The sequence below is a fragment of the Bufo bufo genome, chromosome 6 (genome assembly GCF_905171765.1).
Source record: "Bufo bufo chromosome 6, aBufBuf1.1, whole genome shotgun sequence".
Classification (NCBI taxonomy): Eukaryota; Metazoa; Chordata; class Amphibia; order Anura; family Bufonidae; genus Bufo; species Bufo bufo.
The window spans coordinates 162,048,827-162,337,184 of NC_053394.1; the positions used below are offsets into that span (position 1 = coordinate 162,048,827).

Genomic DNA, 288,358 nt, shown 5'->3' on the forward strand with positions numbered 1-288,358 from the left:
ATGAAGCTAATCTCTGACCTCTCTCCTCTGTCTGGGTCCAAAGGCCTAAATCACTGAAAGAGGCCTTCTCCTGTGGTGTGTGATATGATGCCAGAATATGTGCTGTGGGGCCTCTCTCCTCTTCCTGGGTGCAGGGGTCAAATAAACTAAATTGTGGCCTACTCCTGTGGTGGTTGATATGATGCCTGATTCTCTGATGTGGAACCTCTCTCCTCTGTTTGGGTGAAGGGGTCAAAGTAACTAAATGGTGGCTTCTCCTGTGGTGGCTGATATGATGCCAGAATATGTGCTGTGGTGCCTCTCTCCTCTTCCTGGGTGCAGGGGTCAAAGTAACTAAATGGTGGCTTCTCCTGTGGTGGCTGATATGATGCCAGAATATGTGCTGTGGGGCCTCTCTCCTCTTCCTGGGTGCAGGGGTCAAAGTAACTCAATGGTGGCTTCTCCTGTGGTGGCTGATATGATGCCAGAATATGTGCTGTGGTGCCTCTCTCCTCTGTCTGGGTCCAAAGGCCTAAATCACTGAAAGAGGCCTTCTCCTGTGGTGTGTGATATGATGCCTGAATATGTGCTGTGGTGCCTCTCTCCTCTTCCTGGGTGCGGGGGTCAAAGTAACTCAATGGTGGCTTCTCCTGTGGTGGCTGATATGATGCCAGAATATGTGCTGTGGTGCCTCTCTCCTCTTCCTGGGTGCGGGGGTCAAAGTAACTCAATGGTGGCTTCTCCTGTGGTGGCTGATATGATGCCAGAATATGTGCTGTGGGGCCTCTCTCCTCTTCCTGGGTGCAGGGGTCAAAGTAACTCAATGGTGGCTTCTCCTGTGGTGGTTAGTATGATGCCAGAATATGTGCTGTGGGGCCTCTCTCCTCTTCCTGGGTGCAGGGGTCAAAGTAACTCAATGGTGGCTTCTCCTGTGGTGGCTGATATGATGCCAGAATATGTGCTGTGGTGCCTCTCTCCTCTTCCTGGGTGCGGGGGTCAAAGTAACTCAATGGTGGCTTCTCCTGTGGTGGCTGATATGATGCCAGAATATGTGCTGTGGGGCCTCTCTCCTCTTCCTGGGTGCAGGGGTCAAAGTAACTCAATGGTGGCTTCTCCTGTGGTGGTTAGTATGATGCCAGAATATGTGCTGTGGGGCCTCTCTCCTCTTCCTGGGTGCAGGGGTCAAAGTAACTCAATGGTGGCTTCTCCTGTGGTGGCTGATATGATGCCAGAATATGTGCTGTGGTGCCTCTCTCCTCTTCCTGGGTGCGGGGGTCAAAGTAACTCAATGGTGGCTTCTCCTGTGGTGGCTGATATGATGCCAGAATATGTGCTGTGGGGCCTCTCTCCTCTTCCTGGGTGCAGGGGTCAAAGTAACTCAATGGTGGCTTCTCCTGTGGTGGTTAGTATGATGCCAGAATATGTGCTGTGGGGCCTCTCTCCTCTTCCTGGGTGCAGGGGTCAAAGTAACTCAATGGTGGCTTCTCCTGTGGTGGCTGATATGATGCCAGAATATGTGCTGTGGTGCCTCTCTCCTCTTCCTGGGTGCGGGGGTCAAAGTAACTCAATGGTGGCTTCTCCTGTGGTGGCTGATATGATGCCAGAATATGTGCTGTGGGGCCTCTCTCCTCTTCCTGGGTGCAGGGGTCAAAGTAACTCAATGGTGGCTTCTCCTGTGCTGATTGATATAAAGCTGATGGTTGTGCCATCTGACATGGTTGCCAGGGTCTGATTCAATGGGGGCCTACTCCTGTGGTGGGTGATCTAAATGCCTGATTCTCTGCTGTAAAACCTCTCTCCTCCGTCTGGGTGTAGGGGTCAAAGTCTTTCAAAGTCGCCTTCTCCTGTGCTGATTGATATGAAGCTGATGGTTGTGCCATCTGACATGGTTGCCGGGGTCCCATTAAATTGGGGCCTACTCCTGTGGTGGGTGATCTAAATGCCTGATTCTCTGCTTTGAAACCTCTCTCCTCCGTCCGGGTGTAGGGGTCAAAGTCGCCTTCTCCTGTGCTGATTGATATAAAGCTTATGCTTGTGCCATCTGACATGGTTGCCGGGGTCTGATTCAATGGTGGCCTACTCCTGTGGTGGGTGATCTAAATGCCTGATTCTCTGCTGTGTAACCTCTCTCCTCCGTCTGGGTGTAGGGGTCAAAGTAACTAAATGGTGGCCTACTCCTGTGGTGGGTGATATGATGCCTGGTTCTCTGCTGTGGGACCTCTCTCCTTTGTCTGGGTGCTGTGGTCAAAATAATAGTAAGTGACCTTCTCCATTGGTGGGTGACTTGAAGCCTGATTCTGTGCTATGGGACCTCACTCCAATTAATATTGTTTAATTTTTATTTATTTTATGTTAACTCATCATTTCCCTATCTACATTTGTTTGCAGGGGATTTAACTACATTTTGCTGCCTTTTGCAGCCCTCTAGCCCTTTCCGGGTGTGTTTTACAGCCTTTTTAGTGCCCAAAAGTTCGGGTCCCCATTGACTTCTATGGGGTTCGGGTTCGGGATGAAGTTCGGGTCGAGTTCGGATCCCGAACCCGAACATTTTTCGAAAGTTCGGCCGAACTCGTCGAACCCGAACATCCAGGTGTTCGCTCAACTCTATTCGTTTAGTCTAGGGAACAATCAGTGAAGGAGCTAAAATGGCGGCACTTGGATTTATGTTCATAAAATCCGACCTTCTGGTGACACTGCAGGACGGCTGTGTGAGAAAGCAGAGCACAGAGCCCTATGTAAAGTCTGCCGGTCTCAGCACTGTGAAGCTGTATATTACAGCTGAGAACTGCTCCGCTGTGTCCCTGTGCTTCAGAAAGGAGTTTACCTTATCATGTACTCGGAGGCTGAAGGGTAGGAGTAAGGGGCAGATGCACTGCTGTGGGGGAGAAGCGTCATTAGAAAACACTTCAGCCTCTGCGTACGGGATGAGGAAACTCCTTTCTGAAGCACCGGGACACAGCGGAGAAGTTAGGCCCCTTTCACACGAGCGAGTTTTCCGCGCGGGTGCAATGCGTGAGGTGAATGCATTGCACCTGCACTGAATCCGGACCCATTCATTTCTATGGGGCTGTTCACATGAGCGGTGATTTTCACGCATCACTTGTGCGTTGTGTGAAAATCGCAGCATGCTCTATATTGTGCGTTTTTCACGCAAAGCAGGCCCCATAGAAATGAATGGGGGTGCGTGAAAATCGCAAGCATCCGCAAGCAAGTGCGGATGCGGTGCGATTTTCACGCATGGTTGCTAGGAGACGATCGGATGGGGACCCGATCTTTATTATTTTCCCTTATAACATGGTTATAAGGGAAAATAATAGCATTCTGAATTCAGAATGCTAAGTAAATTAGGGATGAGTATAAAATTGGGCTGGGTATAAAATTTTCAATAGATAGTTCAGCAAAAATGGAACGGATACGGAAGATATGTGTTCTGTTTTTTTTTGCGGACCCATTGACTTTATTGGAGCCACGGAACGTGATTTGCGGACAATAATAGGACAAGACTCAAAATGTAGCGGAACGGAAATGCGGACATACGGAAACGGAATGCTCACAGTACATTCCGTTTTTTTTGCGGACCCATTGAAATGAATGGTTCCGTATACGGACCGTATACGGAACGCAATAAACGGCCCGTATACGGAACGCAAAAAACGTTTGTGTGAACGAGACCTTAAAACGCAAGAAAAACTATACAAGTATGGCATCGATGTAATCGTACTGACCTGGTGAAAGTAACAGGTCAGTTTTACAAAAAAAAGAACGCTGTGAAACAAAACCCATAAAACTGTCAGCGTTTATTTTCCAGTTCCACCCCATTTGGAATTTTTTTCCAATTCCCCCACTACATCATATGCAATATTAAATAGTGCCATTAGAGAGTATAACTTGTCCCGCAAAAAGTAAGCCCTCATAAGGTTTTGTGAACAGAAAAATAAAAAGGTTATGGCTCTGGGAAGGTGGGGAGTGAAGAAATAAATCAGGTTTACCTGGAGGTTTACCTGGAGAATGGAGAAAAGGACCAGACCAACTTTCTTTTATAAGTTTTCGTATTTCCTCTCCACCTTCCAAGAGCCATAACTTTTAAATTTTTCTTTCACATAGCTATATTATTTTTTGCAGGACAAGTTAAACTTGATGGACTTATGTCTTTTTTCGACCGTATTAACTATGTAACTATGTAAGATGTATTTTTTAATTTATTTTTCCATATCTTTTATTGGAAAATGGGAAAAAAATGTTTGTGGGGTGAAATTGAAATAAAATACAATTCTGCCTTGGTTTTTGGGGGGTTTTGTTTACACGGTTCACTGCTCTAAAAATTATAGCGATACCAAATGTATAGTTTCTATTATATTTTACTACTTTTAAAAAATAACATTTTTATTTTTCTCATGTACATAGCTGTGTGAGAGGTCATTTTTTGCGAGGTGAGCTGTAGTTTTTATTGGTACCATTTTGGAGTACATATAATTTTTCAATAACTATTCAATTTTTTTTTTGGTGGTGGCAACATTACCAAAAACAGCAAATCAGCTATATTTATGTTTTTTCCATTACTCCGCTTACCACACAATAAATATTGTTACATTTTAATTGTTCAGGATACTTGTTTATGTTTATTATTTTTACAGTTTATTCATTTTTATATGTAAAATTTAGAAAGGTGGCAATTTTTTATATTTTTTAACTTTTTTTTATGTCCTTTTTAGTCCCGTTAAACGGATTGTACATGCAGTCTATGGGATTTTCACTGGTTTCCTGTTAAACTGTGCCTCAGACACGGCTTTGCTGACAGCTTGCTATGACAGGCCCGACTCCGAGAGCCTTCACTAGACCCCAGGCTGTTATAGCAACCGTTATAGCCCCTCCCTCTGTGTAACCCCATAGATGCAATGGTCACTATGGACAGTGGCATCTGAGGGGATCAGAGTCATATCCATTTCTGGCCACTGCCTGTGGGCGTCAGTTGTTTTATATAGCCAGCACCTACTGTGTATGGTGCAAGCTCAGTGTGTGAGCCCGCTCCATACAAAACCTTAAAGCTCATGACTTACGAGTACGTCATGGTGGGGTAAAAGAAATTAAAAACTAAAAAAATTCTTTGCCTTGCCATATTCTGACACCATAAATTATTATAACTTTTTTTATAAGGGCTCATTCAGAAGGATCCATTTATTTCTATCAGGGCCACAAAGATGCGTAGAGCAGTGGCGACTCTAGGAACAATATATAGGGGGGGGGGGCACATAAGACACCACAGTCTAAAATAGGGGGGGGGGGCACTAATAACCGTATGCTGCTCACAGAGGCCTGGGGTCCACATTATAGCACCACTACATTTACATTTATTTATTATCAGAAAGCATCATACATAACTAAAAAAAAAATAATAATCATTTTTACTGTCCCTTTAAGCAAAAGGGGATCTGTGGATAACACACTGTTATGGGGGATCTGTGGATGATAGTTATGGGCACCGTGGATGACACTGTTATGGGGTATCTGTGGATGACACACTGTTATGGGGGACCTGTGGATGACACTGTTATGGGCTTGTGTGGATGACACTTTTATGGGGGATTTGTGGATAAGACTGTTATGGGGGATCCGTGGATGACACTGTTATGGGGTATCTATGGATGACACTGTTATGGGGTATCTGTGGATGACACACTGTTATGGGGGACCTGTGGATGACACTGTTATGGGCTTGTGTGGATGACACTTTTATGGGGGATTTGTGGATAAGACTGTTATGGGGGATCCGTGGATGACACTGTTATGGGGTATCTGTGGATGACACTGTTATGGTGAATCTGTGGATGACACTGTTATGGTGAATCTGTGGATGATACACTTTTATGGGGGATTTGTGGATGACACACTGTTTTTTTTTAAACTCGTTTTATTGAACGAATCATTAGAAAAGTACAGACCACGGTATACATGAAGGTCAATGAGACATTCAAATGCAAAATAAAACAAGAACAGTACTATATTCATACTGACATCAGTTGCAATAAGTTACACTTCACAGTTGTAATGAATGTACAGAGCAATCGTGACGGGCAGGACACATGTTTACAGTGTGTACACAAGCATTTTACCCTGCACTTTACCCATTTTACACTGCATTAAGATTATCTGAAAATCTGGGAGCTGAATACATCGTATGTATGGATGAACACCAAGATCCCCACACTTTATTGAACTTCTGGGGACAACCTCGGTTCTTAAATACAATATTCTCATAGGACACCACATTGTTCACAAGTACTTTCCATTGGTTAATAGAAGGTCGTCTATCACCCATCCAGCGAATCGCAATAGCCTTTCGTGCGAGAAATAATGTTTCTCTTAAGAATATTCTACAATGGTGGGGATATACTTCCTCATCCAGAATACCAAACAAACATACCTGTGGAGTCAATGCCACAGAAGGATGCGTGAGTGTATTAAGGAAACTTATAATGTCAGACCAGAAGTTTTGTATATATGGACATTCCCATATAAGGTGCCAGAAATTTGCCCCTTCCGCGTCACATCTGTGACATCTAGAGTGTGTCAATTTGCCTATCCTTTGTAGCCGCACGGGTGATAGATAACTTTGGTGAACAATACATAACTGTATAAATTTATTATTAATAGATGGGGAAACCAATACAGAGGATTCTAATATATCATTGATTTCCTCATTAGTAATACCTGGCATTAGTGTTTCCCATTTAGATAATACCAAGAGGGGGGTTCCATGCATTTTAGTATTCAGCAGGTGGGTATAGAGAGCAGAGATGAATCCCTTGGGACCTTGGGAGCGTATGACACCAATCAGTGGGTAATCAGAAATAGATATTATAGTATTTCCAAAGTGAGTGCTCATTGCATGTCGTACCTGAAGATATTTAAAAAAGGATGTTCTAGGGAGATCATGGCGTTCCTTCAGTTGCTCAAAGGAATTAAATACATTGCTGGTATATAAATCTCCCAGAACACCAATCCCATGATCCCTCCAGAACCATCCATCTATTCCTGTCCGAAGGGAAGGAAACATAGGGTTATCCCATAAAGGTACCTCAGGTGTCAGTCCTGTGTGAGAATGCAGTTTCTTGCCAGCTTCCCAGACTTGGGCGGCTAGCTTGTGTACAGGTAGGAGCAGTCGACCAAACAGTTTTGGTTGTTCCAGCACTGGCCATAATGATGGAATATCTAAGAACACCGCTAACTGCTCTTCCGCTCTGGTCAGAGCACCTTCCGAGGAAATCCATGACTTTAACTGCCTCAGCTGCCCCGCCAGATAATACAGATATAGATCAGGCAAGGACATACCTCCTTCACCTCTAGGTCTGCACAGCACATCAATGGACAGTTTATGTCTATTATTACCCCATATGAATGGAGATAGAAGAGACTTGAAGCGTTAAAATATTTTTTTAGGCACTATGCAGGGAGCATGCTCCAAAACATATAACCACTTAGGCAAAATAATCAGTTTAATCAGGTTAATTCGCCCCGGGACAGACAGGGGGAGCCCACTCCAAATCCTGAATTTGTCTGCACTGTGATTCAAGAGAGGCTGTATGTTGAGGGTGTGGAAAGATGTTACGTCTTTGGTAAAATGAATTCCCAAATATTTAAACTCAGATACTATAGGTAACTCTGTATTCAGAGAGGATGAGGATAAGGAATATAGTGGAAACAGAACAGATTTAGTCCAATTAATCTTGAGACCAGAAAACGGACTAAATGTTTCAATGAGATGAGTGGCTCGAGGTAGTGTGGATTCCACATCTGACATGAACAGTATCATGTCGTCCGCGTATAGACCCACTCTGTCCTCTTGATCCCCTATATATATCCCCTGGAATAGGGCATCAGATCTGATTCGAATAGCTAAAGGCTCAATCGCCAAGGAGAATAATAATGGTGACAGCGGGCATCCCTGTCTGGTCCCACGGCCCAGGTCAAAGTTCGCGGAGCACATACCGTTCACCAGAATACCAGCCGAGGGATGCTTATATAGCACTGAAATCCATTTAATAAATGCTGGACCTATTCCAAAACATTCTAAAGTCGCCAATAAGTAGGGCCATTCCACTGAATCAAATGCCTTAGCTGTGTCTAAAGAAGCAAGGGCCCAATGCTTCCTCCATTGAAGGCCAATCTGGGTGACAACCTGTACTCTGCGTATATTATCTGACGTAGATCTACCGGGCAAGAATCCAGACTGATCGGGATGAATAAGATTTACTATCTTATTTTTGTGCTAAAATCTTAGCCAAAATCTTATAGTCTAAATTCAATAGTGATATGGGTCTATATGATCCACACTCAGTCGGATCCTTGCCCGGTTTGAGCAGTATTACAATAGTAGCCTCATACAGTGAAGGTGGTAGGACACCCTTTGAGAAGGAGTCATGGTACATTTGCAATAAGGGACTTACTAACTGATCAGCATATCTTGAGTATATTTCTAATGGTAGCCCATCCGGACCAGGGGATTTTCCATTCGCTAAAGATTTGATGGCATCCACTATTTCCCTTTCCATTATTGGACCTTCCAAAGATTGAGCTAGGTCCTGTGAAAGCTTGGGGTAATCTAACTCCTGCAGGTAAGTATTAACTGTCTCTGTAGTATAATCAACACGAGCCTCATACAGATCTTGATAGAATTCCCGGAAGCGCTGAGCTATAGCCTCTGGCTCCACTACTATAGTACCCCCCCATCTCTAATACGCAGGATAGCAGGAGACGCTTGGTTCTGGTGAACGATATGCGCCAGCAACTTACTAGACTGATTGCCCAGTTCAAAAAAAGATTGTTTAGTGAAAAACATTTTGCGCTGAGCCTTTTCCTGTAACCATGTAAGATAATGCCTCCCAACTTGTAGCCACTCCTCCCTATTCTGAGATGTTGGATCCGCAACATACAGCCTCTCCCTCCCAGCACATTCCTCAGCCAGGTTTTTTTCTTGTTTAGCAGAATTCCGTTTAATAAACGAAATAGACGATCTCAGGCACCCCCTCAAATAGGCCTTCAACTTCTCCCGTACTATCGACCTATCTGTATAAGCGGCATGTTCAGACAGGAACATAGATAATTGGTCTGGGATACGATCTGAGGGCGGGAACAATGTTAGCCAGAAGGGGTGCACCCTCATGGAACGACCCACCCCCCTAGCAGACATTAGCAAGGACAACAGGATAGGGTTATGGTCTGATACCCCTCTGGCACCATACTCCACCTGATAGGAGAGTGAACTCACTGTGGAGCTACCAAAGGCATAGTCAATGCAGGACAGGGAATGGTGACTTGCTGACTGGCACGAGTAGACCCTATCATCTGGGTGCTTAAGGCGCCACAGGTCCTCCCACCCCACTTCCGTCATCAATTTGGACAGCGGTGATTCTGTCTGAGATACCCCGTGGGATTGTCCCTGCCCTTGAAATTGATCCAGCAGGGGATGTAGGGTCATGTTAAGGTCCCCCATACATATGACTCGTGCTGTGGGGAATGAGGCTGCGAAACATATCACCTGGTGTATCACTTGGAGGGAAGAGGGGGGAGGGATATAAATTCCCAGTATAACATATAATATGCAGTTAATGTATGCTGCCACAAAAATGAACCTTCCCGCATTGTCCACCTGTAGCCTCTCCACCTCCCATCTCAGAGATTTATGAACCATGAGAGAAACTCCCCTTGCCAAGTTGGAATAGCATGAATGGCTAGACCATTGGACCCATGGCCTACATAATCTTCTAGTCTTATCATGGAGTAGATGGGTCTCTTCTAAACACAGGATATGAGGATTAAACCTCCCGATCGCTGAAAACACCATCATGCGTTTCCTAACACTCCCAAGGCCCCTGACATTCCAAGACATCAACCGTATTTCTGCCATTGTGACATAGTGAAATATACATTTCTCCCCCCACCCTCTATCATACACATCCGTCTCCCGCCATATCTCTGCAGATAATTCACATAATGTGATGGTACGTAGATAAGCATGAAATGGTAGCTATGAACTAGTAAAGACTAAACAATTAACATTGGTTTCAAAAAGAACATCATAAAAATGGATCCAGCGCCAAGCATCCAGGGCATTGTAAGTATGCATCGAGATGCCCGGCGGTAAATCCTGTGTGGCACACAAGTACACGGGGTGTGCTACTGGTTAGCTTAACCTTTCGCACTGTAAATAGGTAAAGAAGGATAGGAGCTTATGCCCCAACTTTGTATTATATAGGCACAACTATCTGAGAGGAAGGCCCCTCAATCTTGTACCAACAATCACACCACCTTTCTTCCATAGTCAAGGGATTATAGGATACTGCATATCACCACTAAGATAAACGCTGCGTACAGCCACTAGAAGACAACAGTATTACACAGCAGTGTCATGCTGTGAGCACATGTGACGCAGAGGGTAATAAATAACAAGTGATGAAAAAAAAAAAACTAACATGAATAGCATTATACTATAAAATGAGTAAGGCACATAAGCGATGCATAAGAAAAACCTGGATAAGTAATAGCATCGAAAAGGAGCAGAGAGTGTTCATCTCTGATGTCTTGCTGGGCGCGGTTGTCCGTCCAACCAGGCCGCGGCTTCAGCAGGATTGTTAAAGAACTTAATGGAGTCCCCATCCACTACCCGTAGCCTGGCTGGGTAGGCCATAGAATATTGAACGTTGCTCTGCGCTTCTGGAGTTCTGCAGAGAAGTCCGGAAAGAGCATGACCATTACATTCTCAAAGCGGAGCTCCTGCTTGCGTCGGGCCAACTGCAGAATGTGGTCACGATCCGCCGATGTCAGGAGGCGCGCCAACAATGGCCGCGGCGGTGCTCCAGGCGGCAGAGGTTTGGCAGGTACCCTGTGCGCTCTCTCTACAATAAAGGCAGTGGAGAAGACGGCATCCGGGAAAGTGGCTCGCAGCCATGTTGCCACAAAATCGCATGGGTTATTACCCTCCGCACGTTCAGGGAGCCCCACTATGCGCAGATTGATTTTCGTAGTCGTCACACTTTTGCTGCCAATAATCCACCTTCTTTTCCAATTCGGTTAAACGAGCTGGTAGTGGGTTCAGCTGATCTTCTGCCGTGGATACACGGTTCTCCACCTCCGCAATACGATCTCGCATGTTCTGCATGTCATGTCTCAGGAGGCCGATATCTATCTTCACCTCCTCCATCTTCCCAGACAGAGAAGAGCGGCAAGTAGCTATCGCCTGAAGTAACTGATCGGTCACTTGCTTGAGTGAGGGTTCAGCGTCCGGTGAATCGTCCTCACTAGGAGCAGGGGAAGCACTCCGGGAAATAACCGCTTGTGCACGCGGTTCAGAGCCGGCGCCATCTTGGGAATCGGCCCTGGCAAATTCTCTGAGCCTTTCAGTCGCCGACTGCGCCTTATTGCGTGCCATCCCTGTTTTACGGGGACGTCCCGATCTCCTCTCCTCCGTGGGTGATATGATTGCGGTCGGTAAGTTCAGGATAATGACAAAGTCAGGGCTTCAGAGACGGAGCTCAGTTACACACGTCTGTCCATGTTGCGCTCAGGCCACGCCCCCCCGGATGACACACTGTTATGGGAGACCTGTGGATGACACTGTTATGGGCATCTGTGGATGACACTGTTATGGGGATCTGTGGATGACACTGTTATGGGGGACCTGTGGATGACACACTGTTATAGGGGATCTGTGGATTACACTGTTATGGGCATCTGTGGATGACACACTATTATGGGGGATCTTTGGATGACACTGTTATGGTGGACCTGTGGATGACACACTGTTATAGGGGATCTGTGGATTACACTGTTATGGTGGGGTAGCAGGGGGAGGAAAGAGAAGAACTTGTGGAGGGGCCAGGGGGTGTACTGAAGCCAGCCAGGCCCCCTTCACAGTATTTATTATTTTATTAACCCCTTTCAGCAGTCCCCTGATGACACTGTTATGGGCATCTGTGGATGACAGTTATGGGCATCTGTGGATGACACTGTTATGGGGTATCTGTGGATGACACACTGTTATGGGGGACCTGTGGATGACACTGTTATGGGCATCTGTGAATTACACTTTTATGGGGGATCTGTAGATAACACTGTTATGGGGGATCTGGGGATGACACTGTTATGGGGTATCTGTGGATGACACTGTTATGGGGAATCTGTGGATGATACACTTTTATGGGGGATTTGTGGATGACACACTGTTATGGGAAACCTGTGGATGACACTGTTATGGGGGATCTGTGGATGACACTGTTATGGAGGACCTGTGGATGACACACTGTTATAGGGGATCTGTGGATTACACTTTTATGGGCATGTGTGGATGACACACTGTTATGGGGGATCTGTGGATGACACTGTTAGGCCTCTTTCACACGGGCGTGTCCGGATTAAGGTCCGGATGCGTCCCGGTGCATTGCGGCAAACCCGCGCGAGTAGGAACGCAATTGCAGTCAGTTTTTTTTATATAATTTTTTATTTTCTCCCAATCCAAAGAGTAACAATTTGACATTATCATACCATTACAGACAGGGGAATGACTTTGACATATAAAATATGAGAATACATGTTCAGCATGTTACATCATAAGGAGTATTAAAATAAATTAACATAACATAACAGTTCCCCCCTTCCCCCCTCCCTTCCCAGCATCAGCTTAAGCACCACATCTGGCATCACTCGGCTATATATGTTCTTGGTAACACCTATGTCACTTTCAGAATCCCCAGTCTATCCTTTAGGTCCTCTAACAGATACCACTCCGTCAGTTTAAAAGGAGACATAATCCGAATATATTCACATGGATCAATATGACCCAGAATAAATTTGCGCCATGTTAGATATAGTTTCTTCCCTCTAGCCTCTTTTTGTTGTGTCGCCTCCAGCCACTCTAGATGAAACATACGTCTGAGACGCGTGATGACCATAGAGACAGAGGGAGTCTGAGATTGAAGCCATAAGCTTAACAAGCATTTTTTTGCCCCTAGTACAATCTTATGTTCCAGTGGCAAAAGAGAGGTCATTGTGTAGCTATCAGATTGGTCATCCTTATTATATTGGACGTGCAGGATCACCACTGCAGGAGTGATTTCCGTCTCGTTCCTACTACATTTTTTCAGTAGATCCGAGACTTCGTCCCAATATGATCTCAATCTCGGACAGCTCCATAATCCATGGTATAGATCTGATCTAGAAAGATCACACTTTGGACATGCTATCAACCTGTGTTGTTTTGAGCCTGCATTTGGAACATCAAACCCATATATTGCGTGATGCAAAATTTTGAAGTGGGTCTCACGCCAATTTTCATCTGGAACAGCCTGATGTAACGCCCCTATGCCTGCCCAAACCAGCTGGTGTACGTCCTTAACCTCCAATAGTGTTTCCCACTTCCGGAACATTTTCTTGGGGTCAACTCTCTCCTATTTGTTTCTCAGAGATTGATAGAGAAGTGAAATTGTCGGTCTAATTTTTAGCCGCAGGAGTCGGTCAAATTCATTTGCCCTCCATTCCTTTGTTAGATCCTTACACAATTCCTTGCCATATGACATAAGTTGCATGTACGGTAGGAATGTTAGACCCTGCAATCCCCACTTCTCTTTCAACTCCTCCTGCGTTTTCCATCTAGATTCTGTCTCGTGGAATAAATCACTCATCTTCCTTATCCCTTTACTTAACCACATTGCTATATCTTTGCTGCTCCTTCCTGGCTCAAAACTAGGGTTGGCTGCGATTGGGAGATGCTTAGATATTTGATAAGGCAAACCATACATCTTCCGCAGTATTTTCCATACTACAATGGTATCTTTTAATAGCAATGACTTTTTAATTAATCCTGGTAAGTTAGGTATACTGGTGTGCAATAATGCCATCAGGTCCCAAGGTTTTGCTAACTGTTTCTCCAAACTGAGATTTGTATAGTAAGAAGTCTGATTTGCCCAATCTAATATGTATTTGCTATTACATGCGATATTGTAACCCCTGACGTCCGGGAAGTTGATTCCCCCCACCTCCCTTCTCAGTTTCAGTTTGTCCAGAGCAATTCTCGGTTTCTTGCCCTGCCATATAAACCGCACAAATTTGCTTTCCAGGAGTTTGACATCAGCATGTCGTAGTAATAATGGAATAGTCTGCATTGGATATAGTAATCTAGCGACTCCCATCATCTTCACCAAGCAGCACCTTCCCATCAGGGAGAGGGGTAGGCCTTGCCACCTATCCAGATCAGCTCCTATACGGGACAGTAGTGATATACGGGACAATTTAGTTGATATAAAGAGTGCTGGTCCCTCCCTATTTTCACCCCGAGATAAGTTATGCTAGATTTGGCTATACTAATTCCTTGATCCCTTTTTACCTTATGTAAGGTACTACTCATGGGTACCAAAGGTAGGAGTTCACATTTGGAAATGTTTACCTTGTATCCTGAATAACTTCCAAAAGCCTCTAAAGCCTTAAAAATAACTGGGATTTGTTCCCCCGGTCTAGCCAGAAATAACACCACATCATCGGCAAAGAGCGCCGCCTTCACTTGCTTTACTCCCACCTCAACACCTGTATACAAGTCTGACGAGCAAAGAAGCCGTGATAGGGGTTCAAGCGCCAGGTTGAAGAGCAGAGGAGAAAGCGGGCACCCCTGTCTTGTACCCTTTTACAGTTTAAACGGTTTGGAGAGGTAGCCCTGAGTATACACCCGCGCCTTTGGGTTATTGTACAAATTTGTAATACACGTCCTAAAAGGCCCCTTAAATCCCAATTTGTCCAATACTGCCTACAGCCATGCCCACCTTACATTATCAAAGGCTTTTTCAGCGTCTAAGGTGAGCATGGCTGGATGCTCCCCTGGCTGAGGATCATGTCTAACCCTATCTAGAACTGCTAAAACCGTCCGAATATTTTTGACCGCTGAGCGGCCCTGGACAAACCCCACCTGTTCAGCGCCTATCAAAGACTGTAAAAAGGAGGCTAGCCTGTCAGCAATGATTTTGGATAGGATCTTTGTGTCTACGTTTATTAGGGATATAGGTCTATATGAACTAGGCATAAGGGGGTCTTTCCCTGGTTTAGGCAGGAGCTTAATGTAAGATACATTATCCTTATCTGGATGGAACTTGCCCTTCAATACGTCATTGTAAAGCTGCACCATTATTGGGGAGACCTGCGAGATCAATACCTTATAATATTCTCCTGTGAAGCAATCAGGCCCTGGAGCTTTCGCGTTCTTCAGACCCCTAATGACCAACTGGAGTTCCTCCACGGTCACATCCGCGTTTAATTTCAGGAGCTGTTCAGATGTCAGCGTGGGCAACTCCACCTTGTCCAAGAGGGTATCAACTAGTGATGTTGGAGGGTGGTCCTTGTATAAAGCCTCATAATATTGACCTCTTATCTCACTAATGCCTGCCGGGTCAATGACTATCTTCCCCTCATCATCTTTTAGACAAGATATATACTGAGGCTCTCTCCGGCCTTTTGCTAGATTGGCCAGTAAGCGGCCTGCTTTATTCCCAAAACGGTACAATTTAGCTTCGAAATGGGTTTGTCTGAGAGACTCTCTATGCTTTTCGCTAGTTTCAAAGGCCTGGCGTGCTTCTACCCATTTTACCTTATTATCCGCTGAAGGCATTTCCGTGAATTGCCTGTACATTTGTCTAACTCTGTTGCTTGCTCTTTCTTTTTTTTTCTTTTTTTTTGAAACATATATTTATTCATAATGTATCATCTTACATGGCATTATCCCAGCATGTCATATAAAGGTAAGCATACGATACATCACATTTTTTGTGTTATGAGTACATCCAAATAACAAAATCGGTTCAATGCATAAAATAAAAGCAATAACAAACTCCCCCCTCCCTCCCTAGCCCCCCCGTCCCACTCCCAAGGATGTCTGTTCCTACTACCCTCTCCCATATCGTAACTTCAAGCATGTGTGTTTGACTGTAACCCCTGGCTGTCTACACTCAGAGTCGATATGCTCCCATTTAGTACCGCTTTCGAGTACCATTCTGTATATCTGAAGGATGCCATCAGCTCATTGATATCTCCCCGCGGGATATGTTTTTCAATAAATGTTTGCCATTTGCGGAAAAAACTCTTAGTCTTCTTCTCCTTTTGATGTTCCGTGTCTAGTTTGTCTATGTATATAAATTGAGACATCTGAGAAATTAGATCTCTAATTTGAGGGGTATTGGGCTTCAACCAGTTACTTAGAAGACCACGGAGAGATACCAATAGGACCACATCAATTGTCGATCGAGGCTTGGAGGCATCATCGAAAATATGAAAAAGCAGTGCAGTAGGGCTGTGTACCAGCGATTCCCCCCAAGTATCCCTAACCCAAACAGCTACTGCCTTCCAGAATGTCTGAACGGAACCACACTCCCACACACAATGTAATAGATCTGCTTGTTCAGCCCCACACTTCGGACACGCCGTCAAATAACCAATCCTAAGTGAACACCTTGAAACATTGAATGCATAAATCGCCGAATGTATGAGGCGAAAATGCGACTCCCTCCACTTTTCGCATGGTACCGCTTTACAAACTCTCTCCCACCCCATCAAAACCTCTTCTACTGGCAATGAGACCTGCAATTTCCTTCCCCATTTCTTGAAGAGTCCGGCCTCCACTTTTTTATCAATCGACTCTCTCATGACATGGTATAATTGGGAAATGGAGTATCTCGCTTCCCTGTGTCCTAGTGAAAATGCCAAGTATTGGTTTGTGCACTCACAGGAGACATCTAGTAGCCTCTGTTTACAAAAATGAATAACCTGTTGATAAGCTAGAAACTGGGAGTTGTCTAGGCCGAACTTCTCGCATAGTTCCAGAAATGTCAAGTATCTCTTGGAGCATATCTAGAAATGTATGAATTCCTTTGGCCCTCCAGGCCCCAAACATTTTGTTTTGAGCCCCTAGGGGGAACTCTGGATGCTTCCAAAGTTCCATGTTCCTGGAAGCCAGGAATGGTCTTTTGGCTAATTTGCGCACTTCTTTCCATGCGACAATAGTGTCCCTTAGAATCAGCGAGTGTTTCAGATGAGGTGGGAGTGTCTGCCTCTTGGTATGCAATAAATTCACCAACGGCCATGTAGCAGTGAGTTGTTGCTCCAAAATGGGGTCCGAGCAAAAGTGTGTTTTGTGTGTCCAATCCAGACAATGCCTAAATAGACAAGCTAGATTATAAATCCTCATATTTGGGATATTCAGACCTCCCTGGTGTCTGGGCAGCATTAACTTGGACAAAGACACTCTGGGTTTTTTCCCTGACCACAAAAATGTTGAGAACATGGACTGAATACCCTTAACATCCGAATGCTTTAAGAGCAGCGGCAATGTTTGCATGGGATACAATAGCTTTGGGAAGCAAATCATCTTGATAAGGTTACCTCTGCCCGTTAGAGACAACGGCAGATTTTGTCCATCTCTCCAAGTCATTTCTAATTGCTTTAAACAACGGGATATAGTTCAGGGTGTAGAGAGACTCAGGGGTTCTCCCTATTTTGATACCTAAATATTTGATGTACGTTTCAGCTACTACAATCTGACTACATGACTCTGGCAATTTAAGTTTAGACGCAGGCGTTCGCAATGTGAGTAACATACATTTATCTATGTTTATCTTAAAGCCTGAGACCGGTCCAAATGAGGATAGGAGCTGTAGCACCTTCTCTAAGTCCGCCATCGGATCAGCTAAGAAGATGAGCAGATCATCAGCAAAAAGCGACGTCCGCACCTCCTGATTCCCAACTTTAATACCCTGGAAGATATCCCCCTCCTCTAGCAACCTAACCAAGGGCTCTAAAGTTAAATTAAATAATAGTGGCGATAAGGGGCATCCCTGACGTGTTCCCCTTGCCAGCTGAAAAGGTGTTGACAAGAATCCTGGTAACGAGATTCTGGCCTTGGGGTCTCGATATAGTGTTGAGATGAAAACTCTAAAGGGGCCCAGGATCTGCATCCTATCTAACACCCTATTCAACCATTCCCATCTCACATTATCAAATGCCTTTTCCGCGTCAAATGCCACCAATGAGGGCATAATAGTTCTATCTGATTCCCACCGCACTGCGTCTAATACCGTAAGGACTTTGCGTATATTGGTAACTGCAGCTCCGTTCCTGATGAAACCCGACTGAGATGGGGACACCAATTCTGGCATCATCAGTGACAATCTATCCGACATTATTTTAGCTGCCAATTTCAGATCGACATTGATAAGTGAGATGGGACGGTACGAAGAAGGAAGTATGGCGTCTCTCCCTGGTTTGGGAATTAATTTAACATAAGCTACATTGTCAGAGGGTGATAGGGGAGATCCCGTGAGGACACCATTAAAAACTTTCGTGAGGGGTTCTGCTACCTCCCCACCCAGCAACTTATAGAATTCTGTTGAGTACCCATCCGGACCTGGAGCTTTGTGCAATTTAGATTTTTTTATAGCTCCTAAAACTTCCGATTCAGTGATCGGTGAGTTCAAGGTATCTAGCTGGGCCTATGATGGCGAAGGCAAATTGGTGCATTTCAGAAAGAACTCGGACATGGGGTCGGCCGGACCAGGGTCTTCATATAGCTTTGCATAAAAATCTCGCAAGATAGATACTATTTTCTCAGGGTTCGTATGTACCCCGCCCTTAGAATCAGCAATGGATGTTATGTGATTCTGTTTTCTAGAATTCCTTACTAGTGATGCCAATAGTCTACCTGCCTTATTTCCTTCCCTAAAAAATTTGGCTGTGCTATTTGACATATCCATCTTCGCCTTTCTCTCATACCATAACTCATAGTTAACCCTGGCCTCCCTCCATTTTAGTCTGGATCGTTCTGTTGGCGCAGTCATATACTCGGTATAGGCCGAACGTAGTAGCTCACTATAGTTCCGCAATGCCGATGCTACTTTTTTCTTCAACCCCCATGTGTAGGCCATTATGCGACCTCTCAACACCGCCTTCGCTGCATCCCAGTAGAGAGACGGCAAATCTTGACATGAACTATTGTCACCCTTGTATTCCCAGTACCAACCCCTAAGAAGATCAGAGAAGTTCTCATCCTGATATAGGAATGATGGGAAGCGCCATAAAATGTCGGAGCCTTTAGGCTGCAGCTCTGATATATTTATAGAGATGGGGGTATGATCGGATATAATTAGATCGTGAATTCTGGTGTCTGAGATCCTGTTTGTCAGGTTACCAGAAACCAGAAGATAGTCAATTCTCGACCATGCGTCATGGGGATTTGAATAAAATGTGTATTCCCTACTGTCAGGGTTTAACAGTCGCCAAGAGTCTATCAATGCCGTGTTCTCCATAAAATTCGCCAGGGCCCCTTCAGCAGCAGGAGGTCGTTCACCAGGTTTCCGTATCGGTTTCCTGTCCTCCCTCGATGAGGCCACGGCATTGAGGTCTCCCCCCACCAATTTATTGACTGACGCATCCTTGACAATGAACCCAGCTAAGTCATTAAAAAAAGGTCTACTATCTCCATTAGGGCCATAAACATTATAGATCTGAAGTTCGTCTGTCCCCAGTGAGATCCTCGCTGTACACCATCTCCCCTCGCCATCACTTGACTGATCCAGGATATTACATGACAGATTTTTGTGGAACAAAATCATCACTCCTGCTTTGCGGTTGACCCAACACATTGCCCACCCACCTCTTCCTCATCCTGGCATAGTCCTCCTCAACCAAGTGGGTCTCCTGTAGGAGGGCTATATCAGCACGAAGATTTTTCAGGTGCCGAAGTATCTTGTTGCGCTTCTGAGGTGAGCGCAGTCCTTTAACGTTCCAGGAAACTATTCTCATGGAGGGTTCCACTGGACGTTAGAGCTGAATAGAAAGCGATTGTAGGCAGACATCCCAGCAATAAGTGTGAGCATAAACCTTCCCATAATCCCTCTAAAACAACAATAAGGAGAACAACAATGAGCAAAAAACATTAGGGCGCTATGCCCTGAAGGTGACCTTAAAGGCCACAATTGGTTGCTTAGAACCTTCACTTTTTCCCCATGTGAAAGCGAGCGATAATGATGTTCTGATCGCTCCACTCCCCAACTCCCCTGCCCTTTGGAATATAACCTTAAATGCAACCAAGCAGAGCATGTAAAACTTTGAAAACGTGGCACATCATACCTCACCAATCTGATCCACCCCTCGGGCCCGGGAGACCATGGCCCCAGGGTCAGAGACTATGCTCGGAGACCCTGCAGGAGCAAATCGCCCACAGTCTCCCCCACCCGGGGAGTCGTACCAAGCAATCTCATAAATCGAGCGGACCACAATCAGCGGTGGCATCCCCACTCGTGAAGTTATTAGCAACAAACATATAACACGGCCCCTAGATCTGGAAAACCAGGGCCCCAGGGCCAAACATCCCCAAGGGAGCGAAATCGCCCCCCAGCCTCCCCTATCCAGAAGATTAACCCCGAAACATACCGGCTCCTGCGTCGTAGTCGTCCTGGATTCTCCCAAGTCCACATGATGAGGTAAATTACAAAGTCATAACAAGAGAATCATCTTGCTCCGCGATGCTGGCTTGAACCAATTCGATCCACTAGGGGTCGCTCATGAGTATCCGATCCCGACGGGTCCTCCGCAAAGCCTTGGGATCCCCAGTCGCGATGTCGTGGCGATATCTGTGATTCTCGAATAGTTGGTGAGTGTCCCTCCATGGAGGTAAGCGCTTCACCCGGAGAATGATACAGCGTGGACGAGCCATCCGAGCGATCGATCCGGAGCGAGGCCGGGTAGATCAAGGCAAATCTGACGTTTTTATTGTGCAATTGCGTACAAATCGGAGAGAATGCCTTACGCCTCCTCGCAACCTCAGCAGAGTAGTCTCCGAACAGTAAGACTTTCGCCCCTCTCAGCGTGACAGGGCCTTTGCGCGCTTTAAAAGCTCTGAGAATGCTTGCTCTTTCTAATGACTGCTGACACGCTTTCTTTCTGCCAAATATGTAACTCATGATGCGCCCCCTCAGGACCACCTTGGACGTCTGCCAGAAAAGTTCCGGATTGTCCATGTGAACCTGGTTATTTTCCTTGTACTCTTCCCAGCAGCCTATTAGCTTATTTTGAAAATCCTCATTTCCTAATAGACCTGAGGGGAACCTCCACAGGTAATCTGAGCCCTTTGAGAAGGTGTCCCTCAAGATCAAGGTTACCGGAGCATGATCTGATATATTAATGTCCCCAACATCAGCATGTTCCACCAACCCCGATAGAGAGCCCTGGACAAAAATGTAGTCAATGCGTGACCAGGTATCTTGGGCATGATAGTAGAAGGAGTACTACTATCCATCAGCCCCACTGACTCTATCATCTGCCCCAATACTGCGTCATGGGCCACTGTAATTCTGCCTCCTTTCGACTTGGTCTTTCTGTCCTCCTGCCCCATCATAACTGAATTAAAGTCGCCTCCCACTATTAGGTTTGAAGTCTTGTCTAACAGTAATTCACCTTCTAGCGCCCTGAAAAATTGTGAGTTATTGGCATTCGGGCCATATACATTGAAAATAGTGTACTCCATATTTTGGACCTTTATCGACACCTTGACCCACCTCCCTTTGTCATCAGCTACCGAACACAGCAGGGTGAAATTGAACGCTCTGTTGAACAGTATCAGGACCCCCGCTTTCCGCTCTGAGGAGGACGACCCTATCACCTGACCCACCCATAATTTTTGCATCCTGCTGAAGTCCCCTGCTGATAAGTGAGTTTCCTGAAGCAATGCTATATCAGGTTTTAATTTTTTAAGGTGACAGAGGATCATCCATCTCTTCTGCGGAGAGCGGAGGCCCTTCACATTCCAACTAACTATCTTCATACTTATTACTAACTACAAAGTTTGATCTTCTTATGACTAGGATAATGACTGGATAGACATAACCTATTACCAAGATACTCCAGGGATAAGCGCCAGCTGATGCACAAAAATAAACATGAACAATATCACATACAATATCGTAACCTACCCCCCTCCCACCTCCACCCCAGTTAGGAGAATCTCCTAAAACCAAGCTCTCATTGTTACACATATTACCCACTTCCTTCCTTATTCCCTGACTTCTCTTTTTTCTGGGCTACAGTGCTCATCTACCTGTCCCCCATACTTTATACTATACTGACCGCAGTAATTTTTAAGTCGTATAACCATGTAACCGCACAGGCCAAGTTATAGAGTTCACTTCTGTGCGCAACCCCGCTCCCCCTGTGCGGATTAACCCATGTCCACTTTAAATCGCTGGTAGAAAAAATGGGCTATTAATAACCCGTAACAAAACTCAGCATAGCTACCAATAATGTCCTCTTTATCGTGACCACGATTCCCTTCTTCTTGTAGGACGAGGTCCTCTCTTATCAGCTGGGGCCACCTCCCAATCTCGTCTCTGTCTATCTGTGGGGGGCGAGCGTCTCCACTCCGGGCTCCTCGCCACCTCTCTGCTCCGTTGCTGCTGTCTTGGCGACCTTCCTCTGCGTCGTGGCTCCCCTTCCAAGTTGTTGTCTCGCAGGAACTCCTCTGCAGCCACAGGATCTTGGTACGTTTTAACCTCGCCATCTGCAGTTGAGATTTTCAAAATCGCCGGATACAATAACTGAAATCGTATTTGCTGCCTATATAGCTCCGAGCAGACAGCGCTGAATTCGCGCCTCTTTTTTGCCACCATTGCAGAATAGTCAGCGAACATTAGTAAGGTATGTCCTCTGACTTTCAGTGGACCTTTGCGGGCCTTGTCATTATAGTCTAGGAACCGCATAATGACTTGCCGCGGTCTAGACTGAAGGTTTTGCGAAACATTGCGGTTTTGTGTCTGAGAATCCATGGCAGGGCCTACTCTGTGGACCCTCTCCACTGTGTGTCTACCATTCAGGTTCAAGGCTTGAGGTATCTCTACCTCGCAGATCTCTTTCAAGGCAGGCTGTTTAATGCTTTCTGGTAGGCCCACTATTCTTAAATTATTCCGCCTAGACCTATTCTCCAGGTCCTCTAGGCGGTCTTTCAGTACGATGTTCTGCTTAAAAAGATCCTGAGCATCATGGGTATATCTGGTCACATCATCCTCCATCGCTGAAACCCTTTGCTCCAGCTCCTCTATCCTTGCCTCATGCCTTGCCACCGTGTTATGCAGCTCATGCAGGGACTGTGTGAGGGTCTTAGCAAGAGTCTCTTTGATGTCTGGGGCCAGGTACTTGGCTACTTCAATAGCTAGTGTTTTGTAGTCTATGCTACTTAGGTCTCCAGCCAGCTTGCTGCCGTTATCCACCACCTCTGCAACCCCTTGATTATCAATCGGGGAGTGGGAGCGGGAATCCGCCATCTTGCCCTGCACAGCACTGGCGGTCTGTTTCGTCCCGCTCACCACTTGTCGTCTGCCACTCCTCAGCAAATATCGGTCCATGGACCGTCGGCCGTCGCTCAGTGGGATCCCCAGGTGACTTTCGGGCCCCCTTATTGTCCACAAGATCGGAGCGCAGGTGAAAATATAGGGACAGGCGCCAGAGCTCACTCACTCCGCGTCCTGCATCCCAGCGCCGGAACCGGAAGTCTGCAGTCAGTTTTGACTGCGATTGCGTTCCGATGTTCAGTTTTTATCGCGCGGGTGCAATGTGTTTTGCACGCGCGTGATAAAAAACCGACTGTGGTACCCAGACGCAAACTTCTTTACAGAAGTTCAGGTTTGGGTTAGTTGTAGTGTAGATTGTATTATTTCCCCTTATAACATGGTTATAAGGGAAAATAATAGCATTCTGAATACAGAATGCATAGTACAATAGGGCTGGAGGGGTTAAAAAAAAATAACAAAATGATTTAACTCACCTTAATCCACTTGTTCGCGCAGCCCGCATCTCTTCTGTCTTCATCTGTGAGCAATAGGACCTTTGATGACGTCACTGCGTTCATCACATGGTCCATCACATGATCCATCACCATGGTGATGGTTTATGTGATGAGCGTAGTGACGTTATCAAAGGTCCTATTGCTCACAGATAAAGACAGAAGAGAAGCCGGGCTGCGCGAACAAGTGGATTAAGGTAAGTTAAATTAATATATATTTTTTTTTTAACCCCTCCAGCCCTATTTTACTATGCATTCTGTATTCAGAATGCTATTATTTTCCCTTATAACCATGTTATAAGGGGAAATAATAATTATCGTGTCCCCATCCCGGTCGTCACCTAGCAACCGTGCGTGAAAATCGCACCGCATCCGCACTTGCTTGCGGATGCTTGCGATTTTCACACAACCCCATTCATTTCTATGGGGCCTGCGTTACGTGAAAAACGCACAAAGAGGAGCATGCTGCGATTTTCACACAACGCACAAGTGATGCGTGAAAATCACTGCTCGTGTGCACAGCCCCATAGAAATGAATGGGTCCGGATTCAGTGTGGGTGCAATGCGTTCAACTCACGCATCGCATTCGTGCGGAATACTCACCCGTGTGAAAGGGGCCTTATGGTGGACCTGTGGATGACACACTGTTATAGGGGATCTGTGGATTACACTGTTATGGTGGGGTAGCGGGGGGAGGAAAGAGAAGAACTTGTGGAGGGGCCAGGGGGTGTACTAAAGCCAGCCAGTCCCCTTTCAAAGTATTTATTAACCCCTTTCAGCAGTCCCCCAAGGGGTTAATAAATACTGTAAAAGGGGGAATGCTGAAAGGGGTTAATAACTTTTGTGAAGAGCCTTTCACAATAGTTATTAACCCCTCAGCAGTCCCCTATAATTTATTAACCCCTTTTAGCAATCCCCGGCGGCCCACAGCACAGACCGGTTAGTGCCTAATTTCCCCCCTAGTTATTACAGTGACAGTCCCCCCATTAACAAACTTCCCCCCTTTCAGTTTCAGCATACCCCTTGGCAATTTCCCACCAGCACACCATTATCGTCTTTACTGTTGATCTGGTAGGATAGAACATGGGATTAATCCAGGCCAGATGGAAACCAAAGTTACCCTCCAGGTGGAACAATACTGCAACATGATGACATTCAGATAAGGTGGCCACAGCAAAGTTTTTCAGTCTCAGAGACTCAGACCAGTAGGAGCACTGGAGCAGCAGCCTAGACTACCTCAGCGCAGCTGCTCTCCTGAGAGTCTGTTGTTTGTTCCTCCTTCCACTTCCCGCCGGTCCAGCACGCCTGCAAACAAGAATTGACTGGCTCGAATCTGCAGGCAGCGTGTGATGTCAGTGCGCTCTGCGCAGTGACATCGGATCATGTGAGTACTGTATACTTACAGTGCCCTTTACCTTACAGTAGTCTTGCCGTCGCCGTGGCCACCCTAACTACTGTTACTAGTACAGACCGTCACCCAGGCGTCAGCCAGCATCAGTGGGGGGGCACGCAGGGGGGCAAGGAATAACCTAGGGGGGCAATTGCCCCCCCCCCGTGCCCCCCTGTAGAGACGCCTATAGCGGACAGCACACCTGTTCCGTGGCTCCCGAAAAGATAGAACACGTCCTATTCTTGTCTGCAAATGTGGACAAGAATAGGCATTTCTATCATGGCGCTGGCCATTCTGTCCTGCAAAATGTGGAACGCACATGGCCGGTATACGTGTTTTGCGGATCCACAATTTGTGGACCGCAAAAATTTATATGAGCCCTTATACTGACAAAGAAGTTGTATATAGTTATTTGATTTGAGTATTTTACCGTCTTATCTCGCCCTACTTGTTTGCTCTATTGTGGAGTTTGTTTCAAAAGATAAAGATATTTCCTCTGATACTGCCCAGATTGTGAGATCATTTTGAGTGACATTCCCTTTCCAGGTGCTTATGTATTATAGTCTATATGTATACTTTTGATCTTATTCCACAATATACATACTATACGTTAAGAGGATCATTTATCAACATCTTTTTGGTCTATTAAGTGATATTTTGTATCTTTATATCAAATGTGCCAATTATGGGTAGGATGATGTGATATACAGATTTATATATTACTTCCCATATGTACTGTGTCCTGGTGGCATATGTGTGCAGTCTCTTTTCTGAAGGGGTACAGTGTTTTGTTTTGTTTTTACATCTGGTCCCCTTCTGGTTTTCACCTACATGTATTTTGTATAATTATGTTTCAATAAAACCTTTCGATATATTTCATATAGTATTTTTAGTTTACTTATTTTGGGATTTTAGTTTGATCTATTGTAGGAGTGTTCTAGCTTTTCTACTAGGTGCCTTAAGGCCTCTTTCACACGACGTGTCCGGATAAGGTCCGGACACCCGCGCGAGTAGGTACGCAATTGCAGTCAGTTTTGACTGCGATTGCGTTCCGTTGTTCAGTTTTTATCGCGTGGGTGCAATGCGTTTTGCAAGCGCGTGATAAAAAACTGAATGTGGTACCCAGACCCGAACTTCTTCACAGAAGTTCAGGTTTGGGTTCAAGGTTGTGTAGATTGTATTATTTTCCCTTATAACATGGTTATAAGGCAGGGGTGGGCAATTATTTTTTCGATGGGGCCACATGAGAAACTGAAAATATTTTGGAGGGCCGGGCCAAAAGGCTAAACTCAATACTGCATAAAATCAATTGTATTTCTTTATAAAAAGCAGTAAATATCATTGTTGGACAACTGGTACGAGTACTTGTTATAGTTAAACAATGAAAAAGTGAGGTTGCCTTACAAGAAAAAAATTTTAATTTATTAAACAAAATTTCCCAAAACAATGAACATTTTTCACTATTTGTGACTCATATTAGTGAAAGCCATTGTCCCCCTGTGAATCCAGCCATTGTCCCCTGTGAATCCAGCCATTGTCCCCCTGTGAATCCAGCCATTGTCCCCCTGTGAATCCAGCCATTGTCCCCCTGTGAATCCAGCCATTGTCCCCCTGTGAATCCAGCCATTGTCCCCCTGTGAATCCAGCCATTGTCCCCCTGTGAATCCAGCCATTGTCCCCCTGTGAATCCAGCAATTGTCCCACTGTGAATCCAGCCATTGTCCCCATGTGAATCCAGCCATTGTCCCCTGTGAATCCAGCCATTGTCCCCCTGTGAATCCAGCCATTGTCCCCCTGTGAATCCAGCCATTGTCCCCCTGTGAATCCAGCCATTGTCCCCCTGTGAATCTAGCAATTGTCCCACTGTGAATCCAGCCATTGTCCCCATGTGAATCCAGCCATTGTCCCCTGTGAATCCAGCCATTGTCCCCCTGTGAATCCAGCCATTGTCCCCCTGTGAATCCAGCCATTGTCCCCCTGTGAATCCAGCCATTGTCCCCCTGTGAATCCAGCCATTGTCCCCCTGTGAATCCAGCCATTGTCCCCCTGTGAATCCAGCCATTCTCCCCCTGTGAATCCAGCCATTGTCCCCCTGTGAATCCAGCCATTGTCCCCCTGTGAATCCAGCCATTGTCCCCCTGTGAATCCAGCCATTGTCCCCCTGTGAATCCAGCCATTGTCCCCCTGTGAATCCAGCCATTGTCCCACTGTGAATCCAGCCATTGTCCCCATGTGAATCCAGCCATTGTCCCCTGTGAATCCAGCCATTGTCCCCCTGTGAATCCAGCCATTGTCCCCCTGTGAATCCAGCCATTGTCCCCCTGTGAATCCAGCCATTGTCCCCCTGTGAATCCAGCAATTGTCCCACTGTGAATCCAGCCATTGTCCCCATGTGAATCCAGCCATTGTCCCCTGTGAATCCAGCCATTGTCCCCCTGTGAATCCAGCCATTGTCCAATGTGAATCCAGCCATTGTCCCCTGTGAATCCAGCCATTGTCCCCTGTGAATCCAGCCATTGTCCCCTTGTGTACAGAACACCCCCCCCCCTTACAATAGTACACACCCCTCCCCCCCCCCCTTGCCTTTAGAAACGTAATGCTCAGAGATGATCAGCCATGTGTTAGTCACACTGACTACACACAGCACAGGGGGAGGCGGCCGCAGCTTCATGCTTGTCGACTCTGTGACTGTCAGTGTCAGACAGTCACAGCCGATACTATGAGAGCCGCGGGCGCTGCGCTGTTACAGAGAAGGGAATAATTGCGGCCGGCCGGGTCCCGGGTACGGCTCGCACGAGGCACCCCCCCCCCTGCTGTGTCTTACCTAGACAGTACTGCCGCTGACGCTGCCTCCCTGCCACCGCGCCATGCCACACGCAGCACGCCGAGTCGGAAGTCCTCTTCATTCGCGGAGGAGGGGTATCGTTGCTTGGCACGCCTCTGGCTCCGCCCGGGGGCCGGATTAAAAGGTCCGCCGGGCCGTATACGGCCCGCGGGCCGTAGTTTGCCCAGGTCTGTTATAAGGGAAAATAATAGCATTCTGAATACAGAATGCATAGTACAATAGGGCGGGAGGGGTTAAAAAAATAAATAAATAAATTTAACTCACCTTAATCCACTTGTTCGCGCAGCTGGCATCTCTTCTGTCTTGTTCTGTGAGAAATAGGACCTTTGATGACATCACTACGCTCATCACATGGTCCGTCACATGATCCATCACCATGCTATACATGCATGCTTTTTGCACCTGCTGAGCACTGATCAGTAACGTCCATTATACTGATCAGTCCGTTTACTGTGCATTTTTTTTTTTTGGTGTACAAAAAATAAATCAGCGCTAGATAGTTAGATATATCTATATATATCTGAATTTTAGGTAGTTTTAGTGTAGATTTTTGCGCACATTCGTGTGCGCGTTTACTGCGCCTGCTGAGTGCCGATCAGTAACGTCATTTTTACTGATCACACCTCTGCTCATTTAAAAAAATAAATTTCCAGTAGGCGGCTTTTTTTCCCTAAATTTTCATATTAATGTTAACTTTATCTTTTTCATTTTTTAATTCTTTTTTTTTTCCTTACCCTAAATCTTATTCGAAATTCATTACAAGCCCCCTCACGTGTGAAATCATTACATACACCTCCCTGACACTTTACACACACACAAAAATAAAAATGTCCCAGACAATGTACTCGGCTGAAGAGGCATACGCCATGCTTGCCTCCGATACTGAGACTGCCAGCGAGAGAGAAGAGGACGCCACTTTCCTCTACTCCTCTACCCCTTCATCATCATCATCCGCTGATGAGGGACCCTCTAGGCTAGGAGATGCCCCAGAACAACAGCTGGGGGCAGCCCCTCAGAGTGACCCCGTATGGACCCCAACCTCGGATGATTATCAGCCCCAAATTCCAGAGTTTGTGGGAAACTCTGGAATCCAAATTGACTGCATGGGCTTCACAGAAATTGATTTTTTCAAAATCTTTTTCAGTTAAGATTTAGTAAATTTTATTGTGGCCCAAGCAAATTTATATGCCTAGCAGTTTATTACCCAGAACCTCACATCGCCATACGCAAGACCCCTTGGTTGGACCGCAGTTACAGCAGCAGAAATGAAAATCTTTTGGGAGCTTCTGCTGCATATGGTGCTTGTTAAAAAGCAGAAATTAGACAGTATTGGAGTGTGGATGTCTTGTAGCCGGAATAGATTCGAGTCGATTCTGAAATGTTTGCATTATAATGCCCCAAAATGACCCAACATTTGATCGGCTTTTTAAAATTAGGCCCATCCTTGATCACTTCAGCACCAAGTTTGCTGAAGTGTACGCCCCAGAACAAAATATCTGTATAGATGAGTCCCTAGTACATTTCAAGGGGAGGGTAAGATTCCTCCAGTACCTACTCAGCAAGCCAGCAATGTATGGCATAAAAATGTATAAACTCTGTGAAAGTAGCTCTGGGTACACCTATAGGTTCCGGGTTTATGAAGGGAAAGACTCCCGGATTGAACCCCCAGAATGCCCCCCCTCGTCCTAGGAGTTAGTGGGAAACTAGTGTGGGACATACTGCACCCACTGATGGATAAGGGTTACCACCTCTATGTGGATAACTATTACACCAGCATACCCCTATTCAAGTCCCTAATTGCCAGAGGTATTGTGGCTTGGGGCACAGTATGCAAAGTTCAGAGAGGCCTCTCTAGATCCCTGATAGGACAACCACTGAGAAAGGGTGAAAGCAGGGCTCTCCTCCATGAGAACATGCTGGCGGTTAAGTACAAGGACAAGAGGGATGTACCTTTGCTGACCACCATTCACAGTAACACCAGCTCCCCTGCCCCTGTATGTGGTACCACGACCACTGTCCCCAAACTAGACTGCATTCTGGACTACAACAGGCACATGGGCGGGTTGATCTTTCAGATCAAATTCTGAAGCCCTACAGTGCCACACGAAAAACAAAAGTGTGGTACAAAAAGCTGGCCGTACACATTGTACAGATGGCACTGTACAATACGTACATGCTATTTCAGTCTAGAGGACACTGGCCTTGATCACTTGCAAGAAGTAGTAATCAAGGCCCTAATTCTTCCAAACCAAGCAGAACACGGTCCAAGTACTCTTGTAAGTTACAGTACAGTGGCCGTGTTGTACCAGCACAACATTTCCCAGGTGAAGTCCCCCAGACAGCAAGAAAGGGAAGGACCCAAAAAAGATGCAGAGTGTGTTCAAAAGGGGGATTAGGAAGGACACCATTTACCACTGCAAAACCTGCCCTGTGCATGAAGGAGTGTTTTAAAATCTACCACTCATTCATGGAATAATTTCATCCTTGATGCTTCCTGCAGTTTTACCACCTTATATCTTTAATTTTGTTTGCATTGCTTACTAGTAATAAGCGGCATAGGCAATATTCGAATTCGCGATATTTTGCGAATTTTTGGCTGAATATTCGCCATAAATTAGCAAATTCGAGAATTCGTGATCTCCAGTCATTATTTTCTTGATTGCAAAAAATCGGCTATTTAATATATTCACGATAAAAATTCACGCTTAGAATATTCGTGATCAACACTAAGGGGTAGGCAACTTTCCTATTGGTTGCTAAGCATGTTGCTAAGTGCTGATATTCCCGATAAATTCACGATTATAATATATGCGCAATTAACACTATTCTCGAATACGAATATATAGCACTATATTCAAAATATTCGAATATTCGCGCTCAACACTATTGCTTACATATCCACTTTTCACCAACCAATACATATTTATTTCTGTAAGACACCTGTTTGCTCAAAAGTACCCTTTCCACCACTTAAAATGTTCATACAAGGGTGCTCTTTCGAAAATGGGGTCACTTCTTGGGGTTTTCAATTTCTGGGGACCTCAGGAATTTTTTAAATGCGACATGTCACCTAAAATCCATGTCTGCCAATTGAGGCCTGCCAAATTCACATTTATCTGTTTGCCTGCTGTGCGTCCATACAGCAGGCTACAAGCACATATGGGGTGTTTCCTGAATGGGGAGAAAAGTGGGAACACATACTGGGGTGCATTTCTCCTTTAACCCCTTGTGAAAGTAACAAAAATGTGGGCGTAAAGTCATTTAAAAAAAAAATATATATATTTTTCATTTTCACAGTCATGTGTTTCCTAATTCTATGAACCACCTTTAGGGCCAAAGGGCTCACTACATTCCTTGAAAGATTCCTTGAGGGGTGTAGTTTTCAAAATGGGGTCGCTTTATGGGATTTTTTACTGTAGTGGTGCATCAGATGGTCTTCAATTGCAACATGGTGCGTGAAAATTATTCCTGTGAAAACTGCCCTCCAAAATCCATATGTTGCTGATTGCCCTCTGCGCCCTGCTGTGTGTCCATATAGCAGTTCACTACCACAAATGAGATGTTTCTATAAATTGCAGAATCAGGGTAATAAATATAGACTTTTGTTTAGCTGTTAACTCTTGCTGTGTTGCAGGAAAATATGGAAAAAATGAAAAATCTGGCAAAAAAGCAAAAATTTTGATTTTCCATTTTCATTTAATTCTTGTGGAACACCCAAAGGGTTAACAAAGTTAGCAAAATCAGTTTTGAATAACTTGAGTGGTGTAGTTTCTTAAATGGGATCATTTATTGGCAATTTCTATGATGTAAACCCGTAAAAGTGACTTAATAACTGAATTAGTCCTTTAAAGAAATGGGTTTTTAAAAAGTTTCAGGAAAATAAAAAAAATTGCATCTAAATTTCAAAGCCCTGCTGAGATCATTTCAGTAATCGTCTTGTTAACTCAGGTGAGAATGTTGACAAGCACAAGGCTGGAGATCATTATGTCAGGCTGATTAGGTTAAAATGGCAGACTTGACATGTTAAAAGGAGAGTGATGCTTGAAATCATTGTTCTTCCATTGTTAACCATGGTGACCTGCAAAGAAACGCGTGCATCCATCATTGCGTTGCATAAAAATGGCTTCACAGGCAAGGATATTGTAGCTACTAAGATTGCACCTCAATCAACAATTTATAGGATCATCAAGAACTTCAAGGAAAGAGGTTCAATTCTTGTTAAGAAGGCTTCAGGGCGTCCAAGAAAGTCCAGCATGCGCCAGGATCGTCTCCTAAAGAGGATTCAGCTGCGGGATCGGAGTGCCATCAGTGCAGAGCTTGCTCAGGAATGGCAGCAGGCAGGGGTGAGCGCATCTGCACGCACAGTGAGGCGAAAACTTTTGGAAGATGGCCTGGTGTCAAGAAGGGCAGCAAAAAAGCCACTTCTCTCCAAAAAAAAACATCAGGGACAGATTGATCTTCTGCAGAAAGTATGGTGAATGGACTGCTGAGGACTGGGGCAAAGTCATATTCTCCGATGAAGCCTCTTTCCGATTGTTTGGGGCATCTGGAAAAAGGCTTGTCCGGAGAAGAAAAGGTGAGCGCTACCATCAGTCCTGTGTCATGCCAAAAGTAAAGCATCCTGAGACCATTCATGTGTGGGGTTGCTTCTTATCCAAGGGAGTGGGCTCACTCACAATTTTGCCCAAAAACACAGCCATGAATAAAGAATGGTACCAAAACAGCCTCCAACAGCAACCTCTTCCAACAATCCAACAACAGTTTGGTGAAGAACAATGCATTTTCCAGCACGATGGAGCACCATGCCATAAGGCAAAAGTGATAACTAAGTGGCTCGGGGACCAAAACGTTGACATTTTGGGTCCATGGCCTGGAAAGTCCCCAGATCTTAATCCCATTGAGAACTTGTGGTCAATCCTCAAGAGGCGGGTGGACGAAAAAAACCCACTAATTCTGACAAACTCCAAGAAGTGATTATGAAAGAATGGGTTGCTATCAGTCAGGAATTGGCCCAGAAGTTGATTGAGAGCCTGCCCAGTCGAATTGCAGAGGTCCTGAAAAAGAAGGGCCAACACTACAAACACTGACTCTTTGCATAAATGTCATGTAATTGTCGATAAAAGCCTTTGAAACGTATGAAGTGCGTGTAATTATATTTCACTACATCACAGAAACAACTAAAACAAAGATCTAAAAGCAGTTTAGCAGCAAACTTTGTGAAAACTAATATTTTTGTCATTCTCAAAACTTTTGGTCACGACTGTAGACAACCACACCAGATCACCCACATTCAGGTCCGGACCAGGGACACGTCTCTTATCCGCCACACGCTTATATCTCTCACTCATCCTCTTCAGATTACCCTGAATCTTTTGCCAAATAAATGACAAAGACGAGGAAAATCTCTCCTCATCAGGTAAACCAGAAGACCCCTCTCCAGAGAATGTCCCAAACTGCGGATGAAACCCATAAGCACCAAAAAATGGTGACTTATCAGAGGACTCCTGGCGACGGTTTTTAAAGCAAACTCAGCAAGGGACAAAAAAGAATACCAATCCTCCTGATTCTCCGCCACAAAACAGTGCAGATATGTCTCCAGATTCTGATTGACGCGTTCGGTCTGACCATTCGACTGCGAGTGAAAAGCAGAAGAGAACGACAACCGAATCCCCAAGCGAGAACAGAAGGCCTTCCAGAATCTGGAAACAAATTGTGTGCCCCTATCAGAAACGATGTCTGAAGGAATGCCATGCAATTTAACAATGTGATCAACAAATGCTTGCGCCAACGTCCACTATCACCAGAATCACAGTCTTCCCCGAGGAACGAGGCAGGTCCGTAATGAAGTCCATGGACAGATGCGTCCAAGGACGGGAAGGAATGGGTAACGGGAGGAGAGAACCCGATGGCCGTGAATGAGGGACCTTGGCACGAGCGCAGGTCTCACAGGCTGCCACAAAACCCTCAACTGTCTTACAAAGAGCCGGCCACCAGAATCTCTGAGCAATGAGATCCACTGTGGCTCTACTACCCGGGTGCCCAGCAAGGACAGTATCGTGGTGCTCCTTAAAAACCTTGTGTCGTAAAGCGAGAGGCACAAACAACCTCCCAGGCGGACAAAGATCAGGAGCCTCTGCCTGGGCTGCCTGAACCTCTGCCTCCAAATCAGGATAAAGAGCAGAGACAACCACCCCTTCAGCCAAAATGGGACCCGGGTCTTCAAAGTTCCCCCCTCCCGGAAAACAACGTGACAGGGCATCCACCTTCACATTTTTAACCCCAGGGCGGAACGTGACAACAAAATTAAACCTAGAAAAGAACAAAGACCATCTGGCCTGTCTCGGGTTCAGACGCTTGGCTGATTCCAAGTAGGCCAGATTCTTATGGTCGGTAAACGCGGTAATAGGGTGTCTGGCTCCCTCTAACCAATGGCGCCATTCCTCAAAAGCTAATTTGATGGCCAACAACTCCCTATCTCCCACATCGCAATTTCTCTCTGCAGAGGTGAGTTTCCTTGAGAAAAAGGCACACGGTCGCCATTTGGCAGGAGAGGGACCCTGAGATAAGACCGCACCCACACCCACCTCAGAAGCGTCCACCTCAACAATAAAAGGTAGAGAGACATCAGGTTGTACCAAAATTGGAGCGGAAGCAAAACTCTCTTTGATACTAGAAAAGGCTTTAAGCGCATCTACCGACCACGAGGAAAAATCTACCCCCTTTTTAGTCCAATCAGTGAGTGGCTTAACAACAGAGGAATAATTCAAAATAAACTTTCTGTAATAATTGGCAAAACCCAAAAACTGCATCAGCGCCTTCTGATTCTCAGGAAGCTCCCAATCAAGCACAACGCGGACCTTCTCAGGGTCCATGCGAAAACCAGAAGCGGAGAGAAGAAAACCAAGAAATTGAATCTCCGGAACCGCAAACACACATTTTTCCAGTTTAGCGTACAATTTATTCTCCCGCAGAATCAGCAAGACCTGACGTAGGTGGTCCCGATGAGTCTTGAAATCAGGAGAAAAAAATCTAAATGTCATCTAGATACACCAGAACAAATTTCCCCATTACATGATAAAAAATGCTGTTCACAAAATGTTGGAAGACGGCCGGAGCATTCATCAAACCAAAGGGCATAACCAAATTCTCGAAATGACCCTCAGGGGTATTTAAGGCTGTCTTCCATTCGTCCCCTTCCCTGACCCTGACTAGGTTGTATGTCCCTCTTAAATCCAACTTAGAAAAAACTTTAGCCCCAACAATCTGGTTAAACAGGTCCGGGATCAGAGGAAGCGGATATGGGTCACGAATTGTAATACAGTTCAGCTCCCTGAAATCCAGACAAGGTCTTAAAGAACCATCTTTTTTCTTAACAAAAAAAACAAAACAGCGGCAACAGGTGACTTCGAGGGTCGGATGTGTCCCTTTCTCAGGCTCTCAGAGATATAAGTACGCATAGCGACTCTTTCAGGTTGGGAGAGATTGTATAAACTTGATTTTGGCAGCTTGGCGCCTGGGATGAGATAAATAGTGCAGTCGTACTCCCGGTGAGGGGGCAACTCCTGGAAACCACTCGGAAAACACATCCGAAAATTCAGAGAGAAAAGATGGTGCAGTCTTGTTAGAAACCTCTGAAAGAGACACTCTGAGGCAATTCTCTCTGCAAAACTCACTCCAACCATTTATTTGCCTTGCTTGCCAATCAATGGTGGGGTAATGTTTAGTGAGCCAGGGTAGCCCCAACACTAGAGGAGTAGGTAATCCGCTTAGGACGAAACATGACATATCCTCAACATGAGCGTCACCCACAGTCAAACTGATATTGTGAACTATGCCCTTTAACGATCTTTGAGAAAGTGAAGCGGAATCGATAGCAAAAACAGGTATATCCTTTTCCAAAGTGCATACCTGGAAACCATGCGTTATTGCAAATTGATTATCAATGAGATTGACAGCTGCTCCACTATCTACAAAAATCTCACAAACAATGTTCTTGCTGTCTAGCGCCACCCTGGCAGGTAGGAGAAAACGGGAACTACAAGCAGACGGCAAACCTTCAATTTCCGCATCAACCTTGCCAATAGTAGCAAATGGAAAGTTTTTAGAGGTTTTTTTTTTTTTTATTACCCTCAGAAAACTCCATGAATCTCCTAGAGGGGCAAACATTAGCCAAATGATTTATACCCCCACAACAGAAACAAACCCTCCTCTGAGAGCTGAATCCTCTACTATCAGAGGCAAGCAAACCCAGCTGCATGGCCTCCTCCTCAGAGGGGATTGAGAGAGACTGAGACCCCTGCGCACTGAATGAGACAGCCCCACTGTCCTTGGGCTGAATATGACAGGAAGGAGTAGTCTCCTCTCTCTCTCTCTCTCTCTAAGACGCCTATCAATACGAACAGCTAGAGACATGGCAGATTCTAACGAGGCTGGTCTCTCATGAAAAGCAAATGCATCTTTCAATCTTTCCGAAAGACCATGGCAAAATTTACTTCGGAGTGCAGCATCATTCCAACCAGTATCAGCTGCCCATCTCCGAAATTCAGAACAATATATCTCTGCGGACTGTTTACCCTGGCATAAAAGACGCAGTTTATATTCAGCCAGAGCAATACGATCCGGGTCATCATATATCTGCCCCAGGGCTACAAAAAATTCATCCACCAATTGGAGGGCCATGCCCCCACCGGCAGTGAAAAGGCCCAAGACTAAGCGTTATCTCTGAGCAGTGAGATGATGATCCCCACCCTCTGCTCCTCATCACCAGAGGAATGGGGAAGTAGGCGAAAATGGAGTTTGCAAGCCTCTCTAAAGCTAACAAAATTCTCACTACCCCCGGAGAATGTATCCGGAAGCGAGATCTTAGGCTCGGAACAAACTCCATGAATGCCAGCAGAGCCGGTCACTTGAAACTGAGACACAGTTTTACGGAGATCTGCTACCTCCAGCGAAAGACCTTGCATGCGGTCAATCAAGGCTGAAACCGGATCCATGCTTAAGACGATTACGGCGGTTTATAATGTCACGGATGATGTTGCAGATAGCTGGAACTTATGAATAAACGTCCGACTGGCTTGATCCCAAACTAAGGAGCATATAGGTGAGCCCTATAAAACCCTAAGAGCTCTCCCTGACTGCTATGCCCATGCAAGGGTCTCAATGGTAGACGATTGCATGCCCACGTAACTAAGACTGTGTGACACCTGAAAACCCTATAATAGTGAGGGGACATGACCACTGGCTCCCTGCACTTAATACGGACGGAGTCAGGGTCACCTAGATGCAAGCCAGAAAGGAAACACAATACATGAAAAGACAGCAGGGGTCGCTATCCCTAGGTGAGGGAGGAGAGGGAAAGGCACAGAGCAACCCTACTAGGCTCGGCAGCAAGTAGTGATAACCTTAAAATAATAGGACAGGACATGTAGAACATTATAATGAAAGAGCACAGTATAAAATAGGGCCCATAAAGGGACCCCAATAAGGTGCGAACAGCACAAATAGAGAATAGGCAGAAGGCCTATCATAAACAAAGACTAAACAAGGCATTAATCAGTGGCTTGGGACCTCCGGGGGGGCCTCTGTTGCTTAGGTGAAGATTTCTGCCATCGTTCCCTATGCGGGAGGGCAATGAAGTCCCTTGGACACGGCCAATCTGGAAGCTCCACTCGAGGCAGGTCAAAGGTTGACACACAGGAGCGCGCGTTCACAGGATCGGGAGGTGAATGAGTACATCTACAGCCTGCCTGCGGCGATCATTCGCTGGCAGGCTGTAGATGGGATTTTTTTAACCCCAAAAAGGTATATTAGACGCTGTTTTGTTAAAAGCGTCTAATATACCTGCTACCTGGTCCTCTAGTGGTCTCTTTTGCTTGGATCGACCACCAGAGGACACAGGCAGCTCTGTAAGTAGCACCAAACACCACTACACTACACCCCCCTGTCACTTATTAACCCCTTATTAAGCCCTGATCACCCTATATTAGACTCCCTGATCACCCCCCTGTCATTGATCACCCCCCTGTAAGGCTCCATTCAGACATCCGTATGTGTTTTGCAGATCCGCGGATCCGCAAAACACATACGGACGTCTGAATGGAGCCTTACAGGGGGGTGATCACCCCATATAGACTCCCTGATCACCCCCCTGTCATTGATCACCCTCCTGTAAGGCTCCATTCAAACATCTGTATGTGTTTTGTGGATCCGCGGATCCACAAAACACATACAGACGTCTGAATGGAGCCTTACAGGGGGGTGATCAATGACAGAGGGGTGATCAGGGAGTCTATATGGGGTGATCACCCCCCTGTAAGGCTCCATTCAGATGTCCGTATGTGTTTTGCGGATCCGCGGATCTGTGGATCCACAAAACACATACGGATGTCTGAAAGGATCCTTACAGGGGGGTGATCACCCCATATAGACTCCCTGATCACCCCTCTGTCATTGATCACCCCCCTGTAAGGCTCCATTCAGACGTCCGTATGTGTTTTGCGGATCCGCGGATCCACAAAACACGGACACCGCGGATCCGCAAAACACGAACACCGGCAATGTGCTTTCCACATTTTGCGGATCCGCACATTGCCAGAACTATATAGAAAATGCCTTTTCTTGTCCGCAATTGCGGACAAGAATAGGACATGTTCTAAAATCTATAGGCTCTACAAAAAACACAGTGTTCGCCCGATCAGGCCTTTTTAGACATTTATATTCCAGACTTCTGCTCACGCTTTAGGGCCCCTAAAATGCCAGGGCAGTATAAATACCCCACATGTGACCCCATTTTGGAAAGAAGACACCCCAAGGTATTTTGTGAGGGGCATGGCGAGTTCATGTAAAATTTTATTTTTTGTCACAAGTTAGTGGAATATGAGACTTTGTAAGAGAAAAAAATATATATAAATAATCATTTTCCGCTAACTTGCGGCAAAAGAAAAATATAAATTCTAGGAACTCGCCATGCCCCTCACGGAATACCTTGGGGTGTCTTCTTTCCAAAATGGGGTCACTTGTGGGGTATTTATACTGCCCTGGCATTTTAGGGGCCCTAAAGCGTGAGAAGTAGTTTGTTTTGGGGTGTCTTTTTACATATACCCATGCTGGGTGAGAGAAATATCTCTGTAAAATGACAACTTTGTATAAAAAAAAAGGGAAAAGTTGTCTTTTACCGAGATATTTATCTCACCCAGCATAGGTATATGTAAAAAGACACCCCAAAACACATTGCCCTACTTCTCCTGAGTACGGCGATACCACATGTGTGACACTTTTTTGCAGCCTAGGTGCGCAAAGGGGCCCAAATTCCAAAGAGTATCTTTACGATTTCACAGGGCATTTTTTACGCATTTAGATTCCTAACTACTTCTCACGCTTTAGGGCCCCTAAAATGCCAGGGCAGTATAAATACCCCACAAGTGACCCCATTTTGGAAAGAAGACACCCCAAGGTATTCTGTGAGGGGTATGGTGAGTTCATGTGAAATTTTATTTTTTGTCACAAGTTAGTGGAATATGAGACTTTGTAAGAAAAAAAATATATATATAAAAAAATATATATATAAAAAAATAAAATAATTTTCCGCTAACTTTTGACAAAAAATAAAAACTTCCATGAACTCACTATGCCCATCAGCGAATACCTTAGGGTGTCTACTTTCCGAAATGGGGTCATTTGTGGGGTGTTTCTACTGTCTGGGCATTGTAGAACCTCAGGAAACATGACAGGTGCTCAGAAAGTCAGAGCTGCTTCAAAATGCGGAAATTCACATTTTTGTACCATAGTTTGTAAACGCTATAACTTTTGCGCAAACCAATAAATATACACTTATTGCATGTTTTTTTTATCAAAGACATGTAGAACAATAAATTTAGAGAAAAATTGATATAGAAATGTAGTTTTGTTTGAAAATGTTTACAACAGAAAGTGAAAAATTTCATTTTTTTGCAAAAATTTCGGTCAATTTCGATTAATAACAAAAAAAGTAAAAATGTCAGCAGCAATGAAATACCACCAAATGAAAGCTCTATTAGTGAGAAGAAAAGGAGGTAAAATTCATTTGGGTGGTAAGTTGTATGACCGAGCAATAAACCGTGAAAGTAGTGTAGTGCAGAGTTGTAAAAAGTGGTCTGGTCATTAAGGGGGTATAAGCTAGGGGAGCTGAGGTGGTTAATAAACATATCTATGTCGGAATGGGGTATTATAAAGGTTGCAGGAGTAAGCCGTGTGATTGTACATAAACCAGTGACATTTCTGAGCAACCACTTGTAAGCCTTATGCCCACAGACTAGGAATATATCTTCTGGGACTGCAACCACCATACTATTAAACAACTGAGTTATCAATTTGGCCAGTAGGACACCTTCTGCCAGTTTTGGACCCTTTTCCTGACCCTCTGAGGAGTTAGAGGTTATTCCAGCAATTAAATCAACTAAGGTACGGTTGTTGCAGGCCAGATTCTTACCCTTTACAGGATCTATACCAACACACTGCACCAGGCTGTTTGAATTAGAGTCCTTGCAGCCGAATTTGTCATGAGGACTAAAAAACATACCTTTTGACCGTATTTGCAAACAATAACAGTGTGTCCAACTTGGATAGCATGACACATTGCACCACATGTTCTCGTTCCAGGGGGTAGAGCTATAATCAACTGGTGGCCCTGATCTGTTTACCATGAGCTAGGGGGGCTCAGCCCATCCTGCAACGGGTAAGGGTACCTCCCCGTTTTTAGTTTGGACTTAACGTGCTTCATGCCTGTGAAAAAGATAGTAGAGTTGGCCAGTTCAATCAATTCAGAAAAACTGAGGGGCACGGCTAGGGTTGCCACCCGTCCGGGTTTGTAATCCTGTGCCCGGGTACAAGCTTTTCTTAGACCCGGGTACAGGATTCATTCAAACTGCAGTGTGGACGTCCGACCGAGACTCTGATGATTGGATCGCATAAGCTGTCACTGCGGCGGCCGGGTGATCAGCTGAGCGCTGCGATCAGCTGTCCCTCCCTTCTCTACAGTGATGCCAGGCAGCGCAGCCTGAGTCAGAGGAGAGCGCGGTGTTCACTCACTGTTCAGTCTCCAGTCTCCCTCACTCCTCCTCGCTCCTCCCGAGAGAGAGAGAGAGAGAGAGCTCCGTGGGAGAAATCATTCTTCTTCTCCAGTCCAGCTCCAGCTGCAGCCTGCCCAAGTAGTGCCCAGTCCAGTGCCCACTGTGCCCTGCCTGCAGAGTGGTTTTTCAACCTGTGTGTGACCAAGACAGTCCTGACACCTGTCCTAGATAGACACTTCTAAAAAGGTATATAAAACATTTGAAGTGTGTAAATGTAACAGTGTTTAAAGGGCTTCTACCACCAGAAATACTGTTATGTAACTGACTGACATAGCGATGCTAATGAGCCTCTAGGTGCTATGTGGGCATAAAATCAGCACCTAGAGGCTCCGTCCACTCACCCATTATGCCGCCCAGATCCAGTGTTCTGCCCGCCCAGCTCCTCTTGATTGATGCCACTGTTCCCTGCATCATTTTTATTTATTTTTTTTGATAATATCTTTATTGATTTTCTTGCGACATAACAATATAAAAAGGTATCTGATCACAGAGAATGGACACAACAGGTACATTTGTACAATATTACCCATGATGTCGAGGCACGCATATATAGGCCAACAAATATCAAAACCAAGAGCGCCTCGAAATTATCGCCAACTTTCTGTCACCCATAACAAAACAAAACCATCCCCTTCCAACCGCCCACCCATCCCCCCCGCTGTACCTGGCCTGGTACGACTGCCTCAAGGGGCGGGGGGCGCATCACGCCCTCTTTTTTGTGTGTGTGTGTGTCCCAGATCCTTATATGATAAATTATTTCTAAAGAGATGGTAGATCATCAGTTCCAGCCCGGTGATATCTCTATTTTAGTCATTTCTTCGCGGCCATATCCCTGTTTCCATTATTTATTTCTCGCCACGACGTTTCATACATTCAAAATCTGTTACTCTTATCATTAGCCTTTGCCATTCGTTTATTGTCGGTGGTCTATCCTTCACCCAATGTCTAAGAATTATTACCTTGGCCAATAGGAGTCCCTTCAACCAATGGACCTGCGAACTCTTGGTGGTTTTATTTTTATATTCAGGTGGAAGGAGTCCAAGCACAGCTACTTGAATAGTTAGGGGAGGAGCGTTCCCAATTGATTCCGCTAATTCCCAAAATATAATCTCCCAAAAGGTCTTAATTACTGGGCATCCCCATAGCATGTGCACTTACCCTGCAGCTACAAAAGAGCATTTCAAACAACGGAATTCTTTTCCCTCATTACCATACATTTTAGTTAGAAGACTCGGAGTGACATATAACCGGTGTAATATTTTTAATTGGGTCAAGCGGTGTTGTCTTGAAAGGGAGGCCTTCTTAATATTTTGATATATTTCCTGCCATTGTACAGGGTTGCATTCCCCTATATCCGCCTTCCATTTGTCTACGCTTTTAAATTTAGTGATCGTGCTAAGTTCCTCTATTAATCTCCTATAGATTAGTGCAACCCTAACTTTATTTCCTAATGAACTATAGCAAAATGATAGAAATCGCGAGGTGCCAATTATCAAAGATGCTTTTTTAAACGTGCATGCTAGTGCGTGTTTTAGTTGCAAATATCTATAGTGTTCTAATGCCGTGTTTGGTGTCTGTTGAAACATTTGCCCTATTGGTTTAATTTTCCCTTTTGTGCATATGTGTGAAACTAACGTAATGCCTCTTCGAGTCCAATAATCATTTTCGTTAAGGGCCAAAAATTCCGTTAGCGAGGGATTATCCCATAGCGGGGTGAACTCCAAAACATGGGGGGCCTGGATAAGTTCCTTAATTTTGTTCCAAACCTTCTGTAGCGCTGAGCCAATTGGACAGAAATAGTCCACGCGCTCCAGGAAACCGGATTCCAATAAACTGAATATATTACATGTGGGCTGTGGGTGTTGTCCTAAAATATGGGATATTAGTAGCCCATCCCCCGTGTTGATACACCACTGTAGCTGTGCGCATAGATAATAACTTTGGAAGTGAGGGAGGCCAAGTCCACCGTCACTTCCAGCTAATCGTAAATATTGCAACTTAATGCGGACCCTTTTCCTGCCCCATATCAGATCGTTAATCAATCGATCGATCAAATTAAAGACACTGTCTTCGATCCAGGCAGGGCAAGAACTAACCCTGTACAATATCCAGGGCAACAGAATCATTTTGATCAATGCGATTCTATTAACCTGAGAGAGCGGAAGCTTCTGCCAAACCCTAATCTTCTCCCTTATTTTATCAACTAGGGGGATGATATTTAGTGTTTTATAATCCCCGATGGTGCTGCTAATTTTTATTCCTAGGTATTCGAAGTGGCCCATTGGAGCAATAATTCTGACCTTTAGATCATTTTGGGGTGGTGCCCGATTGAGGGGGAAAAGGACAGACTTTGTCCAATTTATCTCATATCCGGCGACACTGCCAAACTCCTCTATTATTTGCATAACACGTGGAACAATTCTCCACCCATCATTTAGGTAGAGCAACACATCATCTGCGTATAGACAGATCTTGTCGTCCTTTCCCCTCCCGCCAAATCCCACAATGCTAGGCTCCGCCCGTATCCGACAAGCGAGAGGTTCCATAAAGACCGCAAAGAGGAGTGGAGAAAGTGGGCATCCCTGTCGTGTCCCCCGCTGTAGGGAAGTAGCCGGGGTAATCCCCCCGTTAATATTAATTCTGGCTGTTGGACCATTGTACAATAATTTAACCCAGCCGACAAATTTTTGGCCAAGGTTCATCTTGTGCATCACCCGCCAGAGGAAGGACCACTCCACCCGATCGAACGCCTTAGCGGCGTCTAAAGATAGAATGGAGCGGTCCCCCCCCCCCCCCAATCTGAATATTAAGGATGGTCCTACGTATATTGGTCTGGATCTGTCGCCCGGGAATAAACCCTGTCTGATCTACATGGACTAGGGCAGTTATTACTTTTTTTAGCCTATTAGCGAGGACTTTTGCGATTATTTTATAATCTGCGTTGAGCAAGGATATAGGGCGATAAGCCTCAACTTTATTTCCGTTTTTCCCCTTCTTCAGAATCAGGGTGATGGTTGCCTCCGTCAAAGATAGGGGCAGCTTTCCACAATTACAAGATTCGTTCAGGACCTGCAGTAGCCCGGGCAGTAGGACCCCCGCATGGCTCTTGTAAATGCCATACGGAAGGCCATCCGACCCGGGCACTGAAGAGCCCCGAACCTCCTGCATGACCGCCTGTAGCTCCTCCAGAGAGATGGGGGCACATAGGAGGGCCGATTCCGAATCCGACAGCACCGGGACCTTGACCCTTTCTAGGAAATCGTCTATATTTGTCCCTGTATCGTCCAATCCGGAACGATAGAGACTGTTGAAGTACTTTAGGAATTCTCCCTCAATCTCCACTCCTCTTTCCAATGTTCGACCATCACCTGCCAGAATTTGTCTGATCTTTTGGGGGGCCCTCTGGTTGGCTATTATGGAAATCAATAATTTGCCCGGGGTACCTCCCTCACAGAAGTGTTTATAACCCATGAAGAATAGTTGATTCTGAGCTTTTTTCCTCATAAAATTTATATAATGGTCCTTCGCAATTTTTAAATTAGCTCGCATATTCACGTCGTTGTTTATTCGAATCCTACCCTCCAGGTATGCAATATTTACTTCCAAGTTTTTTTGCTCTTTAAGGAACTCTTTTTTTTTTTCCTTTTAATTCTGCTGTATTATAATCCACGAATAAAAGCCTTCATGGCATCCCACACGAAGTGGATATGCGTTGTACCAATATTCTCTTGCCAAAATTGTGTGAGTTCCTTATCAATCCCTTCAGAATCATTTAATATGGTCAACCAATGCTCATTCAGTCTAAAAGGTCTAGTAATAACCGATTGTTGCCCAATCTTCATGACCAGTAGGATCGGTGAGTGATCGGAGATTCCATGTATCTCATATTTCATTTTTAAAATGTAGTCAAGCATCTCACCATTGGCCAAGGCAATATCAATTTACTAAACCAAGAGAACACCTGTTTATTGCCGTAAAGCCATCGCCAGACATCTTTTAGTCCTATCTCCTCACAAAATCCTAGAAGTAGGGAGTGTTTTCCCTGCCCACTTTTCCCAACCGTTGAAATTCTATCCAACACGGGGTCCAGTATGCAGTTAAAGTCACCACATATTAGTACCGGGCACCGCTCCCTATTGTACATAAAAGTTGTCAACTGGTTCAGGACAGTCATTGCAAATGGTGGAGGAATATACAGGAAAGCCAAAACACACTTTCTACCATTCCATCGAGCATAAAGAAAGATATATCTCCCGTCTTTATCAATCAACTGATCCAGGGGGATAAAGTCAATGCTCTGGTGTACATATACACTAATCCCTCGGGAGTATGTCGAGAATCCGGAGTGGAACTGATGTCCCGCCCATCTCTTGGTTAAATATTCTGGGATCTCTGGTGAAGCGTGTGTTTCCAATAATGCAACTATTGCTGGAAGATGTCGAATAATCAGATCAAAGACCATAACCCGTTTGGTTCTATCTCCCAGTCCACGAACATTCCATGTTATTACTTTATCGTTCATCATGTTATGGGGCTATATAGAAGTCGTCTATCGCCCCCCAGAGGCAGCCGCACCCAGGCCAGATCCAGATCCCCCTCCCTCCAAACACCCCCTCCCCAACCCTCCCCCCCACCCCAACCCTCCACCCCACTCCTCCACCCCACTACCCCCTACCCACCCCCCCCAGGAGCCACCTCTCCACCCCCCACCCCCTATCCCCCAAACTGGTTCACTGATGCGGAGCATCCTGTCAACCTCTTACAATTCGCCCATCCGTCCATGGGCCGCCCCCACCTTCCCACCATCCCCGGTAACCCAGCCTCTCCCCACTCCATCTACCTGCGTCATGTTGTCTGTTCTCCAACGGTATCCAGCCATTCTAGGGCTTCACTAGGTGACTGGAAGAACAGTACATTATCCCTGTAGACTACCCTAAGTTTAGCGGGGTATAACATGGAATATTTGATATTGGCATCTCGTAGTCTTTTCTTTATGTCAAAATATTGCCTGCGCTTATTTTGGGTATCTCTAGAAAAGTCAGGATATATTTGTATTGGATGCCCATTAAGACTAATCTCCTTCAGTTCCCTCTTACATCGGAGCACCCAGTCTCTATCACATGAGGATAGTATTCTAATCAGGAGGGATCGAGGAGGGCCGCCCGGCGGAGGCTTTTTAAAAGGAATTCTATGTGCTCTCTCGACAAAGAGCGTGGGGGCAACCCCACGAACTCCCAACGTATCAATCAACCACCTTTGTATAAACTCCACTGGGTTTTCCCCCTCTACACCCTCAGGGAAACCCACCAACCCACCAATCTCAAGTTGTTTCGACGTGCTCTATCCTCCATATCTGTCAATCTCGCGTTACTCCGTTTGTTTTCCCTATCCAAATCGTCTATTTTTATGGTCATCTGTCTCTGGACTGTTTGAACCTCCAATAGACCCGTTTCAACATACTTAATACTGGCCCTGCATCATTGACGAAATCCCGCGCCTGCGCCGTTCACTTCTGTCTTCGGTGCAGGCGCAGTGAATGAAGGCCACTCTCTTGATGCCGGATTCCTCACTGTGACGCGAGGAATCCGGCACCAGGAGCGCATCATTCACTCACTGCGCCTGCGGCAAAGACAGAAGTGAACGGCGCAGGCGCGGGATTTCGTCAATGATGCGGTGGACCGTGGCATCAATCAAGAGAGCGGGGCGGGCAGAACAGGGGACCTGGGCGGGATAATGGGTGAGTGGACGGAGCCTCTAGGTGCTGATTTTACGCCCACATAGCACCTAGAGGCTCATTAGCATATTATAAAAGTGCATTTTTTACAAAAACGGCTGCAGGGACTAATGTTAGAAACATACTGTTATGTAGTGCTGACTGCGCATCGCTATGTCAGTCAGTTACATAACAATATTTCTGGTGGTAGAAGCCCTTTAAACAGGTTTCTGAATCTGTCAATCATCAGAAAAAACGTTATGTTATGTAGCTGACTGACATGAGCGATGGGCTAATGTCAGCAGTACATAACAGTGTGTTTTATAACTCCCTGCCTGCTGCTGCCGCCGTTCTCTTAAAATAAAGACTTAGAATATGCTAATGAGCCTCTTCAGGGGCGTAACGATCGCGGTGTGACAGCGACCAGGGGTGGAGGCGGGACATAGGCGTGGCTGGAGGCAGGACATGGGTGTGGCTGGAGGTGGGACATGGGTGGGGCCTGGAAGGGGGCCCTCCCTCCCTTCTGTTCGGGTTTGGCTTGAAGAAAAGGTGGCAGCCCTAGGCACGGCGAAATAGGGCATACTGACTGAACTCACCTGACTGTGAGTACAGATCCAACAGTCTATCACTTTTCATTCATTCCTTCAAACAGCACCTGATGGTGCCGTATCAAAGCATTGTCCCATTCATCATTTAGTGGACGAAACACTGCTGACACGCTCAGGGTCAGAGCCACTGTAAGCAGGAGGATCTTCATCCTGTGATTCCAAGATTTTCTTGCAGTGAGAAGCGTGTATCCGGTTGGGTTTTCCTTCAACCTTTACAGCGGTGTGGGTGGTCAACAGTACTTGAAAAGGACCATCGAATCTTGGAACTAGTCCTTTTCTCACATGCACTTTTATCACCACCCAGTCTCCGGGCTGCAAGTTGTGAGTTCCTTCTACTGAGCCAGGATCTGCAAGTGAAGCATAAATAGTTATGCGTGTATTCTAGCCTTTTTGTGAGGGCCCGTATGTAACTGGTCAGACTGTCATTATTCATCTGCAGCTGCTGTGGAAAGTACAACCCTAACCTGGGGGCACTTCCAAACAGGATCCCAAATGGGGACAACCCTGTCCTCTTGTTTGGGGTAGTCCTTACTGAATATAGAGCCAGAGGCAAGCACTCTGTCCAGGGCCTCTGGATCTCCCGCATGGCCTTTTATCCATTCAAACGCTCAACTCGGAAAGCTTGGATCACCCCTAATGCTTGCATAACTTCCCTCATCACTTCAACTGTGAAATGAGAACCTCTATCTGACTCAATAACTTCAGGAACACCATACCTGCATATCAGTTCACTGACCAGTTTCTTTGCCATATTCTTGGCATTTGCTTTGGCTATTGGGAAGGCTTCCGGCCAACCTGAAAAGAGATCAACACACACGAGAACGAATTCATACACTCCTACCTTTGGTAGTTGTATATAATCTATCTGCAGTCTCTGAAACGGGTAAAGTGGCCTGGGGGTGTGCTTGCTTGGAGTCTTCACCACTTGACTGGGGTTATTCAGTGCACAGAGAAAACCCTGGAGCAATCCACTCTGTATTAACCAGACTTACCATGACACCTTTCGATAGGTGTGTGGGCCTGTGGGCCTCCTGTGCCATCATAGGATAGAGGGCTCTGGGTAGGCATATTTTTCCTGACACTTCCCAGAGTCCCTGCCCATTCGGCACTGCTCCTCTCTGAGTCCAGGAACTCTTTTCTCCTTCATCTGCCTATGCAGACAGTTTAATCAATACGTCTTCAGACATGTGGTGAGGCTCCAGGACGCCGACAGGGATTACCTCAGGTTTCCAAGGCTTCACTGCTGCCTCTTTTGCAGCCCCATCTGCCCTGTTGTTGCCCCTAGCCTCACGGGTTTGTTGTCTGGTATGTGCCTTAACCTTGACAGTGGTTACTTCCTCTGGAAGCAGTAGTGAGTTCATTAGTTCAAACACTGAGTCTTTGTTTTTAATGGGCTGACCTGCAGAGGTTAGAAAGTCTCTAGCCCGCCATATGGGTCCATAGTCATGTGCAGTACCAAAACCATACCTTGAATCTGTATAGATGTTCACCTTCTTCCCCTCAGCCAGTTTACACGCCTCAGTGAGTGCCTTCAGCTCTGCCTCCTGCGCAGACATGTGCGGAGGGAGTGGTTCAGCAATGGCTACCTCATGCTGTGTGACCATATCCAGTGTGGAACCGGCCATCCTCTCCCATATTCCTGCTTTCATCTACAAAACACTCAAAATCAGGGTTATCAAGAGGTAGAGGTTTTTCATGAGAAAATCCAGAAGTTTCTTGTTGCATCAACTGTATACAATCATGAGAAGCATTTTCAGCGAAATCAGACAAAAGGCTACCTGTGCTACCCTCCCCCATTTCTGAATCTGTAATTGGTAACAAAGTAGCAGAATTCAGAGTAGTACATCTTTTGAAAGAAATGAGGAGTGCACATTGGAGTCTGAGTTGTCTAACCATAGAAATAGGTTTTGGTTGCACTTGTGTGAGTATGTCCTGTGTGTTTGCACAATTGTATGTTTCCATCCCTCCCCCTGCACTTCCTGAAACTCAAACTGATTGCTAAAGAGGAAATTGTAGGGAAGGGGGTGTGTGTGGGTGCTATCTATACACAGAAACTGCCATGTCTTCACAGCTGCTCATTAATTTCATTGCCTGCACTGCCGAAACTGCCCTGACAAGGAGGGGGCGCCGCGGGCAACAGGGTCTAACCTGGCCGACTGTGACCCTGAATTTTAGAACAGAACAAGTAAAATTCCTCATCATATTTTGGAATACTCAGGGCTGGGGCTGAGGTTATGCACAGCTTCATTGTATGAAAATTATTCACTGCCTCTTCTGTCAGGTGAAATGGGTCAGATAACAGACAATCACACAGAGGCTGCATTAACATGGAGGCATGTCTAATCCAGGGGCGACAGTATGACACCAGCCCCAAAAATACCCTTAGGCTTTGTGCTCCTTTGGGCACTTGAATCCTTTCAACAGCCTCCCTTCTGTCTGGGGTTTTCAAAATTGTCACCTTGTTAACTTCTCTAGGAACATGAACCATCCTGTAACCGACAGGCTGCCCCTTAACTGGGTTTCTTCTTTAGTAACAATTGGGTAACAACCGTACTGTCTTATCTTTAGTTTAACTGACTCAGATTCACAGACAAAAATTGTTTCTCCCATAAATCCCACAGCCAGTACATAACAAGGGGTTAACTGATAAGGCTGCAACACTTTTTCCTACTCTCTCTCTCACTATTTGTCTGGAAGTTTTCCTCTTCTGCTCCCTGGACTTGTTTGGTATGGTCCCCATGGTTTGTCTCAGTCCAATCCCAGGATTTGGGTCTGGCTCACAAGGCACTTTAACGCCTCAAATCCTGAATTACATAATTTGCCACCTGGGCTTCCCCTAGGTCCTCCTGCCTCAGACAGTCCTTCTGGTTCACCTACTCTAGGTCATCCTGCCTCGGACAGTCCTTCTGGTTCACCTAGTGAGGACGTACGCACAGACCACCTTGGGGACCCACCAGGTCTATAAGAAGCTCAACACGGGGTATCCCTTACAAGTACCCAGCTCTCCATCTCCATATGTTCTCTATCTCAGCAAAACAGAGTTCCTACGGGTTCTGCAGCAGTAATTCTTGCATGTACATTTAACCCAAACACCCCTCACTCCCTGAGAGGGATGGCAGTAACAACCGGACTTGATGAGTCGCAACTTCAAAGAATCAGTACGGGAATTTCCTCTGCTACATTGCACTGTTATTTGTTTTGTTTTTTCTCTTCTGAGGGGAGACACAATCAACAAGTATACACAATAAAGATAAACTTTCAACTTCTTGTTTACCGACTTGAACATTAACAAGACTAAAACAAGTGGCATCTCCTCTTTAACAACAAGCAGGGGTCACCTCACTGGCAGACAGGATTTTTCCCCGACATCCACTGTTGGCCTGCCGGTCGGACCACCCCCTCTGCCCCCTTGTCTGGCAATTCCTCCAGACTCTCACAGGCAGAAATCTCTTGTAGTCTCCATCAGTCCCGTCCCTGCGCTCAAAGAGCAACCTCCTGCCAGGGGAATTCTCTTGCCTTGGTTAATTGCTACCTGGGAGGTGCCTAACACACAACACAAATCACAGAAAACACAGAGAAGAATATCCACAATTAAGTAAAATTTTCCTTCTCAGCCTGAAGTTCTAAAGACCCAAAATGTCAACACCAGTTACTACTCACAGTATGATCATTGTCCAGCAGACAGACAGCCGTGATGCAACGAAACAAAGCAACTAGAGGCAGGCAAGATTGCTTACCTTCTCATGGGACCGCGGTCCTCTCGTCAAGTGCCTTTCGTAACGCCCCAGAGGTCATTTATGTCGGCTATCGATGCTTCATTCTCTCTCAAACACCCAGTTTCAACCTCACAAACTACTTTTATACATATGTCAACAACTCCTTTGCATCCATGATCCCTAATCCAACCACCATAAGTTTGTCTGAAGTTGAACTTTTCCCACACTTCCACTAGAGTCTTTGCGGTCTTGTAACCCTCTGGGACACTAAGATTATTAGCCATATCTGTCAGTTGTCCACAAGTTTTGTCATTCAACACCAAATAATACAATTTCCTGACGTCAGTCTCTCCTAGTCCTTACCTAGAGCTTCCTCACTTGTACCAGTGTACTCTAGAAAACTAAAATGATTTTTCCAGGGAACCCAACTTTCCACAGAACTTCCCCACTATATACCTAGTGTATTCTGCACTGAGCATCAGCTTATTCAACCCCTCAGGGGGTTCCAAGGCTCCTGATTTCCCTTTTTGATGTTCTTAGTTATTTTCCACAAAACACACCGGACAACAGATATCTATGTCAGCAATCCCAGTTTACTGTCTCAAACGTCATAGTCAAAAGTCTTAACCAATAATCATAGGAATATCATCTCTTTAGGGTTCTTTACCAAAAACAGGCTAGACTGTAAATCAGCTTTTTAGACAGGAGATGAGGCACAGATTTTAGCAAGATAAAGTATCTTATCTTGCAGCGCTGCTTTAAGTGGATCTGTACGTCCTCTGACCGTGGTTATCGGGGTGTCGAAGGAGAGCCGATTAGTCCAGCCCCACATTGGGGCCAAGTTTTGTGAGGGCAATTACCCCTGCGTTTATGATTATGGGTTCCGAATTCAAATAGCGTAATGTGCACAGAGAAGGCTGATACACACAATGGTTATAATCAGTAATCTACTTTATTGAATTTTTAGCAGACAATCTTATACCATGATTATTGATAGACGCCCAACAGCCGTGCGTCACATAAAACCACAGACAGAAGAAATGAAACCTCTTTATCAGAAAAAGGATCTTAAACTTAGAACAGCAGAAACTAGCATTTATAAAAATGGAACAGGAAGGGGGGAGGGTTGTCTGCTGAATCACCCCCCCCCCCCCCCCCAGCGTGCCTGCAAAGAGATGACACTTGTCTAAAATTTTAATAACCTCTAATTGAACTCTGGTTCAGATAGATATATGATACACAAGATGGAGTTTTATCTCTCACACAGACACAGGGACAGACACACATACACACACACAGGGACAGACACACACATACACACAGGGACAGACACACAGCTAGGCCTCACCACAATCCAGCCAGGCTCCTCTCCGTACAGGAACACACAGGGTCACTAGTGGGGGGGGGAGCAGGGTCACTAGTGGGGTGACAGGAGGAGGGGGGAGCAGGTTCACTAGTAGGGTGGCAGAAGGCGGGAGGAGCAGAGTCACCAGTGGGGTGACAGGAGGAATGGGAAGCAGGGTCACTAGTGGGGTGACAGGAGGGGTGGGGGGCCAGGAGTGGGGAGCAGGGTCACTAGTATGGTGACAGAAGGAGGGGGAGCAGGGTCACTAGTGGGGTGACAGAAGGAGGGGGAGCAGGGTCACTAGTGGGGTGAAAGGAGGAGGGGAAGCAGGGTCACTAGTGGGGAAATGGACTGCAGCTGCAGCCCTATTTCAAAGATGTAAAGCTGGCGCTGCTCTGCAAAATGTCTAAGTGTAGCGGCAGCCCCAGCCATTAACTATAGAACATGTCACTCTATATGAGGCTTGTGATTTCATAATCTGTGCATTGAAGAAGCAGTTATGTAATGTTAATACTAGGGTTAATAGTCATTGAAGCAGTTATGTTAATACTAACTAACATATCCACCTGTGCCATCTCCTGTCCGGGGGCATGGTCAGCGCTCATGTATTGTCACACCTTCACCAGGGTGTGAGTGTGACAATACATGAGCGCTGACCATGCCCCTGGACATGAGATGGCACAGGTGGATATGTATTACCCTAGTTAGTATTAACATAACTGCTTCAATGCACAGCACAGATTATGAAATCACAAGGACACAAGCCTCATGACTAGCCATTTTGATTTTGAATGAATGATTAAATTATTTTCATTTTAACATACTCTCTAACTCTACTTACTCTCATCTCACAGACTACTAGCGTTGGCGCCTTGGCAGGCGTTGCAAACTTGCATAGCAGCAGGCCGGCAGGGAAGCAGCGTAAGTTCGTCACTCACTGCGTCACGCTCCTGCTCCTCCCACTTATGAAGCAGGCGCGTGACGAAGTGAATGACGTTACACTTACACTGCCGTCCGGCCAGGCCTGCCTGCTGCGCGCTACTTTGATAGTGAGACTCACCACTCGTCGTGAGTGAGTAGTAGTACAGTACATAGTAAACCCTGCAGGAGCCTCTCATGGGGGCGGGCCCTCGGCCCATGCCCGAGTGCCCGAATGTTCAGTCCGCCCATGAGTCAGAGCCCCTAGTGTGCTGCAGTTAGGGAACAGTGCTTGAAAGAGGAGACTCTGCCAGACTACTGAGTGACCAGAAGAAGACGCTAAGACAGGGATACGTTGCCACAGCTAGCTCAGGCCTTCCCTCAGCATCAAACCCTTCTTCTGCCAGGGAGGAGAGTGGAGAAGCCAGCCCAATGCCTCGACTGTATTGTTTTGTAACTGAATTCCTCCAGTAAAATAGCACACTGGTTGACTGCAGACCCTGACTCTCTGGACTTATTTCCCATTGGGGTGCACCACGCCTTACCATCCCCTCTGGAGAGCAGCAACACGTAGTGATGCCTCAACGGTGTCCGGGGGACCCAGCGTAGCATTGGGGCCACCCCAAACCCGGCCACTGCATTGGTTCGGCAGGTTTCAATCAGTTGGATAGTAATGAAGGGTGACCTTTGAGCTTCATCAACTGCCATAGTGTCTAGATAGCTGCAGGAAGTGGCAGTCATAGCAGATAGTGCCGACTGCAGATGGTGGCAGGCAGGTGGGTATGGTACAAGGCACATAACTGAAAGGAAAACAAAAGCAAAGCACCGAAGAGTTATGAAAACAGGTACCCAGGTGTGCCAAGGCCTACAACGCAGTGTTTAATTAAGCCACAGGAGGGTTTATAAGTGAGCTTGTGAGGAGCAGGTTAGTTACTGATCTACTAAAGTATTCAGGGAATCAAGCATGAAAAACAATGAGTCTAAGGCTACTTTCACACTCGCGTTTTGGCTTTCTGTTTGTGAGATCCGTCTTGGGCTCTCACAAACGGTCCAAAATGGATCAGTTTTGCCCTACGTTTTTCTGTCTGCCTGATGAAGCGGAGCCAAACGAATCTGTCCTGACACACAATGTAAGTCAATGGGGACGGATCCGTTTCTTAATGGCTCTGTTTGAGGCGGATTCATTTGAAAGCATTTTGATCACTGAGCATACTCAATAATTGTCCCCTCCACCAGCAGCCATATCGGCCATCTTGGATCGAGTTGCCAAACAAACTGGTAAGTATAGAAAGTTCTATCTATCTACACTGCTCAAAAAAATAAAGGGAACACTTAAACAACACAATGTAACTCCAAGTCAATCACACTTCTGTGAAATCAAACTGTCCACTTTGGAAGCAACACTGAGTGACAATCAATTTCACATGCTGTTGTGCAAATGGGATAGACAACAGGTGGAAATTATAGGCAATTAGCAAGACACCCCCAATAAAGGAGTGGTTCTGCAGGTGGTGATCACAGACCACTTCTCAGTTCCTATGCTTCCTGGCTGATGTTTTGGTCACTTTTGAATGCTGGCGGTGCTTTCACTCTAGTGGTAGCATGAGACGGAGTCTACAACCCACACAAGTGGCTCAGGTAGTGCAGCTTATCCAGGATGGCACCTCAATGCGAGCTGTGGCAAGAAGGTTTGCTGTGTCTGTCAGCGTAGTGTCCAGAGCATGGAGGCGCTACCAGGAGACAGGCCAGTACATCGGGAGACGTGGAGGAGGCCGTAGGAGGGAAACAACCCAGCAGCAGGACCGCTACCTCCGCCTTTGTGCAAGGAGGAACAGGAGGAGCACTGCCAGAGCCCTGCAAAATGACCTCCAGCAGGCCACAAATGTGCATGTGTCTGCTCAAACGGTCAGAAACAGACTCCATGAGGGTGATATGAGGGCCCGACGTCCACAGGTGGGGGTTGTGCTTATAGCCCAACACCGTGCAGGACGTTTGGCATTTGCCAGAGAACACCAAGATTGGCAAATTTGCCACTGGCGCCCTGTGCTCTTCACAGATGAAAGCAGGTTCACACTGAGCACATGTGACAGACGTGACAGAGTCTTGAGACGCCGTGGAGAACGTTCTGCTGCCTGCAACATGCTCCAGCATGACCGGTTTGGCATTGGGTCAGTAATGGTGTGGGGTGGCATTTCTTTGGAGGGCCGCACAGCCCTCCATGTGCTCGCCAGAGGTAGCCTGACTGCCATTAGGTACCGAGATGAGATCCTCAGACCCCTTGTGAGACCATATGCTGGTGCTGTTGGCCCTGGGTTCCTCCTAATGCAAGACAATGCTAGACCTCATGTGGCTGGAGTTTGTCAGCAGTTCCTGCAAGACGAAGGCATTGATGCTATGTACTGGCCCGCCCGTTCCCCAGACCTGAATCCATACATCTGGGACATCATGTCTCGCTCTATCCACCAACGTCACGTTGCACCACAGACTGTCCAGGAGTTGGCAGATGCTTTAGTCCAGGTCTGGGAGGAGACCCCTCAGGAGACCGTCCGCCACCTCATCAGGAGCATGCACAGGCGTTGTAGGGAGGTCATACAGGCACGTGGAGGCCACACACACTACTGAGCCTCATTTTGACTTGTTTTAAGGACATTACATCAAAGTTGGATCAGCCTGTAGTGTGTTTTTCCACTTTAATTTTGAGGGTGACTCCAAATCCAGACCTCTATGGGTTGAAAATTTGATTTCCATTTTTTTTTTTTTGTGTGATTTTGTTGTCAGCACATTCAACTATGTAAAGAACAAAGTATTTCAGAAGAATATTTAATTAATTCAGATCTAGGATGTGTTATTTTTGTGTTCCCTTTATTTTTTGGAGCAGTGTATACAGGGAGTGCAGAATTATTAGGCAAGTTGTATTTTTGAGGATTAATTTTATTATTGAACAACAACCATGTTCTCAATGAACCCAAAAAACTCATTAATATCAAAGCTGAATATTTTTGGAAGTAGTTTATAGTTTGTTTTTAGTTTAAGCTATTTTAGGGGGATATCTGTGTGTGCAGGTGACTATTACTGTGCATAATTATTAGGCAACTTAACAAAAAACAAATATATACCCATTTCAATTATTTATTTTTACCAGTGAAACCAATATAACATCTCAACATTCACAAATATACATTTCTGACATTCAAAAACAAAACAAAAACAAATCAGTGACCAATATAGCCACCTTTCTTTGCAAGGACACTCAAAAGCCTGCCATCCATGGATTCTGTCAGTGTTTTGATCTGTTCACCATCAACATTGCGTGCAGCAGCATATTCCCATATTTTTTACACATTTTTTTACATGTTTTTATATTCATTTATTTTAACATATTTTGTGGTTATTTATATACAAAGACCGCAGTATTACTGTTTCTATAAAGAATAGAAGACGGCAATATACACATTAGTGTATTTATATATGTTTTATATGTTTTTTATGTTTTTATGTCATTTGCTGTTGATAGCATTGCTGTGGAATTATCTCCTTTATTACATGATATTATTATAACATAAAGGAGAGAATATAAGTAAAAACGCATATGCTGTAGAAATACCGCACGAAAACCGCACTGATGCCGCAAGTAGTCAAAACCGGACTTTGGACCCGGATTTTTGATGGTACTGAGTGGACTATAAAAGGAAGTGACACTACAATAGGGGTAGAGCCACTGAGGAAGGGGAGAGACGTCCCCGAAACTCGTCTGGCGAGTTCACCCCCACAAAGAATGACCTGGAGTTACTAAGCAAGTTTTCAAGCCTTTCGGATGTTGGAGCGCTCCATAGAAATTCGATTCGAAAGTACCCGGAGGAGAAAACAGACTGAACTTCCTGACAGGCAAATCCCGCGAGACAAGAATTACGTGACACGATAGTCTCGAGCGAGGACGCCGAACAGCGTGAGCAGAAGCCGGCGCACCGTGGTGAGTAGCGGTAAGAGGAAGAGACCTCCCAGTCACCGGACCCGAATCAGAAGGGTAAGATAAACCGGTCCCGCTTTACTCCCCACCTGCAGCCTCACATGCACTTTGTGGTGTACTCACACCAGTTGGAACTTTACATTTTCTCCCTGAATTGCCATCACCATCTGGCCACAGTGCCGTTCCTGGAACAGTCTGTATCCTAATTAGAGGATTATTTCAAGGAGGATATTACCTTACATCATAGAGGAACTGTTTTCATTAGTTTCCCTACAGATCCAACTAAGAGACACATCTTGAGCCTTTTAAGGGATATCTGAGAATATCCCTAGATTGCAGTGCACAGTGCATATTTATTCTGCGGTCTTTTTACATTTTATATTTTGTGTATTTCTCCACATATTTTAACTATTGATTGTGCATTGTATTGGTTTTTATGTAATAAATTGTCACTTCTATTGATTTCACATATTTGAGTGCCAGCCTTACATTTCCTCTATTACATTACCCTTTGACTGATTGGGTGATCAGTCTTTAGGCTAGAGCACCAGTTCCGCTTGGGAGAGGTGGTGAGCTATCCACTATCGTGTTACTTAACTTTTCTACTCTTGTTCACACTTCTACTGCTACACCAGGTCGTATACCCCACTCACCAAAGCCGCTTTCCATGTCTGCTGTCGCATCAAGTTAATATTCTGTTCACATCCAAAGCTGTGTCCGCATGTCTGCTTTCACATCTTGTCCTATAATCCTTTCACTACTAGAGCTGCGTCCACGTGTCTGCTTTCGCATCACGTCAATACTCTGCTCACTTTCAGGTTGCATTTATATGTCTGCTTTATACCATGCTTTTCATGCGCTACCCATACTCAGAGTTGCGCCCATACCATGTTTTTTTTAGGTACCACTCACATCCAAAGCTGTATTTTACCAATTTGTTGTTATATCATGTGTTGTACTCTGCTCCCACTCAAAGCTGCATTCTCCTGTTCATTGCTACGTCATGGTTTTGCTCAATCTCACCGGGGCAGTCTGCACCCACCGCTCTGGTACCTCTCTCCCGACAAACATAAATGCGTTCTTTTCAGGCTTGCGTTCCCTTCCTCGGTGGTCTGTTACATTCCATAGGCCTACTTTCTGTTTTAATCCTGGTTCATATTCACTCAGACTGGTCTCCTTTTACTTCTGGTTCGTATTCACTCAGATTGGTCTCCTGCCCCAGTTCACCAAACAGCTCCTCAGCTGGGCCAGTAAGTTTCCTGCTATGTTTTCACAAGCTGTCTATTTGTTTGTCACGATAAGAGACTTCTCTTAGCGAACTTGCAATGCCTCAGGCTCTTGTTTTTTCTCCCATCTCTGTTTCAATTTCATGTTTACGTTTATGGTTCGCGGTGGTTAGTGTTTTATGTATGCACGTGCTTCGGATTACTAATGTCTATATTTTTAACGCCTGTTGGCAGTCATCTTCCTTAGGCCACCTTCTAGCCAATCCAATCATTCAAGTCGCTTCATGTGCCATCAGGTCCAGCTTACGTTTTAATTACTTATCGTCACCGCAACGTCATCCCTCTGTCTTTGGGGTCCCTGTGACTGATCCGGCCTCATGGCTCCGGGGGCCCCATGACCGTTTTTTTATGTTTTGTATGTTAGGGGCACGACATGGTTGTAGGCTGGTCAGTGTTCCAGGTTTGTTGTTGGAGGGGGTCATGGTTATGCGAGTCCCCAAGGCATTCTGGTGCTGCATAAGTGGTTTATTAAAAAAAAAAAACGACTGGTATCGTCATTCGTAGTTCGCACGATCATCTGATACTTGTTCCGCCATAAGAGGCTCTCGCGCATGGCTCCCGCCATAAGGGACCCTCGCGCATGGCTCCCGCCATAAGGGACTCTCGCGCATGGCTCCCGCCATATGGGACTCTCGCGCATGGTTCCCGCCATATGGGACTCTCGCGCATGGCTCCCGCCATAAGGGACTCTCGCGCATGGCTCCCGCCATAAGGGACTCTCGCGCATGGCTCCCGCCATAAGGGACTCTCGCGCATGGCTCTTGGCTTAGAGGATTTCACAATTGTCATCGACATTGGTAGGTCATACGGCCATCTGATACTATTTTCCATGGCACACCTTTCAGAAGTTTTCTTTTGTTCATTTATATTTTACAGATTAGTACTTGCGGTTCATTTCAGCCTCATTTCATTAAGAAGCTTTACCCCATGTCTTTGTCTTTCTAGGTTATCGAGTCCCGGTTGATTACTAAACCCGTTGGGTTAAGCCCCAATCTTTTCCCCAGCCGTCCTTAATTCTATGGTTTGCATCCCGGCGGCTGCCCGGCCCCATGGGCCCCCGGTGGTTGCTTCAGCCCCATGGCTTCAGGGGTCCGACCAATGGTTGTCTGTCCACCTGTGCAGCTATGCTTTTGAATGACTCATATCTTTACCTGCTTGCCAGCTTATGTTATTCAGGTTTAATTTTAGTTAATGTCCGTTATTATCTCCATTTTCTGTCACGTTTCCCTTCGTCTTTTCAGGTCATGCAGTTGAACTCCTATTGGGGTCACCTTCCACGTCGTTCAGGTCTCGTTCCTAACGATATTTTGCCTTGCATGTTATTCAGGCCACGTAGTTTATCTTAGGTATCGCCTGCCACATCGGTCAGGCTCATGGTTTAATTTCACCTGCACCTTATTCAGGTCACATTTTATAGTTATAATTATTTTTAAAAAAACTCGGCCCCATGGCTTCGGGGGCCCGATGACAGCTTCGGCCCCATGGCTTCGGGGGCCCGATGACTGTTTTCAGTCCTGCTGGGCTGATTGCCTGGTTGGTTGTCCATCTGTGCATCTGGGCTGATTTGGCCCCTATATATCGCATAAATACCTGCTTCCCTAATTTCCTAATAATCCATGTTGATTGCTCACTTTATGTTTTGACCGCAAACTGGTCCGGTTCGCCCTACAGCATCATTGTCATGTCTTACGCAGATATTTCATCTTTCTTTTAATTGTTCATGCTTTTGTTCAGGTCCTGCCAGAGGAAGAACAAGTAGGGCAATTCCCTCTAACATTTCAGTCTCTGATCGTAGTCGATCATATCTTGTCAACCAGGTCCCCGCACAAAGTCTTTGCCTTTTTACCCCGACCAGGAATAAATTTTTCGCCGGTAGCTTCATTGCATTGCATTGCCTCACTCATGGGAGGGCATAGACAGAATCTTGTATATTATGGCTTCGTAGCTTCTTGCCGCACTAACCTCAGACTCCCTACAACCACGTTGAATCGGATTTTGGATAAGGTCCAGCATTTCCTCACGGTAGAAGATTCAGATAGTAGGTCGGTCTTCACGTCTCAAGTGTAAAAATAATTCTCAGGGGCACACAGTAGAACAACGCGCGGACCACGGCTAGCAGATAGCTGTTGTCTGGGGAACTATTCAAGGATTCTCTTCCTATCTACATGGTTCTTTTTGGCCCTCATTCCTGCATAGTCTAGGCAGTTAGGTTGCGGTCCCACGATCTCCTGAGGCTAGTGCATTGCCAGTGCTCGCACTAGAACCAAACTTTACAAGTTTCAGTTGGTTTTTATGATCCATTTCACAACGTATTCCTGGTCCTCCATTCCACTTTGGGGCAGTATCTGCAATATTGAGCATCATGTCTCTGGCCTTGTCATCCACAAGATGGGTTGTAGGTCTCCTACTAGTCTTGCCTCATATACCCAGAATTTTCGCTCTAGATCCCTGACGCCTTGCAGTTGGCTTGGGGATTAGTTTGCACATGCCATTCGAATTCCTTTTCTACCCTACTTGGCTTGGTTTTTCCCCACTTATAGGCCTACCCACGATCATGGCTTAGGGCACACAACAAGCCATTTAGTCAGGTCAGCTAAGACACGCCTAGCTGGGTTAGGTTGTTCCCGTTGTTTCTCTCCCTAGGGTTCTTCGGATACCTCTTGGCCGTAGCCAAGACCAAAACTATAACTGGTGAAACTTGGAAGGGGAGGTGGACCGACGCGGTGTGGACTGTCTTGGGCTGGCAATGATAGCCCCCCCCCCCTGTGCTCCGTGTAGGCTGAATAAAAATTATGGGCCCCAGGAAAGGATGCAGGGCGAATTTGTGGGGTGTGGAGAGTGGAAGGGTCTGAACTCCAGGGTTCCCAAGCATTTGTGGAGAAGGGAGTTTGGAAAGAAGTGGGAGGAAAATGGTGTGGAGGAGAAGGAGAAGATGAGGCAGAAGGGAACACATGCTCGGGGGTGTGGGAATGGGAACGTTGCCGGAAAGGGGATGGGGCATAGGTGTGGGAAAAGAGGTAGGTGTCGGACGGGGGGCGGTGTAAGATTTCCCACGACCCGTTCTCAACCATGATCTTAAGCTCATGCACCTGCTCGGGCGACATTTGGTCCATCACAGGGACTAAGGTTTGCGCATAAAGGTGGTTAGGGCTGAGTTGACACTCCGACTCCGTTCCCTCCTAGCGGCATATCAAGTCATCCCTCATTATCCTCATTTCTTCCACAAAACCTTCCTGAACGTCAGACACTATCTCTACAAGGCTCACAAAGTCACTGCGACGGCTCCTACCTGATCTCTGGCTGTTCAACAGGGCTCTCAAATTCTGGACTTTTAGGAACCTTTGTTGAACATAGGGAACCGGGATTGTCCTGAGCAGGTGTATGACGGACAGGAGGGCTGGGGGTGGCGGTCGGTTCCATGTCCGCCTCAAGAGGTGGGTCAGGCACTCACGTGCTGCTGGCAGTTCTGTAGGAAAAAAAATATAAATAATAATAATTCAAATACTGCATCCAGGTTCTATGCTATGGCTACCTCCGACCGTAGGGGGCTGCCCGAAAAAGAGGGGCCAGATGCTCCTCTGTCTCAGACAGCCCCTTGCACTCAGAGGGAGAGAACAGTTGTCCCTCCGACCGTAGGGTGCTGCCCGAAACAGAGGGGACAGGCACTCCTCTGTCTCAGACAGGCCCTTGCACTCAGAGGGAGAGAACAATTGTCGCTCCGACTGAGGGGGCTGCCTGAAACAGAGGGGCCAGATGCACCTTGAAACGCTTTTTCCAGTCCTTTAAAAAAAATTGCCTTCTTAGCGCCAGCGTTCTTCTTAGGAAACCCAAGACCGCACTATACATACAGTCAGGTCCATAAATTTTGGGACATCAACACAATTCTAAAATTTTTGGCTCTATACACCACCACAATGGATTCGAAATGAAACAAACAAGATGTGCTTTAACTGTAGACTGTCAGCTTTAATTTGAGGGTATTTACATCCAAATCAGGTGAACGGTGTAGGAATTACAACAGTTTGCATATGTGCCTCCCACTTGTTAAGGGACCAAAAGTAATGGACAATTGGCTTCTCAGCTGTTCCATGGCCAGGTGTGTGTTATTCCCTCATTATCCCAATTTTAATTCAAGACAGGAGACTCCATTATGCTTATATCTTTCTTTTTTACTCCCAGCAGCAAAATAGTTAACAATGTAAACATAGAACATTTTTTATAAAATATGTAAATGAGCCTCTAGGAATATCCAATGAACAGCCAACAAAGGTTATATAAGGTTTAGCCCCACACAAAAACGTCCTTCTTTCTTGCTGCTCCCAGAAAGATATGTATTGAAGTTTCTTTTGTCATATAAATATAATTATATAGATTATTTTATATACTTATTATAAATATTTCTTATATTGATTATTTATTCTTCTATATGGTTGTGGACAACGTATGTTGCCACTTGTTTTGTGGTTTTACCAAAATGCTATGCTGCATGTGATTATTTTTTATAAAAATTCGGGTACACTCACATATTAATGTGTTTTCTCCTGCATTCAGTTCCCCCTGGTTAGAGTTATTGCCTGCTTTGCATTTACACCACTATTTTCCTCTATGCTGACTTACCTGTAGTAGTGCTGTCACTGTTTACTTTCACTTTACCTCAGCACCCGATCCCCAGTGACATGTGCAGCTGGTCATCAGCCTGCCCTCCCTTTTCTCCTCATTCAGAGATATCGTCTGTTGCTGGTTTCGTCTCAGAAGAAAACTGCTAGCTAATTTCATTCCTTATCCTCTGCTGCCACCTAGTGATAGTTTTCATAATATCCTTTACATATACTGTTCTTCATTACAATTTCTTTATATTGGTGTATATGGTGATATTTTACAATCCCTTACAATTTCAGCATTTTTCCTTAATTGATTATATATATATTATCAGTCAACATGTCCGCTGAAAATCATAAAAATATTCCTGGAACCCCAGGTTCACTTATTGTGGAGGAAGACCTCCTCCAATCCATGGTCAATGAAACAGTTTCTAGATCTGTACAATGTGCAGTCGACACAGCCATGTCGTCATAGCAAAGTATCATTACACAATCTGTGACCATGGCTATGACTAATGCGCAGACCTTGCAAAAACCAAATGACCCTGTTACCCCGTCCGACCAATTCTGGTCTACAGAGGAATCCTCTTCCCGCCTTGCGGATGGTTTTAAGAGGGGTAAATCAGCCCGTAAAAGGCGATTTTCTACCGATCCCACTCCTAAAAAGTTACAAAAAACACAGGATAAATGGGATCAGGAAAAATCTAGAGCTTTTTCAAAAAGCACAGTTACCACTGCTAAAGCAGTTAATATTGCACCCTCTGCCCCTGAGGTTGAAGTCACGAAGCGGGCATCTAAGGCTTTAAGAGTTAAGCCGGACTCATTTAACTCTTCCCCTGCTGAATCCTCTAGTGAAGAAGATAATTCTTATAAGAGTGATATAATATCTCTATATGAAGACATTTCTGATGAGGGAGAGACAAACCTGGAAGAAGGAAATCTTTCTTCATCCGTTATTTTGGATGGATCAGGGGTACCTTTCTTTGACCCTGGAATGATTAAGCATCCCAGGTCAGGAGAATGGGTACCATTACCTCAGGTGTCTAAATTTGTGTCTTCTTGGCTCAAAAAGCCACTAGAAAATTCAGCAAGAAACAAACTACGAGCTGAATGCCCTAGACCCACATAAAATTTCAGATACGCCTGAAATTGATCCAGCTTTGGTAAAATATTTGTCAAAATCGGGGAAAAAATCCCCAAAAAGGAGTAGATCGTTCCTTTAGGACGATCCAAGATAGATTACTAGACATAGTTGGTCCTTTGACAAAAATATTAGATTTGACCGAACAGGCTTCCACTTCAGACAAACCTGTGGATTTATCAGTCCTAAAAGGATGGTCACAAAGGGCAATATGTCTATTAGGTAATACAAATGCGACCATATGCACTGAAAGAAAGAGGTCTATTCTTATGAGGTTAGACCCACAATTGACGCACCTTGCCACGGTGCATAATGACCCGGATAATAATCCATCCTCCGATGGGTTACCCTTCGGTGATTATTTTGTTAAAGATATTAACAAGTATGTGGGGCTATTTTCATCACTTGATAAGGCCCAGACTTCTTTAAAAAGAGTCTTCCAAGGGCGTGTTTTTGGAAGGGCTGGGAGACGAAAGGGCCGGTTTCCCAGCCGAGGATCCCACGACAGACAATTCTTTAAAGGCCCCTCCCCACAACAAGAATATACGCATTACCCATCCACCTCCTACAATACCACTCCATTCTTCCCTACAAGAGGAAAACCATGGCGTGCGAGAGGAAATAGAGGATTCCCGAGATCAAGACCCTCTGCAGGTAAGAAATCTCTTTCCATTTTCTTCCCACATTCCCTTAGAAGGTCGGATAAAACATTTTATCCACGTCTGGGCTATGATTTCAACAGACGCATGGATATTAAACACCGTAAGAGGCTACCAAATAGACTTTGGCTACAAACCAATTCAAACTCAGTTACCACATCCGATCATATTTTCCCAGACAGATCAAAATCTGATACATTTAGAAATCAAGGAACTATGTTCCAAAGGCGCTTTAATAGAAATGCCCGTACAATCTCCGGGTTTTTTGAGCAATCTCTTCTTAGTGAAAAAGAGGGATGGAGGTCACAGACCTGTAATCAATCCGAAAACCCTCAACAATTATGTAGTCTACAGACATTTCAAAATGGAGGGTATCCATTTACTAAGAGACCTACTCCTACAAGAAGATTGGCTCACAAAAATTGATCTGAAAGAAGCCTATCTCACGGTGCCTATGCATCCGATGTCTCAACCTTACCTCCAGTTTCTATGGAAGGGTCACAGGTATCAATTCACCAGCCTACCATTCGTATTGTCTTCCGCTCCCTGGTGTTTCACAAAACTATTAAAACCAGTGGTGGCAATCCTTCGGACAAGGGGTGTACGCCTCATCATTTATTTAGACGATATTCTTATCATGGCTCAATCTCTTTCACTAATTCACCTTCATATCCATTGGGCACTAACTCTTTTGACCAATTTGGGATTTCTAGTCAACTACGAAAAATCAAAATTAATTCCATCAAAACAGATGGAATTTTTGGGCTTCCTGGTAGATACTCAATCTGCTACTCTGAGTCTTCCATCCAGGAAATTGAAGACTATCAGTAAAGAAATCCGATCTGTGCTCAACAAGAATTTAGTATCTCTGAGGACAATAGCATGGATTGTAGGCCTACTCTCAGCCTCAATCCAAGCAATTTTTCCTGCTCCCTTACATTACAGGGCTCTCCAACGTTTAACCCCTTAAGGACTCAGCCCTATTTCACCTTAAGGACTTGGCCATTTTTTGCAAATCTGACCAGTGTCACTTTAAGTGCTGATAACTTTAAAACGCTTTGACTTATCCAGGCCGTTCTGAGATTGTTTTTTCGTCACATATTGTACTTCATGACACTGCTAAAATTGGGTCAAAAAAGCATAAAAAAATACCATATTTACCAAAATTTTTTAAAAATTTGCAAATTTCAAAGTTTCTCTACTTCTGTAATACATAGTAATACCCCCAAAAATTTTGATGACTTTACATTCCTCATATGTCTACTTCATGTTTGTAGCATTTTGGGATTGATATTTTATTTTTTGGGGATGTTATAAGGCTTAGAAGTTTAGAAGCAAATCTTGAAATTTTTCAGAAATTTACAAAAACCAAATTTTTAGGGACCACTACAGGTCTGAAGTCACTTTGCGAGGCTTACATAATAGAAACCGCCCAAAAATGACCCCATTCTATAAACTACACTCCTCAAGGTATTCAAAACTGATTTTACAAGCTTCGTTAACCCTTTAGGTATTGCACAAGAGTTATTGGCAAATGGGGATGAAATTTGAGAATTTCATTTTTTTGCCTAATTTTCCATTTTAACCCATTTTTTCCACTAACAAAGCAAGGGTTAACAGCTAAACAAGACTGTATCTTTATTGCCCTGACTCTGCCGTTTACAGAAACGCCCCATATGTGGTCGTAAACTACTGTACGGGCACACAGTAGGGCGTAGAGGGAAAGGTGTGCCGTTTGGTTTCTGGAAGGCTGATTTTGCTGGACTGTTTTTTTGACACCATGTCCCATTTGAAGCCCCTTGATGCACCCCTAGAGTAGAAACTCCATAAAAGTGACCCCATCTAAGAAACTACACCCCTCAAGGTATTCAAAACTGATTTTACAAACTTTGTTAACCCTTTAGGTGTTGCACAAGAGTTATTGGCAAATGGGGATGAAATTTGAGAATTTCATTTTTTTGCCTAATTTTCCATTTTAACCCATTTTTTCCACTAACAAAGCAAGGGTTAACAGCCAAACAAGACTGTATCTTTATTGCCCTGACTCTGCCGTTTACAGAAACACCCCATATGTGGCCGTAAACTACTGTACGGCCACACAGCGGGGCGTAGAGTGAAAGGTGCGCCGTATGGTTTTTGGAAGCCAGATTTTGCTGGACTGTTTTTTTGACACCATGTCCCATTTGAAGCCCCCCTGATGCACCCCTAGAGTAGAAACTCCATAAAAGTGACCCCATCTAAGAAACTACACCCCTCAAGGTATTCAAAACTGATTTTACAAACTTTGTTAACCCTTTAGGTGTTGCACAAGATTTAATGGAAAATAGAGATACAATTTCAAAATTTCACTTTTTTGGCAGATTTTCCATTTTAATATTTTTTTTCCAGTAACAAAGCAAGGGTTACCAGCCAAACAAAACTCATTATTTATGGCCCTGATTCTGTAGTTTACAGAAACACCTAATATGTGTTCGTAAACAGCTGTACGGCCACACAGCAGGGCGCAGAAGGAAAGGAATGCCATACGGTTTTTGGAAGGCAGGTTTTGCTGGACTGGTTTTTTTGACACCATGTCCCATTTGAAGCCCCCCTGATGCACCCCTAGAGTAGAAACTCCAAAAAAGTGACCCCATTTTAGAAAGTACGGAATAAGGTGGCAGCTTTGTTGGTACTAGTTTAGGGTACATATGATTTTTGGTTGCTCTATATTACACTTTTTGTGCGGCAAGGTAACAAGAAATAGCTTTTTTGGCATGTTTTTTTTTGTTATTTACAACATTCATCTGACAGGTTAGATCATGTGGTAATTTTATAGAGCAGGTTGTCACGGACGCGGCGATACCTAATATGTATACCTTTTTTTTATTTATGTAAGTTTTATACAATAACTTCATTTTTAAAACCAAAAAAAGTTTTAGTGTCTCCATAGTCTAAGAGTCATAGTTTTTTCAGTTTTTGGGCGATTATCTTCAGTAGGGTCTCATTTTTTGCGGGATGAGATGACGGTTTAATTGGCACTATTTTGGGGTGCATATGACTTTTTGATCGCTTGTTATTACACTTTTTGTGACGTGAGATGACAAAAAATGGCTTTTTTTACACCGTTTTTATTTTTTATTTTTTACGGTGGTCAACTGAGGGGTTAGATCATGTAATATTCTTATAGAGTCGGTCGATACGGACGTGGCGATACCTAATATGTATACTTTATTTTTATTTATGTAAGTTTTACACAATGATTTAATTTTTGAAACAAAAAAAATCATGTTTTAGTGTTTCCATAGTCTGAGAGCCATAGTTTTTTCAGTTTTTGGGCGATTATCTTGGGTAAGGTATGATTTTTGCGGGATGAGATGACGGTTTTATTGGTACTATTTTGGCGTACATGTGACTTTTTTGATCACTTTTATTACCTTTTTTGGGAAGTAAGGTGGGCAAAATTTCAATTTTCTCATAGTTTTTATTTTTTTATTTTTATGGTGTTCACCGTGCGGGGAAATTAACATGACCGTTTTATAGATCAGGTCGTTACGGACGCGGCGATACCTAATATGTGTAGTGTATTTTATTTTTTTAATTTTTATTCAGTGATGAATGTTTTTTTTTTTATCTTAACTTTTTTCACTTTTTTTTTGACCCAGACCCACTTGGTTCTGGAAGATCCAGTGGGTCTGATGTCTGTATAATACAGTACAGTACAATATATATTGTTCTGTACTGTATTTTACTTACACTGAACAGATCTATGCTTTCAGCATAGATCTGTTCAGCACCATGGACAGCAGGACGCCTGAGCAGGCGTCCTGTTGCCATGGGAACCCTCCCCGTCTGCTCAGAACTTCGCAGACGGGGAAGGGTAAGCACAGGGCTGAGGGGGGCTCTCTGGGGGCTCTCTCCCTCTCCATCGGGGGGCTGCAAAGGCACAGCAGCCCCCCGATGGAGAGGGAGCTCCCTGACCGACGACAGTTAACTTTTTCCATACAGCGGTCCGTACGGACCGCGGTATGGAAAGGGTTAAACGGCTGACATCTGCACAGATGTCAGCCGTTTATACCAGGGTGCCAGCAATGTGCTGGCACCCTGGTAAAACCACTAGAAGCCAACGATCATTCATGGGGAGGCGGGCGGGGGATCGCGATCCCGCCTGCCGCACCGCCCGCCTCCCGCACCGCCCCCACCGCATGCGACACCCCCCCCGCACCACCCGCCGGCATAAAATCGTGCAGGGGTGCAGGGGGGGGGGTGTGAAAAATATTGATTATAGGCACTCAAAAGTTTCTGATCCCCGCGGTCAGGGACCGCGGGCATCAGAAACTGCAAAAAGCGCAGCAAACCGCAGGTCTGAATTGACCTGCGGTTTGCTGCGATCGCCGACACGGGGGGGTCACATGACCCCCCCTGGCGTTGTCACAGGATGCCGGCTGAAGGATTTCAGCCGAAATCCCGTTCCGTTTAACCCCCCGGGCGCCGGAATACTGATTTCAAGTTAGGACGTACCGGTACGCCCTGAGTCCTTAAGGACTCGGGAAATAGGGCGTACCGATACGCCCTGCGTCCTTAAGGGGTTAAAAACACAACATTTAAGGGAAGGATTAGGTTACTCGGACGAAGTAATCTTAACCCCGGACACCAGGGAGGAGTTAATTTGGTGGCTACAACATATCCAAGACTGGAATGGGAAAACTATATTCAATTCTGTCCCAGATATAATTATCGAGTCGGACGCCAGTCTACTGGGTTGGGGTGCTCGGTGTGGCTCCCTTTCCACAGGAGGGAAATGGTCCGAAAAAGAGTCTTCCCTTCATATCAACTGTTTAGAACTTTTGGCAGGCTCTTTTGCCCTCAAGAGTTTTACGAAACAAATATCCCATTGTTGTGTCCTTCTTCGGATGGACAATATAGCGGCGGTACAATACATCAACCGCTTGGGAGGAACCAGATCAGAGACGTTAGCCAACATTGCCAAAAAATGTTGGCATTTCTGCCTAGACAAACATATCACTCTGAAGGCAGAATACCTTCCGGGCTTATCCAACACCATTGCAGATTGGAATTCCCGATTTCTCACAGATTCCAGCGATTGGAGATTAGATCCCAACATCTTTCATCAGATCGATTCACTTTGGGGTCCAATGTACCTGGATCTTTTTGCCTCTCGACTCAATCGTCAACTTCCTCGTTTTTTCAGTTGGCGTCCCGATCCGGAATCGTTAGGAACCGACGCTCTATCTCAGATATGGCCCGAGAAGAGGTTATATGCTTTCCCTCCTTTCAATCTCATCCCGAGGATTCTTCTTCTAACCATGTCTATCACGGTCGGCGTGACTATCACATACGTGACACAGAGGGAGGGAACAAGGAAGGCCCTGCCCAAGTGAGAGGGAAGGTGGTGACCCCTGACTCACCTAGCGGCTGGCACCTGGCTGCCCTGACGTCCCTAAACGGGTTCCTCACCCGTACGCCGATCACGTGCCTAAAGCCCTGGCTTTCCCTAAGCTGAGCCCTAGATAGTGAACAGGGCGGTGGGAACACTAGTCCGCACCACTAGCTCTAAAGGAAAACACCAAGGGTAGGACAGACAATACAAACTCAACATATAATCCCAGGTGGGCGACAACAGGAGACAACAAGAAGCCCAACAGGGATCCGGAGGGTAGCACTCTGGAACGACAACCAGGATTCACAACTCCAGTGGGTCAGTATAGATGTCCAGGCAGGAAGCTCTATAACTGGCAACTAGAGAAGTGTGAGGGGAGAATATAAGGAGGTTGGGAGTGGCAGACAAGAAACAGCTGAGGAGGAGAAGCTACGGATCCCTGATTGAGACAAAAAGGATAGCAAGGCAAACACAGAAAACAATCACTAAGAAACAACGTGATCTTTAGATATAGAGCGCGCAGCCACCCGCTGCGACCTCCTGACCCCGGGTATAACGGAGTCAGACGTGGCTCTTGATACCCTCGTGACAATGTCACAACAATCAACTTTGGTTCTGATAACCCCACTCTGGACAACTCAAACATGGTTTCCCCAGATACTGGCAATGACGATAGATTACCCACGCATCCTTCCCATTCATTCCTCGATCCTTCTAAATCCAGCAGGACAACAACATCCGTTAATTCTATCAAACCATCTATCCCTAGTAGCCTGGTTAATTTCTGGTCGTCAGGAATTGATTTCGAAATTTCACGATCAGCTAACGACATTCTTTCTGACGCCTGGGCTCCAGGCACCCGATCTTCTTACAGATCAGCCTGGAAGATTTGGTCTAATTGGTGCAGTCAACGGTCATTGGATCCCGTATGTGCACCTTTAAATCGGATTATAAATTTCCTGTCTGATTCTTTTGACGCAGGAAAAGCATATAGAACGATTAACGTTTACCGATCGGCCATTTCCTTTTATCATTCCCCTATCCAAACTCTACCAGTAGGCAAACACCCTTTAGTTTGCAAACTCTAGAAGGGTATTAGATTTCGAAGACCTCCTATGCCCAAATATAATTCTACTTGGGACGTAAATTTGGTTTTCAATTTGTTCCTAAATTGGGAGGATAATGATCTTCTTCCGTTGAAATTGTTGTCATTTAAACTAACCATGTTATTATGCCTTATTTCATTTAAACGAGTATCAGATGTAAAATCTTTGGATATATCCCATAGACAGTTTCTACCACAAGGCATCCAATTCTCTATTGTACGTCGTACAAAAACCAATATTTCATCGGTTTTCTACCCTGCGTTCCCTTTACAAGAAAAACTTTGTGTAGTTAGGTATTTACAATCCTATGAACTAAAAACTTTACCATTCAGGAATCCATCGGTATCTCAACTCCTTATTTCTTATTGCAAACCTCACTTACCAGTGTCATCAGCAACCCTGGCTAGATGGGTATCTCAAACTATGTCTTTAGCTGGAGTTGATACCTCACTCTTTGGAGCACACTCCTCTAGAGGAGCTATGTCTACTAAAGTTAGACAAGCTGGAGGATCTCTATCAGACATCTTAAAAGCAGCTAATTGGTCTTCCGAATCAACTTTTAAAAACTTTTATTTCAGACCTGAAGCACATATTTCCATGGTATTATTTAATAACCAGTAACAATGTTGTGATATTATGTTTTACATTCATATCTAAAATTAAGCTTTGAACTTGCATAATGGAGTCTCCTGTCTTGAATTAAAATTGAAGATTTTCCTAGTTTCAACGAAGGAAAATATAGATTTTATGAAAGACAGGAGACGAACATTATACCACCCTATTGACCCAACCCTTATTATCTACATTTCTCTTTCCTTTCAGTTTAATACACCGATTATATTCAAGATGGTGCGATTCTTGGTGGATCATCAAATCCAGATTTAATTTCCAACGACTGTATTTATAATGGATGTTTATCGTACCATGTTCCAGTTATCCTTCATCACATCAAGAAAGAAGGACGTTTTTGTGTGGGGCTAAACCTTATATAACCTTTGTTGGCTGTTCATTGGATATTCCTAGAGGCTCATTTACATATTTTATAAAAAAATTTCTATGTTTACATTGTTAACTATTTTGCTGCTGGGAGTAAAAAAGAAAGATATAAGCATAATGTTTGTCTCCTGTCTTTCATAAAATCTATATTTTCCTTCGTTGAAACTAGGAAAATCTTCAATTACAATGAGCAAATAAAAGGTTCAGAGGTCATTTCAAGTGTGCTATTTGCATTTGGAATCTGTTGCTGTCAACTCTCAAGATGAGATCCAAAGAGCTGTCACTATCAGTGAAGTAAACCATCATTAGGCTGAAAAAACAAAACAAACCCATCAGAGAGATAGCAAAAACATTAGGCGTGGCCAAAACAACTGTTTGGAACATTCTTAAAAAGAAGGAACTCACCAGTGAGCTCAGCAACACCAAAAGACCCGGAAAACCACAAAAAACAACTGTGGTGAATGACCAAAGAATTATTTTCTCTGGTGAAGAAAACACCCTTCACAACAGTTGTCCAGATCAAAAACACTCTCCAGGAGGTAGGTGTATGTGTGTCAAAGTCAACAATCAAGAGAAGACTTCACCAGAGTGAATATAGAGGGTTCACCACAAGATGTAAACCATTGGTGAGTCTCAAAAACAGGAAGGCCAGATTAGAGTTTGCCAAACGACATCTAAAAAAGCTTCACAGTTCTGGAACAACATCCTATGGACAGATGAGACCAAGATCAACTTGTACCAGAGTGATGGGAAGAGAAGAGTATGGAGAAGGAAAGGAACTGCTCATGATCCTAAGCATACCACCTCATCAGTGAAGCATGGTGGTGGTAGTATCATGGCGTGGGCATGTATGGCTGCCAATGGAACTGGTTCTCTTGTATTTATTGATGATGTGACTGCTGACAAAAGCAGCAGGATGAAATCTGAAGTGTTTCGGGCAATATTATCTGCTCATATTCAGCCAAATGCTTCAGAACTCATTGGACGGCGCTTCACAGTGCAGATGGACAATGACCTAAAGCATACTGCAAAAGCAACCAAAGAGTTTTTTTAAGGGAAAGAAGTGGAATGTTATGCAATGGCCAAGTCAATCACCTGACCTGAATCTGATTGAGCATGCATTTCACTTGCTGAAGACAAAACTGAAGGGAAAATGCCCCAATAATAAGCAGGAACTGAAGACAGTTGCAGTAGACGCCTGGCAGAGCATCACCAGGGATGAAACCCAGCGTCTGGTGATGTCTATGTGTTCCAGACTTCAGGCTGTAATTGACTGCAAAGGATTTGCAACCAAGTATTAAAAAGTGAAAGTTTAATTTATGATTATTATGTCCCATTACTTTTGGTCCCTTAACAAGTGGGAGGCACTTATGCAAACTGTTGTAATTCCTACACCGTTCACCTGATTTGGAATTTCAAATTAAAGCTGACAGTCTGCAGTTAAAGCACATCTTGTTTGTTTCATTTCAAATCCATTGTGGTGGTGTATAGAGCCAAAAATTTTAGAATCGTGTCGATGTCCCAATATTTATGGACCTGACTGTATATAGCGGCCTTGAGGTTGCTGCGGATCCACTCAGGGACTGAACCTCCCATTGCAATCCCTCTTGAAGCGGACCCAGATTGACTGCCACCGAATGAGAACCTTTTGAACTGTGAAAAAAATAAAAATAATTAGCATGCTGTTAGGTTAACAATATGAATGTGGTAAAAATACATATTGCTGTACTTACAACATTGCCTCTGAGCCGCTGCGGTGAGATCCCCCCCAGGTGGTGAATAACGCCTCATCGATCTCCCTCCAGAGCCGCTGGGTTAGTTGATGGTTGGCATGGTGGCAGTCGGTGTGGTCCCATAAAGCGGGACTCGCTTCCACTAGTTGGATGAGGAGTTCGTTATGAATGTGAGTGACAACAAACTCCTCCTTCCCTGTAGGGAAGGTATATGAACATGTTTAGAGCACCATTGACACATTTATTAAATATTTATTTCAGGAACTTTCGAGTAGATAAACTTGCACTTGCCCAACACAGAAAATCCTTCAAATAAATTTTTGGGGTTTTTAAAGATGCAAAAAATATATATATGATTCCCAAGATCATGTTTTTGAAGCCCCCCTCAGTGCCATCAACCCCCCTCAATGCCATAATCTCCCCCCCCCCGTGCCATCAGCCCCCATTCAGTGTCATCATCCCCCCTCGGTGCCATAATCCCCCCCCCCCAGTGCCATTAGCCTCCCCAGTGCCATCAGCCCCCCTTCAGTGTCATCAGCTCCCATTTTGTGCCATCATCCCCTCTCAGTGCCATCCGATCCCCCCCAGTGCCATAATCTGCCCCATGCCATTAGCCACCCCTCAGTGCCATCCGATCCCCCCCAGTGCCATAATCTGCTCCTATGCCATCAGCCCCCCCCTCCCCCAGTGCTATCAGCCCCATCAGATCCCCCCTCCATTGCCATAATCTACCCCCATGCCATCATCCCGCCCCCAATGCCATCAGATCCCCCCCGTGCCATAATCTGCCCCATGCCATTAGCCCCCCTCCCCCCAGTGCTATCAGCCCCCCAATGCTATCAGCCCCCCCCAGTGCCATTATCGCCCTTCAGTGCCATCAAATCCCCCCGTGCCATAATCTGCCCCATGCCATCAGCCCCCCTCCCCCCAGTGCTATCAGCCCCCCTCAGTGCCATCTGCTCCCCCCAGTGATAGATCGATAGATAATAGATAGACAGATAGAAGGATAAAAAGAAAGATAGATATACAGGGAGTGCAGAATTATTAGGCAAATTAGTATTTTGACCACATCATCCTCTTTATGCATGTTGTCTTACTCCAAGCTGTATAGGCTCGAAAGCCTACTACCAATTAAGCATATTAGGTGATGTGCATCTCTGTAATGAGAAGGGGTGTGGTCTAATGACATCAACACCCTATATTAGGTGTGCATAATTATTAGGCAACTTCCTTTCCTTTGGCAAAATGGGTCAAAAGAAGGACTTGACAGGCTCAGAAAAGTTAGAAATAGTGAGATATCTTGCAGAGGGATGCAGCACTCTTAAAATTGCAAAGCTTCTGAAGCGTGATCATTGAACAATCAAGCGTTTCATTCAAAATAGTCAACAGGGTCGCAAGAAGCGTGTGGAAAAACCAAGGCGCAAAATAACTGCCCATGAACTGAGAAAAGTCAAGCGTGCAGCTGCCAAGATGCCACTTGCCACCAGTTTGGCCATATTTCAGAGCTGCAACATCACTGGAGTGCCCAAAAGCACAAGGTGTGCAATATTCAGAGACATGGCCAAGGTAAGAAAGGCTGAAAGACGACCACCACTGAACAAGACACACAAGCTGAAACGTCAAGACTGGGCCAAGAAATATCTCAAGACTGATTTTTCTAAGGTTTTATGGACTGATGAAATGAGAGTGAGTCTTGATGGGCCAGATGGATGGGCCCGTGGCTGGATTGGTAAAGGGCAGAGAGCTCCAGTCCGACTCAGACGCCAGCAAGGTGGAGGTGGAGTACTGGTTTGGGCTGGTATCATCAAAGATGTGCTTGTGGGGCCTTTTCGGGTTGAGGATGGAGTCAAGCTCAACTCCCAGTCCTACTGCCAGTTTCTGGAAGACACCTTCTTCAAGCAGTGGTACAGGAAGAAGTCTGCATCCTTCAAGAAAAACATGATTTTCATGCAGGACAATGCTCCATCACACGCGTCCAAGTACTCCACAGCGTGGCTGGCAAGAAAGGGTATAAAAGAAGAAAATCTAATTACATGGCCTCCTTGTTCACCTGATCTGAACCCCATTGAGAACCTGTGGTCCATCATCAAATGTGAGATTTACAAGGAGGGAAAACAGTACACCTCTCTGAACAGTGTCTGGGAGGCTGTGGTTGCTGCTGCACGCAATGTTGATGGTGAACAGATCAAAACACTGACAGAATCCATGGATGGCAGGCTTTTGAGTGTCCTTGCAAAGAAAGGTGGCTATATTGGTCACTGATTTGTTTTTGTTTTGTTTTTGAATGTCAGAAATGTATATTTGTGAATGTTGAGATGTTATATTGGTTTCACTGGTAAAAATAAATAATTGAAATGGGTATATATTTGTTTTTTGTTAAGTTGCCTAATAATTATGCACAGTAATAGTCACCTGCACACACAGATATCCCCCTAAAATAGCTAAAACTAAAAACAAACTAAAAACTACTTCCAAAAATATTCAGCTTTGATATTAATGAGTTTTTTGGGTTCATTGAGAACATGGTTGTTGTTCAATAATAAAATTAATCCTCAAAAATACAACTTGCCTAATAATTCTGCACTCCCTGTACAGAATGCACACGAACGGCATCCGTATTTTTTACGGATCAGTTTTTTGCAGACCGCAAAATACATACTGTCGTGTGCATGAGCCCTTAGGGTTACGATTAATAATTGGGTCAGTATTACAGTTACCGTTATTTTTAGGGTTGGTATTACAGTTAGGAGTCCGGATTAGTAATAAGGTTAGGGTCAGTATTATGGTTAGGCTCTGTATTAGGATTAGGGTTATTATTACAGCTAGGGTCAGTATTAGGGCCAGGGGTCAGTTTTTCGAGCACATGAACAGAAAAGGGAAGGACGGTCTCAACTAACCTGTCCCAGATGATCATGCAGCGATGCAGACAGGCCTCTTCTGGCAGGTCTGCTCTGGTTTAACATTGCAGGCGGTGCAATGACATCATTTACGTCACCGAGAAGCGCCCGGAATGGAGGGACAGGGAACCAATCATTCCCTTCTTCCGCTGGAGCTGCCAGATGCTCAATTGTTTTTGCGTCGAGTGGACGCAGATACAATTAAATACAGGAGCTCCAGAAACCAGGTGAATTCACCTGGTGCCTGGGGTCATTGTTGGACTGGGGTGCCTAGGGCCCACCAGAAGAACTGATTCTGGGGCCCACCCTATAGCTGCATAGAAATATTAGGGTATATCTGGCAAACGCCCGACTGTATAGGGAGGGTGCTTACGGACTGATGGTCCTCCCCCCTTTTCCCCGTAGGGGCGTTTAGGGAGCTGGCCCCGTCTCAGTAATGGTTAAGTAGGTTGCAGATTAGGTTCATTAAGGGTTAATTCACTGAGGATCCTTCTTAGACAGGATGGGGGCGGTGCAGGAAATCCTGAAGGTCACATATACCTCCTCTCTGTGCTGGTCACTTCCTCTTGCAAGTGGAAGCAGATTGTCCCTCCCTCCCTTTGCGGTTATTCTTGGGAGGCGGGTCGAGGTGCACGGTTATGATCAGCTATGGATATTTTGTTATTCTGTTTTGTTTTTTCTATTCTTAAGAGCCCCCGCTGGGAGTCCAGCGGTTTTGGATATTGCTTCGATGATCACGGCTTTTGAGACCTGCGAATTCTGGTCGAGTTTATGAAGTCACAGCTGGTGGCAATTGAGTACACCGGAGATATGGTGGTAGCAGATGGCGTAACTGCCCGCTGGGAGTCCAGCCTTTGGCATACCGCTCCGATATTATGGTTTATTAAGGTTTGCCGCTTTAATAAAGAAGCTGTGGCCGATCACCACCCAGCAATAAAATGATACAGTTGTCTGTGTCTTTTGTTATGAGTCAAGGTTGGGTAAAGGGGCCAAGGGTGAGTTAAAGGTGGTACCCCCTTCCCGTGTTTCCCTGGATACCAGCAGTCATGTCACACTGGACATAAACACTGTAGATTTGCTGCACACAAGTATATGGTGGCAGGTCCACAGCGTTTACATTCCAGCAAAGTGGATATGATTTTAAGGGGTCTCAGCCACATGTTAAAAACAAAATTCACTGCACAGATTGGACTGAGGTGCGGGTTTCAATTCAGTGGCATGATTTGCTGTGGATTTTACTGCTGCAGATTTACAAAATGACGGAGACTCACCTGTTCTTTTGTCAGGACTTCACACACATGAAGATTGCACCACACAGAACAGTACTGTGCTCCGCCATATATCAATAACGTAGGCCTGGGATCAGCAACCTCCGGAGCTCCAACTGTTCTGAAACTACAGCTCCCAGAATCCTCCTTTCACATCTATGGGAGTTACAAGAACAGATGAGTAAATGTGCATGCTGGGAGTTGCAGTTTTACAGCAACTGGAGTGCCAAAGGTAGTGCCGTAGCTAAAGGCTCATGGGCCCCGGTGCAAGAGTTCAGCTTGGGCCCCCTTACCTCAGTGCTTTGTGGTCAGGGGCAGGAAAGCACATAGCCTTTGTGGTGCCTGAGGCAAAAATTGAAACGGCAACACCTACCCTCATGTAAAATTTTTTAGCTAACCCCTTCTTTTCAGCCAGAGCAGTGACTTTGTATAATACCGTACTTTGTATAATACCGGTGTGTTCTGAAGCGGCACAGGGGTCTTTGGGCCCCCTCAGGCTCCTGGGCCCGGTAGCGACTGCTACCTCTGTACCTCCTATACCTGTACTCCTGGCCGAAGGTTGCTGAGCGCTATTGTAGGCCATCAATACTGATCATGGGGGTCTGAACTCTCCTAGCAATCAGAACAGTGATGCCAAGGATGCTCCGCGTTTCTGCAAGTCATGCACCCTGATTTTTGGTCTCACAGACACAATGGAGGACATTTACTAATCGTTTTATTCCACTATACCAGTGCTTCTCAAATAGTGGGGCGCGCCAGGCTCCGTAAAGGGGGGCTCGTTCAGGGCTGGCCTTTGGGGTGTGCGGGCTGTGCGGCCGCACAGGGCGCCATAGCAACAGGGGCGCCGGGCGGCCGACAGCTCGCAGTGTAATATGCGGCAGGGAGATGAGCGCTTCCATTGTGGAAGCACTCATCTCCCGTCTGATCAGAGGCCGGCGCAGGCGCTGGACGCGATGTACGGAGCGGGGGCCGGGGGAGGGACTGGGAGGAGGCAATAGCGGTGGGGCGGTGCGGTCACTGTACTATAGCCCCGCTCCACCGCTCCCTCCGGTATACTAATATAAAATGTATTATTGAATTAAAAGTTATTAAACATGCCCCCCTCACTCCTAATAGTACCGTATATCCGAATTTCTTCTGTATAATGCCGGCAGGCAGGCCGGGCGGCGGCGCGTCCCTCAGTGATGTCACGTGCCTGCACCGCCTGCTTTACGAATGAAGCAGGCGGCGCAGACAAGTGACGTCACTGAGGGATGCGCCGGCTGCCTGGCCCGCCTGCCGGCATTATACAGAAGAAATTCGGATATACAGTACTATTAGGAGTGAGGGGGGCATGTTTAATAACTTTAAACGGCGGCTGGCGGCGGGCACACGGAATCTGTGGATGGCACAGTTAAGGGGTGGGGGTCTGTGGATGGCACTGTTATGGGCTGGGGGGGCACTGTGGATGGCACTGTAATGGGGTGGGGGGTCTGTGGATGGCACATATATAACAGTGCCAGCCACAGATCTCCCTGTAACAGTGCCAGCCACAGATCCCCCCCATAAGTGTCCGTCATCCACAGATCCCACCATAAGTATCCGTCATCCACAGATCCCCCCATAAGTGTCCGTCATCCACAGATCCCCCCATAAGTGTCCGTCATCCAAAGATCCCCCCATAAGTGTGTGTCCGATCCACATTTCTTTCTTTTTTTATTCTCTTATACGTTAATAAGGATACAGTGTTATGCAGAGGTGTACTTATAACAATTTTATAGACAAATGATACTATTTACAGTCGCGCGGGGGGCGCAAAATGTTTTCTTCTTCCTAGGGGGGGCATGACAGAAAATAATTGAGAAGCATTGCACTATGCTGATGTAAAAAAGTCACCGATTATGGCGTATAACATGTGTACCATAATTTGCAACTTTTTAAGATTCTTGGCACTTTTCTGCAGCAACCTCCACCACATACATACTCAGGTATGGCAGAGCGGATTAACTCCATAGATGCTGCGGGTGATTAGGCACCACGGCATCTAGTGGGTTAACAGGGCAGCAAAGTTGATGATATAATCATAATACTTTTATAATTCACTCCTCAAAAATAGGGCACCATCGATTAGACTCATAATCTTAACCTATGCATTCGGCACAGTACTAAGATTTCACTGCGCATTCTATTCGAATGATAAGCTTGATCCTGTGTTAGCTGTTGGAAATGTGGAGAAGCGCAGCGCCCTCTAGTAGACATACAGAGTCACTGTCTGTTCAGTCAGGAATTAAAGGACAACATTTTGCATGCTGCACTACGCCCACTACTGCTCATTTAAATGCATCTGAATGTTAGTACAACATTAAAATCAAAATTCAAATGGGCTTTCTTTTTCATTTGACTTTTGGCAAGGTAAATGCTTTCAAGAGATGAAATTGAAATCTTAATCTTCCGTTTTCAGCTTCTACATGGTGTTTTTATTTCATTTATGATTTCGACATGAAAAACCCACTATAGGAAGAGAAGAATTAATTGACAAAGTGGAAATTTAATATGAAGAAGGCTGTTTATTTTTACATTTATTTTTTACACTTATTAACCACACTGGAGGTGAAAAAAAAAAATTCAAATGGAGAATGTGGCGAAACCAACCACGCCACTGAGTGCTGGAGAAGCCTGGTTGCCAGCCTCTTGCCCCAGGATTATGGGCCCTCTCATCAGCCCATGCTTTAATTATAATTTTCAGTGATAAGTGTAAATGTGGCGCACAGGATCCCACAATGACCAAACAGAGGTGCACTCAGTAAAGTGGATTCACCCTGTCAACTCCAGACAGTAGATATAGTGAAAAAACTGGGCACTCTCAAGATATTAGAACCACACAGAAATTTATTGACCTGTTAAACAACATTAATGGCAACAGTAATAAGAATACAATAAAAAGGATAATACCCTCGTGTTAAAATGACTATAATGCTCGACAAATAATAGCATGTATTGTAATAGCTGAATATATTGGTGGCATATAAGACTTACTGGTCTGGATAGTGCACCAGTATATTAGACCCAAATGGCATAAAAAACAAATAGAGACATAAGATTATGTGAATGCTAGAAATCGATGAATAAATAGAAATATTCGCATAAATAGAAGCAATATTCGTGATATTTTCGAATATACAATATTCACAGGGAATGTGATAGCTATAATAATCGTATAGTTCACTCCCTTCTGACACAGAATAGTTCCAGACTTGAATAATGCCAACAAACTTCATATGTCCCGAAATAAGTCCAGTACAATATGTAGTTGGAGGCAACGTTGATTATTTTGTGTCCCACACTGGAAAGTTGTAAACCAGCAAGATGTAGTGGCGTCCCGCTATATATTCAAACCAGCAGCGTCCCACTGGAATATTTAGGGCCCTTTCACACTTGCGTTCTTTTCTTCCGGCATAGAGTTCCGTCGTCGGGGCTCTATGCCGGAAGAATCCTGATCAGGATTATCCCCATGTATTCTGAATGGAGAGAAATCCGTTCAGGATGCATCAGGATGCCTTCAGTTCCGGAACGGAACGTTTTTTGGCCGGAGAAAATACCGCAGCATGCTGCGCTTTTTGCTCCGGCCAAAAATCCGGAACACTTGCCGCAAGGCCGGATCCGGAATTAATGCCCATTGAAAGGCATTAATCCGGATCCGGCCTTAAGCTAAACGTCGTTTCGGCGCATTGCCGGATCCGACGTTTAGCTTTTTCAGAGTGGTTACCATGGCTGCCGGGACGCTAAAGTCCTGGCAGCCATGGTAAAGTGTAGTGGGGAGCGGGGGAGCAGTATACTTACCGTCCGTGCGGCTCCCCGGGCGCTCCAGAGTGACGTCAGGGCGCCCCACGCTCATGGATGACGTGATCACATGGACACGTCATCCATGGTCATGGGGCGCTCTGACGTCATTCTGGAGCGCCCCGGGAGCCACACGGACTGTAAGTATACTGCTCCTCCGCTCCCCACTACTACTATGGCAACCAGGACTTTAATAGCGTCCTGGGTGCCATAGTAACACTGAACGCATTTTGAAGACGTCTTCAAATGCTTTCAGTTCACTTGCGTTTTTCCGGATCCGGCGTGTAATTCCGGCAAATGGAGTACACGCCGGATCCGGACAACGCAATTGTGAAAGAGCCCTAACACTGTGATTTTAATAAATGTTCTGCCGGAAAAGTTCAAAAAAAGTCTTACCGTATTGCTTTTCTCACCACAAAATCGCTCTACTGAATGATTCTATATGGGTAGAAACCAGTATTGTCCGAGCGGTAGTAGTTTTTTGCTTCCCACGCTGGTAAATGTTTGACACGTGTAGACCGATCCTTGCTGTAAACTATGGTCTTTCGAAATCTCTTTCTCATTTACCCTTTACACGGTCGTGAACAATATTTACTGTGAGAGTCCGGCAATATCTTCCAATTTCCAGTGTTCAAAGATTCGGGGTCCTGTCTTAGCTAGACGCGTTTCGGGGCATTTGATCGCCCCTTCCTCTGTAGCTACCAGTCCCCCATAAACTCCTTCTTTTTATAGTGAGAAGATGTATTCACAAAACCCGACATGGAACTTTTTTTATTTATTTAAAATATAAATTTTTCTGGGATTTGCATTCAATCTTATAATTCATTGTACTTTTTAGTTATAGCCTACATTTCCAATACAATATCTTTATACAAGCCATTATACATTGCCGTTTCAGATGAATAAAGAAAAGAAAATATACCTTTAAAAACATGTAAAACAGTTAAAAACATATAAAGCAATACTATATCTAAAAAAGCTTCCAATACATTTAAGTGTCTTTCTCTGTTGGTTCTTCCACACTAAAAAACGCATCTGAACCCTTGCGGTTTTGAAGCGGTTCCCATGCGTTTTTTCTCAAAATCATCACATATCAATTTTTTTTGCTGCTCTATATCTATTAGGTTGTGGTTAGTCTTTGATTCTATAAAAATGGAGCCATCTGCCACTAATTAAAAATGGAGAAATTCTAATCAATCACAATTTAAATATGGAAAACTTTTTCATATAAAACCTTCGTACAAAAGTACCATACCCTAACTTTCCCATACAGTAAAATCCTTTTCTTCCTGCATAGAGAATCTCTGCACGTGCTCGAAATCCTCACATCGTACACATCTTCGATATTATCTAGAGGTGCAGAGGTAGGGAACGGTGGGAGCCCACTGCCAAGGGCCAACCCACCTGATAGGAATACTAGGTTGGGTTGACCTTCAGCAGGGGGCACCCACCCTTACTTCATAGGAAACCAAACAGCTCAAATTCCGCATTTAATCCTCCTGGGAGTAGAGTGTTCAGTTCAAAAATACGTTGTGTCTCTAACCTTGACATTTTACTGATGTGGTTGCCCCCCCTCCAATCCCTATTAACCTTGTCAATAGCTGCAAATTTAAGGCCTATTGGATTTTTATTATGTGCTATTCTAAAATGATTGGATAAAGAGTGTGCATCCAATCCTTTTCTAATATTGACCATATGCTCCGAAATGCGTTTTTTCAGTGTCCTTTTTGTCCTCCCCACATACTGTTTACCACAAGGACATTCTATGATGTATATTACATCAGTAGAATTGCATGACAGGAACTCTTTGATTGTTTGTTTATTAGTAGTGGAAATGATTTCGTTAGTTCTGGCAAAGATATATCGATGATATATTTTTTTATATGGAAATCTGGAAGGGAGAAGCTGGACAGTTTTTTAGAAGAAATTAATTCTAATGTTTTTAACCTTAAATTTTCGGGAGCCATAAGCACTGAAAAATTAGAGTTTTTGGATTTAAATATTTATGTGGAGGAAAAAAGGCTGAGGTGTTGCACTTATATAAAACCTTCCACTAGAAACAGCTATATTTCATACAGTAGCTGTCACCTCCCAAGTTGGCTCATCAACATACCCCAGGGCCAATTCCGAAGGTTGAAACGCAACTGCACTTTAAATGACCAGTTTGAAATAGAAGCAGAAGGAATGAAAGAGGCGTTTTTAGAGAAAAATTATCCTGTAGGACTTTTGGAAGGAGCCCATAGCAAAGTAAGGGATATGAAGAGGGAAGATTTTTTTAAGGAAAGAGACAAAGAACAGAAGGAAGGAGAAATACGCATTGTTTTACCCTTCAATAGTGATTATAAAAAGGTACAAAAGATAATACGGAAATATTGGTATCTAATCCAAAAAGACAAAACCTTGGGCCCCATTATATCTACAAACCCCTTAATTACATTCACAAAAGCACCTTGTCTAAGTAATAAAGTAGCTCCGACGATCAAGCAAGAAACCAATCAGGGATGTTCAGTAGTGTTGAGCGCGAATATTCTAATATCAATTTTTTTTTCTCGAATATCACAACTTCGAGATTTCGCGAATATTTCGAATATAGTTCTATATATTCGCGAAATCGAAAATTCATTTTTTTTTTTTTTGGGGGGGGTTTTTTTCATCTGAAAATATATGATTCCTCTTTGCTTCTTGCTTGTGGGTCAATGAGTCATTGGCCCACAAGCAACTGAATTGAAGCTGGAAGGAATCACGTTTTCAGATGGATCAAATATGACGAATATTCGAAATAAAGAATATATTGCTGTATATTCGTTTTTAGAATATTCGTCCTTTTCTATTCTAAACCAATAATCTCGGTTATAATCGAGTTCACGAATATTACAACAGAAAAATCGTAATGTTTAATACGTGTGCCCGACCGCATGACTTCACTAGTACGTCACCTGAGGTGACTCACCTTATGTAGATCGCGACTATAAATTGTTTTCACTGGACTCTCCACTCCAGACACTCACAGACACTCAGTACAATGTGCTCCGCAAAGATCCTAAGACATCGCTTTGTAAAAGCCGAGGATGAAATAATCGTAGCTGTAAGTATTATTACAGTACTTACGCATGCATGTCAGAACGATTATTATAAGTTGATCGAGTCTAGCGAAATATTCGTAAATTCGAATATTTTCAATATGAATACGATTTTTTTTTTCTTATGCTTTTTTTTTTTAAGGTAAAAATAGATAATACAGATTTGTGCACTGCTATAAGTATTCTTGTTACTTCACAGCACTATGTTTGTAGCCTGTATGTATGGACAACAGATACATTTATATCACATTCGAAGCACATAGCACGTCCATTTTCCTGTCACTCAATATATACCACACACTATATACGGTACCATACACTATATACCATACACACACACACACTATATACGGTACCATACACTATATACCATACACACACACAATATATATATAGATTATATTTTATGTCCATGAGCTTTCTTTGTCTCACAGTATTTGCTGGTTCATTTAGCATTACCCAGGGTGCACCACGGTGATGCAAATCAGCAGTACACCCAATACCGTACCATCACTTCACTAGACAAGTACATCGCAGCTTAGCCGGCCAATATCCGATTGCTCCCTCAGACCCCACACACATAGAATCGCATTACAATCCGATCTTATAACGTTAACATTCAATCTAATATTTCCCCTTTAAAGACATAACTACTTTTTGCAGGTTTGTTGAGGACATATGTTTTCAAATTTTGAATGTAAAAAATTGGAATTATATGCTTGCATCTTTATATTGCAGCGTTTGTTGGTGAGGGGATACGCCCTAACCAAGAAGAGAGTGGAGAAGCGCGCCATTCTAAGGTCTCTACGTGCGAAGTTATTTATGAAGTTTTCTTTGTGGCACAAATATGTGGAACTGCAAAAGAAGTGGTGCGATATAAAGAGGTTTAGGCCCAAACTTGTAAAGGAGATGAGCGAACGATTATGTCCAGGTACAATATTTACATGACTTTTGTATCTCTTTACAACACTATGTAATGTATATATTCAGTTATGCTGCTAATCTGTACAGATTTAGTTGGGATAACACACAACCTCTTAACTCATTGCGTTATATAGAAACAAAAGCCATTGTTAAAAAATAGTGTAACGCATTTAATTGCATTTTGTTTAAATAACACGTCTCCTAAAGGATCTGTGTTAAATCTATTACATCCGTATTTCATCCCTTTAAAAATGATTACTTAATACCCAGTGTGACACGTACAAAATAATCCGCTTACATCATACATCTCTACCTCGCTGAGATTGTGTGTGTGTATATATATATATATATATATATATATATATATACAAACCGGATTCCAAAAAAGTTGGGACACTATACAAATCGTGAATAAAAACTGAATGCAATGATGTGGAGGTGCCAACTTCTAATATTTTATTCAGAATAGAACATAAATCACAGAACAAAAGTTTAAACTGAGAAAATGTACCATTTTAAGGGAAAAATATGTTGAATCAGAATTTAATGGTGTCAACAAATCCCCAAAAAGTTGGGACAAGGCCATTTTCACCACTGTGTGGCATCTCCCCTTCTTACAACACTCAACAGACGTCTGGGGACCGTGGAGACCAGTTTCTCAAGTTTAGAAATAGGAATGCTCTCCCATTCTTGTCTAATACAGGCCTCTAACTGTTCAATCGTCTTGGGCCTTCTTTGTTGCACCTTCCTCTTTATGATGCGCCAAATGTTCTCTATAGGTAAAAGATCTGGACTGCAGACTGGCCATTTCAGTACCCGGATCCTTCTCCTACGCAGCCATGATGTTGTGATTGATGCAGAATGTGGTCTGGCATTATCTTGTTGAAAAATGCAGGGTCTTCCCTGAAAGAGATGACGTCTGGATGGGAGCATATGTTGTTCTAGAACCTGAATATATTTTTCTGCATTGATGGTGCCTTTCCAGACATGCAAGCTGCCCATGCCACACGCACTCATGCAACCCCATACCATCAGAGATGCAGGCTTCTGAACTGAGCGTTGATAACAACTTGGGTTGTCCTTGTCCTCTTTGGTCCGGATGACATGGCGTCCCAGATTTCCAAAAAGAACTTTGAATAGTGACTCGTCTGACCAAAGAACAGTCTTCCATTTTGCCACACTCCATTTTAAATGATCCCTGGCCCAGTGAAAATGCCTGAGCTTGTGGATCTTGCTTAGAAATGGCTTCTTCTTTGCACTGTAGAGTTTCAGCTGGCAACGGTGGATGGCACGGTGGATTGTGTTCACTGACAATGGTTTCTGGAAGTATTCCTGAGCCCATTCTGTGATTTCCTTTACAGTACCATTCCTGTTTGTGGTGCAGTGTCGTTTAAGGGCCCGGAGATCACGGGCATCCAGTATGGTTTTACGGCCTTGACCCTTACGCACAGAGATTGTTCCAGATTCTCTGAATCTTCGGATGATGTTATGCACAGTTGATGATGATAGATGCAAAGTCTTTGCATTTTTTCGCTGGGTAACACCTTTCTGATATTGCTCCACTATCTTTCTGCGCAACATTGTGGGAATTGGTGATCCTCTACCCATCTTGGCTTCTGAGAGACACTGCCACTCTGAGAAGCTCTTTTTATACCCAATCATGTTGCCAATTGACCTAATTAGTGTTAATTGGTCTTCCAGCTCTTCGTTATGCTCAAATTTACTTTTTCCAGCCTCTTATTGCTACTTGTGCCAACTTTTTGGGGATTTGCTGACACTGTGAAAATTGGAATCAACGTATTTTTCCTTTAAAATGATACATTTACTCGGATTAAACGTTTGATCTGTCATCTACGTTCTATTACAAATAAAATATTGACATTTGCCATCTCCACATCATTGCATTCAGTTTTTATTCACAATTTGTTTAGTGTCCCAACTTTTTTGGAATCCGGTTTGTATATTTATATATATATATAGTTATACAAACAGCGCGGTACAGATGTATGATCTCACCAGATGATTTGATACGTTTCACAGACACACACACACATATATATATGTCTTTATGTTTATATATACATAAAATGCAAGCATCATTCAGTATTTATTTGAAAGGCCCCGTCCATTTCATACATCCCCCACATAATTTGCATGGGATTATAGATTATATATATACAGTCCTGATCAAAAGTTTAAGACCACTTGAAAGCAGGACTATGTTTAATGCCACATCCCCTACTTTTATGCCCCTCTACCATGCAAGGCAAACACATACAGAAAATTATCCATTGTTTAATCACAAACTGGTTACAGGCCACACAAATCCCCTCCCCTCAGTCTGCGAAGTAATTTAATAATTAACAATCCATTTCAGACATCCATCGTAGTCATTGTGTTTCTACAGCACAACCAGACGAATGCTAAGCAGGTTACATACTAATTAGGTAATTAAACCTAACATTGTAAATCCATTCAACAGTACATATGAAAGATCCATTGTAGTTGAAACGCAGTCTGCTACAACCACAAGCTTAAGGTAGATCTTTATCTTTTATTTCTAAAATGATGATTTTAAATGAAAGACTGCTTTTTAACACTGAATATACTAACGATAAATTCTGCTTAAATAGCATATTAAAATTGATTCCTTTCTCCACCTTTTATAACAACATCCAGTAACCTCTTATCTAATTTCCGAACATTTGCATGTTTTGATTAAAAGTCAATAACCCAGCCGCAATACCGTAAAGGACACCTTCCTAATAAATACAGTGTTACCTCATCCTACCTTGTAAATTTGGCTAGTTTAACACATCTGGAACACTGGTTTTAAAATGTTAGATAACGCCAAAAAGAGTCAAATACACTTTGTGGTTTATCATAATCCCATGCAGATCCCTCCATACAGTATATGAATTTCTGGATCTTTAACTTTGTTGTGATTTATGATTTCATTGTCAAAATTCGTAATATTCTGTGATTACAGGTGTTCCTGTTCCTACCATAAAGAGGAGAGGACCGCGAAAACAGAAAAAACATCCGCTGAATGTGGTGGTGATGGAGGTCTCCACCACAGATGAGGAGGATTCCACAGAGCAGACAGGACCCTCAGAGGATGTAGGGCCCCTCCACCACCTGATGGCAATATGATGGCTCCTATGAAAGCTCATGAGCCAGGACCCTCCCATGAGCTTCAGGATGAGGTGACTGACACACCTGATGTGGGAGAAGAGGTGGAAGTGGAAGACGCTGGACCCTCCCAGCCTCCACAAGAACCCCCCACCACTGCAGAGGATGTTGTAACCAACCCCCGCAAAGAGGGTAAATATGTGCACATAGAAATACAATTCTATATCGATACCACGTAATCTGAATTGCAAGTAATATAATTTTATTTTCTAATCCTAACAGTACTGCTGTTTTAAAAAAAAAAAATTTAACATAATCAGAGGGAACAGAATGCTGGCATGCGCCAAATGCAGAGGCTGATGGCCAAGTTTAAGAAACAGCACCTTAAACAAAAGAGGGATATGTTAATGCTTTATAACAAAGTTAAAAAGTTGCCATAGAGGCATGTTTGTTATTTTGTTAATAAATATTTATTTTGTTCTGTTCTAATGTCAGACTGCATTCTTTCATATTGTTCTGTGTTAGCATAATTTCTGTCTGTCTTGATCATTATGAGTTTAGTGTAGACCGTACCCTCCACTGTTACCTTAACCTGCTGCTGCTGTCTGTCCTGATCCGTATGACTTTGCACTAGGACTCAAGGGGCCTTCCTGCAACCTGATAAATTTAAATCTATATATAAAAAAGGATGTATGTGTGTGTGTATGTATGTGTGTATGTTCTGCAAAAACTCAAAAACACAACCATCAAATTCAATGAAATTTGGTATAAACATCCCTTGCTACTTGGAAAGAAATAATGCGGGGGTCTCAGCTCTCCAGGACGTACCGTTCCTGAGATATTCCCAAAATATAACCTGCATTAGCCAATACAAGCCTACCTCCAGCCTTTAACTTGAATAAACGTAATAAAATTATTTTCAAATAGAAAGTATGTAAAATATAAAAAAAAAAAATCTAAGGCAAACTTTGGAGTTCCTTCTGGATCTCCAGGAGCTCTTCATTCTGGATCTTCCTCTGCTCCTCCAGCTTCTTGTATGCATCATCCAGCTGACGCTGATGCCTCTGTAAGCGACCCTGAAGTAGCCCTATATATTTTTTTCTCTGCTTTTATAGCCAGCATTGCCTTGGCTTCCGATTTCCGATGCTCAAGGAGCCTCCTTTTAAGTTTTCTAATAACTGTTAGGATAAAAAAAAAAAAATTACAATGACTTCCAATTATGATGAAGGCAGTTAGTGGTCGAGTTTTTGTTACAGTACTGTCCATTTACAGAACCAAATATTTTTTAATTACAGTTTTGAAAATTATATAGTTGTTTATTTAGTATTTCAATATAGTATAATGTTATTTAGTGGGTTAATTAATGCAAGTTCATTACAGTATAATAGTATTTAGTTGGTTTCTTTGAGATGAAAGAACAATCTACACTTTCGTGTTGCTAAGCATTTCTGTTGGCCATGGTCAATATGAATAACACATTAAAGTTCTCATCTTAAAATATAACTTCTAATACAAAAGAGCTATAAGATTTTTAGAATGCAAATTGAGGACAAAAATTCGTTGAAAGGGATTTTGGACACACTACAAAATCTAAATAGTCTTATATAGACATAGTCGTGGCACCAGGTTTCTGAGATGCCACAAATTTAAAGACAATAATACGTACTCAGCCCCTTATCTGTAAGATAATAACGGACTTATTATGATGGTCTTTGATATGTTTGTATCTTATATTTCAAATGCCCATTCATTCCGCCATGTCTCCCTTTTTATTGTATATACGACAGATGAAGGGACTGGTGAGTTCTTGGAAGCTCGCTATGTGACATATTAATTATTATTTTATGGCCATTAAAATGTATCAAGCCACCACAACTCTTATTTTGTATTTATTAAAGACAGCACAGAATTACTTGGTTATAGTTATGTAATGTTTAATGTGAATTAGTTGGATACTTTATGGTTTTAATGTAGATTACAGATTTATTTTGCTTTAAAAAATATATATATATTTCTCTACTTTTCGTTTTTTTAAATCATTTTAGGCCCTTTTTGTTATAAACATCGTATGGATATTTAATTATATAGCTGTGTGCACATATTTACCCTCCTGATGGGGGGTGTAGACCTCCTTGTCCCCCTCTTCTGGAGGTGGGGGGGAGGAATCCCCTTGTTGTGATGGTCCAGGCTGCTCCTCCTCTGCCTGCTCCGCCGACTCTTCCTCCTCACCCGTTTGTTGTACAGGAGGAACGGGAACACCTGTAATCACAGAATGCTAAGAATTTAGACAATCAACTCATAAATCATAACAAAGGTAAATAAAATAAAAAAATATCCTATATGGAGGGATCTGCATGGGATTTTGATTATCCACACGGTGGATTTGCCTCATTATGGGTTTATATTACATGACAAAACAAGTGTTACAGATGGGTAAAACTGGACTAAGTTAAAAAGTAGCATGATGTAACAGAGGTTATTTGATGGTATTATGTTGGTTATATTATATTTTTGGGCTGTCATCGTTATACTGTCTGCACAGCCGCATTTTAAATATCTGCTGTCCGTCTTCACTCACAGTTAATTTAGTTGTCATGGTCACTTTATTAATAGAAGGAGGGGTAAAGTCGCTTGCAGATAGGTGGCGAGATGACTAGATTTCTATATGCTATTTAGACACTGTTTAGCGCTGTTCTATTCAGCAGTTAAAGGGAGTCTGTCATGTAAAATCCTCATTTTACTCCACTAACATCCTGATCTCCCTTACCTTACCCCTATTACAATATTACCTTTCATATAGCATTTAATTTGTGGCTTATGAGGTTAATTTACTGGGTGGGGTGTGTGTGTGTGTGTATATATATATATGTAGAAAGGCACAAGGGACTATAATAGATGGAAGATATGTGTCACCGCGGACCCTGGCCTGGTTGAAGTAGGAGCCACTAGTGCACGGCCATGGTCAATATGAATAACACATGAAAGTTCTCATATTAAAATATAACTTCTAATACAAAAGAGCTATAAGATTTTTTGCATGCAAATTGAGGACAAAAATTTGTTTAAAAAAAAATTAAATCATTGCCCCAGCAGAGACGCTATATAGCAGAGGCGGCACAGGTGGGAAGCAGTGGGCATTGTTGCCGACGTTACGCCAAGCTGCGGCAGCCCAGCTTCCAGCCTGTGTCAGGGGCAATTTTGGTGTGCGTATTTACATATATTAATCAACAGCACATGGGCCAATAAGCTACTTGGTTCCTGCAGGTCAGAATTGTGTCTCGGCATGGAGGCAGGGATTCACTCTGCCAGCAGGTGCCAGGGGTACAAAATTGCGCGTGGCAGGCTCCCCGTTTTCCAAACGCAGGTTTGGCTGGGAAGATTCGTCAGTGGCGCGCGATCAGTTTAGTTACCACATATACTGCGTACTTAAATTATCTGTCGCCTGGACCACTCAGGCCAAGATCAATGTTGTACGTCACCTGTATCGTCCAGGCCGTGTTTAGAGTTGTATGTCACCTGGATCGTCCAGGCCAACTTTATCGTTGTATGTCACCTGGATCGTCCAGGCCGAGTTTAACGTTGTATGTCACCTGGATCGTCCAGGCCAAGTTTAATGTTGTATGTCACCTGGATCGTCCAGGCCAAGTTCAATGTTGTATGTCACCTGGATCGTCCAGGCCGAGTTCAATGTTGTATGTCACCTGGATCGTCCAGGCCAACTTTAGCGTTGTATGTCATCTGGATCGTCCAGGCCGAGTTTAATGTTGTATGTCACCTGGATCGTCCAGGCCAATTTAACAGTGTATGTCACCTAGATCGTACAGGTTCAGCTACCACTGATACCATGTCACATCATTTATCTTGCCTCTGGGTCCCGCCAGGATGAGCCAAATGCTGGGCGACAACTGGACCTTCAATTTAGCCATTGTTGTTTCCACGCCATATGTCATATTGAGTCCGCCACACCCCACTCCAGGCCACCCGGGCTCGGTTCTTAGTTAGGAGTCTCCCGGATGGTCAAGGGGTCTCACGGTCCTTATCCTATCCCCACGGGTACGTTATTCAGTTTACTTTATGTTTCCCCCAGATTCCTAGAAGTGTCTCCGGCCATTATCATTCTAAAAGCAGGCAAAGTCCCGCAAGGAGATGCCCGACGCGGACCCCACGGGTGCCACAACCCCAGCATACAACACCCCAGTGATGGATTAGAATCTCTGATCTCAACAGCAAAACACCTCATAACACAATCATTAGCCCCAAATATGTCCAGGAATTATAAAGCGGGGTTGAAAGCGTTTGAGAGATTTAGACTTCTCTATCCTCAGGGCGGCCGCGACGAAATATCTTACTTAATGGCGTTCATAGCCTTCTGCCATTCCCAACAAAAGCTCTCATATAATACTATCAAATTATACCTAGCAGGCCTTCAACTCCATTTTATGCTCAGTAATCCTGGTTGTTCTTCTATCTTGTCCAACCAGGTCATCAAGGCGGCCCTCAGGGGAATACAGGAAAATGCAAAACAGGCTGCCACCCGTAGACAGACGGTGTTCGGCAAGCTGTTCAGGGATTTGTCTTCTGCCCTGGACGGCGATCCTTTTTGGCCCTTGACCAGCACGGTCATCCAAGCGGCCATGTTCTAAGTTTTTATGGCTTCCTCCTGCCAGGAGAGTTCACTGGCAGCTCTCCGAGACCCGGTGGTCTTCGCAAAGAACAACTGTCGTGGCACTATAACTATTATGTACTCAGCATTCCGTCAACCAAAACAAACCAGACAGGGCCATCCATGGAAATTAAATATTTCCCTACCCGGAATAATTGGTGTCCAGTCCAGATCCTCAATAAATTATTGTCCCTGTTGCAGACAGCGCCTCCTGACAGTCTGCTCCTGCCCTTCAAGAACAAACCCCTCACTTCAAACCAATTCATGTCCCACATCCGCTCTCTGGCGGCAGGTCTGGGGTACGACCCAGGAGCCATTTCGGGTCACTCGTTCCGTATTGGGGCGGCATCGTCAGCTTCGAAACACCAAGTCCCCGCTCACGTTATTCGATCCATGGGGCGCTGGAGGTCATCTTGCTTCAACAGATACATTCCGAATCCACACCGGGAAATTTCTCAAGCTTTTCAGTCGTTGGCGTTATAGGTCATGCGGGCTGGAAGAATATGAATAAACCAGTGTAGACAACATAGCGTACTTGTCTTTTTGCCCTCTCCAGGCTTACCCACGCCCGTGGCTTCCGGCACAACTCAGCCATAGTTCAGGTTCGGCATGCCTTACCCACGTCCAAGACGCATTTAGCCCTGCCCATAAGTATTAAGGCTGATTTCAGCCTGTATTTGTGGGCAGGGCGTTAGCTCCCTATATATACCTGCCAATTCCTTCCCTCAGGTGGTGTGTCTCACTTGCCCCTCCCTCCCACCCCTTTTTTCACACACTCCAATAGGGTACGCCCTCTCCAGGCTTACCAACGCCCGTGGCTTCCGGCACAACTCAGCCATAGTTCAGGTTCGGCATGCCTTACCCAAGTCCAAGACGCATTTAGCCCTGCCCATAAATATTGTATGGATATTTAATTATATAGCTGTGTGCACATATTTACCTTCCTGGTTGGGGGTGTAGACCTCCTTGTCCCCCTCTTCTGGAGGTGGGGGGGAGCAATCCTCTTGCTGCGATGGTCCAGGCTGCTCCTCCTCTGCCTAGCCGACTCTTCCTCCACACCCGTTGCGACCACCTTCTTTGATTTTCTATGTCTCACAGAAGGAACAGGAACCCCTGTAATCACAGAATGTTAAAAATTTAGACAAACAACTCATAAATCATAACAAAGGCAAATATAAAAAAAAAAAAAAAATCCTATATGGAGAGATCTGCATGGGATTCTGATTATCCACACGGTGGATTTGCCTCATTTTGGTGTTATATAACATGCCAAAACCAGTTTTACAGATGGGTAAAACTGGCCTAACTTAAAAGGTAGGATGACGTAACAGGGGTTATTTCTTTGATGGTATTATGTTGGGTATAATAATTTTTTGGGCTGTCATCATTATACTGTCTGCCCAGCCACATTTTTAATACAATCTTACCTTTCATATAGCATTTAATTTGTGGTTTATGAGGTTAATTTACTGGGTGAGGTGTGTGTGTATATATATGTATCTTTTATATATATATATATATATATATATATAGATATATATATATATATATAGTAGAAAGGCACAAGGGACTATAATAGATGGAAGATATGTGTCACCGAGGATCCTGGCCTCGGTGAAGTAGGAGCCACTAGTGCATATGTCCGCAGCAGTTGCTGACGGACACTTTGGTAGTTAGCATAGCTGTGAAAAGCTAATACGGGATGGCTCTTATTGGGAGTAGTCATAGAGTTGGGCGGGTGACTACTCCACACAATCCAGACCAGGTTTTGAATGGCTTACAAAAGTCAGCAAGAAGGGTCAGGTGGGGATGATTACATGGCTGACGGTGGAGCTCTGGATGGCTGGGTGTTTGTGTTTGGAACTGAGTGAAAGACCAGAGGGTCTCTGCTTGGATACAGAGGACAATGCAAGATACTCTGTGGGATTTACGGTACTGTGCCTTACTTGTGTAATTGTTTTTTCTTTAAGTGTCGGCTGGAGTAAGCTGATTAATGCTGCCTGTTGATTGTTTGTGTGCCAACAATAAAGGACACCTGTTATTTTAAGATTTCCGTGGAAAAATGCTTCTGTGTATTTATCTGAAGGCTACCATTTGTGAATCCTTACAATATATATATACTAGTCAATGACTCGGCGTTGCTCGGGTATTTATTCATAGCAATTTTATATTAAATAACAGTGACTTTCACAGTGACCAGCCCTTTAATGTTGAGTTTCACGGTGACCGCCCCTTTAACAGTGACTGACGGGGACCGGCCCTTTAACAGTGATTTTCACGGTGACCGGCCCTTTAACAGTGATTTTCACGGTGACCGGCCCTTTAAAAGTGAGTTTCACGGTGACCGCTCCTTTAACAGTGACTGACGGTGACCGGCCCTTTAACAGTGATTTTCATGGTGACCGGCCCTTTAAAAGTGAGTTTCACGGTGACCGGCCCTTTAAAAGTGAGTTTCACGGTGACCGGCCCTTTAACTGTGAACTCCACAGCGCCCGTCAGTTTGCAGTTAGGATTTAAGTGAAAGGCTGGGAGGCTTGTATTGGCTAATGCAGTTCATTTTTTTTATATATCTCGTGAACGGTACGTCCTAGAGAGCTGAGACCACCGCAAGATTTCATTCCAGGTAGCAAGGAATGCGTATACCAAGAATCATTGAAATTGATTGTTGCGTTTTTGAGGAACATACATAAATACATACATACATAAGTATATATATATTCTTGAATCCCATGCAAATTGTAGGGGGGGATGTATGTAATGTTCGGGGACTTTGACCTGAATAGTTAATCATGTTTGCAGTTTATGTAGATATAAACAAAAATACCTATATATATTTATGCGTGTGAAACTTTTAAAATCATCCGGTGACATCATACATCAGTACCGCGCAGGTATAACAATAAATATACAATCTCAGCGAGGGAGAGATGTATGATGTCACCGGAAGATTTTGTACATGTCACAACAGGTATTAAGTAATCATTTGAAAAGGGATGAAATACGGATGTAGTAGAGTTAACACACATGCTTTATGAAACCTGTTATGTAAACTTAATGCAATTAAATGTTACGCTATTTTTTAAAATGGCTTTTGTTTCAATATTACGGGATGAATTAATAAATTTGTGAGGTTGTGTGTTAACCATACTACATCTGTACAGATTAGCAGCATTACTGAATATATACATTACTGAGTGTTGTAGAGAGAGATACAAAATTCATGTAAGCATTGTACCTGGGTGTAATCGCTGACTATATTCTTTCACAAGTTCAGGGTGAAGGCGTTTTAGGTTGCAAAATTTCTTTTGGATGGCTTCCTTCTGGTACTTTTTCCCATGTTTGAGATAAAGCTCAGTCCGGACAGATATTATTATCACCTCTTTTTCTTTATGTTTCCGGGTCAGGTGATATCCCCGCTCCAGAAAGCACTGAAGGATAAAGATGAAAGCATATAATACCCATTGTTTTATTATACAAATCAAAAAAAAATATATCCTCAACAAATACGCAAAAATGAAGTTACGCCTTTGAAGGGGAAATATTAGATTTAATGTTACGGTTATAAGATTGGATTGTATTGCGATTGTATGTGTGTGGGGTCTGAGCAATCAGATATTAGCCAGTTAAGCTGCGATGTACTTGTCTAGTAAGTGACGGTACGGTATGGGGTGTAAAGCTGGTTTCCTCGTGGTGCACCCTGGGTAACGCTAAATAAACAAGCAAATACCTTTGGTCCAACAAAATAAGCTCATGGACATAAAATTCAATCTATATACACTACTCAAAAAAATAAAGGGAACACTTAAACAACACAATGTAACTCCAAGTCAATCACACTTCTGTGAAATCAAACTGTCCACTTAGGATACAACACTGAGTGACAATCAATTTCACATGCTGTTGTGCAAATGGGATAGACAACAGGTGGAAATTATAGGCAATTAGCAAGACACCCCCAATAAAGGAGTGGTTCTGCAGGTGGTGACCACAGAACACTTCTCAGTTCCTGTGCTTCCTGGCTGATGTTTTGGTCACTTTTGAATGCTGGCAGTGCTTTCACTCTAGTGGTAGCATGAGACGGAGTCTACAACCCATACAAGTGGCTCAGGTAGTGCAGCTTATCCAGGATAGCACATCAATGCGAGCTGTGGCAAGAAGGTTTGCTGTGTCTGTCAGCGTAGTGTCCAGAGCATGGAGGCGCTACCAGGAGACAGGCCAGTACATCAGGAGACGTGGAGGAGGCCGTAGGAGGGCAACAACCCAGCAGCAGGACCGCTACCTCCGCCTTTGTGCAAGGAGGAACAGGAGGAGCACTGCCAGAGCCCTGCAAAATGACCTCCAGCAGGCCACAAATGTGCATGTGTCTGTTCAAACGGTCAGAAACAGACTCCATGAGGGTGATATGAGGGCCCGACATCCAGAGGTGGGGGTTGTGCTCACAGCCCAACACCGTGCAGGACGTTTGGCATTTGCCAGAGAACACCAAGATTGGCAAATTCGCCACTGGCGCCCTGTGCTCTTCACAGATGAAAGCAGGTTCACACTGAGCACATGTTACAGACGTGACAGAGTCTGGAGACGCCGTGGAGAACGTTCTGCTGCCTGCAACATCCTCCAGCATGACCGGATTGGCATTGGGTCAGTAATGGTGTGGGGTGGCATTTCTTTGGAGGGCCGCACAGCCCTCCATGTGCTCGCCAGAGGTAGCCTGACTGCCATTAGGTACCGAGATGAGATCCTCAGACCCCTTGTGAGACCATATGCTGGTGCGGTTGGCCCTGGGTTCCTCCTAATGCAAGACAATGCTAGACCTCATGTGGCTGGAGTGTGTCAGCAGTTCCTGCAAGACGAAGGCATTGATGCTATGGACTGGCCCGCCCGTTCCCCAGACCTGAATCCAATTGAGCACATCTGGGACATCATGTCTTGCTCTATCCACCAACGTCACGTTGCACCACAGACTGTCCAGGAGTTGGCAGATGCTTTAGTCCAGGTCTGGGTGGAGATCCCTCAGGAGACCGTCCGCCACCTCATCAGGAGCATGCACAGGCGTTGTAGGGAGGTGATACAGGCACGTGGAGGCCACACACACTACTGAGCCTCATTTTGACTTGTTTTAAGAGCTTTACATCAAAGTTGGATCAGCCTGTAGTGTGTTTTTCCACTTTAATTTTGAGTGTGAATCCAAATCCAGACCTCCATGGGTTGAAAAATTTGATTTCCATTTTTTTATTTTTGTGTGATTTTGTTGTCAGCACATTCAACTATGTAAAGAACAAAGTATTTCAGAAGAATATTTAATTAATTCAGATCTAGGATGTGTTATTTTTGTGTTCCCTTTATTTTTTTGAGTAGTGTATATATATTGTGTGTATGGTATATAGTGTGTGGTATATATTGTATGGCAGGAAAACGGACGTGCTATGTGCATGTGATAGATATTTATCTGTTGTCCATGCATACATGCTACTGACATGGTGCTGCGAAGTAACAAGAATACTTAGTCTACTTTCACACTTGCGTTTTTCTTTTCCGGCATAGAGTTCAGTCACAGGGGCTCTATATCGGAAAAGAACTGATCAGTTTTATCCCCATGCATTATGAATGGAGAGTAATCCGTTCAGTTTGCATCAGGATGTCTTCAGTTCAGTCGTTTTGACTGATCAGGCAAAAGAGAAAACCGCAGCATGCTACGGTTTTCTCTCCGGCGAAAAAAACTGAAGACTTGCCTGAACGCCGTAGGAATGAATTACCATTCAGAATACCGGAATGCCGGATCCGTCGTTCCGGCATGCGCATGCGCAGATCGGTAAAAATGTACAAGACGGATCCGTCGGTCCGCATGACAAGCAGAGAGACGGATCCGTCCTTGCAATGCATTTGTGAGACGGATCCGCATCCGGATCCGTCTCACAAATGCTTTCAGTCAGCGGCAGATCGGCGGATCCGGCAGGCAGTTCCGACGACGGAACTGCCTGCCGGATCACACTGCCGCAAGTGTGAAAGTACCCTTAGTGCATCAATCTGTAATATCTACTAGGGTCAATTCACACGTCAGCAAAATTTTGCGGAACGGGTGCGGATCCATTCATTCTCTATGGGCCCGGACGTGAAACGGAGAGCACACTATGTGCTCTCCGCTTCCACATTTGCGGAGCGCGGCCCCGAACTTCCGGGTTTCGGCCCCGAACTTCCGGTCCGCAGCTCCGCAAAAGATAGAACATGTCCAGAATAGGCAATTCTATAGCGGGTGCTGGCCGGGTGTGTTACGGATCAGCAATTTGCGGGTACGCAACACACCACGGACGTGTGAATGGACCCTTATTGGGGGGGGAGAAAAAAATAAATAAAAAATAATCAATGTAGTTCTTATTGGCATAAACAAATATTTTGCAACAAACGATCCACAAAAGAATAATTTATACATTGTTCTAGTGTTGCAAAATATTGTTCTGGCATGCATGCAATATATAATAAAATACAGTACTGTAATACAATATTACTTACAGTTAGAATAATTTTTTTTTCATCCTCATTAAAGGTTTTTCGAACCATATTTTCGATAAGAATTTATTTTCGGAAGACAAATTCCAATCCACTCTAGTATGAACCAAAGTGAAACCGAAACCAGGTCCTGTGACGCGATTACGTCATACTATCGCGTTGTTTCAGATTTTCGGGTACAAATCGGGAATTCGAATATACCGTATTTTTCGCTTTATAAGACGCACTTTTTCCCCCCCAAAAGTGGGGAGAAAATGGCAGTGCGTCTTATAAAGCAAACACTGCCATGTTTACTTTGGTCACGCTGATACATCGCAAGCCGCGATGTATCAGAGAGGTGGGAGGAGGGGACGGAGGCTGGCAACACTCGCGGCGGGGCCCGGTGCAGTAACTGTACTGTAATACATCGGGCCCCGCTCACGGCAATTATCACATGTACAGTCTATAATCTTCAAGCAGTATCTCTGCTTTAAACTAGGGCAATCCTCTGTAGCAGTACAACTCACTATGAAAGCGGCAGGCAGAGCGGCAGCGTAACCTCGCGATTCTCACTCATTCACGCTCCTCCCACTTCATTCATGGGAAGGAAGTGGGAGGAGCGTGAATGAGTGAGAATCGCGAGGTTACGCTGCCGCTCTGCCTGCCGCTTTCATAGTGAGTTGTACTGCTACAGAGGATTGCCTTAGTTTAAAGCAGAGATACTGCTTGAAGATTATAGACTTTACATATAGAAGTACTCACTATGAAAGCAGCGGTCCAGCCGGCGCGTGACGTCACTCACTCGGTCATGCTCCCTCCGCCATTAAAAGATTTTACATATAAAATCTACTGTGTGCCCTGTGGTGTAATGGGGGTCACTATTCGCACAGGGACAATATACTGTGACACATATGATACTGTGACCAGCATAAGATGATCTTATGCTGGTCACAGTATCATATGTGTCACAGTATATTGTTACTGTGTGAATAGTGACCCCCATTACATAAGATGCTATATATGATGCTACATCCCCCGTAGTAGTGTATCATCCACACATCCCCCTCATAACAGTGCGTCATCCACAGGTCCCCCCATAACAGTGTCATCCACAGGTCCCCCCATAACAGTGTCATCCACAGGTCCCCCCATAACAGTGCGTCATCCACAGGTCCCCCCATAACAGTGCGTCATCCACAGGTCCCCCCATAACAGTGCGTCATCCACAGGTCCCCCCATAACAGTGCGTCATCCACAGGTCCCCCCATAACAGTGCGTCATCCACAGGTCCCCCGATAACAGTGCGTCATCCACAGGTCCCCCCATAACAGTGCGTCATCCACAGGTCCTGCCATAACAGTGCGTCATCCACAGGTCCCCCCATAACAGTGCGTCATCCACAGACCACCATTAGTTCAAAACCCCTCCAAAAGCACACCTTTTGGTTAAAAAATTTTTTTTCTTATTTTCCTCCTCAAAAATCTAGGTGCGTCTTATCATCAGGTGCGTCTTATAAAGCGAAAAATACGGTAAATCGATTGATTCCACCCATGACCCTACTTCTTTCATTCAATATAGCAAATATTTGAGAGAAAAAAATGACCCCCATTACATAAGATGCTATATATGATGCTACATCCCCCGTAGTAGTGTATCATCCACACATCCCCCTCATAACAGTGCGTCATCCACAGGTCCCCCCATAACAGTGTCATCCACAGGTCCCCCCATAACAGTGTCATCCACAGGTCCCCCCATAACAGTGCGTCATCCACAGGTCCCCCCATAACAGTGCGTCATCCACAGGTCCCCCCATAACAGTGCGTCATCCACAGGTCCCCCCATAACAGTGCGTCATCCACAGGTCCCCCCATAACAGTGCGTCATCCACAGGTCCCCCGATAACAGTGCGTCATCCACAGGTCCCCCGATAACAGTGCGTCATCCACAGGTCCCCCCATAACAGTGCGTCATCCACAGGTCCTGCCATAACAGTGCGTCATCCACAGGTCCCCCCATAACAGTGCGTCATCCACAGACCACCATTAGTTCAAAACCCCTCCAAAAGCACACCTTTTGGTTAAAAAAATTTTTTTCTTATTTTCCTCCTCAAAAATCTAGGTGCGTCTTATCATCAGGTGCGTCTTATAAAGCGAAAAATACGGTAAATCGATTGATTCCACCCGTGACCCTACTTCTTTCATTCAATATAGCAAATATTTGAGAGAAAAAAATCGTAATTTAGAATTTACTTTTTTTTTCAACTAGTACATATGTTCGGCATACTGCTCCCCGACAAGCGTCCTCGTCACCATAGGAACAACTGTGGGTTAGAATATACCATCGGATCTGAGTGCAGATCCGATGGTATATTATATAACCCACAGCCGTTCCCATGGTGACGGGACGCTTGTCGGGGAGCAGTATGCCGATTAAGTGAGATAACAGTACACATCGAAAAAAATTATTCAAAATAACGAATATATTCTTAATATTGCTATAGCTTCTTTTATTAGAATATTACGAATATTCTAAAAGACGAAGTTAGAGCAATATTACGAATATTCGTAAAATACACCAATAGACTGTAATTTAGCTAATATAGTGCTCTAATCTTTTTTTTTTTTGTCTAATTTTTTTTGCCTCTTCTGAAGTTCAGTTTTTGAAAATATGTACACTATTAAAAAAAATACTATAGCACTATATTAGCTAAATTACAGTCTATATGTGTAGTTTACGAATATTCTTAATATTGCTCTAACTTCGTCTTTTAGAATATTCGTAATATTCTAAAAGATGAAGTTAGAGCAATATTAAGAATATTCGTAAAATACACATATAGACTGCAATTGAGCTAATATAGTGCTATATTCTTTTTTTTTAATAGTGTACATATTTTCCAAAACTGAAGTGCAGAAGAGGCAAAAAAAAAAAATTAGACAAAAAAATAAATAATTATAGCACTATATTAGCTAAATTACAATCTATATGTGTATTTTACGAATATTCTTAATATTGCTCTAACTTCGTCTTTTAGAATATTCGTAATATTCTAAAAGACGAAGTTAGAGCAATATTAAGAATATTCGTAAAATACACATATTAGCCTAGCCATAGTCATAGGAACGTTGCCTTATAGAGAAAAATAAATAAAAATAAATCGTACGATTAATTTAATCGTATATTATTCGCGATAAATGAAATAATTATGAATATTCAATTTCGACGAATATAATACGAATATTCAATCGAATATTCGCGAAATATCGCGAAATCGAATATGGCACCTCCCGCTCATCACTAATGTTCAGTCCAAGGGTGGGTGAACAGCAATGGTTTCTTTAAGGCTGCATTCACACGTCCGTGTGTGTGGATCCGCAAAAAACGGACATCGGCGATGTGCATTCCGCATTTTGCGGTCCGCACATCGCCAGCACTTAATAGAAAATGCCTATTCTTGTCCGCAAATGCGGACAAGAATAGGACATGTTCTATATTTTTCGGGAACGGAAATGCGGACCCGGAAGTGCGGATCCGCAATTCCAGGTCCCATAGAAATGAATGGGTCCGCAATTCTTGCGGAACGAAAATGCGGACGTGTGAATGGAGCCTAAATGTGGGCAATGTGGAAACTGTAAAGTTACAGATTTTCCACGTAGAACTAACGAAATCATTTCCACTACTAATAAACATAAACACTCAATCAAAGAGTTTCTGTCATGCAATTCTACTGATGTAATATACATCATAGAATCTCCTTGTGGTAAACAGTATGTGGGGAGGGGAAAAAAGGACACTGAAAAAACGCATTTCGGAGCATATGGCCAATATTAGAAAAGGATTGGATACACACTCTTTATCCAATCATTTTAGAATAGCATATAATAAAAATCCAATAGGCCTTAAATTTGCGGCTATTGACAAGGTGAATAGGGATTGGAGGGGGGACAATCATATCAGTAAAATGTCATGGTTAGAGACACAACGTATTTTTCTACTGAACACTCTACTCCCAGGAGGATTAAATGCGGAATTTGAGCTGTTTGGTTTCCTATGAAGTAAGGGTGGGTGCCCCCTGCTGAAGGTCAACCCAACCTAGTATTCCTATCAGGTGGGTTGGCCCTTGGCAGTGGGCTCCCACCATTCCCTACCTCTGCACCTCTAGATAATATCGAAGATGTGTACGATGTGAGGATTTCGAGCACGTGCAGAGATTCTCTATGCAGGAAGAAAAGGATTTTACTGTATGGGAAAGTTAGGGTATGGTACTTTTGTACGAAGGTTTTATATGAAAAAGTTTTCCATATGCAAACTTCGATTGATTAGAATTTCTCCATTTTTAATTAGTGGCAGATGGCTAAATTTTTATAGAATCAAAGTCTAGTCCACAACCTAATAGATATAGAGCAGCAAAAACAATTGATATGTGATGATTTTGAGAAAAAACGCATGGGAACCGCATCAAAACCGCAAGGGTTCAGATGCGTTTTTTAGTGTGGAAGAACCAACAGAGAAAGACACTTAAATGTATTGGAAGCTTTTTTAGATATAGTATTGCTTTATATGTTTTTAACTGTTTTACATGTTTTTAAAGGTATATTTTATTTTATTTATACATCTGAAACGGCAATGTATAATGGCTTGTATAAAGATATTGTATTGGAAATGTAGGCTATAACTAAAAAGTACAATGAATTATAAGATTGAATGCAAATCCCAGAAAAATGTATATTCTAAATGAATAAAAAAAGATCCATGTCGGGTTTTGTGAATACATCTTCTCACTATAAAAGGAAGGAGTTTATGGGGGACTGGTAGCTACTGAGGAAGGGGCGATTAAAAGCCCCGAAACGCGTCTAGCTAAGACAGGACCCCGAACCTTTGAACACTGGAAATCGGAAGATATTGCCGGACTCTCACAGTAAATATTGTTCACGAACGCGTAAAGGGTAAATGAGAAAGAAATTTCGAAAGACCATAGTTTACAGCAAGGATCGGTCTACACGTGTCAAACATTTACCAGCGTGGGAAGCGAAAAACTACTACCGCTCGGACAATACTGGTTTCTACCCATATAGAATCATTCAGTAGAGTGATTTTGTGGTGAGAAAAGCAATACGGTAAGACTTTTTTCGAACTTTACCGGCAGAACATTTATTAAAATCACAGTGTTAATATTCCAGTGGGACGCCGCTGGTTTGAATATATAGCGGGACGCTGCTACATCTTGCTGGTTTACAACTTTCCAGTGTGGGACACAAAAAAATTAACGTTGCCTCCAACTACATATTGTACTGGACTTATTTCGGGACATACGAAGTTTGTTGGCATTATTCAAGTCTGGAACTATTCTGTGTCAGAAGGGAGTGAGCTATACGATTATTATAGCTATCACGTTCCCTGTGAATATTGTATATTCAAAAATATCACAAATATTGCTGATATTTATGCGAATATTTCTATTTATTTATCGATTTCTAGCATTCACATAGTTTTATGTCTTTATTTGTTTTTTTATGCCATTTGGGTCTAATATACTGGTGCACTATCCAGACCAGTAAGTCTTATATGCCACCAATATATTCAGCGATTACAATACATGCTATTATTTGTCGAGCATTATAGTCATTTTAACACGAGGGTATTATCCTTTTTATTGTATTCTTATTACTGTTGCCATTAATGTTGTTTAACAGGTCAATACATTTCTGTGTGGTTCTAATATCTTGAGAGTGCCCAGTTTTTTCACTATAATTATAATTTTAGTTTTTTCAATTTCATTTTAATTTTGGCAGGTTTTACCTCCCATATGTATGAACCAGATCGCTCATATAATATTGCAATTGCAATGCAATGCCTCTGTATTTCAGTGTACTATACCTGTCAACAAAATGCAAGACCTGATCAGTCTAGTAAGGTGGCAGACATCTTGATAATGTTAGGCCTCCGGGTGAGAGAGGGTTGATGGGGTGACAGAACAAGTGTTATCTCCAATTCTGGCCATATATTATAGCCAGCTCCCACTGCAGATGGTGTGACCACAACTTCAGGGCCTGCACCATAATCTTGACCTTCACCTTGACATACTATTACCCACTTACCATGATGTAATAGCACATCATGTAGTGTTAAGGTGTTAAAAAATGCCTACTGTGTATACCATGGAATATATATCAGCCTTCCGATGGAAGTGTATGTCAAGAAATACTCCCAAAATATACCTCAAAGGCAAAATAGACATGTAGAGGTTAACATACTGTATATACTGTAAATGTGTGTGGTATCAGTTCCACTGTCTTGACATCAACAGTGAATGAGGTAAATTTCGTTTCTTTGTATTTACATGTGAACAGTGCTTGTTTGGCATTACAATAGGTTAATAAATATTTTATTCGACTTTCTGGCTCTTTACTACAGAATGCTGTGACCTCATTGTACAGCAGATTGTGCCTCACAGAAACGCTTGGACGATCCAGTGTCATCTGACTCTTTGATGAAACCTGGGAATGATTTCTCAGCTACAGCTCCCTACCTTGTCAGAGGCTGAGGCTTGTTATCTGTTCATAATTAAAGAGACACATGATCTGCTAACTACCAGGCATATTCTATAATTAAGAAAAACTCATTGTGTGGAATCTTACCCTACATTCTGTGTTTAGGATTAGGATTCTCATTTTCAATAGAGGGCCAGTAGTTGATTTTGGTATGGAGCTGTGTGAGACCAGACTAAAATTTATGTAGTGTCTTACCGTATATTGCGACACTTGGCTGTTGAAACCTATTTGGTAATTACTCTGTGACATACATAATAAATGTGGAGGTTTCATCTTCTGAAATGCAATACTTGAGCAGGCAAAAGAACAGTTGGACAGTATGAAGTCTATTCAGTTCTTCGAGTGGATGTCTAGTGCATGGTTAGAAAGAGAGACAGACACAACTAATACAAGTAGAGAGACAGAAAAGTCATGTTCTTCTTCCTGAGAGAAACCCAACGTTCTTTGAATCAGAGCAATGAGAGCGCGACTGCACGATCAAGCAAGAAGGGTTCTCGAAAGAAGCCCATGAAATCAAGATCCAAAAGCAAATCTGGAGATGCATCAGAAAGTCAGACACAAAGAGAAGAGAAAGTCCCTGCAAGTGAACAGAGGATTCCAATTCCTGAGACCCCTGTGCTACGGTCTCTAAGGGAGCGACTAAAGCGTAGCACATTAAAGGTGAGAGATTCACTATTTACTGTCAGAGTTGAAGTTTCTCATGTACTTTCCTGAAGCCTACAAGAAAGTAGCAAATCACAATGTTCCTTTACTAAAGCTGCCCATACACATCAGATGAACTTTGGCCGAACTCGCCCATTTTCATTAGGACTATCTGACCATTTAAAATGCATTTTAATGTGTTGTCCTGAGTTTACCCTAACTACAGATGTTGGGGTCGAGAATTTTTGATTTCAGCATGGTTAATCCTTTGTCTTCACTGGTGATAAATTACCACCGGAGTTGTCTGGCAGTGGCTTTTTCCCCTCTCCTTATTTTGGACTAGGATAGTTTTTTCAGCGCAACAGGAATGATTTTACACTTTTTAATGTATACTTTCTTAATTGTAATATTACTTATTATATAGTTACCGGTATTTTTTTGCAAATCAAGTATTTTAAATGTATCACCAATCACTCTATTTATTTTAAGTATCACAGAGATGTGAGATGCTTGGAGTTTGGGAGGAGCATGGTGTGGCAATCAAATGTATCTGACACTTTGGATGTATTGTCTCCACTGTCGAGTGCTTGTGTACCCATCATCAATTAGGCTTCTTTTACATGTCAGTGAATGACACGTACCCACACATAAGTGGTTTTCATGGACCGTGTCTGAGATTACGGATCCCTCGTGCACCATATCTCTCGAATCTGAGCATTTCTCAACTAGGAGTCTGCAAAAATGCTTGTACATGCCCTCATCATCTCCCACCTAGACTACTGTAACATTCTTCTCTGTGGCCTTTAATCTAGCACCCTTGCACCCTTCCGATCTATCCTCAACTCTACTGCTCGACTCTGCTTCCCAATTCTGCTCCCCTCCATACATCTCTCAGCAACTTTCCCGATACATTACCACATGTAATCCTCACAAGACATCCTTTTCTACTCTCCTCTTCCCACAATCACCTCCAAGATTTCTCCCATGCATCCCCATATTCTGTAACTTTGTACCCCAACATACCAGACTTTCACCTACAGTGGAAACCTTCAAAAGAGACCTGAAAACCCCCCTCTTCAGACAAGCCTACAACCTACAGTGACCCTGCTGCTGTACCCCTATGACCAGCTTTACCCTCGCCTACTGTGGCCTTCCCCCGTCCCTTGTAGATTGTAAGCACTCATGGGCAGGGTCCTCTCTCCTTCTGTACCAGCCTGTAACTTGTCTTGTTTTGTATTATGTATGTATACCCCTTTTTATATGTACTGCGCCATGGAATGAATGGTGCTTAATAAATAATAATACTAGTCTATGGGTCTATGAAAACCAGGATGCTAATTTTCAACTGTGTGGTGTCCATGGAATAGGGATTACACACGGAGGACAAAAAAAGACCACATAGACCAAACACAGGTCTTAACCACTGACCATCTTGTCACGAATGTCATCATGGACACAGCCATGTGAACGAGGTCTTATGTGTTATTTGGAACCGTCTTTGGTGGATAGGATGTATGCACAACTTGTTGCTATTTCATCATTGAATATCAAGGGTGGAGATTTAATTTATACGTGTATTATACAGTGTTGTGTGGTTTCCACCCTGCACATGTGCAGATATTTCTTGCATTAATTGTGTTGCATAGCAACATAGCTGTATCAGTGAATGCATTCTTCCCACCATCTGCATGATTGTAGGTGACGCTTGCACTATAAAAATTACAGACTGCTGACCTTACATGATATGAGGCAAGACGTGGCTGGAATACATGGGGAAGACACCTAATAGCAGATAAATTCAATCAGTCATCTTGCACAGGTGATATTGTTACACTTTGAAAATCGCTATATGGATGGGTTTACAAATAGCTTTTGTGTTGCTTTTTCAAAATACATAAAACATGCAGTGCAAAAGGCGCAGCAAAAATCCCATGCGTTTTTACTGTGATTGCATTAGTTTTTACAGGTAAAACATGTTAAAGGGGTTATCCTTTAATTAATATTGATGACCTATTCTGAGGATAGGTTATCAGTACCAGATCGTAAGGGTTCAACACCGAGGATCCCCGCCAATCAGCTTTTAGAAGAGGATGCTGCTAATTTTCCATTTGAATCCATTTTTTCCAGTTACAAAGCAAGGGTTAGCAGCCCAAGAAACATCAATATTTATGGCCCTGATTCTGTAGTTTACAGAAACACCCCATATGTGGCCGTAAACTGCTGTACGGGCACACGGCAGGGTGCAGAAGTAAAGGAATGCCATACGGTTTTTGGAAGGCAAGTTTTGCTGGACTGTTTTTTTGACACCATGTCCCATTTGAAGCCCCCTGATGCACCCCATGAGTAGAAACTCCAAAAAAGTGACCCCATTTTGGAAATTACGGAATAGGGTGGCAGTTTTGTTGGTACTATTTTACGGTACATATGATTTTTGGTTGCTTTATATTACACTTTTTGTGAGGCAAGGTAACAAGAAATAGTTGTTTTGGCACCGTTTAAATTTTTTGTTATTTACAACATTCATCTGACAGGTTAGATCATGTGGTATTTTTATAGAGCAGGTTGTCACGGACGCGACAATACCAAATATGACAACTTTTTTTGGTTGTTTGTTTCGGTTTTACATAACAAATCATTAAAAAAAGATTCTTTAGTGTCTCCACATTCTGAAAACCATAGTTTTATAAATTTTTTGGGTGACTGTCTTGTGTAGGGGCTAATATTTTTCAGGATGAGATGACGGTTTGATTGGCACTATTTGGAGGTGCCTATGACTTTTTGATCACTTGCTATTACACTTTTTTGTGATGTAAGCCCTGTTAACCCCTTCCATACAGCGGTCCCTACGGATCGCAGCATGGAAGGGGTTAAACGGGTGACATTTGTGAGCACGGATGTCAGCCGTTTCAAGCAGAGCGCTACGGACCGTGGGGATCAGAAACTTCCGAAAGCGCTGTAAACCGCAGGTCTGAATTATCGGCATTATTACAGAGTGCCTGCTGAATGATTTCAGCAGGCACTCTGTTCCGATCACCGCCCACCGCACGGCGTTGATCGGAAGTACACAGGGCGTACAGGTACGCCCTGTGTCCCTAAGTACCGGGACATCAGGGCATACCTGTACGCCCTGTGTCCCCAAGAGGTTAAATCCAATAATGTATTGTTGGATATTATTACTACAATAAATAAATCAATAATGTGTAGTATAAATAATGATGAAAACCTTACTACAATCAATATATAATGGTCCTACATGAAATTCTTCTATACTAGCTATGTTTGGGTAGAGTACTTATACATATCAATGTGAGGAACTGAGAGGTACAAGAGGAGATTTATATATTCTATTTTATGGGCTGAATACACAATTGATTCAAACAATAGATTAATTTGTTATTATGTAAATTCCATATTCCAAACATAAATTCAGGCAAATTAGCAGGTAGATCAAATGAAGGCAGTGTACGAAAAGCCCTCATTCAGGCTATTTGGACTCGAGGACTGTAACTTATATATCCACTTCACCTCCTCCTGAAGTAATTTCTGGTCTAAATTCCCACTTCTGGGGCCTAGTTTTATCTTAGAAAGACCCCAGAATTTTTTGAACATCCAAATTGTTATTGTGTACATATGAAATATGTCTATATAGGGAGGTGTCTTTTTTTGTATTTATGGCACTGATATGTTCTGAAATCCTTCTCCTCAATTCCTGCACCGTTTTGCCCACATATAGTTTCAGGCAAGTGCAGGATGCGACATAGACTATGCCAGTACTCCGACAATTAAAAAAGTCCCTAATGACATATTCACGTCCATCCACTGGATTTCAAAATTTCTTAATCTTGGGTATTTTCAGAAGGTGCAATTACCACACGGGAAAGAGCCCGTTGCTTTTGGTTTCAGATATAATTCATTATCTATCTGTGTATTAGGGAGGAGACTGTGAACTAATTGGTCCCTGAGGTTTTTTCCCCTTCTATACGTTACACTTGAATAAGGTGGTAGGACTTTATTTAAACCCGAATCACTAATAAGTATTTTCCAGTGTCTTCTGAGAATACTCATTATTTGTTGGTGACAGCCATCATACGTCCCGATACATCTGATTATCTTGGTTTCCTGTGTGGGATTTTCTCTATTTTTCTGTGATAAGATATCCTCTCTTTTTTTACTTTTTGCTCGATTTAATGCCCTTTTCAGAGATTTTCGTGGGTATCCTCTCGCTCTGAAGCGTCTATATAGTTCATCTCCTTCTCTTTTGAAAGCATCCTCTGTGGTACAATTTCTCCTGGCTCTCAGATATTGTCCAACAGGTATTCCTTTCTTTTTTTTTTAAAGAGAATGACACAAGTATGGCATACATATGGCAACATGATAGCCCACGCAGGGGCGTTTTAGAAATACAAAGAAATCAGTGATACATAAGGACATTGATATCTATCAGGAGTCCCACATGGGAGAACACATGATACCGACTCGGCTGACATACATTATACATGAGATAAACATATCGCACACAGAAATGCTCCAACATTATCAGCAGCGACAACAACACTGCAAAGTTCCTGCATATAAGTTTAGGGGATCAGTGTGGACCGTCAGCTGTCGAGTGCAGACGCGAAGTATGCAAGGTGAGTGGAGATGTACACCAATCACCCCAGACTATCAAATTTTTGTGGACACCCCCTATGCTTATAGACAATGTTCTCCATGGAGACTGCGTGATTTACAAGAGTGAGCCATTGTCCCTTCGAGGGGGGGGGAGTCTCCCATCCATCTTATGGCTATTGCCTTTCTGGCGAGAAATAGTGTTTCCGCTAAGAAGATTCTGTGGTAATGTGACCACGACTCTTCATCAATGACTCCCAAGATGCACATCTTGGGGCATAACGGCAGTGTCACAGGGACCATAGTTGCGAGGACTTCCAGCACTGAAACCCAGTACTGACGAATAATCTCACAATCCCATATCATATGCCAACAATTGGCTCCCTCGGCATCACATCTATGGCACCTGGAGTGGTCAATCCTACCCATCTTTTGAAGTCTAGTGGGTGTGAGGTAACTGCAATGAAGGATAAAAAGCTGAATCATCCTATTGTTTATGGAGGGTGATACCTTGGTCGGAGCAATCAATGCCTCCTCCCAGTCCTCAGAAGATAAAGAGGGTATTAGCAATTTCCATCTGCCCTCGACAGCCAACGGGGTCACCAGCATGCGGTAATTTAGCAAGTGTGTATACAGCGCAGAGACTATGCCTCTAGGGCCTTGCGACTTCAAAACCCCTATGATAGGGTACTTAGAAATGCTCCTGTTATCACCTCTGAATTGGGCTTGCAATGCATGTCTCAATTGAAGGTATCTGAAGAAAAGAGTGCGTGGCACCTGGAACTTATCCTGGATCTGAGAAAATGATCTTAGCTTCCCACTCTCATATAGGTCTCCCAACGTCAATATCCCATGCCTCTTCCAGTCAGACACACCCTCTAACTTTGCCAAATGAGGAAACATACAGTTATCCCATACGGGGACTTCATTGGGCAAGTCCTTGTAGGAGTTTAACTTAGATGCCTGCCATATCTGATGGGCTAGTTTATGGATTGGGAGTAGACCCTTTTGGATATGACGAGAGCCTTCCAGAACAGGCCATAGCGTGGGGACCTGCAAATAGTCATGTAGATAGTGTTCTGCGTTTGGCCTAGAAGCATCAGTGACCCAATATCTCAGAAATCTAAATTGGCTTGCTATAAAATAAAGAAAGAAGTCTGGAAGGGAAGAGCCTCCCTGCAGCCTCGATCTTTGCAAAACTGACAGTGAGAGCTTGCTCCTGGATTTACCCCATACAAAGGAGGTTAACATAGCATGGATGCGTTTAAAAAATCCCCTGGGAACTGGCGTACAAGCGTGGGACAACAAATACTGACCTTTGGGCAGCAGTACCATCTTTACCAGATTCAGTCTACCCATAACTCACCTTATCTTGGAATATGGTCTCTAAGGGTTCAATATTCAAGACGTAGGAGAGCTGAGGCTCTTTAGTGATTATTACCCCTAAAAACTTAAACCTATCAACTACTGGCAGGTTATATCGACATTCAGGCCAATCGTGCATCCAGAGAGGCATGATGGCAGACTTGCCCCAGTTTATGTGTAATCCGAAGTATTGCCCAAAGCGTTCTATGATTTCAATTGCTCTTAGTAGAGACACTTCCGGTCCGACATAAAAAGGATCAAATCATCAGCATACAGTCCAATCCTATCCTCTCTATCTCACTCACGGACTCCTGCATAGACCTGGTCCTGTCTAAATATGATAGCCAGATGTTCAATTGCTATCGCAAACAGCAAGGGCGAGAGCGGGCATCCCTGCCTCGTGCCTCTAAGTAAAGGGAGCCTGTCAGAGTGAGAGCCATTCAGTTGAATACTGGCAATGGGTTTTTTATATAAAATTTCTATCCATTTGATGGTTAGGACCGAAACCAAAGCTACCTAGTACGGCTGTCAAAAAGGGCCATTCTAATGAATCAAAAGCTTTGGCCGTGTCTAGTGAAGCCAGGGCCCATCTCTCTTTCTTAGCGGCCCCCAACTGCGCAATCACTTGAGCTCTCCTAATATTGTCCGATGTGGACCTTCCAGGCATAAAGCCTGATTGATCAGGATGAATTATTGATGTGATTACCTTATTCAACCTGTTGGCTAGAATTCTGGTCAGGATTTTATAGTCCAGGTTCAAAAGTGAAATCGGACGATAAGATCCACACTCCAATGGGTCCTTGCCAGGCTTCAAGATCACAACAATAGAAGCGTCATACATGGAATCTGACAAGGAGCCACGAGAGTGCGCCGCCCAGTACAAATTCAACAATTGAGGGTTTAGGTTTTCCCCATATCTGGAATATACTTCTACCGGAATGCCATCTGGGCCAGGAGCTTTTCCTATGGGTAAATCCTAATGGCCCGCTCCACTTCCTCTAGTGTGATATCCTCCTCCATAAGACCCTTATCTAGGTCCCCTAGCCGAGGATGAGACACTTCAGCGAGATAGGAATCTAAATCTCGCCCTGAGTAAGTAACTGCCGATTTATATAGGTCCCTATAGAAGTTATAGAAGCATTTCAATATGTCTTGCACCGATTCCATTATGCGGCCATCATTCTCCTGTATGTACTGGGGGAGACATATTATTGGTGCGTGCTACCAATACCAGTACCAGTAGCTTCCCTGTCTGAATGCCTGTTTCAAACGCCTGCTGCTTAAGGAAGAAGAGCTTCCTTTTGCTCTTTTCCTCCAGATGCAGCATGTACATTCTTCCTCTGGATAACCACTCTACTCTGCGCTCTTCAGAGGGGGCCTCAGTAAACGCCTTCTCGGCCGCCCTACAGCTGACATGTAAATCATTTTCCTTACATTGCGAATCTCTCTTAACGTATGAGATGGAGGACTTGATGCATCCCCTAAGGTACGCCTTCAATGTCTCCCATAGCAACAGAGCATCTGTGGATTCGCCTTGTGTCTCAAAAAACATCCTCAATTGATCAGGGATTCTGTCATTTAGACCGAACAAGGACAGCCAGAAAGGGTATTCACCAGGTCAGTATACACTATGGCATTACCAAACAGATAATCTATTCTGGACAGAGCTGCCCTGGCGGGAGTGAAACAGGAGTATTCCCTTGTTTGTGGATTCCTGGCTCTCCACATGTCTATCCAGCCCATCTCCTGCAATATTCTGGCGAGAACCGTGCTATTCCCTCCCAATCCCCCTCTGTCAGTTCTATAGCTAAACCTGTCTAGATCCTCACTAACTACTTGATTAAAGTCCCCCATACATAGGAAACGGGCATTGGGATAGTTAGCCACAAAACCCGCGACTGCTTGTAGGAGGGATAGAGATGCAGGAGGGGAATTGTACAAGTTGACAATCGCATAGGGAACACAGTTAATATGAACATGTATGAAGATGTACTGCCCTCCCTGATCCACAGCTGAGTAGTGAATCTCGCATCTGAGACTTCTATGGAACAGCAGGGCCACTCCTCTGGAGTGAGAACTCCCATATGAGTTGAATAAATGTTGTGCCCAGGGCTTTTTTAACCTATTCCCCGTTTCCGGAGTAAGATGGGTTTCTTGGAGGCCCAGAATGTGTGGGTTAAAGGAGCGTATTTGGGAAAATACCACAATCCTCTTATTAGGATCTCCCAGTCCCCTCACATTCCAGGACATCACTCTTATGGAGGCCATGGTATCACTAGATTTGAATCAGGGGCAAATACCCACATCCATAATGCATGCACTGACGGTTCAGATATTAGATCAATATGAAGCATAAGCTCCCCTGCTGCTATCATGAAAAGAGATGGCCATACTTGAAACATATACGCTTGAGCATACAAAAACATAATACTGAACATTAACATTATAAACTTGAAAGTGTCGGATCCCGATCCGACTAACTTGGTGGCCCTTAACTCGGGGACCTGTATAGTGTAAATGGTTGTTATTACCATACAGGTTGTGCTCCTACCCTCCTTTCAGCAAAGGTATGCAAAACTGCTAGGATTAATACATGGTAGTGGGACATATTGGCAAAGTGTCCAGTGCTATATACATGGAAACCCCATATATTTAAGTGAGGTCTCACATAAGGCCATCAGATGTGAGCGAGAGCATGAGAATGCATCCATACGCAGCTATATCACATATTAAATAATATCATGCTCAGGGGATCCGCGATCAAGTCCCCTTAGGGTCAGACATGTGGGGATGATTTAATACTTGCTGTGAACAAACAGTGAAGAGTTCAGCGTGGTCCGGGGCGAGCAGATTTCCTTGTGGCCCAGTCCTCCGCTTCACGAGGATCACTGAAAAACACGGTTTTATCGCCGTCTATGACTCTAAGGCGAGCTGGGTAAGCCATCGAGTATTGAAGATTAAGATCCCGGAGGCGACGTTTAACTGCAACAAATGTGGCTCTCCTCTTCTGGAGATCAGCAGAGAAATCCGGGAAAAGGGAGACTCTTGCATTTTCATGCCTGATGTCTTGCTTGCTTCTGGCCTGGCTGAGGATAAGATCCCGGTCTCTCCAGTTCAGCAGTCGCGCCAAAAGGGGTCTAGGAGGAGCCACAGGTGGGGGGTATCTGGCTAGAACACGATGTGCCCTCTCCACGGCATATGCAGGAGAGAAGGGTGCCTCAGGGAATTGCTCTTTAAACCAGGCCTCTAGGAAGGCCGCAGGATCTCTGCCTTCAGCTTTCTCTGGTAGGCCCAAGATCCTCACGTTATTGCGGCACAATCTATTTTCCAGATCGTCACATTTCTGTTGCCACTGGCCCACGGATCGCTTCAGATCTTGCATCTTCCCTGCCATGGGTCTGGTCAAATCCTCCAGCGCAGACACACGGTCTTCTGTATTTTTGACCCGGTCTCTCAGCTGCTGCATGTCATGGCGGAGCAGGCCCACATCCACTCTCACCTCCTCCAGCTTCCCAGTGAGTGAGGTCTGGCATGACGATATTGCTACTAGTAGCTGCTCATATGCTGTCTTGAGGGTGAACTCCTGCTCGGCGCCATCCTCAGCTTCCGCCTGGTGGGCAGCCTGCCCGCGGGTAACAGCCGCACATGTAGGAGTTGTGGTCGCGGCACCGCCTTGGGCCTCCAACCTGGCAAACTCTTTAAGCTTATCAGCAGCCGTTTGCGCTTTGCTGGGCCCCATAGTTGATGTGCGGGGTCTCCTCCTTCGTCTACACACCGTCCACTCTGTGCCTGGAGTCGGCAGTTTGTCAGGATGGTGAAGGATTGATGAGGGTAAGCGGAGCTGCTCACAAAAGCGTGCTTACATGCCGGCTGCTGGCCACGCCCCCCCCGGTATTCCTTTCTTTAAAGGGACACTGACAGGGCCAATAAGCATATTGAGGTATATATATGGCAGTACAGGTCTTATATTGGGTATTACAATCATCTAAGTATCCCCCCTGTCCACATTATACATACAGTAAACTTAAGTTTTATAACCTGCTCCAACGGTCTTCAATCTGCCCAAGGGGCGGCGTTTCACCTCTCTTGCACCCAGCCAGCCTCCCCAACTGCCGCTTTGAAGCGCCGCCCAGCTCATGAATATTCAGTTTGCTGGGCGGCTTCTGCGGTCCCCGCTCTGAAGCGCTGCGCTTAACAGTGCCCGGCGCATGCGCCGGATCTTGTGAAGTCCGGTACAGTAAGCGCCGCCCAGCTCATCAATATTCACTTCGCTGGGCGGCGCTTACTGTCCCCGACTTCACAAGATCCGGCGCATGCGCAGGGCACTGTTAAGCGCAACGCTTCAGACCGGGGACCGCAGAAGCCGCTGTCATGGTCTTACCTTCTTGCTGTTCTCCTTCGTTTGACATGTGCTGGCGGCCATCTTGGTTTCTGGGTTTCTTGTAGCCTTCCACCCTGCGGCTCCTCCTTCCCACTGGGAGGAGCTGGATGCCTAGCTCATATATATAGGAGGTCTGTGGCTTCAGTTCCTTGCTTGGTCCTCCTGTGTTCACATGCTTCTAAGACTGCTGCTGCTTCTGGTTCCTGATCCTGGCTTCGTCTGACTACCCTGCTGGTTCCTGATCCTGGCTTCGTCTGACTACCCTGCTGGTTCCTGATCCTGGCTTCGTCTGACTACCCTTCTGGTTCCTGACCCCTGGCCTCTCAAAGACTCTGCTTCGGTTTCACCATCCGTTTGGACTTTTGCTTTACAGCTTTATTTTCAATAAAGCCTTCTTATTTTCACTTATCTCTTGTTGTACGTCTGGTTCATGGTTCCGTGACATTAGGACCAAGCCATGAATTCTGACGGTACAGGGCCATCCTCGCTACCCATGCTGGTTGCCAGACTTGATCAGCAGGATCACCTGTTGGGTCGGTTCGCTGTGGCGTTGCTAACCCTGCTTGAACGCACGGCTCATTTCGCTCCCGTTGCCGATGGGCCGGTTGTCGCTCCTACTGCCGCTCCGGTTGTTGCGCCAGAGTCTACCCCGACACCTGTTGTTGCGCCTGCGGTGTTTCGGGGTATGACCGGTTCTGCCCCTCTTCCACAGCGCTTTGGGGGAGAGCCAACTCAGTGCCGAGGTTTCCTTAACCAGGTGGGCATTTATTTCGAGTTGCTGCCACATGCCTTTCCTACTGAGAGATCAAAGGTGGGCTTCTTGATCTCGCTGCTCTCGGACAAGGCCTTGGCCTGGGCCAGCCCTTTATGGGAGAACAACAATCCGGTGGTTGCCGAGTTTTCCGGTTTTGTTGCTTCTCTTCGGAAGGTATTCGATGTGCCGGCTCGTGCTGCCTCTGCTGCGAAGCTCCTTATGTCCATCAGACAGGGTTCACGATCCGTAGCTGAATACGCCATTGAGTTTCGTACCCTGGCAGCAGAGGTGGGCTGGAATAATGAGGCTCTGGTCGCTGCTTTCTCTCATGGTCTCTCGGATGCCTTGAAGGATGAGGTTGCAGCTAAGGACCTACCAGTGGAGCTCGAGTCTCTTATTACTTTCCTGATTTTGATTGACACCAGACTCAGGGAGAGACCTTCCTTTAAGGAGAGCCTGCGGAGGTCTTCTAACAGATTGGCGCCTACGTTTGCTGTCCTACCCGTGCCTCCCTCTCCTCCCACGCCTCCTGGGGATGACTTGTCTGGGGGTGAACCCATGCAGCTGGGGTTTGCTCGCCTGTCCGAGGGGGAGAGGGTACTCCGGAGACGCGAGGGCCGATGCATGTACTGTGGTCTCGGTGGGCATTTTCGGTTGGCATGTCCGAACCGTCCGGGAAAACGCTCGCACCTGAGATCCTGTCGGGGGCAGATCTTGGGTGGAGTCTCCTCGTCCCCGGTTTCCCGTGTTGACAAACCACTGATCACTGTTGTCCTCTCCTGGGTCGGGGGCTCGGTGACGACCCAGGCGTTGGTGGACTCTGGTGCTGGTGGTTTGTTCATTGATAGTGTGTTCGCTGCCGCCAATTCCATTCCTCTGCAGGCTCGAGGTTCCCCACTGGCTCTTGAGGCGATAGACGGCAGACCCCTTCTGCCGCCACACGTGACTCATGAGACCCTTCCAGTGGGGATAGCCATTGGTGCCGTTCACAGAGAGTCGGTCTGCCTCCAGGTTATTTCGTCTCCACACTACTCGGTGGTCTTGGGGTACCCCTGACTCCAGAAGCATAATCCGACTTTCGATTGGAGATCGGCCGAGATCCTCTCGTGGTCACCGCAGTGTGGGGCTAGTTGCATCCATGGGTCTGTCAAGTTGCTGTGTACTTCCTCGGACTCTCTGTTGCCTCCTGAATACGAGGAGTACCGGGATGTATTCGATAACGTGCGCGCGGTTGCCCTACCTCCGCACCGCCCATACGATTGTGCCATAGAGTTACAACCTGGTGCCGTTCCTCCTCGTGGCAAAGTCTATCCACTGTCGGTAGCGGAGAATGAGGCCATGGAGGAGTACGTGAGGGAGGCGCTTTCACGCGGACACATTCGCAAATCCTCGTCCCCGGCAGGGGCTGGATTTTTCTTTGTGAAAAAGAAGGGCGGTGAGTTGAGGCCTTGCATCGATTACAGGGGTCTCAATCGCATCACGATCAAGAACGCTTACCCGATACCCTTGATTTCCGAGCTGTTCGATCGCCTTAAAGGGGCCACGGTCTTTACCAAACTCGACCTGAGGGCGGCATATAACCTGGTAAGGATCAAGGCGGGCGATGAGTGGAAGACCGCGTTTAACACCAGGACCGGTCATTATGAATCCTTGGTTATGCCCTTTGGGTTGTGCAATGCGCCCGCAGTCTTTCAGGAATTCATCAACGATGTTTTCCGTGACCTGTTGCAGCAGTGTGTGGTGGTCTATTTGGATGACATCTTGGTATATTCTGAATCCATGGAGGCCCACATTCTGGATGTCAGACGAGTGTTGCAACGGTTACGAGAGAACAAGCTGTTCGGTAAGCTTGAGAAATGCGAATTTCACCGATCCCAGGTAACCTTCTTAGGTTACATCATTTCCACTGAGGGGTTCTCCATGGATCCTGAGAAGGTTTCGGCTGTCTTACAGTGGCCCCAGCCCAGTGGTCTTTGTCCCCTGCAGCGCTTTTTGGGCTTCGCCAATTATTATCGGAAGTTCATCAGGGACTTTTCCATGCTGGCCAAGCCTCTCACGGATCTGACCAGGAAGGGCAGTAATTCCCAGGTCTGGCCGCTCGAGGCCATCCGAGCTTTTGAGGCCCTAAAGTCCGCTTTTGTGTCGGCTCCGATTCTGTCGCATCCCAACCCTGGGTTGCCCTTTGTCCTCGAGGTGGACGCGTCTGAGACGGGAGTAGGCGCCCTTCTGTCTCAGCGTAGAACACCAGAGGGTCCTCTGCTTCCTTGTGGGTTTTACTCCCGGAAACTGTCTTCCGCGGAGTGCAACTATCAGATTGGTGACAGGGAGTTATTGGCCATCGTGCAGGCCCTTAAAGAATGGAGGCACTTGCTCGAGGGTTCGGTGGTTCCGGTTCTCATCCTGACGGACCATAAGAATCTGACCTACCTTTCTGAGGCCAAGAGATTGACACCACGTCAGGCCAGATGGGCTCTGTTCTTGTCACGTTTTAATTACGTGGTCTCCTACCTACCCGGTTCCAAGAACATCAGGGCGGATGCCCTATCACGGCAGTACTCCGAGCTGTCCAGGGAGGAGTCGATTCCGACTTCGGTCATACCTCCGAATCAGATCCTGGCCGCCATTCGCACCAGCCTGACCTCTCCCCTGAGTGAGCAGATTTTGGCGGATCAATCTGGTGCTCCCTCTGGGAGACCCAACGGCAGATGTTTTGTGCCTGAGGAGTTGCGCACTCGGTTGTTGCGAACCTGTTTCACGTCTGTTCTGGTGGCCTTCCCTACGTTCCGACATCGCCGCATATGTAGCGGCATGCTCCGTTTGTGCCCAGAGTAAGTCCCCTCGGCACCTTCCGTTGGGCCTTCTGCAACCCATAGCCACCGGGGAGCGCCCATGGTCACACCTGGGGATGGATTTCATTGTGGACCTCCCTGCATCCCGAGGCCATACGGTCATTCTCATGATTGTGGATCGGTTTTCCAAAATGTGCCACTGTGTTCCTCTCAAGAAGTTACCCTCTGCACAAGAGTTGGCCACGATTTTTGCCAGGGAGGTCTTCCGGTTGCACGGTTTGCCCAAGGAGATTGTGTCGGATCGGGGGAGTCAGTTTGTGTCCAGGTTCTGGCGCGCCTTTTGCTCCCAGTTGGGGATTCATCTCTCCTTCACCTTGGCCTACCACCCTCAGTCCAATGGGGCCGCAGAACGATCCAATCAGGCCTTGGAGCAATTCCTTCGCTGCTATGTCTCCGATCACCAAGACAATTGGGTTGACCTCCTGCCTTGGGCTGAGTTTGCCAGGAACACGGCGGTGAACTCTTCCTCTGGGACGTCTCCCTTCATGGCCAATTATGGGTTCCAACCTGCCGTGTTACCGGAGGTATTCTCTCCCCAGGATATTCCGGCTGTGGAGGATCACCTTTCCGTCCTACGTGCTTCTTGGGTACAGATCCAGAAGTCCCTTGAGGCCTCTGCGCAGCGCCAGAGACTCCAGGCTGATCGCAGACGAGCGCCTGCTCCTTCCTACCAGGTCGGAGACCGTGTATGGTTGTCCACCCGCAACCTCAACCTTCGAGTGCCCACTCCCAAGCTGGCGCCTCGCTTTGTTGGTCCCTTCCGAGTGCTTCGCAGGGTAAACCCGGTAGCCTATGCCCTTGCGCTTCCTCCTGGCATGCGGATCTCTAACGTGTTTCATGTCTCCCTGTTGAAGCCACTGGTGTGTAATCGTTTCACTTCCTCGGTTCCTCGGCCTCGTCCGGTCCGAGTGGGCAATCGTGAGGATTATGAGGTGAGCAATATCCTGGACTCACGCCTGGTCCGCGGTCGGGTGCAGTTTTTGGTCCATTGGCGTGGTTATGGTCCAGAGGAGCGTTCCTGGGTTCCCTCCGCAGATGTCCATGCTCCTGCCTTGCTCCGAGCCTTCCACGCACGCTTCCCTCAGAAACCGTTTTTTGCTCCGCGGAGGAGGGGCCCTTGAGGGGGAGGTACTGTCATGGTCTTACCTTCTTGCTGTTCTCCTTCGTTTGACATGTGCTGGCGGCCATCTTGGTTTCTGGGTTTCTTGTAGCCTTCCACCCTGCGGCTCCTCCTTCCCACTGGGAGGAGCTGGATGCCTAGCTCATATATATAGGAGGTCTGTGGCTTCAGTTCCTTGCTTGGTCCTCCTGTGTTCACATGCTTCTAAGACTGCTGCTGCTTCTGGTTCCTGATCCTGGCTTCGTCTGACTACCCTGCTGGTTCCTGATCCTGGCTTCGTCTGACTACCCTGCTGGTTCCTGATCCTGGCTTCGTCTGACTACCCTTCTGGTTCCTGACCCCTGGCCTCTCAAAGACTCTGCTTCGGTTTCACCATCCGTTTGGACTTTTGCTTTACAGCTTTATTTTCAATAAAGCCTTCTTATTTTCACTTATCTCTTGTTGTACGTCTGGTTCATGGTTCCGTGACAGCCGTCCAGCAAACTGAATATTCATGAGCTGGGCGGCGCTTCAAAGCGGCAGTTGGGGGAGGCTGGCTGGGCGCAAGAGAGGTGAAACGCCGCCCCTTGGGCAGATTGAAGACCGTTGGAGCAGGTTATAAAACTTAAGTTTACTGTATGTATAATGTGGACAGGGGGGATACTTAGATGATTGTAATACCCATTATAAGACCTGTACTGCCATATATATACCTCAATATGCTTATTGGCCCTGTCAGTGTCCCTTTAATGCCACTGGATGCCAACTGGACCAATGGAGAAGACTATTGTACAGGTGGGTTTGCAAAATATATCCGTCAGGATACTACTGTCTCTGTTACCACAAGAAGCAGAAGCTGCAGCAGCAGCCAGTTTATTATCATCAACATGATGGAGCAGCTTTTCCATGTGCTGTGCTAGGCTGACGCAAATCAGCAAACAGACATATATCGCCTGAACAACCAGGTTCAGTCCTACCTGGACTGTGTCCTTTCTGCGGCGCATACTGTGTTCTCTGACCCCATGGACTTCAGGACAGGCAGATTGGAACAGTAGCCAGAACAGGCCCAATGTGCGCTCTCTGTACTGTCTTGTCCACCTCCAGTGTCATCTCAGAGAGGGTTTTCAATGTGGCAGAAGGCGTCACACCCAAACTGACAAAGTTGTCCTCTGCCAATGTACAAAACATTACTTTTGTCCAAATGAATCAGGCATGGATCTGTGAGGATTTTCACACACCTCTGGCTGAAGCCAATGAATAGATCTGCCATTGCTGACAGTGCCCCACCTGTCACTACCGACTAGCTTCTCCTGCTGCCACCACTGCCACAGCTGCTACTCCCTGCTGGTAATCCCCCTTCTGCCACTTCCATTACCCGTACACAGCCGCCAATAAAACTACTACTACTACAGCCTTGTCTGTTCCATACTGTGCTGCTTCTGCTATATTACCCCACACACCTGACTGTTGGTATTCAGGGAAATAAGGGGTTAGGATAAAACATACCTTCAGGCCCACCCCTTTATTAACTTATCCTACAACAAAGGACACAGACATCATTCAACTTTAAAACTCTCTTTTACTGGGTGATTGTCGGCCACAGCTCACTTTATACAGGCAATTTTAAACTCCTCCTCCAACCACTCCTTCTGTGCGTGTGCCAACCCCTGGACACCAGAGGGCACGTGCGCCAAATCTGCTCCCATCATGCTTCTGTTCTCCACATTGCCGCCACGGAGGAGGCCGAATTTATACAGGACTCCGACCACCACCCAGTAAAAATAAACCTTGCTCTATCCCGTCTTGGATGCCAGACAAAAATATATCCAAACCGATTTCCGTCAAGTGCACTCCATCCGGTCTCATCAATGCCCTGTTGTCTCCCTCCAATTGACGATGACGGACCGTTACACCACCTCGAGAACGCACAAAGCGTGAAATGCGTGCATTTAGCGTTTTCCGGCACCTCTCAAGCGCCTCACCATCCTGAGCCCCATGCCAGACCACTCGGGGAACCACCTCTGACCACACGATGACCAATTCCCTAAAGAAGGCCGGGAACCTCTCCAGATCTGAGCGCATGAGCGCCATTAATTCCATAAGTCGAAGGGCACATAAATAGTTTCCGCCCGCATGAATTACCAGTATTACCGGACCAGCTGACCGGAGACCCAAATCAACTACCTCAGGTAACAGTTGTGACCACCGAAGGCCCCTTATTCCTTTCCAAAAAACCTCTACTTCCCTGAGTCCCAGGCTCCGACCTCCAGGCCTCTGCTCTGCTCTCTGTGCCGCCCAGAAAATATAAGAGTGGCCCAACAACCACACCACCAGACGAACAGCACCTAAAAAGACAAAAAGAAAAACATAACCACCATACATACTGTAAACACCGAACACCTTTCTTTTTTTTCATTTTTTTTTGTTGAAATGATTCAGACCAGCAGATCCGGACGAACATACCGCGCAAAGCAAGCAGATCGCCACCTACCAATACGCATCACTTCAGATTCAGCTAGGCCCGCCCTAGCCGCTTCAGTAGCTGCCCCTATACGAAAAGAATGAGTACCAAACTCACTAGGAACAACCCCCGCCTGCCTCAAGCAGTTGTGCAAAACTGAAGAAAACTGAAATCTCGTAAATGGGGACCCATCCGCATGCGCAAGAAAATTCATTCCTCCCTTTCTGACGGCCATATACTCGCCAACCAACCTAACTGGGCAAGCTAATCCCGGAACCGGTAATATCGGCAGCCACGCCCCAGTCCCCAACTGATCAGTTTTTGGACTTCTTTATATGTACTCTGAGAGCATTATTCGCCAGCACAACATCCGATTGTAACAAACCCCCAGCCTTAGAACTCGATGGAGCAACTAGCTCACCCACCCTCAGGGCCGCAAAAAAGGCTAAGCAAAAACTAGCCGCCACCATAGCACCCTCAAAATCAGATGAACAAACAATCCCACAACATTCAATCATCTTGAAAAGCAAAGCGAAAGAAACAGGCCGTCTATTATCCCTCACCACATATTCCCTCTGCCATCCTTTCATAGCCTGTTTCACTACAAAAACTTTTGTCACATCCGTCCAACCACATAATTTGAAGTAGAAAGCCACCCCCGATAAACGTCGCCGCGCAACAGGGGCAGAGACCCCCATAGACTTCATTCTCAACAGCCACTCCACAATCACCTCCAAGCGTATATCATCCCTTTCAGCGACATTTCTTACCCCACACACCGCTAACCAGTCAGCCCAGGCCTTACCATGCGCCTGCCACGTCGCTGGTGACACTGACGCACTCACGAGTGACATCAGCTGTTGGCTACTACTTGCCACAGGAACTGAGGGCATTCCAGCCCATCCGATACCGCCTCCGGATGCAACTCCCGAAACACCTGCCAATTAAAGCGAGAAAGAGCATCAGCGATCTGATTGTTGACCCCGGGAACATGCCTGGCCCTGAAATAGATGTTCCGCTCCAAGCAACGAAGGACCAAATGTCGCAGCAACGCCAACGCCGGGAGGGAGGAAGAAGACAAACAATTAATACATTGAACAGTACTTAAATTATCCGACCAAAAACAAACATGCCGGTTCGCTAAACGTCCTCCCCAAATCTCCACCGCCACTACTATAGGGAACAGCTCCAACAGAGTAAGATTCTTAATAAAGCCCAAAGCCCGCCACTCTTCCGGCCAGGAAGACGTGCACCACTCCTTACCCAGTATTGTCCCAAAACCACAAGAGCCAGCCGCATCAGACCACAATTCCAACTCTGAGTTCGATACCATCTCTGTAATAAAGCAAGTATGTCAATTATAAGAACCCAGAAAGGAACTCCACACCCTCAAGTCAGCCTTTAATGACTTTGTGAGCCGAATGCGATGCCGAGGGGACCGGCTCCCCCGCGTAGCCAAAGATAGGCGCCGCGAAAAAACCCGACCCATAGGCATGACCCGACACGCAAAGCAAAGCAAGCCCAGGAGGGACTGGAGCTGCCGTAAGATCACCTTTTTTACCACCAAAAAACCCTCGATCAAGCCCACCAGGGTATTCAATTTGTCCGAAGGAAGACGAAACACCATGGCTACCGAATCAATTTCAATCCCTAAAAAGGAAAGACAAGTCCCCGGACACTCCGTCTTTTGCAGAGAAATAGGGACTCCAAAGCGTGCCATTACCTCCAAAAATGTGGACAGCAGGAACCGACAGCTGTCACCCTCCTGCGCACCCACAAAAAGGAAGTCGTCAAGGTAGTGAATCACTGACGACAACCCAGACTCCACCCGAACAACCCATTCCAAAAAAGAGCTGAACATCTCAAAATAATGGCACGAAATGGAGCACCCCATAGGCAAACACATGTCATAGTAGAAAAGTCCCTTGAAGCAACCGCCCAGCAAATGAAAACAGTCAGGGTGGTGTCACTACCAGAGCTTTGGGACGTTCTCACAGCTCTGTTTCTCCACCCCTGTGATTATGTCACTACTAGAGCTGGGAGGAGTTCTCACTGCTCTGTTTACTTTTGGTTTCCTTCCTCCCAGCTGTTCCTCATGCGTTTGATTTCCCTCTCTTTATATCACCCCTCCTCCTATTGTAGGGCGTGGATTATAGTTCTCATTTCAGTTGTAGCTCTTGCTTTAGTATCTTCACTTGTAGCTATCAGTTCACTGGACCTGTGTTCTGCTGCAGCAAGCACTCCGGATATTGCCAGCTGTCCTTGGATCCGTCTTCTCTGCGGCTGCAACACCTTCAGCTAAGTGTACAGACATTGTTGTGTACCTGATTATTTTCTGACTGGATCTGAGGTGGCCACGGTTTCCTCCATATACTGAGTAGGGCACCGGTGGCCGTGCCCCTTCCACTATTGTAGGGGTTACAATGGTCATCAGTCTTAGGTACGTGGGCAAGCCTCGTTCCGCCATTTGGATCCGGGCATGTGCTTTAGCAGCATAGGGAGAGCTTTGAGGGTCTGACAGGGGTCACCCTTTATCCTCCCTAGTTTGGGTCCGGTCAGTAGCTCTTTTACTGTGTATACTATTGTTGCTCACATACAGCCGTGACATTATAATCCACCAAAACCGTCCTTTTTTCACATGGATCCGCTTTCTGGCCTGGTTGACCGCATGCAGGGTCTTTCTTTGGAAGTAGCGGATCTCCGTCAATCTATGACTCAGCTTCAAGCATTGGGCTCTGCTCCGGCTCATGGAGTCTGTTGCGAGCCAAAGGTCTCACTTCCGGAAACGTTCTCCGGGGGCAGTGAGAATTTTGTTCGCTTCAGAGAGGCATGCAAACTCAATTTTTGCTTGTGTCCCCACTCCTCTGGTAAGGAGGAGCAGAGGGTGAGGATTGTCATCTCCCTGCTCAGGGGTAATGCTCAGACTTGGGCTTTTTCGCTGCCATCAGGGGATCCCTCCCTTCGATCCGTGGAAAGATTTTTTGTGGCCCTGGGGCAGATTTATGATGACCCGGATCGTGTTGCTCTGGCCGAATCTAACTTACGTGTTTTATGCCAGAACAAACTGTCTGCGGAGCTTTATTGTTCTGAATTTCGGAGATGGGCAGCTGATTCGGGTTGGAATGATGCTGCACTCCGGAGTCAGTTCTGTCATGGTCTCTCAGAGAGATTGAAAGATGCTTTTGCTTTCCATGAGAGACCAACGTCCTTAGAGTCTTCCATGTCATTGGCGGTACGCCTTGACAGGCGTCTAAGAGAAAGAAACGAGACCTCTCTGTCCAGCCATTGTCAGTCTAGGGGCAGTGGTGCGGACTCATTCAGTGTGCAGGGGCCTCATCCTGTCTCGCTCCCCTCTGAGGAGGAGCCCATGCAGCTAGGTCGACTTGCCCCTGATAAAAGAGGATTTAGTCCTCAGAGTATGGTGTGTTTTTGTTGTGGGGGCATAGGTCATTTGGCAAATGTTTGTCCGTCTAGGAGATTCTTGAACTGTACTAAGAGCGATAATAAGAGAAAAACCTCAAAAGGTAAATCATCAAATTCTGCTTCATCTGCTACTTTGGGCAAAGTTGATGTAGGAATTGATGCTTTTCCTCTGACCTGCAGTTCCCGTTTTCTCCTGTCTGCCAGGGTGGCGCTAGAGAGCAAAGTCATTTCTTGTGAGATTTTTGTCGATAGTGGAGCGGCCGTCAATCTTATTGACACTCAATTTGTAGCCATGCATGGTTTTCAGGTTTGCACATTAGAAAAGGATATACCTGTTTTTGCTATTGACTCTGCTCCACTCTCACAGAGATCTCTGAAGGGCATTGTTCACAATATCCGGCTAGCTGTAGGTGACACTCATGTGGAGGATATATCTTGTTTTGTCCTTAACGGATTGCCTTCTCCTCTAGTTTTGGGGTTACCCTGGCTCACTAGACATAACCCTATAAAACTATTGATTGGCAAGGAAGGCAAATAAATAAGTGGAGTGACTTTTGTAGAGAGAATTGTCTCACAGCGACTTTTGCAGAGGTGTCTACTAAAACTGTGCCATCATTTCTCTCTGATTTCTCGGACGTGTTTTCCGAGAGCGGTGTTCAGGAGCTACCTCCTCACCGGGAGTTTGACTGTCCCATTAACCTCATTCCCGGCGCCAAGCTGCCAAAAGCACGCCTCTACAATCTCTCACAACCGGAAAGAATCGCAATGCGAACTTATATCTCCGAGAGTCTTGAGAAGGGGCATATTCGTCCCTCAAAGTCACCTGTGGCCGCGGGTTTTTTTTTTGTTAAAAAAAAAGATGGCTCTCTGAGACCTTGCCTAGATTTTAGGGAGCTGAACCGTATCGCGATTCGCGATCCCTATCCCCTTCCTCTGATTCTGGACCTCTTCAACCAAATTGTTGGGGCCAAGGTGTTTTCCAAATTGGATTTGAGAGGCACGTACAACCTGGTCAGGGTCAGAGAGGGGGATGAATGGAAAACGGCCTTTAATACCCCTAACGGGCATTTCGAGAATCTCGTTATGCCTTTCGGCCTGATGAATGCTCTGGCCGTCTTTCAGCATTTTGTTAATAGTATTTTCTACCATTTAATGGGGAAATTTGTATTGGGGTATCTTGATGATATTTAGATTTTTTCCCCTGATGTTCAGACCCATCAGGATCATCTTTTTCAGGTTCTGCAGATTCTGCGGGAAAATAAATTGTACGCCAAGCTAGAGAAATGTCTTTTTATGGTATCGGAGATTTAATTTCTGGGTTTTCTCCTCTCTGCTTCTGGTTTTCGCATGGATCCGGAGAAGGTCCGTGCTGTACTTGAGTGGGAGCTTCCTGAGAATCAGAAGGCATTGATGCGCTTTCTGGGTTTTGCGAACTATTACAGAAAGTTCATTTTGAATTATTCCTCTGTTGTCAAACCCCTTACTGACATGACAAAAAAGGGGGCGGATTTTTCCTCTTGGTCGGAGGAGGCGCTTGCAGCCTTTTCTAAGATTAAAGAGAGTTTTGCGTCTGCTCCCGTCTTGGTGCATCCCGATGTTTCCTTACCTTTTATTGTTGAGGTGGATGCTTCCGAGGTGGGTGTGGGTGCGGTTTTGTCCCAGGGTCCTTCTCCTGCCAAATGGCGACCCTGTGCCTTTTTCTCTAAAAAACTCTCCCCGGCAGAGAGAAACTATGATGTGGGAGATAGGGAGTTGTTGGCCATCAAGTTGGCTTTCGAGGAATGGCGCCATTGGTTGGAGGGGGCCAGGCACCCTATCACCGTTTTTACCGACCATAAGAATCTGGCATACTTGGAGTCGGCCAGGCGTATGAATCCGAGACAGGCCAGATGGTCTCTGTTCTTCTCCAGATTCAATTTTGTTGTTACATTCCGACCTGGGATAAAAAATGTGAAGGCTGATGCTCTCTCTCGCTGTTTTCCGGGAGGAGGAAACTCCGAGGACCCGGGTCCCATTTTGGCGGAGGGGGGTAGTTGTTTCTGCTCTATATTCTGATTTGGAGGCCGAGGTCCAGGCTGCCCAGACTGAGGCACCTGCCCGTTGTCCTTCTGGGAAGTTGTTCGTGCCTCCTGAGCTACGTCACAAACTCTTTAGGGAGCATCATGATACGGTTCTTGCTGGTCACCCCGGGAGTAGAGCCACGGTAGATCTCATTGCTCGGAGATTTTGGTGGCTGGCTCTTCGTAAGTCGGTGGAGGGTTTTGTGGCTGCTTGTGAGACGTGCGCTCGCGCTAAGGTCCCTCGTTCACGGCCTTCAGGTTCCCTTCTCCCGTTACCCATACCTTCCCGTCCTTGGACACACCTGGTGCATATGGGTTCCATCCGCAGTTTGGTACATTCTCGGGAGGGGCTCTTTCTGGTTTACCTGAGGAGGAGAGATTTTCCTCGTCTTTGTCTACCATTTGGCAAAAGATTCAGAGTAATCTTAAAAAGATGAGTGAGAGGTATAGGCGTGTGGCTGATAAGAGACGTGTGCCTGGTCCGGACCTGAATGTGGGTGATCTGGTGTGGTTGTCTACAAGAAATATTAAACTGAAGGTTCCCTCCTGGAAATTGGGTCCCAAGTTTATTGGGCCTTATAAAATCTTGTCAGTCATCAATCCTGTTGCCTTCCGTCTTGATCTTCCACGGGTTTGGAAGATACATAATGTATTTCACAGATCTCTCTTAAAACCATATGTCCAGCCCACGGTACCCTCCTCTTTGCCTCCTCCTCCGATTTTGGTTGATGGCAATCTGGAGTTTGAGGTTTCCAGAATTGTGGACTCTCGCATTGTCCGCGGTTCTCTTCAGTACCTCGTTCATTGGAAGGGTTATGGTCCTGAGGAGAGGATGTGGGTTCCGGTGTCGGACATTAAAGCCACTCGTCTCATCAGGGCATTTCATAGGGCTCATCCTGAGAAGGTGGGTCCTGGGTGTCCGGAGTCCACCCGTAGAGGGGGGGGGGGGGTACTGTCACTACCAGAGCTTTGGGACGTTCTCACAGCTCTGTTTCTCCACCCCTGTGATTATGTCACTACTAGAGCTGGGAGGAGTTCTCACTGCTCTGTTTACTTTTGGTTTCCTTCCTCCCAGCTGTTCCTCATGCGTTTGATTTCCCTCTCTTTATATCACCCCTCCTCCTATTGTAGGGCGTGGATTATAGTTCTCATTTCAGTTGTAGCTCTTGCTTTAGTATCTTATCTTGTAGCTATCAGTTCACTGGACCTGTGTTCTGCTGCAGCAAGCACTCCGGATATTGCCAGCTGTCCTTGGATCCGTCTTCTCTGCGGCTGCAACACCTTCAGCTAAGTGTACAGACATTGTTGTGTACCTGATTATTTTCTGACTGGATCTGAGGTGGCCACGGTTCCCTCCATATACTGAGTAGGGCACCGGTGGCCGTGCCCCTTCCACTATTGTAGGGGTTACAGTGGTCATCAGTCTTAGGTACGTGGGCATGCCTCGTTCCGCCATTTGGATCCGGGCATGTGCTTTAGCAGCATAGGGAGAGCTTTGAGGGTCTGACAGGGGTCACCCTTTATCCTCCCTAGTTTGGGTCCGGTCAGTAGATCTTTTACTGTGTATACTATTGTTGCTCACATACAGCCGTGACAGGTGGATGGTCAGAAGCCTGAACGCGGATTCGATATCCGATTTCGCCATAAGGGCACCCTGCCCCGCTGTTCTCACCAAAGCCACCGCCCTATCAAACGAAACATATGTCACGGAAGCTTCCTCATGAAGGATAGCATCATTCACGGACATACCCCGGGGATGAGACAAATGATGTATGAGCCAAAATTTTCCCTGTTCTTTTTTGGGAACCACACCCCACGGTGAAACCCTTAAATTAGAAAACGGTGGGGCAATAAAAGGCCCCGCCATCCTACCTGCTGTCACTTCCTTCCACAACTTAGCCTCTAAAACTTCCGGATTTTCTCTGACAGACTTAAGGTTATCAGAGTAAACCGGGGACCTATTAAGAGTAAATGGTATGAAGAAACCCTCAGAAAAACCATTACGAAGGGTCACCGCAGCCTCCCTATTGGGGTACCTGTCTAGCCACGGCGCCATCTCTACTACGCTGACTGGCGTCCTTTTGTTCAAAAGCCGGAGGGTTTCTTCCGGGCCTAACCTGGGACTTGTTACATCTACCTTCTGCGTGAGGGCCCCCCGCAAGCTGAGCATTCATGCTTATATTTTCACAGACCGGCATATTTGCAAAAACCTTCATTGAACAACCAGCACGCGCCTGGTCTTCTAACGGTCACTGATCCCTGGGCTGTGGAAGCCCCGGCACCAGCGGCCGCCCTGGAAAGGAAGGGGGTCGCTGCGACACCATAAGTCGAAGCCATACATCTGTGGCCTTAACCCCCCATCCCAGCTCCGGCTGCAGCGCTAAACGTCTCCTAAACTCCTCATCATACCTCCACCACGCACTGCCCCCATGAGTCTTATAAGCACTATATATAGTGTCCAGATATATGAAAAAACGTTTTTCTTTATCCACCGTGTGTTGGTCCACCGATATCAGGGACCAAATGTCCACATATTGGTTGGACTAAATTTTTTCCCTCACTGCCTCCTCTAAATGCGAACCCAGAGGACTAACCCCACAGAAAAAGGAATCCTTGTGCACACCCGCCAACACCGGAGGGGGGGGGGGGCCTTTCCGCGGGGGACAATGTTTCCCTAGAATCTGGCCCGGCTACCGGTACCACAGCCACTGAAGCTGCAGGTGACAACGAGGATGGCAATCTTTCCAATAAGGACTTTAATAATACTTCCAGCCTGACATTAGCCCCACTAGTTCCCCATGCCCCAGCATATTGGTACTCACCAGCAGGAGAAGGTATTGGCGCAGCCATCGCAGGTACAGGCACGACTTCCCTGTGAACCGCCAAATTCACCAGGCTAGAGGCCCTGGACACTTCAACCGGGACCGGCCTGTCCCGTCGGGAACGCGGTGTTCGTACAGACTCCCCTGAGTCACCCGATGACCCATCTGAAGACGATGGGGAGCGCCACCAAGAGGATCTGGACCGCCTACTATGCCTAGAAGACCGGGATCCGCGCTGCGGACGGCGACTACGGCGATCCCGCCGACCCCTGCTCCTGCCAACCACCGATGAGGAGGGGGACAATGACACCTCCCTGCGCCTGCGTGAGCGAACCTGGGTGGAGGAGACAGCAAGTGGCTGAGTTGTTGGGAGGGGAGGGGGCAATTGCGGAGTACTCATCATAGGAATATTACCAACCGTAGGGGCTGGCAGCATGGCCACATGTTGACCTGACCCCAGACCCCCAATCAAAGCATGCCCCATATCCCCTTGTAAAGGTACAACCGAAGGGGGAGGAGGGGGAGGTAACTGAGGGACTTGCTGGGAATCCGGAGGGGTCATTGGACGGTCCCCTTCATCCTGGGCACTATTATTGGACCCCATGCTGCACACCCCAATCGCCTGAAATGCCGGTGGACACTGTATCTGGGGCGGCAAAGAAGGCGGAAGCGGAAGGGGCGGAGCTACATTCCGGCGGCGCAAGTCTAATCCCGGCCGCCGAACAGAGGCAGCGCGCCTGCGCATTGCCAAAGAGGCTGACGCAATGCCCAGGGAGGAGGGGGGCGAATGTCCCAAGCGCACCGGTGAGTACGTCCAGAACGCCGCTCGGCCGGCGCATCGCATAAGGCACTGGGGGGTGAAACAGCCACAAGCGGTGCAGCCACCGCATCAATCAACACAGGCGCATGAGGGACGGAGGAAGCGGGAGCGCTCAGGCCGCTCAGAAACGAGCGCAGCCAGCCTTCCCCTTCTTCACTAAACCTAGCCAAGAGCGCCTCCCGCAATTGAGTGTCTCTTGCAGCCATAACTCTTGGGGGACAGGCAGCTAGCAGACCTACCAGCTTGCCTTCACCGAACAGAGGAAGAGGCAGGCGCAGGGGAGGGCGTATTTATCCCCAGCAACTGCCACCTCCCCTTCCTCCTCCATAGCCACACCACCATTCCCCTTAACCCATTCCCTCCCATCTCCACATCTGCCATATATCCCTCCGGGAACACATACCAGGTATGGGCCAGCTTACAACCTGGGAAAGGGAAAGGGGGAACCATCAGTCCCTCATCACCCTCCTTATTACTGTCGGGTGCTCTCCATACCCTTTCCACATCCACACTGTACTGCTGCTGCTCCCAAATAAAAGGGAGAATTTTTCAAGGCTTGTTCAACTTCAGAACAAGCCACTATTTCTTTTGACAATTAACACTTGTGCATGTATAAATAATAGAGTGCATTCTGCCCCGTTATAGCATCATTTTTGAACGCTTGTGCAGAGCAAGCCACTATTTCTTCTGACATTAAAGAGGACCTTTCATCCGTTTAGCCCTAGTCTAATTAGGGTCTTTCCTTATAGTGCGGCCCCCACTGATGTCATCACACTTTTTTTTTTTCATCCGCTGTTGTCCCTCGTTGATTTCGGCGCCTTATATTCTAATTAGCCGTCTTGGTTATACTAGGCGGAGACTGGAGCGCTTCTCTTCTCCCTGTCTGTGAGAGCATCCAATCAGAGCGCAACGCTCATAGCCAGGAAGGAGCTCATTCTCCCTGGCTATGAGCGCCAAAATCAACGGGGGACAACAGCGGACGAAAGGTGCGATGACATCAGTGGGGGCCGTCCTATAAGGTAAGACCCTAAATAGACTAGGGTTAAACAGATGAAAGGTCCTCTTTAACATGTGTGTGTATAAACAGGGACAGGGATCTGCCCGTCAAGGGAGAATTCACTTTTGATCCATCAGAAGAACAAAAAAATGAAGAAAAAAAAATGCATCCTGTAAAAAAAAATTAAAAAAAAGATCAGTTTTTTTTAGATGAAAAAAACGACTGCATGCACCAGGCTAATAACTGTGCCGCTGATATATGGCTCCTCAGTCAGGAACATAGAACGGTACAACCAGCACTACCAGTCTAGACTTTAGACAAGCACAACATTACTACCCCTTTTCAGTCACCTTGAACTTGCAAATGGTAAATTCACTGATGGGTACCATAATCCTAGCAGCCAGCTGCTACTTTTAAAACACTGAGTTAATCCATTCATTCTTACAAGCTAAAAGGATGCATTAAGCTGAGTACTCTGAAATATGAGGCTTGTGAAGCAATGGTATTTCTTGCAAACAAAGGCGTAACTTAAATCCCTGAGCCCAAATGCAAAATGCCCTCAACTATAGGACAGAGACACCATTTGCGCCATCACAGGCACCAGGGTCCAGGTGCAACCTGTACACTATAGCTATGTTCCTGTTTACAAAGTATATATTACATAACCAATATTTCTCATTTTGCAGAACAGTGAACATGAGTTCTGGTTAAAGGTGGTTGCGTAAGCAGCTGCCGCAAATGACTTGAGGGTCTGAGGTGTGTTGGAAACTCCAAACCTCAATAACTAGCTGTCTTTAGTAGTGGATCCTGCAGCTGCTGCAGAAGAGATGCAGCCTATGGCCTCATGCACATGACAGTATCCGTTTTGCTATCTGCAAATGCGGATTCGCAAAATACGGATACTGTCCATGTGCATGCCACAAAAATGCGGATTGGATGCAGAATCAAAATATGGTCGTGTGCTTGAGGCCCTTTTCAGGAATTCAGGGAAAAAAATTACTCAAAATACTAAAATATTACTTTATTATAAATATATTCCCAATTACCTTTCTTTAATTGTAATGGGCGTTTTTGTCTGGGGAGCAATCAGGAGAAATAAAATGGCCGCCATCCTATTAGTAAACATAAAACCTGTCCTAATCACACAGCAGCACATGTTACTTCAGAAAACTGAGGTAAAGATCTGCCTCAGCCTCCTCCCTGCACTACTTGTCAGATATTATGATCCAGAATACAGATGATAAAACTGAATATCTGTAGGAATAGAGTTCATGAGGAGACATGAAGTACAGAGAGGAGTGTGGGGAGCAGCTAATGAGCAGCAGCATTTGTATGTAGTCTCTATTACCACAGCCCCATGTTACCTCAGTCTGTCCTGTCCATCCTCTCTCTACTTCATGTCTCCTCATGAACTCCATTCTCACAGACAGTGGAACAGTGATAAAAAAAACATTTTTCTAATACACTTTGTTTAGAGAACTTGTACATTTATATGAGAAAACCTGCCCTTAGAAATATACCTTGGAAGTGCTTTCTAAATGAGCATTTCTAAGGCATGTCCGTCTACACAGTACAGAGCAGTGGCCACTGTGAAGACAGCTGGGGTTAATTCTTTTTCCCTCCCTGCTGGCTCCTATATATTTTTAGAAATGAACATCTGTATTAGGCCTCATGCACATGACCGTTGTGTGCATCCGCGGCCGTTGTTCCGTTTTCCGTTTTTTTTCGCGAATCCATTGACTTTCACTGGGTCCGTGGAAAAATCGAAAAATGCACCGTTTGGCTTCCGCGTCCATGATCCGTTTTTCCAGTCCGTGAAAAAAATATGACCTGTCCTATTTTTTTCACGGACAACGGTTCACAGACCCATTCAAGTCAATGGGTTCGTGAAAAATCATGGATGCACACAAGATAGTCATCAGCGTCCGTGATCCGTGTCCGTGATCCGTGTCCGTTTTTCCTATCATTTTCAATGCAAACTTGACTTAGTTTTTTTCTTCACTTTTCATGTCCGTGGATCCTCCAAAAATCAAGGAAGACCCACGGATGAAAAAACGGACACGGAACAACGGAAACCGTTTTTGCGGACCGCAAAAAAAAAGTCAGTGTGCATGAGGCCTTATGCATATATATTTACTCTGCCTTCCTGCCTATCCCCGGGGCATTGAGTAACTAACCAGCCACCAGGAGATGCAGGGTAGATCATGCAGTCAGTATTAGCTATTGAGGAGGAGGGACAGGGAGTAGCTGATTTATAGTATATACTGTCCCTACATGTTGTAAATTAGCTACTCCCAGAAAAATTCATACTTGCCTGCTCCTCTACGCCCTGGACCTCCGCTCCGCTTCCTCTGCTGTGTCCATGTTCTGGTCCCCACAGTATTTATATGCAGCGCTGCATGGACATGGTCACATGCTATGCTGCAGCCAATGACTGGCTTCAGCAGTAATGTGCTGCTTGTAGCCACAGTTATTGGCGACAGTGGAGCATGTGACCATGTCCATGCACCGCTGGATGTAAACACTGTGGCGACCAGAACATGGATACAGAAGAGGACTAAAGCAGCGAGGAGCAGGTATAAATTTTCTGTTCATTGAAGCAGGCTGGGGAAACTTGCTAAAAAAATAATTTTCCCCAGAAAACTTTAAAGGGGTTGTCTCACTTCAGCAAATGACATTTATCATGTAGACAAAGTTAATACAAGGCACTTACTAATGTATTGTGATTGTCCATATTGTCTCATTTGCTGGCTTAATTCATTTTTTCTTCACATTATACACTGCTCATTTCTAGGGGTTATGACCACCCTGCAATCCAGCAGCGGTGGTCATGCTTGCACACTATATGAAAAAAGTGCCGGCCCCTCTGGTAGCTGGAACTGTTGGAGCGCAAAAAGGCACGAATGTGCAGCAGCTTCCTCCTGGCCACCTCATATGTGCGCTGCAGTGGTGCATGTGAACCCTGGCAACGAGCAGTGTATAATGTGATGAAAAAACGAATCAAGCCAGCAAAGGAGGCAATATGGACAATCATAATACTTTTTCTGGTTGATTTCAGTTTGTCAGGTTCTGGTGACCTCTAGTGGCCAGATCAAACAATTCACTTATCTGCTAGGCTTTTTTTGACAATGGATAATGACAGATTAGACAGCGGATTCTATTAATTTAAGATGCCTTCACATGTGGCAGATTTTGTGGCAGAAAATTCCGCAACTAAGGCCTCTTTCACATGAGCGAGTTTTCCGCGCGGGTGCAATGCATGACGTGAACGCATAGCACCCGCACTGAATCCTGACCCATTCATTTCAATGTGTCTGTGTACATGAATTTTTTTTCACGCATCAGTTCTGCGTTGCGTGAAAAATGCAGCATGTTCTGTATTCTGTGTTTTTCACGCAGCCCTGGCCCCATAGAAGTGAATGGGGCTTGAGTGAAAAACGCATTGCATCTGTAAGCAAGTGCGGGTGCAATGCGTTTTTCACTGATGGTTGCTAAGAGATGTTCTTTGTAAACCTTCAGTTTTTTATCACGCGTGTGAAAAACGCATCAAAATGCATTGCACCCGCGTGGAAAAAACTGAACAACTGAATGCAATCGCAGACAAAACTGACTGAACTTGCTTGCAAAATGGTGCGAGTATCACTGAACACACCATGAACGCATCCGGAGCCAATCCGTCACGCTCGTGTCAAAAAAGCCTAAAAATCTGTTCCATTCATCTTAATGAGGCCTGCACAGCCAGACCGCAGGGGCAACACATGAGGCTACGGTGGGCCAAAGGGGGTAGTAGTTCATTTACTCACGGTTAGCAGAGCCTCCCCGGCAAGGCCGGCTCCAGGTTCATGTGGGCCCTTGGGTGATAAATCCCAGTGGGCCCCCTTGAGGCATTTTTTTACATTTACATGTCCCCCTGTGGCTCTTACACGGTATAATGACCCCCAGTGTCCCCTATACAGTATAATGACCACTAGTGGCCCTTCACACAGTATAATGCCCCCCCAATGCCCCCCACACACTGTATAATGACCCCCAGTGGCCCCACACACAGTATAATGACCCCACAGCGGCCCTCCATTCAGAATAATAACCCCCAGTCGCCCCCATTCAGAATAATGACCCCCAGTAGCCCCCACACTGGGGGAATACTATATGGAGGGGGCACTGGGGGTCATTATAATGCATGGTGGTCACTGGGGGTCATTATATTGAATGGGGGCTCTGGGGATCATTATACTAAATGGGGAGCACTGGGGGTCATTATATTGTGTAAGGCATGGGTGTCAAACATGCGGCCCGCAATGAATATCTTTGCGGCCCGGCAAAGATGCAGCATCGCAGACTGCTATGTATGAGCCGGGAGAGAGGAGGGGCTGGAGTCCGTAACTAGGGGCGGGGCCCGGTGCAGTCACTGTACTCTTACACCGGGCCCCGCCGCTCACCAAAGTATTTATAAACGTGAATCCTGTTATTAAGTTGAACTAACGCTGCCCTCTCCCATGTTCCCCTGTTCCCCTGTATCTCCATAGCACTTACTTAAGCTTCAATAGCAGGCAGAGCGGACGGCAGCAGTAACGTCACTCACTGACGTTGAGCGCCTGCTCCGCCCACTTTATTAATGAAGCAGGCGGAGCAGACGCGCGACGTCAGTGAGTGACGTTACTGGTGCCGTCCGCTCTGCCTGCTATGGAAGCGTGTTCGTAAGTGCTGTGGGGATACAGGGGAACAGGGGAACATGGGAACATGGGAGAGCGCAGCGTTAGTTCAACTTAATAACAGGATAAGGATTCACGTTTATAAATACTTTGGTGAGCGGCGGGGCCCGGTGTATTGGGGGACACTGTTATGAGGGGGATCTGTGGATGACATATAGCAGTGTCATCCACAGATCCCCCCACCTCATAACAATGCCATCCACAGATATCCCACCCCATAGCAGTACCATCCACAGATATCCCACCCCATAACAGTTCCATCCACAGATCCCCCACCTCATAACAATGCCATCCACAGATCCCCCATAACAGCACCATCCACAGATCCCCCACCCCATAACAATGCCATCCACAGATCCCCCCACCCCATAACAATGCCATCCACAGATATCCCACCCCATAGCAGTACCATCCACAGATATCCCACCCCATAACAGTTCCATCCACAGATCCCCCACCTCATAACAATGCCATCCACAGATCCCCCATAACAGCACCATCCACAGATCCCCCACCCCATAACAATGCCATCCACAGATCCCCCCACCCCATAACAATGCCATCCACAGATATCCCACCCCATAGCAGTACCATCCACAGATCCCCATAACAGTGCCATCCACAGATCCCCCATAACAGTGCCATCCACAGATCCCCCATAACAGTGACATCCACAGATCCCCCATAACAGCACCATCCACAGATCCCCCATAACAGCTCCATCCACAGATCCCCCATAACAGTGCCATCCACAGATCCCCCATAACAGTGCCATCCACAAATCCCCCATAACAGTGCCATCCACAGGTCCCCCATAACAGTGCCATCCACAGATCCCCCACATGACAGTGCGTCATCCACAGATCCCCCATAATAGTGTCATGCACAGCCCACCATTAATTCAAAGCCCACCAAAAGCACAACTTTTGGTTAAAAATATTTTTTTCTTATTTTCCTCCTCAAAAACCTAGGTGCGTCTTATAGTGAAGTTTAATATTTGTATATATATATAGGTCTCACTTGTGTTATTGGGCAACGGGATGTTGGGGGTCAGCAGTCATGAAACAACAATGTTGTTCTATAAAAATGTACGATTTTTTATTTTTTTTTCGATGCGGCCCACATAAACTTAAATTTTGTTTTTTTGGCCCATGTTAGCCTTTGAGTTTGACATGCTTGGTGCAAGGGGTCCTCACAGTGTAAGGCCCCACCAGTGGCCCCCTCATATACCTATCATTGCTGGAGCGCGGGGGAGCCGGCGGTCCTGTCATTCACTAACCGCAGCTCCCTGCGCTCCTTCTCTCCTCAGGAGGAGAGAAGGAGATGTGCAGTGATGTAGCTAGAACTGACTGGGCCCCACAGCAAATTTTTGTAAATCCGCCCTCCCAGTGGGTTCACATCCAGGGGCGTACATAGAAATCCTTGGGCCCCATAGCAAGAATCTTAATGGGGCCCCACTAACTCCATCCACTGGCCCATCCCACCACCTGCCCTGGCTTCTCCCCTGCCATACCCCCAGCAGTTGCAGCCGTGTAGACATTAGGAGCTACTTTCACACTTGCGTTTCTATTTTCCGGTATTGAGATCCGTCATAGGGTCTCAATACCGGGAAAAAACCCGCTTTTGATTGTCCCCATTCATTGTCTGAGGGCACTGTCCACTATAAGCAGCACACAGGGGGTGCTATGGTGGTGCTGGCATAATAGTATACCAGTGCCACCATAGCCCCCCTTGCCTTATGAACTGTCAGAACCTCCTAATGCATACCTCAGCTGCTGCAGAACATATAAAGCTTCGTTCACATCTGTGTTGGGGCCTCATTCGTGGATCAGGTCATAAATGCTGGACACAATTTTATAGCCTGGAAGATGGAAACCTGACAGATCTCATCATAGTCAGCGGGATCCGTCAGGTGTTGTCGTCCATGAAGTGCCAGATCCGGAACTGCGGTGATTTTCGTTGTTGTGCTCCTATGACGGCAGAACAGCGACCGTCACCAGCACAGAAGTGAACAAGTAATACACACCTCAGCTGCTGCAGAACATTATAATAGTGACAAGGGAACTACAAGTCTCATCATCACCAGATTATTATTGGAAATTAGGGAGCAACACAGGGAGAGGTGAAAGTGGAGAGAACTACAACTCCCAGCATGTCCAGGCTGTTATGATCAGATACAAGTAGATATTACACAGAGTATAAGGCCGGGTTCATATCACCGTTTAGTTTTCAGTTCTTCTGATCCGATAAACAGAAAAATAAAGGAAAAAAAATGATCCTGTATTTCAAGCATCAGTTCTGCACATTTGGCATCCGTTTATGCCATTTCTGTCGGAGATCCGTTATTTTAGACAGAAAAAAGTCCTGCATGCAAAACGGAAAACTAAACTGTGATGAGAATCCAGCCTAAGAAAAGAGAACTACAACTCTCAGCATGTCCAGATTATAGGACATCATCTAGTTGTACCAGGTAAGAGCTTTAAAAAGAAATAACTAAAACCCCCAGTATGGCCTCACTTATTATGGGTCATCAGTATACATTCCAAAGAGGGGGTATAAGAGGAGAGAACTACAACTCCCAGCATTACCAGCCTGTACTAGGGCATACGTTTAAATTACATTGAGAAACATATAATACGACAAAACTACAACTCCCAGCTTTTCTAGGATGTTATGTTATCCCAGAACACCACTAACCTCGCCTTCAGGCACCACACAGAAGCTCCGCCCCCTCACAGTGATATGCCACAGGTCTTTCACCAGTCCTCTGCACTGGTCACATGATGATGACATCACCAAAGGTCCTTTAGACTTCTGCTGCTCTGCTATTCATTGGCTTCCTGCACTGGTCACATGGTTGATGACATCACCAAAGGTCCTTTAGACTTCTGCTGCTCTGCTATTCATTGGCTTCCTGCACTGGTCACATGGTTGATGACATCACCAAAGGTCCTTCGCCACCTCTTACTTTCTCAGGTAGCCATACAAGTGTAATTAGTGGGCGGGGCCTATCCTCCACTGCGGGCCCCCTTCCCCCAGGGGCCCCATAGCAGCTGCGTGGTCTGCCTCTATTGGAGGTACGCCACTGTTCACATCACATTTTTACTATCGGTTTGATGTATACAAATGTGCAGCACTCCACGTTTTTGTATCCTGCAGAGTCCAGTAAGAAATGCATACGTTAACGTATATGTTTTTTTACAATGGAACAGTATGGTGAACGGAGGCCACTGTACGGCATCAGTCTGAGGCATCTGTTAATGCATACATTTTTGGTATACATTAAATGGATGGCACAAATGGGATGTGAACCCAGCCCTAGTGTCAGAATAAGCACCAGTACACATCGCGGAGCAGCGTGGCGGAGAGGGGAGGCCGCCATGTACTCACAGAGCGCTACCTGGTCCTGGTGGTCAGGGATGAGGATTGTGCTTCCCAAGGATCATTTTCTACTAGGAAATACAGGGCACAGTATAATACACTAGAATCTATATACTATAAAGATATTAGCCGTACACCCGAATAATAATACAATTAGGTGGTCATTTATTATATAGAAATACGTCTATATTAGGCGTATTTGTGACACACATTGTGGCGCAAAGGTCCTTACCACCGCAATCTGTATCTGTTATGGCCATACAGTTATTGGATACCACCGCCATATAGTGATAACACCACCATACAATGATAAAACCACCATACAGTGACCGGATAAAAGGGTATAAGAGGGCACAGTACAGGGAATGACTAGGGGCACTGCACAGGGTGTGGTAAGAGAGCACAATGCAGGGTATAAAGGTGCACAGTACGGGGTGGGGGGCACAGTCACATGACCCTGTGATGTTAGAAGGTCCTTATGGTGAATGCGGTTCAGATGCCACCATAATGAGAGGCAGAGGAGTGAGACAGGGGCCCTGAATGGACAGGAGGGGTGGACACAGCAAGTAGGTGAAAGGGGCTCTGAGGGGGATTCATACAACAAGTAGTGGCAGTAGGTCTGTGCAGGGCAGAAATAGGAGATAGGAGGGTGGAACAGGAGCTCTGGATACACGAGGGAGGAAAGGAGACAGCAGGGGCTCCATGAGGATGAGATAGGACAGGATATGGGGGGGGGGGGGGACAGGTGTCATAGAGGCAAACTACTTAATGAAACAGTAAAACAACTAAATAGAATGAAGCAGCATCTAGCAGCAGATCGAAGAGTCCCCCCTCTCCTGTCCCACAGAAAAGAAACAGTCACAGTGCAGACTCACTGACAACCTGTGTTCACACTTCTGCTCCAGCCCTTCACAGTGCAGAATCACTGACAACCTGTGTTCACACTTCTGCTCCAGCCCTTCACAGTGTGGACTCACTGACAACCTGTGTTCACACTTCTGCTCCAGCCCTTCACAGTGCAGACTCACTGACAACCTGTGTTCACACTTCTGCTCCAGCCCTTCACAGTGCAGACTCACTGACAACCTGTGTTCACACTTCTTCTACAGCCCTGCCGGTCTCTCTACTCAGGCAGCATGTCCTGTGTAGAAGGGGCTTGTCTGAGTCTCTGCAGCAGCCGGCCTCATGTGACTCAGAGGGCCTACCAAAGGGGTACTGCGTAAGTGAAATGACAGCAATGAGAGCTTCCATCTGTATTGATGGAAGTGCTCATAGTAGCTCAGTGGGCCCCCCCCCCAGGAGCATTGGGCCCCGGCACTTGCCCGTCTTTGCCGGGTTATGACGCCGCCGGCCCTGCTCCCCAGGCCAGCGTGCAGTGATGGGGAAGACTGCACTAAATCCTCTGAGGCACTCTCTATCGCAGGGAACACCAGCCAGATAGAAGTTGAGGTGCCCTTGATGGTATAGGTGTTTAAGGTGCTTTGGTGGCCGGGCCCCTGTGTTCGTGATGCCAGCACTGTAAGGTGCAAATGTTTAGAGTAGAAGTAGAAAGGATGAGGAGTCAGTTGTTGAAAACATTTACTGAATAAATGGTCTCAGAACAGTTGTTACAGTTCATATATATACAGTATATCAAAGGTTATAATCCAGATGTTACTTTAGCTGAAATTCCTTAATACAGGTCTGGCAATTGTCAGTTGAGGAGTTCTCTTAATACTTTGGCTTTAACAGGCAGAATGACAATTCTTGCTTAAGTAGTTTTGCACTAAGTCCACTTTCTAACACTCAGGTACTGAATATAATGTTTTCCTATTTCTCTTGAGCAATCCAATAAGGGCGTTCTCCCTCGTGGCAGGCAAACTCTCTGCTACATTATTTGATGCAGGATGCTGTCCTGAAGTATTCAGGTTCACTATGTTCCCAGAAGGCATTTAGTGAAAAAGGACAATTCTGCTCACTAATTATCCAGATGTGTCCAGGTACCTTTAAAGGGGTTATCCCATCATAATGATCACTGTTAAATCTGTTAATGATTTGACAGTGATCATTTTTGTAAATATATTTGATTAACCAATTCCCACAGTTTAGGAGAAAATTCATCCCCACTTACCTCATTGTTGTCATTCGGTCTCCCCTGGTTATGGCCACCGTTCTTCTCCAGAATCCCGTTGGCCGCGCTTGCGCAGAAGACGCCTTCTTTTCTCCCAGCCGGGCCGCTTGCTGTCCTGAACGTGCACGCTGCCGCGCATGCGCGATGGTGACTTCTTCCTGGCCAGAATAGTACAGAGCCATGAACGCGCACGCCGGCTCTGTACTATACTGGCCAGGAATAAGTCACCATGGCGCATGCGTGGCGGTATGCGCATTCAGTGGCAGCAGGTAAGTATGAAAAGGCGAAGTTGGGTAACCCCTTTAACCTCTTATAGACACAGGGCGTACAGGTACGCCCTGATGTCCTGGTACTTAAGGACACAGGGCATACCTGTACAACCTGTGATCCCGGCGGTGATCGGAACAAGGTGCCTGCTCAAATCATTGAGCAGGCACCTTGGGTCAATGCGCGGGGGGGTCCCGTGACCTCAATTTAGAACTGCGGTTCGCGGCTTTTACGGGAGTTGGGGCGGGCGGTCGGAGGTGCCATCGGGTCTCCGTGCAGCTGTAAGGGGGACCCGATGGCATGGAAGGCAGCGCGATGCCTTCCTTAGGCATCGGCGCTACCTTCCTGTGACGAGCCTGTGAGATCCAGCCCCCTGGATCTCACAGGCAGGAAGCTGGAAGAGTAATATACACTGTATTACTCATACAGCCAGTGCATTCCAATACAGAAGTATTGGAATGCATTATAAAGGGGATTAGACCCCCAAAAGTTGAAGTCCCAAAGTGGGACAAAAAATAAAGTGAGAAAAAGTTGAAAAAATAAAGTTTTCCCCCCAAAAAATTTCCAAGTAAAAAACAAACAAACAAAAAAATTCATTTCCCCCAAATAAAGTAAGAAAAAATCGGAAAAAAATCGGAAATTTCGACCGGCTCTATAAACATATCACATGACCTAAGCCCTCAGATGAACACCATAAAAAATAAAAAATAAAAACTGTGCTAAATAAAAAAAAAATTGTCACCTTACATCACAAAAAGTACAACAGCATGCGATCAAAAAGGCGTATGCCCACCAAAATAGTACCAATGTAACCGTCACCTCCTCCCGCAAAAAATGAGACCCTACCTAAGATTATTGCCCCAAAACTGAAAATGGCTCTGAGACTATGGAGACACTAAAACATGATTTTTTTTTGTTTCAAAAATGATATTATTGTGTAAAACTTACATAAATAAATAAAAGTATACATATTAGGTATTGCCACATCCGTAATAACCTGCTCTATAAAAATATCACATGACCTAACCCCTCAGGTGAACACCGTAAAAAAAAAAAACGGTGTAAAAAAAGCTATTTTTTGTCACCTTACATCTCAAAAAGTGCAATAGCAAGTGATCAAAAATTCATACGCACCCCAAAATAGTGCCAATCAAACCGTCATCTTATGCCGCAAAAAACATACCCTATCCAAGATAATTGCCCAAAAACTGAAAAAACTATGGCTCTCAGACTATGGAGACACTAAAACATGATTTTTTGTTTCAAAAATGAAATCATTGTGTAAAACTTACATAAATACAAAAAAAAGTATACATATTAGGTATCGACGCGTCCGTAATAAGTTACTCTATAGAAATATCACATGACCTAACCCCTCAGGTGAACACCGTAAAAAAATAAAAATTAAAACGGTGTAAAAAAAGCCATTTTTTGTCATCTTACATCACAAAAAGTGTAATAGCAAGCTATCAAAAAGTCATATGCACCCCAAAATAGTGCCAATCAAACCGTCATCTCATCCCGCAAAAAATAGGACCCTAGCTAAGATAATCGCCCAAAGACTGAAAAAAGTATGGCTCTCAGACTATGGAGACACTAAAACATGATTTTTTTTGTTTCAAAAATGAAATCATTGTGTAAAACTTACATAAATAAAAAAAATAGTATACATATTAGGTATCGCAGCGTCCGTGACAACCTGCTCTATAAAAATACCACATGATTTAACCTGTCAGATGATTGTTGTAAATAACAAAAAAAAACTGTGCCAAAACAGCTATTTCTTATTACCTTGCCTCACAAAAAGTGTAATATAGAGCAACCAAAAATGATATGTACCCTAAACTAGAACCAACAAAACTGCCACCCTATCCCATAGTTTCTAAAATGGGGTAAATTTTTGGGAGTTTCTACTCTAGGGGTGCATCAGAGGGGCCTCAAATGGGACATGGTGTCAAAAAACCAGTCCAGCAAAATCTGCCTTCCAAAAACCGTATGGCATTCCTTTCCTTCTGCGCCCTGCCCTGTGCCCGTACAGCAGTTTACGACCACATATGGGGTGTTTCTGTAAACTACAGAATCAGAGCCATAAATATTGAGTTTTGTTTGGCTGTTAACCCTTGCTTTGTAACTGGAAAAAAATTATTAAAATGGAAAATCTGGCAAAAAAGTGAAATTTTTAAATTGTATCTCTATTTTCCATTAATTCCTGTGGAACACCTAAAGGGTTAACAAAGTTTGTAAAATCAGTTTTCAATACCTTGAGGGGTGTAGTTTATAAAATAGAGTCACTTTTCTGGAGTTTCTACTCTAGGGGTGCATAAGGTGGGCTTCAAATGGGACATGGTGTCAAAAAACCATTCCAGCAAAATCTGCCTTCCAAAAAGCGTATGGCATTCCTTTCCTTCTGTGCACTGCCGTGTGCCCGTACAGCAGTATACAACCAAATATGAGTTGTTTCTGTAAACTACAGAATCAGGGCCATAAATATTGAGTTTTGTTTGGCTGTTAACCCTTGCTTTGTAACTGGAAAAAAAATTATTAAAATAGAAAATCTGCCAAAAAAGTGAAATTTTGAAATTGTATCTCTATTTTCCATTAATTCTTGTGGAACACCTAAAGGGTTAACAAGGTTTGTAAAGTCCGTTTTGAATACCTTGAGGGGTATAGTTTCTAGAATGGGTCATTTTTGGGTGGTTTCTATTATGTAAGCCTCACAAAGTGACTTCAGACCTGAACTGGTCCTTAAAAAGTGGGTTTTTGAACATTTCTGAAAAATTTCAAGATTTGCTTGAAAACTTCTAAGCCTTGTAACATCCCCAAAAAATAAAATATCATTCCCAAAATGATCCAAACATGAAGTAGACATATAGGGAATGTAAAGTAATAACTAGAGGTATTACTATGTATTATAGAAGTAGAGAAATTGAAACTTAAAAATTAGCAAATTTTTCATTTTTTTTTGTACATTTGGTATTTTTTATAAATAAAAATATTATTTTTTACTCCATTATACCAGTGTCATGAAGTACAATATGTGATGAAAAAACATTCTCAGAATGGCCTGGATAAGTCAAAGCGTTTTAAAGTTATCACCACAGAAAGTGATACTGGTCAGATTTGCAAAAAATGGCCTGGTCCTTAAGGTGAAAATGAGCCCGGTCCCTAAGGGGTTAAGTTCCTCCTGGTCACTGGTGCTGGTGAAGTTCCTAAACGGGGGCAGGAGAACGGAAAGGCTGAATGGTGATGTGAACGAAGCCTTAGGGCTCTTTCACACTTGCGTTGTTCTGTTCCGGCATAGAGTTCCGTCGTCGGGGCTCTATGCCGGAAGAATCCTGATCAGGATTATCCCAATGCATTCTGAATGGAGAGAAATCCGTTCAGGATGTCTTCAGTTCAGGACCGGAACGTTTTTTGGCCGGAGAAAATACCGCAGCATGCTGCGCTTTTTGCTCCGGTCAAAAATCCTGAACACTTGCCGCAAGGCCGGATCCGGAATTAATGCCCATTGAAAGGCATTAATCCGGATCCGGCCTTAAGCTAAACGTCGTTTCCGACGTTTAGCTTTTTCTGAATGGTTACCATGGCTGCCAGGACACTAAAGTCCTGTTTGCCATGGTAAAGTGTAGTGGAGAGCGGGGGAGCAGTATACTTACCGTCCGTGCGGCTCCCGGGGCACTTCAGAGTGACGTCAGGGCGCCCCACGCGCATGGATGACGTGATCGCATGGATCACGTCATCCATGCGCATGGTGAGCTCTGAAGTCATTCTGGAGCGCCCCGGGAGCCGCACGAACGGTAAGTATACTGCTCCCCCGCTCCCCACTACTACTATGGCAGCCAGGACTTTAATAGCGTCTTGGGTGCCATAGTAACACTGAACGCATTTTGAAGACGAATCCGTCTTCAAATGCTTTCAGTTCACTTGCGGTGTTATGGATCCGGTGGGCACCTCCGGCAAATGGAGTGCACGACGGATCCGGACAACGCAAGTGTGAAAGAGGCCTTAGCTAGCAGGCCCCAGCTATATATATTATGTGGCGCCAGCACCCTCTGGGGGCGAATAGATGTAATGACAATGCCAGCCTTATATTAGGAGAATACAATATATTAAATACATTGAATATGACATTTAGCAGCAATTTAAAGTGGCCACATATAGCACATAAGTGGGACACTGCAAAGGCATCCTTAAACTGATGCTAAAGTACATAAATTAGGGCAGGTTCGCATAGGTATCATACATTTTTGTTATTCCGCTCCATTATAGGGGCAGGACAACAAAAATGATGGGAGTGGCAGGTCTGTCACACACATGGCAAACACCACTGACTGTAGGCCCGGGCTCAAACGGGTTCTTTGGTAATAATGTCATTTTACCAAGTGCCAGAACCCTGGCCTACTTAGCTAAGGATTTATACTTACCTGCTCCCCACTGCTCCTATCTTCCCCCGGTGTTTCCATTTGTATTATTACTGGAGAACCCCTTTAAAGCGAACCTGTCACCTGTACTGTACTGTAGTGACAGGTTTCTTTCCTATGCATAATGTCAGACCTCATCCAACTCCTCTCCCTTGCAGCGTGACGCACATTGTGGGGTTCGGGATGTCAATTTTAAAAGTACTGACTGCCAGCACAGAAGGGACAGACCACTAAAATCAGCGGGTTTCTCGCTACACTGTGCTGCCCTCATTGAGGGCTGCATAGTACAGGTGACAGGTTCTTTTTCATAGGAAATTTACTATGGCAGGCCTGGGACCCTTCAGAGGCGATAGCAACCGAACGGGTCCCACAGTATAATCATGTGGAGGCGTTCGGTTACCAGCTCCTGGTAATTAAGTAGTTCATTTTAGCCTTCACTTCAAGTTCCAAATGAAAGATGAAATACGGTACACCTCAGAGAACATTCGCTGAGGCACCTGACAGGCGATCCACCTCTGGAGATTGACAAGCCATAAACGAGTAGGTGTTGTAAAACTGCTCTAAAAATGAACCATAAGATGCCGTGGTCACAACTGAGAACAGCATCTGAGGTGTTAGATGTCCATGAATGGAGTTGCTGCAACACTGCCAATGCCTGTCTACTGTGTAAAGCAACAGGCACCGACCAGCTATGATGCCTGCTTAGCTCCTGAGTAGATGCCATCTATAAAGACATCCGCTGTTCATGTAAAGTAGATGTCGGGAGGTGGTTAAATACTTTTATGTTACAAAAGTATTATAGCAGTGATAACTTTATTGCAGTGATCTCCAACCTGTGACTCTCCAACTGTTGCAGAACTACACCTCCCATCACTGTACATTGTAAGGGCATGATGGGGTTGTAGTTTTGCAACTGTTGGAGTGACACAGAAAAATTATCTTTGCAAGCTTTCAGAGCAGAGGTCACTTTACAAAATGTAAACTTACATGATAAAGGGGCATAATATAATTTTTCTGGTTATTAAAGTATCACTGCTACCGTAGATACTATTCTCCTTTTTAACACATAAGTATATAATATCACATAGATCTTTCTGGCTAACACAGTATCACACTTTTTTTTCCCTATAAATTAATATACAGTAAGTTCCCTTTATTCCAGTAGATTAAACTCAGTGGTGTCATTTAACAAAGACAGACTGGTCTTTGATAGCCCCTGCACTGCTGGAAGATACTCTTAATTTATGACAAGGGACATGCTTCATCATAAAGCAACACTTTATTGGAAAAATTTTACTTTTCATTTTCAAAGCAAATGGTTGTTGTGTCAAAGCACTTACTGCACCCCTTGATAAACTCCTTGAGGGGTGTAGTTTCCCAAATATCACTTTTTGGGGGATTCCTTACGAGGATGCAGCATGGCACCTGAAAACCTTTCCAGCAAAATCTGCCCTACAATAACAATATTGCGCTCCTTCCCTTTCGAGCCCTGCTGTGTGCCTATAAAGAGGTTTACAACCGCATATGGGGTATTTCTGTCAACTGCAGAATCAGGTAAAGTTTCAGTCATCGGGATGTTGTAGACGCCAGATATCTATAACTTGCACAGCATGTAGGAGTTTACACAGTTTATTTCACACGTGTTATAGGGGATATCTGTTTGTCCCGTAGAGATATATTGGAGATATATCCTCGACAAAGAATAAAATATCCTCTCATATACCCTTCCTTTTGTTGATAAGGAAGGGTATTTGATTTTGATTGGGAGCATATATATTAGTGATAGTATAGTATAGAGTTGATCTTGAATCTCACAGTTAATGAGCATTGTCTTCAGTACGTTCATCGAGGATCTTGAGAGATACATTTATGAAAAAAGATAGAATCCCCTTTAGTCTTATTCCGTGGGTTTCAGCAATGGCACCAGGCAGCCTAATAATAAAAAAGGTTCCTAAAGGTGGCAATTTTACCCGTCCAGAAATGTGTTTCCTGTAGACGATGGATATGTGTCTGTTGTTTGTGAAAGCCATACAATATCTGAACCCTGTTCTCGGGAATATTAAGCCCTTTAACTTTAAAGAGGTTCCCCACTTCCTGGGTACTGTTGACCAATGTGTTTCCTATCACATAAGTGTTTTTGCTGTACAGATTTGAGATCCGGCAGGGCACAACACTTCTGTTCGAATAATACAACTGGCTGCATCCGTTCAGCACGGATTCAGTTGTATTATTAAAAAAATTAAGAAACCGGATCCGGCATTAAAACCATTGTAAGTCAATGGGCCCAGGATCAGTTTTTTTCATGTCCAGCACCATTGACTTACATGCTTTTTGGTGCCGGATCCAGCTTGTTCAGTTTCCCATGCCGGACACAAAAACCATGTCTGGCATGGGAACGCAACAAACCTGAATGGAATTCCGGTTTGTTCAGTTTTGTCCTCATTGACAATGGGTTTTGAGAGCCTGTGCCGGATCTTGAAACCGGACAGCACAAGGCAAGTGTGAAAGTAGCCTTAGCCATTATCATACCTATGAAAATAGTTTACAGAGGAAGGCACACGGGAAGACCAGTTGTTCGAGTCTGAGATGAAATAAGAAAACATCAGTCAACAAATAATAGTAGGCCAGCCAACAGGATATAAGCAATTAGGACAAGTTACTCAACTGCAAGGAAATTACAAGCAACAGTATAATACTGTGAAAGCGGTGTGACCTATGAAGGGAATTACACTACCACAACCTATGTGGGGAGTACTGATCATACAGCAAAAAGATTAGAGAAATACAGATAAAATACAGTGAGGTACAGAAAACTTAGGCAAAAGATGAAAATATTAGATAATAGTCAGAGGGGCGATTGGAATCAGTAAGTGCTTGGGCAAGACAGGAAAGAGAAAGATGAGTTGTAAACAGGCCATCTTCCACTTCTCAGGCCGTCGGATCTCCTGGGGTTGCTTCTTTGTCATTTTCTGTGGCATAGAAGTAGATGGCAGTTGGGCCTCCAAACCAAGTTGAGTAGGGGCTGTAGAGGAAGTAAAATTTCTGAGTAGATGACTCTACAAAGAAGGGGTCTCAATTTGGGTGAGTTATGGCAGGAAATTCCAGGAATAGCAGGAATCCAGGCATGTCAGTCGGATTATTCAGGAGACTTGTTTTTTTGCCTGAGTCCTATCTGTATGGCATACTGCAAGATTGTAGTACTAAGAGTAAAGGTTTCGATAGAGCTCGTTGATGCAAAGTGCATATAGACAGATCCAGAAAAAGTTTGATCTTGGCGGCAGTCAATTGCAGATTTAATTCTCACTTTTTGCATAATTTCCTTTTTTAGGGCAAAATAGTAAATATGCCATATCACAAATGAGAGGAATGTTGACTTTTAGCTCTCAGTGTTCTGTGGGCTGTATTGATTTCAATGTTTGTATCAACAGGTCTGCCCAGTAAGGTGGTAAAGTTATTCAGTAATTCTGGCAGGAAGTCTGATTTCAGGAAGGCCCTTCAGGCAGATATCTTTCCGCCTGTTTCTATTTTGCAAGTCATCAAATTGTTCAGCAAGAAGTAGCTGGTGTTTTTTTTTGGGACAGAAATGTAACCTTGCATCTCCCGGGCTGTGTTTAACATGGAAGTCTTAAATGATTCAAGGTCAGAGACCTGTTCTTGCAGGAGAGAGACATCTGAATTAACTGATTTGAAGTCTCATTTCCAGACACATTTTGGTAAAAGAGCTAAAAGCGCTCACAATTTTGGATGGTCTGTTAGAGTGAGTACTGCCTCATCAAGTTGCCGAAGATCAAGGTAAATGCTTACTTTGGGAGTGAGAGGCTGGGGCCCAGTGCTGTTGCAAGCAGTGCTTGGTGGGGTAATACTGGTGCCCGGCCAGGTTTGTTCAGCCCAAGCATCGGAGTCCCAATCAGGAGAAGGGTCCCCTGGGGCTCCAAGTGTTTGGCTTTCCACAATGTCATCAGCCGCTCCCTCTTTGAGGGAGAGGCATGTCTGTTTGAGACAGGTTAGCTGTTCGGAATTGAGGCAGGAGAGAAAGGTTAGTATCCCTGTTGTGGACCCTCTTGTGAATCCTATGACATGGTGGCAGTGGCAGATATCGAATGGCTGCCAGATGAAGACATGGCCCCTAGATGGTGCGTACCTGGTGAAGGCTCACATCGGTTCAGAGCTGCCGTTGACTGTACAGATGGGGAGAGCCAAAGAGACTGCTCCACAGAATGTCCAGTCAGGCTTTGATCCGTGATTGCATGGTCATGATGAGGTGAGCCTTTCTCTAAGCTTTGCTGTGGCAGACGAATAGCCGTGTGTAAAGATGGCAGCATCTTTAATACCTGCATAGAGGCCGGAGCATGCACAGCTGGTGAAAACAATGCCGAAATTAGCTGTGAGGAGGTCCAGAAGACAGAGGGACACCTGGGAGTCTTTCTCTAGTGCAGGCTCCAAGCAGAGCTCACTTGATACTTCCCTTGATGTTGCAGGCTCCGAGCAGAGCTAACTTGATACTTAATGTGTGTCCAGCTGCCAGCACATCAATCCACGCCCGACCTTTTTCTTCTTATTGACAATCCTCATTAAGCCATTCCCTGTGATAGATCGAATTGGCACAGTTTCAGGCTTTTGGGTCAATTTTAAAAAATTGGAGGCTCTCTTGATTTTTCTATCAGCCCGTAAGGGGTAGGGAGATTACTTTTACTTTACATACTACCTAGGCATTCATTTGCCAGCTCATCCACCCAGACTATATTCTCTTAATATTACATCAGTGATTCATAAAATCCTTCAGGACCTTTCTTCTTGGAAATCTTTTTCCTTTTCTTTTACTGAAAAATTAATTTTTCAAGATTAATATTTTGCTTACAAACACTGCCCCTACTCTTAAAAAAGAATGATGAAAAACGTGTTAATAAGACTTTGCAAACTTTTATTTAGGAAAATAGTAGTCAGTTCTGGAGTAGCATTTTTAAATTGCAACAAATAAAGTTCTTGGGAGGTCTTAAAGGGCTTGTGCAAGAATGGCTGTGTTTTTGGCATTTGACCATTTTTTATGACGTAAGGGGAGCTGGACACCGCTGCAATGATGTCAAACCAGATGCATCGATGGAGCCCAGCCATTCTTCCTTCCCATTCTTGCACAAGCCCTTTAAAGGCCACCTTCGAAGGCATTTTTTATGATTGCATTTTACTCATTTAGGCTACAAATCATTTTTTCAATAAAAAAAAAAAGTTCAACCAATTCTGAGAAACAAGAGTTAAAAAAGTCTGTTGGCAAGCTGTCACTTTGTGTTTTTATTGAATCCTGTGATGGGTCATGTAGACCTCTTATTTCTAACCTAATGACCTCATGAACACTTATTAAAGTTACATGTTTAATAGGAATTGAGCTATAATAAGTGTTTATGAGGTCAGAGATAAGAACTACAGTTCTGGCCAAAAGTTTTGAGAATAACACAAATATTTGTTTTCACAAAGTTTGCTGCTAAACTGCTTTTAGATCTTTGTTTCAGTTGTTTCTGTGATGTAGTGAAATATAATTACACGCACTTCATATGTTTCAAAGGCTTTTATCGACAATTACATGACATTTATGCAAAGAGTCAGTATTTGCAGTGTTGGCCCTTCTTTTTCAGGACCTCTGCAATTCGACTGGGAATGCTCTCAATCAACTTCTGGGCCAATTCCTGACTGATAGCAACCCATTCTTTCATAATCACTTCTTGGAGTTTATCAGAATTAGTGGGTTTTTGTTTGTCCACCCGCCTCTTGAGGATTGACCACAAGTTCTCAATGGGATTAAGATCTGGGCAGTTTCCAGGCCATGGACCCAAAATGTCAACGTTTTGGTCCCCGAGCCACTTAGTTATCACTTTTGCCTTATGGCACGGTGCTCCATCGTGCTGGAAAATGCATTGTTCTTCACAAAACTGTTGTTGGATTGTTGGAAGAAGTTGCTGTTGGAGGGTGTTTTGGTACCATTCTTTATTCATGGCTGTGTTTTTGGGCAAAATTGTGAGTGAGCCCACTCCCTTGGATGAGAAGCAACCCCACACATGAATGGTCTCAGGATGCTTTACTGTTGGCATGACACAGGACTGATGGTAGCGCTCACCTTTTCTTCTCCGGACAAGCCTTTTTCCAGATGCCCCAAACAATCTGAAAGAGGCTTCATCGGAGAATATGTTTTTTTTAGGAGAGAAGTGGCTTCTTTGCTGCCCTTCTTGACACCAGGCCATCTTCCAAAAGTCTTTGCCTCACTGTGCGTGCAGATGCGCTCACACCTTCCTGCTGCCATTCCTGAGCAAGCTCTGCACTGGTGGCACTCCGATCCCGCAGCTGAATCCTCTTTAGGAGATGATCCTGGCGCTTGCTGGACTTTCTTGGACGCCCTCAAGCCTTCTTAACAAGAATTGAACCTCTTTCCTTGAAGTTCTTGATGATCCTATAAATTGTTGATTGAGGTGCAATCTTAGTAGCCACCCTCACCCTGATGCGCGGCATAGTGTCACAAGGAGGGAAACATTTTGGAAGATGGTGAAGGAGTACGTAGCAGACCGTGTCAGCATCCTCAATGATCCCTCAGTGTCTTACAACTACTGGGTGTCCAAGCTGGACACCTTGGCACAAACTGGCGCTCTACGCCTTGGAGGTGCTGGCCTGCCCTGCCGCCAGCTTTTTGTCAGAGCGGGTATTTAGTGCTGCTGGTGGCATTAAAACAGATGAGCGTATCTGCCTGTCAACTGAAAATGCTGAAAATACCTGTGTACTCTTATAAAAATGAACAAGGCCTGTATTGACCATGACTTCTCGACTCCACCAGAGGAAAGCTGATGAACATAAAGGCACTTTAAATGTGTTGTTTATAATGTACTGTATACACTATTCCCATGCACCCCTTCCACCACAAACAAGGGTATATGGTTGAATCTGAGTGTAGGAGTCCCACTACCTGAACAATTGTACCACAATGTGAATGAGGCCCTCCTTTATGTGATATACAGGTTGTATCGGAGTGCCTCTTCCTTGTAATTTTTGGCAGCACTTGCACTTTATATACAAGTAAATATACAGGAAAGAATGTTTCCTAACAATTTTTCCTCTAAAATCGATTTTATCTTCGGTTTTGTGCGTATTATTGTCAGTCTGTAAAAGTGGCGTACTACTCGGACAACATCGTCCCCAGCCGCGACCTGGGAGTCTAAGAGGCATCCAGACATCCTCCTCATGCTGTTCCTGAACCATTTCGGTGGTGTTTCCATCAATTTCTGACCTTTTCCTATGAACCAGGCACCCTCCCCTCTTCAGAGCAGGGGGTGCCTGGTTTAATGCTGGGGTTCTCTAATTGGCTTTCCGAGCACCCGAGCATCCCGATGTGTTCAGCCTGAGCACCCGAGCACCCGAGCAATATGGTGCTCGATCAACACTAGTGTCCACATTACTGAGAAAAATGATGTTTTAATATATACAAATGAGCCTCTAGGAGCAACATGGGCATTGCCATTACTCCTAGAGGCTCTGCTTTCTCTGCAAAGGCCGCAGCCTATGCACTTTTGAACGACAGGGCCAGGCAATGAAAACCTTATAATGCCCGGTCCTGTCAATCAAAGTGGAGAGGACGCGGCAGTTGTAAAGAGAGCAGAGCCTCTAGGAGTAACGACAACGCCCCCATTCCCCCTAGAGGTTCATTTGCATGTTTTAAAATGTCATATTTCTCAGCAATGCAAGCACATATGAACATGGACCAACACAGATGCCTTCAGCTGGCAAGCGCAGATGCAACAGGTCTAACATAAGGAAAGACTAAGGCCCCTTTCACACGGGCGAGTATTCCGCGCGGATGCGATGCGTGAGGTGAACGCATTGCACCCGCACTGAATCATGACCCATTCATTTCTATGGGGCTGTGCACACGAGCCTTGATTTTCCCGCATCACTTGTGCGTTGCGTGAAAATCGCAGCATGTTCTATATTCTGCGTTTTTCACGCAACGCAGGCCCCATAGAAGTAAATAGGGTTGCGTGAAAATCGCAAGCATCCGCAAGCAAGTGCGGATGCGGTGCGATTTTCACGCACGGTTGCTAGGTGACCATCGGGATGGGGACCCGATCATTATTATTTCCCCTTATCTACACTACAACTAACCCAAACCTGAACTTCTGTAAAGAAGTTCGGGTCTGGGTACCACAGTCGGTTTTTTATCACGTGCGTGCAAAACACATTGCACCGGCGCGATAAAAACTGAACAACGGAACGCAATCGCAGTCAAAACTGACATCAATTGCGTTCCTACTCGCGCAGGTTTGCCGCAATACACCGAGACGCATCCGGACCTAATCCGGACACGCCCGTGTGAAAGAGGCCTAAGGGTCCATTCACACGTCCATAAGTGTTCTACGGATCCGCAAATTGCGGATCTGCAAAACACGGACACTGGCAATGTGCATTCCGCAATTTTCGGACCGCACATCGCCAGCACTATAATAGAAAATGCCTACTCTTGTCCGCAATTGCGGACATGTTTAATTTTTTTGCGGAAACGGAAGCACGGATGCGGAAGTGCGGATCCGCAAATGCAGATGCGGACAGCACATTCCGGCCCCATTGAAAATGAATGGGTCTGCACCCGTTCTGCAAATTTGCGGAATGGATGCGGACCCATTTTGCGGACATGTGAATGGACCCTTAGGGTCCATTTACACGTCCGTAATTTGGGTCCGCATTTGTTCCGCAATTTGCAGACCCATTCACTTTCAATGGGGCTGGAACGGATCCGCATCTGCATTTTCGGGATCCGCATCTATTTTTTCGGGATCCGCAATTCCGTTCCGGAAAAAAATATGTCCTATTCTTAAAAAGGCTTTTTCTATTTTAAGTGTCTGTGATGTGCAGTCCGCAAATTGCGGATCGCACATTGCAGGTGTCCGTGTTTTGTGGATCCGTAAAACACTTACGGACATGTGAATGGACCCTAACAAAAACGTTTTTTTTACATGGGGGAAATTTATTACTACACGGTCCACACAGACTACAACTGCAATCAAATACTGTTTTCAGTTCACTTGATGGTATATGTTACAGCAACTACGTGAACACGGGCCAAAACAGGTTTGAGGTTTATGGATTTTTTCATAGTAAAACATGATAAAACATGATTGTGACCTCATAAAGCGTGATGTGACATAAGAAATGATTTAGACTTCATACATCATAAGACATGACTATGACATCATACAACATTAATATGACATTAAAAGACATGATTATGACATTATAATATATCATTGCAACAATAATTATGACATAAGACATGATTGTATAGAAAAGAGAATAGGGGGGCTCCAATGCGTGATATCCTCCTGGAATTCACAGAAGTCAGATAAAAATTGAATGTGCAGTCACAGGCACATCTCTGTTGAAAGCATATACACTCACCTAAAGAATTATTAGGAACACCTGTTCTATTTCTCATTAATGCGATTATCTAGTCAACCAATCACATGGCAGTTGCTTCAATGCATTTAGGGGGGTGCTCCTGGTCAAGACAATCTCCTGAACTCCAAACTGAATGTCAGAATGGGAAAGAAAGGTGATTTAAGCAATTTTGAGCGTGGCATGGTTGTTGGTGCCAGACGGGCCGGTCTGAGTATTTCACAATCTGGTCAGTTACTGGGATTTTCACGCACAACCATTTCTAGGGTTTACAAAGAATGGTGTGAAAAGGGAAAAACATCCAGTATGCGGCAGTCCTGTGGGCAAAAATGCCTTGTGGATGCTAGAGGTCAGAGGAGAATGGGCCGACTGATTCAAGCTGATAGAAGAGCAACGTTGACTGAAATAACCAGTCGTTACAACCGAGGTATGCAGCAAAGCATTTGTGAAGCCACAACACGCACAACCTTGAGGCGGATGGGCTACAACAGCAGAAGACCCCACCGGGTACCACTCATCTCCACTACAAATAGGAAAAAGAGGCTACAATTTGCACGAGCTCACCAAAATTGGACTGTGGAAGACTGGAAAAATGTTGCCTGGTCTGATGAGTCTCGATTTCTGTTGAGACATTCAAATGGTAGAGTCCGAATTTGGCGTAAACAGAATGAGAACATGTATCCATCCTCTGATGGCTACTTCCAGCAGGATAATGCACCATGTCACCAAGCTCGAATCATTTCAAATTGGTTTCTTGAACATGACAATGAGTTCACTGTACTAAAATGGCCCCCACAGTCACCAGATCTCAACCCAATAGAGCATCTTTGGGATGTGGTGGAACGGGAGCTTCGTGCCCTGGATGTGCATCCCTCAAATCTCCATCAACTGCAAGATGCTATCCTATCAATATGGGCCAACATTTCTAAAGAATGCTATCAGCACCTTGTTGAAATCAATGCCACGTAGAATTAAGGCAGTTCTGAAGGCAAAAGGGGGTCCAACACCGTATTAGTATGGTGTTCCTAATAATTCTTTAGGTGAGTGTAAGTACCCAGTTTTCTCCCCCTTTTTTCACTTTTTTATTTATTTGTTTTAATATTCTCTGAGCAACGTATTTCGAAAGCTTTCGGCTTTTGTGCCTAGGAAGTAAGTTGAACACTTTCGAAACGTATTGCACAATTTTATCTGTACGTTTTAACCATTTTAATAAACTACTGTTGTCATCAGCACCCCATGAACCTGCATTTTTCCAGTATTGCATTGATTATGATTTAGGCTACTTTCACACTAGCGTTTTTTGCGGATCCGTCATGGATCTGTAAAAACGCTTCCGTTACAATAATACAACCGCATACATCCGTCACGAACGGATCCGGTTGTACACTGCTCAAAAAAATTAAGGGAACACAAAAATAACACATCGTAGATCTAAATTAATTAAATATTCTTCTTTACGTAGCTGAATGTGCTGACAACAAATTCACCCAAAAAAAAAAATGGAAATCAAATTTTTTAACCCATGGAGGTCTGGATTTGGAGTCACCCTCAAAATTAAAGTGGAAAAACACACTACAGGCTGATCCAACTTTGATGTAATGTCCTTAAAACAAGTCAAAATGAGGCTCAGTAGTGTGTGTGGCCTCCACGTGCCTGTATGACCTCCCTACAACGCCTGTTCATGCTCCTGATGAGGTGGCGGACGGTCTCCTGAGGGATCTCCTCCCAGACCTGGACTAAAGCATCTGCCAACTCCTGGACAGTCTGTGGTGCAACGTGACGTTGGTGGATAGAGCGAGACATGATATCCCAGATGTGCTCAATTGGATTCAGGTCTGGGGAACGGGTGGGCCAGTCCATAGCATCAATGCCTTCGTCTTGCAGGAACTGCTCACACACTCCAGCCACATGAGGTCTAGCATTGTCTTGCATTAGGAGGAACCCAGGGCCAACCGCACCAGCATATGGTCTCACAAGGGGTCTGAGGATCTCATCTTGGTACCTAATGGCAGTCAGGCTACCTCTGGCGAGCACATGGAGGGCTGTGCGGCCCTCCAAAGAAATGCCACCCCACACCATTACTGACCCAATGCCAAACCGGTCATGCTGGAGGATGTTGCAGGCAGCAGAACGTTCTCCACGGCGTCTCCAGACTCTGTCACGTCTGTCACATGTGCTCAGTGTGAACCTGCTTTCATCTGTGAAGAGCACAGGGCGCCAGTGGCGAATTTGCCAATCTTGGTGTTTTCTGGCAAATGCCAAACGTCCTGCACGGTGTTGGGCTGTAAGCACAACCCCCACCTGTGGACGTCGGGCCCTCATATCACCCTCATGGAGTCTGTTTCTGACCGTTTGAGCAGACACATGCACATTTGTGGCCTGCTGGAGGTCATTTTGCAGGGCTCTGGCAGTGCTCCTCCTGTTCCTTCAGGCACAAAGGCGGAGGTAGCGGTCCTGCTGCTGGGTTGTTGCCCTCCTATGGCCTCCTCCACGTCTCCTGATGTACTGGCCTGTCTCCTGGTAGCGCCTCCATGCTCTGGACACTACGCTGACAGACACAGCAAACCTTCTTGCCACAGCTCGCATTGATGTGCCATCCTGGATAAGCTGCACTACCTGAGCCACTTGTGTGGGTTGTAGACTCCGTCTCATGCTACCACTAGAGTGAAAGCACCGGCAGCATTCAAAAGTGACCAAAACATCAGCCAGGAAGCATAGGAACTGAGAAGTGGTCAGGTCACCACCTGCAGAACCACTCCTTTATTGGGGGTGTCTTGCTAATTGCCTATAATTTCCACCTGTTGTCTATCCCATTTGCACAACAGCATGTGAAATTGATTGTCACTCAGTGTTGCTTCCTAAGTGGACAGTTTGATTTCACAGAAGTGTGATTGACTTGGAGTTACATTGTGTTGTTTAAGTGTTCCCTTTATTTTTTTGAGCAGTGTATTATGTCTTCTATAGCCATGACGGATATGTCTTGAACACCATTGAAAGTCAATGGGGGACGGATCCATTTTCTATTGTGCCAGATTGTGTCAAAGAAAACGGATCCGTCCCCATTGACTTACATTGTGTGTCAGGACGGATCCGTTTGGCTCCTCTTCGTCAGTCGGACAGCAAAACGCTGCAGACAGCGTTTTGCTGTCCGCCTCCAGAGCGGAATGGTGACTGATCGGAGGCAAACTGATGAATTCTGAGCGGATCCTTTTCCATTCAGAATGCATTAGGGCAAAACTGATCTGTTTTGGACCGCTTGTGAGAGCCCTGAACGGATCTCGCAAACGGAAAGCCAAAACACTAGTGTGAAAGTAGCCTTATATATTTCCACTGCGGCTGATTTATGAGTGTTTGCATGCCAACCGTGGGTAATGTGTACAATTAAATATGACATCTTAGGACATAATTGTTACATCATAAGACACAATTGTGACATCATTAGACATTACTGACATCATGAGACTTGATTTGCACACAAGTTTTACTTTTTAATAGCACCAAAAGCACAATTTTATTGGTTTTGTTTTTACAACATTCCTTATGCAGTAAAACTGACCTGTTACTTTTATTCTCTAGGTCAGTACAATTATAACGATACCACATTGATATAGTTTTTTTTTGTCTATTTGCTGTGTGGGGTTTCAATCTGTAGTTTTTATTGATACCGTTTTGGTAGTGTGCATAACTTTTTGATCACTTTTTATTCAATTTCTTTGGGGGTCTGAAGCGATAAATCTGCCATTTAGATTTGTTTTTCATTACGACATTTACTGAACAGGATGCATTTTTAGTTTAAATAGTTTGGTTGTTTAGGGACACAGTGATGTCTACGATGTTTATTTTTATATTGTTTCTTTTTTATTTTAATTATGGGGAAAAGGTGTTCTGGAATTAGCAGCGTTGCGGTATGACGTAGCGGAGCAGCTGCGTGGGCGTACCGCACGTCCGTATGGGCACCGCCCCCTCATCCACCTGCCTCGGCCCGGCATCTCGGCGTCTCGGCCCTCTCACCGCCTTGCTCTCTCCAGCGCGGTCTATTGGCGCTGGACTGAAGCTGTGAACTACCGCCACGACACCGGCTGTGTGCGGCGTGAGAGACCGAGCGACCGAGCGACCAAGTAAAGACCCAGGCGTACACCTGCCACCTGCCAAGCGGCTGGGCAGAAGCCCCGCTATGTCCCGGAAAAGACTTGCTATGGACTGAGGTGGCCCCTGGGAAAAGTGCCTGACGCCCGCCTGATGCCTGCTCGTTTCCGGGTGAACATAAGGCAACCGCTGAAAGCTGTCCGCTGAAAGCTGGGATCGCAGATTATAAGATGACCGCTGGCGGATTGTTATATACCGGAAATGTATACTGGCGATTATACACCTGGCCGGCCGGCTGAAAATTGGTGAGATCACTCCTGTGTTAAACTACCTACTGTCACCCCTTCCCATTAACTAACGTCTCATATACTAACCCTGCGTGAAAGGAGAGTCGCCGACCGATTGATCCGGTTTTGGTCGTTGGTTGTTATATCTGCTGGGGCCACGGCTCTGGTGTACCCTGTTGAAATGGCTATGCGGGACGGTCCTGTACCAATCTCCGTGAAGTGGATGGCCGGTGAATGAGGGTTGGAATCTCTGATATAGGGGTGTGTGCTAGTTGGGTGCTATGTGACTCTCTTATTTTTCGGTTACCTAACCCCCTAACGGCTGAAGTTTACATATATCCCCCACGGTGACGTAACATTGACTACGCGGCTGTAGGAGCGTGGAGCTACAGGGGACTACTGCTTACTATTCCCCTCCATTCCCCTCCATATCAAGCTAACAGGGGCTCCATTAAGCAGCAGGGCCAGGATTGGCTGGATTGGCTGGACTGCCCCTGCGACAATCCACGTTGGGGACTACATCTAACTACATCGGAACCTCAGGGGAGGACATTACCCGTTGACTCCAATTTGGGGTCCAAATTGTTAAAAAGTCAAATCGGGGATTCAAACTGCTACAAACAGTGGTGTTTGTGGAGAGCGGCGAAGAGGTCCGTGACCCATTTCATTACCGACTCCACCTGTACCATTGTTGCGAACAAGTGCCTAACCTCTGTCAGCACCTCCCTCCGCACGTCATTGCTGGGCAGGGCTCTGACACTTATTGACTTTATGTTAAATATATAATTGCTGTTGCTTTGGTATTTGTACGTGTTCGAGCCCGATAGGTCCGGCCCGGCCGGAAGGGAGAGGGGACCCTTGGTATAGGCTGATACAGGTATACCCCTCCTAGAATGGCTTGGAAAAATCAACGCTGGGTATACATATAATTCTATTCTGTAATTGAGTATATTATTTGCTAGACAACCAGTGGTCGACCCGGTGCCGGGATATTTGTGATAGGGGGCGATACTGTGAGATCGTCCGCCCCTGGGATATTCTACCCTTCTTATTTCTCCCCCACTTGCTTTATACGGCGTAACCCCGTTTGCTAGGTCTGAGATAATATGCCTCCTAAATATAACAGGAGATCTGGGGGCATGGGATCCCCTAAGGCGGGTGATGGTAATAGTCCACAGGCGAGAATGGATAAATATTTGAAATCGCCTCCACCCAAACAGAGGGGGGGGGAAAAAATATTTGAGCCGGTGGAAGTGCAGGCAGACCCACCGGTGCAGATAGAACAGTATATGAGACTTGACAGGGGTAGATTTGACACAATTGAGAATAAATTGGCGGACATATTGTCAGCTGTTCAGATCACTAAGCAATCAGTCTCAGATATCTCTACCACCATACAGACATTACAGGTGGAGCTTATTCTCATTAGAGACGACATGAACAAAATCAGGGCCGGCATCTCACTTGTAGAAACCGGGCTATCGAAGGCCCAAACAGAACAGCGACAGATGACTATAAAAATAGACGAATTGGACAAAGAAAATAAACGGATTAACGCGAGATTAACAGATATGGAGGATAGAGCACGTCGCAACAACCTGAGAATAGTGGGTCTTCCAGAGGGTGTAGAGGGGGGGGAACACCGTGGAGTTTATGCAAAAATGGCTGACTGATACGTTGGGAACCTGTGGGGACACCCCTTGACTTTGTGTGGAGAGAGCGCACAGAATCCCCGTTAAAAAACCCCCGCCGGGTGGCCCCCCTCTTAATTAGAATATTATCCTCTAGTGATAGAGACTGGGTGCTTCGACGCAAGAGGGAATTAAAAGAGATTGCCCTTAACGGTCAATTGATACAGATATACCCCGATTTTTCCAGGGACACCCAAAATAAGCGTAGGGAGTATTTTGATATTAAGAAAAGATTACGGGATGGAAATATTAAATACTCTATGTTATACCCTGCTAAGCTAAGAGTGGTTTATAGAGACACTGTAATGTTTTTCCATTCACCCAGAGAAACCCTAGAATGGTTAGACACTGTTAGGGATTAGACATTAGATGCTGGCTGATGCGGTAGGAGACTGACCCAATGTAGGGGGTGGGGGGATATTGGGGGCGGCCCATGGACGGATGGGCGAAATGCAAGAGGTTGACAACGATGCTTCGCATCAGTGAACCAGTAAGGGGGATACGATGGGGTGGGGGAGAAAGTGGGGGGTGGGTCCTGGCCTGGTTGCGGCTGCCTTTGGAGGGCGACGGACGCCTTTTTCATAGCTCCACAGCATGACGAATAACAGAGTTATGATATGGAATGTGCGTGGACTGGGTGATAGAACGAAACGGGTTGTGGTCTTTGATTTGATTATTCGACACCTCCCCGCAATAGTTGCCCTACTGGAAATGCACGCCACACCTGATATCCCAGAATATCTAATAAAGAGATGGGCGGGGCATCAGTTCCACTCCGGCTTTTCGTCATATTCCCGAGGGATCAGTGTGTACGTACATCAAAGCATTGATTTTATCCTACTGGACCAGTCGATTAATAGAGATGGGAGATTCATCTTCCTCTATGCTCAATGGAACGGCAGAAAGTGTGTCCTTGCTTTCTTGTATATCCCCCCACCATTTGCAATGACAGTCCTAAATCAGCTGACGCTTTTTATGCATAATAAAGAGCGGTCCCCGGTATTAATATGTGGCGACTTTAACTGCGTGCTGGACCCGGCGTTGGATAGAATTTCAACTGCGGGAAAAAGTTTGCAGGGAAAGCACGCCCTACTTCGAGGGTTTTGTGAGGAGATAGGACTAATAGATGTCTGGCGATGGCTTTATGGTAACAAACAGGCGTTCTCTTGCTTTAGTAAAGCATATAGTGCTATGCCCAGGATTGATATTGCCTTGGCCAATGGTGAGATGCTCGAATCCATCTTAAAAATGACATATGAGATCCACGGCATCTCCGATCACTCACCGATTTTACTGGTGATGAAGATTGGGCAACAAGCTGGGATTATCAGACCGTTCAGATTGAACGAGCACTGGTTAACCATACTAAATGACTCCGTAGGGATTGACAAAGAACTCATACAACTCTGGCACGAGAATATTGGTACAACACACGTTCACTTTGTTTGGGATGCCATGAAGGCTTTTACTCGTGGGCTATATTTCTCCAGAATAAAAAAGAAAAAAAATGAATTCTTTGAAGAGCAAAAAAATTTGGAAGTAAACATTGCATATCTGGAGGGTTGCATCCGAATACATAACGATGCGAGCACACGCACTAAGTTAAAATCCGCTAAAGACCACTATATAACCTTTATGAGGAAAAAAGCTCAGAATCAACTATTTTTTATGGGCTACAAAGACTTCTGTGAGGGAGGTACCCCGGGTAAGTTATTGGTTTCTATCATAGCGAATCAAAAGCCCCCCCAAAAAATTTGACAAATACTGACAGGTGATGGGCGCAGATTGGAAAGAGGAGTGGAGATGGAGGGAGAATTCTTAAAATATTTTAGCAACCTATACTGCTCCGGAGCGGATGAAACAGAGACCAAGATAGACGACTTCCTAGAACAGGTCAAGATCCCGGTGCTGTCGGACTCGGTCTCGGCCCCCTTGAGCGGCCCCCATTTCTTTGGGTGAGCTACAGGCGGCTTTGCATGAGACCCGGGGCTCCTCGGTGCCCGGATCGGATGGACTCCCGTTTGGCATATATAAGCGCCATGCGGGGGTGCTCCTGCCCGGGTTGCTGCAGGTCCTGAACGAATCTAGCAAATGTGGAAAGCTGCCCCCGTCTTTGACGGAGGCAACTGTTACGCTGATCCTGAAGAAGGGGAAAAATGGCAACAAAGTTGATGATTATCGCCCTATATCGCTGCTTAATGCAGATTATAAAATAATTGCAAAAGTTCTCTCTAAGAGGCTAAAAAAAGTAATAGCTGGCCTAGTCCATACAGATCAGACAGGGTTTATCCCCGGGCGACAGATCCAGACCAATATACGCCGGACTATCCTTAACATTCAGATTGGAGGGGGGGAGGACCGCTCCATCCTGTCTCTGGACGCCGCCAAGGCGTTTGATCGGGTGGAGTGGTCCTTCCTCTGGCGCGTTATGCATAGGATGAATCTGGGTCAGGAATTTATTGGATGGGTCAAACTGCTATATAGTGGACCAACGGCCAGAATTAATGTTAACGGGGTGCTTACCCCTGCCGTTTCCCTAAAGCGGGGAACACGACAGGGATGCCCCCTCTCTCCACTCCTCTTTTCAATTTTTATGGAACCCCTCGCCTGCAGGATACGGGCTGAACCTTGTATAGTGGGGTTTGGGGGGAGAGGGACGAACGATAAGATCTGTCTATATGCAGACGACGTATTGCTTTATCTGAATTACGGATGGAGAAGCGTCCCAGATGTTATGCGGATAACAGAGGAATTTGGTATAATTGCTGGATACGAGATAAATTGGGCAAAATCTTTACTCTTCCCCCTGAATCGGACGCCCCCCTTGAATGATCTTAGGGTCAGAATTATTGCTCCAACAGACCACTTAGACTATTTAGGGATAAAAATTTGTAACACCATCAGGGACTATAATATACTAAATGTCACCCCCCTAGTTGGGAAAATAAGGGAAAAAATAAGGGTTTGGCAGAAACTTCCGCTCTCGTAGATTAATAGGATTGAGCTGATTAAAATGGTTCTGTTGCCTTGGATATTGTACACGGTTAGTTGCTGCCCTGCCTGGATTGAGGATAGTGTTTTTATTCTGATTGATCGATTGATAAATGACCTGATATGGGGCAGAAAAAGGGTCCGTATTAAGTTACAATATTTGCGAATGGCGACAAGTAATGGCGGCCTAGGCCTGCCTCACTTTCAAATCTATTAGGCTACTTTCACACCTGCGTTTAGGTCGGATCCGTCTGGTATGTGCCCAGACGGATCCGCACCTATAATGCAAACGCTTAGATCCGTTCAGAACGGATCCGTTTGCATTAGCATGAACAAAAAAATGCAAACGGATCCGTTTTGACTTTACATTAAAAGTCAATGGGAGACGGATCCGTTTGAAAATTGAGCCATACTGTGTCAACTTCAAACGGATCCGTCCCCATTGACTTACATTGTAAGTCTGGACGGATCCGTTTGCCTCCGCACGGCCAGGCGGACACCTGAACGCTGCAAGCTGCGTTCAGGTGTCCGCCTGCTGAGCGGAGCGGAGGACAAATGGAGCCAGACTGATGCATTCTGAGCGGATCCGCATCCATTCAGAATGCATTAGGGCTGGACGGATCCGTTCGGGGCCGCTTGTGAGAGCCTTCAAACGGAACTCACAAGCGGAGCCCCGAACGCTAGTGTGAAAGTAGCCTTACTTGTGTTCACAACTACAGTGGTGTGTCAATACGGGGGATGGAGTATTATTATCCCATATTTTAGGGCAACGTCAACAGCATACATACAATATATTCAGCATATTGGAATCTGGGCTTCTGGAGCATGTGGATTTTCTTTGCCCCATCGGGGCTGCGCTACAGAAGACCTGGAATAAAATTAAGGTACTTACCCAGGCCCCTCAAGTTCTGGATTTTACCCCGCTATGGGATAACCCTGCGTTAACAGAATTCTTGACACTTAATGAAAATGACTATTGGACTCGGAGAGGTATTACGTTATTCTCACATATATACACGAAAGGGAAAATTAAATTAATAGGGGAACTGTTTCAACAGACACCAATAACTGCATTAGAACACTATAGATATCTTCAAGTACAACACGCATTAGCATGCACGCTTAAAAAAATACCTTTGATAACAGCCACTCAGAGGTTTTTATTATTTTGCTATAATATAGTAGGGAATAAAGTTAGGATCTCACTAATATATAGGAGATTTATTGAGGAACTAAGCACGGTCACTAAATTTAAAAGTGTAGATAAATGGAAGGTGGATATAGGGGAATGTAACCCTTCACAATGGCGGGAAATATATCAAAACATTAAGAAGGCTTCCCTTTCACGACAACACCGGTTGACACAATTCAAAATAATACACCGTTTATATGTTACCCCGAGTCTCTTATCCAAAATGTATAGTAATAAGGGACAAGAATTTAGTTGCTTGAAATGCTCCCTTGTAGCCGCAGGGTTTGTACATATGCTGTGGGATTGCCCAGTTATTAAGATCTTTTGGGGCAGCATATTTCAGGAGTTGGCTGTACAAAGCGGGAATAGCCCCCCCTTAACTATTCAAGTAGTTGTGCTTGGACTTCTCCCCCCCCCCCGAGTACAAAAAAAAAAATACTAAAAACGAACAGGTTTACTGGTTGAAGGGATTTTTTTTGGCCAAGGTAATAATCTTGAGACAATGGGCGAAAGATAGATCGCCAACAATAAATGAATGGCAAAGCTTAATGGCAAGAGTAACAGACTTTGAGGGTATGAAACGGCGCGGGGCGAGCTATGTTACAGAAATAGGCTCACAGAGAAGGGAAATGGCGAGAAGAAATATCAGGACTGGAACTGATGACCCCCCACTTGCTGCGGCCAAGCCCTAATATAAATAAATACATTTTCAAACATCTCTAAACAATAAATAATCATTATAACAGTTCACACTAAATAGGAACTGACACTATGAAGGTTTGAGAAATACCTAAGAGAGGGGCATGAGCGCCCTACCGCCCCTCGTGGCGGCCGTACCAGGCCAGGTACGCTGGGTGGCGGGATGGGGGGGGTTTGGTGTTTTGGGGGGAGGGATGTTTTGGTTTTGATATGTGTGACAGAGAATTGATATTAATTTAGGGTATCTTTTGATTTAGATGCCTTTGTATGTATGTACGTTGCTTAGCACCGAAGTGATACATTGTTTAAATTTACTTGTCATACGTGCTTATTCTCTGTGACCAGATATCCTTTTTACATTGTTTTTATTTAAGAAAAGCAATAAAGATATTTAAATATAAAAAAAAAAAATATGGGGAAAAGGGGATGATTTGAATTTGTATAATATTTTTTTTTTTGTATTTGTAAAAACTTTTTTTAGGTGGCTATAATAAGCAGTTATTAGATTGCTCATCCAATACATTGCAGTGAACTGCTACTGCAATGCATTGCAAACTTACTACATTCCTTTGGAGCCCTGCCGTCTGCAGGGCTCCATAGGGACTACAGCTGTAAAAGCCCCAGTTACTTTAGAGAGACCAGGGTTCTTACATACACCAAATGACTCCCCTGATCACAACCCTCCTGGTGAAAGCCTCCTCAGATTCCGTTGACAATTGACCATGGCCTCTGAGGGGTTAAATTAGTCCCTGGAGTCTGCTGTTCAAAACAGCAGAAACCAGGCGGCTATGGTGCCCACTGTGCTTGCAAACAGGAGCCATTTTTAAAAACGAGACGTCCTCCATACATGTACGTCAGTGGTACAGAAAGGGATAAGACAGGATTGTGACATCATAAGACTTGATTAAGACTTCATAAGACATGATTATTTCCTCAAAAAACTTGATTATGGAGTAATGATGATGTCACATGATCATGCTGGGAGTGTAGGTCCTGCTGTATTCAGTGAGGAGCAAATGTCCCCATGTGTTCAAGGGGAGAAGGTGTTTTTGTTTTTTGTCTACAGTATTGTGGTGGAGGGCTAAAGAGGGCATTTCACATACTGGGGACACAAAAGTGGCCATTGTCTACACTGGAGTGCACAAAGGGGGGTCATTATCTATAACGTGTGGCACAAAGGGGCCCTTATCTATACTATGGGACACTGCAGGATATGTGATTAAAAAAATACTATGAAATTTTAACGTTTTTAATGGATGTTAAGAACTGATGCAAAATGGCCATGAAAAACTGACAGTTTATCCATTTCACTTGTCGTGTGAAAGTATCCTTACAAATTAGAATGTATTGCTTTGCACAGATCCAATGAGTACTCCGACTGTGTCACACTCCTCACACCAGCGGCCAGCCTCCTCTGACCCTTTAGAATCAGCCAAAAAGCACTGGTCTCAAGCTGCTGAGGGGGCTGTGAGGTCCTAATGATAATGTCTTTGCCAACATGTACCTGGTGGGAAAACACATATAAATGTGCACACAATAACATTATATAAAAGGTTGTTGACTAGGTCCTTGTTATTGTTGGTCAATGTGTATGTATGATGACTATATGGCAATAACTAATATAGCTTTTGTTGATATTCTGCACCATTTTCTGTATTTCATATAATATGCTCCTTGTTGGTCAAATCTTTTGTAATGTCCACATAGAGGTCCTGTCCATGATGGTTGCTGATGGAGGGTGATGTGACCAGGCAAATCACTTAGCTTCCTCCATTCAACTACACAGCACCTGCCATCTGTAGGAGGGGGCTGAGTGATGTGTCTGGTCACATGACCCTCCATCAGCATCCAAATTATATGGACAGGACCTGTATGCAGACAACACAGATTTGCCCAACAAAGAGTATATCATGAAATATAGAAAATGGTGCATAATATCAACAAAGGCTATACTAGTGCCATATAGTCATCTTACCAACGCATTAGTCAACAGTAACCAGAAAGTGGCCAACCCCTTTAACATCTATCATTGTGTGTTACCTGGCCTTTGTTCCTGTTGTTCCCTATGATATTCTTGTTTTTGTCCCACCTTTGTCTTGGACTCTGCTTGGTCAAATTTGCTGTTTTCATTTCATATGTACTATCACTAGCAGGTTACCAGTAATGGTGTCCATTTGATGAAACTATGCAGTGAAGGCAGCGACGTCATTACAGAGGTCAGAAAGCCTGGAAGAGAAGTCTGTCTTCCCATTGGTTGACAGTCTCTGAACCTTCCCACCCTGCCATTGTAGCATGTGTCCTCTCTTTTTCTGAGTGCTATGGTCTATTGGTGTCTGAATTAATATTGGGTTTGAGGGGCTCATGAAGGTCTTATATGCATCACTCAGACATTAGGTTAGCAGTATACATGAGATACCCGTTCGGCCGACAGCTATCTCTGCCGACACCCCGAAACACATCCCAAACTCAGCTGAGCATGCATGTGTTCTGAATGGGGAGGAGGGAGAAAGCCGCTGCTAGATGCCCCTGGCAGTGGCTTATCTCCCTGGGAACACATGGATAAGGCATGTTCAAATCCAACTGCTCCATCCTTATCCCTCCCAACATCTGATGTCAGGGGTGAGTTGAGAGGCCCTCATGCCCACTACATGGTCGGCTGGTAATCACCAAATCATACATCTAATGTGTATGGCCAGCTTTAGGTTGGTGGGGCTTTTTGGTGTGTATAACCTATACAAAGGGGAAGATCATGTGTCAGTAGAAAGGTTTTGGCCCAATGTTGATATGTCACCCATGCTGACAGTATGTCCCCTTGTCACAGTGGTTACTTGTGACCCACAAAGGTAATGTCATGTTGGATGACTTGACTGTTGTGGTCTGGTGTTGTCTAGTCCATATGACAGATGCATTATGTTTCCACAATGGGGTCTCTAGCTAGATTGGGGTTCCCTTGTCTGAAGTATCTGAGGAGCCTCTGGCACTACAACACTAGGATAAACCATACTCAATGTAGCCTTTTCTTGCAGCAAATCATGTGGCCCTTTTTAGTAATATATGGCACGTGTGGAAACTGCTCTGTTATTCTGAAGGCAATATACTTAAAGGTGGTGTCCCACAAAAAATATTCTAAATTTTTCAATGGATCTGAATATTTTTGCACTTACATGTTATTAAGAATTTAGTATAGCCACTGCGTTATTCACTGAACTCTATCTGTACAGCGCCACCTGCTGTTTGCTCTCTTTCTGATTTCTCTGTCCTGTTCACTGAGATGGAAGCACATGCTCAGTTCCATCCTTCAGCTGCAACCAGCTGCAGTAGAAAGAGTGAACCCCCTAAACTGCCAGCTTGAAATAAATCTAGCAGAGCAATTGGATCAATGAATGGGGAGATCTCTGGATCCATGTGGGGTGCAGGGCTGGTTCTAAGTTTGTTAGAGACTGTCATGTACAAAATAATGTCTGATTTTCATGGTTTACCTTAATCATGGGATAACCCCTTTAACTGCTGGAATCAATGTGCATGTTTGTCTAGTTCCATACACTCTCCCACAGCCATAGCATCAGTGATCCCTTTATGCCCATTCTCTCCCCTCCCCAATTCCCCTCACACACAGTGCTTTAGATCGGATTAGATTGCAAAGGATTAGTAGATTAGAAAATAGAAATATTTCTTTAATTCCCTCAGAAATCACTGAAGGTTTTTTACTGTCTCTCCAACTGCATGTTCTGTCATTTATGAGATATCATCTGCACATTCATACAATACAGTGGTTTACAGCGCTGCACCCGGTTTTATTCCCCTTTCTCTACCAATCTATCTATTTCATATCTATTCAATATCTATCGGTATGTTTATCTCATAGCTGTCTACATGGACGTAACTACCAGGGTGGCAGGCAAAGCAGCTGCTGTGGGACTCGAAAACTAAAGGAGCTCATTTCCACACATATATAGGGGCTATTCACACAGCAGTATTTTCGGTCCACGTCTGATCCGCATTTTTTTAAGACATAATATGTGCATTATACAGTACTTGCATGTGACATCACTGTTTGCATAATTCCTGTATTATAACATCACTGAGTAGATTATTCCTATACTGTGACATAATTGTCTTTATTATCTTTGTACTGTGTTACCACTGTGTGTATTGAGTCAATATTGTGACACCAATGTGTGCACTATCCCTATACTTTGACTTCACTGTGCACATTATTTCATTGGTTAATTACCGTATTTGTCGCTCTATAAGATACTCTTCCCACCCCCCCCCCAACAGTGGGGGGAAATGGCAGTGTGTCTTACAAAGCGAATACATGAGTGCTTCCATTATGGAGAGCCGTGAGTGTAGTGCTGTCAGCGCTAGTATTACTCACCGTTTCCTGGTTTTATGGCGGTAGCCTGCCGTGCTGTGTCCTCACAACGTATAGCATCATGATGTAGTGCACTTAAGAATGCACTATGACCTGATACTGTGCAGCACTGCAGGACGTGCACGCTAGCTCACCCAAGTAGCGGCGCCATCCAGAGAAGGAGAGGCAAGTTCTTTTATTTTTATAAATTTTTTGGTCTTATCTGAAGTCTGATGAAGGTTATAGGGATCACATAAGACTGGAGTCTGATTAACATTGGGGGTCTGATCTGAGGTCTGATGAAAAATATTTTTTCTTATTTTTCTCCTTTAAAACTTATGTGCGTCTTATGGTCAGGTGTGTCTTACAGATTGAAAAATATGGTACATCACTTTGTCCCTCTACTGTGACATCACTATGTGCATTATCCCTGTACTATAACATCAATGTGTGCCTTAGCCTTTACATTAGGAAGACCGGTCATAAAACTGCTATGGACCATGGAATGCAGCAACAAAAAACAAAACTATTTTGTAAAAACAAGTATTTTTTTTTGCATTAAATACAAAAAAAGAATTTTGCATCACACTGACCCACAGTATTTGTCTTCAGATAGGGAACAGTGCTTAGTAGGCTTGACTCTACCAGACTGCATGAGTGACCAGAAGAAGAACCTGAGATGGGGTCACTGGGTCACAAGGCCTTTGGCTAGGGAGCCAGCTGGACAACTAAGCCACAGACCCTGGGCCACCAGCCCTTTAGCCAAGGTACCAGCCTACTGAGGGAGAGACAGCTAGCTCTGGCTTTTCCTCAGCACAGAACCTTCTCGTACCAGAGGGGAGACTGGAGAAGCCAGCTCTGTGCATTGCCTGTATTGTTTTGCACTTGAGCTCCTCCAGTAAAGACACACATTGGTTTACTGAAAGTCCTGACTCTCTGGACTTAGTTCCCATTGGGGTGCACCATGCCTTACCATCACCTCTGAAGAACAGCAATACGTTTTTACACCTCAACGATGTTTGGGGGGACCCAGGGTAGCACTGAGGCCACCCCAAACCCAGCCACTGCATGTGTAAGTTATTAGAATATTAGAGCAAAAGGATAGGTTTATTGGGGAAAACTGTACAATATAAAGGAGACTTTAGTACCCTGTTAGGCCACCTCGACAAGATAAGATATGGTTGGTATACGGGTTCTGTGTGGTATTTTGTGACACATTTATCCACAGGTCTGGGCCTTTAGATCCTGCACACTCATCGGTCGCTGAAACTGGCATCCCAGTTGTTCCAAAAAATGCTCGATTGACGATAAAGGAAGTGTTGCAATCTGGTAGAGACATTCCTGGAAAACCCCTGCTATGTGTGGGGGCAAGCATTATCCTGCTGAAAATTGCCATTTGATAGCCTTGCCATGAGAGGCAACACTTGTGGCCACAGGATGTCCTGCACATATCGCATAGTGTTAGTATCGCTGTTAGTGTCCCTCTTATCACTCCTAGGGGTGACCAACTGTTGTATACGATGGCAACTCTGATCATCACATTAGCTGAGTTGAGGTATAGTGTTGCTCCACAGCAAAGACAGGATTAAAGAGCTCACTACACGGCATACATACTTGAACCTCACTGACATCTGATCCCTAACAGAACATGGATTCGATGCTAAGCACGATATGGTTCCAGTCTGTAGCAGTCCAGGTTTCTCATGCACTACACCACTGCAAACAAAGGCTGTGGCTGGTGGCTGGCTGTCAATGGCAAGATACATAATGGGCACCATAATGCCAAATTTTCTTCTGATAGGTGCCTAGAAATGGTCCAGCCAGAGACAGGGGCGTGTAATGAACGTGCCACCTGTGTCTGGATGGTGAACAACAAAACTGTTGGAGCTGCTGTTGCTTGTCGACGGATCAAACTACTCATAACCACTGCGCCCAATACCTCCTGACAGCTTGGTCAGAATAGCCTAGATAGCAGGCAATTCGTCAAAACGACCATCCTGCATTTCTCTCAACGATGCAACCTCCTCTCAAAGTCTGTCAACTGGACAAAATAGGGGTCATTTATGAGCAGATATATGCCACTTTTGTGGCGTATATCTGGCGCAGATTCTGTCGCATGCCATGGCCTAAAAGGTAAAAAAAAAGTGGGCAGGGAAGGGGGCAGGTGGAAGCTGTCTTACATTTAGAATTGCCGATGTAGAGGCTGGTGCCTCTACATAACTTTGGCGATCTACCACCAGTGCAGGGACTTATTAACCCCCTCTACCCCAGGCCAGTTTTCGCCCTTCTGCCCAGGTAATTTATTGCAAATCTGACGTGTCACTTTATGTGGTAATAACTTTGGAACACTTTTACTTATCAAAGCCATTCTGAGATTTTCTCGTGACACATTGTACGTCATGATAGTCATAAATTTGAATCAATATATTTTACCTTTATTTATGAAAAATCCCAAATTTACCCAAAATTTTGAAAAATTTGGAATTTAAGAAATTTTCATTTCTCTGCTTTTAAAACAGAAAGTGATACCTCATAAAATATTTATTACTTAACATTCCCAATATCTCTACTTTATGTTGGCATCATTTTGTAAATGTCATTTTTTTTTTTTTAGGATGTTAGAAGGCTTAGAAATTTAGAAGCAAATCTTGAAATTTTTAAGAAAATTTCCAAAACCCACTTTTTAAGGACCATTTCAGGTTGGAAGTCACTTTAAGTGTTAACAGCCAAACAAAACTCAATATTTATTACCCTGATTCTGCGATTTACAGAAACACCCCACATGTGGTCGTAAACTGATGTAAGGGCACACGGCAGGGTGCAGCAGAAGGAACGCTATAAGGTTTTTGGACGGCAGATTTTGCTGGACTGGTTTTTAGATGCCATGTCCCATTTAAAGCCCCCCTGATGCACCCTTACAGTAGAAACTCCCAAAAGGTGACCCTATTTTGGAAACTAGGGGATAGGGTGCCAGTTTTATTGGTACCATTTTTGGGTACATATGAATTTTTGATCATTCATGTGATATTTTTATAGAGCAGATTATTATGGACGTGGAAATACATAATATCTATGATTTTTCTTATTTATTTAAGTTTTACACAATAATAGCATTTTTTAAACCAAAAAATTATGTTTTAGTGTCTCCATAGTCTGAGAGCCATAGCTTTTTTATTTTTTGACCGATTGTCTTAGGTAGCATCAAATGTTTTGTGGGATAAATGGATGGTTTGATTGGTACTATTTTGGGGGGCATATGCCTTTTTGATCGCTTGGTGTTGCAATTTTTGTCATGTAAGGTGACCAAAAAATAGCTTTTTTGGCAGTTTTTTTTTTGTTTTGTTTTTTACGGTGTTCACCTGAGGCGTTATGTTATGTGATATTTTTATAGAGCATGTTGTTACGGACGCGGCAATACCTAATATGTCTACAATTTTTTTCACTTTAGTGCAATAATAGCAGTTTTGTAGCAAACAAAAATCATATTTTAGTGTCTCCATTGTCTGAGAGTCATATTTTTTTTATTTTTTTACTAATTGTCTCAGGTAGGGTCTCATTTTTTGCGGGATTAGGTGATGGTTTTATTGATACCATTTTGTTCGACATACACCTTTTTGATCGCTTGGTGTTGCACTTTTTGTGATGTAAGGTGACAAAAAAGACTTTTTTTGACACAGTTTTTATTTAAAAAAATGTATGGTGTTTATCGGATGGGGTGGATCATGTAATATATTTATAGAGCCAGTAGCTACAGACGCGGCGATACCTAATATGTGTGTTTTTCCTTTTTTTTCTATTTTTTATTATGAAATCTGGGGAAAAGGGCGTTTTTTCTTTTTTTTACTTGAAACTTTATTCTTTATTAAAAACCCTTTTTTTTAATTTTATTTTTTACACTTTATTTCTATCCCACTCTGGGACTTCCACTTTTGGGGGTCTGATCCCCTCTGCAATGCTTTACAATACATCTGTATTGTAATGCATTGCCTGTTAGTGTATGACACTGAGTCATACACTAACAGGTTGCCTAGGCTGGATCTCTTGGACACCCGTAGAAGGCAGGTCCCGATGCCGTGCAAGGCATTGGGCAGCCTCTGCACGGCATCAGGCTGCCTTGTCATGCATCGGATCCTCGCCACAGCAGCGCGGGGACTCGATGCGCTCCTTCACCCGCCGCAAACCACTACTATGTCGCGGTCAGCGCTGACCGCGGCATAGAAGGGGTTAATCCACTGGGAAGTCACTGACTTCCATGACGTAATAGTACGTCACATGTCGGGAAGGGGTTAAGACCGGTGTCATAAGTGCGTCATAGAGGCATGCCTAGCAGACAACAATCTCTCACCAAGAGGTACACTATCCAAAAGTAGCCTCTGAGAGCTTTTTTTATAGGGCAGCAGGTGAAGCACTTTTATGCCCTCTTGGGGCAAGATCTACTGTCTAATCTGACCACACCTGTAACCATTTACATATCTGCCAGAGACATATTGCAGCAATTTCTATCAAGGAGTGCAATTTTTTTGTCAATGGTTGTATTTTATATCTATCTTTTTCATATCTAAGTAACTATGTCTAGCCATCTCTATCCAGCACTATCTTTATCTATCTCATATCTACAGTATGTTACCTATCAGTATATCATCTGTCTAGTTACACCCTTTTATTTTCTATAAAGCTGGCCATACACATAAGAATATCTTCTCCAACATTTGCTGCTGCTTTGCCCCTGGAAAAACAAAACATTGGACAGGTTAGAATCCAAACTATGGGAGACATTAGGGACAGTCAGGCTCATAACATATTAGATTGAGGTACTTACATGTATGACTTTATAAAGTACAGTTGGGTGCATTATAGAAAACCAATCTTTTGCTGACCAGTTGATTAGATGACAATCCCATAAACCTATCCATTATCTGCCACTGAACCTGGCAGAAGTTGGCTGAATGCTCCATAAATTATGATCCTACAAATCCCATTAAAAATGTGAATATTCATTGTCATGACTAGTCATTAAAGCCCACAAATGGTAGCTACTGTATCACATTTGATTTAGTCAACCATATTTGTCGTCTATCTCTGTTCCAGTTCCATATTCTGTGAAGAATCCTATGTTTGGCTCAGGTTCTGGCACAATAATAGGTCCTGTTGCAAGAGAATCCTGGGCAGAAGACAATCCCATTTTAAGCTGTCTGTGATGGTATATTCCGCATGGATGAATGATGGGCCCTGAGAGCCATTTCCTCTGATGGGCCTGAGAGACCTCAGTCTGACATTATTTTCTTGCTGCTCTACTCAAGCTTACATTTTTTCTGCCTTAATATTTCACTCTCTACTTTTCTATCCTACCCTCCTCTCACATGGCTTTTTCTCTCATTGAAATCTTTAATCCCTGGCAGCAGGTTTATCCTCCTCATAACTCACCAGAGACAGAAATACACAGCCTGATATATCCACATTCATATATTATTGTACTTAGGGACATTTTCACAAAGGCACAACAAGGTACACATTGATATTGATTATATACATGCATCCATGGTTTGAGGAGCAGTCACAACAACCAAAGCGGAGAATGAAACCAATGAAATCACAGACGAGAGATGGGAAACTGCACTAAAAGTCAGCAGAAGAAAACAAGCAAGGTATGAAAAGACTGGTAGATGAATTGGGAAGGGGACTGGTGGTAGACTGTAAAGGGAAGGAAGCTGTGAGGGACATTAGTGTAAATATTGGATTGTATAGATAGATAGCAACATAGTTATAATGCAAAGTAATATAGATAGGGCTGTCTACACCATTTTAGTATGTAGTGGAGAATTTTTATTTACCTGGTACAAAAGGTTTTCTCCTCATAGAAATGTATAGTATAGGAATTTGCTCCCATTGACTTGATGAATGGAGAAAGTTATGGCCACCTCTTCTTCATTCACTCTCCATCCTTTAGCAGTGCCAATTCTTCTGGCAGAACAAGGGTCAAGAGACCTCAGCTTTCCCAAAAGGTGGAGTCTCAAGTTGGCCCCCATCTATCTATTCAGTGGGTAAGCCATACACAGTGGTGCGAAAATTCTTTTAAAGTGTAACAGTAACTTTTTCTATTTGCAATGTGCAGGGAAAGGACAAGGAATGTTTTTCTAAAATAATTTATTAAATGAATTTGTGCATTTGTATGAAAAGACTGGCTCTGAAGTGTCCCTTAGCAGCGCTCTCTAAATGAACATTGCAAAGAGAAAAATGTCTTCACAGCACCGTACTGAACGGTGAAGACGCCTGGCTCACGGCTGCTGAACTCACTGCTTCCATATATATATATATATATATATATATATATTCTGTCAACAGAATTAACCCTATTAAACTAGCTGACATTAGAGATGTGCTAATGTCAGCTGAACCTAAGTAGCCTATTCCTACTTTTATCTATGCCCCCGTTACTCCAGAAATATAACTTTTATAATATGCTAATTAGCCTCTAGTAAGAGACCAATTAGCGGGCAGTAGGAGACCAACGCTGCCTGGCATTGTCAATCTAGTCTAGCAGGGCGTGGCCAGAGGAGGGAGAACGGAGCCTCTAGGAGAGGGGCAACACTCCCTCTGCACCTAGAGGCTAATTAGCATATTATAAAAGTTATATTTCTGGAGTAACGGGGGCATAGATACAAGAAGGAATAGACTAGTTAGGTTCAGCTGACATTAGCACATCGCTAATGTTAGCTAGTTTAATAGGGTTAAATCTGGTGACAGAAACCCTTTAAAACTGACAATATATACTATGTATATTGTCACTGGTCTGTGTGCTTGTGGTGGGGTTGGCAGATTTCGGGTGTTAAAAGTCCAAACAACTTTTGTTTTTCCAACCAACACAAGACATTCAAGTACATGAGTAACTTTAGAGCATCCATACGTACGTGACATAAATTAAATCACATACCAACACAAGCTGAGACCAGCAAATTGTACCGCGCGGTACACAACCATGAACTCCTATAAACAACAACAAACCCGCGGATAGTTGCTACAAGATTCTTTATTGAACAAATATGATGAGATGACATACATGATAAAAATCAAGAAATGCAAAGAAGTGTGGATAAAAGCCTCCAGAACCAGGGATAATGCAATAGTAGTCACTGCTGTACGTGTGATACACCAGAAGAAGGAAAATGTGCTCTACATGCAAATATGTGTTTGCGCCAATAAATGGCATATACAAGATTGAACATGAGAAATATGGGCAACCAGCGTACAAGTGGAAGACTATAATGCTGGTAAAAAACAAACAGTGACAAGCATGAACATATAAAAAATACCAAACCTGGCTGGAGGAACGGCCCGACGTCCGTTTCGCTAACGCGCTGACGCGCTAGATGCCCTTTGAAAAAGCACGTTAGCGAAACGGACGTCGGGCCGTTCCTCCAGCCAGGTTTGGTATTTTTTCTATGTTCATGCTTGTCACTGTTTGTTTTTTACCAGCATTATAGTCTTCCACTTGTACGCTGGTTGCCCGTATTTCTCATGTTCAATCTTGTATATGCCATTTATTGGCGCAAACACATATTTGCATGTAGGGCTACACTCAGCACTTTTCCTTCTTCTGGTGTATCACACGTACAGCAGTGACTACTATTGCATTATCCCTGGTTCTGGAGGCTTTTATCCACACTTCTCTGCATTTCTTGATTTTTATCATGTATGTCATCATATTTGTTCAAAAAAGAAACATGTAGCAACTATCCGCGGGTTTGTTGTTGTTTATAGGAGTTCATAAATTAAATCACCTTGCCTGTTTGGGTGCTAACTATTCATCAGGTTATCTCACCTATGTACTTCAAATCCAAACGGGAAATCAGGGTTTGCACATCCACCACCCTGTCTTTATCCCCACAGCACTGAGCCCAGGAGCTACACTTAGATTCATCTCAGGCTAGGGGAAAATGCCGTACTGGAGTGGGAGGAAATGGCAGGTCCCTCTACAAACCTACCCCTAAATCCAGGCCTATTAAATAACTTGAATAAACATACCTCAGAAAACTACACTTTACTGAAACAACCCAGCTTTCCTTGATTATTTTTACCTCACCCATCTGAGCAATCTGGGTGAAGTATACACACTATCCAGTACTTTACCAGCCACCATGTTACTAAACATATATAGTGCCTTGAAATAATCATACACCTTGAGCTTTTCCACATTTTTTTGCATTTGTATTAAACTCTCCTGAGTCAATACCTTTCACTGCAATTACAGCTGCAAGTCTTTTGAGACATGTCTCTACCAGCTTTGCACATCTAGAGGCTGACATTTTTGGCCATTCTTCTTTGCAGAATAGCTCAAGCTCAGTCAGATTGGCTTTCTTCTTGCCACTCTTCCATAAAGGCCAGATTTGTGGATCGCACTACTAATATTTGTCCTGTGGACAGATTATCCCACCTGAGCTGTGGATCTCTGCAGCTCCTCCAAAGTGACCATGGGTCTCTTGTCTGCTTCTCTAATTAGTGCTCTCCTTGCCTGGGCTGTTAGTTTACGTGATGGCCATGTCTTGGTAGGTTTGCATTTGTGCCATACTCTTTCCATTTTCAGATGTTGGATTGAACAGTGCTCTGTGTGATGTTCAGAGATTGGGATATTTTTTATAACCTAACCCTGCTTTACACTTCTCCACAACTTCACCTGTCTGGTATGTTGATCACTAATGTTCTCTAATAAACCTCTGAGGTCTTCACAGAACAGCTGTAGTTATACTGAGAATAAACTACACACAGGTGGAATTTATGTACTAATTAGGTGACTTCTGATGGTAGTTGGTCACACTGGATGTTATTTAGGGGTATCAGAATACAGGGGGCTGAATACAAAAGCACGCCACCCTTTAAAGATTTTTATTTATTAATACTTTTGAAAATCATATATCATTTTCTTTTCACTTCACACATTGCTACTTTGTGATGGTCTATCAAACAAAATCTCAATAAAATACATTTAAATTTGTGGGTGTAACGTGAAAAAATGAGGAAAAGTTCAAGGTTAGGGCTCATTCACATGACCATATGGCCACGATGCCCCTGTTGCGGACTGGAAACAGCAGGTCTGCAATACACGGGCACCGGCTGTGTGAACTCCTTGCTGTGGTGTGGATGCATTAAATCGAATTACTTGATGACCCAGAAGATAGGGCAAAAGAGAGGACATGTCTTGTCTTTTGCAGTGTGGAGGCATGGATTGGAAGCCCACAGAAACACTCGGAGGTCCTTCTGCAGGCTTTCAGAGCCTTGTGAATACTTTTTCAAGGCACTATATATATATATATATATATATATATATATATAATATATATGTTAGGGACAGTTATACAGCTATACACATTACAAAATAATAATAATAACAGTTTAACACTTTAATACAAACAGTTCAAATTTTCTTTTTATAACGTATGCTGTTGTGGATACTTGTGACTGTTGGCTAAAGTAGGGAAATTCTCCTAATGTATAGGCTTAGTGTGCCCACATGTAAGAATTAGCCCAATTTTAAATCAATGGGATTCATCAGGATTCACTGGAATCAAATGCAAACATCCATCATAGCTGCCTTAAGTCCATTATGACCAGAAGTGATGACACTAGTGTGAACAGAGCCTTAAATCTTACTTTGCAGTCAGTTACAGACTTCCACATTGTATAAATAGGGATTTGAAAGACTTAAATTTTCATTAGCTTGAGGACCATATAGAATGGATATACGTTCTTCATGGAAGTGATATAGTGAATCTCATTTGCTTTCTCTCCCATCAGGATGGGAAACATTCCCACTTGCAGCTTGCTCAGCTTTCTCCCTGTGAGGTGGGTTCAGGGATTGTCGACAGTTGGTCACGGCCCCTGCAGAGTTTTGCGGCACTGCAGAGCCTTGCAGGAACAGCATGCATCTTTCTGCGGCACAGTATCGCTATCACCCAGATCGTATGTATTAATAATGTATATTAAGGTCTTGTTAAATATCACTTTAAGGTGGTATTGTATCTAAATCAGAGGTGTAACAAGTAGGGATGCCATGTCAGGCAACCACCAACCCTGGTCAGGGTATTTAAAAACATGGCAAGCCTAGCTATACCTCTGCTTTACTTGTCAGAAGATTTGTTACCTCCTATTTGATACTCCTACTGTATAACAGGTTCCCCATTTTGGTGCTGGGTTTTGCCACCCAGGACAGAAGAGCCTGGTGTTTGTTTCCCTCTCAACACACTTTACATGACCCCCTCGGTCAATTCGCTGCCCCCTCCCCCCAACCCCTTGAACAATGCAGTTTTTCTATAGAGAGGAGAATGCTGCCCAGGTTCTAACCAATAACAGTGGGCCAACTGATGGTCAGGGTCCCCTCTCTCCGAGGGCCTCATAGTGGCCAAATTGGCTGTTTATGATATGTACAGAATTGGTCTTGACCTAAAAGGGGTTTTCTTGCAGTTTGATATTGATGACCTATTCTTAGGATAGCTCATAAGTATCAGATCAGCTAAGCTCCAACTCCTGGTGCCCCGACTGATCAGTTGTGTTCAGAAGCTGCTGTGTATCAGAACCAAGCCTTGCCTGGTTACTGCAGCGCCACTCTCATTCAATTGAATAGGAACAACATTGCAGTAACCAGACACGGTCACCTCCTAGGTGGCTGACTTCATGTTAACTATTAGAATGACTGTACATCAGCATCTATCAAATCCCTAAACAGCTCTCAGACATGTCCCCTCCCCACCCAGCTTCACCCTCACTATACTTCTGTATATCCTACACGTTTGTGAGTAGAATGTATGGCCTCAAAAAACAATCCAGCCATGCCCCCAAATGATCCTCAGCACCCTTTTCCACCATCCCAGCAACTTTAACTGTAATCCTAACCCTAACACACACGTGAGACCATACAGAACCCTTAATTCCATGGCCCCTGAAAATGCAGCACTTTCCTCCATTGCTGATGAAGGTATTATTTCTGACTTATCTATAAGACCAAGAGTGCAGAGATAAAATAGGCGAGTCCCTACAATGCAGAGTTATAGAACTCCCCTTACTCAACCTAACCATCTACGTGATCTGTGTAGCCTGTGTGCATAATCTCCTGTGTAGTTGTATGTGATGCCTTCTTCACACTGCTTGTTAGAAATAGCAGGCAGAAACCTATCACAAGAAAGAGGCAGGGGAGGCAGGCTGAAGGTACATCTCATAGGAATACCCTGGACTCTGCAGTGTGAGGGGACAGAATTTCCATGTCACTGATCAATCACTTGCACAAAAGGTAAGAGTTGTGCAGTATCATAATATTGATGAAGTATCCTTAGGATAGGTCATTAATATCAGACTGGTGGGGGTCTGACTCCTGGCACCCTGCTGATCAGTAGTTTAAAGAGGTCGCTGTTCGAGTACTATGTCCTCTTCAAAGTTTACCTGCATGCCATCTCCCCCGTAGCCATGGTGCAGTATAATTACACTGCAGTTATAATTACACTGCGTCGCCGCCACAAGGGAGACGGCATGCAAATATATACTGAAGAGGTAATATAGTGGCTAGCTTCACAAAGTACTATAAGGTTCACAGTCCTGATTCACTGCAAGAGGATAATGTAACTGTGGTACACCAGAATTCACTTAAGTGAGTATACTTGCGGCGTCCCGCTAATACTCACTGTTCCTTATGCGGTTCCTTATGCAGGTAAACTTGGAAACAAAATTGTCGTTATCAGCTGCTGCTGTAGCAACTGAAGGATACTGTGTCTTTTCTCTGTGCCCTTGCGATCCTCTGGCTGCCGCTCCGTAGTAGCAGGAAGCCGGTCAGCGCTGGGACTCAAGATGCTTTGCCCCTCGTCGGTATGTTATGCGACACACTCCTCGTGTGTTTGCGCTTGTAGGTCCCGGCGTATCAGGGGTTTAGTAAGGCACAGAGTTCTCAAAGACTTTGAATTGCCGCACGGCTCTGGATAGTTCAAGCACGTACTCCTTGGGGTTGTTCCGGGGGGCTCCTCACCTTCTGAAGAAGGGGCAAGTACCCCGAAACGCGTTTGGTGAGGAGCCCCCCGGAACAACCCCAAGGAGTACGTGCTTGAACTATCCAGAGCCGTGCGGCAATTCAAAGTCTTTGAGAACTCTGTGCCTTACTAAACCCCTGATACGCCGGGACCTACAAGTGCAAACACACGAGGAGTGTGTCGCATAACATACCGACGAGGGGCAAAGCATCTTGAGTCCCAGCGCTGACCGGCTTCCTGCTACTACGGAGCGGCAGCCAGAGGATCGCAAGGGCACAGAGAAAAGACACAGTATCCTTCAGTTGCTACAGCAGCAGCTGATAACGACATTTTTGTTTCCAAGTTTACCTGCATAAGGAACCGCATAAGGAACAGTGAGTATTAGCGGGACGCCGCAAGTATACTCACTTAAGTGAATTCTGGTGTACCACAGTTACATTATCCTCTTGCAGTGAATCAGGACTGTGAACCTTATAGTACTTTGTGAAGCTAGCCACTATATTAGCTCAAGCCACCAGCTGGGCTATACTTCTATTTGTTCTGATTTTCGTATGGACTGATTTTTTACCATCCCTAGCCTATCCACCACTGGTCCTAGTATTTATTCTATATCTATATATTTTATTGTATCCATGTGTTCTTATATTGCTTGACTGTATTTTATATGTGTTTTTTAAAACAATTGATTTTACTTTACCTTACATGTCCTTGAATAAAATATATGATTCTACATAAGTGAGTGTGCCCAGTATATTTTTTAACATTATTTATTCACTTTAGAGGAAGGGCGGATCCTCTTTTACTGGCAGCACCTCGTCCTAATTTTTCCTCAGTCCTGTGCGTCTCATTAAACCTGTGTTATATACTGAAGAGGATTCAGCACTCACATGATTCACTGCGACCCCTGCCAATCTGATATTGATGACCTATCCTGAGGATAGGTCATCAATATTATGCCACCCTTTAAATAGAACTCAGCAGATGAATTGCGTGTGATCGGACTCTGCTTTCTCTGTCTTAGCAAAGCCACAGGTATAATGGGAAATGTAGGCTGCATTAGGGGAACCATATCAAAGGGGAAGAAAGTTCCAAGATGGCAGACAACTCATAAATGGTACATCAGCTAAAACAGGTGTGGTGTATAGACATTGTCATCTCACATTTTTCCCTGACCCCATTCAATCTCCCAATGTAAACTTCAAATCAAAAGGGTTGTCTGGCCTTAGAGCCAACAACCCATATTGTCTGAGCTTCTGCTCCTGAACATAAAAAGGTAGGTTCACCTGCCCACATTCCTGCTGCTGCTCCATTTCCAGGCCCCGTGGTGTCAGGTGGTGGCTGGGTCCTGTGACCATACAGCCAGTCAAACACCTTAGTAGACACATCAGCTTGAATGGTTCCTCATAGCTGTGATGTAATGTTGAAGCTGATGTGATTGCTGAGGCGAGTGATTGTTTGCAGCGGTCATGGGTCCCAGCTTCTTCCTGGTCCCATGGGGACCGGAAGCGTTTGGGAATGGAGCAGCAGAGGTACTGTGAGCAGGTGAGTCTCCTTTTTTTGTTCAGGGGTATAGGTCTGCACGATAGGGGGTTGTCTGCTCCAAGGCTAGACAACCCCTTTAATTTATTGGTATTTTTTATGTGTGTGTGGAAACTAGTATAGAACACACAAACTCCATGTAGATTCTGTTCTTGGTCATACACTGACGAGCAAAAGGGTAACAGTGTTTTGGATTTTTGACTTTTATGTTCCATATCTCACCATCCACTACAGCTTCAAACGTGAGACTACCATCATTTTATAGACAATCATCTTGGCTATCTCATACATAAATTGAACCAGCAACTATTTAGCATATGATTAGTTATGCATATTCTTGTCATGTAACAGGGCATTGTTACTTTTTTTCTCTTAAAATTTTTATTTTTATTATTTCGTTAGTATCTTATAAATCCACCTTTGGCTTTCAATACTGCCTGAATTCTTCTGGCCATGCTTTTGATCAGATTCAAGCATGTCTTGACCGAAATCTGTTCCCAGGTCTCTTCTAAACATTCCCAATGTTGGTGTATACTAGTTGACTCACTTGGGTACGAATACAGCTTTTTTCTTCAACTCTACCCACAATTATTCAAATGGGTTGAGGTCTGGGGACTGTGGGGGCCAATCCAGCACCTCTACTTCATTGTCATTGAACCATTTCTTCTCCAATCTTCACGTATGCCTCGGGTCTTTGTCCTGCTAGAGCACTATGTCGTCCTTTTCATACCCATAGTGCTTGAATGTACAAAGTAACTCGTCTTGTAGGATACTCACATATAGCTCAATACTGAGACCACATCAATCCTGGTCAAGTATCTAGCGCCTTTGGCTGTGAAACAACCCCACCAAACTTGGTGTCTTCCTCCACCAAACTTGACAGTTCCTTCAATTTCTCAATCAGTTAGCCTCCTTTTCTCTTGCTTCTTCCAGACCCATTTGCCCCAAATCACCCGTTTCCAATCTTCTACTGTCCACTGTTCATACTTTTTTGCAATTTCAAGCCGACGCTTCTTATGACGATATTGAAGTCAAGGCTTCTTCACCTTTTTTGGTCCACCATTCTGGACCTGTGTAATGTGCGTTGCACGGTGCTTGCATGGACGTTACGAGGCATATGAGCCACCTCCACTGCCATGTTTGTTGCAACAGAACTGACAGACCTTGTAATGAGCCGATTGTTGAATCCAAAATTTTGCCTGGATGTCAACCTCTTGGCTTTGGAATGGATGGAAGGACTTCATTTCATATTCTTCCAAATGTCATGGCCCTCACATGATACAGTTGGACAATTTCTCCAATAAATTTCTTGTCGGAGATACCGCTATCGATGAGCTGGATGATGCTGTTTCTCTTTCATGGGAAATCTTTTTTATGGCTGCTCCTGGATTCTAACCAGTGATATTTTACTTGGGAATCAACCCAATAACACACTGAGCTTTTAGGAAATTTGAGAAGAGGTTGTAATTTGTAGTATACAATAAGAAAAAGATTGTTCCACCACCAGGAGCAAAACAGTAACAATGCAGTTACATGACAAGAATCTGCATAACTAATCATATGCTAAATAGCTGCAAGTCCCAATTATGTATGAGATAGCCAAGATGATTGTCTATAAAATGATGCTAGTCTCATGTTCGAAACTGTAGTGGATGGTGAGATATCAAGCCTGAAAGTCAAAAGTTCAAAACATTGAACCTAGGGCAACAGAACTAATCACTAAGTCACCATGCCACATTCCTAAACCCATGCTGATATGGAGTTATAATGCCTCATTCAACTCACTTGAACTTTCAGAAATCCATGTGCTTGCTGCTGAAACAACCCTATTCAGATAAATGGAACTGATTTTTATCCCAGGGCTACGTGGCAATCTGGGGTACGACAGCTGTCATATGACCAAGGATCACAATGTAGCGGTGCAACCATAGAAATGAATGGGGTTGCAGTATGACTTACAAGTTGCCGCGACCAGCAAATTGCAAGTAAATCCATCTGAGTTTTGTGATTCTGGGATGTAGATGTGGCACCCAGCAAGTTGTGCTGCGACCCCTGCAATGTTTGGTCACGTGATAGCTGTCACACCCAAGATCGCTGTGTAGCCCCAGCCTAAGTCTGTGTATGTAGCAAATCTATCTAAATGTATCATACAGTTATTTTGAAAGATGTACCCCTGAAAAGTATATATTGGGCCCCATATAGATTAGAATATTGATGGCTAAACCTGGGATCGTTAAAGGGAACCTGTCACCTCCAAAACACATTTTAAACCAACATCATTACCTTACAGTAGCCCCCAGTGTGTTCCTAATCATGTTTTTCATTCCTCCACTGGTTGTTGTATACTTAATAAAAACACTGAACTCCTTGCTTCAAGTCAAGCTAAGCCCGTCCCTTACCTGTCCTCCCTTCACTGTGATTGACATCCTGCTGTGAGGCTGGGATCGTGCAAGTCTCGCGCATGAGCGCTCCTTGTCACTGGGCGATCCCGTCTCCGGCTCCCGCACTCAGCCGGCCGCTTTCCTCTCTCTGTGCATGCGCCAGGCTTTTCCATCGTGCGTGCACACGCGGCGCATGCGCAGAGAGAGGAAAGCGGCGGGCTGAGTGCGGGAGCCAGAGTTGGGATCGCGCAGTTACAAGGAGCGCACCGCGCATGCGCGAGACTTGCACGATCCCAGCCTGACAGCAGGATGTCAATCACAGTGAAGGGAGGACGGGTAAGGGGCGGGCTTAGCTTGACTTGAAGCAAGGAGGCCGCTGCCCCCTTGACTTCAAGCTGACTCTGAGCATAGTGAAAACACAGATTAAAACAGCGTTTTTATAAAGTATACAACAACCAGTGGAGGAATGAAAAACATGATTAGGAACACACTGGGGGCTACTGTAATCTACTCTGAAATCTAATGTGCATGGGCTTCTCCTGACACAGTGTCACGATCAGTGGGGGGGGGGGGGGACTCCACACTGAACACAGGAGGGAAGGGGAACAGTAACTGGACCTGGAAACTAGGGAAGAAACAGGTCACCTCCTAGACAACCCTGATCCGGGCCCTGACTACCTATCAATATGAATAGACCTTGAAGGTAGGAATATTCATATGCAGTATACCTAGGCCCTGATTTCCCTATAAGACCCTGGAATACATTTAGGACCAGAGACAACCCATTCCTACCCAGATGAATGAATGGAAGTCTCTGTCTCAGGCCCAGATACAACAACAGGGAATATAACAAATACATACAAACGACACTTAACTTCTGTAAAGATGGAAGAACAAGAACACCAGAGACAACCTCACACCAGCTCAGCCAAACCCAAATTAAGCTATCTACCGCATAGTCAGAAGGGTGGGGTCAGACTATAAACGGTAGAAGTGATGACCACTGAGCAACAGCTGAGAAAAGGGAAGTGGTCATTAACCCTATCAACACTGAATAAAGAGAAATCAAGGAGGCTGTTAGATTCCTCCACGCTCAGCCAGTCTCTCTGATCTCCTGACACCAGTCACCTGAGGGATTGTGACACACAGATGGCGTCGGGGAAGATAAGGACAGAGTGCATTGAATTTCAGTGTCCAATCCTTTTGTTCTCTCTGTCTGGCAGGGGAGGATTGGGAACTTAAAGTGGTCCTGGGAAAAAACCTAAAAGTGGCCCCATGTTGTAGGTGAGACTAAATTGATAGAAGACGGCAACATAAGTAGGCAGGGACAACAGAAGTAGACAGGGTCTTCAATACCATATTGAAGCAACAAATACTACCCCAGCAGAATTAAATGTCACATTGCAGCACAAAATACTCCTGTCCTCTCCACAGTATTCAACTGTATCACCATCCTGAGGACGGTAATACAGTTGAGTTCAGGAGGGCAACTGCGGCCGTTGAGCATCAGAACATTATGTACCTGGCCTGCAGCCATCAGGAGGGCTTGAGCAGCCCCCTGGGCATTGGCCCACTGGGAAATTTCCCCGTAGGGTCTATGGCCAATCTCCCCTGCTGTCTGGCAGCAGGTTTTTCATCTTTCCCCATTGAAAACGCACACCAAACTGACATACATAAACTATAAATGCATATATGTGAATGGGTCAGGAGAGATAGCTGTCATCCAAACCTCAGTTAGTCTGACAGGTATTGAAATTGTATGGGCATCTTTAGAAAAGTTTCAAACATTTTACCTGCAATAGGGCTTAAACTTACGTGCCTGCAGTTTTCTGGTTCACTTTTTGAACCCATTGTATCTATTAGTACCACATTTTGTTGTAGTTCAGTCTTGTGGAACAGAGCCTGTCATTATAGAAGACTTAAAAACTATGAACACCTTCGGAGGCAACTTTTTACATTTTTGCATTCTACTAGTTTTGGGCCAAAAATCATTTTTGCATTTGGTCTTTATGAAAAATTTTAAGCTATTTTTACGATACAGGGGTTAAATTTCAGTAGGTTTGCAGACTGTCACTGTCTGTTTTCTCAGATGACTGTGCATGTAGTGCTCTTATCTCTGATCTCCTGACCTCATAAACACTAATAGCTAAACTGTTACAAGACTGAGAAGAATGATGTTTTAGTTCAGGAGATCAGAGATAAGAGCTCTACAAGAGCATCATCTAATAGGACTCAGAATAAACAGAAAGTGACAGTCTGCAAATAGGCTGAAATGTAACCCTTGTATAACAAAAATTGCTGAAATTTTTTAAAAAGACAAATTGCATAAATATCTTAGCCCAAAATTGGTAAAATGCAATTACAAAAAAAGTGTACCGAAGTTGTCCATACTCTTTAAGACCTTAAAGATAGATCATTATTTCTAATACTTAAAGGGGTTGTCCCATCTAGATATTAATAGCATATTGATAGAATATGCCATAAATGTCCAACAAATGTGGGTCCACCTCTGGGAACTGTCCCTATCTGAAGAACAGGGCTTCACCGTGAAAGGAGAGATGGCCGTGCATTTGCAGTTTCCTCTCTATTCACTGCTATGAGACTCCAAAAATAGCGAAAGAGTGAGTGCGCTCTGTTATTTTCAGTAGATCCATAGCAGTGAATGGAGAGGATACTGCACATGAACGGCCCTCTCTCCATTTATGGTGAGGCCCTGTAGGTCCCAGAGGTGGACCCATACCTATCAGACATTTATGGCATATCCTATCAATATGCCATAAATGTCTAGATAGTATAACCTCTTTAAGTATTAGAAATAATGATCTGTCTATCATAGTATTTAGCTCCCTCAGAACACTGGGATGTTTGGAACCAGTGACTTGTACTTCCTCCTCGGTTAGAGACCAATGAAATTGAATGTTTTTTTTCTCCCCTGTTTCATTTTCCTTTGTAATTATAGTAAAGAAGTAGTGGCTTTTTCCTCATCCCTTCCACAATGTTCTCTAGATTATATATTTTACGTGGTAACACTTTTTCACTTTGTAAAGACAGTATATAGCGCTGTATACCACAATAATGTTGGATCACTCTTGATGTTTTTGCTGTGTGAAGATGCTGTATGGATATATTATGAATATGTACTCTGATCCTTACCTAGATGTTCTGTCAGTAGTATAGGGCTGGTCATCTAGTCAAATAACATAATAAAAGGGGCGTTGAATGGGCGGTATGACATTATCAAAGGTCCTATAAAGATAGACAGATCAATTAGCCGCTGTCAATATTTATAATGGCTTTTATAATTGCTTAGTAAGAGGTTAATACAAGCTTAATATCATTTTATTTTTAAAGATATTAAAACCTAATTAAATTACTGACGTAATATCAGATCTAACAGAATAAAAGGGGCTTTGAATGGGCGGTGTTTAGGCGTGGTTTGGGGCGGTATTTAGGATTGGTTTGGGAGGGACTGGGAAGGGGTTATGTGCGGGGTGGGGGTTATGGGCGGGGAAAGTGGCGTGTCGACCTGTCACTTTTGATTTGACGAGATGACCAGCCCTATACTACTAGCGGCTAATTGATCCGTCTATCTTTCTAGGACCTTTGATGATGTCATACGCCCCTTTTATTCTGTTAGATCTGATATTACGTCAGTAATTCAATTACATTTTAATATATTTAAAAATAAAATGATATTAAGCTTGTATTAACCTCTTATTAAGTTATTATAAATATTGACAATACCTATTTGATCCGTCTAGGATCCTAAAACTAAAAGACCTTTGATGATGTCACCGCAGGTCCTTAAAGCTAACTGTCGCATCCCCTTTGTTAGTGGACCTGCGGTCATGTTTAATAAAATTTGAAGGCATACGTGATTTAAGCAAAAATATATCAACAGAATAGGAAGTTATCTAGCTAATCTATCTATCTATCCAGCATCTATCTATCTATTAGCTAGAGGACCTTTCATGGGTCCCTTTCCCCGCCCATAAACCGCCCAAGCCTCCCACAAACCCACACAGCCCCGCCCAAAGCTGATATCACCGCAGGTCCTTAAAAGTTAACTGTCGCATTCCCTATCTTAGTGGACCTGCGATCTTTGAAACTTGCTTTAATTATATACAATCATGTTTAATAAAATCAAAGGCGTCCGTGATTTAAGCAAAATATTTGATCTAAGGCAGATATGTAGCATTTATAAATATCAACAATAGCTTATTGCGGCACCCAACTTTCCCGGATACTGATAACATGTCGAAGACATATTCGGGCATGTCCTAAGACGTACTGTCAGTAATTCAGATGTCCTAAGACGCTATATAAGGCTACTATCACACTGGCGTTTCTGGGTCCGATTGTGAAATCCGTTTCAGGGCTCTCACAAGCGGCCCAAAACAGATCAGTTCAGCCCCAATGCATTCTGAATGGTTCAGAATGCATCAATTTGGCTGCGTTTGGTCTCCGTTGCGTTTTTTAGGCGGTCACTAAAACGGATCTTGCAGCGTTTTGGTGTCCGCCTGACTATACGGAGCCAAACGGATCTGTCCTGACTTACAATGTGAGTCAATGGGGATGGATCCGTTTTTCACTGACACAATATGGTGCAATTGAGAATGGATCCGTCCCCCATTGACTTTCAATGTAAGTCAAGACGGATCCGTTTTGACTTAGACTTTTTTTAAATAATTAATGCAAACGGATCCATTATGAACGTATACAAGCGTTTGCATTATTGGTGCTTCTTTTCTAAAATTAGATTAGTGGTATATGAGTCCCTATCAGATTGGAACAGTTTCAGTGGAGTCCAGGAGAAATGGGACTACTTAAAAGTGGCACTATTTAAGGCAACAGAAAATTGCATTAGGCTTGTCAGTAAAAGCAAAAAAAGGAAGAGACCGCTGTGGTACTTGGGCAGAAGTGGCCCAAATCATTAAAAACAAAAAGATAGCATTTAGTAATTATAAAAAAAAAAAAGATGATGACAGGCAAATTTATAAGATTAGGCAGAGAGAGGTTAAACAAGTTATAAGAGCTTCTAAAGCACAGGCAGAAAAGAAATTAGCTCAGGCCTCTTTCACACTTGCGTTGTCCGGATCCGTCGTGTACTCCATTTGCCGGAGGTGCCCGCCGGATCCGTAACAACGCAAGTGAACTGAAAGCATTTGAAGACGGATCCGTCTTCAAAATGCGTTCAGTGTTACTATGGCAGCCAGGACGCTATTAAAGTCCTGGTTGCCGTAGTAGTAGTGGGGAGCGGGGGAGCAGTATACTTACAGTCTGTGCGGCTCCCGGGGCGCTCCAGAATGACGTCAGGGCGCCCCATGCGCATGGATGACGTGATCCATGCGATCACGTCATCCATGCGCGTGGGGAGCCCTGACGTCACTCTGAAGCGCCCCGGGACCCGCACAGACGGTAAGTATACTGCTCCCCCGCTCCCCACTACACTTTACCATGGCAAACAGGACTTTAGCGTCCTTGCAGCCATGGTAACCATTCAGAAAAAGCTAAACGTCGGATCCGGTAATGCGCCGAAACGACGTTTAGCTTAAGGCCGGATCTGGATTAATGCCTTTCAATGGGCATTAATTCCGGATCCGGCCTTGCGGCAAGTGTTCAGGATTTTTGGCCGGAGCAAAAAGCGCAGCATGCTGTGGTATTTTCTCCGGCCAAAAAACGTTCCGGTCCGGAACTGAAAGCATCCTGATACATCCTGATGCATCCTGAACAGATTTCTCTCCGTTCAGAATGCATGGGGATAATCCTGATCAGGATTCTTACGGCATAGAGCCCCGACGACGGAACTCTATGCCAGAACAGAACAACGCAAGTGTGAAAGAGCCCTTAGTCAGTAAAAAAAAAGGCGATAAGACATTCTTCAGATACATAAATAAAAAAAGGAAACTAAAACAAGAAATTACCAAATTAAAAACAAAAGAAGGACGGTATATGGAAGAAGATAAAGAACTAGCTGACTGCCTCAATAAATACTTCTGTTCAGTTTTTACAAAGGAAAATGAAGGAAAAGGACCTCAGTTAGGAAAGAAGTCTAATGAATCTTTTGATGCATGTGTCTTTACAGAGGAAGAGGTTCTAAGTCAGCTGTCTAAAACTAATACAAATAAGTCACAGGGGCCTGATGGGATACACCGAAAGCAATTAAAAGAGCTCAGCGGCGAACTAGCAAAACCATTAACAGATTTATTCAACCAATCACTGGCAACAGGAGTCGTCCCAGAAGATTGGAAATTGGCAAATGTTGTGCCCATTCACAAGTAAGGAAGTAGGGAGGAATCGGGCAACTATAGGCCAGTAAGCCTGACATCAATAGTAGGGAAATTAATGGAAAACATACTTAAGGAGAGGATTGTGGAACATCTAAAATCCCATGGACTGAAAGATGAAAAACAGCATGGGTTTACTTCAGGGAGATCATGTCAAACTAATCTTATTGATTTTTTTGATGAGTGACTAAAATAATAGATGGCAGAGGTGCAGTAGACATAGCTTATCTGGACCTTAGTAAGGCTTTTGATACTGTCCCACATAGAAGGCTTATCAATAAATTGCAGTCTTTGTGCGTGGACTCCCATATTGTTGAATAGATTAGGCAGTGGCTGAGGGAGAGACAACAGAGGGTTGTAGTCAATGGAGTATATTCAGACCATGGTCTTGTTACCAGTGGGGTACCTCAGGGATCTGTTCTGGGACCCATATTGTTTAATATCTTTATCAGCGAAATTGCAGAAGGCCGCGATGGTAAGGTGTGTCTTTTTGCTGATGACACAAAGATTTGTAACAGGGTTGATGTTCCTGGAGGGATACACCAAATGGAAAAGGATTTAGGAAAACTAGAGGAATGGTCAAAAATCTGGCAACTAAAATTTATTGTTGATAAGTGCAAGATAATGCACCTGGGGCGTAAAAACCCAAGAGCATTATATAAAATCAGTTTTACAGTCCTAACCTCAGTATCTGAGGAAAGGGATTTAGGGGTCATTATTTCAGAAGACTTAAAGGTAGGCAGACAATGTCATAGAGCAGCAGGAAATGCTAGCAGCAGGCTTGGGTGTATAGGGAGAGGCATTACCAGTAGAAAGAGGGAGGTGCTCATGCCGCTCTACAGAGCACTAGTGAGACCTCATTTGGAGTATTGTGCTCAGTACTGGAGACCATATCTCCAGAAGGATATTGATACTTTGGAGAGAGTTCAGAGAAGAGCTACTAAACTGGTACATGGATTGCAGGATAAAACTTACCAGGAAAGATTAAAGGACCTTAACATGTATAGCTTGGAAGAAAGACGAGGCAGAGGGGATATGATAGAAACTTTTAAATACATAAAGGAAATCAACAAGGTAAAAGAGGAGAGAATATTTAAAAGAAGAAAAACTGCTACAAAAGGACATAGTTTTAAATTAGAGGGGCAAAGGTTTAAAAGTAATATCAGGAAGTATTACTTTACTGAGAGAGTAGTGGATGCATGGAATAGCCTTCCTGCAGAAGTGGTATCTGCAAATACAGTGAAGGAGTTTAAGCATGCATGGGATAGGCATAAAACCATCCTTCATATAAGATAGGGCCAGGGGCTATCCATAGTACTCAGTATATTGGGCAGACTAGATGGGCCAAATGGTTCTCATCTGCCGACACATTCTATGTTTCTATGTTACATATTTCTGCAGAGGATATAACTAATCATCCAGTATGGATTACTCAGTAGAATGATATTTCATGCATTGTAGATTTTTGTACATTAGTGTTCCATAAATGGATCATGGGGTGAAAGATGACATTTGCGTGATATTGCCTTCATACAGAACACACAGAATTATTAATTGTGTGGCTACTATTATTTTGTTATGGCTTTTTAGTAAAAAGGGATATAAATAGCAAGGGTCAGCTGTTGTGAAACTACAGTTCCCATCATTCATACTTGCTCAGCTATTGTCAAAACGCCCATAGAAGTGAATGGTGTGACAGATTTCCAGCGGGCGCTCGTTCTGTTCAATTAACATAGTACACAAGGCCAAAAAAAGACATTTGTCCATCCAGTTCGGCCTGTCATCCTGCAAGTTGATCCAGAGGAAGGCAAAAAAAAAAACTGTGAGGTAGAAGCCAATTTTTTTTCCCACCCTGTGAGGTAGAAGCCAATTTTCCCCTCTCTCGTAGCTATAGCCTGTAATATTATTACACTCCAGAAATAAATCCAGGCCCCTCTTGAATTCCTTTATTGTACTCACCATCACCACCTCCTCAGGCAGAGAGTTCCATAGTCTCACTGCTCTTACCGTAAAGAATCCTCTTCTATGTTTGTGTACAAACCTTCTTTCCTCCAGACGCAGAGGATGTCCCCTCGTCAGTCACAATCCTGGGGATAAATAGATGATGGGATAGATCTATGTACTGACCCCTGATATATTTATACATATTAATTAGATCTCCCCTCAGTCGTCTTTTTTCTAAAGTGAATAACCCTAATTTTGATAATCTTTCAGGGTACTGTAGTTGCCCCATTCCAGTTATTACTTTAGTTGCCCTCCTCTGGACCCTCTCCAGCTCTGCTATGTCTGCCTTGTTTACAGGAGCCCAGAACTGTACACAGTACTCCATGTGTGGTCTGGCGGTCTGGATTAGCGATTTGTAAAGTGGTTGGACTATGTTCTCATCACGAGCATCTATGCCCCTTTTGATGCAACCCATTATCTTATTGGCTTTGGCAGCAGCTGCCTGACACTGGTTTTTGCAGCTTAGTTTGCTGTTTATTAAAATTCCTAGATCCTTTTCCATGTCAGTGTTACCGAGTGTTTTACCATTTAGTATGTACGGGTGACTTGCATTATTCCTTCCAGTGTGCATAACTTTACATTTGTCAGTGTTAAACCTCATCTGCCACTTATCTGCCCAAACCTCCAATTTATCCAGATCCCTCTATAGCAGTATACTGTCCTCTTCAGTGTTAATTACTCTACACAGTTTAGTGTCATCTGCGAAAATTGATACTTTACTATGCAAGCCTTCTACAAGATCATTAATAAATATATTGAAGAGAATAGGGCCCAATACTGACCCCTGAGGTACTCCACTAGTGACAGTGACCCAATCTGAGTGTGTACCATTAATAACCACGCGCTGTTTTCTATCATTGAGCCAGTTACTTACCCACATACAGACGTTTTCTCCCAGTCCGAGCATTCTCATTTTATATACTAACCTTTTATGTGGTACAGTGTCAAATGCTTTGGAGAAGTCCAGATATACGATTCGCCGCTGTCGCCCATTGATTCGCCGCTGTCAAGTCTAGAACTTACCTCCTCATAGTAACTGATTAAATTAGTTTGGCATGACCGGTTCCATCATGAAGCCATGCTGATATGGCGTTATTTGCTTATTTCCGTTGAGATGCTCTAAGATAGCATCTCCTAGAAAACCTTCAAACAGTTTACCCACAACAGATGTTAAACTTACTGGCCTATAGTTTCCAGGCTCTGTTTTTGGACCCTTTTTGAATATTGGCACCACATTTGCCATGCGCCAATCCTGTGGGACATTCCCTGTCAGTATAGAGTCCTTAAATATCAGAAATAAGGGTCTGGCTATGACATTACTTAATTCCCTTAGGATACGGGGGTGTATGCCATCCGGTCCTGGCGATTTGTCTATTTTAATCTTTTTAAGTCGCTGATGTACTTCTTCCTGGGTCAGACAGGACACTTTTATTGGGGAATTTATTTTTACATTCTGCATGTCATCTGACAGTTTATTTTCCTCAGTGAATACATTGGAGAAAAAATATTTAACAGCTTTGCTTTCTCCTCATCGCTCTCTGCGACTCCCCCCTCATTACTCTTTAAAGGGCCGATACCTTCAGATTTATACTTTTTAACATTTATATAATTGAAGAACATTTTTGGGTTAGTTTTACTCTCTTTGGCAATTAATTTCTCGGTCTCTAGTTTGGCTGCTTTTATTTGTTTTTTACACGTTCTATTTTTTTCCTTATAGTTTTTCAGTGCTTCCGTGCTACCCTCCTGTTTTAGTGTCATTTATTGCTTTCTTTACAGCTCTATTTATCTACATTGGTTTCTTTTTGTTCCTTAACCTTTTATTCCCATACGGTATGTACCTCTCACTATGAGATTTTAGGATGCTTTTAAAGATATCCCATTTTGTGGTTGTATTTTTATTTTTGAGGACTTTGTCCCAGTTAGTTAGGCCTATGGCCTCTCTTAGTTGGCAAAATTTAGCTTTTTTGAAGTTTGGTATTTTTGTTCCTCCCTGTAGAAACGCTCTTTTGAATGATAATTGGAAGGTTATTACTTTATGGTCACTATTTCCCAGGTGTCCCCCGAACTGCACGTCTGTTGTTCTGTCAGGCCTATTGGTTAATACTAAGTCCAGTATGGCCGTCCCTCTAGTCGGGTCCTGAACCAGTTGGTAGAGGTAATTGTCTTTGGTTATTGCCAAGAACCTGTTTCCTTTATGAGATATACAAGTTTCAGTTTCCCAGTCTATATCTGAGTAGTTGAAGTCCCCCATAATAACCACCTCATTATGATTTACCGCCTTGTCTATCTCGTTTAGTAGTAGATTTTCTGTGGACTCTGGTATATTAGGTGGTTTATAGTAAACTCCTATTAGTAATTTATTATTGTTTTTAGCTCCATGTATCTCTACCCACAGTGACTCCACATGTTCATGTCCCTCACTTATATCTTCCCGGACTGTGGGCTTTAGACAGGACTTTACATAAAGGCGGACCCCTCCCCCTCTCCGGTTTTGAGGATCCTTTCTAAACAGACTGTAACCTTGTACATTAACTGCCCAGTCATAGCTATCATCCAGCCATGTCTCAGTTATTCCCACTATGTCATAGTCCTCCTCACACATCACTAATTCCAGTTCACCAGTTTTATTAGTCAGGCTTCTGGCATTAGTATACATACATTTGAGAGGTTTATGTATATTTTTTACCCTACACCTTTCCTTCTGAACTGTTCTAGTTCCTCCTTCCATTCCTCCCCCCGGTCTCTATCAGCACTATCTTCCCCTCCTATAATGTAATTTCCCTCCCCCTCTTTCTGTTTAATTCATATGCTTTTTATTCAGGATAAATGTACAGATATAAGGATGTGTTTCGGCCCGTCCAGCCTTTGTCAGCTGACGAAGGCTGGACGGGCCGAAACGCTTCCTTATACTTGTAAATTTATCCTGAATAAGAAGCATATGAATTGAACAGAAAAAGCATCCGCTGGGAATCTGTCGCATTGTCTCGCAGAGTTTTTCTCCTTCCCGTACCGGCGCACATTAGATCGAGAGCCGACCATCCCCCTCAATAGAAGTGAATGGAGAATGGGAGCTATGGTTTTAACAACAGTTGGAGTGCCAGAGGTCTCTTTACTCGGGACGTTACTACAGCAGATTGTCTGGAAGACAGAGGAGACCGATGCATTTACATGCAGCGATCTCCTCTAGAGTATGGGGAGGGGCGAACGCTAATGCCATCTCTCTTCCCCATACTCACTCATTGTTTGCCGACAGGAGATCGTGTTTACATGACACTATCTGCTGCCAGTAAATGATTATATTTGCATGCGCACAGATGATCGAATATAATCGGCAGTAAATTTACACTACCCAATCATCATTAATGAGTTATTATAAATGCTGGTTAGCGATCATCTTTGCGTTTCCCAGACTGTGTGAAGGGCCCTTTATATGCTTATTAGTGCAAGCATGAACATGTAATGTACTGTAAATTGCAGCTGATATATGATGCATAATCTACATCACAATTTCACAATATTTCTATACTGAACACAATATGGAGCACAATAGTGTGGGCACTACTACTATTTGACCTATGCTTTTTTATTGGTACAACAGTGGGGAATAACGCTATATGGTGACTTTAGTATTGGGACAATCTGGGGGGAGTATCACTAGTTAATCGATTCAGTGGCATCACTGGAATCACTGATACTCAGGCTGAAACTGCAGGATTGTCTTGATGTTAAAAGCACTGAATGGACAAATGTGAAAATTTAAATAAGAAACATTTTACTTTTCTGATTAAAATAATATTCCAGGCAAAAGCTGAAATACAGATATTGCTTTTGCTGATAGAGAAGAAACATGAATCACTAGCAAGTAACAAGGCAAGAAAATAGGTACTCAACCATAGATGACTGGAACAGGGTGGTGATGGTAGTCAGGTGATGGAACAAACTGATGATGGAAGTCAGGTGATGTTACATAGGTCTACAAAACCAAAACTACAGACAGCACTCCAGGTATGATCCTTTATTGTACTCAATACGTTTCAGCTCAGTGTGAGCCTTTTCCAAACATAATTTTTATGGATCATGGTGATGATGTGGAGAACACATGATTGAACAAACAGACAATAACTGACCCTATCTTTCCCTCAAACTTTCCCAAGATAGTCAGGTCCATAAATATTGGGTCAGCAACACAATTGTAACATTTTTGGCTCTATACACCACCACAATGGATTTGAAATGAATCGAACAAGATGTGCTTTAACTGCAGACTGTCAGCTTTAATTTGAGGGTATTTACATCCAAATCAGGTGAACGGTGTAGGAATTACAACAGTTTGCATATGTGCCTCCCACTTGTTAAGCAGCCAAAAGTAATGGGACAATTGGCTTCTCAGCTGTTCCATGGCCAGGTGTGTTATTCCCTCATTATCCCAATTACAATGAGCAGTTAAAAGGTCCAGAGTTTATTTCAAGTGTGCTATTTGCATTTGGAATCTGTTGCTGTCAACTCTCAACTATCAGTGAAGCAAGCCATCATTAGGCTGAAAAAACAAAACAAACACATCAGAGAGATAGCAAAAACATTAGGCGTGGCCAATACAACTGTTTGGAACATTCTTAAAAAGAAGGAACGCACCGGTAGGCTCAGCAACACCAAAAGACCCAGAAGACCACGGAAAACAACTGTGGTGGATGACCGAAGAATTCTTTCCCTGGTGAAGAAAACACCCTTAACAACAGTTGGCCAGATCAAGAACACTCTCCAGGAGGTAGGTGTATGTGTGTCAGTCAACAATCAAGAGAAGACTTCACCAGAGTGAATACAGAGGGTTCACCACAAGATGTAAACCATTGGTGAGCCTCAAAAACAGGAAGGCCAGCTTAAAGTTTGCCAAACGACATCTAAAAAAGCCTTCACAGTTCTGGAACAACATCCTATGGACAGATGAGACCAAGATAAACTTGTACCAGAGTGATGGGAAGAGAAGAGTATGGAGAAGGAAAGGAACTGCTCATGATCCTAAGCATACCACCTCATCAGTGAAGCATGGTGGTGGTAGTGTCATGGCGTGGGCATGTATGGCTGCCAATGGAACTGGTTCTCTTGTATTTATTGATGATGTGACTGCTGACAAAAGCAGCAGAATGAATTCGGAAGTCTTTCGGGCAATATTATCTGCTCATATTCAGCCAAATGCTTTAGAACTCATTGGACGGTGCTTCACAGTGCACATGGACAATGACCCAAAGCATACTGCAAAAGCAACTAAAGAGTTTTTTAAGGGAAAGAAGTGGAATGTTATGCAATGGCGAAGTCATTTATCTGACCTGAATCCGAATGAGCATGCATTTCACTTGCTGAACACAAAACTGAAGGGAAAATGCCCCAAGAACAAGCAGAAACTGGAGACCGTTGCAGTAGAGGCCTGGCAGAGCATCACCAGGGATGAAACCCAGCATCTGGTGATGTCTATGCGTTCCAGACTTCAGGCTGTAATTGACTGCAAAGGATTTGCAACCAAGTATTAAAAAGTGAAAGTTTAATTTATGATTATTATTTTGTCCCATTACTTTTGGTTCCTTAACAAGTGGGAGGCACATATGCAAACTGTTGTAATTCCTACACCGTTCACCTGATTTGGATGTAAATACCCTCAAATTAAAGGGAATCTGTCACTAGCAATTTACCCAATTTTTTTTTTCATGAATCCATGTTTAACAGAGTACCTTTTTTCCATCGGTCTTGTTCTTTTGATTGTCCGTCTTGTCATTTCTTCAAAAAATCGATTCTTATGATATGTAAATGACGCTGTAAGGAGCCCAGAGGGGCGTTCTTCTTTCTCCACGGTGCCCAGGAACGCCCCTCTGAAGTGCCGTGCCCGCCTAAATTTGAAATCTAATAACGCCTCCAAGTTCATCTAAATCCCCTCCCAGAGGCGCGGCTAAGTGCTCAACAACGCCCCCTCCTCAGCGCCGCGCTCTGCGGCAAACACCCCGATCCTCCTCTCGCCGGCATCCCAATCCCCGCGCAGGCGCAGTGCCGGCGATTTCCTGGGCTATGATAAGATGACTGTCGGCACTGCGCCTGCGCGGGATTTGGGATGCCGGCGAGAGGAGGATCGGGGTGTTTGCCGCAGAGCGCGGCGCTGAGGAGGGGGCGTTGTTGAGCACTTAGCCGCGCCTCTGGGAGGGGATTTAGATGAACTTGGAGGCGTTATTAGATTTCAAATTTAGGCGGGCACGGCACTTCAGAGGGGCGTTCCTGGGCACCGTGGAGAAAGAAGAACGCCCCTCTGGGCTTCTTACAGCGTCATTTACACATCATAAGAATCGATTTTTTGAAGAAATGACAAGACGGACAATCAAAAGAACAAGACCGATGGAAAAAAGGTACTCTGTTAAACATGGATTCATGAAAAAAAAAATTGGGTAAATTGCTAGTGACAGATTCCCTTTAAAGCTGACAGTCTGCAGTTAAAGCACATCTTGTTCGTTTCATTTCAAATCCATTGTGGTGGTGTATAGAGCCAAAAATGTTAGAATTGTGCCTATGTCCCAATATTTATGGACCTGGCTGTATGTCCCTAAATGTTGACCCTAACAACAGACACCAATGACCCTCACTGGCCCTAAAGATATCCCTAATGGAAACCCTAATCTGCAATACTGACTTTAACATGAACAACAAGAGGACAGTAGAAGAAAACCCAGCTAAGCAGACCTAAACACCAGTGACCAGACAAGGAACAGATTCCCACAGAGAAGCTAAAAACAAAAAGTACAATAACTGGAACTAAAACAAACCACTGGAATCAAATGCCAACTGCTCTAGGAACTCAAAGGACTGGACATAATAGAGGCTTCCTGGATGAAACACACATAGCATATGCTATCACCTGCAGCAACCTGCACAAAACCAGGAGTTAACCAATCAAGTAAGTCCCAGCAAATGAGTCAGAGACTCCTGTCAGTGGTCATGTAACCTTACTGATGGCACAGCTGTTAGGCCCTTAAGGGTGCAGCCACACAGTCAGGTTTTTGCATGCAGTTCTGAAAGCCAAAACCAGGAGTGAATTCAAAACAGAGAACCTATATTTAGGGGCGTAGCTAATAGCCCATGGGCCTTGGTGCAAGAGTTAAGCTTGGACCCCCCTTCCCTCAGTGCTTTGTGGCCAAGGGCAGGAAAGCTCATAGCCTTCGTGCTGCCTGAGGCAAAAATTTTAACGGCAACCCCCCCATGCCAAATTCTTGACCTAACCCCCTCTCTCCAGCCAGAGGTGTAATTCTACCTTCATGCACTTTCTATAATACCAGTGTCTTCTTATGTAGCACTAGGTTCTTTGGTTCCCCTGAGGCTCCTGGGCCCATTAGCGTCTGCTACCCCTGCACCCCCTAGGCTATATCCGCCCTTTATACTTTCTTACCTTTATGATCAACTCCTGTATTCTGACTCCGATTGTTGTAATAGCGATTTATCCCTAGTGAGACCTCTATGCCTGGCCTGTATAAGTAGATATAATCACTGCAGACAATCCTTATCAGATAGCTTGAACTCACCAACACCGAGTTTATCCTTGTAAGTTGCTTTATTCTGTAAGCCAGCTAACAGAGTACAGCAGAACAGATGGATTCTGGTATTGTGCGGTCAAAAGATGATGCTTTTGCAAGCTTACATGAGAATACATGTGTACCTGTTCAATGCCTGGATCAGTATGGAGAAACAGGAAGTGAGGTACACAGAAGAAAGGGTGGAGCAATGAAATAAATGACATATATGACGAACCAGAAAAACAAGTGCATTACCAAAAACGGCCACTAGATGGGAGCATATGACCAAATATCGAATATCCTATGAATTAAACGATATAGATTTTAACTGCATAGCAGCACACTCCCCGTCTGGCATTGAAAATTTCACTATTTAAACCATAACGGTAGTTATATAATTGCAAATAAACAACAGTGCAATTTGCTTGATGTCCGAGGACCTGAAAAACATAAAGAGAACAGGCATATAATGCAACAACAAAAATGTAAGGCTTCAAGTTTATCTTCCACTTCTTGTTTGAAGTTTCAGGCAGGATTCAGCAGCATAGGCAATGAGTTCATTCTCCGAAGGGCAAGAGCAGAACAAGTTCCTTAATAGGTCTGATGAAAGTCTTTACAGTCCCTTGTCTTGCAACCTTCACCTCCATATTGCGTACCTTACCATCATCACTAGGAACGCTCTTAACAATAAGTCCCAAAGGCCGCTCGATTCTTTCGGCTTGCTGGTCCTTGAGCAGAACGAGATCTCCAACTTGTATGTTAGGGTACTGTTGTTGCCATTTTCTGCGTCCTAGCAGAGTGGAAAGATACTCCATATTCCAACGATTCCAGAAGCGGTTGGCAAGGTTCTGTACTCGCTTCCATTGATCAAAGCACAGATTTACGTCTTTAAAGTTTCCAGGTGAAACAGGAACGGACCCAAGCTTCTGGGTAAGCAGGGTAGCTGGGGTAAGGATAGTTGGGTTCTCTGGATCCTTGTCAGGTTCTAGAAGACCAGAGACTTCAGCCGTGGTCTCTTCTGTGTGATCCAGCAAGAATTCAGGACCTGTTATCCAGGAAGAATTTGCAAATACACTTGCAGACACTGGCCTAGTAGCATGATCTGCAGGATGAATTTCAGATGGGACATAATGCCATTGTTCAGGTTTAGATGATTTCCTGATTCTTTCTACACGATTGCTGACGTAGACATAGAAACGTTTAGTCCGGTTGTATATGTAGCCCAGAAAAACCTTACTGTCTGTGTAGAATTTGTTGTCCTCTATCTGAATGTCTAGCTCGCGTAATATGAAATCTGCGATTTCTACAGCTAGCACAGTCCCACAAAGTTCAAGCCTAGGAATTGTGTGCTCAGGCTTAGGTGCTAACTTAGCTTTCCCAAACAGAAACCCTATGTGGGTTTGATTAGAAGAGTCTCTCACCTTTAGAGTCTCTCACCTTGCTGAATTTCCAAGTGCTGATTTTTATAAGTGCATTGGTGATATTCAGGAGACTAACTTAGTCTAACTCAGAGGTTTTCCACAGTAGCAGAACTTCAGTGGTGTTTCTGGTGGATACTCAGACACTGTTTCAAAACAGGTAAGGAATTTGTTAGACAGGTTAACACTATTGTCTGATTGCAAATGAGCATAGGCGAGTAAGGTGCTAAATTGCTGTTGGGGGAGGGGCTTTTGAGGGAGTGTGTGTATATATAGCAACATAGTATTAGCTTGCCTAATTATAGCTTGCTGAATTTTCCAAGTGCTGATTTTTATAAGTGCATTGGAGATATTCAGGAGACACTCAGGAGGTAATCTGGAGGTGGATACAATCTAAACAAGTAAGATTTGTTTGTTTAAAATCTTTCCCCTCTTTACAATGGCAGACCTGGTTCTGTGCAGGAATTGTGCTTTTATTTCAGGTTCCACTCTTCAGAGGTTTGGATGCTGTCTGATCTGTAGACAGCTCTCCATAATGCAGCAGGAAATAGCCTTTTTGAAATATGAGATTTGTAAATTAACCGTTAAACAAACTCAGGCTGAGAACGTAGCAATGCCACTGCCACAGAGGCCCCCTTGAAATGGAAGATGGGTTACTGCAGGTTCTGTTAGACTGAGAGTTGTGGATAGAAGACATGTCCCACAGTCTGTGGCTCTCCATAATTCATTTCCAGCACTTTCAGAGTGCAAGAGCAACATAGAGGATGGCTCAAGCACAGTGGGTGAGGAACAATCATCTCCCATGCCTAAAGTAGGCAAGACTGCAGCCAAAGACGAAAAGGGGAAGGTGAGGACTGATAGTAAGCAGCTGTTGGTGGGCGATTCCATCATAAGAGGTGTCAAGTTTGAGGAGAATGGTGTTGTGAGATGTCTCCCTGGTGCTACCGCTAGCAGGGATAGACGACGGATCCTTAATATTGTTAGGCAAGCAAAGCAGGAAAGGGAGGTGGATGTTATTGTCCATCTTGGGACAAATGATCTGGCTTGCAATGAGGTTTCAAAGGTGAAAGAAGCTTTTCACACACTTGGAAAGGATATATGGGAGGTTGCATCAACTGTTTCATTCTCTGCAGTTTTGCCTGTGCATAACCTTCAGCATGACAGGAAGATGCGCATAAAGGAATTCAATGTACGGCTTGGTGAATGGTGTCTGAACCAAGGGTTTGGCTTTGTGTCTCATGTTAGCTCTTGTTGGAATGGAAAAGAACTGTACAAGAAAGATGGTTTGCATCTTTCTCTCAAGGGAAAGAATGTCCTCGGTGAACAGTTCCAAGTATTTTCTAAGAAGCATTTAAACTAGGAAAGGGGGGCAAAAGAGTGATAATCCAGCAGTCCAACTGCCCCCCGGAACAATGCCAGAAGATGCCAGTAGCACAAAGGTTTAGAAATAACAAGCTCAGATTCTTGTCTACAAATGCTCGCAGTTTAGGGAATAAGATCAATGAACTTGAGGCTATAATGGCATCTGAGAATATAGATGTAGTGGCTGTTACTGAGACGTGGTTCGATGGGAGTAATGACTGGGATATAACAATACCAGGGTTCTCTCTATACAGGAAAGACAGAGAAGGCAAGAAGGGGGTGGGGTGGCCCTGTATGTGAAAGATAGCATGAAATCTAATTTGATACAAATTAGCGAGAACAATTTAGAGTCAGTTTGGGTTACCTTGCAGCTTGATAATCATAAGGTAACTCGTGTAGGTGTGATATATAGACCACCTAGCCAATTCAAGAATTAGATGATCTACTAGTTGAGGAAATAGCTAAAATGACATTGAAGGGGGAAGTTATCATTATGGGAGACTTCAATCTTCCTGATGTAAACTGGAAAACCAAAATAGCTAGTTCTGCCAGGAGTACAGATATTCTAAATTCCCTACTGAGATTGTCTACAGCAAGTAGTTGATGAGCCAACCCGGAAGGAGGCCATATTACTGTAGGGGAAAGCTTGGGATCTAGTGATCACCAGTCATTGTGGTTTTCTATAAGTACAGTGACTGAGTCACACCACACAAAAACTAAAGTTTTAGATTTTAGAAAAACTGACTTTTCTAAAATTAGATTAGTGGTATACGAGTCCCTATCAGATTGGAACAGTGTCAATGGAGTCCAGGAGAAATGGGACTACTTAAAAGTGGCACTATTGAAGGCAACAGAAAATTGCATTAGGCTTGTCAATAAAAGCAAAAAAAGGAAGAGACCACTGTGGTACTCAGCAGAAGTGGCCCAAATCATTAAAAACAAAAAGATAGCATTTAGGAATTATAAAAAAAAAAATGAGGATGACAGTCAAATTTATAAGATTAGGCAGAGAGAGGGCAAACAAGTTATAAGAGCTTCTAAAGCACAGGCAGAAGAGAAATTAGCTCAGTTAGGGAAAAAAGGCGATAAGGCATTCTTCAGATACATTAATGAAAAAAGGAAACTAAAACAAGGAATTACAAAATTAAAAACAAAAGAAGGAAGGTATATGGAAGAAGATAAAGAACTAGCTGACTGCCTCAATGAATACATCTGTTCAGCTTTTACAAAGGAAAATGAAGGAAAAGGACCTCAGTTAGGAAAGAAGACTAATTAATCTATTGATGCATGTCTTTACAGAGGAAGAGGTTCTAAGTCAGCTGTCTAAAATTAATACAAATAAGTCACAGGGGCCTGATGGGATACACCCAAAGCTATTAAAAGAGCTCAGCGGTGAACTAGCAAAACCATTAACAGATTTATTTAACCAATCACTGGCAACAGGAGTCGTCCCAGAAGATTGGAAATTAGCAAATGTTCTGCCCATTCACAAGAAAGGTAGTAGGGAAGAATCGGGCAACTATGGACCAGTAAGCCTGACATCAATAGTGGGGAAATTAATGGAAACCATACTTAAGGAGAAGATTGTTGAGCATCTAAAATACCATGGATTGAAAGATGAAAAACAGCATGGGTTTACTTCAGGGAGATCATGTCAAACTAATCTTATTGATTTTTTTTTGATTGGGTGACTAAAATAATAGATGGCGGAGGTGCAGTAGGCATCGCTTATCTAGACTTTAGTAAGGCTTTTGATACTGTCCCACATAGAAGGCTTATCAATAAATTGCAGTCTTTGGGCTTGGACTCCCATATTGTTGAATGGATTAGGCAGTGGCTGAGGGACAGACAACAGAGAGTTGTAGTCAATGGAGTATATTCAGACCATGGTCTTGTTACCAGTGGGGTACCTCAGGGATCTGTTCTGGGACCCATATTGTTTAATATCTTTATCAGCGAAATTGCAGAAGGCCTCGATGGTAAGGTGTGTCTTTTTGCTGATGACACAAAGATTTGTAACAGGGTTGATGTTCCTGGAGGGATACACCAAATGGAAAAGGATTTAGGAAAACTAGAGGAATGGTCAAAAATCTGGCAACTAAAATTTAATGTTGATAAGTGCAAGATAATGCACCTGGGGCGTAAAAACCCAAGAGCAGAATATAAAATCAGTGATACAGTCCTAACCTCAGTATCTGAGGAAAGGGATTTAGGGGTAATTATTTCAGAAGACGTAAAGGTAGGCAGACAATGTCATAGAGCAGCAGGAAATGCTAGCAGAATTCTTGGGTGTATAGGGAGAGGAATTACCAGTAGAAAGAGGGAGGTGCTCATGCCGCTCTACAGAGCACTAGTGAGGCCTCATTAGGTGTATTGTGCTCGGTACTGGAGACCATATCTCCAGAAGGATATTGATACTTTGGAGAGAGTTCAGAGAAGAGCTACTAAACTGGTACATGGATTGCAGGATAAAATTTACCAGGAAAGATTAAAGGACCTTAACATGTAAAGTTTGGAAGAAAGACGAGACAGAGGGGATATGATAGAAACTTTTAAATACATAAAGGGAATCAACAAGGTAAAAGAGGAGAGAATATTTAAAAGAAGAAAAACTGCTACAAGAGGACATAGTTTTAAATTAGAGGGGCAAAGGTTTAAAACTAATATCAGGAAGTATTACTTTACTGAGAGAGTAGTGGATGCATGGAATAGCCTTCCTGCAGAAGTGGGAAAAACAAAAGAGGCGACCCAGAGTGTCCCAGGGAAGGGTGAAGACCAGTGCCCACCCGATGCACCCACAAAGAACACTCTAAAAGGGTAACTCGGCACAAGCTCCCGAGTACAACAGCAGAAACAAAAGAAAAAGGAGCTTATAGTACCAAAAAGATAATATATTTTATTAGAGCATGGTTAAAATTACATACATGAAAAAACCAATGAATGTAATGCCATAAACAGGATAAAATGAGAGCAGAGGACAGAAAAGAAAAAGCGCCACCCTGGGAAGCACACGGATCAAAATGCAGTATATCTATAAATCATAGGAAAATACTGGGTACAGTGACCAACCTATGAAAAACAATAACACTAGTATATATAGGTGAGACAGTGGTCAAAGCGAGCACTCCCACATGGCAATGAAAAATGGTGTGTTTAAGCAATTAAGGTAGAAGTAAAAAACAGACCAACTATAAAGACCAGGTGTGATAAGACGCCTAGGTCATGTAGCCAGAGGGAAGTAACAAGAAGACCATGGCTCACCTAGAGCAGACCGTGTGCTGAATTACCCAGGATGGCGTAATTCAGCAGAAGTCTTCCTGCAGAAGTGGTAGCTGCAAATACAGTGAAGGAGTTTAAGCATGCATGGGATAGGCATAAGGCCATCCTTCATATAAGATAGGGCCAGGGGCTATTCATAGTATTCAGTATATTGGGCAGACTAGATGGGCCAAATGGTTCTTATCTGCCGACACATTCTATGTTTCTATGTTTTAGGTAGGCAACAGCCGCGATGGCCTCAGTAGATGCGTCTGAGGAGATGTGAAGCTCTTTTTTCTGGCTCGTAGCAAGGGAAGCTGAGGTGTAGCAGCTTGGTATATGGATCCCATCTAAGGCGTGTAGAGATTGCTTCCAGGACTCCAACTTTGAAAGCTTGTCAGATGGCAGTGGAGCATCCCAATCTTTAATAGACTCTGAGAGCTGTCTAAGTAAGGCTTTACCTTGTATGGTGATGGGAGCCACAAATATCATTGGATCGTATAGGCCAGTGGTGGCGAACCTATGGCACGGGTGCCAGAGGTGGCACTCAGAGCCCTCCCTGTGGGCACCCACATCCTGGAATAAGTCTGTGGTGTACCAATATGCCATAGACTTTTCCTGCCATTCATCAGCGCAGGGCGCACTATGAACAGCGCAGGCAGCGCACTGAATGTAGGCAGGGTATTATAGCTAAATGATAAAGTACATGGAAGATACACTATACTGGACTGTAGTATTCAGGGTGAATTACCGTGTCGGAACTTTGCGATAAATAAGTGGGTTTTGGGTTGCAGTTTTGGAACGAGAGGATCTGGAAGAAAGTGCAGTGCGCTTGGTTGTGGTGGATCTGTGAGATCTGGTCTCCTGCAGTTGAGTAATGCAGAGTTCTGCCTTAAACTTAGCATTTTGCACTGCGAGATCCCTTTGTTGGTTCAGTGCATCAGTCCTAGTCAGTTCTGCTGAAGAATCCTCTATATTAGAGTCCTGCAAGAAGGCTGAGTATTTTGCAGACAACTGCTGGTAGCGTACATACACAGCAAATAGGTGATTTATAGAGTCTTTTATTTCAGCTGGTTGATCATTAAATTGTGACAAAACTGACATGCAGTGTGTGGTTCTGTCCCAGAGGTCTGATAGATTACTGGAGAACTCATCTCTAGTGGCTTCATAGTTTTCTCTTAGTTTCTGTGTTGGTTTTATTGTACATTTGGGTCTTACACTCTGTTCGGTAATATCTGCAGAATCTGCTCCCTGTACGTCTGCCAGTTCAGAGGCATGATGTATCTGCGTTGGTTCAGCCATAAAAGAGTGTTCAGAGCCTTGTCTAGACATTTTTTACGGTTTTGCGAAAAATGGTACTGTCTCTTTAAGAAGACGAACAGCAGCTTAGACAGGTGAGGTAACAGTGCAATGTAGAGAAACAGTTTTAAACATTCACTTGAAGTGCAGTAACCTTGTGCGACCATGTGCTTTCACAAGATGGCGGATGACACTGAGCTTGATTGCAGACTAGGCACACACATATACACAGCAGGCTGTAGGAATTCTATGCATCTTTTGCCTATTCTGACTCCGATTGTTGTAATAGCGATTTATCCCTAGTAAGACCTCTATGCCTGGCCTGTATAAGTAGATATAATCACTGCGAACAATCCTTATCAGATAGCTTGAACTCACCAACACCGAGTTTATCCTTGTAAATTGCTTTATTCTGTAAGCCAGATAACAGAGTACAGCAGAACAGATGGATTCTGGTATTGTGCGATCAAAGGTGATGCTTTTGCAAGCTTACATGAGAATACATGTGTACCTGTTCAATGCCTGGATCAGTATGGAGAAACAGGAAGTGAGGTACACAGAAGAAAGGGTGGAGCAATGAAATGAATGACATATATGACGAACCAGAAAAACAAGTGCATTACCAAAAACGGCCACTAGATGGGAGCATATGACCAAATATAGAATATCATATGAATTAAACTATATAGATTTTAACTGCGTAACAGCACATCCTGATTTTGGCTTCCAAAACTGTATTCAGAAACCTGACAGTATGGACATATCCTAACAACAAACTTAAATGTAGGAGGTGAAACAACAGGAGAACTTGTGCTGTTCATAACAGGATCCAAAGGTGTCTTCAGGCAAGCCACTCTTGCCTGCATGCTGTATGCCTCGCATCGTCTTACTATAAATTCTTTAGGTATCTGCATAGTGAGTAATTTTCTATAGATTCCTAGACCACTTGTGAGAACCACTGTCCAGGACCTGGTAATACAGACAAGCTGCAGATGGGTAGGCACCCATGGAGTAAGACTAGGATAGGATTTTCAGCTTTTGCCTGGAATTTCACTTTAATAAAAACTGTGAGTGAATAAAATGTACATTTATTATTTCAGATGTATATCTATTAATAAATACTCATCTTTTATTCCAGGATAGAGAGCTGAGACCAGAAGAGATTGAAGGTAAGCGTCTTAAAGGGGTTGTCCGAGTTACAGATATTGATGACATATCTTCAGGACAAGTCATCAATATCAGTTCGGTGAGGATTGCTGTTTGAGGCAGATGTGGCACCAGAAAGTAGACAGTGTATGGAGATGGAAGCAGACAGCACTGTACACCATGTAGTGGCTATGCCGCGGTACTGCAATATAACTCCAATTTTAATGGGTTTCCCAGTAATTATTATATTTAATGTAATGCCCCCAGCTTGCCTCCTGAAAAAAATTCATACTTACCTGCTCCATGCCGCTCCGATCCTCTGCTGTCTCCATATTTGTTTCCCAGCACTGTTTACATCCAGCTGGCCATGGGGATGGTCACATGCCCATGGCCAGCTGGATATAAACAGTGTGGGGATTGGAAGATGGAGACAGCGGAGGTGGGGAGGGCATGGATGATCTGTTGTGCTTTCTGCATCCTTCCGTAAAAGGATAGAAAATGTCCTATACTTGGCTGAAAAATGCAGACACGGAACCATTGATGTCAATGGGTCCACAAAAAAATGCTGATGCAACATGGACAGTATACTGTGGTGAAGTGCACAGTTGAGGTGTGGTGGTTCTCCTACAGGTTCCCCTGGCCCCAGGTGAGGCCAGCTGTGATTAATCACTGAGGGATAAATAAATCCTCAGTATATGAGAGTGTAGGAATTGAAAAGGAAGCCTGCAGAGGCTCTGTGTGGTCCCAGCCAGGAGGGGCCACAAGGCTGAGTAATGCCTGAGTTTTGGGGAGACCCAGTAACGCCTGACAAAAAGAGGTGTCGCACGGTCAGAGTCGGGTGGACCGCTGGACCATATCACCCCCCAAAGTATTTTGTTGTCACCATCAGGAGGACTGGTGGTCTGAGACCCCAATGGTTTGCATTGGTCACAGCTAGGATGCTGTCTGACCGCATGGCTGAGTGAAGCCGAATGCCTAGAGGTGAGTTAGGGAAAACCTCTGTATAGTGAGTCCCTAGCCGGACAACGATTTAGTGTTGATGTAACATGTTGTGATGTGAAGCTGTGACTTCATCGTGCCAAGTGATGCCAAACCTGGAAGTTTGATGTGCTGTGCGACAAATAAAGCATTGTTTGAGCTTGAAAACGTCTGCCATCGCCGTCCCAGGCAGAAAGAGCGATCCCTTACAATACGTATTTTTCGGATCTGAAATTTGCATGAGGCCTAATCCGAGGAGACCTGCAGCATGCCAGCTCCGGAAATTACACAGTGTACAGAGCCATGGTCTTTTTGGCCGGTCATACAGCAGAAAAGTTTTGGCAAGCCTTGCTCTCCATTCATACACTGGACATTCATATAGTAATACCTAAAATTGCAAACATGTAAAACTTCAGAAGAGCATAATATTAGTTTTTATGTGGACCCTGTGTCCCTTTTGTGCATTTAACAGGAAATTTAGGCTAAGATACCTGTAACCATCCCAATGATGCTGGATCCTACAGATAAAACACATACACAGACCCAGACACTCTGTGCCTGAAGTGCTCATCCCGCACAGGACCTGTAATTTCAGAGCAGAGCGGTCATTGAAACGATTGCTCAGCATTGTAAACATTAGGGACAACCCAAAATTGGCTGTAGATTGCATGTGCTTTTACCCAAATGCATGTTATTTTCAAATGCAATAGATATATTCCAGAATGGTCTACTTTACGTATCGCCATATACAGTATGTTCTGTTCCATTAGTGCCGTTCTCATCAAATGTACTTCTCTTTTGTGCCTAAATGTACTAATTACAGCTGATTATCTCCTCAGAGCTGAGAGAAGCCTTCAAGGAGTTTGATCGTGACAAGGATGGCTTCATTGGATACAAGGAGTTGGGCGAGTGCATGAGAACCATGGGATTTATGCCTACTGAAATGGAGCTCATTGAACTCTCTCAGAAAATCAGTTAGTGTCCATAATGTGTGCAGAGGACTGTTACAACAGCGTACTTATTGTGAATTAATCAGTCGTACTTTTTAATACATGAAATTCGTCACAGAAATTGTCTAGTATGAAACGGCAAATGCCAGACAGGAAATAGGGTGAGGAGGGAGATGTAGCTGCAGTGCCTCTACCTCACTGATTTCAGCATGAGGGGGAATGGAGAGGGGGAGACATCTGATTGGTCAGAGCAAAAAGCACAGCACATCACACCGGGAGGAGCCCACCCACTTAGCAGGCATGTATATAGCATATTTAGGGAAATAAAAAGATCCAAATTATAGGAGTGGGATTTTTTTTGTAAAAATAAACACAATTATTCCTTCTTCCTCTTCCAGTATATACACCTTACGGATCATCTTGTCCCCCATCATTGGCATGTCGCTTCCACCACTGTTCACGGATATTCTTCAGAGCACGATGACATTTCCATTTGGCAACATATCATGTGACTGAGGTGGCAATCACTGGCCACAATTGTGACATCACTAAACATGTTCAAATGTGGTAGACAAGGTGTGGCGGAGGATGTAGGACACCAGTGGTGGAGAAAAGTCAGTAAAAAGGGTTTTTGTTTTAGGCCCCCTATTTTTTAAAGACTACTTATCCCCTATCCACAAGAGAGGGTATTGTTCCGATCGGCAGGGCTCTGACCGCTGGGGCCCCCACCGATCACAAGAACAGGACACATGCTCCCCATTTTCATGGACCAAGAGACACACATGCATGTCCACCATTCCACTTAGTTCTATGGGGCTGCCGGAGATAGCCAAGTAGAAGTGCTCTGGGAGAGCTGAATGGAGCGGTAGTGCACATGTGTTGCCATTAGTCTATACAAACTAGGGAGCAAGGGCCCCCGTTCTCATGATCAACATGGGCCCCAGTGGTCAAAAGCCTGCCAATCAGACTCTTATCTCCTATCCTATGGATAGGTGATAGGTTGTTTTAAAGAGACACGCCCTTTAATGTTGGAATGGGGCAAAGCTGCAATACCGAACACAGTCACTCATAAAAGTATGGCACTGTGCAATATGGGGCAAAGGAATAGACTGAAGCACTTACCCATATGTAATACCTGTTAAGGGAAATATTAATTATTGATATTTATGCAAATCTCACTAATTAATATTCATAAATAGGCGTAATCCGTCTCTTGAAGACTCCGCCTATTTATACCTAAAATACAAGTACACTGGTTACCTTACTCTATACTGAACTACCTGCGGCTATTGCTGCGGCGCCTATTACAACAAAAAGACTACACACTGTGCTTAAATAAAAGGTATTTATTAATACACTACACGTCTCTAGTCTAATTATCGCTTATAATTATATATATCTATATCAATGGAATAGATATATATATTTATAGCAGCACACAGCAATATATACAGTATATATAAACACACTATAACAATACAATAATACGGTCCTAACTACGCTGACACAATCCCAAATCCTCCCCAGAATCTAACTACAATTACAATTACTTACACCCTATGTAGTAGTAGTAGCCCACCCAACCTAGTCTTACACTCTGTTCCTATGGGGAAACAAAGGGGCTAATGCAAGGGAGCAGCAGGGGTTAAATAGGAATGGATAGGGAGATAAGGGTTAAATCGTTGGTGGTATAGGGTAGGGAATGCAGGGGTTAATACAGATTGGGAATGGATAGGAAGATAAGGGTTAAATCGTTGGTGGTATAGGGTAGGGAATGCAGGGTTTAATACAGCGTTGGTGGTATAGGGAATTGATAGGAAGATAAGGGTTAAATCGTTGGTGGTATAGGGAATGGGGATAATTAGCCACCCAGGGGTTAATGCTCGTTTCCAGGGGTATTGCTCGTTGTAGGGGATGATCCTCGCTATGATGCTCGTCTCGGAGGGGCTGATTCTCGTTCCTGATGGCTGACTCCAACTGCTGAGCGTAGCACGGCCGGGGTATTTAAACCCGGCCGCGCTCGCTCCCGTCTCCCTGCGCTTCCGCCTGCTCCATGCGGGTCGGCGCGGTGATATGACATCACCGCGCCGGCCCGCACATCCTGGAGCGCGCTTCCAGGCGGGGGGATCCTTTGATCCTCCCGCCTGTGAAAAGGCTGCACACCTCTGGCGCCGTAATTACAGCGCCGGAGGTGAGCCACACACAGGGGCATGGGAACTCTTTGTTCCCATGTCCCTGTTAGGCACCTATATATTTATAGATACTTGGGGCACTTCTATAAATTTATATGCAGAGATATAAAACTGGGGGATAAATGGGCAGCAATAAGCCCACTTACATATATATATATATATATATATATATATATATATATATTATATACATAGAGATGTATGCTGACCAGGGGGCATACATACATCTCTATGTATACACATACATCCCCTGGACAGGCCTATGAAAAAGGGTCAATATATAAGCATATATGTAAGAACATATATACATATTAAAATCTAACCCTTCCCTCAACAATACCGTTTGTACTAAATTGTTCTTTTGCCCTTAGCAGGGGGTAAAGTTGACTTTGAAGACTTTGTAGAGCTGATGGGACCAAAACTTCTTGCAGAAACAGCTGACATGATTGGTGTGAAGGAACTGAGAGATGCTTTTAAAGAGGTATTATATGAAGATGAACATGGATGGGTATGGAAGAATATTAACTGATAAAAGCCAAGGTAATACATGAGATTGTCCCTTCAGAGACATTACCTTTTAGTTTGGAGCAGTGGCCAAAAGGGTAATTTTTCCAGAGGACACTGCAGAGGAAATGTAGTATTATATGCTGACCATTCAGATACATTACATGGACAGCTCAAGAAAGCCACAACGGGATCTGCTCTTAGAGGGTGTCTCTCTGTGAAGATGACATCTTTAAACGGGTTGTCCCATCCAGGACTTTCATTGCTGAGATGGGAAGAACCACAATAAGTGCCAGCCAGGGGGAGATGGAGTTATGGATATATGTCAAGCAGCTGGTGCTACACTGTTTCCATATCTCCCATAGCAGGATGAAAGGATGCTACACAAACTGCATAGCTTGTGTGTGCTATACCGTTCACATAACTCCGATTCACTGGTATGGAGTTATGGAGACAGAGGAGCACCTGCTGCTCAGCTGTATCCATAACTCCAACTCCCCCTGGCCGTTACTTACTGTAGTTATTCACATCTCGGTCATGAAAAGCCAACATAGGACAACCCTATTAATCATTCATAGGGCAGATGGTGAGCGGTTATCTTCATGAAAAAAGACAATTTTCCTTAGTGGAAACCTAAGAGGGGAATGAAAAGAAAACAAGGAAGGGAGTGTGGTTGGCAGTTTGTAGGAACCTATTGATAAGAAGAAAGCCAATGCCTTGGTTTCCCTGTATCTCGAACCCATTAATACCTCAGGGAGGCACTGGTCCAGAACCTTCTGGTCAGTGACAAACAGTCCTCCATTCTTATAATATAGTATAATACAGTACCATGACTAATTCAATCATAGAGTATCTCTCGTAGCCATAAAAAAAAACTCAGGATAGTCAGATGTGAGCCAGTCTCTGTCACGGCCTTTGGTTTGCGCTGTGACACTGTTGCCACACTTGCGGTTGCCCACGGCAACGTGTTGCTGTGAGAGCATGCGGTGGCAGTGTCTTGGCCTTCTGGGTGATTGCCGTGACATGGTTGCCACGCATGCTGTTGCCGGTGGTAACATGTGGTTTAGTATGCTTGTGTGTTCACTTCCCCTTTAAGTTGTAGTCTTCCCTTGTCTGGTGTTGGAAGGGTTAACTCCCTTCCTAGTGTCTTGTGTATACTGGGTTTTTGTGTGTGTGGGTGTGGCTGCTTGGGCTATTTAGTCTCTGCTGGATGCTTGAAGCCCAGTGTTCCTCCAGCCTTGGTCTATGCTGGTGGTTCTCTGTTCCATCTGTCCAGTGAGGGCCACCCTTGTGGTCACCAATGTTATCACGGTGTCTCCTTCCCTTCCTGTCTCTTTGTGTATGGAGTGGGTTTTGATCAGGGTGTTGGTATGTCTATTTTTGGTGTTACATGTCTGGTAGTGTTTGGTGTCCAGCATGTTGTTTAGACATTCCCCTGTTTCACATTTATTGCAGCTATGAGTGTCCTGGGTCCCTGTGTGGTTCGTGGTGTGTGCTGTGTCCTTTGATGTTGGTGTGGACACTAGCACTTGTGCACGGGTTCCAGTCAGTGTGTCTGTGGCAGGTAAGTGTGTTGCTGGTTTCACTTGCCTGCCATCTCCATAGCTGTATGTGTTCCCCTCTCCTTGCAGCCTGGCCTCAGATAGAGACTCCTGTTCTTCCATTACTGGGATGAACAGGTCGTCTCTTCCCTGCTCCTTGGTGAGGGATTACCAGGGCGACTTAGGGTCTTTAGGTATCCTGAGTATGAGTCGTCCTACCATCGGGGTCCGCTCATACGGTGAGGAGTCAGGGAGAGGATTAGGGATGTTGTAGGAGGTGACCGGCTCCCTTATCACTCCTTTTGGCCAGGTTGATCCCCTTTTTCCTTTGACACCGCACGGTGGGGGGTTTCCCCCACTCCTCGTTGTGACAGTCTCTCCTTAGTAGCCTATTTTAGTTTTTCATTCTTTGTAAAAAACATTAACATACATTTCTACCAAAAACAGTTTGATTCAAATGGTGATGGCAAGATCAGCACACGGGAACTGCGGGAGGCTATGAAGAAACTCCTTGGTCAGCAACTTGGTCCCTGTGAAGTTGATGAAATCCTGAAAGATGTGGATGTCAATGGGGATGGACTTGTAGATTTTGAAGGTACAATGATTAGTTAACTTATTCTTAAGATACTTTATAATAGACAGATGCTATTGTGTGACACTTGTGGTGCAATATTTGGTATATCAAAACGAATACATTTGATCTGTGATTATATAAATTGATTAAAGATTGGGCCAATTTATTTATTTTTTCTCCCTGCCTTCAAAGGGGAATAACACACTTTACTTTTCTGTTCACATAGCTATATGATGGCTTATTATGTGCAGGACAAGTTATATTTTTTCATGGATCCATTTAATTTTATTGGTACCTTTTGGGTACGTACCACTTAACAGGCACCAGGTGTCGGACGCGGATAGGTTATCAGTATTTTATCATTTCACAATGCCCTAGACACCATAGCAACCGATTGGAGCACCACTATGATCGGCGAATAGAGAGACTCCGTCTAACCACTCATAAAAGGTCCTCTTCAAGACTATGTTACATAGGACCTGTTATCTTTTACTGTAAAATTTGGACTGGCCCATCAGAGGATCTTCTGATGGGCCCAGGCTCTGATATCATAATGGGCCCCAAAGATCCATGAGAAAAAAACATTAGGCTGCCTTTGAAGCCGATCACCTGCCATTAGGGTCCATTTCTGTGATTCAAAGCACATTAAACTTTATTAATTATATAGGAGTTTGGCCTCGAGAATAATTTCCTCTGGTGGGCCCCAGGAACCTCAGTCCAACACGGACTATGGGGGTCATTTACTAAATGATATACAACAGTTTTCTGCCGTTTATCTATCATAGATTGCGGCGCAAAGGTTATTTGCACCACAATGTGGGACTATTCCCTGCTCACGCCAGGTCTAAAAAGGGGGCGTAGTGTGGGTGGGAAAGGGTAAAGGCCCGCAGGCCCATATCATTTATCGTTTTCTATGCCTTTAGGCGTAGAAAATGGTCAAAATTTAAGCCAGCAAGGAAGCTGTCTTACATTTAGACCGGTAGTGGATGCGCCAAAGTTATGTAGAGGCAGGTCCCTCTACATAACTTCAGTGGATCTACCGCCATCGCAAGGGGTTATTAAGACTGGTGTCTAAAATGCCGGTCTTAATAAATGACCCCCTATGTTCATTCTACTTCTCTATAGTCCCAAAACAAGTCAATTAGATCTCTCGTGATTGATTGAAGTCCCTTTGAAAACAGACATACCATAGCTATGATGACAATTTTTTAATGAAAGGCATGATGCCAGTGTGTGTCATTTTGTTTTAGCTATACATCAATTCTCTTCTGTTTTTCTTCTGGTCTTTCATGTGATCTTCTTCATTTTCAGAGTTTGTACATATGATGTCTCGCTGAAAAGCTGAAGTGAAATTTGGAGTAGCCCCGTAGAGGAGGTTGTGTGTTTGACTTTCATTATACCAAATAAATGTATATTATTGTACTGAGCTATGTATGTCTTATTTCACAATGGTGGCTGGTTCTTGTAAAGCTTGGAGGTCACAAGAGTGAAGTTTAATCCTCATGGTGCTACTATGAGTTCTTGAACTAGTTTCCATCAGGACGGGTGACAGAAGACAAAGGAAAGACAGCATTTATTCAGAGTCACCAGCATACAACACAGACAACATAGTCCATTTTCACATATTCAAGCTCAGATCAATGGCCGCCGTATATATTAGATGATCAGTTGGTTCCGCTGAAACCTGCAGAGTTGGTGGATATACATCAAATGTGTATGGCAGTCTTTACATGTAGTCATATACAGTACAGACCAAAAGTTTGGACACACCTTCTCATTCAAAGAGTTTTCTTTATTTTCATGACTATGAAAATTGTAGATTCACACTGAAAGCATCAAAACTATGAATTAACACATGTGGAATTATATACATAACAAACAAGTGTGAAACAACTCAAAATGTGTCATATTCTAGGTTCTTCAAAGTAGCCACCTTTTGCTTTGATTACTGCTTTGCACACTCTTGGCACACTCTTGGCATTCTCTTGATGAGCTTCAAGAGGTAGTCCCCCTGAAATGGTTTTCACTTCACAGGTGTGCCCTGTCAGGTTTAGGCCTCCTGCACACGACCGTTGTGTGCACCCGTGGCCGTTGTGCAGTTTTCCGTTTTTTTTTCACGGACCCATTGACTTTCAATGGGTCCGTGGAAAAATCGGAAAATGCACCGTTTTGCAGCCGCATCCTTGATCCGTGTTTCCTGTCCGTCCAAAAAATATGACCTATCCTATTTTTTGGACGGACAACGGTTCACAGACCCATTCAAGTCAATGGGTCCGTGAAAGAACACGGATGCACACAAGATTGGCATCCGCGTCCGTGATCCGTGGCCGTAGGTTACTTTCATACAGACGGATCCGAAGATCCGTCTGCATAAAAGCTTTTTCAGAGCTGAGTTTTCACTTCGTGAAAAGTCAGAACCGACAGTATATTCTAACACAGAGGCGTTTCCATAGTGATGGGGACGCTTCTAGTTAGAATATACTACGAACTGTGTACATGACTGCTGCCTGGCAGCACCCGATCTCTTACAGGTGGCTGTGATCCGCACAATTAACCCCTCAGATGCTGCACCTGAGGGGTTAATTGTGCATATCATAGCCCCCTATAAGAGATCAGGGGCTGCCAGGCAGGAGGGGGCAGACCCCCCTCCCTCCCTCTATTGTATTAATTTTATTGGTGGCCAGTGTGCGGCCCCCCCGGCCCCTCCTCTATTGTTTTAATATCATTGGTGGCCAGTGTGCGCCCCCCCCGGCCCCCCCTCTATTGTTTTAATATCATTGGTGGCCAGTGTGCGGCCTCCCCTCCCCCCCCCCAATCATTGGTGGCAGCGGAGAGTTCCGATCGGAGTCCCAGTTTAATCACTGGGGCTTCGATCGGTAACCATGGCAACCAGGACACTACTGTAGTCCTGGTTGCCATGGTTACTTAGCAATATTAGAAGCATCATACTTACCTGCTGCGCTGTCTGTGACCGGCCGGGAGCTCCTCCTACTGGTAAGTGACAGATCATTAAGCAATGCGCCACACAGACCTGTCACTTACCAGTAGGAGGAGCTCCCGGCCGGTCACAGACAGCGCAGCAGGTAAGTATGATGCTTCTAATATTGCTAAGTAACCATGGCAACCAGGACTACCGTAGTGTCCTGGTTGCCATGGTTACCGATCGGAGCCCCAGCGATGAAACTGGGACTCCGATCGGAACTCTCCGCTGCCACCAATGATCGGGGAGAGGGGAGGCCGCACACTGGCCACCAATGATATTAAAACAATAGAGGGGGGGCCGGGGGGGGGCGCACACTGGCCACCAATAATATTAAAACAATAGAGGGGGGGCCGGGGGGGGGCCGCACACTGGCCACCAATGATATTCAAACTGGGGAGGGAGGGGGGTCTGCCCCCTGCTGCCTGGCAGCCCCTGATCTCTTACAGGGGGCTATGATAAGCACAATTAACACATTCAGGTGCGGCACCTGATGGGTTAATTGTGCTGATCACAGCCCCCTGTAAATGATCAGGTGCTGCCAGGCAGCAGGGGGCAGTCATGTACACAGTTCGTAGGATATTCTAACTAGAAGCGTCCCCATCACCATGGGAACGCCTCTGTGTTAGAATATACTGTCGGATATGAGTTTCACTATCTAACTCAAATCCGATGGTATATTCTAACATAGAGGCGTTCCCATGGTGAGGGGGATGCTTCAAGTTAAAATATACCATCGGATTGGAGAAAACTCCGATCCTATGGTATATTAACTCCTGACTTTACATTGAAAGTCAATGGTGGATGGATCCGTTTGCAATTGCACCATATTGTGTCAACGTCAAACGGATCCGTCCCCATTGACTTGCATTGTAAGTCAAGACGGATCCGTTTGGCTCCGCACGGCCAGGCGGAAACCAAAACTACTTTTTTTTCATGTGCGTAGATCCTCCAAAAATCAAGGAAGACCCACGGACAAAAAAACGATCACGGACCAACGGAACCCTGTTTTGCGGACCGTGAAAAAATACTGTTGTGTGCAGGAGGCCTTAACAAGTGGGATTTCTTGCCTTATAAATGGGGTTGGGACTATCAGTTGCGTTGAGGAGAAGTCAGGAGGATACACAGCTGATAGTCCTACTGAATAGACTGTTTGAATTGGTATTATGGCAAGAAAAAAGCAGCTAAGTAAAGAAAAACGAGTGGCCATCATTACTTTAAGAAATTAAGGTCAGTCAGTCAGCCGAAAAATTGGGAAAACTTTGAAAGTAAGGGCTATTTGACCATGAAGGAGAGTGATGGGGTGCTGCGCCAGATGACCTGGCCTCCACAGTCACCGGACCTGAACCCAATCGAGATGGTTTGGGGTGAGCTGGACCGCAGAGTGAAGGCAAAAGGGCCAACAAGTGCTAAGCATCTCTGGGAACTCCTTCAAGACCGTTGGAAGACCATTTCAGGGGGCTACTCTTGAAGCTCATCAAGAGAATTCCAAGAGTGTGCAAAGCAGTAATCAAAGCAAAAGGTGGCTACTTTGAAGAACCTAGAATATGACATATTTTCAGTTGCTTCACACTTGTTTGTTATGTATATAATTCCACATGTGTTAATTCATAGTTTTGATGCCTACATAGTCATGAAAATAAAGAAAACTCTTTGAATGAGAAGGTGTGTCCAAACTTTTGGTCTGTACTGTGTGTGTATATATATATATATATATGAACATAGGCAGTCTAAGAGGTTGCAGAGGTGTAGTGGTATGCATAAAAGAGAGGGGGTCTCATATGAAAGATTGAAATGGGTCCTCATTATGGTGCTGGGTTGTACCTTGTGTCCTTACAATCTTGCTTGCAATTCTTCTAGAGATGGGAGTCCTGCATAAATTCTGCAAAATGGATGGGACCAATTGGGGATGGGACACTCTCTCACATGGCCCTGTATAGTCTACTTTTACATGCTGTACACCATTTCTGGGATTTATACACACAGTCATTTACTGAAAAAATATAAGGGACATGATGGGTAACTGGAACACACATTTCATTTTGCTCTGCTATTAGCTTATACGTGTGGAAAAAGAAAAGTAAGGTATCTTCATTAGTTGTTCAAAATGGCTTGAGATAAACCACCAATGATTAATGGGTGGAAGTCCGACTACCAGGACCACAGGCTGCAGCCCTTTTTACCAGGCACAGCTCCAGTCTTGACCTAGGACTGTTTCTGGTACTAAAAATTACTCTCGAAAAGACATAACAAGTACAGTGGTGGCCAAAAGTTTTGAGAATTACATAAATATTGGAAATTGGAAAAGTTGCTGCTTAAGTTTTTATAATAGCAATTTGCATATACTCCAGAATGTTATGAAGAGTGATCAGATGAATTGCATAGTCCTTCTTTGCCATGAAAATTAACTTAATCCCAAAAAAAACTTTCCACTGCATTTCATTGCTGTCATTAAAGGACCTGCTGAGATCATTTCAGTAATCGTCTTGTTAACTCAGGTGAGAATGTTGACGAGCACAAGGCTGGAGATCATTATGTCAGGCTGATTGGGTTAAAATGGCAGACTTGACATGTTAAAAGGAGGGTGATGCTTGAAATCATTGTTCTTCCATTGTTAACCATGGTGACCTGCAAAGAAACACGTGCAGCCATCATTGCGTTGCATAAAAATGGCTTCACAGGCAAGGATATTGTGGCTACTAAGATTGCACCTCAATCAACAATTTATAGGATCATCAAGAACTTCAAGGAAAGAGGTTCAATTCTTGTTAAGAAGGCTTCAGGGCGTCCAAGAAAGTCCAGCAAGCGCCAGGATCGTCTCCTAAAGACATATTCTCCGATGAAGCCTCTTTCCGATTGTTTGGGGCATCTGGAAAAAGGCTTGTCCGGAGAAAAAAAGGTGAGCGCTACCATCAGTCCAAGCATCTCCTAGAAACAGTCCATTAAATATGGAATACATGGATAGTATCCATGTTCTGTCCGTGGTTTTCACAGACTCGTTATTGGTCCACAAAATGGACCACAGTACTTCATGTTTCTGTTGTTTTTCCACTGACACACGGTCAATAGAAAAACAAGTATGTGTAAATTAAAGGGGTTGTCTGCCTTTTTTTACATTGATGACCTATCCTTAGGATATCATCAATATCAGATCGGCTAGGGTCTGACTCCCGACACCCCCTCCAAACAGCTGTTTTAAGAGAAAGCAGTGCTTGTACCAGCCCTGCCTTCTCTTCACTGAAGGCAGGGCTGAGCAGTGTAATTACAAGGCCACCATCTGCAGTGGCCAGGTACGTGGGGATAATATTCTGTATTTGTCGTGACGCCAATTGCAGCGTGCGCAGGGTACTATCCCAGGGCCCTTCCAAGGTGTTATAACGCACGTCCCAGATTAGTAATGCCAGAGTGGTGTAATGGCCTATAATGTCTCTGTAGTTTGATGTTAGTTCTGTCATGGTGTCTCCTACCTGGGTAAGGCTGGACTCCTGGCTCACTTGCAATAAATTTGAGTGTAGTGATAGTAGGAGTAATAGAGGAATTTTGCAGAAGAAATGATGTCCAAACCTTTAGATGAAGTTCAAACGTTTCTTTACTTGAGGTAACTTTCATCCTATACAGCTTTGGTCTCTTGGCCCCAGCAGGTTTTGGCAATCATTGGCAGGAATGAATACTTCTGCTTTAAATGTGGAGCTTGCAGGATAAAACGTCTGCTTGATAGCTCTGTAACTATGGCAGGATTTGCTTATGCACTTATCTGTACCTTCTGCTTTGTGGGGATAGAATAGCTGAGGAGATATTTGGCTTCTCCTAGGACTCTGGACTTATCTCACAGATGCATTCTCAGGGGGATGCTTTCTTCCTGGAACTCTGGAGTTTCCCTGTAGTTTCTGTTTTCCTCATCCAGCAGAGCTGAAGGTGCTCAGACTGGGTATATGGCCAAGTGTCAGTCGAGACTAGGTTGTTGCTGTCTTCCCTATACAGAGGTTCTCCTGGACACTATCACACAGCCTTCCCCAACAGGGGTAGCTGGTACACTGCCTAAACTTCCTTCTCTACCCAGACTGCAGGATGTGGGACCAGCCCACCTCTCCACAGAGGGGGAGCTAAGCTGGAATAATCCATTCCAGCTCAGATATACTAAACACTAAACTTGTACCTGCCAATGTATTGCTGCCACCTACTGGTAAACAGGCAAATTACATGAACAATTGCATTTAACATAGTTTTGTATGCACATTTGTGGAAGACATAATGTAAATGACATCTGATGACAGTATAAAGGCTCTTAGAAGATAGCAGCGGGGTAGAGGCATGTAGTAACACAACTCTGGGGTGTTACACATTAGGGATCGACCGATTATCGGTTTGGCCGATATTATCGGCCGATATTGAGGATTTTGAACGTTATCGGTATCGGCATCTATTTTGCCGATATACCGATAACGTATGGGGAACACAGAACGCGCTGCTCTCAGGGAAGTGTCTCCCCCCCTGTGCTGCTGCTGCTGCCGCCAATGACAGAAGAGAAGACAAGAGGAGGGGAGGGGCTGTGGCCGCTGCGCCACCAATGAAGATAAGCCATTCATTCATTCGTATACAGGAGGCGGGAGCTGGCTGCAGAATCACATAGCCGGCTCCCGGCCTCTATGAGCGATAGCTGCGATCCGCGGTAGTTAACTCCTCAGGTGCCGCGGATCGCAGCTACCGCTCATAGAGGTCGGGAGCCGGCTATGTGATTCTGCAGCCAGCTCCCGCCTCCTGTATATGAATGATTGAGAGACTTATCTTCATTGGTGGCGCAGTGCGCCCCCCCCCCCAAGCCCCCCAGTATTAATCATTGGTGGCGCAGTGCGCCCCCACCCCAATCCCGGCCAATAGTAAAAACATTGGTGGCGCAGTGCGCCCCCCACCAGTATTACTCATTGGTGGCAGTGGCCACTGGATCCCCTCTCCCCTGCTCCTCCGATCGGAGCCCCAGCTGTGTAAGCCTGGGGCTCCGATCGGTTACCATGGCAGCCAGGACGCTATTGAAGCCCTGGCTGCCATGGTAAGCTCCATGCTGCTGTGTGCACAAAGCACAGAGCAGCAGGGACAGTGTGAGATCCTATTCACCCTGATAGAGATCTATCAGGGGGAATAGGACAAGGGTTCTAGTCCCTAAGGGGGCTAAAAGTTAGTAAAAAAAAAAAACACAAAAATATTAAGTATAAATGAAAAAGACTTATAAAAAGAAAATACACATTAACAATAAACAAAAAAATACACATTAACAATAAACATATTAATTTTCAGCAGATTTGTGTAGGAATTTTTGTTTTTCTCAAAAATGAAAATTCCCAGAATATCGGTATAAATTATCGGCTATCGGCCTGAAAGTTCACAAATTATCTGTATCGGCCCTAAAAAATCAATATCGGTCGATCCCTATTACACATCCATATTCACTTCAATGGTACGGCTCCTTCCCATTCACTTGAATAGGAAGGAGCCGTCCCACTGAAGTGAATGGGATGATGTAGTTGTCAGTACACCTGTACCTCTGGAGTTTCGATGGCGAGCAGATAAGAGAAGGTAGAGAAGAGAAGGTAGCACTGGTACGAGCACTGCTTTCTCTTAAAACAGCTGTTTGGCGGGGGTGGCAGGAGTCGGACCATCGCCAATATGATATTGATAACCTATCCTTGTTTTAGCGATCAAACTACACAGTTCCATCAACCTTGAAGTGGACAGCGTTCGTCCTGAGGATAGGCCATCACCTAGTAAAGCAGGGACAACCCCTTTAATATATAAACACATAAATCATGTCTACAAATGGCCAATCGGGGGAGCTAGAGGTCTACTTTGTTGTACAGAGTTCCTATCAAACTGGCCATGTGAGTAAGCCAGGAAGGCAAGAGATATGTATAATGGCCATGTGAAGCACATTATTGATATGTACTCCATACCTGGAAGATAGTTAGCCAGAAGTTAGAATAGCCTGAGTGTGATCAGAATCTATACCTCACTGAGAGCCTGTTACTAGGATTGCAGCCACAGTAACTGTGATGTGCTTTGTATGGATTACAATTACAACTACCTCTTCCATGTCAATGAATCTGTACATCTACCTCAAGGCAACTTATTACCAGTAAATGTTCCATTTGTTTATTCAATCTGACTCCCCTTTATTGTACCACCTCATTTGCACCCAAAAGTGCTGGCATCACAAACCTCAGGGATCCTGCCTTCCCTGCACCTAAAACCCTATACCACCAAGGGCACCTCAAACAAGATCTGGCAGGAGATCCCTGAACACCAGTGTGCCCTGAAGGAATCCGGTGTCATCCTTCCTGTCACTGCACACTGGACCAGGGAGCTGCAGAAATGGGATTACCCACTACTACATCCATCAAACCACCACACTGACACATGGCCCCTGTAGTCCCGGTCGCCGCACAAGGAAGCAACTTTATCATCAAAAGTTCTCCAGACAGAATGAAGTCAGAAGGTCCAGAATCTAAAAGGCCATGCACTGGATTCATTCAGTAAGGTATTGTGCATGTTTATGGCCAATAGAGACTTTACTGCTGTGAGAGGAAACATTGCCAACACACTTTTCCACACTTGAGAAAGTTTGGCCGGCCAAATCTTATATCTGAACCACTCAGCCGGAGAACTGCAGAAGCTTACCAAGAACCTCAGTGCATGCCTCAGGTTCTGCAGAGACTCTGGAGAGAGACAGGGAGGAGTACTACATCTGCCATCATTGCTGCTGTCCATATGCTAAAGGTAACCTGTCCCCATAGAAATATTATGTAAAAGGGTCGTCATGAAAATGTTATGTAAGCTGTAAAATAGGAGACGTAGTACATCCAGCAGTAACAAGGCACAGTTCCAAAGCATTTATAGGGAACCTGTCATGTTGAACATGGTGTTTGAGCTATAGGCAGCATGTTGCAAAGAAGGAGCAGCTGGACAAACTGATATATAGTTTTGTGGGGAAACAGATTCAGTAAGGCTACTTTCACACTCGTATTTGGTGCGGATCCGTCATGGATCTGCACAGACGGATCTGTTCAGATAATACAAATGTCTGCATCCATTCAGAATGGATCTGTTTGTATTATCTTTAACATAGCCAAGACGGATCCGTCTTGAACACCATTGAAAGTCAATGGAGGACGGATTCGTTTTCTATTGTGCCATAAAAAACTGATCTGTCCCCATTGACTTACAGAATGCATTAGGGCAAAACTGATCTGTTTTGGACCGCTTGTGAGAGCCCTGAACGGATCTCACAAACGGAAAGCCAGAACGCCAATGTGAAAGTAGCCTAAAACTTGAAATTTATACATGAAAATCTTGCTCATTCATGGCTTTGAAGTTGGGGAGGTGGTCCTATCAGTGATTGACAGCTATCTCTGCATGTACAGTCATAGAGGGAAGGCTGTCAGTCACTGATAGGACCGCTTCCTCGACTTCAGAGCCAAGAATGAGCAGGAATTTAAATGTATAAAATACAAGTTATACTGAACCTTTTCACACCCAACTATATATCATCAATCTGCTCAGCTCCTCCTGCTCTATAACATGCAGCCTGCAGCTCAAACACCACGTTCAACAGGACAAGTTCCCTTTAAATGCCTTGGAACTGTGCCTTGTTACTGCTGGATGTACTACAGCACCTATTATTTTTAGCAAAGTGAGACTTATTTATTGATACCAACTGGTCTGGTTACTGATTCCACCGTTTGCCGCCCACTGCACCTGCCGTCCTGCTTTGCACTCAGACCAACACCCAACATCAAAGGCACCCCATCCAGCACCAGGCAAGAGCCCCAACACTAGCTTATGCCCCAGGAGAAGAAAGGGTATGCCTTCCAATCACTGCACAACCCTAGGGGGCACTAATGGTAGAGACTGCCACTGTGAACTGTGAGTATTTACTACTACTCTCAAGGCCATAAATACCACTCTCATCCAACTCGCCTACCTTTCGGGTCACTGCACATTGCCAATCGAACCCAGGATATGGGCAGGATTGGAACTCTAAACACAAGCTACATAATAGCATGCTGGTAGTTTTGTGGCCCCAAACTAAGTGACAGGATCCCTTTAAAGGGGTTGTCCCATCTCGATAGTGGACACGGAGGCATATGCTAAAGTCGCACCATGGTGTAATTTAGCATAATGGTTTGTTTAATGGTTTTTGTTTCTCCTCTCGCTGAGCCCTTTGTAGAACTCCCATAGCAGTGAATGGAGAGCAGGGCACACATACACAGAGTGCTCCCTTTAGCTTTGGGGGCCCGGTCTCTAAAACAGTGGATGTAGAGGTGGAGTTGAATGGAGAGGTAGCCGCACATTCACTTCTATGGGAGATCTGCTCACTCGGCTCTTTTCAGAACTCCGAAAGAAGTGAATTGAGAGCCTACTGCATAGTGCACACTCCTATTCTTTAGGGGACCATTCTAGAAATGGGTGTGGGTCCTAGTGATATGCCACCAATGTGTGAGATTAAATCCTTTCAATTATAGGATGTACCTCCCTTATCATCCCCTCTAGGCATGCAAGTGACAGGCGAGTAACCACAGTATTTAAACTGCCTAGAAGTAAAGACCGCTCAGAGGATAGACAAACTAAAGGGTAAATATTCATGGTACAGGGCAAGATAGAGGTTGAGCCGCACCATAGTTAGTTGTTGAAGGCTGGTGGAGGCTTTTTAACAGTGACCCCCACAGTGCCCGCCCCTTTAACCTTTTGCGGCACAGGGCGTAGATGTTTTAAAAAAGCTGTTGTGTAAAACTTAAGTAAATTAAAAAAGTATACATATTAGGTATCGCCGCATCTGTAATAACTTGCTCTATAAAAATATCACATGACCTAACCCCTAAAAAAGTCATACACACTCCAAAATAGTGCCAATCAAACCATCATCTCATCCTGCAAAAATCATACCCTACCCAAAATAATCGCCCAAAAACTGAAAAAACTATGGCTCTCAGACTATGGAAACACTAAAACATGATTTTTTTTGTTTTAAAAATGAAATCATTGTGTAAAACTTACATAAATAAAAAAAATAGTATACATATTAGGTATCGCCGCGTCCGTGACAACCTGGTCTATAAAAATACCACATGATGAATGGTGTAAATAACAAAAAATAAAAACGGTCCAAAAACCGTATGGCATTCCTTTCCTTCTGAGCCCTGCCGTGTGCCCATACAGCGGTTTACGACCACATATGGGGTGTTTCTGTAAACTACAGAATCAGAGCCATAAATATTGAGTTTTGTTTGGCTGTTAACCCTTGCTTTGTAACTGGAAAATAATTATTAAAATTGAAAATCTGCCAAAAAAGTGAAATTTAGACATTTCATCTCTATTTTCCATTAATTCTTGTGGAACACCTAAAGGGTTAACAAAGTTTGTAAAATCAGTTTTGAATACTTTGAGGGGTGTAGTTTCTAGAATGGGGTCATTTTTGGGTGGTTTCTATTATGTAAGCCTCACAAAGTGACTTCTGACCTGAACTGGTCCTTAAAAAGTTCCAAGTGCTTCTAAACTTCTAAGCCTTGTAACGTCCCCCAAAAATAAAATGTCATTCCCAAAATGATCCTAACATGAAGTAGACATATGGGGAATGTAAATTAATAACTATTTTTGTAGGTATTACTATTGTGGGGGGTTAGCTCTTTTCCGGGGGTGATTCACACAAGTATCGTCGCCAGACACCAAGTTTCAGGTCCAAACATCACTTTATTTGGCACCTCAGCAAACCAAACATAAATGATACAAAATAAACACCTGCCCGGCTGGGCTCTAACTAAACATATAATAACCTGACTCACCTAAAGTCACAGTTCACACCCTGTGAACACAAGCGGCTTTCTCAGCCAATGTCCCACAGCCTCCTGGCTGTACAGAGCACAGTACGCCCACTGTCTCCAGTCCAGTGTCTCAGCACACATGGGGAATAGTGGTCTCTCAGCCCTCCTGGCTTGGACCACACTGACAGCGCCTCCAGGCCTCTGTCCACAGGCAACACACTCCCCCTTGCTGACACCCTGGGAGGTGCTTTGTGCCAGCCTGATTACTTCCAGCTGGTCTCGCCTGTGGTGGAATAGGGGTGTGGACCGAACTATCCACCCCTTCCTTGCCTCTAACCTGAGTGAGACCTGTCACTGTCTCACATATCCCCCCCCTTTGTTCAAGCCCATGAGGGTGAACACCTGCATAACCACGGGAGGCTGGTGAGAGGGCATCCACCTGGCCTGGACGTGGGGAACAGCCACCCACCCTGCTCTTTGGCTGCTCCCAATAAGAACCGGCCCAGATTGGCTTTACAGCCACACTAAGTAACCCAGTGTCAGCGAGCACTAGCTGCCGCTGACACAGAAAATTACCGGTTCTTATTTCACCAAGGCCAGGAACCTTGGTGACACGTACCTTCCCCTTGTTCTTCCAGACCCACGCCAGAAGAGCTTGGTTTATCACCAAAACCAACATCTTGCCTAACAGAAACTGCCTAACGGCCTCATGTGCCCATCTCATGGCCAGATACTCTTTTTCTACGCTTTCCCGAGTGATAATGATGCGCTGTCGTATATTTTGATCTCTCTCTCTTTTAAGATCCTCTGGCTCCTGCACATGCGCCTCCAGTCCTTTCTTGGACTGCTGCAACTCTTGACTGAACTGTTCCCAGTCATGGTCATGACCCGACACTTTCTCCTTTGCTTTGAAGGGCTCCTTCAGCAGAGCATGACTTTTTCAGTCTTTGTCTTCTTGAAGTCTCCAGTCTCTTTGACCGCCTTCTCAGACATGGCACCATACACTTGCCCTGTTAACCCCTCCCCCTCTTTCTCATCGTGGCAGGAGGCACCAGGGTCTTCAGCAGACTCCTCGTCTTCTGTCATTTTCTCCAGAGGCTCACCCAGGACACTGTTCTCCTTTTGTGGAGGAGTCAGGAGATACAGCCCATCGTAATAGCCCGGATCCGAAAACTGATAGTTCACCTTCTCGTACTTCTTCCCCAGCAGCCTGCTGGCTATTTGGAAGGCCCTGTATGCAGAGGGGATGTCTTCCAGGCCTAGGTTACACGCTACCACGGGTCTGTGGTCTTCGGCATCCACATCAGCCCCATCAACTGGTTTAGCAGACGCATCTTCCATCTTCTCTGCCACAGCCAGCACCACGGTGCCACCCTCTCCAGTCCCATTTTTAACAGGCTCTGGCTTCTTGACGTCTTCCAGAGAACTCTCCTCTTCAGGTTTCTCACCTTTCACCTGCTGCTCGAGAGCACACTTAGATTTCTCCAACTCATCTTTTAAGCTCATGAGATTTTCCGTCTCTGCTCTGAGTTGCTTGTTCAGCCTCTCCAATTCAGCATGCTCCTCAAGCGCTTCTTCCAGGGCTCTAGCCAATGAGAGGGCCTTGGTCTCCTTTTCCCAAGCATCAGTCTCTGTTTGGTCACGTTTTTCACCATATCGAGCCGAGATGTATTTCTCTTCAGCTAGGAGCCAGTCACACTTCTCCTGTTTCCCCAGGCGCTGAACCACCAACTCCATGTTTTTCAGCAGTTTCTTTTCAGCTTTTTGCACAAGCTTGTGGGAAGTGCCCCGCTTTTGGGCCTCCGATTCCAGCTGCTCCTTGCTCGGCTCTGCTGCAGCAGATGTAGGAGTATCACCATTCTCTTTCTGGCTCTCCTTCTTTGCCCTTTCTGAAACCTTCTTCAGTTGCTCTGTGAAGAAGACAGCTAGTCCCGTCTCTAACATTTCTAGGGAGCGTGAGGAGAGAGAGAGAGAGATCATCCTCCTGTTTGCATCTGTACTGTCGTGTCAGGTCACCTACAACTGCCTGGATATGGGCTTCAGACCCTAGGCTGATGTCACCCGACTTAATTCTCATCTCGTCAGATATAACTGTCTGGTCGCTACTAGTAACCACCTTTGTTTCGCAGGACCTTGACATGGTAGCTTCACTCTCTGGGTTGCTATCGGTCACAGCACATACGTCACCTATACCGCTCGTGTCATTATTAATTCTGACCTCTAGGGGCACCGATGAGCTAATCCCCACCTGGGACACTTCCTTAGTAACCAACCAACATTGTGGAGAGTGCATTTCCCCCTCTGGTCCGTGCGGTACACCCTCTAACCCCATCCTATTTTCCTGCACCTTCAAACATTGAGCTGGAGCTGGGCTTTGCTCCACACTACTTATATGTATGTCTTTAAACCTTTTGATTAAGTCATATCGCGCTTCATGAAACATAGCAGATGCAGAAAATAAAGTTTCATCATCATTTACATTTTTACCACCAGGGGGCGCTTCTCCCCTGACTACAACCTGCAACGGAAAAGATATATCACTGTCACCACATATTTCATATGACATCACATTTTCCTTATGCATTTCCGCACTTTTGTCACCATCACTTTGCACTTGACCAGCACCATTGTTTCCAATGGTCAATATTCTTTCCCCATGCAGGTCAAAGTGCAGCTCCCTTAGATCCTCACTTAAAGGGACAGGTACAGGTTCTGCAGGAGTTTCGTCACTATCTGCAGAAGTGTCTACCTTACCCCACAGTAACAAACCGATATCACGGCCCAACACTCCCTCATGCATGAGCGTATCTGTAACATCAAGTTCATAAGTCCCTGTTCTCATTGGAGTCTGACGCTCTGTGAAAATCAGCGGATAGTCCTTATCCGCACGACTGTCCAGCATCTTTATTATTTTACCAGTCTCAGGTTTCAATATGGTGCTACCTCTTACCCGGGCTAGCATGGGATCCCGGATCCTTGTCATCCCAAAACTAGATTTGGTCATGGGCAACTGAGGTAACACAGAAACATTCTCTGTAGATTTCTGCGAGGGAGCAATCACAGCAGGCTTATCCGCCTGTTCAGACACAGTTTTTTTTCTGTGTGACTTATTACCTACCGGCCCAGCAGGTATCAACTGCTGCCGGCTCACTGTCACTGGGTCTGCCACATAGTTAATAACAGGAACAGTCTTACCCTTTGTTGTCACGGGTTCAGCAATCTCGGGAGGCGAGGACATCCCATGGACATCTCTACTGAGACCATCATCCTTCTTCCGGACTTTGGAAGACTGCCCCTGGTTCCTGGTACCACGATCACCTACAGACTCTGTGATGCAGACTTTTCCTGGACGGTCATTCCAGCCGCACCGTTTAGAATCTTGTGCACAGTCGCAGAGAAGATATATACTCCTGAGAACTGCACCGCTCTCCACCTCTTTGTCTTCCCGAAGGTTGCCCTTGGCAACGGCATATCTTTGCTTCTTATCAGGAACTCCGCTCCACAACTGCCCAAACAATGGAAAGTCCTTGCCCAGCACAAATTCCACTTCCAATGTCTCACATTTTAACAGCTCCCATTGCACAGAGCCATAGTCTGTCACAAAGGTCAGAGACACTGTAGTTTTTGTCTCTGGCCCCCTTGTTACAAAGTCCAGAATTTCAGGCAGGACCCGAGACACTTGCTGGCGGGAGTCTAGAATGACCCCCAGCGGGATTCCCCCGATCACTAACTCGCAGGATTTCTCCCACGGGCTATACCATTTTGCAGCCATTTGCCCTGATCAGTCTCTTGTACTGGGCTTCTGGCCCTTTAAATCCTGCACTGTTTGCACCACAGAAAAAAAAATGTCCAGTTAAACACCAGCAGTCACTGCTCCTGCAAACTAGCAGGCTTCCAGCACTTTTACTTATCAGCAGGGACACCTGCCCGCATCCGACACCAATTGTGGGGGGTTAGCTCTTTTCCGGGGGTGATTCACACAAGTATCGTCGCCAGACACCAAGTTTCAGGTCCAAACATCACTTTATTTGGCACCTCAGCAAACCAAACATAAATGATACAAAATAAACACCTGCCCGGCTGGGCTCTAACTAAACATATAATAACCTGACTCACCTAAAGTCACAGTTCACACCCTGTGAACACAAGCGGCTTTCTCAGCCAATGTCCCACAGCCTCCTGGCTGTACAGAGCACAGTACGCCCACTGTCTCCAGTCCAGTGTCTCAGCACACATGGGGAATAGTGGTCTCTCAGCCATCCTGGCTTGGACCACACAGAGCCTCCAGGCCTCTGTCCACAGGCAACACACTCCCCTTTGCTGACACCCTGGGAGGTGCTTTTGCAGCACGCCAGACCTGCAGGGTATAGCGACAGTGGGGTCACGGTATGGGCAATCGAGGGTTACTCATTTTTCTGAGGAGAACCCTGGGCAGGCATGCAACAGTGAATGAGAGGCAGACACTAGTTCAGGGATCAGCAACCTTCGGCACTCCAGCTGTTGTGAAACTACAATTCCCAGCATGCTCCATTCATTTCGATGTGAGTTCTAAGAAGAGCAGAACAAGTTTGCATGCTGGGAGTTGTAGTTTCTCAACAGCTGGAGTGCCGGAGGTTGCCTACCCCTGCACTAGTTCCTCTGGGGCACACTCTGTAGATAGGGACCTGGCCTGATGTTGTGTGAGGTGCCCTGGATGTTGTAGGTGTTTTGAGTGCCTTAGGTAAGGTCCCTTTAAGATTCGCGACGCCAGTGCCTGTAACGGTGGCACACCGATTTGTAGGAGGAATAAATGAGTACACAGTTGGTGAACCAAACGTTGCTTTACTTTGGAAAAACAATCCAACTTTGTACAGCCAATTTACAGTTGATATTGGTGATGCAGTCCCTTGAACAATTCTCCACAAGCAGGTTTTCCTTCAATAATGGCAGGTATTAATCATGCAAGATACATGGAGGGCAAACAGTTAATGCTTTGCAGTGCAATGCTGCTCTATCCCCTTCAGCTATTCTAGCTGGCTGGATCCCAAGGCCCGGATGCCTATGATGGAGTATAAGTAACTCCATTTTGTCTTACTCAGCCATGTGTATTACATTTGGTTAGTGTACTACAAAATACCCCTTCCCCCTATGGAATGTGAGACACTTCCTTAAACTGTTTCAAGGAATCCATACATTCCTTAGTTTGAAAGTATGAACAGTCCAAGCCATATAAGGTCATCTGGCTCAAGTGTCTGCTAGCTCATGTGTATATACCTGATTGGTCAAATGCTGTTACTATGAGTCAGCTATTATGTTAATGCAGAAGCTTATGTGTGACCATATCATAGGTCAAATACTAATGCTAACATATGATTGGATGTAAAGGAAGCTCAACCCCCTCTATTAAAACTGTTTGCCAACTGTGAAATAAACCAGAATGGGTTAGAACTACACACTCTTCAGTGTTATCTTATTCATTCTCCCGGTACCGGTTAGACTTAATTCAAGCTGATCACCGAAATCTGAAGACAGGGACAAGTTAGGTAAAAGAGTGTAAATTTTCCTAACAGTTCTGGGGGCTCGGTTTCCGGGATTGAGAGGGTCAACTCTTCAGGTCTACAGTGAAAGACATCAATTTTGTCCACCTTGGACCTGGGAGCAATGACCAAAATCTCATCCAAGTAAGTCGAACCATCTATTTATGATTTCGGTGAATTGCGGTGTCTGGGTACACGCAGAAGCTATATATAGCTTTAAAAAAAGTTGTTGATTATAAGAAGCTCCAGGAGCTCATATCAGTATAGTGCACTAAGGATTTCTGTTTAGGAAACAGAAGGTTACAAGCTTGGATTAACTCTTATATATACAGTATAAGTATTTTAGAAGTAATAAGATTATCTGTTTGTGTGAGATACTGATCGGTTGGTAAGTGTACGGTCATATCCCACTGTTATTATCAAATTGATGTATTTTGGGTTAACTACTGTTAATGTGTAAAATTGTTTGTGTTGTGGAGGACTGCAAGACGCCCCAGTTTTTCGGCTAAGAGTGATCTGTTGACCCGGAAAATTTGAACGCAAGTGGCAGTCCGAAACAACAATAGTCGATAGGGGTCCAAAGAGTATAGAGAGACATTAAGATACGAATCAGCTGATCAGTTGACAGGTCTTGTCGGCGCTATTTCAGTGCAGTACAGCCAGTCCTGACAGTGATTGTCTCACTTATTCTTTGAACTATAAATACTAACATGGGAGGACAAGGGTCTAAAACTAAATTCCCTAAACCAGAACCAGGAGAAACTTGTAAAATCTATGTAGCCCGTGTTAGTCCAACAAACTATTACCTGATCAACCCGTGGGTAGATAATCTAGCAGGCTGGACCGAGGTAATGGATGCTGCAGATCCATTTCCCAGGGACGGTGATAATAGTATTTATCATATGGATATGGTCAAAGGACTATGTCTAGGTGATAAAACAGCCTGGCCGCATTTCGATGCGGATCCTTCCTGGGACATTGAGTACATGTCCAGGGGTGCAGAACAATGGCTGGAAATAGCCCCCCACTGGTATGATGCAGGTAATAGCAAGAAGAATAAGAATCTAAAAAGTCCCAAAAATGATAGGTCTCTACATGAAATAGAACAGGAGGTAGGTACAAAGAAGAGAAGTCAGAAATCCCCTCCACCTTATAATAAATCCACCCCCACGGCACCTCTGTATCCAGTTCTGACTCAGATTGAGGAAGATGCTGTAACAGCGGTTATACCATTAAAACTAGAAGAAAAATACCGACCCCCCATGCCAACATTTGGAAACATAATGGAGCGCGGTCTAAATATTGGCACACCGCATACTAGCTATACTACACGCAGTACAAGTAGAATGAAAGATGAAACAGAAAAGGAAGAATCAAAAGAGGAAGTCCAAGTAATTGCTCCCTTTCTGACAGTAGGACAGCACTTAGTAAAAAAGCCCATAGAAATAGAGGATCTCAACAAAATTATAAAGTATTGTCCCAAACCTTCCATAGCCCCACTGGGGACTATTACATACCTAAAAAAGGCCTGTAGAGGGCGCAGCTACACACAGGAAGATTTAAGGCTTATCCTGGATGGTATTATAGGAACACAGACAACATGGAATTGGGACAAGGTTAGCTCCATATCTACTATTACACAACGCAGTGATGCTCTAGATTATGTATGTAATACAGAAGTGGGTCAGAAAAGGATATGGGCGGAGATTGAGGAACATATGAATGAGGTATTCAAACAAAAATCTTCATTGCCCGTAGCAGTAGCCTGCAAACAGAAATCTGCTGAGTCGGTCACTGAATTTTGGAAGCGATTTATTGATTGCTGGAAGACCGAGGCGGGTCTACCTGTACGTGACAATGATAGTTTGATTATCTCCACATTTGTAAACAATCTATCAGATAAATTGATCTTAACTGTAAAACAAAATGTGTCCTCTTGGACTTCAGATGCAACTGATGAGTTTGAGAAACATCTCTTTGAAAAGGAAGCAGCTGGATGCTTTGAGATTAGGAAAGCAACTTCCCCCACACACGCATATGCTAGCAGAGGGAGGGGGAGGGGGAGGAGGGGCTGAAATAATAGAACCTACAATGAAAGACAGGACTCATTGCCAAATAATTGTTGTTATAACTGTGGAAAAGAAGGACATTGGGCACGTCAATGCCGTGCGCCAAGACGGGATGGGAAAATTCAAGATTACAACACACAGAAACCTGACACTCAGTCACAAAATAATCAACCAAGTCAGATAAACCACAGACAAGGTCCACAGAGTCAGCCCAGATTCCCATTAGATTGGCATCAGCAAAACTCATACTGAGGATGCCCTGAGGGACGAAGCCCAGCTTTCACGCAGGTCACAACACATTGGAAGGACACACCAGTAATTCTACTTAGAGTAGGAGGAAGAAAAGTGGGATTTTTTATAGATAGTGGAGCTACTTCTAGTGTGTTAAACAATTCAATGTACAAAGGGCCTTTAAGGAAGTGTGCGCCCTCTATGGGAATAAATGGGGTACTGACGAGGACATACAGAACAGATTCCTTACCAGTAGAAACCATTGATAGGGAACACATTACAGATCATGCTTTTAGCATCATACCTGAATGTCCTGTGAGCCTTCTGGGAAGAGACTTATTCATTAAGTTAGAGTTGCAAATTACTGTTGAGAACAATGGCATCAGTGTATACTCTGATGCTTTGCCCATAATAACCCCCACACCTCTGATCTTTACAAACTTACAAGATCACTCAGAATTAGAGGAAATAGACCCATCATTATGGGCAAGAGGGGACTATGACACAGGATTCATTGACTGCACACCATACAAAGCAACCATCAAAGAGGGCAGTACACCTGTATATCAGAAACAATACCCACTGTCAAAAGAGAAACTTGATGGGCTTAGGCCAATGATTAAGGAATTCCTACAAAAGGGAATCCTGGAAGAGGTGATTTCACCCTACAGCACGCCCGTAAATCCAGTGACAAAGGCAGATGGTACTACCCGCTTTGTGCAGGATTTAAGGGCAATAAATAATATCATTGTGCCTATTGCTCCTATTGTCCCAGATGTCACTTCACTTCTTTCTGCAATTCCTGCAGACGCTGTCTATTTCAGTGTGATAGATCTGAATAATGCTTTCTTCTCTATCCCAGTTGATAAGGCAACCAGACTACTTTTTGCTTTTTCCTTTGATGGACGACAACTGACCTGGTGCAGAATGCCTCAGGGATTTGCTGATTCACCTGTAGTGTAGAGCATAGTCCTCCAAGCCACGTTAAAATCCTGGTACCCCCCCCCCCAAGGCTCTGTGTTGCTGCAATATGTTGATGATTTGTTACTGTGTAGCATGTCAGCGGAGGCCAGCATTCAGGATGGTTTATCACTGTTAAAATGGTTGTCAGGATGTGGTCACAAAGTGACACTTAAGAAAATGCAATGGTGTAAAATGCAGGTTGAATACTTGGGCTTTGTCCTCACAAAAGGTGAAAGGAGAATCAGCGCAGAAAGAGTCCAGTCTATTGCGGGTTTGGTCGCCCCGCACACCAGGAAAGAAATGTTATCTTTCCTTGGTATGATAAATTACTGTAGACAATGGATTCCTGATTGCTCTTATTACGACAATGTTTTGAGGCAAGCCACTCTGGATGGAAATCCAGATCTGAATAAATGGTCTTCTGAAATGTACAATGCATTTGATTGTCTGAAATGTTCACTCATGTCGAGTCCAGGGCTGGGCCTCCCTGACTATAATATGCCCTTCCACATGTTTGCACGCTAAAATTGTAAAACCATGGCGGGGGTACTGACACAAGAATACGGAGGCAAGTTGCGTCCTTTTGCGTTTTTCTCAAAGGTTATGCCCACCTCTGTCCATAGGATGCCGGCATGTCTGCGTTCCCTTGCAGCCTGTGCAATGATGGTAGAATTAGCAACTACTTTCACCCTGGGACATTTAACCTTCTTGCACACTACACATGATGTTGTAGGCTTACTCAGAGGTGTACATACACAACACATGTCAGCGCAAAGATTATCTGGATATGAGATCCTGTTGCTCAGTAACCCTTCACTCCAGATTAAATATGCATCTAACATTACAGGACCAGCACCTATTTTGAATGCATTACTAGGGCTGAAAGGAACAGAAGATGCCCTTCTTGACACACATGATTGCCTACAGGTGCTCAATCATGAGACGTCACCTAGGGCTTACTTATCAACTGTTCCCATACCTGATGCACCAGAAGTTTTCGTTGATGGTTCATGCTCTTGCCCCACTGATACTATATTCTGTGCAGCATATGCTATTGTTATGCTGCCAGATATAGTCTTGGAAGCAAGCCCAATTCCCATCCAGTCTGCACAGGCAGCTGAACTCATCGCACTTACAAGGGCTTGCATACTACACACCAATAAACCTGTCACTATTTACACAGACAGCAGATATGCTCATGGTGTAGTATGGGATCATGGGATGATTTGGCAGAGGAGAGGATTCACTGCAGCAGACGGTAAGAGAATCTCACATGCACAGCTAGTCAAGGACCTCTTGGCTGCAATCAGATTGCCTTCAGATCTAGCTATAGTACATTGCAGGGCACACACAAATGGAAAAGACAGAATTTCAAGAGGCAATGCATTTGCAGATAGTGTAGCTAGAGACACAGCCAAGAGTAATCCAAATAGAATGAATCATGACAATTGGGAAGCAGTCCTACACCCACCCTCACCTGATTTGACACACATGCTAACAGACCTACAAAGGTATGCCACTGAAACAGAGGAGAAGGATTGGTGCTATCCAATCTTGCAGAAAAATCCAAAGTCTGGATTGGTCTGCAAGGAGGGGAAGCCTTGCATACCTCAGCATAGTGCATCCATCTTCATTGGACACTTTCACGGGGTAGGACACGACAGCATACAAACTACCCATATGTTGTTGAGCCAAAGTTTTTACATCACTGATAGCAAACAGCTAGTCACAGACTACATACACAGATGTATTACGTGCTTGAGAAACAACCCTAACAACCCACTGAAAATACCTCACCAACACCTTGACTACCCCACTACACCATTCACCCACTTGCAGGTGGATTACACGCATATACCTAAAACAAAAGGGAAACAAGAGTATGCATTAGTGATAGTGGACATGTTCTCAAGGTGGCGAGAAGTCTTCCCTACAAAGGCAGAAGATGCTAAAACTACAGCCAAAATTCTGACTCAGCAAATAATCCCAAGGTGGGGCTGTCCTCTGGTTATTGAATCAGACCAGGGGCCGGCCTTCACCTCAAAACTTAACAAGGAGGTAGCTAGACTGTTACAGGTGGAATGGAAATATCATATTCCGTATCACCCACAAAGCTCAGGCATTGTGGAAAGAATGAACAGGACAGTTAAAGACAAACTCAGGAAGGCCACTGCTGGTACATTTGAAAAATGGAAGCAAATCCTACCCATAATACTTGCAGAAATTAGAATGACGCCTAATAAGAAGTTAGGGATGTCACCATTTGAAATTCTCATGGGTAGGGCTTTCCCCACAACATGGGCAAGACACCCCCTGGTAGTGCAGGAAGGGGACTTGGACCTGATCAGGGAAGAGTATGTTACTAATCTGATCAAAGTCCTCAGTAAAACTGAAGAAAAAGTTGCTTGTAAGTCTCCTTCTTTTCCACAGGAACCAACCCATCCATTCCGGGTAGGCGACCAGGTGATGATCAAGATCTTAAAGAAGGGAAAGGAACCAGGAAGCTTCACCTACGGACCACCCACCGAGGTAGTCGCGATCACCAGAACAGCAGTCCTCACTGAACAGTCGCCCACGTGGATCCACGCCACAAGAATTAAGTTGGTGAAGAAAAGAGAGGTACTAACGGGGGCAGACAGCCCTGACCTCCAACGAGGCCCAGAGGTACTAACGGAGGCAGACAGCCTTGACCTCGAAGAAGATACAGAAGGGGTACTAACGGAGGCAGACAGCCTTGACCCTCAATGAGATGACGCAGTCGGGAAATTCCTCGAGATGGCTGAGATGCAGTGCCTTAATAATTGCAATTTTGTGTCTCCTACTTACTGTCCCATGGCTGTGGGACAGACAGATATACTTGAAAACAGAATGCAGAGGGGAAGACAATCTGTGGAAGACAAAGGAGAACTTATGGCTGTACCTGGCCAAAACTCTGAACTTAACTGACTTTTGTCTCCGAACCACTTTATCCGCATCTAACATTTTGGAGACATGTCTGGTAGCAGTCCCCACCCCAGTAGCTGTATGGACGGGGCTCCTACGTTCCCAATGGAATGACACAGACTTGGAGGATCATGATGTTAAATACGGATATGTAAATCCTTATCATGCTTGTTATGACTGTCCTACATATGAGACTCTGCAGAGTAATATGATAGAAATAATTACAGGTCTTGTCACAGCAGCAGAAATATGTTATAACTTCACCTGTGATGAGACACTATTGCCTCCCTGCATACAAGCAAAAATGCAGAACAAGACTAGGCCAAATATTTGTGATAGATATTTAGGTAGTTGTAAAAAGATAATATCAGGAAAAAATATGCAATGTAATATTACTAAAACAGTACCATCCCTAGACAAACATGTACCTCTACCAACAGGATGGGTATTGGCCTGTGGGAATACTAGTTACACATACATACCGGCAAATATTACAGAGGGACCCTGTACAATAGCCAGGCTGACATTAGCAATGATACCACTATTCCCAGCAATGCAGACACGACACACGAGAGACACTTCCCTACAGTTACCAGAAAATTGTGACTATAATGTGAATCTCCTCTCTAGAGCAGAATATATGAGTTTAGGGATGTCTTTGATAGGGGTACCAGGTTTGGCCGTATATAACCACAGGACAATATCAAAACTTGCCTGTTTTATGGTAAAACAGATAAATATCACTAGTGCAATTCTGCAAGATATGCTGCTGGATATACAATCATATAAAAAGGCTATCTTGCAGAATAGGGCAACTATTGATTATTTATTGCTCCAACATGGTATAGGATGCTCAGCGTTCGCAGGGATGTGTTGTTTCAATTTATCAGATCACTCCCGTGGAATAAAAGATAAAATAGGCCAATTAGAAGAGATGATAAAACATATAAAACAAGATGTTGACCAAGGTTGGTGGGACTGGCTTTTTGGCTGGATACCTGACTGGTCAAATAAGATATGTTGTAGGAGTGGCATTTGCCGTGGTAGCTGCAATAGTGGGTCTTTGCTGCTGTCTACAGTGTGTGCCCTCCTTTCTTACCATATGTAAAAATGTGGCCGAAAGAGGGGTACACTCAACATTCCTCTATACACCGGTAGAGGTAGAAGAGGTAAACCCAACCTCAACAAAGCCTGAGGATTATACTCCTGAAGGGTATATGGAATATCTAAAGGCTTACAAGCAAACCAAGGAAGAGCAGAGAAAGAACCATATAGTATAAGGTATATATATAAGGTTCTTAGAGGGGATTGATGGAGTATAAGTAACTCCATTTTGTCTTACTCAGCCATGTGTATTACATTTGGTTAGTGTACTACAAAATACCCCTTCCCCCTATGGAATGTGAGACACTTCCTTAAACTGTTTCAAGGAATCCATACATTCCTTAGTTTGAAAGTATGAACAGTCCAAGCCATATAAGGTCATCTGGCTCAAGTGTCTGCTAGCTCATGTGTATATACCTGATTGGTCAAATGCTGTTACTATGAGTCAGCTATTATGTTAATGCAGAAGCTTATGTGTGACCATATCATAGGTCAAATACTAATGCTAACATATGATTGGATGTAAAGGAAGCTCAACCCCCTCTATTAAAACTGTTTGCCAACTGTGAAATAAACCAGAATGGGTTAGAACTACACACTCTTCAGTGTTATCTTATTCATTCTCCCGGTACCGGTTAGACTTAATTCAAGCTGATCACCGAAATCTGAAGACAGGGACAAGTTAGGTAAAAGAGAGTAAATTTTCCTAACAGCCTAATTGCTGGATTTAATCCTTGGTATATAAATCCTTCCTCCAGTATTGACCCTTGCTCTTTACTTTATAGTACTTCTGCCCATCAGGTTACTTATCTGACCTTACTGTGTTGTCCTTACTGTGAGGGATGCTGCAAGTTGCTCCCAGGAGGTACATCTCTTCTACTGGGGTAATCTTCTGAGCTAACTGAGGCTCACTTGATCTACAGGCAGGCTAGAGTTCTTCACTAGCCTCCTGGTCGTAGCTAGCAGCCAGGGCTATCAAGCTGCATGTCAGGAGGAGGCCCTCAGCAATTTCTCTGGCTGGTGCCTTCTCACTTCTGTCTCCACAGACTCCTGACTATGAACTCCCCCCTCCCTGTTTGGGCCTGGACATTTATACTAGGGGCTCCCTATCTCCCTCTAGTGTCTAGGATGTCTAATTACACCCAACTAGGCCTGCTAAGCATTAACACAGGGGAAACATTGCATGTAAAAACACATAGAAAAATACATTAAATGCATAGTTAAATATAATATTTCTGTCCCTTGTGAGTAGGAGTAACACGTCACTCAATTGACCCTTGTGTAGTGCCCACGCCTACCTAGTGGACACTACATACCCCCACACTATGATGTTGCCCGTCCTCGGCGCAACATGAAGGGGCCCTGCCCAGCTGGATACTGCACCTGAAAGACAAAAATAATGCGAAGCAGGAAAATACATCTACATTTGCAAAATACATTATATGTATATATCAGGCAGTTCCACTGGCTTAGGAGCAAGTACGGTGAAAAGGGGCGTCATTCTCTTCTCTCAGGATAATGTAAGGGAACAGGAGCGCTGACCTGGTGCAGCGTAATAGTAATACCAGGATAGTCCATATAATATTAAATGCAAATTGTCCATAATAGAACAGTAGAAAAATGCAAAACAATTAAAAGTTCTTGGAGGCTCAAAGAACAAACATGAGTCCGTACCCAGGTTCCTTTCTAAAAGGTTCCTAAAATCCTCTTTTAGTAAGGTCCCTTGATGAAAGAAATCAAATAAATCAATGGCCTAGCAGGCCAATTCACAGGGGCATGTCAGATCCACTGGACATCACAGTGGTGCTCCCTGGCTCTGCTTGCAGATGGGGCCTGTAGTAAGCATCAACAGGCGGATGTGCCCACAACACAGTATTGGGGGCAGCTGCAGCATGAAAGGACCCCTAATTGGTATGGGCCCCATAGGCCTAGGGGTAATCACAGTCGGGGACCGCATCGGTCCAGGCATAATAATCGTAGGCTGTATTGGCCTAGGTACCGCTGCTGCAAGCGGTTCAGTGGGTTCCTGGACAACTGGCTCTGCACGACGGTGCACAGTATAAGAGGGCCTCCTTGGGGGCCTCAATGCAGCTGCAGGTATTAAGGGTGGCTGAACGGCAGGTACAGGTACCCTTACCTCAGACCCAGCGATGTCCGTGTATTGGAGTCGACTTTCCTCCTTCTTAGGCGGAGTCTGGATTCTGGCGGTGGCAAGCCGGCGCAGTCCTCACAGCTGTTCCTCCAGGCGGACGATCTGGTCATCCAGGCTCTCGGACTCGGGATCGCTGTCCTCCGATGTCGCCGCCGGCACTTGTGAAGTAGAGGGCGCATCCTGCGCAGCTGCTGCAGGTTCAGGCGAGGCGTCCGCTCTTTTACCCTTTCGGATGTTGTCCAGGGTCACATGGAATCGCTCAGGGTTCTCTAATTCCTTTATGGTTTTCTCCCGGCAAGGCAGCTCAGGGGACGGATATGGGCTCACCCACTTCTCCACTACTGTTGGTTGCCAGAATACGTTTGGGCCAATGAAAGAGCCCCGCTCTTGAAATGCATGATGGGCCGGTTCTGGAGAGCGCACCGGTTCACGCTCGCAGCCAGTGTAGTCCTCATCAGCTTCCCAGTCCTCCGGTTCTTTTCTGGGACGGGTCACAGCAGTGGCATATGGACCTCGCAGGCCCTCGGCAGGGGTGAACTCCACTTCCTCTCCCTCACGGAGGCTATGCATGTACTCCGAGAGGTAACTCCGCTTGACGGACCTCCGATTTACGTACAAATCTCTGCCGGTGGTATAGTCCTGGATAAAACCGTAGCCACGGTTCTTGTCAAAGGCCACAACCAACCCCTTTCTCCTTTCCAGGCGGGGTTGGGTATCAGTGTGGCGCTCATGAACGGTCTTTGCCAGTTCCTCATAATAAATTTTAGTTTTAGTGGTCTTCTTGATTGCGGCCTCCCGGATCTCTGCCATCAGCGCCGACCATTTAAACGAGGGCTGGAAAAAGTCTCTCCAGGAGCCATAGTAGTTCTCTGGTTGCGTCCTCGGTGGCAGGCAGGTGGGTCTCTCCGGTCCCGGAGAGTAGGCCGGTGGAGCGTCCTCTTGCTCCATAGTATTAGGATCCATTTGTAATCCAACAGGTGCCGAAATCTTAACAGAGCAGTCCTCACTCTTCAACATGCTCGATCCTTCTCTGGAGAGCGACAGGGTGGCACCAATAATTAAAGACAGATCCTCCCATTGCTCTGGGAGGCCGCCCCCCAGGTACTCCAGTATGGGGGAGGCGGAGTCCATTTCTGCAGACATGCAAATGTCCAGACAGGGCTGTGGCGCGGACATGAAGCCTTTCCTGCACTTTTCAGCAGAAGGCGCCAACTTTTCCCGCCAAAGTATGAAGATGACGCAGCAGTAAATCCAAGCAAGCTAAGCGGCCATCTTTGAGCAAAATCGATGTCTATTAACTGACAGCAAGCGGTGGCTTACGCAAACGGCAAACAGTCCAGACAATAAAATATTCACACCGCAAATTATTACAGTTCACTTTGGCCCAGCAATTTTCAATAAAGCAATTAGGGCTTGGTCACTTTAAGGCAAATAAACGGCACACAGTTTTTGTATCCGCAATGGCGCAGGAATGATCATATCCTGTTCGTGATGCCAATTTATGCAGCACGCCAGACCTGCAGGGTATAGCGACAGTGAGGTCACGGTATGGGCAATCGAGGGTTACTCACTTTTCTGAGGAGAACCCTGGGCAGGCATGCAACAGTGAAAGGAGAGGCAGACACTAGTTCCTCTGGGGCACACTCTGTAGATAGGGACCTGGCCTGATATTGTGTGAGGTGCCCTGGATGTTGTAGGTGTTTTGAGTGCCTTAGGTAAGGTCCCTTTAAGATTCGTGACGTCAGTGCCTGTAACGGTGGCACACCGATTTGTAGGAGGAATAAATGAGTACACAGTTGGTGAACCAAACGTTGCTTTACTTTGGAAAAACAATCCAACTTTGTACAGCCAATTTACAGTTGATATTGGTGATGCAGTCCCTTGAACAATTCTCCACAAGCAGGTTTTCCTTCAATAATGGCAGGTATTAATCATGCAAGATACATGGAGGGCAAACAGTTAATGCTTTGCAGTGCAATGCTGCTCTATCCCCTTCAGCTATTCTAGCTGGCTGGATCCCAAGGCCCGGATGCCTAATTGCTGGATTTAATCCTTGGTATATAAATCCTTCCTCCAGTATTGACCCTTGCTCTTTACTTTATAGTACTTCTGCCCATCAGGTTACTTATCTGACCTTACTGTGTTGTCCTTACTGTGAGGGATGCTGCAGGTTGCTCCCAGGAGGTACATCTCTTCTACTGGGGTAATCTTCTGAGCTAACTGAGGCTCACTTGATCTACAGGCAGGCTAGAGTTCTTCACTAGCCTCCTGGTCGTAGCTAGCAGCCAGGGCTATCAAGCTGCATGTCAGGAGGAGGCCCTCAGCAATTTCTCTGGCTGGTGCCTTCTCACTTCTGTCTCCACAGACTCCTGACTATGAACTCCCCCCTCCCTGTCTGGGCCTGGACATTTATACTAGGGGCTCCCTATCTCCCTCTAGTGTCTAGGATGTCTAATTACACCCAACTAGGCCTGCTAAGCATTAACACAGGGGAAACATTGCATGTAAAAACACATAGAAAAATACATTAAATGCATAGTTAAGTATAATATTTCGGTTCCTTGTGAGTAGGAGTAACACGTCACCCAATTGACCCTTGTGTAGTGCCCACGCCTACCTAGTGGGACACTACACTTTGTGCCAGCCTGATTACCTCCAGGTGGTCTCGCCTGTGGTGGAATAGGGGTGTGGACCGAACTATCCACCCCTTCCTTGCCTCTAACCTGAGTGAGACCTGTCACTGTCTCACACTATGTATTATAGAAGTAGAGAAATTGAAACTTGGAAATTTGCAATTTTTTCCAAATTTTGGGCAAATTTGGTATTTTTTTATAAATAAAAATGATTTTTTTTTACTCTATTTTACCAGTGTCATGAAGTACAATATGTGACGAAAAAACAATCTCAGAATGGCCTGGATAAGTCAAAGCGTTTTAAAGTTATCACCACATAAAGTGACACTGGTCAGATTTGCAAAAAATGGCCTGGTCCTTAAGGTGAAAATGAGCCCGGTCCTTAAGGGGTTAAAGGGGCGGGCACTGTGGAGGTCACTGTTAAAGGGGCGGACACTGTGGAGGTCAATGGTAAAGGGGCTGCCACTGTGGAGGTCACTGTTGTTAAAGGGGCAGGTACTGTAGCGGTCACTGTTAAAGGGGCGGACACTGTGGAGGTCTCTGTTAAAGAGGCGGGCACTGTGGAGGTCACTGTTAAAGAGGCGGGTACTGTGGAGGTTGCTGTTAAAGCGGTGGGCACTGTGAAGGGCACTCTTAAGGGGGCGGGTCACTGAGGAGGTCACTGTCAAGGGAGTAGGGTGCTGTGAAATTCACTGTTAAAGGGGCGGGCTGCTGTGAAGGTCAAAGTTAAGGGGATGGGCTGCTGTGGAGGTCCTATTTTAAAGTGGCGGGGCACTGTGGAGGGGTCAGTGTTAAGGGGTGGGGGACTGTGGAATTCACTGTTAAAGGGGCGAGGTACTGTAGAGTTCACTGTTATGCGTGATACTGTCGATATCTTTTAACAACACACACAAACATTAAATGAAATAGATTAAATATACCCGTGCGAAGCCGGGTCCTTTTGCTAGTCTCTTATATATATATAAAACACGGTCACATGTCCCTTATCAGCCAATGGAAGCTTGCAGGCCCTTAGTCTCCACATACACAGTTTTACTCCGGGTTTCCATAACAACCCAGCCATTTTTCTTCACTGCTGTATGTCAGCTTTAGGCCAAGGCTACAGGATGACATTAAGTGGCACGACACATAGGGCACAACTACGCTGCTATATGCATCCATCTTGGATGGATTTTTTGCGACTGTCGTGTCGCCGTCGCAGCATGTTGCATGTCACAGTACGATACCATAGCCTACCATTATAAAAATTGTTAATACAAAAAGTCACGCTGTGGAGGTCACTGTTAAAGGGGCGGGCACTAGTGATGGACGAACATCGGCCAGGACGGTTTGCGAACGCAATCAAATGTGCGCGAACCGTAAGTTCGCAGCGGGCCCCATTCACTTTAATGACAGGCAAACCTGAAAAACCTTCAGCTCATATTTGCAGCCACCAAATACTTAGAAGTGCACAAATAGTCCCACAACATGGACAGTGGCATACTAGAGGGGAATTAATGACAAAAAATCCAACAAAAAATATGTATCTTAATCAGGGGACATTTTTATGCATCTTAAAGGGAAATTCTCTGAAATGTGCCCTGTCGTAGCCTAGAAAATTTTTATTTTAGGCCACGGGAGTACGGGCCTTAAAAATTAGGCATTCACCTGACATAAAAGAAATTCTGATTCTGTGGCTCGAGGTACATTATGCGGTCAATGGATAAAAATTTTATTGTAGGCCACTGGACTACAGGCCCCAAACATTAGGCATTCACCGGACAGAAAAGATCAAGTGATTATGTGGCCGGAGGTATATTACACGGTCAATGGATATCAATTTTACTGCAGGTCAGTACAAATACAGGTCAAATACATATGTTTAAAAGAACTAAAAATGTAAAATTGGATTAAAAACATGGCTAACGAAATCCCCCCTCTTGAAAAAAACTCTAATGATAATAATTGAAATTCAATAACACGTGGTCTTCACTGGTGTTGAATTCCTCCGAGGCCCTAATAATTAATTATTCACCGTACAGAAAAGATAAGTAAGTATGTGGCTTGCTGGAGGTAAATTACACGGTCATTGGATATCAATTTTACTGCAGGCCAGTGGACTACAGGCCCCAAAAATTATGCATTCAGCGTACAGAAAAGATCAAGTGATTATGTGGCTGGAGGTAGATTACACGGTCATTGGATATCAATTTTACTGCAGGTCAGTGTATTACAAGCCCCAAAAATTATGCATTCACTGTACAGAAAAGATCAAGTGGTTATGTGGCTGGAGGTCTAATAGACGGTCAATGGATATCAATTTTACTGAAGGCCAGTACAAAATACAGGTCAAATACATATGTTTAAAAGAACTAAAAATATAAAATTGGATTAAAAACGTGGCTAACGAAATCCCCCCTCTTGAAAAAAAAAACTTATTATAATAGTTGAAACACGTGGTCGTCACAGGTGTTAAATTCCTCCGAGGCCCAAAACATTAGGCATTCACCGGACAGAAAAGGCCTTTTATGCCGCTGTATTTACCTAAGACAGGGACCATTATTTGTTCTGGGTGGTGGCGATATTTGTGGGCTTTCATGAGGAAATTCAATTAAACAAGGTCGTCACATGTGTTGAATTCCTCCAAGATCCATGCCTCATTAATTTTTAGAAATGTGAGGTAGTCCACACTGTCGTGTCGTCGCAATTCATGCGACTCTCCTTCTTCTTTGTGTGGTGCCAAATCAATTAGAAGAATAAGTATGTGTACAGCATACTGCTTTATAATGAGACCAGACACTAGGTGGTTTCATGAAAGCATCTTCTCATCCTCTTTGAGCCATGGTAGAAGAGAGCAGGCGAGAGCCTTTTATTCACAGTACATTCACTTAAATAGCAGACATGACATCACAAAAGGGGTGTTCCTTAAGAAGAGGCTATTGGCTCCTTAACCTGATAGGAGTGGTTTCAGAATCCCCTCTTCCCCCTCCCTCATTGACCTTCTCATACATATGGTTTGCAGCCATCTAGTGGACAGAAATGTGTACTACAGAATATTCTCATTATATATTCATAAAATCATAAATCCTTCTCTCACAAATCCCTCCTTTTGCGGGAAATAGACCAGAGGTGAACAGGCAAAGTGAGGTACTCTCCCAACGCCCTAAACAGCGAAGAGCTGGACTTTCCTTATTGCTTCACCAGGTCCCCTCAACTCCCTTTCGGGTTTGCCTTCACCTTGTCCTATTTACCCCGCAACCACCAACAAGGTTTTATTTACTTAAGGATGGAATAATCTGTGTCTTTGACAGGGGCACAGCACATATACATAGTGTGAGCAAGGATGTATTATACATTTTCCAAAACAATTTTCCTAAAATGTAGAACTATATGACAGCCCATTAAAACCAAATTCTAATAACATTGTAGTCACTGAACCAGTTCCCAAAACATTATTCTGGCCATGATATTAATTTCAGAATTTTTCCCATCAGTTCATTTGATAAAGTTCATCAGTTTCTTCAGATCCTTGGTGATCCTTCCATCAGGGGCCGTGTTGTCCGGGATGTAGATGCAGCCGTTCTTGTAGACCCCTCCTTTTTCTGCTGTCAAGGACCAGTCGGTTCTGTGGAGTCATCACTGGAAAAGAGCTCAGTTGTTCCACCATTCTCTGCACAGCATCACAGATATAATTCACAAATCTCTGTTGATGACAATAGATATGTTAATCCAATCAAAAAAATTATTATTATTATTTTTATTTTTACTAATCATGGGAATTAATGACTCGAATCCTGCAACTATCTGACTTTTTGCTTTAAATTAATCAGAAACTCTTCTACAGATTCCTATGGCATCCATGTATAAACGTGAGTCAAAGGATGTAGGGATTGACCTTCTTAGTCGTGACCGGACATTGTTTTCTGATTTGATCCCACTCAGGAGGTGAGAATAGAACAAATGGCATCAGTACCCGATCAGGACCTGATCAGGGTACATTGACCACTTCATTCCACCTGCATCCCGGGTCGGAGTTTCAAATCTCCACACAATCACCAGATATCTGCGTTTTGATAATTTTGGTTCATGAATTATGTAAGAACAATATCCTGGAGGGAAAACACCAAAGGGCTTTCCTGTATAAATCCTGTCTCTAAGGTCAGTTTGTCATTATATTTTAAATTTGGCCAAATATTTAATGTCAATTATAGGTAAGGATGTAGGAGCCACAGATGCTACTGAACTTTTGAGGTTTCTCTCTCTTACCAACATTCTAGATTTGCCTAGGGGATCTTTGTCACTTACACATGCTCCTAACACATATATCCCCAAATCCTGTTGGATAGGATTTCTAATGGACAGGAACAGAGGATTACATTCATCATGTTTACAACTGTTTGGTGATGTTCCCTTCAGGATAGTCATTCTTTGCGACAAACCTTCACCTTTACTGACTCTAGAGGTAGTTTCCACTGGTATATATTCACTTTAGACTAGTACTCCATTCGGTTATTTTCCAATATCCACAGTTGGTCTGGTCATATTTAAACACAATTACCATAGACTGGGTCAGTCCCCGTCACACAGATGTACTTATCAGACCAAAACCAAGTGTCCTATCTGTCATCTGTCTTACAGTCCACTATACTGCAAAAGTCAACTTAGTTGTTCCTGACTCATCTTGATAATATATCACCGTTGGAATTTGATTTGACTGTGATTTCCCCTTTGTACAATATGGAACAAACAATAAGGCATGAAACAACATTATGGCTCTTATAGTCCTGGCACTTGATTGCAATACGATCAGTTTCTCCTTGCAATTCGACAGCAGTGACGGCGGTTATCAGGACTTGATGTAGATCTTCAAACTGTAGCTCTAGGACTTTCCACCCGTCTCTTGTTTCACCACTATCCAATCTCCTGATTGTGAAGAATGAATCGCTTCTATACAGTCTGGATTCTAGGAAACAACTAAAACTTGGAAATACACATTAGACAATAAATTGTGCAACAGACAACATAATTTGGAAAACTACTATGCTGCATCTGGAACTATTGGGGAAATAGACACCTAATCCAGGAGCATTCCCAAAGAGTACTTCATAAGGCCTTAGGCCTATCTTCCGGTTAGATGTATATCGGAGGAAGAAAAACCCCAGGGATAGGTACTCTCACCTCAGTCAGTATCTTTTAGCTGTAGCCTTCGCTACAGGCCAAATCTCCGAATATCCTGGAAAGAGATCAATATAGACACAGACATATTCACACTGTTCCACCTTTGTTCTGAATGTAGTCAATCCGCAGTCTCTGAAACGGGTAAGATGACCTTGGCATATGCCTTCCTGGAACTCCCATAGTTCTCCCATCATCATTACAGCAACTAACCTAGTGGCAGCATTGTTGAACCCAGGAGTCATCCACCACAGAACCCAAACACACCTTCTCTCTCTCGATTTGCCCATGTTCTAAATCCATCCTCTTAAGGTAGAGTGCCCTCTGAAGGAAGAGTTTATTACCAACTCTCCAGAGTCCTATTATCACTTCTACCTTTTTCCTTTGATGTTTCCTTTCAGCCTCTGTAACCTGTATCTGAAAAAAGCAAACTTTTTGGAAGTCCACTGGCCATAAGCCATCCTCTTTCACACAGATTTCCACTTAGCGTAGACTTCAGGTAATAATGTAACCTCTACCTTCTCAGGCAGTATCAGGGCATCAAACATCTTTCATACACTCAGCATTCATTATTGATGGGCTTACCCATGGATCCAACAAAATCTCTGCTTCACTAGATTAGACCATAACAATGAGTGATACCGAAGGCTTACCTGGATGTTAGTAGTCTTACCCTCAGCCATCTTACCAACCTCAGCGAGTGTCTTCAGCTCTGTCTCCTGCACTACCATTGCTGAACGGAGTGGTTCTTTCTTGACAACATCAGATTAAGTAGGAGCAACATATCCTGTCCGAGATGATCCATCTTCCAGGAACCTGAAATGATCTACCAGAAACTCAAAAATGTGGTTATTAATTGGAGACATTAAATTTGAATTTGAATTTTTTATATTTGTATTTACTACTCCAAGACTCCCCCCTTCCAGATGCAGCAGAGTGATCGGATCTAATTTTGCACACCCTTAAGACGGTGATTAATTGGTGAGAGGAGTAGGAATTGCATTACTAGATGCTCCTACACATGTGATACTACCCTTAGCCATGAGAGATCAGGGAACATGTTTGCTATGAGGCAATGTAATTAGATCCCAAGGATTATATAAATAATAGGGATCCAGTATTTGATTCTGGGTTGTTAATTTCCTATGGGTGTTTCATTTGAAGGGGCTGAACATTTGTCTTCCTCCCACAGGCGAGGAAGTGGGCAAGTACATACAAAGTCTTCCCCCCCCCCCCTTGTGGGGAGGACTGATTGGCAGCCACGCCCACCTTAGGTCTTTGTTTGATTTAACTTTAACAATATGACAAAATAGGGACAAAATTAACTTCTCTCAAGCCTAGCCAACACTAGACCTTTCTAGATGATTCTCAAGATCATACACAAAGGCAGCACTTAGGATCTTCTCATGCATAGATAAGGTAATCTCAAAAATCCAAATCCACCCAACTTTTCTGGAGTCTAGTGAAAACTTTCTCCACACACTCTGTCCTGAGGACAATGTGACTGACCGATGATCTAAACACTTCATCACAGACTCACTGATCTTCACTATGCATTAAATCCTCAGCTCTACATTGGACTCAATTTTCCAAATCTCATAAATTAATATGAGAAAACTCTCCATATTTTAACTAATTTTCTATAAAGCAGCATAAGTAAGTCCTCTGAATTGGGAATTCTATTCATCATGGCAAAATTGATGTTACTACTGGGTGTAATATATGTCATATATCATATAATGATGCAGATATCCCTACACTTTCACTTATACCTGAATAAGGATTTAGAATGGGTGCAATCTAGATTGAGTAGACTGGCCTGGAATATTTCTAGTAGGCATCATAGGGGCAATTACTGCAGGTACCTTTTTAACTGATGGGACATACAATTGGGAAGAGTTATTTTCAGACATCACTGGATATAATCCAGTGTTGGAACTATGATAGGATTGTGTAAAGTCTTTGAGATCCACAAAACCCAGGATTACTTAGTTACAACACATGTGGTGGGGGGAAGGGAATGCCGCATGGCCAACTCTCTTTGTTCCCTTACCACACCCAAATCCTCCATTTTACTATAGCAATATTGTCCATTCTTCTCAATTACTTTCAACTTTCCCTCTACACTTTTCCACAACTTTAATTTAATCTATCTCCTACTGCATTTGCAACATCTAGGGGGAACTTTTACACAAAACTGCATATTTACGGATAATACCGGAAATCGCTGCTACTTAGTATGACAGAATGCTTTCAACTTTTATTTCTAACTGAAACTTTTCCTTTCTTTTCTCGCATCAACTGAGCCGCTGTTAATATCTCTTTTCACTCTGTCCTGTAACATTAGAATTTCCCATTATTGTAGTTGCACGAAGATCAAACAATTGCTACTTATCAAACCCGCAAACTTAAGCGTAGTTGCACAAAGATCAAACGGAATCCGATTACTATAAGTAATCGCCACCGAACCCACAAACTTAAGCGCAGTTGCACAAAGATCAAATGATATAATAGTATTGAGCCCACAATCTCTCAAAGTGAAGACCCCTCGTCAATTCACCGGGATACAAAATCTTAATAACTTCCAATTGCCTATGGCAATTGGTATTAACCCTTTTCCCAAAGTTCTCGTCAGAACCTTGACTGGGAACAAATTCTACGTCACAGGATATCCGGCTCAGCTGTCTAACAATTTCCGTTTAGTTCCAGCATGTTCTACCACACAAAGAAGGAATATTTCAATAGGTTCTTTCTAACAGACAGATCAGCTATAATTTGAACCCTTATATCGCGATAACACCAATTCAACTCTTGAGAACCCACAAAAGCGGAAGTTACAGAGGAGATTTGTAAGAAATAAAGCTTTCTTACCTTGCCGGCATGTGATCTCGTCTGATGGTTCCGTTTAAGTCGCTCTCGTGGCGTTTGAATCGGAAGTTACACAAGCTATCTGCTCCACGCTCGGCGCCATTTTGTCGTCGCAATTCATGCGACTCTCCTTCTTCTTTGTGTGGTGCCAAATCAATTAGAAGAATAAGTATGTGTACAGCATACTGCTTTATAATGAGACCAGACACTAGGTGGTTTCATGAAAGCATCTTCTCATCCTCTTTGAGCCATGGTAGAAGAGAGCAGGCGAGAGCCTTTTATTCACAGTACATTCACTTAAATAGCAGACATGACATCACAAAAGGGGTGTTCCTTAAGAAGAGGCTATTGGCTCCTTAACCTGATAGGAGTGGTTTCAGAATCCCCTCTTCCCCCTCCCTCATTGACCTTCTCATACATATGGTTTGCAGCCATCTAGTGGACAGAAATGTGTACTACAGAATATTCTCATTATATATTCATAAAATCATAAATCCTTCTCTCACAGTCGTGAGCTAGGCGAGTGCGCTTATTCATCACGATCCCCCCTGCAGTGCTGAACGTCCTTTCGGACAGGACACTTGACGAGGGGCAAGTCAAGAGTTCCATGGCAAATTGTGCCAGCTCTGGCCACAGGTCAAGCCTGCACACCCAGTAGTCCAGGGGTTCCTCGCTTCTCAGAGCGTCCACATCGGCCGTTAACCCAATGTAGTCGGATACCTGTCTGTCTAGGCGTTCCCTGAGGCTGGATCTGGAGGGTGGCTGTCGATGGGTTGGCTGCAAGAATGATCTCATATCCAAAGTGACCAACACATCTTCAAACCGTCCTCTTCTTGCATGCGCTGTTGGTTTTGTACCCGTAACTGTTTCTCTGTGAGTGGAAATTTCTCTGCCAGCACCCGCAAAAGCAGAATGCAGCATTTCTCGAAGCAAGGCCTGGAAGTGCTGCATTCTGACAGCCCTCTGTGATGCTGGTAACATTTCCGCCATTTTTTGTTTCTACCGGGGATCTAAGTAAGTTGCCACCCAGTACTGGTCCTTGCCATTTATGCTTTTTACATGGGGGACCCTCTTCAAGCACTGGAGCATGAAGGCCCCCATTTGCACTAAACTGGAAGCGGTGGAGTGGCCTGGCTCCTGCGTCCATCGTCCAGGATAATGTCGTCCTCGGCAACTCCCCCCAGCCACGGACAACACCAGGGATCACAGAAAAGTTTAAAGCCTGCTCTTCCTTCTCCTCCTTTGCCCCGGCACCATCCTTCTCTGACTCCTCTTCAGACTCCTGTTGACTTGTCTCAGATGGAGTAGTTCCTGCTGGGAATTCATCCAGCATTGCGACTTCCTCATCTTCCTGCTCCTGCTTCTCGACGGCTTGATCAATGACACGATGCAATGCACGCTCCAGAAAAAAGGCGTAAGGTATGATGTCACTGATGGTGCCCTGGCTGCGACTGACCAGCTGGGTGATCTCATCAAATGGCTGCAGAAGTCTGCATGCGTCACGCATGAGCAGGCACTGGTGCAGTGAAAAAAAAACAAGCTCCTCAGAACCTGTCCTGCCGCAGAGTTCGTACAGGTAGTCGTTAACTGCACGTTTCTGCTGGAGCAGCCTATCAAGCATATACAAGGTGGAGTTCCAGCGCGTGGGGCAGTCACAAATCAGATGTCTGACGGGCAAGTGGTGTCGCCGCTGAACGTCAGCAAGGCGAGCCATGGCCGTGTAAGATCTTCTAAAATGGCCAGAGATTTTCCTGGCCTGCCGAAAGACGTCCTGGACCCCGGGGTATTTGGCAACGAATCGCTGCACGACTAAATCCAGGACGTGTGCCATACACGGCAAGTGTGTCATTTTGCCCTGTTTTAGTGCGCTCAGCAGATTGGCACCATTGTCGCACACCACTTTACCAACTGTCAAATTGAGCGGGATTAGCCACTGATCGGCCTGTGACCGCAGAGCTGAAAGGAGTGCAGGAACGGTGTGGCTCTTGGCTTCCAGGCACAACAGACGCAGCACAGCATGGCAACTTCTCACCTGGCACGTCGAATAGGTTCTGGGGAGCTTGGGGGGGCGCAGCGGAAGAGGCTTTAACAGTGGAAAAGGAGGAATCAACCAAGGAGGAGACGGAGGATGGAGTAGGAGAAGAAGAGGCAGGCCTGCATGCAATCCAAGGTGGTAACACCAAATCCACACGGGTGCCACGGGTTGCATGCTTGACGGCCATCAGAAGGTTCACCCAGTGGGCAGTAAAAGTTATGAACCTTCCCTGCCCATGTTTGCTAGACCACGTGTCTGTGGTCAGATGTATCTTGGCAGCGACACTGTGTGCCAGAGATACATTCACTTGCCGCTGAACATGGCCATATAGCTCCGGGATGCCCTTCTGGGAGAAATATTTCCTTCCGGGGACCTTCCATTGCGGTGTGCATATGGCCACAAATTTTCTAAAGGCCTCCGAGTCCACCAGTTTATATGGCAGTAGTTGGCGGGCTAGCAGTTCAGACAAGCCGGCTGTCAGCCGTTGGGCAAGAGGGTTATCCGGCGTCATCATCTTTTTACGCTCGAACATTTGGGTCATGGAAGCCTGCCTTGTGCCAGATGAAAGCTGCAATGGCACAGCTCAGACTGCTATGCTGCCACATACATACTGTTGCCAGCGGCAACCACAGGTGAGGCAAATACCACAGCCGTCACCTGTGATTGACAACCAAACTAAACCGCTGACAACCGCATGCGGTTCAGGAGTCACGGTCATAGCCATGGCCGTGACAGTATATTAATGGCATATAACACCCTTGCCTCAATCACTTTTTTTTTGGGCGGGGGGGGGCAACTGTTATATCGCATCAGTAGAAATTATTTGATCCAATAGCGTTTGTCACTCTGTGTAGCTGCAGTAATGCAACAAAACTGCAAACAAATGCTGCACTACCCAAATGCACTATATAGAAAATATATTATTGGTATATAACACCCCTGCCTCGATCACTTTTTTTGGGGGGGCAACTGGTATATCACACCAGTAGAAATTATTTGTTCCAATAGCGTTTGTCACTCTGTGTAGCTGCGGTAATGCAGAAAAACCGCAAACAAATGCTGCACTACCCAAATGCACTATATAGAAAATATATTATTGGTATATTACACCTCTGCTTCAATCAGTTTTTTTGGGGGCAACTGGTATATCACACCAGTAGAAATTATTTGTTCCAATAGCGTTTGTCACTCTGTGTAGCTGCGGTAACGCAGCAGAACAGCAAACAAATGCTGTACTACCCAAATGCACTATATAGAAAGTATATTATTGGTATTTCCCACCCCTGCCTCAATCACTCTATTTGGGGGGGGGGGGGGGGGGGGCAACTGGTATATGTCACGGATGGTGTTGCAGAAAGCTGGAACTTATAAATAAACATCCGACTGGCTTGATCCCAAACTAAGGAGCATATGGGTGAGCCCTATAAAACCCCTAGAGCTCTCCCTGACTGCTATGCCCATGCAAAGGTCTTTATGGTAGACGATTGCATGTCCACGTACCTTATACTATGTGACACCTGAAAACCCTATAATAGTGAGGGGACACGACCACCAGCTCCCTGCACTTAATATGGTGGAGTCAGGGTCACCTACAATCAAGCCAGCAAGGAAGGAAACACAAATAAAGGAAACAGACTTATCTGAGGAATCAGGAGAAGCAGCATCCAGCAGTGAACAACTCATCCAGGAAGAAGTATAAACCGCAAAGTGAGGCAGTATGGGAGGGGATATAAAAGGGAGACAATTAGTGTAAATAGGTGACAGCTGGGAGAAGGAAAGGAGATGACAAAGTGAAACCAAAACAAAGAACGTCATGCAAGAGGTAGCGAAGAACGTCGAACAGACCTTCTCACAGAGCTGGCGGTGACAGTATATCACACTAGTTGAAATTATTTGTTCCAAGAGCGTTTGCCCCTCTGTATAGCTGCAGTATCGCAGCAGAAACGCACACAACTGCTGCACAATACAAATGCACTATAATATATTTTCTATGTTAGAAAGTATATTATAAGTATATCACACCCCTCAGTAAGTCACACCTATCGATAGCACACCTATACCAGTCCATAAAAGGACTTTTGTGGCCCTATTAGCTAGCGTTTGGTGTCCCTAACAGTCTGTCCCTGCTTCATATAGCAACCTCTCCTTACACTGGCAAAAGACTGAATATAAAATGGCGGCCAGATCAGGTTTATTTATAAGGTAGGGGGTATGTCCATGTGCTAAAACGTCTCAATTGGCTGTCCTGTACCACCTGATGGATGTGTCATGGGTCAAAGATCTTCACAATGTAAAAGAATATGGTGGCGGCGGATATCGCTATATGTTCGCCAGTTCGGCGAACCGCGAACTAGCTGAACCGCAAGGCCATCTCTATCGGGCACTGTGGAGGTCACTGTTAAAGAGGCAGGCGCTGTGGAGGTCACTGTTGAAGGGGCAGGGCACTGTGGAGGTCACTGTTGAAGGGGCAGGGCGCTGTGGAGGTCACTGTTAAAGGGGCGGGCGCTGTGGTAGTCACTGTTAAAGGGGCGGGCACTTTGGAGGTCACTGTGGAGACAATTTTTATAATGATAGGATATGGTGTTGCACTGCGACATGTGATATGCTGCCACTGCGACGCAACAGTAGGCAGAAAAAAACATCTTGGATGAATTTGTTGCGACTGTCGCGTCGCAGTCGCAGCATGTCACATGTCGCAGTGCGACATCATATCCTATCATTATAAAAATTGTTGAGACAAAATGTTGCATGACACATGTCGTCGTGTAGCCCTAGCATTAAAGGGACAGGGCGCTGTGGAACTCCCTGTTAAAGGGGCGGGCACTGTGGAGGTCACTGTTAAAGAGCTGTTCACTGTGGATTTTACTGTTAAGGAGGCAGACTGCTGTGGAGGTCACTGTTAAAGGGGTGGACACTGTGGAGGTCACTATTAAAGGGAAAACTGCTGTGGAGGTCACTGTTAAGGCAGCAGGGTACTGTGAGGTCACTGTTAAGGGGGTGGACCCCTGAGGAGGTCACTGTCAAGGGGATGGGGTGCTGTGAAACTAACTGTTAAAGAGGCGGGGCACGGTGGGGGGGGGGTAAATGTTAAGGGGTGGGGGACTGTGAAGTTCACTGTTAAAGGGGCAGGGTGCTGTAGAGGTCACTGTTATGGGGAATACTGTCAATATCTTTTAACAACACACACAAACATTAAATAAAATAGATGAAATATACCCATGCAAAGCCGGGTCCTTCTGCTAGTATATATATATATATATATATATATATATATATATATCCAGCAGTATACAGGACGGGAGTATATAGTGTATATATATACACTGCTCAAAAAAATAAAGGGAACACAAAAATAACACATCCTAGATCTGAATTAATGAAATATTCTTCTGAAATACTTTGTTCTTTACATAGTTGAATGTGCTGACAACAAAGTCACACAAAAATAAAAAATGGAAATCAAATTTTTCAACCCATGGAGGTCTGGATTTGGAGTCACACTCAAAATTAAAGTGGAAAAACACACTACAGGCTGATCCAACTTTGATGTAATGTCCTTAAAACAAGTCAAAATGAGGCTCAGTAGTGTGTGTGGCCTCCACGTGCCTGTATGACCTCCCTACATGGATGCTCCTGATGAGGTGGCGGACGGTCTCCTGAGGGATCTCCTCCCAGACCTGGACTAAAGCATCTGCCAACTCCTGGACAGTCTGTGGTGCAACGTGACGTTGGTGGATAGAGCGAGACATGATGTCCCAGATGTGCTCAATTGGATTCAGGTCTGGGGAACGGGCGGGCCAGTCCATAGCATCAATGCCTTCGTCTTGCAGGAACTGCTGACACACTCCAGCCACATGAGGTCTAGCGTTGTCTTGCATTAGGAGGAACCCAGGGCCAACCGCACCAGCATATGGTCTCACAAGGGGTCTGAGGATCTCATCTCGATACCTAATGGCAGTCAGGCTACCTCTGGCGAGCACATGGAGGGCTGTGCGGCCCTCCAAAGAAATGCCACCCCACACCATTACTGACCCAATGCCAAACCGGTCATGCTGGAGGATGTTGCAGGCAGCAGAACGTCCTCCACGGCGTCTCCAGACTCTGTCCCGTCTGTCACATGTGCTCAGTGTGAACCTGCTTTCATCTGTGAAGAGCACAGGGCGCCAGTGGCGAATTTGCCAATCTTGGTGTTCTCTGGCAAATGCCAAACGTCCTGCACGGTGTTGGGCTGTAAGCACAACCCCTACCTGTGGACGTCGGGCCCTCATATCACCCTCATGGAGTCTGTTTCTGACCGTTTGAGCAGACACATGCACATTTGTGGCCTGCTGGAGGTCATTTTGCAGGGCTCTGGCAGTGCTCCTCCTGTTCCTCCTTGTACAAAGGCAGAGGTAGCGGTCCTGCTGCTGGGTTGTTGGCCTCCTCCACGTCTCCTGATGTACTGGCCTGTCTACTGGTAGCGCCTCCATGCTCTGGACACTACGCTGACAGACACAGCAAACCTTCTTGCCACAGCTCGCATTGATGTGCCATCCTGGATAAGCTGCACTACCTGAGCCACTTGTGTGGGTTGTAGACTCCGTCTCATGCTACCACTAGAGTAAAAGCACCGCCAGCATTCAAAAGTGACCAAAACATCAACCAGGAAGCATAGGAACTGAGAAGTGGTCTGTGGTCACCACCTGCAGAACCACTCCTTTATTGGGGGTGTCTTGCTAATTGCCTATAATTTCCACCTGTTGTCTATCCCATTTGCACAACAGCATGTGAAATTGATTGTCACTCAGTGTTGCTTCCTAAGTGGACAGTTTGATTTCACAGAAGTGTGATTGACTTGGAGTTACATTGTGTTGTTTAAGTGTTCCCTTTATGTTTTTGAGCAGTGTATATATATATATATATATATATATATATATATATATCCATAGAAAAGGTCTGGCAGCACTCCCTTGAAGTTATGGGGGTGTAGGGTGCCCGCGGTGATCCCTCGATTCAGGATGGAGAACAGGCAATGAAAGTCTGCAGCACTCCTTAAAAGGTGACCTGACTTGAGAAAGGGTCTGTGAGAGAACCGAAACGTTGTCACTTGATATGTGTGAATAAAAAGCACATTTTATCTTTTAAGGAGTGCTGCGGACTTTCATTGCCTATATATATATATATATATATATTGTGGGGTTTTGCTCTGGTAGACTGGTTAGCGGATGCAGTATAGAGGCAAGGAATCAGCAAAAACATAACAGTCTTGGTGCTTGTTCACAGCAAAACAAAACAATGGTCACCTGCAATCCTAGGTGTCAGTTCACACCCGGCTATATGCTCAGCTACAGACAAGTTCACTGGCAGGCTTCCAGGCGGCCTGCACGCCTGTTTGCAGTCCTCAGCACAGAGTACTCCACAGCTTTACTGTCAGATGGAGGATAATCCACACCACCTGATAATGCTGTGCTTTTTATAAGCCTCCCAAAACCCGGCCTGGAACGTGGGGAGTAGCCACCCACCCAGCACTTTGGCTACTCCCAGTAAGAGCCGTCCCGGATCGGCTTTATATCCATACTAAACAGCTGAAGTGTCAGACTGCAATCTGCAATCATGACATTTAAAAAAAACAAACAGAAAACAGCTCTTACCTCACCAAGGCCAGGAACCTCGGTGACACATATCGACCATCAATGACAGCCCCTTGTTCCTTACTACAATATATATATATATATGTATATATATATATATCCAGTAAACAGGACAGGAGTATATAATATATATATATATATCCAACAGTATACAGGACAGGAGTATATAGTGTATGTATATATATATATATATAAATTCAGAAAAATGAGCGGCACTCCAAAGGATAAAAGCAGTGAACCCTTTATTCACACCGGTGGTGCAACGTTTCGGCTCTAGTCACGAGCCTTCCTCAAGCCCTCAAGGCGTGAGGAAGGCTCGTGACTAGAGCCGAAACGTTGCACCACCGGTGTGAATAAAGGATTCACTGCTTTTATCCTTTGGAGTGCCGCTCATTTTTCTGAATTTATCCATCAGGGTACTAATCCATTCCCTTTGGGACGTGCACCCGCCTTTCCCTTTGGAGCCAGTGCCGCCATTTTTCTCTCTATATATATATATATATATATATATATATATCCAGCAGTATACAGGACAGAAGTATATATATATATATATACACATATATATATATATATCCAGCAGTATACAGGATGGGAGTATATAGTGTATATATATATATATATCCAGCAGTATACAGGACAGGAATATATTCTAACCCCCCTCTGGAGGGAAGTGGACTAGTCCTACTTCCTGCAGGAACGGTGGGGACCAGTTAGTTCCAATCTAGTTTACCCCCAGCAAGGGGAAGGGTGTATAGGGGCATGTCTCTGCTGGACATGCCTATGCCAGCCAGGGCACCTTAGGCCTCTTTCACACGGGCGTCATATTTTTGGCCCGGATGCGGGTGCGTTGTGGGAAAATGCGTGATTTTTCCACACGAGTGCAAAACATTGTAATGCGTTTTGCACGCGCGTGAGAAAAATCGGCATGTTTGGTACCCAGACCTGAACCCGGACTTCTTCACATAAGTTCGGGTTTGGGTTAGGTGTTGTGTAGATTTTATTATTTTCCCTTAAAACATGGTTATAAGGGAAAATAATAGCATTCTTAATACAGAATGCATAGTACAATAGGGCTGGAGGGGTTAAAAAAATATATATATATAATTTAACTCACCTTAATCCACTTGCTCGCGCAGCCCGGCTTCTCTTCTGTCTTCTTCTTTGAGGAATAGGACCTTTGATGACGTCACTGCAGTCATCACATGGTCCATCACATGATCCATTACCATGGTGATGGATCCTGTGACGGACCATGTGATGATCGCAGTGACGTCACCACAGGTCCTTTTCCTGTGCACAGCAAAGATGAAGACAGAAGAAAAGCCGAGCTGCACGAGCAAGTGGATTAAGGTGAGTTAAATTGTTATTTATTTATTTTTTAACCCCTCCAGCCCTATTGTACTATGCATTCTGTATTAATAATGCTATTATTTTCCCTTATAACCATGTTATAAGGGAAAATAATAAAGATCGGGTCCCCATCCCGATCGTCTCCTAGCAACCATGCGTGAAAATCGCACCGCATCCGCACTTGCTTGCGGATGCTTGCGATTTTCACGCAGCTTCATTCACTTCTATGGGGCCTGTGTTGCGTGGAAAATGCACAAAGAGGAGCATGCTGCGATTTTCACGCAACGCACAAGTGATGCGTGAAAATCACCGCTCATGTGCACAGCCCCATAGAAATAAATGGGTCCGGATTCAGTGCAGGTGCAATGCGTTCACCTCACGCATTGCATCCGCGCGGAAATCTCACCCGTGTGAAAGGGGCCTTAAGCTCTGCTGTCCATGGAGGCCAAAGCTTAAAGCCTCAGGAGCCATGAGGAAAGTTCCCTGGCATAACCTAGAGTCAGACTACAGAGAAGAAGTGCAGCATACAGAATAAGATGAGTTATACACCCAGCTTGTCAGTACAGCAGAGTCAAAGAGAAAGATATAGCATAGTTGAGTTTGCCTGCCAGTTTAATGCTAAAGTCTGCTGGAACCAAGACAAAGCCTGAAACTCTTCGGAGAAACGTTTATTTAAGTAAAGCTGCCATTAAACTTATTCTCAAGGTCTGACTCAAGTTATTTCTTCAAATCGCTCAATTTTATTGCCCCTATTTATTGCCTTGGAGCCAAGGCCTGGGGTCCAGCAGTATCCAGGTAGGAGCACCGTGACACACATAAAGAGACAGTTTAGGCCGCAACATACCACTCGGCATTTTCGACACCTGGGATGCGACATAGAGGGCCCTGGGGCAAGGCTGCCCATTGCACATGTGTGGTGGCAACCAGGTGAGGAGTACAAAGTCAAGTGTGTCTTGCCTACAGTCAAGTATGGTGGTGGGAGTGTCATAGTTTGGGGCTGCATGAGTGCTGCCGGCTGCGGGGAGCTATAGTTCATTGAGGGAACCATGAATGTCAACATGTACTGTGACATACTGAAGCAGAGTATGATCCCCTCCCTTCAGAAACTGGGCCGCAAGGCAATATTCCAACATGATAATGACCCCAAACACACCTCCAAGACGACCACCGCCTTGCTAAAGAAACTGAGAGTAAAGGTGCTGGACTGGCCAAGCATGTCTGAAGACCTTGACTCTATTGAGCATCTGTGAGGCATACTCAAACGGTAGGTGGAGGAGCGCAAGGTCTCTAACATCCACCAGCTCCGTGATGTCGTCATGGAGGAGTGGAAGAGGATTCCAGTGACAACCTGTGAAGCTATAGTGACCTCCATGCCCAAAAGAGTTATGGCAGTGTTGGAAAAATGTATTAGTTGTCATTCAAAGACAGTAGAAAAATGGATGGGTTTAACAAATACATACGTTTCTCTAGGGGAAAAAAGCATGCCAGAAGTGCACGTTTTGTCTAGTTTGTGTTCCCGTACCTTTAGTAACTGGATGGGAATGCGCAGATGTCTGCTCTTTTTCATCCACCAAAAAAAAAAAAAAACAATATGGTGCTTTCTATTGCAATCTGGTAAAATTGAAAACTATAGAAGGCTCTATCAGAGTGATTGTGTACATTTACCCCTCCAGCTACAGTGACGTACCCGTACGTCACAGTGGCTGAGGGCTTGTATGGAGCCGGCTGCTATGGTGATCCCACTCCATGCGTGGCAAGTGCCAGCTGTATAATACAGCAGGCACCTGGCCGCAGTGACAGTGAAACTGGTCATGTAACCCCTCAGATGCCACGTTCAACAGCGATTGTGGCATCTGTGAGGTAGGGCAGAGGGATGCAGCTCCCTCTGCCTTCCGATCAGAGCCCCTACAATGAAACTGCAGGTCTCTGATCGGTTACCATGGCAGCCTGGGGCCTGCTGAGGCTTCCCAGGCCTGTCATAGTGACCTCCCTGCTAAGCTCTGCATGAGGCACAGCTCAACAGGGTGTGCGTCAAAATCCTATTCACTCTAATAGATCTCTAGGCAGTGGCGTGCCTATGGTGTTTGGCACCTAGGGCGGGTCCTTTTCTCTGGCACTTCCCCCCCAATACTTATGTACTTAGTAGTTATGCCCTCTCTGTGCTCCTTTCACAGTAGTAATGCGGCCCATTGTGACCCCTTCATAGTAATAATGCCCACTCTGTGCACTATAACAGTTATGCGAACCCCCTTCACAGGAGTAATGTCCTCTGTGTCCCCTTCATAGTAGTAATGCCCATTGTGCGCCATTCACAGTAATAATGCCCACGCTGTGCCACATAACAGATATTCCCACCCCCTCCACAGGAATAATACCCTCTGTGCCCCCTTCATAGTAATAATGCTCATTGTGCCCCCTTCATAATAGTAATACTCACTGTGCCTTTATAATAGTAATGCCCATTGTGCCCCCTTCATAGTAGTAATGCCCATTGTGCCCCCGTCACAGTAATAATGCCTACTCTATGCCCCATAACAGTTATGCCCACCCCCTTCACAGGAGTAATGCCCTCTGTGCCCCTTTGTAATAGTAATGCCCTCTGTGCCCCATTCATAGTAATAATGCCCATTGTGTCCCCTCCACAGAAGTAATGCTCTCTGTGCCCCTTTGTAGTAGTAGTAATGCCCTCTGTGCCCCCTTTGTAGTAGTAAAGCCCTCTGTGCCCCCTCCATAGTAGCAATGACTTCTGTGGCCCCTCCATAGTAGCAATGACCTCTGTGCCCCCATTCATAGTAGCAATGACCTCTGTGGCTCCCTCCATAGTAGCAATGACCTCTGTGGCCCCTTCATAGTAGCAATGCCCTCTGTGTTAAAAAAAAAAACACAACTACTCACCTTGTCCCGTTCCTGATGCTCACATCCAGCTCTCCCCTGCAGACACAGAACGCTCTGCAGCACTGTGTGGGAGGAGCTTAGGCAGATTCCAAGGCTGCAGGCTCCTCCCACACAGGCCAGAAGTGATCTGTGTCTTCAGGCTGAACGGTGGAGGATTCAGCCAGCAGACACAGATCAGCCACTGACTCTGTACAAGCACTGAACTCCTAACTTTTACTTTCTCCTCCTCCAAACAAAGCTCTGAGTCCGCCCTCTCCTTGCACCCCACTGTACACCAGCCTCTTATTGTCCAGAAATTTCTGGACAATAAATCTATAAAGCATTATCTGTCAGTGCCATTCATAGTATTGTACAGCTGATGATATCCGGAGTACGCTGACGCCACTTATGCAGTGGGCAGGTACGGGTTGATAATAGTCTGTATTTGTTTGTGACGCTAATTGCAGCGTGCGCAGCGTACTACCCCAGGGCTCTTCCAAGGTGTTATAACGCACGTCCCAGATTAGAAATGCCAGAGTGGTGTAATGGCCCATAATGTCTCTATAGGGTAGTGGTAGTTGTGTCAACGGTGTCTCCTACATAGGTACGGCTGGACTCCTGGCTCACTTGCAATAAATTTGAGTGTAGTGATAGTAAGAGTAATAGAGGAATTTTGCAGCAGAAATGATGTCCAGACCTTTAGATGAAGTTCAAACGTTTCTTTACTGAAGATAACTTGTATCCAAGCAGTATACAGCTTTGGTCTCTGGTCCCAGCAGGTTTTAGCAATCATTGGCAGGAATAAATCTTCTGCAATTTAAATCTGGAGCTTGCAGGATAATTTGTCTGCTTGGAGCTCTGTAATTGTGGCAGGAACTAATCTGCGCTTTTCTATACCTTCTGCTTTATGGGGACAGACTAGCTGAGGAGTAATGGCTTCTCCTAGGTCACAGGACTTGACTCACAGGTAGTTTCTCAGGGAATGCTTTCTTCCTGGAACTCTGGAGATTTCTTTCTTCTCATCCAGCTGAGGCTGCAGGTGCTCAGTCTGGGGATATGTGATCAATGTCTCAGCCGAGACAAGATCCTTTCTGTCTTCCCTATACAGGGGATCTCCTACACACACACACACACCCCACCCCTAGCAGGGAGTGGGCTACACTGACTCTAACTTCCTTCTCCACCCGAGCTGCAGGATGTGGGAACAGTCCACACCTCCACAGAGGGGGAGCTAAGCTGGAATAATCCATTCCAGCCTAGATATAATAAACTAGAACTAGTACTGGCCAATGCATTGCTGTCACCTGCTGGTAAACCTGGAAAATTACAAGAAACAATTACATTTAACATGGTTTTAGATGCACATTTGTGAAGACATAATATAAATTACATCAGATGACAGTGTAAAAGCTCTTAGAAGATAGTAGCGGGGAAGAGGCGTGTAGTAACACAACTCTGGGGTGTTACAGTTCTATCAGCACCTGCAACGTCTCCACATCACAGCATGTACCTGTCACGGCCTATGGTCGTGACTTTTTGTGTCGCATGCAGTTGCCAGTGGTCTGCTTGTTGTCTATCGCAGGTGAGGACAGTTTGTATGTTTGTCTCACGTGTGGTTGCCGCCGGCAACATAATTAGGTTTGGCAGTATAGCAGCCTGAGCTGGTTGCTAGGCGGCTCGCTGTCAAGGCATGCGGTTGCATCTGGCAACATATATATGTATGTGTTCACTTTCTATGTTTGGTGTGCACGGGATTTATGTTATGTGTGCATTTCCCCTTTAAGTGACACTTACCTTGTCTGGTGTTGGAAGGGTTAACTCCTTTCCTAGTTTGTGTGTGTGGGTGTAGCTACTTGGGCTATTTAGCCTCTGCTGCATTCCTGTAGCTGAGGGGTACTCCAGCCATGCCTTATGCTGGAGTCATCCTCCTGGTCTTATACCATCTGTCCAGTGAGGGCCACCCTTGTGGTCATAAAACATGTACTGATGTTAAGCTTATGTTTGTGTGGTGTTTTACCTTATTGCAGTTATGGATCTGGTTCCTGTGTGTTTAATGTGTGTGTGCTGTCTCCCTTTGTGTTTGGTGTGGACATCAGCATTTGAGCACGGGTTCCTGTCTGTGTGTCTGTGGCAGGTAGGTGTAGAAGTGGTTTCACTCCCCTGCCATATCCATATATTGTATATGTTTCCCTTTCCTTGCAGCTTGGCCAGTTTAGACTCCTGTTTGTCCGTGTCTAGGAGGAATAGGTCGTCTTACCCTGCTCTTAGTCCAGGGATTTCCTGAGGGCTAGTAGGGACCCGAGGTTCCTGAGTATGAGCCCTCCTACCATCTGGGTTGGCTCATACAGTTAGGAGTCAGGGTCAGAGTTAGGGATGCTTTAGGAGGTGAGGGTTGAGGGTTTCCCCCACTCACAGCCGTGACAGTACCACACTTGCCCGTCACTTCCCCGTCCTGCATCAAAAAGCAGCTAAGCACATTCCCAGCTTTCGGCGATTACTTTGCCGGAAAATGCATCTTGGGAAATGCAGTTTCAGTATCAACCAGTAGTGCGTGCGTCTTACTTGGAAAGACTACATTGTCCATAATGCAAAGTTACAGAGGCGTCTGTGAGAGTGCAGTGATTGGTCACTGCTCTGTAGAGGCTGTGCGGTGGAGCGTAAGTTGTATGCATGGTCAGACTGGCTCACCGGGAAGCAGGTGAAATGCCCGGTGGGCCCTTTGCCTGTCTGCTTATACTACAGCCAGAGCCACCAGCAGGGCAGTTACTATACTTTCAGGCGCCTGGCTGTTATCAGGTGCTGGACTGTAGCACTGGCACATATATCATTTTACTTTGGTGAAAGGGACAGCACAATACCTTGCAGCGCTTGTTCCTTTCTCCAAAGTAAACTTCACCGACCCAACATGAGCAGACAGCCCCCCCCCCTCCCTCCTTTCTGCAGTGTGATATTCCTTCATGTGTGAGGAGGGGACAGAGCCAGAGGAGCCGAGGCAGCAGCAGGAGATAATGGAGACGCTGCTCTCTCTTACCTCCTGTGTTACTGTGCCTCCAGTATAAAGTTCAGTTCTCTTCTCTCACTGGTCCCACTACTCCACACAGCAGCACTGGGGTAAGTTACTGTGGGAGGGAACTGGGAAGTTAGGAGAGTCCTGAAACTGCTGCCCCTGCACATCTTGTGTCCCCCTGTTGTTCCAGCCCCTTACAGACCTTTGCCTACCAACTATCTCACCTATACTTTATACAGAGCAAGAAGTTATGTCTCCCAGTGTCCCCCTCTTCCCTCTCATCAGTGGCATTTCACATTTTCCCAGCCCCTCACCCCCACATAATATGTAATGTCTCCGGAGGTTATATCAGTACTGGAGCATTATAAGAGAAGCAGCTGATATCAGTCACACAGGATGTAATGTCTCTGGAGGTTATATCAGCACTGGAGCATTATAAGAGAAGCAGCTGATATCAGTCACACAGGATGTAATGTCTCTGGAGGTTATATCAGCGCTGGAGCATTATAAGAGGAGAGGCTGATATCAGTCACATAGGATGTAATGTCTCTGAAGGTTATATCAGAGTTGGAGCGTTATAAGAGGAGCGGCTGATATCAGTCACATGTGATGTAATGTCTCTGAAGGTTATATCAGCATTGGAGCGTTATAAGAGGAGAGGCTGATATCAGTCACATAGGATGTAATGTCTCTGGAGGTTATATCAGTGCTGGAGCATTATAAGAGGAGCGCCTGATATCAGTCACATAGGATGTAATGTCTCTGGAGGTTATATCAGTGCTGGAGCATTATAAGAGGAGCGGCTGATATCAGTCACATGTGATGTAATGTCTCGGGAGGTTATATCAGTGCTGGAGCATTATAAGAGGAGCGGCTGATATCAGTCACATGTGATGTAATGTCTCTGGAGGTTATATCAGTGCTGGAGCATTATATGAGGAGCGGCTGATATCAGTCACATGTGATGTAATGTTTCTGGAGGTTATATCAGCGCTGGGGCGTTATAAGAGGAGCGGCTGATATCAGTCACATGTGATGTAATGGCTCTGGAGGTTATATCAGCACTGGAGCGTTATAAGAGGAGCGGCTGATATCAGTCACATGTGATGTAATGTCTCTGGAGGTTATATCAGTGCTGGAGCATTATAAGAGGAGCGGCTAATATCAGTCACATGTGATGTAATGTCTCTGGAGGTTATATCAGTACTGGAGTGTTATAAGAGGAGCGGCTGATATCAGTCACATATGACTGTGGATAGGTCATCAGTATCTGATTGGTGGGGGTCTGACACCCAGAACTAGGGATCGACCGATATTGATTTTTTTTTTAGAGCCGATACCGATATCTAAGATTAAATATTTATACTTAATATTTTGGTGTTTTTTTTATTTTTTATTTAATAACTATTTCCCCCTTAGGGGCTAGAACCTGGGATCTTTTAATCCCTTGTCCTATTCCCCCTAGTAGAGCTCTATCAGGGTGAATAGGACTTCGCACTCTCCCTGCTGCCCTGTGCATAGTACACATGGCAGCAGGGAGCTGACTATGGCAGCCAGGGCTTCAGTAGCGTCCTGGCTGCCATGGTAACTGATTGGAGCCCCAGGATTATACTGCTGGGGCTCCGATCAGAAGCTGCCACTGCCACCAATGAAGATAACTTGCCCATTAATTCAAATATAGCGACATCTGACCTCTATGAGAGGTAGCTGCGATCCGCGGAAGTTAACCCCTCAGGTGCAGCAGGGGTTAACTGTTGCGGATCGCAGCTACCTCTCATAGAGGTCGGGTGCAGCTATATGATTCACCCGCCTCCTATATTTGAATTAATAACTTAGTTAACATCATTAGTGGCGCAATGGCCACAGCCCCTCCCCTCCTCTTCCCCTCTTGCCTCTCACTGGTGGCAGCTGCACAGGGCTCTGTGCTTCTGAGGGAACATTGATCGCGTTGATAGCAGTTATCGGCAAGGTTAGATGCGGATACCGATAACTTTGAAAATCCTTAATATCGGCCGATAATATTGGTAAATCTGATAATCGGTCGATCCCTACCTGGGACCACTGCCAATCAGCTGTTTGAGAAGGCACCGGGGCTCCCGTGAGCCCTGTGCCCTTCTCTGTAATTTTTCTGGGCCATGTGAGATTGATCAAGTGGCCTAGGAGCAGCTCAGATCAAGTGGCCTAGGAGCAGCTCAGCCCCATAGAAGTGAAAGGGGCTGAGCATGATACCAAGCACAGCCGCTATAGAATGTACGGCGCTGAGCTTGGTGAGCTGTGAGGAGGCCGGGGGACTACTGCGATCACTTCAATAAACTTATCCTTTTGAATATGCAGGAAACATTTCCTTCACTTTGGATATTGTTTAGGCTGGCTGGGGGACTGGGTGGTTCATCTAGGACATTAAATGTCCATGTGTGACTGCTGTCCAAACTACTGACAGTAAATAACAAATACAGTTATCAACTAAATGAGTTGCTTAAGGAGAAACAATTTTATATAGTGCAGTGCACAATACTGTTCTGTTTAGCATACTGTTACTGTATTGTGTGCTAAAATGCATACATTCATGTGTGCGAGACTGAAAATTGAACAAGTAATATCTCCAGCTCTAGGGTGGGCCCCCAAAATCAATTCCACTGGTGGGCCCTAGGCGCCCCAGTCCGACACTGGTTGTATGTGAGGTGTGGAAGGCATGAGATATATATATGGCACTGTCTATGCCCAGTAAGTTCGCTGCCTGGAGTGCGGCAGCACACACTCTATAGCTGACACCCGGGGCAGACGCCCCCCCCCCCCTTCCTAGGCACGCCACTGTCTCTAGGCATTATCTTGGTGAATAAATCTGAACATCAACTATTTCAAGACAGAGAGTGCTGCAGTATTCTTTCTGGGCCTAGCACTGCTGGCACCGCCACTACAGGGATTAAATATGTAACCCTTGAAAACCGTAGGTGCTGTTCGAATTCTATATTATCCTATTTTTCAATACAAGACATATGAAATTAAATGGTGCCATTAAAAATGCAACTTATCCTACAAAAATAAGCCCTCATATGGCTATATGAACAGAAAGTTTGAAAACTTATGGCTATTGGAATGTGGGGAGGAAAAAAACGAAAATGGGCCTGGTACTTAAGGGGTTAATATCAGTTTTTACCACCTGTTTAACAGAAAATAAAACTACTGTATGTATTATACTACTATATATGGATATACAGTATATATAGTACAACTCCTGCAGATAGTGCATACATTATATGTGCACTTGCTATCACGGTCGGCGTGACTATCACATACGTGACGCAGAGGGAGGGAACAAGGAAGGCCCTGCCCAAGTGAGAGGGAAGGTGGTGACCCCTGACTCACCTAGCGGCTGGCACCTGGCTGCCCTGACGTCCCTAGACGGGTTCCCCACCCGTACGCCGATCACGTGCCTAAAGCCCTGGCTTTCCCTAAGCTGAGCCCTAGATAGTGAACAGGGCGGTGGGAACACTAGTCCGCACCACTAGCTCTAAAGGAAAACACCAAGGGAAGGACAGACAATACAAACTTAACATATAATCCCAGGTGGGCGACAACAGGAGACAACAAGAAGCCCAACAGGGATCCGGAGGGAAGCACTCTGGAACGACAACCAGGATTCACAACTCCAGTGGGTCAGTATAGATGTCCAGGCAGGAAGCTCTATAACTGGCAACTAGAGAAGTGTGAGGGGAGAATATAAGGAGGTTGGGAGTGGCAGACAAGAAACAGCTGAGGAGGAGAAGCTACGGATCCCTGATTGAGACAAAAAGGATAGCAAGGCAAACACAGAAAACAATCACTAAGAAACAACGTGATCTTTAGATATAGAGCGCGCAGCCACCCGCTGCGACCTCCTGACCCCGGGTATAACGGAGTCAGACGTGGCTCTTGATACCCTCGTGACACTTGCACTACATACAGATCTACTATATATACTACTATATACATGAGACTTACTATACAGTATATACACTGTATATATCGTAGATCTCCTGCATATAGTGCATATATAGTATTATATATAGCAGATCCCCTTCATATAGTGCATATATAGTAGTATATAATATACTACTATATATACACTATCTGCAGGAGATCCACTATTCTGATTGACAGACATGTATCTTTTAGCCTTTGCGCTGTATAAGATTGCATAGACCTCTAGTGAGACCAACCGTTCTAGCTACTCTGAGAGGCAACGTCATCTACTGGCGATTCCTCAAATGCTGAGCAGGTAACTAAAAGATTTAACTGCAATATCAACTTCTTTACCAGTTCATGGAACTAATTTCGCATATCATTGTCATTTTATAAATAATTGCTGTTTCTTGGACCTCCTGCACACGAACATATTTTTTGTCTGCATCTGATCTGCATTTCACTTCAATGGGGCTGCAAAAGTATGTTCGTTCCGTGGCATAGGTAAAAATATAGAATATGTCCTATACTTGTCCGCATCACAGACAAGGATAGGACTGTTCTAGTTCCATTCTGCAAAATGAGGAACTCACACAGCCAGCTCTGTGTTTTGCGGATCTGCAAAAACGGCTACAGCTGTGTGCATGAGCGCTTATTCTAAATCCCAACTCTTGAGATCAACCATAAAATATTGTACTATCCTGTCCTAGAACATATTGTATACAGGAACAACTTAGATACACACTTGGATTAACCAAAAAGGTTTTATTTAACAGAGCTGTCCTCCAGGTTCAGATGCTGAATTTCTGAGCACCAGCTGTCAGATCTTCCTCCTTAGGGCCCATTCAGATGGTGGTAGTGCTTTGCGGATCCGCAAAACACGTATTCCGGCCATGTGCGTTCCACAATTAGCAAACCGCACATGGCCGTAACCATAATAGAAAATGCCTATTTTTGTCCGCTCTATCAAGCTCTATCTTTTCCATGGAGTCGCGGAACAGAACCACGGATGCGGACAGCACACAGTGTTCTGTCCGCATCTTTTGCGGCCCCATTGAAATGAATAGGTCTGCACCCATTCCACAAAATTGCGGTTGGATGCGGACTCATTCATACGGCTGTCTGATTGAGCCCCTACAAGGATGCTGATTGTCATCTGTCTGCAATTTTTCTTCATCAGAAAGCCAACCAACATCTGTCAGCACCTTCTCTTCTCCAAGATGCTGACCAACATCTCAGCACCTTTAACCTAGAGTGCGGATCAACATCTCAGCACCTGTCATCTACTGCTGATCAACATCTTAGCACCTGTCATCTACTGCTGATCAACATCTCAGCACCTGTCATCTACTGCTGATCAACATCTCAGCACCTGTCATCTACTGCTGATCAACATCTCAGCACCTGTCATCTACTGCTGATCAACATCTCAGCACCTGTCATCTACTGCTGATCAACATCTCAGTACTTGACATCTAGAGAGTGGTGATCAACATCTCAGCACCTGTCATCTACTGCTGATCAACATCTCAGTACTTGTCATCTACACAGTAGTGATCAACATCTCAGCACACTTTGTGGGAGACTTATCATCCCCGTTGTCCAAGAAAATAGGCTTTAAAAAGTCTTAAACTATGTGAAATGCAACTGCGGCTCGGATGCGGACCAAAACAACGGTCGTGTGTATGAGGCCTAAATCTGAGTCTTTATTGATTACATCAAATGAAGATTTCTTTTTTTTTTTTATTAATTATCTTTATTAATATATCAAAACAAGTTACAATAAACAAAAAGATTAAATAAATACTCCACATCTTCAATATATTTTCCCTTTATCCCAATTCCCCGAACCAACCCCCCTCCCCCCCACCCCGAACCCGTGATGCGTCCGCCCTCCTCTCCCCCCCTGACCCCACCCCAAAAAAAAAGGGGGGGCAGAGACAGGAGGGAGGGGAGGGAAAAAAGGGGAGAAAAGAAAAAAAAAAAAAAAATGAGTAAATAAAGTTTTATAAATTATTACAACCAGTCAGATCTTCCAACCGCCCCATATCTTAATCCGCTTCTCATCCGCATCTCTCTGCCTATACAAGATTTGCTCGTAGTTTTTTACCTTATTAACTAGGCTTATCCATGTATTTAATTCTGGAGTGTACCGAGCAAACCAGGTCCGACTAACCAAAATTCTAGCTAGCAGCAGTATCCTGCCTAAGAGGATCTTTTGATACTTATGGCTGCTTATTGTGGAAAACTCATTAAGCAAGAACACTTGTGGTTCAAAAGGTATTCGTATTTTAAGTTTATAAATAAGGAAGTTGTTAATGCTATTCCAATATTTTTATCATATGGAGATAGTCCGCACCTGAGGTGTCACATCTAGTGCACTTGGATGTATCTCTTAGCCCACATTTGTTTAGCCATGTAGGGGTAACATATAATCTATGGCAGATATTAAAATGTACTAGAACATGATTAAAGTTCTGGGATAGTGAACCTGAATTCGCAAAGATATTCCCCCATCCTTCTAATTGTACAGTCGTGGCCAAAAGTTTTGAGAATTACATAAACATTGGAAAAGTTGCTGCTTATAATAGCAATTTGCATTGTAACGGACCATTTCAGCAGACAAGGGGTTAAAATCCGTTTAGGCGATATGCCCCTTTTCTGAGAGACAGGCACAGCTACTGCAGGACACCAACCTCCCGAACTGGATACAAAGTAGCACTCCAAACTGGAACCTCACGAATAGCTGCTTGCAGACGAACAGGAATCAGCTTACACTCCTGGCAATCAGTCACTAACAGCATACAGCGGATCCCCCCAATAACGAGACAAGGCTTCGTGTTGAGGGTCAAGCAGTGGTCTCAGGTGCAGACAACAGGACAGACATCACCCTTTAAACACACAATGGGACAATGGCACAATAGAAACACACCCAGCATTTTCCTCCCAAGCTGACAAGTTACACTTATTATAAATTGTTACAACTTTGTGAGTTTACATTGGCCATACATATAAATTACATCAATTTAAACAGTATAACTTGGGGACAAACCTATCCAAAATTCACTTGAATAGGTTCAGGGGTTTAAAAGTTAGTGTGGGCCATAATCCTGAGGCAAGAGGCTGATAAACGGGCCTCTCCAAAACCCAGTGGCGAGGTTGGTTTCACCACACACCCCCCCCCCCCCCCCAGGGAAGACTAACCAGGTACCTGACCTCACGCCGGTCGGTACCTGAGTTAGTCTGGCAGCCCACCCACAACCCAATACTGGACCTGTTGCATTTGGTAGCCTGTCTCTGTCCAGTGAATCCACCAAGGTTATGTTGGAAGCTGGTACTCCCGGTCTCTGTGTTGCTCCCTGGCTTAGAGTCTGGTTGTTGGAGGGGGCAGTTGGAGGGGGCAGAGACCGACTGTCTCTACCCCCTGTGCTGTAAGATCAGAGACCACGGTCCCATCTGCACTGTTGTGGGGCTTATTGTCTCCCCCTGGTGCGTTAAGCTGCCGCTGGGGAGAGGGGGTAACAAGCTCCTCTCCCATACATACTTCCAGCCGCTGGGGAGGGCGACCGACCGTCTCCGCTCCCAATACAGTGTCCTGCTGCTGGGGAAAGGAGAATGGGCTCTCTATTCCCTGCTGGACACTCTGCCGCTGGGGAATGGAGACTGGGCTCCCAATTCCCAAAAAATCACTCTGCTGCTGGGGGGCAGGAACAACTACCTCTGCCCCCTTGTAACTCAGCCTGCCGCTGGGGAGGGAGGACGCTGCTCTCCTCTCCCTGCATTTCACACTGCCTTCCCGGCATATCACTCTGCTGCTGGGGGGCAGGAACAACTACCTCTGCCCCCTGTAACTCAGCCTGCCGCTGGGGAGGGAGGAAACTGTTCTCCTCTCCCTGCATTTCACACTGCCTTCCCGGCATATCACTCTGCTGCTGGGGGGCAGGGACAACTACCTCTGCCCCCTGTAACTCAGCCTGCCGCTGGGGAGGGAGGACGCTGCTCTCCTCTCCCTGCACTTCACACTGCTTTCCCGGCAAATCACTCTGCTGCTGGGGGGCAGGAACAACTACCTCTGCCCCCTGTAACTCAGCCTGCCGCTGGGGAGGGAGGACGCTGATCTCCTCTCCCTGCATTTCACACTGCCTTCCCGGCATATCACTCTGCTGCTGGGGGGCAGGGACAACTACCTCTGCCCCCTGTAACTCAGCCTGCCGCTGGGGAGGGAGGACGCTGCTCTCCTCTCCCTGCACTTCACACTTCTTTCCCGGCATATCACTCTGCTGCTGGGGGGCAGGAACAACTACCTCTGCCCCCTGTAACTCAGCCTGCCGCTGGGGAGGGAGGACGCTGATATCCTCTCCCTGCATTTCACACTGCCTTCCCGGCATATCACTCTGCTGCTGGGGGGCAGGAACAACTACCTCTGCCCCCTGTAACTCAGCCTGCCGCTGGGGAGGGAGGACGCTGCTCTCCTCTCCCTGCACTTCACACTGCCGCTGGGGAATGGAGACTGGGCTCCCAATTCCCTGCAATTCACACTGCCGCTGGGGAATGGAGACTGGGCTCCCGATTCCCTGCTGGACACTCTGCCGCTGAGGAGGGGAGACTGAGCTCTCGCTGTCCCGCAACTGTAACTTCCGGTGGAGGTCCACCCAACGTGGCAGCTGACCGTCACCTTCTGCCCGGTATAGTAGGGTCTTGAACACTAGACTCCTCACGAACTTCACGTATTTCTCAGCTGGATTGGGTCCGAAGAAGTTCAGCCGCAACCACATCATACGGTCAAATTCCTCCACAGAGTATCTGTACTCCACTGCTGGTTCCATCCTGGTGCTTTTAGGGTCGCTGTACTGAGACATGCGTTGCCCTTAAGTTGTAAAATCCAAAGAAATGGTGTCTCCTGTAGCTGTCCTTCTGGCTGTAGGAACGATCCCGCTGCTTGCCACCAGTGTAACGGACCATTTCAGCAGACAAGGGGTTAAAATCCGTTTAGGCGATATGCCCCTTTTCTGAGAGACAGGCACAGCTACTGCAGGACACCAACCTCCCGAACTGGATACAAAGTAGCACTCCAAACTGGAACCTCACGAATAGCTGCTAGCAGACGAACAGGAATCAGCTTACACTCCTGGCAATCAGTCTCTAACAGCATACAGCAGATCCCCCCAATAACGAGACAAGGCTCCGTGTTGAGGGTCAAGCAGTGGTCTGAGGTGCTGGCACACCCAGCCTGTTTTTTATTACAGTTGTTGCAATTACAGGTCCGCCCACAGGGAGGTATAAAACAACCAAGCCCATCTGGTGTACACGCCCCTAGGGGACCAGAATGAAGACTTGTGGCATAGGACAGATATGCAGCACTGTAGGATACACAGAGACAATACATCCCCACAATGCATCATGGTTTCCTCCTCTCTGCCCTGGAGACACCCGAGGCGTAATCCAATTATCTCTCAAGACAAAGAGAAGTCACCAATACACATGTGCAGACAACAGGACAGACATCACCCTTTAAACACACAATGGGACAATGGCACAATAGAAACACACCCAGCATTTTCCTCCCAAGCTGACAAGTTACACTTATTATAAATTGTTACAACTTTGTGAGTTTACATTGGCCATACATATAACTTACATCAATTTAAACAGTATAACTTGGGGACAAACCTATCCAAAATTCACTTGAATAGGTTCAGGGGTTTAAAAGTTAGTATGGGCCATAATCCTGAGGCAAGAGGCTGATAAACGGGCCTCTCCAAAACCCAGTGGCGAGGTTGGTTTCGCCACATGCATATACTCCAGAATGTTATGAAGAGTGATCAGATGAATTGCATAGTCCTTCTTTGCCATGAAAATTTACTTAATCCCAAAAAAACCTTTCCACTGCATTTCATTGCTGTCATTAAAGGACCTGCTGAGATCATTTCAGTAATCGTCTTGTTAACTCAGGTGAGAATGTTGACGAGCACAAGGCTGGAGATCATTATGTCAGGCTGATTGGGTTAAAATGGCAGACTTGACATGTTAAAAGGAGGGTGATGCTTGAATTCATTGTTCTTCCATTGTTAACCATGGTGACCTGCAAAGAAACGCGTGCAGCCATCATTGCGTTGCATAAAAATGGCTTCACAGGCAAGGATATTGTGGCTACTAAGATTGCATCCAAGAAAGTCCAGCAAGCGCCAGGATCGTCTCCTAGAGGATTCAGCTGCGGGGTCGGAGTGTCACCAGTGCAGAGCTTGCTCAGGAATGGCAGCAGGCAGGTGTGAGCGCATCTGCACACACAGTGAGGCAAAAGACTTTTGGAAGATGGCCTGGTGTCAAGAAGGGCAGCAAAGAAGCCACTTCTCTCCAAAAAAAACATCAGGGACAGATTGATCTTCTGCAGAAAGTATGGTGAATGGACTGCTGAGGACTGGGGCAAAGTCATATTCTCCGATGAAGCCTCTTTCCGATTGTTTGCGGCATCTGGAAAAAGGCTTGTCCGGAGAAGACCATCAGTCCTGTGTCATGCCAACAGTAAAGCATCCTGAGACCATTCATGTGTGGGGTTGCTTCTTATCCAAGGGAGTGGGCTCACTCACAATTTTGCCCAAAAACACAGCCATGAATAAAGAATGGTACCAAAACAGCCTCCAACAGCAACAATCCAACAACAGTTTGGTGAAGAACAATGCCCTTTCCAGCACGATGGACCACCGTGCCATAAGGCAAAAGTGATAACTAAGTGGCTCGGGGACCAAAACGTTGACATTTTGGGTCCATGGCCTGGAAACTCCCCAGATCTTAATCCCATTGAGAACTTGTGGTCAATCCTCAAGAGGCGGGTGGACAAACAAAAACCCACTAATTCTGACAAACTCCAAGAAGTGATTATGAAAGAATGGGTTGCTATCAGTCAGGAATTGGCCCAGAAGTTGATTGAGAGCATGCCCAGTCGAATTGCAGAGGTCCTGAAAAAGAAGGGTCAACACTGCAAATACTGACTCTTTGCATAAATGTCATGTAATTGTCGATAAAAGCCTTTGAAACGGATGAAGTGCGTGTAATTATATTTCACTACATCACAGAAACAACTGAAACAAAAATCTAAAAGCAGTTTAGCAGCAAACTTTGTGAAAACTAATATTTGTGTCATTCTCAAAACTTTTGGCCACGACTGTATATTCGGACAATCCAATTCCCAGGCTCTTTGTCCTGGTGACTGTGTGTCACAAAACCGTGCCTTAAGTAATAGTTTATATATATTTGAAATCTTCATTCTAAAGGGTGTCCTCCCTATCCAATCATTCAAAAAGGATGAACTATCTATATCCAACACCAGTTTATCGTCCAGACTAAATAATGCTGAACGCAGTTGAAAGTACCTAAACCATGAAAGGTTTTCTACATTATGTGATAACTCTGTAAATTACTTAATCTCTCTATCCTGGACTACTTGTGAAATATACAAAATTCTATTCTTTTGCCAAAAATGTGTCCGCTGCAATATCATCTAACATCTGTAGGTGTACATTATGCCGAAGAGGCGTGAATGTGAGTGATCCCTTTACCTTCAACATCTCAGCACCTGTCATCTACTGCTGATCAACATCTCAGTACTTGTCATCTACAGAGTGGTGATCAACATCTCAGCACCTGTCATCTACTGCTGATCAACATCTCAGTACTTGTCATCTACACAGTAGTGATCAACATCTCAGCACACTTTGTGGGAGACTTATCATCCCCGTTGTCCAAGAAAATAGGCTTTAAAAAGTCTCAAACTATGTGAAATGCAACTGCGGCTCGGATGCGGACCAAAACAACGGTCGTGTGTATGAGGCCTAAATCTGAGTCTTTATTGATTACATCACAAATGAAGATTTCTAATGTAAAAATTAGGGAGAAAGATTAGCCAAAAAGGGGACACATTATACTAAATATCCTTCCTTTATCTAAAATATACTGTACGTCACTACAATGTCAGAGAACAATGGTCCTCATTTAAAGAGGAATTCACAACTTTTAATTTAATGATATACTGTATCACTAGGATATGCTATAACATTATGATCCTTGGGGGCAGGGGTTACCTGGGAATTTAAAATGTCCCTGGGAAAAAATAAAAGTGCCCCCTTGTTGTAGGCAGGTCCAAGTTGACAGAAAAACACAAGTAGTCAGGGCCAGCAATATAACAGTGCAATGCAAAACCAAATATCAGTGCAGCAAAAAACACCGCCCAGCAGAACTAAAAGCCTAGAGGCTGCCCCTCTAAACTGGCCAGTGTCAGCTGCCACTTTCTGTATTTCTTCACTTGTCTCTACAATATTGAAGAGGGGGGGGCCCCAGCAAGCACAGAGGTAGCCGACCACCTTCAGCATCCTACCTGGTATTTTAGCTCTACCAAACATACAAGAGAATATACTACACACCTAATACATCCAGTGACTTCTCCTCTGTTGTAGACATTCTCTTTCATGTTCTCCATTCAGACTACAAAGCCATGACAACTTCTTTCAGTGACTTCTCCTCTGATGTAGCTGTTCACTTTCCGGGCCAGACCATCCTGATGATTTCTTTCAGCCATGTATCATCTCTGCAGAGTTTGTTACACAGACTTATTAAAGTCCTCACATTTCCATCATCCTCCTCAGTGGCGCACCAAGAATGTCATCCTGCTGCCACCCCCAATTTTGTGCCCACTGCTTTCTCCAATGCCCCTAAATACTATACTGTAGGGGAAAAAAAGTGCCTCCAGTAATAACAATGCTTTCTATAGTGCCCCCTATAATCCCCCAGTAATAATAATGCTCCCTACTAGGTTCCCAGTATAAATAATACCCCTATAGTGCCACCAGCAATAATAATGTCCACAATAATAATGCCCCATAGTGCAGCTGGTAATAATAATGCCCCTTATTGCACCTCCAGTAACAGTAATGTTCCCATTTGGGAAAAGAAAGAAAAGTAATAGTCCCATTCACCTCCACCGTCTGAAAATGCAGGCCTCTTCTGTTCTATGGCCTGAGTCGCCTAAATCCCAGTACAGGGGGCCAATGCCATTATTGCTCTG

The 288,358-nt window shown here is 44.7% G+C and overlaps 1 protein-coding gene and 1 long non-coding RNA gene across 5 annotated transcripts; one reads left to right on the forward strand and one right to left on the reverse strand.

Moving 5' to 3' along the window:
* Nucleotides 1-90,425: 90,425 nt before the first annotated feature.
* On the reverse strand, nucleotides 90,426-97,512 carry LOC121003086. The gene is made up of 4 exons (XR_005779413.1): nucleotides 97,359-97,512; nucleotides 95,064-95,236; nucleotides 91,567-91,719; nucleotides 90,426-90,638 (listed from the first exon to the last, which is right to left on the reverse strand). It is a non-coding gene; the product is annotated as an uncharacterized LOC121003086 (long non-coding RNA).
* Nucleotides 97,513-107,465: 9,953 nt separating this feature from the next.
* On the forward strand, nucleotides 107,466-223,464 carry LOC121003076 (calcium-binding protein 2-like). Of its 4 annotated transcripts, none has more exons than XM_040434644.1 (6): nucleotides 107,466-107,820; nucleotides 215,291-215,321; nucleotides 217,116-217,250; nucleotides 219,790-219,899; nucleotides 221,911-222,058; nucleotides 223,349-223,464. In XM_040434644.1, exons 1-6 carry the CDS (start codon nucleotides 107,572-107,574, stop codon nucleotides 223,372-223,374), a joined length of 699 nt encoding a protein of 232 aa, XP_040290578.1. In that variant the 5' UTR covers nucleotides 107,466-107,571; the 3' UTR covers nucleotides 223,375-223,464. The 4 variants fall into 4 exon arrangements, with proteins under 4 accessions (XP_040290578.1, XP_040290579.1, XP_040290581.1 ...); XM_040434645.1 differs by lacking the exon at nucleotides 107,466-107,820 and adding an exon at nucleotides 159,351-159,431; XM_040434647.1 differs by lacking the exon at nucleotides 107,466-107,820 and adding an exon at nucleotides 180,682-180,700.
* Nucleotides 223,465-288,358: the final 64,894 nt, after the last annotated feature.

What these genes read in the sequence shown, in the direction of transcription:
- LOC121003076 (XM_040434644.1), top strand. Translation starts at nt 107,572, where the DNA reads ATGTTCTTCTTCCTGAGAGAAACCCAACGTTCTTTGAATCAGAGCAAT. An exon ending in TAAAGCGTAGCACATTAAAG is followed by an intron (nt 107,821 to 215,290) that starts GTGAGAGATTCA and finishes CTTTTATTCCAG; the next exon opens with GATAGAGAGCTGAGACCAGA. An exon ending in TGAGAGATGCTTTTAAAGAG is followed by an intron (nt 219,900 to 221,910) that starts GTATTATATGAA and finishes TACCAAAAACAG; the next exon opens with TTTGATTCAAATGGTGATGG.